This window comes from Lepidochelys kempii, chromosome 4 (genome assembly GCF_965140285.1).
Source record: "Lepidochelys kempii isolate rLepKem1 chromosome 4, rLepKem1.hap1, whole genome shotgun sequence".
In the NCBI taxonomy this organism is placed as follows: Eukaryota; Metazoa; Chordata; order Testudines; family Cheloniidae; genus Lepidochelys; species Lepidochelys kempii.
The window spans coordinates 8,976,633-9,220,425 of record NC_136383.1 but is presented as its reverse complement, the minus strand read 5'-3'; the positions used below and the strand labels follow the sequence as shown (position 1 = coordinate 9,220,425).

Genomic DNA, 243,793 nt, shown 5'->3' with positions numbered 1-243,793 from the left:
ATGTAAATATATTCAAAAAAAGCATGCTTGTGAGACTAACACAAGATTGAATATAATAAAGAGACAGTTGGCTGCAACATTTACCAAACCCTGGGAGAAATAGACCCTGGTAATATAAAGTTTGCTGAATTGTTATTTTTAAGTGGAATTTACATATTTTAATTTTTGTGTTGTAGTGATTTAAAAATAGTTCTCACCACATGCCACATTCTGCCAGAGGCTATTTGCATATGCAGTAGATCTTCACTAACTCTGTTAATCTGCAACCCCGAAAATTTTCCTTTGGCAAATGTTTAGTAACAGAGAGGTCTCCACGTTAATATTTCTCTAGCACCTTCCATCTCAGGCTGTCAAAGCACTTTACAAACAATTAATTTGGTCACATAACCCCTTGAGGTAGGGAAGAATTATTATTGTCTTAATCATTCTGTGCCTTAGTTTCATCATGTGCAAAATTAAGAGGTTTGCCTAAGAAAAGGGCTGGCAATAGAATCCAGATCACCTGACTGTCAGTTTTGTGCACAAAAGATCATCCTTCTTATTTTCCTGATGCTAAGACTTAGTTGTTTTTATGAAGTATTCTACAGTATATTTATTAATGTACTGTGAGGTATTGGTAAGAATATTCATACCTAAATTGTACTTGTTACAATAATTAAACCATGTACATCTTGATTTTTTTTAAATTGCTTGCTTTACTTGCTAATATGCAAAAATAGATAACTTTCAGTAGTGTGAATTAATGAAGTTCTTCTGTGAAAAGTGGGAGCCAGCAGCCTACTATCTTTTATTTGTGAATCACTTTTTCATCTGCTGATGTAGGGTTCACTCCCAAACTCCTAAAGTCAATGGTGAAACACCTATAAAATTTATGGAGAAGAATTTGGGGGCCTCCTATGTTTGGCGGGGAAGTGGGAAGAAGAATGAAGAAATGTATGCAGTGGACTCCTATAAGTACCTGATCCTGCAAAGAGTTCCATTGATTTTGAGGGGATTCTGTGTAGAAAGAACTCTTTAGGGCCGAGGCCAAGCAGAGGAATTGAGAAACGAAATGGTCTATTTGAGAAGATATTAATAATTTATCCCAAGGTAGTGTTAAGAACCCAGAGGAGTTGTGAATTTGTTGACACATGTTCCTTATAATTGGTATCCTCAGATTCTTTTTGAGGGTGCAGGCAAATTAGGGCCCAGTTTTACTCTGTAAATCAGTGGCAAAATTTGCAGTGACTTGAGTGGGATTAGCATTCTGTCGTCTGATTGTTAGACTACATTGGGTCAAATTCTGAGCGGTGTTGAGTTCTTGCAACTCCCGTCTTAGAATATAGCTCAACACTTTTCAGAATCTTATCTACGGGGAGCAAAGGGTTTTGTGTGCTTTAGATTACAGGCTAGCAGAAGTATCATGTGTGACTAATCCTTGAGGAATGATTTCTGTTTTTTCTAATACTTATCTAAGTAATCACTCCTTAATTTTGGCACTGGCATGTATGTGATTATCTGTCTAGTTGCTTTCAGAATTGCCATTTAGGAAGTTGATTCAGATGTTGGTACTTCAAATTTGTCTAGATGAAGTCTGAAGGATAAGAGTAATCTTTGTTACTTGAAATTAATATCATAAGGGGGGAGAATAAATCAGAAACTAGGCAAATTTTCATACTTTAGTATGCCAGACTTTAAGAACTAATGGTAGTTTTAAAGTTAAGTTAAGGTATTTCCTGTAGTACAATAGGACCCTTATGTCTGAAATGTGCAATCTCTAGTAAGAAGGCTCTGATTATCACCCTATAAAACTAATCCTATCTGGTCCTGGGGTTTCTTTAATTAGTACAGCTGAAAAAGTAACAGAAAAGGCAGACGCAGCTGTCAACAGCGTAGCAGTGAATAATATGGTCTAGATTTAAACTTTTCATTTTTGCTTGTGTTTGATAGCTTAGTGCTCTTTGTGTCTCAGAGATGCAAAATTATTTATAGACTTCTAAGGTTCACATTCAGGTTTAATGGTTACTGCCCAATATGATACTTTGAAAAGAGAGGGGAAAAACAGAACCTATGCAACTATATAATTAGTTCATGATAAGTGTTAACCTAGTGTTAGTGCACTGAGCTGGTTAAAATCTTCCAGAATACTGCGTTTTATAGTCATGCTAATCTTTATTGTAGAAATGTACTAGCAGTTAAACTGTCAGAAGCAAATTGTCTCCTGTTGAGGTATGCAAAATACAGATTGTGTGCTAGGTACAGTTAATGCAGGTGTCTCTACTGACCCTGGGAATGTGATGTATAAAACTAGATGAGAAAAAGTACGTAAGTTCTGTGGTTCTACAGTGGAATCTGGAATTTTCTGTCTGTCATAAAGGGAAAATAAATATGAGTGGAACTGAGCTCATAATTTGCAACAGGGAAGATGTAGCCACTGCAAGATCATTCTCCTGATTGGTAACTTATTGACCTTTCTGTATTATGCTGACTTTACTTCCCATCAATAGATCAACTGAGCTTGTTTATCTGAGATCTCAATATACTTACTGTCAAACCCCAATAGTGGACACTTCCCTAAGAAAGTACCTCAAAAACCCTTCCTGGCTAAAGAGAATGTGATCCTCCAGCTCTAATTCAAGCAGGCTCTCCTATTGAACTGTGTTGTAATCTAGAAGATCTTCAGTATATGACTTCTTTTTTTGTGGGGGGGGGGGGGGGTCTGGCTTAGTAGTCATACCAAAATTTATCTAAAGCAAAGGCAGATCTGTGTTTATCTGTGCCCGAGAAAAGTTCCTTCCAAAAGACTGTGTAAGTGTAGGGTTTATTCATCTGAGTGGGTATTAGCACAGCCTTGTCTTCACTAGAAAATTACATCATTAGACCATGGCCTTGAGGGAGTTGTGTTAATTAACCTGGTGTTTACTACACTTTAGCACTAAATATAAACACAGAGAAGCAGAGGTCAATGTTAGTTGGAGGTTAGTTAGTACACAACCTTGACAAGTTATATTAACTTTGGAAACTTGGACCTGAGTATCTTGAGTAATGATAAAAGGGTACTACTTTTCTCTGGTGTATGAGGTACTATTCTTCTCTAGTGTAGGAGGACCTCTGGAAAATTCAACAGGCATGAAGATATTGGTGCCTCCTCGCTCCCTGCATGGAGGGACAGGATGTTATAGTGAATCCCTGGGTGTGCTGTGTTAGCACTGTAGAACAATCACTGAAATGTCACCTGCTTTTTAGTGTATGCATCGGTAGAAAAAATTACTTTTATGGAAACTATGAATGTAAAGCTTTATTTTCATTGCAGGTCAGAGGATGCAGGCATTTTAGGGATCCATGTTCTAAGTGTTACCCTCTTTTCCTTCTTCCTTTTTCTTTCTTGCCCTGTCAACACTGTCCATGTTCCTTTCTTATGTTCTCATTCTCTCCCTCTTTGTTTTCCCTTTCCTGTCTTGCTTCTCATAGCAGCAGCAGAGAGGAGCTCTTGGACCTTGTAGTGAGCAAACCTGCAGCTCTGCCCTCTGGTGGCCCCTCCTCCCTCTTTTGTGCTGCCTTTTGGGTACGTCTACACTGCATTAAAATACCTGCAGCACTAAGCCCAAGTCTGGCTCAGCTGACTTGGGCTTGGGCTGAGGAGCTAAAAATGGCAGTGTAGATGTTTGGGCTTGGGCTGGAACCAGGTCACTGAGACCCACCTGTGGGTTTTTCAGAATCCAGGCTCCAGCCTGTGCATCTGCACTGCAGTCTTTAGCCCCACAGCTTGAACCCCTGTGAGCCCAGGTCATTTAACCTGGACTAGCTGTGTGGCCATGCCGTGGGTCTCTTAGTGCAATGTAGACATACCCGCTGTGACCACAATCACAGGTTGCAATGCTAGAAGGAGCCAGGCTAAGGAGCAGGCGCTGGCAGGTAAAATAAAGAGAAGGGTTAGTCTCCTGCTGCATGAACCAGAAACTTTAGTTTTACTGCAACGTAAACTAGGTGAGGTCACCCCGGTTGAGGGTATAGTGCTGACGTCATCTAGCTACCTCACTTTAGACACGGCCTGGTCTGTGATACAAAGTTAGGTCAATGTAAGCTGCCTTGCATCGACTTAGTTGTGCACATGGCTATGCTTATATTTGTCTCCCACTGATGCAGTCACACCACCTCCCCTGTTAGTTTTGAGCTGTCGGTTTACTGTAGTCGACGCTGCAAGCGTAGACGCTGCATTACTTATATCAGCTAAGGGCTAGTCTATGCTGGTAACGTTAAAGCGCTTTAACGTGGCTTGTGTGGTCGCAGCAGAGCGCTGCGAGAGAGCTCTCCCAGCGCTCTAAAAAAACCACCTCCATGAGGGGTGTAGCTACCAGCACTATCTACACAGGCGCTTTACACTGCTGAAACTTGCTGCGCTCAAGGGGGTGTTTTTTCACACACCCTGAGTGAGAAAGTTGCAGCGCTGTAAAGTGTCAGTGTATCCTAACAGTCCTCCAGCAGCCGTCACGCAATGCCTGACACTGACGGCTCTGGTCACAATTGTGAGCTCCACTACCCAGGGGTCACTGAGACCGGAAGGCACCCTCCCTTTTAAAGCCCTCCAGATTTTTGAAATGGAGGAGGATGGGCAACGTGTGAATGGGGGGTCCAGCATTTCCGCAGGCTAGGACTTGTTTGAGACTCCACTGCAGTGCAGTCAATCCTGGCAGCTGAGCACGAGTGCATGGGAAGGAACCTCGGGTAAGTGTTAAAGATTTCCACTTAGCAAAGTAGGTTTCTGTTTGCTTTTGGTTTTGATCTAGGAAATTACACACAAAAGGTTGGTTTCAGAGTAACAGCCGTGTTAGTCTGTATTTGCAAAAAGAAAAGGAGGACTTGTGGCACCTTAGAGACTAACCAATTTATTGATGCATACTGTGAGCATCTGATGAAGTGAGCTGTAGCTCACAAAAGCTTATGCTCAGATAAATTGGTTAGTCTCTAAGGTGCCACAAGTACTCCTTTTCTTTTTACACAAAAGGTTGACATTAAAAGATCATTAGGATTGCAAAGTCAAGCACTCAGAAGTTGGGAAAGTCAGAATTGAAGTTGCCACTGCAACCTGGATTCAGCCCTCTCATGCATATGCATTATGGGCACACACTGTTTTTCCCACAGGATTCCCACCTCACTCAGCGCAGGTGATGGATGGTGCTCAGGGAGTGAATCAGGACTGTGCAGTGAAGGAGGCTGTTGTCTGTAGGACCCCTGCATTATTTGTTGGGGATCCGGTGGGGGACATCGAGCAGAACCCCTGACAGTGCCCACTTCTCCCAAAGGCCTCCAGGGAGTCAGTGGACACCACCCTGAGGAACTCTGCTTGGAGGTGTGAATGAGCAAGGAACCAGAAATAGGCCAGCACCAGAAGGAGGCTGACGAGCAGGTCCCGCTACTTTGTGGGACCACAGATGGGGTGTGCCAGGATCAGGAGGTGCGGGGAAAAGTGAAGCCAGAACCTCAGCAAGAAGTTCTAGAGGAGCTGGAAGAGGGACTGCAGCCTGACACACTCTACACAGATGTGCGCCGGGGTCTCCTTCTCTCTGCAAAAGGGGCAGGTGTTCGGGGAAGTTCATGAATCACGCCAGGTACACACCTGTGCTCACAGATCCGTGAAGGCGCCACCAACTAATATAGGGCCACATGAAATCTGTGTTAACGAGAACACAGATGGAATCAAAATAATAACATGGAATCCAGCGATTAAAAAAAAATAAATCCAGCAATATAAAAATAAATAAATTAAATAAATTAAATAAATAAAAGATGCTTTCCCGCCACAGCCCTGGGGCCAGAGGATTCCTCTGCCTCTCTGCTGTAGCCCTGGGGCGGAAGAAGACAGAATTAATATTTTTTAAAATGGAAAAGAATGAAATCAGAAAATAATAAATACAAAATCCACAATAATAAAATGTATTTCATGGGCCCTACTAATATCTCTGGTGGGCCATGGGACTACAGTAGAGTACAGACTGGCCCACCAGGGTTCCTTGACCTCTTTGGGTGGAAACAGGTCCTGCGACTTGTTGTTGAGGTGGGATTTGAGGGCGAGGAAGTGAATAGTAGGGAGCATGAGCACATACAGATGTTTCGTGGGCACGATTCAGAGGTGGACAGGCTGGGTATTGTGAAGCGGGCTCACGTGGTGTGCCAGGGGTGGCTGGAGAGGTTCATGGGACAGGGGCCAAATAGCAAGTTCTGGAGGGCCAACGGTAAGAGCTGGGCGGGGAGCACCCTGCCATAGGACTTGCTCAAGGAAAGCAAGAGAAGCAGGAGGCAAGGCTTCCCTCACCTCCTGAAGCATGTGACATGAGACATGCTGGGTGGACAGCCTTAAGCAGCATGGGGTCCACCCAGTCCCTCTGATTGTAGTCCAGGAAGTCTCCGACTCTGGTGGTACGAGCCAGGACCAATCTACGGTGCACCAAGAAAGACTCTGCTACCTGCACACTCAGATGTGGCTTGTGTTGCCTGGGCTCCACAAGGAGGTCCTCCCCCTTGGCAGCTGCTACAGACCTGGTTGCCGAGATCAGCTTCCAGGTCCCAAAGAGGTCCTGGTAGAAGATCAGGGGCTTAGAGGGGTCTCGGGGAAAACCTCTCGGGTTCGGAGATAAAAGAGCTGCTGGTTATATCAGAGCCCATGGAGGAGGGGGAGGAAGGAATGTGCCAGCACGCTCCATGCCGGAGTACCTGCACTATAGAGGAGTCTCTGCAGGGGCTGAAGGTGGAAGGTGTAGACCTGTCTGCCCACCTCCAGGGGGAGGCTCAGGACCCTTGCAGAGACCCAGTGCAGCCTCAGCCAGAAAAACTCCAGGGTTGTCTTCTGGAGGCTGACCAGGGTTCCCAGGGGCAGGCTCAGGGTGTTGAGCTGGTGCCAGAGTGTTGACAGGACCAGTTGGTTAAGGCACCGAACATCCACCTCTGCAACCACTCAGCCATCTTGGCCTATAGATTGCTCCGATTCTCCAGCAGGGAGTGATTGGTGGCAGAAAGACACACGCTCAGATAGAGCAGTGGATCCACTCCCCATCGGATGGCCTGGAGCGTGGGTGGGAGGGGGCCCGAGCTCTTAGCCCAGTTGATGCGGGTGGACGAGGCTGCTGAATAGATAGCTTGGCAAGCCTTCACACTCACCAGGTCTCCTAGGTCCTGGATCATTAGGAGCACATCGTCGGCATATGCTGACAGGACCACCCGCAAGTCCAGCTCTCAAAGCACCAACCCCAATGCTGATGGTATACAGCTGGCTGGACAGTGGGCCGCCTTGACTTAACCCTCTCCTGAAGGTGAGAGGTTCAGTCAAGGCCCAGGTGAGCTTCATCAGACTCTCAGCAGAGATGTACAGCAGCTGGAGAAAGCCCGTGAAGTGGGACCTGAAGCTGACTGCCCTCCATGTGCCTACAAGATACCTCATGATCCTTCCTGATCTTCTGGTCCAGGGACAGGAGTGAGCGACGGGCTATCCCTACACGCACGATGAAGTAGGTTCTGGACCAGACAGAGATTATTGACGATGGTTTGGCCCGGGATAGTGTAGGTCTTATAGGGATGGATCACGTCTGCCAGCACAGACCCCAGCTTCAGTGAGATGGCTTTTGCTACAACCTTGTAGTCTGTGCTGGCGAGTGAGCCTGGTTGCCAGTTCCTTAGGTTGCAGAGGTCCTCCTTCTAGAGCAGGAGAGCAAGCATGGCCCGCTTGCATGACAGTAGGAGTATCCTGCTTCCTAAGGACTTGGCCCAGATGGTGATGAGGTCTGTGTCATTGGAAGATGTGTAGTGAATGAGGCAGGAGAGGATGGTTTCAATGCTGTCCTGGATAACTGGATTCTAACCCTGCACAGAGTTTCTGTGTGGTGCTGGGCAAGTCACTTAAATCAAACTTTTCATAGATTTGAAGGCCAGAAGAGAGCACTGTGATCATCTAGTCTGACCACCTGTGTCACACAGGCCATGGATCTTCCCCACAATAACTCCTAGAGCAGTTACTTTACAAAAACATCCGTTCTTGATTTTAAAATGGTCAGTGTTGGAGAATCCACAAGGACCCTAGAAGTTGTTCCAATGATTAATTGCCCTCACTGTTAAAAATTTACACCTCATTACCAGTCTGAATTTGTCTAGCTTCAGCTTCCAGCCATTGGATCGTGTTATACTTTTCTCTGCTAGATTGAAGAGTCCATTATTAAATATTGGTTCCCCATGTAGGTATTTATAGACTCTGATCAAATCACCCCTTAACCTTCTCTTTGGTAACCTAACTAAATAGATTCTCCTTGAATCTATTGCTGTAAGGCATGTTTTCTAACCCTTTAATGCATAGATTCCCAAACTGTGGGTCATGACCCCAAATGGGGTCATTCCATCAGCAGAAGGGGCGTGGGTCCAGCAGGCCAGTTTGGCCCATGAGACGATGTTGTCTGTCCCTGAATGTGTCTGGTCCTGCTCCACAAATGCCGCACCAGGAGGCCACCATTTTGATCTGCAGAGTCTGCCATTTTGTAGGTCAAAATGGCGGTCTCCTGGTGAGGTGTTTGTGCAGCAGGTCCAGACACACTGGCTATGTGGTGAGGGTTGTGTTGACGCCAGTTTGGACATTTGCACTCTCTGGCTTTGTAAATATCCACCCGAGGGACTTGAATGCAGAACATCGTCATCTGTTGGCAGCAGCCTCATCAACCGAGCATCCTGTCTGCCTGAGCTGGTAGAAGCCTGTGCTAGCATTTTCTGAGATAGGAAGCTGCAGTGGCTTGTAAGGCAAGGCCCATATCTTCTTTTGTGGCACCCTGAGTACCTTGTTGCCACTCAAGCATGAAGAATCATTGTAAGTCGCTGTGCTGTCCTAGTATCACCACACAGGGCCTTCCTAAGTCCTGGCCTCACTTGCTTAACAGTGAATTCGTTTTTCTGACTTGTCCTCACTTATACCCTAAGTTACCATTAATTTTAGTTCTCTGATCACTTCCTCTGTCTGTCAAGATGAGGTCTAATATAGAATTCCTCTGTGTTGGATGCAACACTTTTTGATTTAGGAAATCGTCATCTGTTATATTTAGAAATTCTAAAGGTGGTCACTGATTGTGTGTTCCTCATTTTTTGGGTTCCCAATGTAAGAAACTTGAGATCTGATTTGCAGAAGTGCTGAGCAGTAAGAGCTGTGATGGAGGTCAATGGGAGCTGGCTCTGAATATATAAAGTGCTCTAAAATGCTAAGTTCTCTGAAAAGTCAAGCCCTAGGTGTCTCAAATTGGGTAACCAGAGTTAATGGACACCTCTGACCATTCTGGTTTTTATGTCTATGCCTAAATTCCCCATGAGTCAAATGAAACCAGTAATCCCACCCCACAATACATTAATTAATGCTTGTAAAGTACTAAGATATTAAGATGAGTGCACCATAGAAAAGCAAATGATGAAATTAATAATTATGTCTTCAGAGCAGCATTTTGATGGTGTTAAGTAAATAATGCAGGAGGCACTGAATGATGAGGATAAAAAGAACTATTCGGGGAGAACACTGTCTGTCCTGTGCACTGAATGAGGTAGGGGTCCTGTGGAAAAAATCGGGTGTGATCCTGTGGTTACAGACTGAATCATATAATGTAGATGCACAGGGGGCCAAATTAAGGTTGCACATGGGTAACCTTAATTTTATTATTTCCTAACTTTTGAGTGTTGACTCTGCAACCTTAATGTCCTTTTAATGTAGGGGTTTTTTGGTGGGTTTTTTAATGTAATTTCCTGTATTTTTTTTTTTTAAAAAGCAACCTTAAAAATTGGAAAAACAAAAATTTCATCCAATGGAACCATATTGACCCCCCCATGTGGTGGGTCATCAGCAGGATGGGATTGTTATATCCATAACACAGTCCTGTACTACTTGAGCTAATAGAGTAACTGGTAGCAGTAGGAGGTTGTTATCTTCTATATGGTCCTGCCACTGGATAGGAGCTGGAGAACCACTTTCAGGTCAGTTGATTTCACAGACCTTATGAACACCATTGTACCAAACATGAGGGTTTTTAGACTGTACCCCAGAATCTAAAGATTTCTTTACAATTTACAAGTGATGAACCTAGTAAGAGGCATATGTCATAACTTTCTAAACTGCCTTTAGAGAAGTTTTTGTTTGTTGTGGGGTTTTTTGTTTATTTTTTGTTTTCATATTGTCTAAATCATTTAGGCAAAACTTCAGAACAAGCAACCTGTATTTTTTTAAGGGTTGGCATAGTATATCTCTTAAACACTGTAATGTCATTTTTATTTTAGTGGACCTATTCCCCTTTGGTTAAGGCACAATCAAAATGTTTGAGAGATGGGGTGGGAGCAGGCGGTGTGTTAGAGGTTCAGGTCTAAAGGCACTGTACAACTTTGAGTTTTATAAAAGGGAAGGAAATTTTCTTTGGGGCTGCTTCAACGTGATAAATAAAATGTAAAAAAGTATTTGTTTTGCCGATAGCTCCATAAAATATTGCTACAAAAGTAAAGAGGATGAATTTTTATTATACAATGGGGCTTTTTATCAAAAGAAAATAAAAGCTTTGGGCTTGAAGTCTTGCACTGCTGTTGCTGTACTTTTTAGGTTTAATGTTTAGTCACTGCTGTTCTTTTAGGGTCCAATGTGTGTCTTGGGATACTAACAAACAAAAGCTCTTGTTGCTTTTTGAGGTAACCCTATAAACTGTCACCAAGGCTGTAGGAAGAAGGTTTTTGGTTATATTTCAGAGTTTTTCATCTCAGTCATAAATGACCGGTCTTGCAGTTTTGACCAATATGGGTACTCATTCCTCCTGATGCCTTTGTAACTGTTATTTACTTGACATGCGTTTACCCTTGTTAATGCATGACAACTAACAATGAATGTATACAAAAATGTTCTTCTAAATAAAGATTTCAAACTTTTGTTAGAATGGCCCTAAAAATCCAGACCAACTCTCTTATCCTCATGCTCTGTTTTTTCATGTTACCTTTAAAAGTCTGGCCACTGTGTCATAACAAAATTTTCTTAATATGCAACGCATCTACTGTCCCTCAGATAATAAAATATAATTTTCCCTAATACATCATTCCCATTTTATTTATTTATTAAATCCAAGTTTAATTAATTTAGTTAGTCTACATTCCATACCTTAAATACTGACGGGTTTATCTTAACAAAAAAGGTATAGTTTGTGGAAGAAGTAGTGAAAAGTTTTATCAACTCTTTTTACATAAAATAGTTTAAGCTAGGCCTGCATTTTATCTCATACATGGATGTATTAACCAGTTTTACACTATTAGATTTGTTAGTACCGGTTAGTAAATATCAGTCCTGTTAGTCCTTTTCTTTCTGTATATTTGATTAATTTATATATATTAACTATTCTTTAGAATCTTTATGTTATTAACGAAGAGTGTGTTCAATTCTAAGGCTCAGAATACTGGTTCTTAACCTGTAAGTAACCCTATTCAGGAATTCTATGCATTAGGCTGTATCTCATAATCCGTGGCAGCTCCATGTCTATAAAACTCCAGATATACTTGGAACCATTCTCTTAAATATATATATATATAAGCATTTATAAACCTGGGAGATTGATGAGGGATGATTGTTACAGCACATGTTTCCTATTGGGGACCCAAAGGGAAGAATGATTATGGGGGAAGAAGGACCCACTGAGAGATATTATCTTGAAGAATGTTGGCCCTCTCATCTGTAAACAATTATGCCTTCACACATCAATCAGGTAAATTGAGAATGTACGTATATTTAAAAACCCAACATCATAACATATGGTTCTGGCAGAATATTCTTGGCAAATGTGTGCTTTTGTCTAAAATCCCTATATAATGACAGAATTTTTGGAACTTAGTTGTGAAATGAAACCATGCATCCCAACAGTTACCATGAAAAAGGGACACAGAACCAGTTCTTCGTCTTATATAAAGAGTGGTAATGTATCTATTCTTTCTGTATTCTGTATAGTGCTGTACTAATCTCTGATCTTTTATTAAATCCAATTGAGCTTGTTGTTCAACAATCTCAGATCGTCACTGACTTCAGACAGGCAACAGATTTCCTTCGTTAGGCTGTGTGTGTGTGGTATAAAATAATGCTGAAAAACAAGTGTGAACATGTGTGAATGACTTATCTATAGAACAAAAATAACTTGAATGAATACTTGAGGCAGTTTATAAAATAGTGTACAATTTGGTATGAACGTATGCTTAATTCTTTTGGGAAAGACAAGGAAAGAGTGGATGTTGGTGCTTTTTTTTTTATTTGTATTTGTTTATTTTTTTGTTAACTTTTTAAACTTTGTCATTTTAAAATGTTACAACATTTAAGGTGCCTCTGATACAGCTCAGGGGTGAAAGTAAGTTAGAGGACTTACCGGTACGCCAGAGTCCTGAGCAAGGGGTGTGGCCTCAACTGGAAGAGGCGTGGCCTTAACTGGAAGAGGCAGGGCCTTAAATCCCCGGGCCCTTTAAATCTTGATTTAAAGGGCCAGGGCTCCAGCTGCGCTAGTGGTGGCTAGGAGCCCAGGGCCCTGTAAATCACCCCTGAGCTGCCAGCTGCAGAGGCGGCTGGGAACCCTGGGGCTCAGGGGCGATTTAAAGGGCCCAGGGCTCCAGCTGCCACAACCGCAGTGGCGCCCTGGGCCCTTTAAATCACTGAGGAGTCCTGGGGGCTCCCAGCTGCCACTGCTACCCTGTGGCTCTGGCAGAGCTTTAAAGGGCCTGGGGTAGCGGCTGCCAAAGCCCCGAGCCCTTTAAATCCCTGCCTGAGCCCTGCTGCCCGAGCTCTGGGGTAGCGGTGGCCGGGCTCTGTCGGGGATTTAAAGGGCCCTGGGGCTCCAGCCACCGTTTCCGCCCCAGTCCTTTAAATCCCCTCCGGAACCCTGCCGCTGCTCCCCCAGGGCTTCGGCAGCAGGGCTCAGGTGGGGATTTAAAGGCCTGGGGTGGTAGCGGCGGCTGGACCTCCGGGGCCTTATAAATCCCCGCCAGAGCCCTCCCGCCACGACCCTAGGGCTCGGGCAGCAGGGCTCAGGCTGGGATTTAAAGGGCCCCGGGGGGTAGTGGCAGCTGGAGCTCTGGGGCCCTTTAAATCCCTGCCTGAGTCCTGCTGCCCGAGCCCTTGGGTAGCAGCGGCGGGGATTTAAAAGGCTGGGGCGGTAGTGGGGCTGGAGCTCCAGGGCCCTTTAAATCCCTGCCAGAGCCCCGCCACCGCTACCCCAGGGCTTCAGCAGCAGGGCTAAGGTGGAGATTTAAAGGGCCAGGGTGGTAGCAGCGGCTGGATCTCAGGGCCCTTTAAATCCCCAACGCAGCCCCACCGCCGCTACCCCAGGGCTTTAAATTGCCGTCTGGGAAAGCCGGTCCCGGTATGGCGCACCGGCTCTTACCAGTACACAGTACCGGGGGGTACCGGCTTACTTTCACCTCCTGATACAGCTTAAGCTAATAGTAAATATAAAAGACTATGAAAAAATACATTACCTTGAGTAAATGGAATAAGGGAAATGGATATAAAGGTTAGGCATGTCTTTCATAAGGGTCTATCATTTTTTAAAGAGAGATGCTAAAGGAATTACGTAGAAAGAGGAAAATTTAATCCTGGTCCAGAATTCAACGGATAAAAGCCTAACTACTAAATTTACTTAGATTTTGTAAATAAAGGAATCTGCATGCCTGCTCGTTTGAAGGGTGGATCATGTTTTTTCAGATAAAAGTTAAATATAGGGACAAAAAAAGAAGGGAGGCAATATATGCCAGCATTCTTATCTCTGTCCTTTAAACAATTAGAAAGCCTTGGCTAGTCTCTTTAAAATTGTTTTTATTGTGAATCTAATATTCAGATATGTATACTGTTTGCTTTTATAGGTTTTGTATATTCACAAGCCCTTACTTTATCTCGACCCTTTGAAACTTTAGAAAGCTATGACATGTCATGACGTTATGAGTGTAATGTAATATCTCATTGAAAGGTGACAGGGCCAGAAAGAGTTAATTAGCTCAAAAAGAAAAGGAGGACTTGTGGCATCTTAGAGACTAACAAATTTATTTGAGCATAAGCTACGCTTTCGTGAGCTACATCTCAGTATGAGCATAAGCTATGCTTTCGTGAGCTACCCCTCACTTCATAGTGAGATGTAGCTCACAAAAGCGTAGCTTATGCTCAAATAAATTTGTTAGTCTCTAAGGTGCCACAAGTCCTCCTTTTCTTTTTGCAGATTCAGACTAACACGGCTGCTACTCTGAAATCTTAATTAACTCACAGACTGACCTCACTCATGGCTGAACTTTAGAGCCTGGTTAGGAAGATATGTAAATGAATAGAGCTTTGAAATGCAAGCCTGCATTGTTAGAGATAGAAGGGTAGATGTTTGCTCAGGTCTTGTGATGTAAGTAAACAAGTCTTGTCTAGTGCTATAGCTTTGATTCAAAGATCCAAAAAAAAAAAAGGAGTATTAGTATTTAGGAAGATACTTGAGTGAAATAGTATTATTGTCTATGTCTCTTTGAAGGTTGTGATAACCTGTGTCTGAACTGTTTAATGGATAAATTATCCTGTGCTAATTGCCGCAATGTTTGGAAGAAGGAAAGTCAAGCCTATTGTTTTCTCAGGCCAAACGGCTGCTGGAAATGTATAAAGACCTTGGGACACGATCCTTCTTCAACTCAGATCTGCTTTGGGTTTCAAGACGGGGAAACCCTGAGCCATAGGGATTGAGATCCCCAGTCACTGACTAGAGTCACCCTGAATATGGACATTGGACTATAACTTACGGACTATTTCTAAAAGGACTTTTGGCAGCTGTAAGCTCATTTCTGCTATGTATCTGAACCTCAAGAATTGATCTCAAGTCTGTGTGTGTATTGATCTTTTAACCAACACTCTCTTCTTTTTTAAAAAAAATTTTGTTTAGTTAACAAGAATTGACCATGAGCGTGTATTTGGGGTAAGATCTAAGTTATTATTTGACCTGGGTCTGGGGTTTGGTCCTTTGAGGTCAGGAGAACCTTTTCTTTTCTATGATGAAATGAGATTTTCAGAATTTATCATCCTATGTTTGACCTGTGTGTCTGGATGGAAGCCTAAGGCTGGGTACTTTAAGGGGACTGCATTATTTGGACTTCTGAGTACCCGGGAAGGTGCTATAGAAGCTGTTTTGGGCTGGCTGGGTAAATCTAAGTACTGGAATATCCACCAGCGTTTGGGGTTTGTCTGCCCCGTTCTGTTTGCAGTTCACCCTGATTGAGTGACCTCAGCTGGCTCCCACAGGCAGCGTCATCACACATGGCTTTTTACATTTTTTAAAAATCCTTTTGTAAATGAGGATTTTGTACGATATTAATATTCCCCAGGAACCTAGTATAAACTGTATCTGTGTAAATTATTTTTACAGGGGATTTTGATCAAACAAACAAACAAATCTGCAGTTTGTTTAGGCAAAACTTTGCTACACTTGAGGTATTTGAAGGGCCTGTCTCTCTATTGCAGAATGATATATTTACTTGATTTCCATAATTAAATAATTAACAATTTCCTGTTCTTGGCAGATATTTAGGGTGTAATGTAAAAATATAAAACACATGCTTAATGTTATTTTTAAAATTCTGGGACTATTATAGTTTTTAAACATGTCTAATTTTATTTAATTTTAATCCTATGAGTAAAATATTCTTTTGCTGAAAAAACTGCAAAAGATGACAGTTTAGGAGAAAGGAGGAGGAGGGTGTTGTGTGGGGACATAGTTCTTCAGATAACAGTGTCAGGTGGGATTCTTTACCACTTGCCTTCATGCAGTTGCAAAACTATAGCTTGTCTTTTCAAACTTTTATGTTTTTATTGTAAAATTCCTCTGTAAATAATGGGGATATTATACTGACCCCCAAAATCTTCACACTTTACAAATGACATCCTGTAAACTGGTGTTACAGAGTTTAAAATAACAGGCCCCTTGCAGCTAAATCAACTGGAGTTACTTTTCAATAAATATAAAAGATTATGAAGATATACATTACTTTGAGTAAATAGAATAAGAGAAATTGGTATAAAGATTAGGCATGTCTTCCTTTAAGGGTCTGTCTACCATTTTGTAAAGACAAAAAGCTAAAAGTGTTATGTAGAAAGAAGAAATTTGATTCCTGGTACAGAACTAAAAACAAGGAAAGCTAATTGCTAAATTTACATAGGTTTTGTAAAAAGCCTAAGAAAGAAATCTACATGCGTGGTCCTTTTGACTAATATTTTGGCTCTAATTTACATTTGCATAGGTTACAACGAATGAAGCGCTGTATTCAGGAAAATGTGGGTCAATTAAATATCAGTGGATTAAATTCATGAAATGCTTTGCTCAGTGAGACTCTGGAAAGTGTGATCCATTTGAATATTCTATGCCAGTGTGATTTCCCCAGGAAGTCCTGTGGTTAGAGAACACCTTCTGCTTGGTAAAGTATACAAAAGTACATGGCGTTTCTCAAACTGGGGGTCCCAGCCCAAAAGGGGGTCACAAGCATATTGTGGGGGGTTGTGGTATTGCCTCCTTTACTTCTGCTCTGCCTTCAGAGCTGGGCAACTGGAGAGCAGCAGCTGCTGGCCGGGTGCCCAGCTCTGACGGCAGCGCCGCCACCAGCAGCAGCACAAAAGCAGGGGTGGCATGGTGCGGTATTACTTCTCTGCTGCTACTGGCCTTCGGAACTGAGTGCCCGGCCAGCAGCTGCCGCTCTCCACTCTGCCTTCAGAGCTCGGTGGCTGGAGAGCAACGGGTGCTGGCTGGATGCCCAGCTCTGAAGACAGCGCCACCAGCAGCACAGAAGTAAGGGTGACAAGGTTGGTATGGTCCCCATGTGCAGGACATCTTGGGAAGCACAAGAGACAGTCTAGGATCCTGGCCTAGTACTTTTGGCCAGGGTCTTTAAGGAAGTTGAGAATTTATGTGCATCATGACCTGAATGCCAGTTAACAGCCCCTCAGGGAATTGCACAGGCTCCACTAGTACCCCTCTCTTTGGTGGATGCTTCCTTTGAAAGAATATGAATTGACATTATAGGCCCCCTCAAGAGGAGAGCCTCTGGACATAAGCATGTATTTGTCATCATGAACTATGCCACCAGACACCCGAAAACCATATCACTGTGGTCTAAGAATGCTAAGACTATCGCTAATGAATTGCTGAAGGTCTTCACATGGGTAGGGTTTCCCGAAGGGGTCCTGACTAGGGGACAAATTTCACATTCTGGCTGATGAAAGAAGTATGGGAACTATTAAAAATCAAATTATTGTGCGCTTCTCTGTACCACCCATAGATAACCAAGTAGAAAGATTCAATCAGACACTTAAGATGATGCTCAAGAAATTCATTACCCAGGATCCCCGACATTGGAGCCAACTACTCCCAGCCTTACTCTTTGTCATCAAATAAGTGCCCCAACCACAACAGGGTTTTTCTCCCTTCAAACTGCTATATAAACAACAACAAAGGGGCATAGTCAACCTGGTATTGCAAACCTGGGAAAGTCAAGGTCTGAGGGCAGAAAACATAGTGCAGTATGTTTTAAAGTTACATGAGAGGCTGGAGGGGCATATTCTAGAGAAAATGTCAAGAAAACACAGGACCAACAACAATGACAGTACAATAAAGGAGTATGGATGTGCGTCTTTCAGCTAGGCTGTCCTGTCCTGTTGCTTCTTCCAAGCTTGGAATCAAAGTTAATGGTCAGGGCCCTTACGAGGTGATAAAGAGAGGACTGTGGACTATGTAAGCAGACAACCAGGGAAGAAAAAGAAACAAATTTACCATGTAAATTTACTGAAGCCCTAGAAAGCCAGGGGAAATCTTTTTATCAGACTGTATCTTGAGGAACCGGAACTCCAACTCCAAGTTCATGACTGCTTAAAAGGAGGCTCAGTACCCTTCGGAAAGAACCTAAACCATAAGCAAAAGGAATAGGCACTGCAACTGCAAACTTTAGCAGTTTGGTGGTATTCTCAGCTTTGCCCAGGAAGATGTTCCTGGCACAACACTGCCTTAATACAGAACCCAGTAAAGTAATATGGGAAAGGCTCCAACCAATCCCCAACAAGTTGAGGGGGCCATCGTGAAAGATCAGGACCATGTTACAACTCAGGATGACAGAAGAATCCCAGAGTGACTGGAGGAATCGTATTGTACTGGTCCCAGTGCCTGATGGCTCACTACGTTTTTGTATAGATTTCAGAAAAGCGAACACAGTTTCTAAATTTGCTGGCTTTCCAATGGCATAAGTGGATGAACTCTTAGACCAACTGGGAGAAGCCTAATATACCACCACTTTGGATTTGACGAAGGGGTATTGGCAGATCCCTTTAAGGCTGATTTCCCAGGAGACAATGGCTTTTTCTACACCACTTTGGCCTATATAATTTTAACACCAGGCCCTTTGGGTTACACAGGACAGCAGCTACTTTTCCGTGTTTGGACCAATTACTCCCACAGCACAGTCAATATGTGGCAGCATAGTTGGATGACGTAGTTATCTATAGCAGGGGTGGGGCAAACTGTGGCTTGTGAACCGCATGCAGCTCTTTTACAGTTAAAGTGTGGCTCGCGAGGCCCCCCCCACACCTATCTACCAGACTTGGACAGAGGGGAGCTCGGGACCTCCTCCTTGCAGCAGGGTGGTGAAGTAGGGGCTTCTGCCCAGCAGAGAGGGGGGGACTCGGGGCTTCAGCCCCATGGGATGTACCTGCCAGGGCTCAAGGCTTCAGCAGGAGTGGGGCTGAAACCCTGAGCCCCAGCAGGTGCCTCCCGTAGGCCAGAAGGCCTGAGCCCTGGCAGGCACACCCCAACTCTCAAACTTCTGAAGATTGTCTTATGTGCTTCGAGGGTAAGTAAGTTTGGCTACCCTGCTCGATAGCAAGGACTGGGACTCCCATCTGGACAAACTAGCTACCATTTTCCAGTCACTGACAGAAGCCAGGTTAACGGCAAACCTCACTAAATGTGCAATAGGAAAGGATGAAGCCTGTTACCTGGGGGACAGAATCAGTGGAGGACAAATCTGCCCCTTAGTGGATAATGTTCATGCCTTACAGGTATACAAGGCCCCCATGACCAAAAGGCAAGTGTATGCGGCCAGTTCATACCCCATTTTGCCACCATAGCATTCCCGCTATTGACTTAACTAGGATGCCACCCCAAGACAGGTGTTGTGGACCTGCGGAAGTACCTTTCAAAAACTCAAGACCATACTCTGAAGACGCTTAGTGCTGTATAGCCTGAACTTCAAAAAGTAATTTGTATTACAAACAGACACACAGGCGGTAGGACTAGGGGTGGTCTTTTCTCCAAAGATAAATGGAGAAGAACACCCGATAGCCTGTATCGGGCGAGAAACTCTTCCCCCTGAGAAATATACTCAGTGATCGAAAAAGAGTGCTTGGCTGTCACATGGGAAATAGAGGGTCTGCAATACTACCTCCTAGGAAATGAGTTCACACTAGTTACTGGTCATGCTCTCTTGTGCTGGCTAAATGCAATGAAAGAGACAAACCTGAGAACCATGAGATACTACCTGTCGCCACAACCATACCATGGAACCTGTCACCTTTTGGGTACAGCAACAGGCAGGAAATTTGCTTCTTAACTCTTTTCAGAGTAACAGCCGTGTTAGTCTGTATTCGCAAAAAGAAAAGGAGGACTTGTGGCATCTTAGAGACTAACCAATTTATTTGAGCATGAGCTTTTGTGAGCTACAGCTCACTTCATCGGATGCATGCCGTGGAAACTGTAGCAGACTTTATATATACACAGAGAATATGAAAAAATACCTCCTCCCACCCCACTGTCCAGCTGGTAATAGCTTATCTAAAGTGATCATCAGGTGGGCCATTTCTAGCACAAATCCAGGTTTTCTCACCCTCCACCCCCCCACACAAATTCACTCTCCTGCTGGTGATAGCCCATCCAAAGTGACAACTCTTTACACAATGTGCATGATAATAAAGTTAATAAATATAGTAAGTTAATAAAGTTAATAAATAATAAAGATAATAAAGAAATGGCCCAACTTTATTATCATGCACATTGTGTAAAGAGTTGTCACTTTGGATGGGCTATCACCAGCAGGAGAGTGAATTTGTGTGGGGGGGTGGAGGGTGAGAAAACCTGGATTTGTGCTAGAAATGGCCCACCTGATGATCACTTTAGATAAGCTATTACCAGCTGGACAGTGGGGTGGGAGGAGGTATTTTTTCATATTCTCTGTGTATATATAAAGTCTGCTACAGTTTCCACGGCATGCATCCGATGAAGTGAGCTGTAGCTCACAAAAGCTCATGCTCAAATAAATTGGTTAGTCTCTAAGGTGCCACAAGTCCTCCTTTTCTTCTTAACTCTGATTTTCTGTCTAGGTAAGTAACCTGTACCAGCCAAGGCCCTATCTCAGCCTTGTAGGGAAGAATATATAATGGGGTCTACAACCCCATACAGAACACAGACAGCTGGGGGAGAAGAGCCTTTCCTGTTTATAAGCAAGTAGCTTGATCACACCCCCACGCAGCTGTCAGTGCTGCCAATCATGGAAGCCTGCACTCACAGCTGCAACCACTAGAGAAAACAAGGCCTGCTATAAAGGGAAGAATATACAGAAGGGGAGGCAGAAAAACTTGGGCTAGCAAAGGGGTGATGGTCCTGCATCAGGCTGCCACCAAGAAAATAGCCAGGAGACTAAAGCTGACTGCAAGCCATAAAATTGTAGGGTTGACAGACTTATTTGGAGGTGAGGGTTCAGGAACTGCCCTGACTGAGAACAAGCTAAGGAGGGTCAGTCAGGAGAAATAGAGACCTCCAGCCCCAACAGGACTAAGTATTATCTAGACTATTCCTGACAGGTGTTTGTCTAACCTGCTGTTATATATGTTAACACTTCTTTATTCTGCTGTTACTAAGATTTTGTAAACTATGTAATGACTTTAAAAATACAGTAAATGCCTGAAATAATATTTTTTATAAAAATGAATGATTCTATATATGCATTAAATGCTTCTCCTTTGACCTTAAGGCTTTATTTAAAATGGACTAACTGCATATGAAATATTTTTCTCTAAAAATGTCTGCTATCACGTATGTATTAACACTGTATTTTGTCATTACTAAGATTTTTGCAAATGTAGTAACTTTATTTAGAAATGTATTGTTAAAATTATTTTTCTCTAAAAATGCATTTTAACACATCTCCTTTAATCTTCTGTTTATTCAGACTTTGTACAATAAATGGGTAAAATGGACATTTTCCCTCTAAAAATTAAAAGGTGTGAAAGCTATATTTATTCAGTTCTTTCTAGTGCACCCAATAAAGATAAACTTAAATAAAAACTTCTTAAAAAATTCAAAGTGGCTGACACCAAAAATACTGGTCTCCAAAAGGCCAAAATGCAAATTTATATGATGAGGGAAAAGGTAGAGATACAACTACTAACCTCAAATTATAAGATCAGCAAATAAATCTTTCGGATAAAGATGTCTTAAATCTTTCGTAACACTGTCCCTTCCTTTCTTGTTTGAATGTACTCCTTCAAGGAGCATATGTGTTTTGTTTTGTTTCTTCAAAGACTTTCTGGTGATGAGCTAGCTCATTAAGTCTGCACGAGCAAAACTCTTAGACATTACAGAAGAACAATCACCTGGACATGTAAACTTCTGTTTAAAAGTTTTTCCAGCAAGAGAGAAACAAAGATGTGTGATAACATAAAGACAACTCCTTTTGGGGGAATAATCTCATAGGGAATTCTTACATCACCAGCTGTGGAGACATGTAAAATGCTAAGTGACAAAGATCCTTTGTACAGTGTATGTAATCATACTTTAAAAATGTGGAAATAAAGTGCTGTATGATACACTAGCAGAAATGTTTCTAAATAGAATGGTTTTCAGAATTTTCTTAGAGGAGGAGGTTGGCTATAAGTTGGCTATTAATAACATATTAATTGTAGTGTGATCGTGCCTAGGTACTCCCTTAGCGGATCAGGATCTCATTGTGCTAGGTGCTGGACAAACACGCAGGAAGGAAGAGAGTTGTTGCCCCAGAGATGTTATAATTTACAACATGACAGACAGGATGCAACAGGATGACAGGACAGACAAATGGGGCTGGGACTAGTGACATGGAGATTAATTAAACTTGTACAGTTCTTGGTCCTCTATTTCCCAGAAAGCATAAGGATATAGCGTCGGAGGAACTTAGTAAAGTTAGGGACTTCTGGATAGAAAGTGATACCCTAGTTGGCTGCTAAGTAGGTACAGTTTGATGCCTCGCTGAGCACACAGTACAGCTGGGAGGATGAGATGACAACATAGATAGAGTTGAGCAGAAAAACAGAAATACCAATGGACTGTTTCTTAGGTGGTTACTTACGGCTTTCATTACTGTTTTAGGCTGGCGACAAGATGGAAATGGCAGAAACTAATAGAATTAAAGTGCAGAAACAAATAAGATCAAATGAGAAGCCACCATGCGTGACAGCTGTTGGTGTAGAAACAAATCCTTTGAAAAAATTTACCATCCCTAAAATAAGGAGGACTGCTGATAAAGGTACGGTAAACTGGTAACAAAAATCAAAACTGAGCATTTTTATCAAGTGAAAATTGTGCATAACTGTGTGTAAGTGATGTGTGTTATTCCAAAGATCCATCAGTAAATGGTAACACCTCAAAGCCTTGAAATCAACAGACTTGTTTCATATTTAGCACCTACCAGATGTTGTGAACCGAGCTGATTAAAGCTCAGAAAAACCTGCTTGTTACTTCAATCACCCTGACATCTGCTGGGCAATACAGAGAGTGTTGGGGACAATTTCCTGGTGCAAGTGCTGGAGGAACCAACTATGGGCCGTGCTCCTCTTGACCTGCTGCTCACAAACAGGGAAGAATTGATGGGGGAAGTAGAAGTGGGTGGCAACCTGGGCAGCAGTGACCATGAGATGGTTGAGTTCAGCATCCTGACAAAAGGAAGAAAGGAGAGCAGCAGAATACAGACCCAGGACTTCAGAAAAACAAACTTTGACTCCCTCAGGGAATTGATGGGCAGGATCGCCTGAGAGGCTAATATGAGGGGGAAAGGAGTCCAGGAGAGCTGGCTGTATTTTAAAGAAGCCTTATTGAGGGCACAGGAACAAATCATCCTGATATGCAGAAAGAATAGCAAATATGGCAGGTGACCAGCTTGGCTTAACAGTGAAATCTTCGGTGAGCTTAAACGCAAAAAGGAAGCTTATAAGAAGTGGAAACTTGGACAGATGACTAGGGAGGAATATAAAATTATTGCTCGAACATGCAAGGGTGTAATCAGGAAGGCCAAAACACAATTGGAGTTGCAGCTAGCAAGGGATGTGAAGGGTAACAAGAGTTGCAGCTAGCAAGAGATGTGAAGGGTAACAAGAAGGGTTTCTTCAGGTATGTTAGCAACAAGAAGGTCAGGGAAAGTGTGGGACCCTTACTGAATGGGGGAGGCAACCTAGTGACAGATGATGTGGAAAAAGCTAATGTACTCAATGCTTTTTTTGCCTCTGTCTTCACAGACAAGGTCAGCTCCCAGACTGCTGCACTGGGAAGCACAGCATGGGGAGGAGGTGAGCGGCCCTCAGTGGTGAAAGAACAGGTTAAGGACTATTTAGAGAAGCTGGACATGCACAAGTCCATGGGATCAGATGCAATGCATCCGAGGGTGCTGAGGGAGTTGGCTGATGTGATTGCAGAGCAATAAGCCATTATGTTTGAAAACTTGTGGCAATCGGGGGAGGTCCCCAATGATTGGAAAAAGGCAAATATAGTGCCTGTCTTTAAAAAAGGGAAGAAGAGAATCTGGGGAACTACAGGCCAGTCAGCCTCATCTCAGTCCCCAGAAAAATCATGGAGCAGGTACTCAAGGAATGCATTTTGAAGCACTTGGAGGAGAGGAAGGTGATCAGGAACAGTCAACGTGGATTCACCAAGGGCAAGTCATGTCTGACCAACCTGATTGCCTTCTATGATGAGATATCTGGCTCTGTGGATATGCGGAAAGTGGTGGATGTGTTATATCTTGAGTTTAGCAAGGCTTTTGATACGGTCTCCCACAGTATTCTTGGCTGCCATTTAAAAATGTATGGATTGGATGAATGGACTATAAGGTGGATAAAAAGCTGGCTAGATCGTCGGGCTCAACGCGCAGTGGTCAACGACTTGATGTCTAGTTGGTAGCCAGTATCAAGCGGAGTATCCCAGAGGTCTGTCCTGGGGCAGTTTTGTTCATCATCTTCATTAATGATCTGGATGATGGGGTGGGTTGCACCCTCAGCAAGTTTGCAGGTGACACTAAACTGGGGGGAGAGGTAGATACACTGGAGGGAAGGGATTGGGTCCAGAGTGACCTAGACAAATTGGAGGATTGGGCCAAAAGAAATCTGATGAGGTTCAATAAGGACAAGTGCAGAGTCCTGTACTTAGGACGCAAGAATCCCATGCACTGCTACAGGCTGGGGACCGACTGGCTAAGCGGCAGTTCTGCAGAAAAGGACCTGGGGATTACTGTGGATGAGAAGCTGGATATGAGTCAGCAGTATGTCCTTGTTGCCAAGAAAGCTAACGGCATATTGGGCTTCATTAGCAGGAGCATTGCCAGCAGATCAAGGGAAGATTATTCCCCTCTATTCGGCATTGGTGAGGTCACATCTGGAATATTACATCCAGTTTTGGGCCCCCCACTACAGAAAGGATGTGGTCAAATTGGAGAGAGTCCAGCGGAGGGCAACAAAAATGATTACGGGGCTGGAACACATGACTTATGAGGAGAGGCTGAGGGAGCTGGGATTGTTTAGCCTGCAGAAGAGAAGAGTGAGGGGGGATTTGATAGCAGCCTTCAACTACCTGAAAGGGGGTTCCAAAGAGGATGGAGCTCGGCTGTTCTCAGTTGTGACAAATGACAGAACAAGGAGCAATGATCTCAAGTTGCAGTGGGGGAGGTCTAGCTTGGATATTAGGAAACACTATTTCACTAGGCAGGTAGTGAAGCACTGGAATGGGTTCCCTAGGGAGGTGGTGGAATCTCCATCCTTAGAGGTTTTTAAGGTCAGGCTTGACAAAGCCCTGGCTGGGATGATTTAGTTGGGCTTGGTCCTACTGTGAGCAGGGGGTTGGACTAGATGACCTCCTGAGGTCTCTTCCAATCCTACTCTTCTATGAATTTATGGTTATTGACTATAACGAATATCTTGAATTTAAAATATATTTTTTTAGTTTTGTCCAGTTTTGCTAACGCATCCCGAAAACCCTTCCCAAATGTCATGACAATACATGGAGTTAAAGAGAGAGAGTTTGTCAGTTTCTGAAATAGAGGAGATGTTTTCTGTTGGAGTCAGGTGCCACAAAGTGGTGACTTAGAACCTTTGGCCTGAAATGTTCCCACAGGGTCATGGACCATGGAAGAAGGTGTGACCGCATCCCCCTCAGTTATTTTCTCTGCCTGGCATTGGACCAGGAGTGTAGAACCATTTCTTGTGGGGGCTTTGTGTATTTGGTATTGTGTTGTTTGTTTGTATTGTGTAGAAAGGTTTAATTTTAGCTAGTTATGGCAGTTAACACATTTCAAGATGGCTATGGTGAGTGAACTGTGTGTTGCCTCCTGTCAGGCTCTTCCTGGTCTGCCAGTCATATAGTTCAGTTTGTCACATTGTGCATTATTCAGTTGTCCTCTACCTTTTCCTGAATTTAGCTCAATCTAGTGGAGCTCTAATCCAAGGTGCACTCCTCACTCACTCTATTAAGCAGCATGGGGAGTGGGGAGCAAGCAGATTCGGCTCTGTGGGTGCCGAATGGAGAGTTTGGAGGAGCTGTGGGAGAGGAAGAGAGAGGATTCCTACTCTCTCCCAGTAGTCAGGAAGAAGGGAGAAAGCCGAAGACTCAAGGTGAAAGGAGAAGTGGGAATAACAAGTCCCCAAGGCTCCCTAGTCTGTCGTGTAAAGGAAAACTTTGTGTATGTTCTTTGCTTATATATTTACTCAAGAGTCTCCTCACTTGTACCTTCCAGCTGATTTTCCTATTCTGTAATTCCTCAAACCGGTATTGAACTCTCCTGTACCAGGGTATCAAACGTTTGGCACCCAGACCCTTTCTCTGGCCCACAGCTTCACCCTTCAGAAGGGTCAGACCTGCAGTTGCTCGGCATGGTAGATCCTCGCTCCTACTGAGTGCCCAAATTACCATACCTTTGAAATCACCCTCTTTCTGGGAGATTGGCCAGGGGCTGCTCCCCTTCCTAGCAGCTGTGGACTTGGCCACAGGACCTCCAGGCCTGATTATTGCAACTCACTGCACCTAAGAGTGGAGCTGCCAACCCTGAACATGGTCCTGTTAGTACAGAATGCAGATCCCTGCCTACCTAGGACACCATGGATGTGTCAGCCCACTTCTCTGCTCTCTGTGCTGGCTTCCTGTTGAACATAGAATATGGACCATACATTTAATGTTGATATTCTAAACCTTCCATGGGATTGATCCTAGCTATCTGGGAGATTCTCTTTCCTCTCTATGAGCACCATCTCTTACAACAGAAACCTTCCTTAAGAACAATGAACTGTACCATTACGTGAGACATACAAGACAGAACTTTCTCAGCAGCTAAGCCAAGACCCTTGGGCAAAGTAATTAGCATGACAAATGGTCTCAGAACAGACAGCAAAAGCACACTATTTTAACGTATCCACTGTGCCATGCTGCACACCTTTGGTTAATGTTTGCCATAATTAATTTAACAGACTTAGAGCTTGTCTACACATAAACCACTACAGCTGTCGTGCTTCTGTGCAGACACTACCTATGCCAAGGGGAGGGGTAATCCATCTCGCTGAGAGGCAGAAGCTAGGTCGACAGGCGAATTCTGCCGTCAACCTAGTGCTGTCTACACCGGTGGTTAGGTTCGTTTAATTGCATTGGTCAGGGATGTGGATTTTTCACACCTCTGAGCGACATAGTTATACTGACCTAATTTCATAGTGTAGATCAGGCCTTAGTGAATTTGCTGTCAATGACATCTACTTATGTCAGTCTGCAAAGGGTGTTGGAAAATGCGTCATATATTCACTATTTCCTTTGTTGTGTTTCTAGTTTCTTTAACACCCTGCTACACTAATCAGAGGGAGTATAGAAGCATCAATCATACTCTGAGCCAGTCTTGTCTCAACACAGGATGTGACCTGCAGTTGTCGTGGCAGTTTGGTGAGATAAAACTGGTACACAATGAAGATCTGGAAAAAAAATTTGCTTCAAAGAGGTAGGTTATTGCGAAATGAATGGCAGTGAATTCACCATGGTGACTTTTCATGACTTATCCCTTTGCTCTTAATATTCATTCATCATTCTTTTCCATTGTGAGACCAGCTTCCTCCAATGGCAAGTCAGGGATGCTAGCGCTACCGTGGGGCTCACTTTACAAAGTGTCCTTATGGGTCATTTGTTGCTGCGTAATACGACTCCCATTACTTTATTTGTTTTAAATCTCATCCCAGCTTTTCCTGCCTCCTTTCTTTATCTACCTACATGTTCTTTATTTACAAGGTCTTCAGGAGACCATGAGCGAGGTTCTCTGTCCTGCTACATTCCCTATGCAGAGTCTGGCCTTGTCTCCTGATCCTGGTGATTCCTACGGGTGTTGCTGGCAGACCTAGAACTGTAATCTTCCTGGCACCTCCAGGCAAAGGGAGCATGTTGGTATAAAGGAATGGAGAGATTGTGCGACAGTCTGCAGACAGTCCCTTGGGCACCATCCATCAACTGTTGCAAATAAGAGCAGACCCCAGGCTTCATTAACCTGAGCCAGGTCAAGATTCAGGGAGCCGTAACTGGCTGTGAGAGTTTTTCCTCAGCTGCAGCCCATCTCCTTAATCTTTGAAAAGCATAGGCAAGTTATGCTATGTGATGATTAATTAATAATGTCTTTGGTTTTTGTAGTTTCATGCCAAACATTTAAAAGCATTTAAATAGAATTAAATCTAGAAAACATAATCTATGATAGGGCAAAGTACATACGCATAACTGAGCAGAAGTTTCCAGTTTTTTCCTGCTACTTGATCAGGTAAATTGGCCTATCTGCATGTGACGCTTCTGTTCACTGGCTGGAGGTGAGGATGAGACCAGCTCTGAGGGAGGTCAGGTCTCATAGGGAGTCACTGGGGATGGAAAACTGCTTTTCAACACAGCCTAATTGTCAACAAAATACATCTGTGATTATCTTGGATTTTACTGTTTATTAACACAAGTTGGAAGGGGGTGAGACATTTCTTTGGTTTAAGATGCTCATACATTTCAGCACTGCTATCTCACACACGTACGTGCTAAACACTTCTAGATCCGCTATCGTGGGTGGGTGTTTACAAGTAAGAAGCATTAGGAAGGCACCATTCTGATGATGAAAAGTTTATTATATTAACAAACAAAAAGCTTTGTGAAGCTGTTTATTACACACACAACGTAACTGATGCAAACCCATAAAAGCAAGGAAATGAAAAGTTAGACCACCTACCAGTGTGTGCCTTCTCCTCCTCCACCCCCAAGCGCGTGCCTTACCATTACTGCAAATGCCCAGTGCCACACACCATGGACTGCAACTGGGACTCTGACACTCTGCTGCCCTTCTGCATGTGCCCCTTTATCAGGCTCCTTCCCCCGTGCTCACAGTTGTGCTTGTTTGGGGTACTAGTTGGTGGTTCTTCGCAGGTCTCTCTGCCTGGCTCCCTGGACCTTTGAAAACCTGCATGTGTTGGGGAGTGTGTGAGGCTCTCACATGAGAGGGACGTCATTGTCCTACTCTAAGGGCTTGCACCCTACATCTGCCTGAGCACCACCTGGGCCAGTGCTGCAGGGGGCAGAACTTGCCTTCCTGCCTCAGCTACCTCTTGCCTTCGTCTAGCTTATCGTCATCATAGCTTTCCTGTACAGGAACTCCTCACTTAAAGTCGTCCCGGTTACTGTTGTTTTGTTGTTACGTCGCTGATCAATTAGAGAACAGGCTCGTTTAAAGTTGCGCCATGCTCCCTTCTAACGTCGTTTGGCAGCCGCCTGCTTTGTCCACTGCTTGCAGGAAGAGCAGCCCGATGGAGCCAGCTGGTGGGGGCTTGGAACCAGGGTGGATTGGCAGCCCGCCTGTCAGCTCCCCACTCCCCTAAGTTCCCTGTGGGGCAGCCGCCCAACAGGCTATCAATTGCGGGCAGTTCAGCTGTCCCTCCCCCCGCTGCCCTGTGCTGCTCCTGCCCTCTGCCTTGGAGCTGCTCCCGGGAGCCTCCTGCTTGCTGTGCAAGGGGCGGGAAAAGATGGGTGCTAATGTCAGGGTGTCCCCCTCTTCCCCGCTCCTGCCCCCTGCTACTTTACCCCATTTCCATAGAGCTGGGGTGAGGGCACGACAGAGCTCAGGACGGAGCGAGCTTGCTGGCAGCAGCTGCTGTCTCAACTTGCTGATCTACGTAAAAAGGCAGTGTACTTAGAGTGGGGTCAGCGTACTTAAAGGGACAATGCGCGTCTCTCTCTCTCACACACGGGGTGCGTGTGTCTGTCTCTCTCTGCCATGCTGTCTCCCCTCCCTCCGTTCCTGCTGCCTTGTAGAGTGTGAGGCTCCATTAACAATGTGTTAACCCTTGAGGGCTCAGTCGCGTGCTAGTTCATCGTTTAGCAGTAAGGCATTCCCTGGGAAATATCCCACCCTCTGACCTCACCACCTCAGCCAACCTTCACAATCATCATTGCTGTGTGCAGTATTAAATTGTTTGTTTAAAACTTATACTGTGTATGTGTATAAAATATAGTCTTTTGTCTGGCAAAAACAGTTTCCCTAAGCCCCCCTATTTACATTAATTCTTATGGGGAAATTGGATTCGCTTAACATCGTTCCGCTTAAAGTCGCATTTTTCAGGAACAGAACTACACCGTTAAACAAGGAGTTACTGCAGTTAGTTTGTGTGGCATAGCATAGAATGTATTGTGCCTAGCTTGCTCTTCTACCAGGAGCCATTGGCCCCCCACCTGGACCATGTCTGGTCCCAAGCCCGTAAAGGCTTTGGAGATGTGCCTCCTGCCCACTGCTTATATATACCAGACATCAGCACCCAATTCCAGTGCCTTGTATGTCTGGGCGAGACCTGCTTCACTGCACGCTTTCAGCTGCTTGACTCTGTGCCTGTACCGACTTCTTCGATCTGCTTCTGGGTACCTTTGATTCCTTCAACAACGAACCCGGCAGCTCCGTCGATTCGATTCTTCCCCACAGTAAGTGATGCAGATCCAGAGGCAGTCTCATGGTTCAATTAAGGACAAACCCATTTTGTCTCACCCTACAGTCTTCAGGTTCCTTAAGGGTTTGGTAAATGTGTTTGTCTCTTACCCCTACCCCCATTAAGGAGCCCATGTTTTAATGGACTTTAATCTTGCACTGACAAAAGTGATGGGCACTCGTTATAAGCCTGTTGCGGAAGCCTTTCTTGAGTGGTTATTGATCAAAAATATCCTTCCTGGCAACCGTTACATCTGCTAGGAGGGAGAGTGAGCTCAGAGCTTGGATGCGCCTTACACTGCACCTTACAGTGGCTCCACAAGGACAAAGTCACCATGAGGCCACATCCAGGCTTCATGCCTAAGGTGCTTTCAGATTTCTACCTATGCATTTCTCTGCCCATGTTGTTTTCCAGATCCCATTCCCTCCCCGGGGCAACTTGCTTCTGTACCCTAGATGTAAAAAAGGTGCACTGCTTTTATCTGGAAAAGACCAGGCCCTTTAGCAATTCTGGTCGGTGGTTCTTCAAACATGGGCCATTGTGGATGCCATGAGCTGCACGTTCACCTCCTGCGCGAGGCTGGAGTTTTTCAGACTGGATGTCTCCGTCGAGGCTGCACGCGTGCCTTATGCAACTTCATGCTCCTGCACAAGGACATAAAGGGCAGCACTGCTCCCTCTAAGCTGTGCGCGTGTGCGCACGCACACTGTGAAACACCGCACACACAGCAATTTGCACAGAAGCACAGCAATTTGCACAGAAGAAATTTTTTGCGCACGTGGCCTGTCAAAAATTAGAGGGAACATTGAAGGGCAGAACACCTGTTACCCTCTCTCGGTTCCCTTTTTCTGCCTCTGGCAGTGAATGGAACCTGCTGCATGTCCCACCTGCTGGTTCTTAGCATTGGCTAAATGTCCTACAAACTAGGGCTGTTGATTAATCACACTGGTAAACAACAGAATACCAGCTGAAATGTATTACATATTTTGGATGTTTTTCCACATTTTCAAATATGTTGATTTCTATTACATCACAGAATACAAAGTGCACAGTGCTCACTTTATATTATTATTTTTTATTACAAATATTTGCACTGTAAAAATGATAAACAAAAGAAATAGTATTTTTCAATTCACCTCATACAAATACTGTAGTGCAATCTCTTTATCGTGAAAGTGTAACTTACAAATGTAGATTTCTTTTTGTTACATAACTACACTCAAAACCAAAACAATGTAAAACTTTAGAGCCTATAAGTCCACTCAGACCTATTTCTTGTTCAGCCAATTGCTAAGACAAACAAGTTTGTTTACACTGATGGGAGATACTGCTGCCTGCTTCTTATTTACAATGTCACCTGAAAGAGAGAACAGGCGTTTGCATGGCACGTTTGTAGCCGGCATTGCAAGGTATTTACATGCCAGATATGCTAAACATTCGTATGCGCCTTCATGCTTCGGCTACTATTCCAGAGGACATGCGTCCATGCTGATGACGCTCATTTAAAAAAAATGCGTTAATTAAATTTGTGACTGAACTCCTTGGGGGAGAACTCTATGTCCCCTGCTCTTGGCTGTGAGCTGAACTGTTCAGAGCCAAGCCTCCCACAAGGGGAAGCAAAGCAGTGCCAGTAGGACCCTGGGATAGTTATAATATTTACTTGTATTGTCTATGCACGTCTTTGCAGCCTGCTGGCTGTGTTAGCTGTCAGAGTGTGTAACCTCTTTTTATTTCATTGCTAGGGCCAAGATGCGTGAAGAAGGGAGGCAAGGCAGAGAACTTGAGGAACATTTTTGCTTTTTAGTGCTGCCTTGGGATGAGGCCTCAAAAATTTACCAGAGTGGAATACATACCAGCGAGTCTGCGATGAAGGAATTAGGAAATCCCCTCCTTGGAGTTTATTTATTCAGACATGTTGATGTTGCTTTGAATTATGCAAATAGATTGATCAGTGCAGAAAACATCCTGGTTTTCAAGGTAGGTGCCATGTAATGAGTTAGGGGGAACATTTTCAAAAGTGCACAAGTGCTCTAGGCGTCTGTAACAGGGCAGGCTCCTCTCCCACCTTGGGGTCCTCACACACAGCCTTGGACGCCTCTTGATTGTCAACACCTGAGTGAGTGTTTATTTGTTACCACTGTCACAGTACCCGTGAAGCACTTCTAACTACCATGTCCCACTATTGTCACGATCCCCGTGAAGCACTTCTAACGACCGTGTCCCGCTACTGTCATGATCCCCATGAAGAACTGCCACGTTCCGCATCCTTTTGCCACCATCAGAGTCCCAAGGCAACCGTTCTATCTATGGTGTCCTTCTGCCTGCAGCATCCTTCCTACAGACCCCGTGTAGCACTGTCACCTGCAGCATCCTTCTGCCCTCAGCTGCCATCATGATCCCCGTGCAGCATGTCTGCCTGCAGCATTCTTCTGCCACCGTCGTAGTCTCCATGCTACACTGTTACCTGCCGTGTCCTCCTGACACCAATCCAGTCGCTGTGCAGCACTTCCGCCTGCAGCGTCCGTTTGCCACCGTCACCGTTGCTGTGCAGCATGTCTGCCTGCAGTGTCCTTCCGCCCTCAGTCGGCGTCACAGTCCCATGCAGCGTGTCTGCCTGTGGCATCCTTCTGCCTTCGGCTCTTTCTGCTTGAAGAGGAAGCAGTCTCACCAGCCAGAGACCTGGCTTCCCCGGGGATTTGCTAGTCTTCTCTCCTCCCCTTGTGCTTCCTTCTTATGCTTTTTAACTACCTTCTCATCTGATTAGATAATTTTCTCCTTAGCTCATCAGCCCACAGTCTGATTATAGTCTTCTGCTCCTCAGTTAGGGCTTCTCTGGGGGGAACTAGTTGGTGTCTAGTGACCAGAGTGCTGGGTCAGCTGCTGGCTCTCAGCATTCAGTCACAGAGCCTAAATCCTATTTTCAAAAGTTACTGAGGAGCCTCATTGACTTTTAGTGGGAGTTAGGCTCCTAAGTGCCTAAGATGCTTCTGAAAACAAGACTTGGGTTCCTAGGTCACATAAGCACTTTTGAAGATTTTACCCCGGTGAATACTATTTCAAGCTAATAGCTTTGTGGTGCTCATGAGTCATTTGCCTCTTATTTCAGCTATGTTATTTGGAAACTGATGCACTGTTAGTGATATATCCCTTGTATTTTGTACATTCCACAAAGTGTGTAAACAGAAGAAGTTATGGCAATAATTTAAAATAAGAATAGGTATGCAGGTAGTACCATTTCTAGGTATCTGACAATAGAAGCCTTAAAAACTGTTTTATTTTTTTAATACTTATATTTCCTTAGATAGTTGTTATTTCTTGGAAGCCATTCCCTTTTGTTGCGTTCCTAATTTTCCTGCTTTCCTCTGGAAGTGGGTAGTGTATGTTTACTTAAATGATAATAGATTGATTTTGGCACATCCTTGTTGAAATCTTTTGCTTTATTTGAGCAGGTTCTCTTTGGAAAGGTAAAAAAAATTCAGCCTCCAATGGGTAAAAAGAAAGTTGCTCTGGATCCTACACCAAACTTTGATTGCCATATGTCTAGAATTGCTCCTACACTTAAAGATCCAGTTGATCTGCAGGCCATTGGCTCATCGGTATGTTGACCTTTTATTTCACTTGGTTTGTTTATACATGATCTAAATAGAATTGTATATATCATCTTTCCTTGTTCCCACCCTGGAAGCACAATATGAGAATAAAATGCTAGGGCCAGATTAACTGATACTCTGTCTGCTTTGTGCCACTCAAAGTAACCATAAAGTCAACTTGACTGGATGGGTAAGATGGGTTTACAGCCTGCTTTATGTCACCGGAGTAGTGTAACGTAGCTGGACCATACCAATAAACGTGGCCTCCAAATTCTTAGGAATGGTCTGAAGCATTAGATTACATAAATAATAAATCACTGTATAAAAAAGTGTGGTGATCTGTGTCATGGCTCCATAGGATCGGTGTTATGCCCCCAGCTTGGGACAGTCTCTAGGAAGAACCCCTTCAATGTGCTAGCCCCCCTTTTGTCACAATCTGAAATGTCAGGAATTTGGTCCCTTGTTACAAAGCTGGCAGGCAAGGGGCTGAAGATCTGGCTCTACATCTGTCTGTCTGTATGGGTAAGATAGTGCTAGTCGAAGTTGAGGGCCTGGGGATTTTCCAGATGAAATAGAAATTGATGATGGAGTCTGGTATTCTCTTTGCAGCAATCTTGTTTATTTATAAGGAATGTTCAAAGTTCTGCTTCTCCTAATGGAGGAGGAATCAAGAACAAAAGGAGCAGTTTCTTAGCTTGTAGCTCCAAGCCTGTTTAGCCAACAGACAGATACTCACAAGCTATTGCCTGACTTCCTTGCTTTTGCCTCTGCCTCCCTCTTTTCTATGTGATCTCTCTCATCACACACACACTCTCTCTTTCTCTCCCCCGCCCCAGTCTCAGCAACCTGCCCCCCCAACCCCCCACACACACTCAGTCCAATCTTCCTGGGTGGGTTCACAAGCTCCATTTGTCTTAGGTGGGGGCTTTCTGATTTACTCATCCTGACAGTTATGTTAGTTGAACGGCTCAGGAGGTGAGTGCCCCCTCGCACCCCCCATCACACTGTTCTTGTGTTTTGCTTACAAAATGCTATGCTTTTCCGTTGGATAGTGTGAGCCTCTTTGTGTTTGAGGAGTAAATATACTTTACAAGGTGAATCATGTAGTATGTATTCTGTGAGTTGTTTCATAAAACCTTTGTGATTGGTTTGGTGTTTTTCACTGGTGCTTTTCGGTTCTTTTGGAAAGTTAGGAAAAAAATTTCTACAGCTTGAATATTGATGTGGACTTTGCAAAGCTGAAGAAACCTTGTTTTTTGCCTGTTGATGTCTGTAAGCTCAAGTTCCCAACATGGAAAGCTTGACTGCTGATGGCAGTGACTTCAGCTCAAAGAGTAAGCAGGCTTCAGGCTTTAGTTCAGTGGTTTTCAACCTTTTTTTATTTGCCTACCCCTAAACAATTTCAAAGGGAGGTACGGAACCCTTTGGAAATCTTAGATATAGTCTGCGGACTCCAGGTTGAAAACCACTCTTCTATGGTAACAACAATCTTTCACAGACCCTTTAAATATAGTCTGTGGACCCTCGGGGGTCTGTGGACCACAGGTTGAAAACTACTGCTTTAGATAGTGACTGCATGATTCTTAGTTAAATACTTACAAAAAACTGTTTAAAACATTATTTGGGTTGCAAAGTCAAGTACTCAAAAGTTAGAAAATGCCAGTTTTATGCTCGTCCATCTGTGACACGAAGCGCCTCTCTTTGCACACCCTACACACTATTATAATAATCTTTGTACAAAGTATGCACTGTGCTGTATCATTTGAAAACTAACAATTCACTGATCATTAATATTCTTGTGTGATGTATGTACACGGCATATTACGAGTTCAGGATAGATGCTAGAATTATGACTGAAGTGTTTAAACCAGGCATGCTGGGGGAGTTGGTAAACAGGTCTGTACTAGGCAAAGGAATCTGTATTTGATTCTCTGATCAGCCTGATTGTCAGGCAAAGATAATGAAGGTCTGTATGTACATGTAAGCAGTAAAGAGGACCATCAAGGCAACAGGGGGAAACTAAGGCATAGCTGGATAGTGCTGTCATCCAGAAACTGCTGGATGCAATGAAGACTGTGGCACAGCTGGAAAAGCTGTGGGCCAGAACTCCACTGAGAGCAGGGCAGACTAAATGGTAAGAGAGCTGAGTAAACACCTTGAGAGTGACAGAACTCTTTAGGGCTTGGGTGACCCAGATGATGTGAAGCAACCGCTGGCAGAAGTATGGATGTTAAAGGTGATGGAACGATGCCCCTTAATCTGGGTTTAGGATGGTCACTTCAGACATAATTAAACATATTGAGGAGTTGGAGAACAGTGGGTTCTAACTTGCTGCTCCAGGTCAGCCAGTGGTTAACTCTCCTACTGCTTTGTAAGAGGGGAGGTGTGACACTAAATACCCCTGTACCCCACCCTACACACTATTGTAATAATCTTTTTGTACAAAATATACCTTGTGAACTATCGTCTGAAAATCTGTAATTCACTGAGCATTAAAATTCTTGTGTGAGGTATGTACACGGTGGATATTAAGCATTATAGATATATGCTACACTTATGACCAAAGTGTGTTTAAATCAGGTGTGTCAGTGGTGTTGGTAAACAGGTCTGCACTAGACAGCTCAGAGTACTTTGAAAGACAATGAGAATGGAAACGCATATCACGTAAACAGACCCATCTAGCTAATAAGAGAGTGGAGAAAAACCTCTTGCTAACAAGTGGCATGGCATCTACATCTACCAGGAGAGAGAAGCTTGGTCTGGTTTTTACTTTTCAAATAATATATTGCAAAGGTTTACTATGGTATCCAAACAATCGGGCTGAACCTCAAGTGATAAGCAATTGAATCAAGTGATTGTATACAATATTACTATATTAGAAAAGTGTATAGAGTGAGGGGTTTTTCTGAAAGCAAATGACACCCTGGTGATTAATATCATTGTGAAATGCATGGGGAACACTATATGAGGAAATGTGTATACTTAATGATATTATGTTTTAAAGTCTGTGGCCAAAGAGGGAGGAACAGGTTCCCTCCTAGACAGGAGGGAAGGTAGCTATTTTCCTGTCTCCTAGGTAAATTAAGCATGGTAGAATCAAAACAATAGAAGTCTCATTTACATACAGGGGGAAGGGAAATCCACAGGAAGAAAAGAACAATATGAGGTCATCCTGCCTCTTGAAACAAAATCACTGAACTTTGGAAGATATAAGCAAAGACAGGAGCCATCTTGGGCATCCATCTTTAGACAGACACAAGGGAACAGAGCTCTTGCAAGCTGAGAAAGATTGGTCCTTCAGCCAAGGGGAGGTTGGCACCATTTTTGATGGCAATTGGCTATTCTGGAATGGGTCTGTCTCAGTTTTTCCTACTGAAGCTGTTTGACTTTGTATAAAATACTTGAATATTCATTGGGCCAGAGAGAGAGCCAGTCTCTGGAAACTTAATATAGGTGAGAAACCATCTTGAACAAAGCCTGTACCTTGTTAGATTAAGCATTAGACTTTTAGTTGTGTGTTTTCAGTTTAATTGGCTTGTATCTATTTCTATCTTTTTCTCTTTTACTTGAACTCACTTAAAATCCTATCTTCTTTTGTAAATATATTTGTTTTACTATTAATCTAAACCAGTGATTTTCAACCTTTTTTCATTTGTGGACCCCTACAAAATTTCAAATGGCAGTGTGGACCCCTTTGGAAATCTTAGTCTGCAGACCACCAGGGGTCTGTGGACCACAGGTTGAAAACCACTGATCTAAACCACCAGTGCTGTGTTTGAATTGAAATGAATGTTAACTCCAGTTAATATGGCAAGATGGTGGGTTTTGTCTTTAGAGGAACAAACAAACCTTATCGTATCTCTGAACTCTCCAAGGGAGAGCTGGACATTACAAAGCACATGGTTTTGGGAAAACTTGGAACTGGGAATGTGTTCAGGTCACCCTGCAAGTAGTAACCAAGGCTGGTGGAAGCCAGACTGGGGCTGTAGACAGGCTGCTGAACCAGATCTGTCTAAGCACACAGACACTCAGGGTGTGACCTACGTGCTGGCAGGCTGGTTGTGAGCCTTCCAGCTTGGGCACTACAGCAGCAAAGCATTGTGAGGCTCTCAGGCTTACAGGATAGGTGGTGACACAACCCCGCACTGGTCTGGATTGCCCCTCCCCCTCTAACTCTGTGACACACTGCAACCTAAACTCTGTCCCCTTGTGGATCCATCCTGTGCACTGAACGAGGAATAATATGTGAATGTGTAATTAAAGATGATAATACTTATGCTCAAAGGGGCAGAATTATGGTTGCAGAGCTAACTTTCAGCTGCCCAGCTTTGCAACCTGTTTTCCAATTCTTTTTTTTTAAAGAAGGAAAAAGGTAAAAACAAATTATATTACATGCAACTGTAAAAAGAACTTCCTGAGCAAAGTTTGAATCTTCAGCACAGACTTCTGCACCTTGATTGACATGACTTGACTACAATAGCTGGCAGCAGGAGAATGCTGCTACCCTGGAGGGTGTGATGGCTACTGGGGCCACGTGCTGGGTCTGGGGCAGGGAAGATGTCGCAAAGAGCCTGGCCTGGCTCTTTTTCCCTTCTCTGCTCTTTGCTCCAGCATCTCCCATAGTTCCTAGTGCAGTGGGTGGTGATGGGAGGTGATGCTGCTGCTCTGGCATTAGCATAGGCCCAGCTGTAGAATGGTTGGGTGCAGGCTGCCAACAATTTTCTGAGGAACACAAACAATAGAAGGGAAATGGTGATATTTTTTTTAAACTGTTTATAATTTAACTAAACCTGAACATGGCAAAGCGAAAGATACGTCTCTAGCTCCAGGGCATTCCCTGCGAAATTTCGCCACAAGTTAGATGTTAAGGGTCCCTTGGTTTTCATTGGGAGTGGATGAAAAGCCTTAGAATATCCACTCAACAATTTTCATTTGAAACCAATATAACAGGTCAAATTAAACAACCCCCTACAAAAGAACGATAGACCCTATTAATTCTGCTATTGAAGCCTGATCTGCCAGCACCTGAAGGGTGGAAAATTCTTCCAGTGGGGGTTACAGTGGTTCCTCTTGCCCCCTCCTCTACTAGTGGCCTGAAGCTGGATGACACAGCGCCGAAAGTGGGTGTAGCCAGTTTGAGAATGGGGGAGGCCAGTTTATCCAGGAGGGTTCAAGCACCTTCTGTAGAGCCCCATCTGAAACCTCAGGCTGTTCTCCCCCAACAAAACCCCTTGGTCCGGTGGTGGTCAATTCCCACGGAGCTGCAGCTGCCCTTGCCTGACTGGTTCCAGGTGGTAAATCTCCAGTCTGTGTGATACAGGTGACTGTGACTGGATCTCTCTCACTGTTATATTTTAGGTGTCCTGAACCCGTTAGAGAGTGTTCAGGCCACATTGGTCCCAGGCCTGGTGTGTAGGGACAAGGCAGTTCTCTTCATACTCTTTGCAAAGCAGCATTGCTTAGCTCAGTAGCAATGGCATAAATATGAGTTTGGCGTCTCCATGTTTCTGCACCTGTTTCTAGGCTGTGAGTGACACAGCTGTCCTATGCACTAGATTTTTACCCTGGGTTGCTAGTTTTGTGTCTTGTCTGAATAATAGTTTACCCCTGTCTGTGTAAAAACCAACAAAAACTAAAAAGATGTTCTTATCATCATTGCATTCTGTGCCTGTTAGGCTGGATTGTTGTTGCTATTTATTGCAGATATGTACAAGAAGTTTTCTTCTTTTCCTTGGGAAGTTTTAGAGAGACTTCCCTGGAGTTTTACTGCAACCAAACTGGTGTCTCATACAACTCTGGAGAGTACAAGGACATATAATTCCTTGTTTATAGGAGCAATGGATGATGGTGGATTCCTGATTGCCTGTCCACCTTCCCTGCAGTTAGGGGGGATTTTTTTTTCTGAGTTTTCTGTTCTTTTCTTTTGCTGGGAATAAAGCAACTGAATGTTGAGACAAAGGATGATCACAGTCTCAGAAGCGGGCAGTTGTATGCTGCCCCAGCCCTAATGGGGGTGACATGTTAATGGCTTAGAACTGGAGTAATAGGAGTTTCTTCGCTGTCTCATGTTGGGACAATCAACCCGACTGTGAGGCTCTGTTATTACTGTCTTCAGAGGGTGGGAAAGACACTGCAGAGACTGCCCATCACGCTGACCAAGATCGTCTCATTGTGTCCTTGTATTCCACCATCAGTCTGCATCCGTCTGGTATGTCTTGTCTTATATTTAGATTGTCAGGTCCTTGGGGCAGGGACTGTCCTTTTTGTTCTGTGTTATACAGCACCTGGCAGAGTGGGGTCCTGGTCTGTGACTGGGGCTCCTAGGTGCTACGGTAATACACAAAATGGTGGTGATGATGACAGGTTGTTTGCTTATCTAGTTGATGTTGCCTCTGTTATGCTCTTCTGTAAGAAGATTTTGGCTACTTAGTATAGCTGTTTTTATAGCAATCCTCAGGAGCATTCTAGCCTCCAAAGCCTAGTGCTCTGTATGTTAACTAGAACCAAAATAGCTGAATTGATTTTAATTTACAGTTTTTGTTATTTCAGTGCAAATCTCTATGTGGACCCTCTTAATCTAGAATAAGAGCACCCACACAAAGATTTGCACCAAAATAATGAAAGGTGTGAACTAAAACAGATTTAGTTTTTCAGTTCCAATTTGTGGATAGAATCGTGGGGCTATCTGATCTCATTTACACAATAAATTCAGAGTAACTCCACTGTTTACTAATCTGTGTAAATGAGATCACAAACTGGCCCCCAAAATCCATGGTAAGAAAGAACAGGTGGCTAGGTCAGTTGCTAACCAAACTTCAGCATTGGATGTGCAGGAGTTAGCTCAAACTTTAAATCAAGGGATGGGGTGAACCAGTCACAATTGCTGAGCAAAAAACCAAGCGTGGTGATCTCTGGTAGCAACTATCTACAGAAAACATTTTTTCCCTCCATCTCTTGTAAAAATGTTCAAGTTTAGTCACAATACAGACCTCATTACTTTCCAATTATGGACAATTAATGATATTAATCATTAAATTATCATGGTGGTCTTAAAAAAATGAAATTGAATAATAATAAAAAGACACACCTCCCCCTGTGTTTATATTCCATTGCCATCCATGTTTATCTATGCCTCCTGGCAACATAGGGGCTTCTATCTTCTCTGAGGGCAGCATAGCTTCACTCTAGATTCAGTGGGCAGTCTAATCTTTCTCTTGCACAAGTAGGGAAATGATGGCCTGTGACTTCAGCCCCATTGCGTATAGTGGGAGATGGTAGCTGCTTTGGAAAGAGTGCTCCCGATGAGTGCCTGTGAAGATTTCAGTTGCCAGCATGTTTTGAGACACAGACTTTCAGTTAGGAAGAATAAAGGCAAAAAGGACCCTACTTCTAAATATTTCTTTTCAAAAATTACCTGTTGTCCCAGATCTCGTTGGGGTTTGCCTCTGCTAGTTGTTCTATAGATACAGTGTTGCTTAATATTTATTATACAGTAGTGCCTAGTGGAAGGCACAGTCCCTGCCAAGAGGCACGTACAAGCTACATAGACAAAACGAGGGATGGGAGAGGACATGGAGGTACAGAGAGGGGAAGTGACTTGCCCAGGCTCACCCAGCAACTCAGTGGCAGAGCAAATAGAACACAGGTCTCCTGACTCCCAGTCCAGTGCCCTATCCTGTGGCCCATGTTGTCTCTCCCAAGCAGCTTTTGCCCCCTGCACTCCATTTAAACAGCTCTCAACAAAGTCTCCAACCACGTCTTCCCAGTGAAAGCTCACGCTCTTTTTCAACCTCTTGGCTACCTTCAACTATGCAGCCTTAGAAATGCTGATGATAGGTTCTGTAACTTTTTAAAACTTCTTATGTTGGTGGTATGTGTATATCAAGTATTGTGGGTGGCTCAGGTAGCGACACCTATTGTTATGGACTTTTTAAGAAAATGTTTTCATGAGGACCTGTCTTACAAGAGGCGATTGGAAGAGCTTGGCTTCTTTAGCCAGGCTGAGAGGGGGCCTGTAAATACGTAGTGGTGGAGGGAGGGTGAAAAGCTATTTAAGGTGAAAGCTATTTAAGCTATCTGAGGTGGCACCAAGCATTCTCTTGCTCAGGTGCTTGGCTGGCTGGTTCTTGGTCACATGCTTAGGGTCTAACTGATCACCCTGTATGCGGTCGAGATGGAATATTCCCCAAGGTCAGATTGGCAGTGACCTTGGGGGTTTTTATGGTCCTCTGCAGTGTGTGAGTGCAGGTCACTTGCCAGGATTATCTGGGTGTTTCTCACTTACTCTTTTTCCTCCCACTGCAGGGGCCTCAATTTCTGGTACACCTCAGCCCCTTAAAATCTCTGCCTATGGCACATAATAGTCTAGTCTTTTGTGGGCTGTAATACTTTGGTCTAATTTTGGTAGCTGGGTTTAGTGTATGGGTGCTGGATGGTGTTGGTGGCCTGTGATATACAGGAGGTCCGACTAGAGGATCTGGTGGTTCTTTCTCGCCTTAAACTCACTTACTCTAAATTTAACCTCCCTTCAGATCCCTGTAGCATATAAATTACTGAATTCTCAGACTTGAAAACTTTCTCCTCTCCAGATCCTAGCAAAATGCATAGCATAGCCTACTTCTGAAGTTTATTAATAATATTATTTACAAAAATTTCCTTCCACAACGCAGTGACCATTGAATGTATTTCTGTTGTGTCCACTCAGCACACCATCACAATAACTCAACCACACCAATATGCTAATAGTATCTCTAACACACTTTCCACAAGAACTGACAATTGCTGCAGCATACAACCTAAACTCCAACCTCTTAATTTGTTTAGTTACATAATGCATTGTGAATATATGTATGATGCATGTATGGATTTCAGTATTTGCAGACAGTTTTGTTTACTGCTCAATAAATCAGTTTTTTATACATAATGTGATCAAATTCAGATTTATATTTGGTTGGACAACTTTATAATGAAGATATTTATATTTTAAATTTGAAGAATAGTGCTCATCTTTTAAAAAGATTGTTTCCCTTCCACCTGTCCCCTCGCCCTTAAATTATCAGGCATTTTCAGCATAATAGATTTGAGATCAGGGTGGAACAGTTTAAATCAAGGTGATTAAATCACTGATTTAAATCATGCTGAGGCATTGTAAAATCGATTTAGAAAATTTGTGTTATTGTAGCTTCAGATTAAAATGTAATGAATTATTGTTTTTGAAATATCATATTTGGTAGGACATATTATGTGAATTTCACAAAAGTGCTGTAGGCAAAATACAAAATATGGCAAATTGAGGCCCTGATCCTGCAAACACTTAAGCAAGTATGTAACTTTACACACATGAATAGTCCATTAATTTAAATGGGATGACTTGTGTGCTTAACATCAGGGTCTATTGTTGTATTTTTATTAACATAAGAACGTAAAAAGAATGGCCCTACTGGGTCAGACCAAAGGTCCATCAAGCGCAGTATTCTGTCTTCCGACAGTTGCCAGTGCCTGATGCCCCAGAGGGAATGAACAGAACAGGTAATAACCAAGTGATCCATCCCCTGTCGCTCATTCCCAGCTCCTGGCAAACAGAGGCTAGGGACACCATCCCTGCCCACCCTGGCTAATAGCCATTGATGAACCTATCCCCCATGAATTTATCTAGTTCTTTTTTTAACCCTGTTATGGTCTTGGCCTTCACAACATCCTCTGGCAAGGAGTTCCACAGGTTGACTATGCATCGTATGAAGAAATACTTCCTTTTATTTGTCTTAAACCTGCTACCTATTAATTTTATTTGGTAACCCCTAATTTTTGTGTTATGAGAAGTAGTAAACAACACTTCTTTATCTATTTTCTCTACACCAGTCATGATTTTATAGACCTGAATCATATCTCCCCTTAGCCAACTCTTTTCCAAGCTGAAAAGTCCCAGTCTTATTAATCTCTCCTCATATGGAAGCCGTTCCATACCCCTAATCATTTTTGTTGCCCTTTTTGAACCTTTTCCAATTCCTATATCTTTTTTGAGATGGGGCAACCACATCTGCACGCAGTATTCAAGATGTGGGCGTACTATGTATTTATATAGAAACAACTTGATATTTTCTGTCCTATTATCTTTCTTAATTATTCCCAGCATTCTGTTTGCTTTTTCGACAGCCACTGCACATTGAGTGGATGATTTTAGAGAACTATCCACAATGACTCCAACATCTCTTTCTTGAGTGGTAACAGCTAATTTAGATCCCATCATTTTATATGTATAGTTGGGATTATGCTTTCCAATGTGCAATACTTCGCATTTAACAACATTAAATTTCATCTGCCATTTTGTTGCCCAGTCACCCAGTTTTGAGAGATCCTTTTCTGGCTTTTCGCAGTCTGCCTGGGTCTTAACTATCTTTAGTAATTTTGTATCATCTGCAAATTTTGCACCTCACTGTTTACCCCTTTTCCCAGATCATTTATGAATATGTTGAATAGGACTGGTCCCAGAACAGACCCCTGGGGGACACCACTATTTACCTCTCTCCATTCTGAAAGCTGACCATTGATACCTACCCTTTGTTTCCAATCTCTTAACCATTTACCAATCCATGAGAGCTCCTTCCCTCTTATCCCATGACAGATTACTCTGCGTAAGAGCCTTTGGTGAGGGACCTTGTCAAAGGCTTTCTGAAAATCTAAGTACACTATATCCACTGGATCCCCTTGGTCCACATGCTTGGTCTTGGTCTAACATCTTTCATCTTAATGACACAAAATCCTTGTCACTTCAAACACAATTGCTTCAGTGTTAACAACATGTAAATAACTTCTTTGTTTAGACCTTCAAGATATTAACAAAGTTAACAGGAACTTTTTTATACACAAAGGCCAACATGTGTTTAAAAATTGGAGCTTAAAGTTAAGCACCTATGGATGGGATTTTCAAAAGCACTGGTGTACTATAGGAACACAAGCCATGGCTTCAAACCTGATAGAAGAGTATAGCCCGGTCAAAGCTTTTTTGATGTGTAGAAGTTCCATACATTGGAAAGTGCTATTGGTTGAAAATGTAACACAGGCTATTGACTCATCAGTTTTGTGTGTAAGTTTGTGGCGATCTCACAATAAGGATGTTATTGAGGAGCTGGGTTTCTCATTTTCAATATAGATGAATATTTTAAGTGTGAGAATGGCTAAACAACAACTGTGAAACTGATTCTACCACTTGGGAAACTAATTAAAGAAACAAGTGCAGAAGATCCACTTTAGTGATCTAAGACTAGAAAGTGGGAAGAAAGAACTAGCAACACGGAAATAAAATAAATCCAGTTTAAACGTGATTTAATATTTTAAAAATCTTGTTTTTAATCCACTCTGAGATTAACATTTTTAGAAGAGGTTGTGCAGGGATTATAGTACTGTAATACAAAATTACTCAACATAGTTAAGTCCAAAGCAGACTGTGAAGGGCTACAAAGGGATCTCACAAAACTGGGTGGCTGGGCAAGAAAATTCAATGTTGATAAAAACAAGGTAATGAACATTGGAAAACATAATTCCAACTAGACATGTAAAATGATGGGGTCAGCTAATTTAAGCTGTTGCCACTCAAGAAAGAGACGTTGGAGTCACTGTGGATAGTTCTCTACAAAACATACACTCAATGTGCAGTGGCAGTCAAAAACGCTAACCATGTTAGGAACCATTAGGAAAGGAATAGATAATACAGAAAATATAATGCCTCTATATAAATCTATGGTACGCCCACACCTTGAATACTGCCTGCAGTTCTGGTTGCCCTATTTCAAAAAAATTGTATTAGAATTCCAAAAGGTACAATGAAGGGCAACAAAAATTATTAGGGGTATGGAACAGTTTCCATAGGAGGAGAGATTAACAAGACTGGGGTTTTTCATCTTGGAAAAGAGATGACTAGGATGGGATCTGATACAGGTCTATAAAATTTTGCCTGGTGGGTAGAAAGTGAATAAGGAAATTTTACTTATTCCTTCATAGAACACAAAAATGAGGGGTCACCTAATGAAATTAATAGGCAGAAGGTTTAAAACACGCAAAAGGAAGTACTTCTTCACACAACACACAGTTAACCTTTGGAACTCATTGCCAGGGGATGTTGTTAAGGCCAAGGCTATAACAGGGTTAAAAAAAGAACTAGATACGTTCATGGAGGATACATCCAGCAATGGCTGTTAACCATGATGGTCAGGAATGCAGCCCCATGCTCTGAGTGTCCTGTTTGCCAGAAGCTGGGAATGGACAACAGGGGATAGATGACTCAATGATTGCCTGTTCTGTTCATTTCCTCTGAAGCATCTGGCATTGGCCACTGTTGGAAGACAGGATACTGGTCTAGATAGACCACTGATGTGACCCAGTAGGGCCATTCCCATGTTCTGTAATAAAATGCCACGGTTCATGCAATTTTAGCTGTTGATAAAACAAACCACTTACCTTTTGTGACCTCCTTCTTCTTTAAATTTCAGGTTTACTTCTATGAATACAATATACACTCAAAACCAGTGGATAAGCCTAGGCAATGCCTTCCATATGCAATAATAACAGTAAGATTTATTGGTCAGAAGGTGGAAACTGACCCTCTTATCTCATCTGTGAGGTTTCTGTCTAAAGGATTTCCTAAGTATTCTGGTAAGATTCATTTAGCTACATGTAGTAACTGTAGGATGTTAAAAGGGATACGTGCATTGGGGAGCTAATTCTCTAAACAGCTGTATGTTATCATTGTTCTCCCTCTACAATGGATATCTTACCCCCTAATGTCAAAATTATGCTTTGCAGTACTCCATGCTACCACTTCAAAATGGAACAATATATTTCTCCCAGTTCCAGCTACTGATGGCAGCAAGTATGCAGAGGAGAAGGGAGTGCTTCCCTTCAGGTTCCGGGAGTGTTGCTGCATGTGTTATCCAGGGCAGTTGCCTAATTCTGAGAGGAGTGCTCAGCCTTAGTATTCCACTGTTCCTGCACAAGACAGGCCAGGATTTTGCCTTCATACTTAAGTATTGATTGCCAGAGGAAATCTATTCCAAGAGCTTTAGCTACAAATAAGTTAACTTATTTTTTATTGCTTTTATCATAGCAAATATCAAATATTGATTTATTGTCTTTATAAGAGAAGGTGAGGCTTATTCTTTAACAGCTTGGATAGAAGTTAGAGATAGACTTCTAAGAGTTAAAAATTCAAGTTGCTGTTCAAATAAATGGAAGCGTCATCAAATATTTAATGCTAAATATCCAAAATATGTAAAAGAACTTAAAGTTAAGTGAAATAGCACTTGCTGTAAAGAATGGAAGACGCTGAGGTGAAAACTGTTTCTGAAATTCGGAGGTTCATGTAAAAAGATTGTTTCCAAAAGTACGTTTCCCCTGGGGGATTCTCCTGTGCCTGTCATGTATTTTGGCTGATTTCCTTTATGATTCTCTGATGAGATACTTTTGTTTTACTGCTCCTGCCTTAGTCATAATTATCTTTCACTTGGATCTTAGACCCTGGGCTCTGGAATTACTGTGGAAAATAATGAAAAGGCAAAAGAAAAGAAGCCAGTTGAGATGCCTTTCCTTCCATGGGTTGATGCTACCAGGGGCTAGATTAGGTGCATAACTGCCACTCACAAAGCTCCCACTCAACTACCTGAACCCTGGTAGGCACCTAAACTCGCTTGGCATCTTAATTTTCATAGTGAAAATCCCCTAAACGCCTGTGTTTTCAGCCTTTATGTGCGCACTGCCGCCCCAGGCCAGGCCTCTGGATGCTGAAGGGCCAGAGTGATGTGTGAGCCTAACTCACCTGTGGAACCCGATCCAGTAAGTGTGCTCAGACCTTGCCTACTGGAGCGGGAAGCCCCTACAGAGAAGCTTACACTAAACGTCAGGAGAAGAGGAGGATGACTTTCCTCATAATTCATAGCCCAGTGGCTAGGGTATTCACCTGAGATGTAGGAGACCTCCCCCGTTTAAGTCCCCAGCTGCACATATGGAGAGACTGAGGGAGTGCCACATCAAAATACCCCATAACCCAGTGGTTAGAGCTCTCCCCTGTCAGGTGGAAGATTCTTGTTCAAATCCCTTCTCAGGTGGAGGGGGAAGTTGAACCGTGGTTCTCCCACATCTCAGGTGAGTACCTAACCACTGGCCTAAAAATAATGAGGGACCTCCTTCTCCTCCAACAGTGTGGGCACCTAACACCAAGAGAGGGTTTGCAACTGAGAGTCCCAAGCAGAGGGAGGCACTACCCTGCAGCCCGGACTTAGGTACCTCTCTTTGTTAGTGGGGTGAGGGGTTGGCGTCTCCCACTGGCTGTCTTAGGCAAGGAGCTGCCAAGTGTGCTGGCCTTTGTGTATCCGATTCTGAAGCACCTATCTCTCCCCATTCATTGTAAACGGAGCCTAGTCCTGCACTCAGGCTTTGTGAATCCCTGTGATTTTTTAGGTGACTGAAAGTTAGGCATGGCAATAGTCAGCATCATTGCACCTAAGTTTCTTTATGAATCGAACCCAAAGTGTGGAGGGGATCCATCTTTGGTTAAGTATTGAGTCACTGATATTTGATGTTGAATCCTTTATTGTTTTATAGAAGAGATTAACAAAAACTCTGACCAAAGCAGTAACTGCTTTTGGAGTTGGATGCATAACTGTATTTGCTAGTTGCAAGACTGCAATTGTCAAGAAATTACTTGCTTAAGTGTACAACATAAGAAGCAAAGTGCACCATTAGACACCATTGCAACTGATGGGAGTTGTGCATGCATATGCGAGAGCAGAATTTGTCCCCAAATGTAATGGAGGTGCACCTTTTTGCCTATAATTTTAAGCTAGAGACTTATGTGGTGGTGAGGAGAAGGGGACTGAACTGGGTTCACTGATCAGTGACTGGTGACAATTGAGGACTTCTCTCCAGCAGGACTGCAAGCACTGTGGGGTTTTTTTTAAAGACTTAAAGGATATAGAAAGCATATTTAATGTATATAAAGGTGATCTTCAGTTCTTTTAAAAATAGTATTGTGTGCTCCATGCTCAATAACCGAGTAAGAGGGACATTCAATATGTTAACATAAATTTGCCCATTTTCTTTCTTCAGGATTATTAGATGCACACTCACCACAGATTCCTAGCTCCTGCTGATCATGATCTCTGTCTGCAATGCACCTATTTAGTGGTACCTTAATGCAGACAAAAATTACATATGTGAACAAGTAGTCCACAGGATTGCATTCTGCTTCCCTTTCTCGTAAAAGCTGTTGAGGTGCACTTATATTACCTGAGGCTATTTTTAAATCTTTCTTCTTCCTCTTTTGTAATTTCATTTCTGCCCATAGCAAACTGGTCCTGGTTTTGTATTGGGAAAAACCCTGTCAAAAAGATAAGTCTTACATCTTGATCTAAATGTGATGAGATCCATTGTCAGTCTATGTCTGGTGGGAGTTCTACCACAATGGGCTGGCTGCTTGGGTGTCTCTGACCACCGCTTCCACATATCAAGCTTATCACTAATAACTTGGGGGGGAGGGATAGCTCAGTGGTTTGAGCATTGGCCTGCTAAACCCAGGGTTGTGAGTTCAATCCTTGAGGGGGCCATTTAGGGATCTGGGGCAAAAATTGGGGATTGGTCCTGCTTTGAGCAGGGTGTTGGACTAGATGACCTCCTGAGGTCCCTTCCAACCTTGATATTCTATGATTCTGTGAACTCCATTGGTCTAGTTGAGTGCAACCAGGTCATTGTAATGGAGAGAGCAAAGTGATCCCAGGGAGAGGCAGATTCCAAAAACCCTTAAAGCTCAGCGTTTTGATTTAGATCTAGCAATTGATAGGGAGCCATTGCAGGATGCAGGGAGTCAGGATGTGTTCCCATTGTCTTGTGGTGCTCTGGGGACTGGCTGCAGCAGTACTCTACGTGCTATGGTGGTGACTCTTGAAGAGTAATGGAGGCCAGAGCAACCTGCAGGGATAAACGTAACAAAGTGTATGTGGTTAATAGCTTGGATTTGATTCTTAAATAACATACGTATACGTGTAAATCAGGAGTAGCTCCATTAAAGTCAATAGAATTACAATGTTATTTAACTGATGTAAGTGGGAATTGGGCCAATGGTATTCTTTTAAATTTTTAATATTCTTATTTTATACTTACTTATGGCAGTAGCTCTCAATCTTCCCAGACTATTATGTCCCTTTCAGGAGTCTGGTTTGTCTTGCGTACCCCAAGTTTCCACTCACTTAAAACTACGTGCTTACAAAATCAGACATAAAAAACCAAAAGTGTCACAGCACACTATTATTGAAAAATTGCGGACTTTCTCACTTTTACCATAAAATAATAAAATAAACCAATTGGAATATAAATACTGTACTTACATTTCTGTGTATAGTATATAGAGCAGTATAAACAAGTCATTGTATAAAACATTAGTTTGTACTGACTTTACTAGTGCTTTTTATGTAGCCTGCTGTAAAACTAGGCAAATATCTAGATGAATTGATATGCCCCCTGGAAGACCTTTGCATTCCTTCAGGGGTACACGTACCCCTTGTGGAGAACCACTGCCTTATGGAACATGAAGTAAGAATATTATCACTGTTTTTTTAATCTGGGGACTACCATACTTCTGTAGGGAACTCCTTCTCCAGTGCTCTCCACTGATGGTGGGTTTGTCACTGTCAGAGCAGGACCTTCTGGAGCATCATTGTGAGTAGGTGTAATCTGTGGCCTGTGGTTAGTCTGGCCTTCACAGACCAGTAGAAAAAAAAACGTTTTAAAATTGCTGATGTACTTAATACCCCTCTGAAATCTCTTTGCTGAGTATGCACCATATTGTGTTAATGTTGTTCACTTTATGCTTTTTCACATTTGTTAGGTCACTTTACAATCTTAACAAGAGTTTTAGCTTCCTTAGTAGTGCCCCTCTGTTCAGCTCAACAATTTTGCTTTGCCCCCAGTAAGAAATGTTTGGCTGTAGATAGAAGCGGAAGCAGAACTGCTATCTGACATTTTGCAAAACAGAAGGGTTTTTTTCTGTGATTTGGCAGGGATGGAGTGTTTTTTGCTGAGTCAGGGGACTGTCATTTACAGAAAACTCTGAGTCTACTTTAAAGAGGAATAAGAGGAGTAACTCTGGACCGCGGTTTTGGACATGAGAACAATATAATCATTATCCAGTAGGATTTGTATTTTGGATAGCTTCTTTCATACAAACTATATTCCAGAATGCCCTGCAGAGTTAAATAATGTGTAGAGTTAATAAATAAACAGGGTGAGAGAAATTGGGATACTAGAGGAACAGGAGAAAAGAGAGGTTTTCAGATGGGATTTGATGGTGCATCACTGAGGTGGAGAGATGCAGTAAGGTTGTTTTCAGTGGCATGTGCTGCGGTGGCTTTTGCCCCAATAGCAGAGATACTGTATGAAGGGTTATAATAAAATAGGCGAGGAAAGTGTGAATGTACAGAACTAGCTTCCATCCGCTCGTAACCTGTGGTATGCATCTTAAACTGAGTTGCAATTTGTTCAATGAGTCTCCCTCAAAAAATCTCCTGAAGGATGTTAAACAGTAGTTACTAAAGTTAGACATTTTTAAATAAGCCGCTGCAGATAACTTACATCCAAGCTTTATAATAAAGAGCTGAATGAGGAGTTTACTGGACCATTAATGTTGATTTTCAAGAAGCTTTGGAACACTGGTGAAATTCCAGAAGACTGGAAGAAAGCTTATGCTATGCCAATGTTTAAAATGGAAGGGTAAATGGAATGACATAGGCAATCACAGAGTTGTCAGTCTGACATCAATTCCTGGCAAGATAATGGAGTGGCTGATATGAGACTTGATTAATAAAGAATTAAAGGAGGATCATAAGGATTTCACAATCAACATGAGTTTATGGAAAATAGATTGTGTCAAACTAATTTGACATCTTTTTTTTTGGATGAGATTATAAATTTGGTGATAAAGGTAATAGAGTTGATGTAATTATACTTGACTTCTGTAACGCATTTGACTTGCAACCACATGACATTTTGATTAAGAAAGTAGAATGATATAAAATTTATGTGGCACACATTAAATAGATTAAAACCTGGCTAACTGATAGGTCACAAAATATAATTATAAATGGGGAATCATCATGAAATGGGCGAGTTTCTTGTAGGGTCCCACAGTGATTGGTTCTTGATCTTATACTGTTTAACATTTTTATCAGTGGCCTGGGAGAAAACATAATATCATCACTGATAAGTTTGCAGATGACCTAAAAATTGTGGGAGTGGTTAATAATGAAGAGGACAGGTCACTGACACAGAGCGATCTGGATCACTTGGTAAACAGGGCGCAAAGCAAACGAGGAAGTTTGTGTGGAAGGTTGTTTTTTTATGAGAGTATCCGGTTTTGAGAGCTCATTCTTAATCTTTCCCTGTTTGCTGTAGAGGATGTTGCTGTAGAGAATGCTCTCAAATGTGGATACTCTCATAAAAAAACAACCTTCCACACAAACTTCCTCGTGGCTGGACTTTACAAAAACTAGACAAGCCATTTACAACACACACTTTGCTTCTCTACAAAAGAAAAAGGACACTAAACTATCTAAACTACTACATGCCACAAGGGGCCACAACAGTGGTTCCCTTAACCCATCCAGCAATATTGTTAATCTATCCAACTATACTCTTAGCCCAGCACAAGAATCTGTCCTATCTCAGGGCCTCTCCTTCTGCCCCTCCACCCCCACGAACATGATACAGTGCTGTGGTGACCTAGAATCCTATTTCGACGTCTCCAACTCAAGGAATATTTCCAACATACCTCTGAACAACATACTAACCCACAGAGACCTTCCTACCAAGACTACAAAAAGAAGGATTCTGGGTGGATGCCTCCTGAAGGTCGAAACAACAGACTGGACTTCTACATAGAGTTCTTCTGCTGATGTGCACAGGCTGAAATTGTGGAAAAGCAGCATCACTTGCCCCATAACCTCAGCCGTGCAGAACACAATGCCATCCACAGCCTCAGAAACAACTCTGACATCATAATCAAAAAGGTTGACAAAGGAGGTGCTGTCGTCATCATGAATAGGTCGGAATATGAACAAGAGGCTGCTAGGCAGGTCTCCAACACCACTTTCTACAAGCCATTACCCTCTGATCCCACTGAGAGTTACCAAAAGAAACTACAGCATTTGCTCAAGAAACTCCCTGAAAAAGCACAAGAACAAATCCGCACACACACACCCCTGGAATCTGACCTGGGGTATTCTATCTACTACCCAAGATCCATAAACCTGGAAATCCTGGACGCCCCATCATCTCAGGCATTGGCACCCTGACAGCAGGATTGTCTGGCTATGTAGACTCCCTCCTCAGGCCCTATGCTACCAGCACTCCCAGCTATCTTCGAGACACCACTGACTTCCTGAGGAAACTATAATCCATCGGTGATGTTCCTGAAAACACCATCCTAGCCACTATGGATGTAGAAGCCCTCTACACCAACATTCCACACAAAGATGGACTACGAGCCATCAGGAACAGTATCCCTGATAATGTCACGGCAAACCTGGTGACTGAACTTTGTGACTTTGTCCTCACCCAAAACTATTTCACATTTGGGGACAATGTATACCTTCAAATCAGCGGCACTGCTATGGGTACCCGCATGGCCCCACAATATGCCAACATGTTTATGGCTGACTTAGAACAACGCTTCCTCAGCTCTCGTCCCCTAACGCCCCTACTCTACTTGCGCTATATTGATGACATCTTCATCATCTGGACACATGGAAAAGAAGCCCTTGAGGAATTCCACCATGATTTCAACAATTTCCATCCCACCATCAACCTCAGCCTGGACCAGTCCACACAACAGATCCACTTCCTGGACACTACGATGCTAATAAGTGATGGTCACATAAACACCACCCTATACCGGAAACCTACTGACCGCTATTCCTACCTGCATGCCTCCAGCTTCCATCCAGACCACACCACACGATCCATTGTCTACAGCCAAGCTCTAAGATACAACCGCATTTGCTCCCACCCCTCAGACAGAGACAAACACCTACAAGATCTCTATCAAGCATTCTTACAACTACAGTACCCACCTGCTGAAGTGAAGAAACAGATTGACAGAGCCAGAAGAGTACCCGGAAATCACCTACTACAGAACAGGCCCAACAAAGAAAATAACAGAACGCCACTTGCCATCACCTTCAGCCCCCAACTTAAACCTCTCCAACGCATCATCAAGGATCTACAACCTATCCTGAAGAACGACCCATCACTCTCACAGATCTTGGGAGACAGGCCAGTCCTTGCTTACAGACAGCCCCCCAACCTGAAGCAAATACTCACCAGCAACCACATACCACACAACAGAACCACTTACCCAGGAACCTATCCTTGCAACAAAGCCCGTTGCCAACTGTGTCCACATATCTATTCAGGGGACACCATCATAGGGCCTAATCACATCAGCCACACTATCAGAGGCTCGTTCACCTGCACATCTACCAATGTGATATATGCCATCATGTGTCAGCAATGCCCCTCTGCCATGTACATTGGTCAAACTGGACAGTCTCTACGTAAAAGAATAAATGGATACAAATCAGACATCAAGAATTATAACACTCAAAAACCAGTTGGAGAACACTTCAGTCTCTTTGGTCACTCAATTACAGACCTAAAAGTTGCAATTCTTCAACAAAAAAACTTCAAAAACAGACTCCAATGAGAGACTGCTGAATTGGAATTAATTTGCAAACTGGATATAGTTAACTTAGGCTTGAATAGAGACTGGGAGTGGATGGGTCATTACACAAAGTAAAAGTATTTCCCCATGTTTATTCCCCCTCTTCAGCCCCCACTGTTCCTCAGATGTTCTTGTCAACTGCTGGAAATGGCCCACCTTGATTATCACTACAAAAGGTTCCCCCCCTCCCCCCCCGCTCTCCTACTGGTAATAGCTCACCTTAAGTGATCACTCTTGTTACAGTGTGTATGGTAACAACCATTGTTTCATGTTCTCTATGTATATAAATCTCCCCACTCTATTTTCCACTGAATGCATCCGATGAAGTGAGCTGTAGCTCATGAAAGCTTATGCTCAAATAAATTTGTTAGTCTCTAAGGTGCCACAAGTACTCCTTTTCTTATAGCTGCATGGGAACAAATATTTAATAATGGGTTCTTCGGTCTAGCAGAGAAAGCTATAACATGATCCAAGTGCTGGAAGTTGAAGCTAGATAAATTCAGACTGGAAATAAGGTGTACATTTTTAACTGTGGGAATAATTAGAACCATAGAACCACAGGGTTAGAAGGAACCACAAGCATCATCTAATCTAACCCCCTCTCAAGATGCTGGATTTGTTGGCTCTAAACCATCCAAGACAGATGGCTCCAGCCTCCTTTTGAAAACCTCCGGTGAAGGAGCTGCCACGACTTCCCTAGGCAGTCTGTTTCATTGTCCTACTGTTCTTACAGTTAGGAGTTTTTTCCTGAGATTTAATCTAAATCTGCTATGCTGTAGTTTTAAGTCATTGCCTCTTGTCCTGCCCCCTGTGGCAAGAGAGAACAACTAGGGCTGATATTCACTTCAATACAAACATATAGCACTGTTGGTTTAGATTAATAATAGAACAAGTTTATTAACAAAAGAAGATAAAATTTTAAATGAGTTCAAGTATAAGAGATAAAGTTTAGAAAGGCTTACAAGCAAATTAAAGTGAAAACACACATCTAAAAGTCTAAAACTTAATTTAGCAAGTTTTGGTTCAAGGCTTTGTTTCAGATGGCCTTTCTCATCCATCATTTTCCAGCAAGACAGTGGCTGACCCTCTCCTTAGTCAGGATCTCTCGCAGAGGCCCAAAGGTGCTTTGCCATCTTAGGTGAAAGAGAGAACTCGGGTTCTCTGCCCCTTTCTTTTGTATTCAGCGTAGTTGTAGCTGTGCCAGTCCCAGGATATTAGAGAGACAAGGTGCGTAAGGTAATATCTTTTAGTGGACCAACTTCAGTTGGTGAGAGAGACAAGCTTTTGAGCCACAGAGCTCTTCTTTAGGTCTGGGAAAGGTATTGGGAAAGATACTCCACTCTATTGGGAAAAAGAAAAGGAGTACTTGTGGCACCTTAGAGACTAACAAATTTATTTGAGCATAAGCTTTCGTGAGCTACAGCTCACTTCATCGGATGCATTCAGTGGAAAATAGAGTGGGGAGATTTATATACATAGAGAACATGAAACAATGGTTGTTACCATACACACTGTAACGAGAGTGATCACTTAAGGTGAGCTATTACCAGCAGGAGAGGGGGGAAACTTTTGTAGTGATAATCAAGGTGGGCCATTTCCAGCAGTTGACAAGAATGTCTGAGGAACAGTGGGGCTGGAGGGGGGGAATAAACATGGGGAAATACTTTTACTTTGTGTAATGACCCATCCACTCCCAGTCTCTATTCAAGCCTAAGTTAATTGTATCCAGTTTGCAAATTAATTCCAATTCAGCAGTCTCTCATTGGAGTCTGTTTTTGAAGTTTTTTTGTCGAAGAATTGCAACTTTTAGGTCTGTAATTGAGTGACCAGAGAGATTGAAGTGTTCTCCAACTGGTTTTTGAGTGTTATAATTCTTGATGTCTGATTTGTGTCCATTTATTCTTTTATGTAGAGACTGTCCAGTTTGACCAATGTACATGGCAGAGGGGCATTGCTGGCACATGATGGCATATATCACATTGGTAGATGTGCAGGTGAACGAGCCTCTGATAGTGTGGCTGATGTGATTAGGCCCTATGATGGTGTCCCCTGAATAGATATGTGGACACAGTTGGCAACGGGCTTTGTTGCAAGGATAGGTTCCTGGGTTAGTGGTTCTGTTGTGTGGTGTGTGGTTGCTGGTGAGTATTTGCTTCAGGTTGGGGGGCTGTCTGTAAGCAAGGACTGGCCTGTCTCCCAAGATCTGTGAGAGTGATGGGTCGTTCTTCAGGATAGGTTGTAGATCCTTGATGATCTGTTGGAGAGGTTTAAGTTGGGGGCTGAAGGTGATGGCTAGTGGCGTTCTGTTATTTTCTTTGTTGGGCCTGTCCTGTAGTAGGTGACTTCTGGGTACTCTTTTGGCTCTGTATTCACTGCACCTTCAATGGTCCCTTAGAATATGTGCTAACTTCTTATGCTAAACAATCTGTTCTACCTTGCATTTAGCTGTGATGCTTGAAGTACCTTTCCCACAACTGAAGGAGAGCTCTGTGTGGCTCGAAAGCTTGTCGCTCTCACCAGCCGAAGTTGGTCCAATAACAGATATACCTCACCCACTTTGCCTTTCTTTTTGTAGTCCATTGAAATTTTTTAATGGATTTTTAAAATGAACATTACCCCTCAAAGTAAAGTCTATTCAAGCTGTGAGGAAGGCAACATGGAGTCTTGTGATGAAGGAAGCTCTGTGCTCTTTCACTTGTGTTCACTGAAATGCAAATTGTTCTGTTTCCTGCCATCTCATCCCCTTGCTGTCTTGATGATCCTGTTTACTACTGCCATGTAAACTGAGGTAAACACACATTCCTTTGTTTAGGATAGGCCTGTTTAACAACTTTTGCCTAGGCAGGAGAGTCTGGTTTTGAACATGTGCTAATAATGTCATACAGAGGGATTTCATAACTTTATGTATAATTTTTCTCCATACATTTCACCATGGTATTATTGACCAGGAAGTAATTTTTCAAATGATACCTCACAAGGCATATTTTGTACACAGATTATGTACACCGTAGTGTGTAGGATGTGAATACAGGGGTGCTTTGGGTCACAGTGGGCCCATAACTGGTTGAAAGATTATACTCAAAGAGTAATTATCAGTGGTTCACTGTCAACTGGAGGGCATATCTAGTGGGGTGGTGCAAGGGTCTGTCCTGGACCTGGTACTACTCAATATTTTCATTAATGACTTGGATTATGGAGTGAAGATTATATTTATAAAATTTGTGGATGACACCAAACTGGGAGAGGTGGCAAGCATTTTGGAGGACAAAATGTACTTTAGAATTCAAAATGACCTAAACAAATTGGAGAATCAGTCCGAAATCAAACAAGATAAAATTCAATAAAGATAAATGCAAAGTACTGCATTTATGATGGAAAAACCAAATGTACAAATATAAAATGGTGAATAACTGGTACGGCAGTAGTACTGCTGAAAAGGATCTGGGGGTTATCATGGATCACAAATTGAATATAAGCGAACAATGGGATGCAGTTGCAAAAAAGGCTAATATTCTGGATGTATTAACAAATATGTATGATATGGGAGGTAATTGTCCCGCTCCGCTCAGCACTGGTGAGGCCTCAGCTGGAGTAGTGTGTTTGGTTCTGGGTAACACTCTTAAAAAAAGATGTGGACAAACTGGGGAAGTCCAGAGGAGAGCAACAAAAATGATACAAGGTTTAGAAAACCTGCTCTATGAGGAAAGGTTAAAAAACTGGGCATGTTTTGTTTTGAGAAAAGAAGGCTGAGGAGGGGACCTGGTAAGTCTTCAAATATGTTAAGGGCGGTCATAAATAGGACTGTGATCAATTGTTCTCCACATCCACTGAAGGTCGGACAAGAAGTAATGGGCTTAATCTGGAGCAAGGAAGAATTAAGTTAAATGTTAGGAAACTTCTGACTTTACGGGTAATTAAGTTCTGGAGCAGGCTTCCAAGGGAGGTTGTTGAATCCCCATCATTGGAGGTTTTAAAGAACAGGTTAGACAAACACCAGTCAGGAATAATGTTAGGTATAGTTGGTTCTCTCCCAGTACAGAGGGTCTGGAGCCCTACATTTCTGTGATTCTATGTTTATGTGGGGGTTCCTCTCATGTGTGATTGGCAGAACAGAAGAAAGCGCAAAGGTGCTTGTTTCAAATATAACAAGTGGGTGATGGAGGCTAGTATCACGACAGAGGAGAGATGTTAGTGGATTCACTGTTAGCAAATGAGAGGGAAGTAAGGTGGGGATGGGCCATGAAGTGAAGACAAGGAATTTGTGTTTGATGTGATGGAAAAGAAGGAGCCAATGGAGGGATGCAAAAAAAGTGTTGACATGATCAAAATGAGGAACAAGGGAAATGACTTTGCACAGCAGTGTTTTGAGTGGATAAATGTGAAGCTTTTATCAAGGCCCAAGGAAAGAATGCTGCAGTAATAAAGATGTAAGATGACAAGGGCCCGGATGAGAAAAGGCATGTCTTTATTTAGGTGTTAAAAAGCCACCCCCTTCACTGATAACCATTTTGAATTCTCCTATGCTTTAGGCAGAACATGAAATAAATTCAGATTAAAAGTGTTTGGGCTTTTTTTAAGTTAGAAATGGGTCAACATTGTTCTTGCAGCCTTAACTGTGGAGTATTGTCACTTTTCTCTTCTTTCTTTCACAGGAAGACGAGGCTCATGGAAAAACTGTACAGTAGCCAAAAGGATCGGTAAAGGTGCTCAGGCTACAATAATCTATGAGCATTTCAGGAAATCTGTAGATTTTCTTGCTTTCAGACCTGAGGAGAGCTCTTCTTGCAGTGAAATAAATTCAGAGGAGAATACTTCTGGCCCAAAAGTTTCTTCCTCCTGTGAAAATACACTGAACAGGAATGGTTCGGTAGCTGAAGCCAATGATACCCAAGTGGAACATAACATATCTGGAAGGTGGGATTCATCACAAGTGCAAGAAAATGAGTCAAGTCTGCCACTTGTGGCTGGTGTAGATACCAGTGGAAGCATTAGTAGTGACCACAAGGTGAATCTAAAATGCATTATTTCAGATGATAATTTTACCACAGTTTCTGCTGCCCACAGTAGTAGTGGCTCAAGTACTGTAATTACTTCAAGACTCATTATGGATCCAAGACTAAAGAAAAGAGAAGGAAACTCAGGAAAACAAAACACTGAGGCAGTTTTTCATGAGAATTCAACATCTGAGAATGGGCTGGAATATCTCAACTCAGAAATGAAAATATCAGCCACTTTAAATATACCTTCACCTGGAGAACCTCCTCTGCTTAATGACCCAAAACAAGGTCAACTTAGACAGAGACATGAGGAGCAAGCATCATGGAAAGAGACAGCTTTCATAAAAGAGTTTAAATCCACAGTGAATACAGACAAAGAACGCACTGTGGAAAACAAGCAAGTGGCTCGTAGCGTAACAAAACTTCGTAAAGGAATAGTGGAGCCATTTGCATTGCAGGGTATTCACACACATGCTGCTTCAAAAACTGTTATTGAAGAAAAGCACATCACAACAAATGAAAACCGTCTCTGTGATAGAAAAGACTTGAAAACGCACCAGATTACTGTGGGAGAACAACTGAGGAAATGTTCATCTTTTCCATTTGGGAATACAAAACCTGAGATAGACTTGCAGGAGAGTTTGTCCATGAAAGACAAAGCAGACCACTGCTACAAAGAAAAAAGTTCCAATCTTCATAAGAACAATATAAAACATTTACCTGTTCACGATAGCAAAAAGAACTTAAGTTTCACTAAAAAGTTAAGGCATAATGATCCTCCTCCTGATCAAAAGTGCTCATCTGTGTCAGTTGGAAAGTCAGTTGCATCAGTGCTACCTGCTAACTTTGCCTGCAACACACACTCTGAAGCCATGCCTCACAGCATTGCAGATTCAAGCAGCTGCCAGTATTCCAGATCTCAAAAGGGTTCCAATCACTATACACCATCAGTGGTAGGGAATATTTTCTCTTTCTTCTCTGTAGATTGTCAAAACAAAAATTCAAAGAAAGCACCTCCAGAGGACCTCAAAAAAAGAGAAAAACAAAGGTCACACTCATCTCTGTCTCATGCATGGAGGCAGGGCAAAATGTCAGTAGCACAGAACAAAAATAATGCAGATAAAAAATCTAAGATTTCCCATCGAGTGTGTAATGGTCTTTACCCACTTAAGAAACATGATAAAGGGCAGGGTTCAGCACAACTGAACCATTCTAAATGGGATAAATATGCCTCAGTGAAAGGAGGGCAGAAATGTAAGGAATCACAATCTATTAATTTAATAGTACTTGAGGATAATCAAATACATGCTCCTGAACAGTCTTTGCATGATGATAAAGGCATGAACATAGGCATCCAACATCCTGAAAATATTAAATCTCATGAAGGCAAGACAGAATATACTGGGAAAACGCATAACCAGTTACAAGAAAATAATTATACTTCTGCAATAGGAAACAGTTCAACAGATTCTTACTTAACATATGCTGAAAATACTTTGACCTCAAACAGTGAATATGAAGTTAATAGTGAGGGTTTTGATACACAGGATTATACTTTAGACAGTGGTGTCCATGGAAAAATGCATCTTTTTAAACATGCTATGAGAAAACAATATGCCAAAGTGGAAGAGGACAAGTGTGTCTGTCATCACGTTGCTTGTGAATCTGTTCCTAGTGATCAAATGGTTGGTGAAGAAAACTTTCACCAAAGTAAGCTTCAAGACACTTTGCTTTCTGAAAAAGCCAATGTTGATGAAGGCCCTATAAAGGCCCATAAATTAATATATTCAGCAACTGAAATTACAAACAAAAATTGCGTAGGTAAAAGAGAAGATGCTATAAAAGAAGTAAAAGACAATTCTTCCATCAAAGAAACAGTGAATGACCAGATATATTTGTCTCATGCTATCTGCAGAACAGACAAAGTATTGAGAGGTTGCTTCAATAAAGAATGCTTATGTTTCCTTGGAGAAAATGAGCCAGTGTCATTAGACAAATATTTCTGCAGGGATAGCAAAGAGAGTGATGCTTCTGGAGCTGCATTTTTAGATGAAGAGCAGAGTTGGATCTGTAATCAGGAAATGGGGACCGATATAAATGTTCATGATTTCAATCAAATGCACACATGCCAACTTGAAAAAGAATTTAGCAACGTCCCAGGAGTCTGGCTGGAAGTTTGTGACACTCCTCATATTCTGGATTTAAAAAGATCAGCTTCTGATTTAAACTTAAGTTTTGAAGAAGGATGTGCATTAACAGGAGCATATTTGATGGAAACAGAAAATATTACCACTTCTGTAAAGGAAAAGGGAATGATTCCAGATAACAAAAGAGAATCAGAAGAGCTGTCTGCCACAGCAGAGTTTTGCAGATCTATAGCATTGTCAGAGGCTCATCAATGGGAGGAGCAGAATACTGTTATGCTAATCACCACCATATCCATGCCTTCTGGAAATGTGGAACACGAAGAAAGGGGATGTTCCAAACCTCAGGAAACACATGTTTCTGAGAAAAACTCATCTTGCCATGAAAATAGTGTGCAGGAAATATTTAAACAGACGATGGAGGAGAAATGTGAGGATATTTTTCTCCAGGACTTGGAATTTGAAAGTGAGATTGAAATTTCTCTGGAGCAGCATGAGGAATCTCTCTCAGTACCACAAAATCCACATAGTCATGAAGGTGGATCTGATGAGGAGGTTGATTCACTGTATCAGTACTTGACAGATCGTATAGACTGGGAAAGTTTATCTGGAAACGCTAGCCAGAAGATATTAGAGAAAAGTGAAGATCATTGTTCGTCAGGGAAAAAATCTTGCACAAAGGAAGATAAAACAGAATCTTTAAGTACAACTGTGTGGCCTGACTTACAAATTACAGTAACCAACATACTTAAATCAGGATTCAGCCCCCCCAACATTGGAATTGCAAGAGAGATGTGGAGATGTGCAATTGAATCTCCAGGATTAGAAGTCAATATGGAATTGTCAGGAGAGCAAAGAAGTGAAGAATATATACAGAATTTGGATCTTACAAATAAAATGCAAACATGCCTACCTAGCTGTGTTCATGAGGCAGACAGTCATATGCCTGAAAAAGAAAGCAAAACTTTCACTGCACCTGTTACTGTTTCTGATGTATTGAATAAAGTAAGTAGCTTTTACGGTACAAAACCAAAAGATAATAGTAATGAATGTAAGAGTAAAAAAGGTGTGCAATCAAAAGTTAAGAGAAAGCATCCACATAATAAATCTCTAACAAATAAAATGAGGCCTCGGAAAGCTTCAACACATTCACCTATATACAGAAATTCAAAACTTTGTGGTAAAAAGAGAGAACACTATTCATCTGAAATGTTTTCTTTATTGTTTGAGGGACGAATGAAAACACTTGCACAGTCTGAAAAACACATTAAAAATGTTCTAAATACTCTTTGTAGTGAAGCATCCTTATGCAAAAGTAAGCGTCTATCCAAAAAAATAGATGGTGCTATGTTTCACTTAAGGAAAGCTCAGAGGAGAGTTCTCAAATCTCTAAAAATTGTAACTAAAGTTGGAGAGAAAAGACAAAAGGGTCCCTTACCAAAATGTTATGAAATAATATGTAACGACTTATGGGAAAGCTGTGATCTTGAAGGTCATAGTTTCTTGACAACTGGGAAGTATTCTTCTGCTCACTTTTCTCAGAAAAGAAAGTATAACATGAAGGAAAATAAACGAACTGTAGCATTTAAGAAAGCAAGTGACACAGTTACATGTATGCCAATAAAACAAAGGTTTAAAAATAAAGGGGATAAAATGAGAGAAATGGTTTCAGAGGAAGACATGCATGCAAGGTCCACTACAGGTTGTGCACCGGTTGTGTTGAAAGATATTATAAGTCAGATGCATCATTGTAAATCTGACTTACCTGTGGCTTCTTCAGTAACTTGTAGTCAGTTTTCGGCTGCTACATGCAAGGCATATTTGGCTTTTGAGGGTGACAATGTGAGAGATACGAGAAGAATAACGAAACTTCAAACAGACTCTGAAAACTCTCTAGGTTTAGACACCATTGGGCTAGAAGATATGGAACTAACTAATAAGGAGCACAAGGTTTTTGTAAATGTTTCATCTAAAATTCATATTCAAGGGACTGCTGGAAAATGTGGCAGTGTAACAGGACAAGACCATATCTCTGAAGCAAATACATTTAACAACAAAAATATCTCAAGACCTTTGAGCTTGCCTGTCGAAAAGGATGATTCTGTAGAATTTTGTACAGACAAAAGAAAAGATGGAGCTTGTAAGACTAATGTAAAGATGAATGCTGTCATACATACATCACTGTTAAAAACAGCTGCAGAGAGCTGTTTAAATGCAAACACCAACAAGCAAGATGTTTCCACACTCTCCGCCACTCACAAAAACCTGGACAGTATTCTTTCTACTGAAAAAGAGACTATGTTTTCTGCTGGCAGTGGGGGTATTTCCACAAATCAGAGTGTTGGTATTGGAAACTTTTCTTCAGGCTCAATGAGGCAGATGCCTGCAGCAGGAGGAAAACATGAGACCAGTGTATCTCAAGTTCCATTAGATCACGAAATTATTAGTGCTAAAGCTGCATCTTTGAAAATAAGCGCAAACATTTCATCTGAGAGAATTTTAGAAACCCATTCTTTTGAAACACCAACAGTACCTCTCAGCGGACAGCTGCAAGATAGAGGCTATGACAGAAAAGAAACTTCAAATTCAGACATGCGTTGTCTGAATAATTGCAGTAAAGTAGCTGAAAAGGAGGCACATGTTACCGAGACTATCAAATTGGAACCACTGGCAAAAAATGTATATAAGAGAGAAAATAATATAGAGACAGAGAACTATTTAAAGAATGTATCTTCTGAGTCATTAGTATACAATGCTCTGACCCCGTTTTCAAATCAATACATTTCACAGGAAGTTGGACAGAATACATTTCCAAAAATAAAGGAAACGGGGCTAGTGGAAAGCAAAGTGAAATCACCTGTAAATCTGTATTTGCTAAAAGATGTACCTGGGAGATCCTCTGCTAAGGTCATTTTGGAACAAAAGAGCATAACACACAGAGAAGGTCACTCTAGGTGTAATAAGGAATCCAGATGCATTCAGAGTTCTTCAAACAGCAGCAGTGCTTTCACTGCACCTGTCTTAAGGAAGCCAATTGATAAGAAATTTGCCAAAAGAAATGAAGATTGGAAAGAAAGCACTAACAAAGATCGCCAAATTAACTCAGAGTTGACATCAGGAATTATGGCAAAACAAGGTATTCCAAACATTACCGGGGTTTATGATGCCTCACCAAGCAAAACACATCAGCATCTTACAGCCCATATGGCTAAACTGAATGCAGATAATCTCTCAGGTGATGGTCCTAACAAATGTAAGGGCCTCAATAGTAAAAACAAGCATAGAGGAGTTGGGACAGAACTGAAATCTCTTGCTTTCATAACTGAAATATCAAATATTTTACAAAAAGCAGATGAAACATCATCTCTGAAAATGTTACAGGAACAGATTACAGTTTGTGATAACCTTCTTCCTTCATTTGTTAAAGCTTTTGAGGAAAAGCAAGGGAGCTCATTTAAGCACATCTTGGTTTCTCGAGAGTTACTGGTTGAAAGAAAGCTATGGACTAACTGTAAATCGAAGTTAAAATCACATGCTGTAGATTCGCTGGTGGAACTCCAAATGATAATGGAAACAATTCAGTTCATTGAAAACAAAAAGTGCTTTCTAGAAAGGGAGCCAACTTTCCGAAGTTTGCTTTGGTATGATGGTTCACTGTACGGGGAACTGCTTGGTAGGCCATCAGGGTATCAACAACAATCCAGTTTCTTTCCAGCTTTCCAAAGAAGGCTGAAGTACAATGTTTTTCGTGAGCTTCAGAGCTACCATAGACAGTTATTAGAGCTCTTTGAAAAAACAAGGTGGGAAAACAAATCTTACTATGCATTCTTGAAATTCAGACGAGAGATTGATGAGTGTGAAGCTGTGGTACAACAGAATTCTGATTGCTTAGATTTTTTCCTCTCTGTGCCTTTTACTTGTGGAGTTAACTTTGGAGATACTTTAGAAGATTTGGAAACTGTAAGGAAAAGTGCTGTGGAACTGATAAATACATATAGGAACCTTCCAGATGCTCACTCCTATGCAGAAAAAGAGGACCATCTGTGGGTTATAATGGAAATTATCTCCACAAAGATAAGCTTTATAAAGGCCTGTGAATCAATGAATATGAAAGCTTCACTCTTTGGCCTTGAGCATATATTTTTTGATGCTGCTAAAAGTCTTGTATGGAAAGACAGACATCTGTTGTTAAATAAAGCCTCTCCCGATAAGAAAAAACAACTTCTGTGCCAAATAAACCAAGATGCTCTCTCCAGGCTGTATGAAGTTTATGAATATGTGGCAGAAGAGTTTAGAACTGAAAAATCTAACAACATTACTGAGAAGAAAAATGATACAGAAAAGTCAAAATATTGGGAAAACAAAGGCAAACATGGAGATGAAAACTCTGACTTCCTCAATGTTTTGCTTTCACATCCTGATATTTGCTGTGTTGGAGAAATATTAGATGAAGCTCAGTTTGCAGACCTCAAGAAGTTACAGCAGCTAATGCTCAGATGTACAGAACATTTAGAAAGCTTAAAAATGTATTTTCAGATTTTGCAGGAGGAGGATGTCAATAAAATCTTGATCACAGAGCAAAATGTGCTAGACACAATGAAAAATGATGGCATTAATGCTATAATTTTAAAGCCTGAAGCTGTTGAGACTTACATTGAAGTACTAATGATGTATGAAACAGTTCACTTCCTTAAAAATTCAATAGCAAGAAAAATAGATGAACAAAGATTTCGAAGCTTGTTGTGGTTTGATTTATCGCTTCTTCCTGAATTGGTACATTGCCAAAAGAAAATGTCTTCCTTTTCATTTCTGAAGGATAATTCAATGGACAACCTTTGTAAAACTGTTGAGTCTGCCATCTCTGATCTTAAGAGTGAACTGGACATTATTTGCAACTATGCAGAAACCATAAACAGCTCTTATGCACTTCATCTTCTCACCAGAGAACTTTCAGAACTTTCAGAAACAAGAGAATTAATACAAAATTCGAAGCCTTCTATCTTCACGTATGTTGAGTGTGTACCTTATACCATATCTGTAAACTATGGGAATACTGTGACTGAATTAGACTACAACTACAACCAGTTTTCTTTGTTGCTTGAAAATTTGATGTTGGCTGCCAGGAAAGATTTAGGAAAAATGGCTCATATTATGAAAATCATGAAAACCATTGAGCTTATGAAGTTTGCTTGTGCCAAAAAAGGTAAATCCGTCCTCTCTCTTCTGATATATCAGATGCTAAATAATTGGAGAAAGACCTGCCAGTTGAAAAGAAAGGGAGACATGAAAATGCATCTGACTAAAACTAAAAAAAGTGTCTGTGAAACTCAAGATGCAGTGTATGTCATCAAAGCTAGTTCTCCGCCCCATCAAAAAAGACCTAGTTTTGTGTTCTCACATGGAGACACTCCTGAGTATACAGAAAGCTCTTCTCCTTCCATCTGCAAAAAACAAAAGGTAAGATCATTCCTTAATACTTCAAAATGCGTTATCTTTAAAAGAGAATTGTAGTGCTAGTTACATACGGATACTGAGTTAAGGGCAGAGGTGTGCATCAGATTGTGCTTTGTGGAGATGAATGATTCCAGGTTTGAATTTAGAGCAAAAAAGTAAACTCTCTCATCTATATTATTCCCAAGGCTTAAACTGATCTTAAAGAACTGACGGGTCTGTCTTTGCCAATGAGGAAAGGTCATTAGTTTGTAACAGTGTTTTTGGGCTAAGAAATCTCTAATGCTGTTTTTCTTTCACCCTCAAAATAAGATTTTTTTTTTTACTAGATAAGGGAGAGTCAATTTTAAAAAATCTGAATTTACCACTTGTAGAATGCTGAATCAGCATCAGCCTGCTAGGCTAGCTGAGGATTCTCTCAAAGCACAGAGTCCAATATGATGATCCCCTGTCTTGGCAAAGCCAAGAGTTCAAAAACTAGAGCACAAACCAAAATAAACACCTGAGCTTTATTTACAGCCTCAAATGCAAACAAATCCCACTCCTAGTGCATCTCACATGCCTGCTTTCCTAGTGTCACTGGAAGTGGGGATGATCAGCTAAGCTCCTTGATTGCCATTTATGGAATGCTCTCTCTTCTTTGGAAGGCGAAATAGATTGTGGTTTTGAGTCTGTCACGATAAGGCATGTTTTCAAATCCTTCAGTCATTCTTATACCATTTAAAAAAATTTATCCTCTTAATTTTAATGGTATCCAACTATTGTTTTGTGTGTCTAAAGTACTTTTTAATATTTATATCAGTGTTCATATTTCTCTTGCATAAGACCTGTGGAAAATCCGAATGTGAACAATAAATCATAAAAATGGTATTTCTTTACCACCTGATGTCTGTAAACCTCTAGGTGCCTATTAATAGCATACTTTAAATCAAATCTTTAAAAATATGTTGTGACCTTATCTATAAACCCCAAAGACAGGGAGTTGAAAACAGGAAGTATGCAGCACCATTGTTATACTGTAGGTCAGTCTGTTGTGGTCTAGCTCTGCCGTCAACCTCTCGCACTTGGTCTCTACCTTTGAGAGACAGTAGCTGTATCTTGTGTTTGCTGTTCAGCTGCTACTTTATTCTTAATGAATGGGCTGTGTGCACCTGTTGTAGAATTGGAAAGCAATCAGTTGTTGCTGGGAGCTGCAATTCTAAGCCCCATTCCTCATTTGGGCCCCCAGAAATTCTGCCTCCAGTAGTGGTACAAGTTGGGGTTTCATCTTCGAGAATGGTTATATGTATTTGTTGTCTGTGCAGTAGAGATCTCACTTTATCTTCCAGCTCTTTTCCCTCTCTTCTGCTGGGAGGTCTCTTCTACTGAGCATCGAGGCCTGTGGGACCTCTCTGGTTCTGTATCTCTCTAGTCATCTTCCTCTGCCTTCTACCTTTCTCCACAGCAGCAGAGAAACCCTGCAAGCATCAAACCATGTCCAGGAGCTGCTGTATTTATAAGGCAAGCTTTTTAGGAGCTTCATAGGGTGAGCAATGCCCTGCTGTGGCCAACCAGCTGACCCTTACCCTGCCAGGGCACAGGGATTTGAATTAGACTGGCAAGTCAGGGCCTGGTTGCAGCTTCCTGCAGGGGAACTGTGCTGTGGGAAGGTTCAAGCAGGAGCAGTGTGATTTCTCTGGGAAGGAGAACCCCAAACAGCCCGCTCTGGGATAAGTCTTGTAAAATCCAGAGCCTCCAGGTTCCCAAAAGACAAACCAGTGTCCCTAAGGATTTGTGAATTTTTAATGAGCAATTAGTGTAAAAAATCCCCATCCTCCCCATTTTTGAGGGCATCACTGAATCTGAATGGGGGCTTCTGGGTGAAACTAAACTGTTACATAAACACAAGAAAATTTCGCAGGTGATGAGAATTAGTCAATGAAGAAGACCTAAGACCAGGGCAGTAGTAGTTCCACCGGGTGCAAGGCATTGTTGTCTTTTCAGAATGGGACTTACTTCCAAAAGTTCCCATAGACCATAAGAGAGAAGATACTCTAAGCAGACATTTGAAAGCTCAGCTTTGATCATTCAAATCAAAAAGATTCTTTGTAATTCATAAGGAAAAACTACTAAGTGGCTTGTTTGTCTAGGGGTATGATCCTTACTGTGAATGTGAGAAGTCTGGGATTCAGATTCTGGCAAATTCTTGCAGCAATGTGTAAAATATTGATTCTTGGCAATCTTTTTTGGAAATTGATGTGATTTGTGAAAAGAGTAATGGCCCTTAACAAGGAAGCTGTGTTTATACTCTTGAATAGTAGTCATTGCAAAGAGAGACCCTTAGCTTACAAATTTATAGGTGACGCTGTTTGGGGAAACATGAGGGAAAATAGGAGCTGAGAATGCAGGTCAAAGTCACCTCTCATTTCTCAAATCCAGCATAGCAAACCCCTTAGCCTCTACCAACACCAAAGCCATTTAAGAAGAGACTCTGCCCGCACTCCCACCCCCACGAGGGAGTAAACTGGATCAGAAGCTCAGAAAAAGTCCTAGATATAATTTTATCCTGAACCACAAAATCCTTAGAATGCATATTTATGTTTGGAAACTTCCACTTTCTGTAAAAGAGCCTTCCATTCAGTCTACATTCTGAACTCAATCTGAAATGGCTTATAGTGGTTTTAACGAGGCTCAGATTGCAAGTTTTAGAGGATTAAAGGATAAGAGAACAATTAAAGGATTAGAAAACATGCTTTATAGTGATAGACTCAAAGAGCTCAATCTGTTTAGTTTAACAAAGAGGTTAAGCGACAACTTGATTACAGTTTATAAGGATCTATGTGGGGGACAAATACTTAATAATACTCCTGACAGAATGAGGAGTAAAGATCTCAAGTTGCAATGGGGGAGGTTTAGGTTGGATACTAGGAAAAACTTTTTCACTAGGAGGGAGGTGAAGCACTGGAATGGGTTACCTAGGGAGGTAGTAGAATCTCCTTCCTTAGAGGTTTTTAAGGTCAGGCCTGACAAACCCCTGGCTGGGATGATTTAGTTGGGGATTGGTCCTGCTTTGAGCAGGAGATTGGACTATATGACCTCCTGAGGTCCCTTCAAAACCTGATATTCTATGATTCTATGAATAATAGAGTCTTCAGTCTGACAGAGAAGAGTAAAAAAGATCCAATGTCTGGAAGTTGAAGCTACATAAATTCAGACTGGAAATAAGATGTACATTTTTGATAGGGAGGGTAATTAACCATTGGAACAATTTGCCAAGGGTTGTGGTGGATTCTCCAGCACTGACAATACTTAAATCAAGAATGGGTGTTTTGCTAAAAAAAATCTGCTCTAGGAATTATTTTCGGGAAGTTCCATGGTCTATGTTATACCAGAGGTCAAACTAGATGATCACAATGATCCCTTATGGCCTTGGAATCTGTGAATAAGGTGACTCTCAGTCTTGGGTATCCGAGAACCGTCACGATGACGTACCTTCTAAAAAGTTAATCTCCAAGCTATATAAAGTTATCTTGAAATACAGTGGTATGCAGACCAAGGCATGAAAGGGCTTGGAATAAATATGTGGGAAATGAAATCCATTTGGTTTATTATCATGACTGTTCTGTCTCCACTACCCCATGATACAAACTGACATGTTTTCATTTTATACATGGTTAATTTAATTACCTAGCCTACACCAATTTTCACTAATCATTCAGATAGGGTGACAAGTGTAAAATATACAGAAGATATTCTCTACTTTAAGACTCCAACTGTCTGAATAAGATGCATGGTTATTAGTGAGATACTGTAAATTACAGTGTCTTATATTTTGCAAATCTTAATTACACCTGAACCAGACGGTGTTTTTCTTCCTTCAGAGGCCCTTTCAGCTGCATGTTTTCCTTTTTAAAAGCAAAAGCGTTATTTATGGATGATATTTCACTTGAACAATCATGACCTAACTTTGGTCCAAAAGGACTTAGGCAGATCCCTGCTACAGCTCCACTAAAGTCCCTCTTAGCCTGGCAGGTGGGGCATTTAACACATTGGACTACAGTTTAGGAAATACTAGTTTAAAAAATTGACAAATTTAAAAAACACCAACACCACCATCAAACAATTGAAAGAACTAGTTCAATCTTACTGGTTTTGAAGCTTTAGGTTTGTGTCTGCCCAGTGATTTTTTGGATTTAAAAAGGGAGAGATTCAGTGGGAAGGAGACACTTTATATTGATAGACTCAAGGAACTCAATTTATTTAGCTTAAAAAAGAGAAGATTAAGGGGTGACTTGATTACAGTCTGTGGGTACAAATATTTAATAATGAGCTCTTCAGTCTAGCAGAGAAGGGTATAACATGATCCAATGGCTGGAAGCTGAAGCTAAACAAAGTCAGAATGGAAATTAGCTGTACATTTTGAACAGAAAGAGTAATTAACCAATTAAACAATTTACCAAGTGGTCGTGTTGGATTGTCTATCACTGACAACTTTTAAATATCCAAAGACCTGTTCTAGGGATTATTTTGGCCTCTGATATATAGGAAATCGGACATCTATCCTTGGAATCTGTGAATCTATAAGTTACACACACACACATTCATGGACAACATCCCAATCAGAACCAAGCCCAGAGAAGCAGACCCACTCAGAACTTGCCAAATGCCAGAAATGCTTCCAACCCACTGGTTATTACCAAAAGCCAAGAACTTTTTGAGCCGAGCATAGGGAGTTGCCCACCCACAGGCTGCAAAAGGCATGGCTGTAGTCAGAACTTTACCACACTGGAAAAGATTTATAAAGATCCAAAGCCTCATTGCATCAGTGTTGTCCCAGCAGCAGTTATCAGTAGTGCAGTGTCTTCAGCATTGATGATTGCTTTTGCCATGAACCAGTATCATCCCTCAGGGGATTCCACATGAAGTATCTCCAGAAATTCCTTTCAAAGACATGAAACCACTTGCTAAATGCACTGCAGAATTGGGCATCTATTCCCAGATCACATGCAGATGTCCTGTTTGTGGGTAAATAAGTACAAAGAACATGCTGAAACATAATTTAGACCCTTGCATACCCACTATGGAAGCAAACTTCACACTGGGGGCAGCATGCATGAAGATGACACAACCCTCATGTAAACAAATGAAAGCATCAACGTTCTCCAGCTTATCTCTTGTGTTCTGGACTCTTCCAAAATCTCAGCAGAATACATCCTTTTGGTTCACTTTGACAGCACTACCCAGCAGCATATCTGGGTCCAAACATAGGAACTGCCGTATTGGATCAGACCAGTGGTCCATCAAGTTCAGTATCTGTCTCTGACAGTGACCAGCACTGGCTGCTTCAGAGAAAGGTGCCTTTCTACCATAGCTCTTGTGAATCCCTCATTATACAGTAACACCCAAAATTCCTGGATCTCAAGGACAGTGTTTTACTGCGATTGTAATACAAATTTAAGATGTTAGTCAAACAAAAGTAAGCATTTACATTTTGAAAATAGCTAACAGGAATAGTCTGCACAAAATAATCATTAAGAGTATAAGAATTTCACATATAATGAGTTTATTTTCTCTTAGGTTGGTGTTCTGATGGCAGCAGCCTCAAAAAATGGAGCTGAAAATGAAACATGCTGCCACATAAGGTATATTTAGGATTTAAAATAGTAAAAACACTTGTGCAGAAAAGCTCAAGATCTGCTGAATAATGACAGGAAAAAGAGTGACACCTTTCCCCCTTACTTTAATACAGCGCTACTCAACTTGTAGCATTAGAGGTGCATTTAATTCCTAGGGGACTTTTTTAGAGTCCACAAAGCACCTCTTGCTCAACCTATTCTCAGACCTAATGTGTGGTGTTCCAATCACAGTGGCACTCTTTGCACTTCCTGGCACATGTGAGGCCGGAGGCAGAAGAATTAAGCCATGTATCAGAGTTGATGGGACTCCTTTCAGCCACCAACAAAACAGTAATGGAAAAGAGAGAGGTTACTGTGTCAAATTAATTGATCAAGTTATCATGACGTCACATCCTGACATTGCTTAGTGATGTTTCTCTTGTCATTCTCCATCAGCATAGATGACACAGCATCACTGTGCAATGTTAGGATGTCTCAGAGAGAATATTGTATGTCTTCACAGCTTCTTTCACCCCAGCTCTTCAAGGTTGTTTCTATGTGAAGGTCTGTGGTGTAAGGTTGTATGACAAAAGAAAGTTCCCAAAACAACATTGCAGGCTTTTTCCCTCATTTTTCTCTAGTGTCATTTAAAGTGTCTTCACAAAGCATTCTGCTAACTCATTTAATTCAGAATAATAAACAGTTTACCTACTCTGTGATGCAGAATTTCTTTTGAGGAAAATCTGAAATCCTTCAGTAACTGAAGACCACTGTCTGAAGCAATCTCTTCAGGTAAATCATGTGAGCATATATAGTCCACAGTGCCTCAACAATCTTGGTAACAGAAGTGATTGCCATATGTACTACTTTATTCCAGATGTTCCAAAGCGTTAGCTACAACTAAATTATTTGGTATTCTTCTCTGCAGAATCAATGTAATCTTTGCCAAATAACCCATTTCCAAGGGTTTTGTCATCTTTGCCAATACCCATTCCAGTATGCATCCGGTGAAGTGAGCTGTAGCTCACGCAAACTCATGCTCAAATAAATTGGTTAGTCTCTAAGGTGCCACAAGTACTCCTTTTCTTTTTGCGAATACAGACTAACACGGCTGTTACTCTGAAACCTGCCATTTCCAAGGATGACAAGAAGCGGTTTGTGGCATATTTAGGTGACTACTGCGTAAAGCACATTGAGTAGTTTTTCCTTCATTGTCTTCAGTTCTATAGAGGTTCTTATACCACACTCATCACCACAGTGGCTGAGTGCTTTTCAGTCGTGCTTTGAGCCATTTGACTAACGTGTCAGAGTTTGCGAGCATATGTACTTCTGTGGGCAAGTTAATGATAGAACGCTAAGGGAGATGTCTTTTGATTAATAAAAATTTACAGAATCATAATTTCAATAGTATCACCCTCTGCAGCGTGGCATGGGGGACTCACTCCCCGCTAACCCTGCTCCCAGCTCCAAGTACTCCGGTTGGTGGAGATTCTGTTAATACAGTGTCAATGGAAATGCATTCAGTTGGGTATCATTCAAAAGCCCTTTCTCCCAAGAACACAGTTGTACCAAACAGGACAAACCTAGAACGATTAAGTAGATATACATTCAAGAAAATGTTTAAAAATCAACTCTTTTTAATATTATACTTTAACATAGGCACGTCAAACATGCAGCCCTCACAAAGTTTAAATTGTGGTTCTCAACTGACAGTACCACCTTATCAGTTAATGCTCAGGACAAACCTGATTAATTTTGTTAATGTTACAAGTTACTGTGAATGGAAGGAGTGCTTCAAGTTGATTTGCCAGAATCAGCACAAGAGAAGTGGTTCAGTGGTATTGATTGTCACCTTCGTTTATTGTGCCAAAGAGTAGTAATTAGGTACTGATTAAGATATCAGCATCCAGCCATAAATTACTGGAATCCATCCACAAATGGTAGGCACATAGTTACATAACATACATTACATAACATGATTAATTACTGTCTCAAAGTAATTTATTATAAAATCCTTTCCTGGGGGGAAAAACACCACAGCACCCACCATGGTAGCATTTAATTTCAGAAAAAGGAAACTACACAAAAATGAGGAAGTTAGTTAAACAGTAATTAAGATACAGTGCCAAAAGTGAAATCCCTACAAGCTGCATGGAAACTTTTTAAAGACACCATAATAGAGGCTCAACTTAAATGTATACCCCAAATTAAAAACGTAGCAAGAGAACCAAAAAAGGCCATCGTAGCTAAACAACAAAGTTTAAGAAGCAGTTAGAGGCAAAAAGGCATCCTTTAAAAAGTGGAAGTTAAACCCTAGTGAGGAAAATAGAAAGGAACATAAACTCTGGCAAGTGAAGTGTAAAAATATAATTAGGAAGGCCAAAAAAGAATTTGAAGAACAGCTAGCCAAAGACTCAAAAAGTAATAGCAAAAAAAAATTTAAGTACATCAGAAGCAGGAAGCCTGCTGAACAACCAGTGGGGCCACTGGACGATCAGGATGCTAAAGGAGCACTCAAGGATGATAAGGCCATTATGGAGAAACTAAATGAATTCTTTACATCGGTCTTCACAGCTGAGGATATGAAGGAGATTCCCAAACCTGAGCCAGTCTTTTTAGGTGACAAATCTGAGGAACTGTCCTAGACTGCAGTGTCATTAGAGGAGGTTTGGGAACAAATTGATAAACTAAACAGTAATAAGTCACCAGGACCAGATGGTATTCACCCAAGAGGTCCAAAGGAACTCAAATATGAAATTGCAGAACTGCTAACTGTGGTATGTAACCTATCATTTAAAGCAGCTTCTGTACCAGATGACTGGAGAATAGCTGCTGTGACACCAATTTTTTAAAAAGTCTCCAGAGGTGATCCCAGCAATTACAGGCCGGTAAGCCTAACTTCAGTACTGGGCAAACTAATTGAAATGATAGTAAAGAACAGGATTATCAGACACATAGATGAACATAATTTGTTGGGGAAGAGTCAATAGGATTTTTGCAAAGGGAAATCATGTCTCGCCAATCTACTAGAATTCTTGAGGGGATGGACAAGCATGTGGATAAGAGTGATCCAGTGGATATAATGTATTTAGATTTTTAGAAAGCCTTTGACAAGGTCCCTCATCAAAGGCTCTTTAAGCAAAGTAAGCTGTCATGGGATAAGAGGGAAGGTCCTCTCATGGATCAGTAACTGGTTAAAACATAGAAAACAAAGGATAGGAATAAACAGTCAGTTTTCAGAATGGAGAGAGGAACATAGTCATGTCCCCCAGGGATCTATACTGGGATCAGTACTATTCAACATATTCATAAATGATCTGGAAAAAGAGGTAAACAGTGAGGTGGCAAAATTTGCAGATGATACAAAACTACTCAAGATAGTTAAGTCCAAAGCAGACTGCGAAGAGTTACAAAGGGATCTCACAAAACTGAGTGACTGGGCAACAAAATGGCAAATGAAATTCAGTGTTGATAAATGCAAAGTAATGCACATTGGAAAACATAATCCCAACTATACATGTAAAATGATGGAGTCTAAATTAGTTGTTACCACTCAAGAAAGAGATCTTGGAGTCATAGTTGATAGTTCTCTGAAAACATCCACTCAATTTGCAGCGGCAGTCAAAAAAACTAACACAATGGTGCGAATCATTAAGAAAGGGATAGATAAGAGAAAATATCATATTGCCTCTATATAAATTCATGGTACACCCACATCTTGAATACTGTGTGCAGATGTGGTTGTACCATCTCAAAAAATATATATTGGAATTGGAAAAGGTTCAGAAAAGGGCAACAAAAATGATTAGGGGTATAGAACAGCTTCCATATGAAGAAAGATTAATAAGACTAGGACTTTTCAGCTTGGAAAAGGGGGGATACGATAGAGAGCTATAAAATCATGACAGGTATGGAGAAAGTAAATAAGGAAGCGTTATTTACTCCTCAAAACACAAGAACTAGGGGTCACCAAATGAAATTAATAGGCAGCAGGTTTAAAACAAACAAAAGGAAATATTTCTTCACACACTGCACAGTCAACCTGTGGAACTCCTTACCAGAGGATGTTGTGAAGGCCAAGATTATAACAGGGTTAAAAAAAGAACTAGATAAATTCATGGAAGATAGGTCTGTCAATGGCTATTAGCCGTGATGGCAGGGATGGTATCCCTAGCCTCTGTTTGCCAGAAGCTGGGAATGGGCGACTGGATGGATCACTTGATGATTACCTGTTCTCTTCATTCCCTCTGGAGCACCTGGCATTGGCCACTGTCGGAAGACAGGATACTGGGCTAGATGGACCTTTGGTCTGACCCAGTATGGCTGTTCTTATGATCATCAATGGTGAGATGAAGGGTACTGACTAGTAGCTTAATCTTTGGAGAATACTCCGTGGAGGACTTGGTTAAACACAGTGCTCTGTGGCACCTTACTTGCTATAAGAAGTGCACCCAATAACTGAATTTGGCAAGATGGGAAAGGAAGTACATTGAGGATCAGCAAAAAGTTAAAGTATCTAGTGCCATCTGTGGGCGAGACTCACCTTATACGAGGTCCCACGGCATACAGTTCAAGAAGAACACCTGCTTCTTCTGCAATAAACTGGAAGTCCAAAGACATTCATTAACCACAGTTTCAATACACAAAGCAGATGAGAAACTGTATGAAGCAGTAACTCTTAGCAAGAATATTGTGCGGTAAGAGTGCATGGACCCAAAATGCACCCAAACATAGATACTGTGTATCACATCAAGCACTGCACTAAGTATATATATGTAATGTGTTGTGTTAAAAGGTAAAAACAACAGAAACAAATATTGATTTTACTACTGCAAACTGCAATTCAGCTGGAGTTTATAAATTGCCTCATGAGGGCTCTAATGGATGGGAATGTGGTGGTGATGGCCAGTGCAGAGGCTACGTACAGAGACGTATGTGCTTTGAATGGGGTTGAAGAGGAACACATACTTAGCAGAAAGGCTCTTAAAGCACTTATTGAAGATGAACTGTGGGATATGGACCTAGTTTTTAGCAGTCCTATCCACAGAAATGAATCACAGCACTTGTCCTTAAGCTGCAAAAGCCATGGTGCTATCAAAAATGGAAGAAAGGGCTGACATCAACGGTAATATGAAGATTCTCTGTTTGCAACTGCTACATTTGTATGGAAAAGCAATTTGTCCTACAGCATTGGGAGTTTCTGGGATCCGTAGCTGATGCCTAGAGTGACCAGATGTCCCAGTATTAGGGGCTTTTCTTATATACGCACCTCCCACCCCAAAAGTGTCCTGATTTTTCACACTTGCTAGCTGATCACCCTACTGATGCCAAACCTGAAAAATAATACTGCGTAACCCATACTACTTCCTTAAGTAGTGCATTGGTGATCACCGTGACTTCAACACCAGCAAGTATGATGGCAAGTAATTGGAGCACAAGGCTGCCATTTTATCACAAAGCCTTTTGTACAAGTGCTTGAGTGAAAGTCAGGTTTCCAACACATACATGACAACGGTGTGGCATATTCATAATCTACAACTACAGGTGGCGGTTGGTTTAACAATTCATTCCCAAACCTGTGGCAAATTCCTCGTACAGCTTATGGGAAAGTGTGAGTTTTCTGTGGTATCATGATCAAGGTTTAAGTGCAATGAAACTATGGCTATGTGCCAGATGAAAAGCAAATTAATGCACATCTTGCATGGTCTTCCCCAAGCCAGCACCTATTGACAATGTGACTGGTATCTTATGCCAGCAGAGGCTGTCCTGCTTAGAAATCATAGAGGATATGACTGAAGCACAACAAGCTCTTGACAAATAAGAAACTGTTAACACTTGAGATTTGCGTTCCAGAATCAGTCCTTCAGCTAATCAGTTTCTCGTGTGCAGAGACCAAATGCTCACTACTCTACAAATGTTTGGCCAGCAGCCTGCCTTGTATGGAGATGTGACATATGGACAGACACTTGTATGGACAGACACTGTCCGTGCAACTGTGTGTAGCAGTGGTGCCCTAGGCAGAGACAACAGTAATGATGACTTTGATGAATACATGTTTTCAGTCCTACATGTCAAGTCTAAATTCTCTAGAATTACCAAAGATCTGTCTTCTTTTTATGCAAGCAATGCATTCCTGTGTTAAGTATAATTAAAAATAATTGATTTTTACATATTTTCTTGATTATACATCTGCATAGTTTTTTTAGGTTTGTCACATTTTGGTACCATTGTAGTTGTGGGAGAAAGGTCTTTCGAATAATATTCAACTCGGCATGAGGACATTATATAATCAAATTTTCCACCAATCAGAGGACATGGAGCTGGGAGAGTGGGGGGCAGTGAGTCCCCCCGGCCATGCTGCAGAGGGTAACACAATTGAAATTATGATTCTGTAGATTTTTCCAATTAAATGACACCTCCCTTACCTTTCTATCATTGACTTGCCACTGAATGAGATTTTGCTACATTATGCTCCCAGACTGCACATGTGGTTCATTCTTTCTCTCAACCTCTCCCGTAGGGGGAGAATTGTGTGTGCAGTGCAGTTTAGTGTTTTGTTCTAGTTTTAGGGATTTTTTTGAAAATGGTCACGCTACTCTGTGTTTGTGCTAAGTGGGCCTGGTGAGAGATGAATGCCCGGCACTTGGAGTTGAAGATGGAGAGGTTTGTAATGGTCTGTAGTTCCTGTGTGAGTTCATTCCGCAGAATCAGATTGACACCTTACAAAGCTCTCTCTCTCCTCTTGCTCTGTGGTCATGAAAAATAAATTCTATCCAAACTTTTCATTTTCATTTTACCTTCTTGATGGCAGTATAATTTAACCACAATGTTAGCGTGTAAGTTTTTGATATTACTACTCTTATATTCCTTAGCTAACAATCATTCTTTACGGACACATACATTTACCAAGAGCATAGTTTCTCACGTGTGGGTTCGAACCTTCAGGAGGTAGCATAATTTAAAGTTAAAATTTAAATATTATCAAAGATTCAGAAAACAGAAATCTAACACCTAAATATCTGCAGATAGAGAATTGTTGGCATATAATTATAACATAGTTGTTTCCTATTCAAATTTATGGAAGTAATGTATCTTGGATACCACAGTGTGGTAGTAGTTGATCAGCATTGCTCGCTCTTGTTATTACGAGTCTCATAGAATCATTTGATTACATGAGAATCTCAGCTTTCATTTTTTTAAAGTAAGTTTCTAGCCCTCATGATTCCGGAGAAAGCCCTAAATATGACCCCCTAAAGGCTTGAAAACCAGAAGGCAAATAAAAAGAACCTGAAATTTATTATTTTTGTAAATGATGATTTTTAAGCCAGTCCCATAACTTTCTGAGCCCTAATACATTTCAGGAAGAGAAGGGGTGGAATCTTCCCCATTTTCTTCAGCACACAGTTGTTAGGGGACAGAGAAAAGCAAGGAGCAGAGTTCCTTCATGATTTCCTCAGGCATAAGATGTGTGATTTGGACCATGGTTTTGTTCAGTTTTGCTGAGGTGGAATACTTCCACACTGGACTGCACAGACTATACATTATTGAGGAATTCTAGAATAATATCCAATTGAAAAAAAATAGTGTAACATTGAATAACATATGCCTGGACTATAAAATACAATAAAGTTGTGTGGAATAATATTCTACAGTATTACATCCTGTAATTATAAAATAGCATGGACTAGTGAGTTGTTAATCCATATATATTTAAAGGATTAAAGCAGATGGTTTATGCATTTCCCTTATAAACAATTATTTTACTACCAGTATTTGATAGTGATGTATATATGTATTCTTTATTACCAGTGGGATAAAAAGGAAGTGTGGATGTACAAGTATATAATTATGTTTTGCTCTTTTTAGAGAGAATACAAGAGTTAATCCCCAAAATGAAAAAGATCTAGCGTTGAGTATCTCACCGGATAATCTAGGAAACAAGAGGCCTCTAGAAAAACCTGTGCAAGACCAATTACCACACTCACCTTTGCATTCAAAAGATTTGGAAGCTGTTTATTGCTCTGCACATGTTAAACGTACACCAGATGCTTCAAAAAGCTCATTTGTTAATTTAAAAGGTTTAACCAGCCAGCAGAGCTCAGCAGACCTAAAGCACATGGTCAGAAGAAAGAGTAATTTTTACAAAAATGCAAGAAAACATCATGAAGGTTTTGCACCCTGTGACAAGAAATGTGAAAATGCCCATTTGTCTTTAGAAAAAGAGCCACTGCTTCAAAAGTCTCTTGAGAATGATTTATGTTCAACACAGAAATCTGTTATGTCAACAACAAAACTAGGTGATAGTCCCTCTGCTGTGTCTGCTGCACTAAATCTACAGCATGTGCAAGAATCAGATGCCAGAGGAAATATATCAAGATCCAGTTTACTGGCTGAATATCGTACAACTAATAATTTAGCCACAAAACCTGATAGACAAGAAAAGAAATATGAAAAGAACTCAGAGTCTTCTAGCAGTGTGACTGTCAGTACTTCAGATCCTCTTGTGATTATGGCAAATAAAAATACAGAATCACCATCAGTATGCTCTCTTTTGGAACCACATTCCAATGAAAAAGCAAAAAGCCCTGCTGAACATTCTGCCCTCTTTCAAAATGAACTTCCACCATCAACACCTCCAGTGCAAGGTTCTTTAGTGCAGGCTCCTGAGACATCCTATCCTTACTATTCTTTTTATTCTTGTCATCAAAGTGATAGCAATGGCAGTTCCATAACCCAGACTTACCAGCAGATAACCTATGAAGTGCAACAGTTTGCTCAGTCTGGCACATCTGCCATTGCAAGTAATGTGTGTAATGCACACTCTAATATGTTTTACTCCCAGTCATTTAGTTATGCTGCTCTTGGGGAGCTACAAAGGCCTAACTATGCTCAAATGTATCCAGTGCATGGATATTTTAGTTCTCAGATGCCCCTTCCTTACAGCTCTCAGATGCCATCTTTACCACAATATGCTGCAAATCAGCCTTGGTCACTAGGTCCTTTTCCATATCCTTCCAATACAGGATTATCTTCAGAAGCTGTTTGGACCAGCAGTAAGTGCATGGCTACTAAATTTAGTATTTTTTTCATATTTTTGTAGCAGTGACCTCGGGTGTTTAAATCTAGACATTGCTTTGCTGCCTCAACCTCGGATAGAACAAATACCATTAAGTTTTGGGCCTTGATCCAATGATTTTTCAAATGATACACTGTGCCACATGCAGAGGTCTAAACTAGACTCTCTTAGAATCAGTGAGTCACCTCTGAACTTGGCTCAGTATCTGTCAAACTGGGCAGTGCATCTATAGTAGTTTTACCCATGGTTTCAGTCTTCATAAACCCATCCTCATTTAGTGTTTCACTGTGTTATGACATAGTGCTAACACTTTCCTTTTGGGATTGTGAAGTCTCTTTCAGTCAGTAAGTAGAACAATTGTTGAATAATGCAATAAGCACTTCCTTACCTAAAGGCTGGGAGCATGAACTCCGCAATACCCCCCTCCAATGAGTGTCTTACTGTAAAAATTAATAAAGCACTAATCATTTTTCAGCCATTAGATATCGGGACTAGTTGAACATCCCTAGCCTTATACTTTTCCTAGCTGTGAGTGTCTAATGCTAATGATCTAGTTGTGCATTCCATTTGAGTTATTAGACTTACATTTTAATTAGGGCTCTCAATGAATTGCAGGTAACTCACACGATTAACTCAAAAAATTAATCCTGATTAATCACAGTTTTTATCGCACTGTTAATAGAATACCAATTAAAATTTATTAAATATTTTGGATGTTTTTCTCCATTTTCATATATATATTGTATTCTATGTTGTAATTTAAATCCAAGCGTATATTATTTTGATTACAAAAATTTATTTGCACCGTAAAAATGATAAAATAGTATTTTTCAGTTCACCTCATACAAGTATTGTACTGCAATCTCTTTGTTGTGAAAGTGCAACTTACAAAAGTAGATTTTTTTGTTACATAACTGTTCTCAAAAACAAAATAATATAAAATTTAAGAGCCTACAAGTCCACTCAGTGTACTTCTTGTTCAGCCAATCACTAAGACAAACAAGTTTATTTACATTTACAGGAGACAATGCTGCCCTCTTCTTATTTACAATGTCACCATAAACTGAGAACAGGCATTTGCATGGCACTTTTGTAGCTGGTATTGCAAGGTATTTATCTGCTAGATATAAAAATTTTATTAAAGTTAATGTTTAAAATCAAATTTACACAAGTTAAGAGGGAAGGTACTGTACATCTGGGATCAGGCTTGGGTTATGGGGGATTGCAAGTATCGGTTACAAGGTTCACGAGGTACATATCACATAGAATCATAGAATATCAGGATTGGAAGGGACCTCAGGAGGTCATCTAGTCCAACCCCCTGCTCAAAGCAGGACCAATCCCCAATTTTTGCCCCAGATCTCTAAATGGCCCCCTCAAGGAGGGGGTTCACAGCCCTGGGTTTAGCAGGCCAATGCTCAAACCACTGAGCTGTCCCTCCCCCCATAACCAGCATAGATCCAGAGTGGGGTGTGGGAGTTTTTAATGCGTCAGTGGATAATTGGGCTCAGGTGCACCACCCATGGAATGTATTAAGAGTCCAAGTCAGTATTGGTGTAGAGAATAAGTTCATGGGTGGGGTGCGTCCCTCTATTCATCAGGGAAGGAAGTGGGTTATTTCCCTGGTCGACGTTCTCGGTTACTCGACCTGGTACTGGCGGTGTCCCGTGATGTGTTCTGTGTAGATGTCTCTGGACACACCTGATGGTCTCGGATACCATGAGCTGTCTCATGAGCCGGGTGCTAAACGTTCGTGTGCCCCTTCATGCTTCGGCCACCATTCCAGCAGACATGCTTCCATGCTGATGACGCTTGTTTAAAAAAAATGCGTTAATTAAATTTGTGACTGAATTTGGAGGAGAATTGTATGTCCCCTGCTCTGTTTTACCCGTATTCTGCCATCTATTTCATGTTATAGCAGTCTCGGGTGATGAACCAGCACATGTTCATTTTAAAAACATTTTTACTGCAGATCTGACAAAACTCAAAGAAGGTACCGATGTGAGATTTCTAAAGATATCTACAGCACTCGACCCAAGATTTAAGAAACCAAAGTGCCTTCCAAAATCTGAGAGGGGCGAGGTGTGGAGCACGCTTTCAGAAGTCTTAAAAAAGCAACATTCAGATGCAAAAACTACAGAACCTGAACTACCAAAAAAGAAAATCAGCCTTCTGCAGGTGGCATCTGACTCAGATAATTAAAATGAACATGAGTCGGTCTGCACTGCTTTGGATTGTTATCAAGCAGAACCCGTCATCGGCATGGACACATGTCCCCTGGAATGGTGGTTGAAGCATGAAGGGACATATGACACGTAATGTCCCTTTAGCACATCTGTCACGTAAATATCTGATGCCGGCTACAACAGTGCCACGAGAATGCCTGTTCTCACTTTCAGGTGACATTGTAAACAAAAAGAAGGCAGCATTATCTCCTGCTAATGTAAACAAACTTGTTTGTCTGAGCGATTGACTGAACAAGAAGTAGAACTGAATGGACTTGCAGGCTCTAAAATTTTACATGGTTTTATTTTTGAATGCAGGGGTTTTTTTTACATAATTCTACATTTGTAAGTTCAACTTTCATGATAACGAGATTTCACCTAATACAAGTACTGTAATGCATTGAAAAATACTATTTCTTTTGTTTTTTACAGTGCAAATATTTGTAATCAAAAATAAATATAAAGTGAGCACTTTGTATTCTGTGTTGTAATTGAAATCAATATATTTGAAAATGTAGAAAACATCCAAAATATTTAAATAAATGGTATTGTTATTTTATAACAGTGCAATTAATTTTTTTTAATTGCACGATTAATCACGATTAATTTTTTTAATTGCTTGACAGCCCTAATTTTAATGTTACACTAGAAAACAAATGCACTCTCTTTATTTAGTATTTCTGTCCTTATGGAGTGAAATTCTCTCTTGTGCACCATTTAAATTCTTCTCATCCCTTATTTTGAGGACTTAAATGATGCATAGGCCTTGTGCTGACCTTCTTTAGAGGGGTGAATGTCACCCCCCTGGTTCCCTGAGGGTGCTGCTGTTCATTCTGAAACCAGTCTCAGTCAGTTATAGAACTACTTAATTGTGTAACCAAAGTGGCTACGTAACCAAGCTCTTAACTAGGCTAACTGACTTAGGGTCAGAGCTGGTGTAGAATGAAATTAGAGGATCTGCACTATTGACCCTCTCTAGAACTGGTTCCCCTTCTCCTCCTTGTGCCTGTACTTACCCCTCCATCCCTTTCCAAACTTGGTCTACCATCCTCAGACTCTATCATCACAATGAAGAGTGTGGAGATAGGTTGACTGGATTTTTAACCCCTTGTGATTGCATAACTAGTCCTCAGGATTTGGCCCTTGGTCACATAAGTGAGAATTTGGCCCAGTATGCACAAATGCTGCCAAGCACCTGTTTGCAACATTTGAAATGTATTGTACGAACACCTTACCTATGAGTCCGTGGCTCTGGGTTGAAGAGTGGTGCAGGGTGGTGCTTACCGGGGTAGGGGGGGGGCTTCTCATAAGGGTGACAGCAACTCCCCTCTCTCAGCTCCTAGCTCCATGTGCTGCGTCCGCCTGCAGGCACTGTTCCCAAAGCTCCCATTGGCCACGGTTCCCAGCCAATGGGAGCTGCAGAACCGAGGCTTGGGTCGGAGCAGAGACAGCTCGTGGAGCTAGGGTCTCTGCTTCCCAGGAGCTGGATAAGGAGCCTGCATCAGACCTGCCAACCCTCCCCACAGCACCGTCCTGGGCTGTGCCCCCCCCAAGCACCTGTGGTGCCCCCTAGGCCAGCTCCCCAGCACCCCCGGTCCCCCCTGGGCTATTACCCCCCCCATGATGCCTCCCCCAGGCCGCAACTCTCCCCCCGCAACCAAGAATCCATGGCACCTCCAGGGCCATTGTCCTGAGCCACCTCTCCTTCTCAAGTTTTAGTCAGGGAAATATAGTAAAAGTCATGGGCTGTGAAATTTTGTTTACTGCCCGTGACCTGTCCATGACATTTACTAAAAATACCCTTGACTAAAAAGTAGTCTTACTTGTGATTTATGAGGTATTTGGTTTTTATATTAATTAAAAATGGTATTTGCCACAAACGGATAAGAGTATAGGTGGGATTTTTCAAAACCAATTATTTGACTTAGAAGCACACATTCCGCTGACTTTCAGTGCAACTTGTGCTCCTAAATCACGTAGCCGTTTCTGAAACTCCAACAGATTGTCTCCATGTATAGACGCTCATGCAGAGGGACTATGGTAGTAGTTGAAGCATAGGACTGGGAATCAGGCAAACTGTATTCTAACCCCAGCTATTCCACAGACTTGTTATGTACCCTTGGTACAGCAGAAAGGGGTGTTAGGCTTAACTCATAAATATTTATAAAGGCTGAAATTCACACCTATACAGGACTTTGCATTACAGGACTTTAAGGCACATAGGCCTTTTGCTGTCCTCTGCACAGGGTGAAGGTCAGTGCTTCAGTCTTTGAATGCTTTCGAAACCTTCTAAAGATGCTACAGAAGTACAAAGGCGTGGTGTTTGGTGGGCTTTGGAGGGTTGAAAGAGGAATCTATATTTCCCGTGCCTTAATCCTTTCTCAAGTATATTTTTCTTTGTTTCCAGCTCCCTGGCAGCAGGCACCTTTTCATCCCGGATATTGAAACCGGTTCCATGACAACATTCTGAAGAGTAACCAGTTACCTCAGAAGGCAACATAATTTGCATTTTTCAGAACTATTACATCAAAATTACTCCCTTTTTTAGGACATGAAGACAGTTGGAGTTTTCCTAGTGATTTCTGTGGGTGCAGGATTGAGTCCTTAGCAAACAGCAAGACTTACCTAACCAGCTTAAAAAAAACCCAAACACACACACGTGAAGGGACAAATGTAACCCCACCTCAGTTACTACTAAGGGCCCTCTGACTGTGGAACCAGCACGGTTCTGCAGTACAAAAGGCAGTTTAAACCACTGGATAAAGTAATGGCTGTGAAGAGGCTCTATGGCTTTGGCCAGGAACAGGATTCTTTTTCCTCTGCCTACTGGAGATACCCAGTGTACGGCCCTTTAGCCTCACTGGGTGTTGTGGCTCTGGATATGACCCTAATGTGTTAAGTTTTTGGTTAACTTTTAGTACTGTGGTATGATGGTGTTTATTTGACATCTACTAAAAAAATGAAAACAGAACTTTTTACATGTGATTATAGAGTTTTTAGCTTTTAAATACATTTTTTGAACAAAGGCTCTGCCTCAGGCTGTCAAGGTCTATTGTCAATTCTGAATACTTGAGTGAAATTCACCCAAGTGCAGTGGGCCAGCACAAGAGTTACACACCACTCATGTCTGATTTTGCAGAAAATGTGCGTGCACTTTCTGCTGGCCTGGGGCTGCTTTTTTTTTTTTTTTAAACACTGGAATAGAGAAATTTGATTCTTGAATGTTATGGTTAGTATTTTCTATAATGGTAGTTGATACTTTGCTGTATCTGATATGCAAATAACTGACAAATCTGTTTCAATCCAAACAGTTTTTACACTAACATATTATATATGTATATTATTTGACAGTGGTTGGAATACTTTTAGTATTTTTCTCAAATAGAAGACTTATTTTTGTAATTTTTGTACATTTTTCTTAGAAATATTTCTAAGTATATAGGTCTTATTGAAAATTTTAATTTTAAACATTAACAGCATTTGTACAGTGCAAGTATTTGTGTAAACTTAATATTTTATTTGAATGCTTTAAACAGGTTTTTTTTTTAAATGTAGCAAATAGTACAGAAATAACGAGACTGACAGTACAGTTACAGTCAGGTGTCTATAAGGTGGTAATTTAGGACATAGCACAAGCTACAAAATTAGCAACTCTGTAAGGCATTAGCTATTAATTTACATTAAAAACAAATTTTACAGAAAAATTAAAATGCTTGTGTTGAACTTCTAACTATGCAGAATAGTCTAGGGTTTATGATAGTCTCTCTTTGAAGAATCACCAGTATTTTCTAAATGTTATTTGTGTACTGTAGTTTTTCCATGAGAACAAGATATAATTAGAGGTGAATTACATTAATCAAAATCACAAAGAGATCTGGGTGAAATCCTGGCCCCTGTGAAATCACAGAAAGTTTGCCATTGATCTCAGTGGGGCCAGGGTTTCGCCCTCTATTGCAATCTGAGATACACTGGATAGAAACCCATCTATCTTGTAAAAATCAGTTTCCTGTGGTTTACACACAATTGGATAGCAGATGATCTCACTAGCTCTGTGGTAACAGCAATCCACATATTTAAGAGCAGAGTTAAGCCCTAAATTGGTAATTTCTACATCTGATATGCACATGACTTCTGAAATACATCCTTTAACATGACTGGGAAGTGTAAATCTTCATCAACAAGAAAACAGACTTCTACAACTATTAAACTTCTCATGATTTTGTGCAACACACACAGATGATTAGAATTAAAAACTGCCAATTGCTAGCAATAGTGTGGAAATGTAAGCATGTTTATTTACTACAGGTGTATTATCCATAGGGTATTTTAGGACTGGTAGAATAAATATTGGCTGAAGTTAAAACTTAGGTGAAAACTGTTGTTCCTAGCAATTACTTCTTCCCCCGTCCCCTTTCTAGTACATCTCTGCTTTTTTTGATTAATAATAATTTCAATTCTCTCATATCTCTAAATTATAGTGGAATCCTGTTTCATGCTAAAGTGGAGCAGGGAGTATTTTAAGACTTTTATACATCCCCAGCCACCTTGAATTTTCTCTCTATTTGATCTTAAATGATAGCAGCACCACTAGGCATACTGGACCAAATTCATCTCTGGTGTATTTCCACTGAAGCCAGCAGAGTTACACCAAGGCTGAATTTCACTTATAGCTTTTTACAATGGGTTACTATGAGTATCTGCTGGTGTAATAATGCAGAATTTAACCAGTTTGTCATTTTTGAATAATAATAATAAAAACATTTGTGTATTACATTGCTTTGTAGTATATTGCTGCATTCTACTAATTTTCTTATGAATACAATATATCAAAAGCCATAGCATTGAACATTTGATTCCATTTGAAGTATTGCAAGAGGCTGCAGCCTTTTAACATTCTTTCATAGCTTCGTCCATAATGACACTGTTAAATTAAGACCTTGATTTAAGCTGAAACTCCTGGAAAACTCCTCATCCACGTCAACCCAATCAGAAAAACAAAGCTGTAGCATCCACTTTGTTTTCCACAGTTTGCAATAATCTCTGTTCTGGCCTCGAAAATATCCATTCATGACTGTAATATGATGGCCATCATGGTATGCTAGAATGGTTTAATTATTGGACAATCTCCGACCAAGAGGAATATGTCACAACAGCAGTATGGCTACTGAGACACTATTCTGGTCTGTCTGATCCATCCAATATACACACAAGAGTCTCATTACTGGCATATGTGCCTCCTTCAGAAATATGTGCCAAATCGTACCGCAAATGAGGACGGTGGGATAGGCAGAAACTGAGCATAGACTTAGTCAAGATTGCAAGACAGGTGGATGGTACTCCTGGCTAACTCATAGGCAGTTGCAGGTGTGCTGCAAAAGGAAAACAGCAAGAGTGAGGATACGAGGCCATTGTGAAGAAGATGTATTAATTATTTGATTCAGTCTTCATTGCAGAGGATAGGGGGGAGTTCCACACACCTGAGCCATTCTTGTTAGGTGACAAATATGAGGAATTGTCCCAGATTGAGGTGGGGTTTTGGAACAAATTGATAAATTCAACAGTAATAAGTCACCAGGACCACAGGGCATTCACCCAAGAGTTCTGAAGGAACTCAAATATGAAATTGCAGAACGACTAACTGTGGTTTGTAACCTGTCACTTAAATCAGCCTCTGCACAGGTGACTAGCTAATGTAAAGCTAATTTTTCAGAAAAGTCTCCAGCAGTCATCCTGGCAGTTACAGGCCAGTAAGCCTGACTTCAGTACGAAGCAAACTGATTGAAACTATAGTAAAGAACAAAATTATCAGACACAAATATGATATGTGGGGGAAGAGTTTAACATGGCTTTTTTAAAGAGGAATCGTGCCTCACCGTTCCAGTACAATAATTTGCAGAAGTCAACAAGAATGTAGACAAGGGTAATCAAGTAGATATAGGTTTCAGAGTGGTAGCCGTGTTAGTCTCTATCAGCAAAACCAACAAGGAGTCCTTGTGGTACCTTAGAGACTAACAAATTTATTTGGGCATAAGCTTTCGTGGGCTAGAACACACTTCATCAGATGCATGGAGTGGAAAATACAGGAGCAGGTATAAATACATGAAAGGATGGGGGTTGCCTTACCAAGTGTGAGGTCTTGGACCAAAGGCTCTTCAGGAAACTAAGGTATCATGGGATAAGAGGGAAGGTCCACTCATGGATCAATAACTGGTTAAAAGATAGGAAACAAAGGGTAGAAATAAATTGTCAATTTTTACAGTGGAGATGGGTAAATAATAGGTTCCCTCAAGGATCTGTACTGGAAACAGTGGTGTTCAACATACTCAGAAATGATCTGGAAAAAGAGGTAAACAGTGAGGTGGCAAAGTTTGCAGATAATGAGGGTGGAACAACTAACAATATCATCCAAAGCACAGGACTTGGTGGTGATGAGGGACTTCAAGGTGATGAGGGACTTCAACTACCCAGACATCTGTTGGGAAAATAACACAGCAGGGCACAGATTATCCAACAAGTTCTTAGAATGTATTGGAGATAATTTTTTATATCAGAATGTGGAGAAAGCTACTAGCATAGAGGCTGTTTTAGATGTGATTTTGACAAATAGTGAGGAACTGTTTGAGAATATGAAAGTGGAAGGCAGCTTGTGTGAAAGTGATCATGAAATGATAGAGTTCATGATTCTAAGGAATGGTAGGAGGAAAAACAGCAGAATAAAGGTAATGGATTTCAAGAAGGCAGACTTTAGTAAACTCAGGTAGTTGGTAGGTAAGATCCCATGTGAAGCAAGTCTAAGGGGAAAAACGGTTCAAGACAGTTGGCAGTTTTTCAAAGAGATATTATTAAGGCCACAAGAACAAACGATCCCACTGTGTGGAAAGATCAGAAGTATGGCAAGGGACCATCCTGGCATAATCAGTAGATCTTCAATTATCTGAAACTCAAAAAAGAATCCTACAAAAAGTGGAAACTAGGTCAAATTACAAAGGATGAATATAAAAAAACAACATGCCTGTAGGTACAAAATTAGAAAGGCCAAGACACAAAATGAGATTAAACTAGCTAAAGACATAAGGGGTAACAAGAAAACATTCTACAAATACATTGGAAGCAAGAGGAAGACCAAGGATAGGGTAGGCCCATTAATGAGGGGGAAAAAACAACAGAAAATATGGAAATAGCAGACATGCTAAATGATTTTGTTTGTTTTCACTGAAAAGTTTAGTAGCAAGTGGAATCTAATTTAATGAATGTAAGTGAAAATGAGGTAAGATCAGAGGCTAAAATAGGGAAAGAACAAGTTAAAAATTACTTAGACAAGTTAGATGTCTTCAAGATACCAGTGCCTGATTAAATACATCCTAGAATACCCAAGGAGCTGACTGAGGCGATATGTGAGCCATTAGCGATTATCTTCAAAAAGTCATGGAATATAGGAGAGATTCCAGACGACTGGAAAAGGGCAAATATAGTGCCAATCTATAAAAAGGGGAATAAGGACAAGCCGGGGAATTACAGACCAGTCAGCTTAACTTCAGTACCCAGAAAGATAATGGAACAAATAATTAAGCAATCAGATTGCAAACACCTAGAAAAGAATAAGGTGATAAGTAACAGGCAAATGGATTTGTGAAGAACAAATCATGTCTAACAAACCTAATGGCTTTCTTTGTCAGTGTAACAAGCCTTGTGGATGGGGGGCGGGGGAAGCAGTAGATTTGGTATATCTTGAGTTTAGTAAGGCTTTTGATACTGTCTCACATGACTAACTAGGGAAATACAATCTAGACAGCCCTATTACAAGGTGGGTGCATAACTGGTTGGAAAACCATTCCCAAAGAGTAGTTATCAGCAGTTCATAGTCAAGCTGGAAGGGCATATTGAGTGGGGACCCGCAGGAATCAGTTCTGGGTTCAGTTCTGTTCAATATCTTCTTCAATGATTTAGATAATGGCAGAGTACACTTATAAAGTTTGTGGATAATACCAAATTAGGAGGGGTTACAGATGCTTTGGAGGATAGGATTAAAATTCAAAATGATCTGGACAAATGGTCTGAAGTAAATAGGATGAAATTCAAATGCAAAGCACTCCACTTAGGGAGGAACAATCAGTTGCACACATACAAAATGGGAAATGACTGCCTAGGTAGGAGTACTGAGGAAAGGGATCTGGGGGTCATAGTAGATCACAAGCTAAATACAAGTCATCAGTATAACACTTGCAAAAAAAGCAATCATTCTGGGATGTATTAGCAGGATCGTGTAGTATGGTTGGTGATGTTTATCTTAGGGGAGAAGGGGGTGTGGACAGATGGTGTGTGTGGAGCCTGTGGATGTTGGGAATGGCTATGAGATGGGTTGAAGTGGCGGCGGGGGGGGGGTGAGTGAGTGAGTAAAAGGTTGAGAGTGTCTGTGGGGGTAAAGTTTAGGAGTGACTGCATGGGGATGTTAGGCGTGGGGCTGGGAGTGGCTGTGTGTGTAGGTGGGCTAGGAATGTCCTTGTAGGGGGGTTGGCAATAGCTTACTTGTGAGGGAGCTAGGAGTGGTTGAGTGTGAATATGGAGGGGGACCGGGAGTAGCTCTGTGATTGCGAGGGAAGTGGGGAGTGGGGCTGGGAGTGGCTCTGTGTGTGTGGAGGGGGAAACTGAATAGTTCTGTGGGGAGGTTGGGACTGAGAGTGGCTCTCAGGATCATGGGAACACTCAAGCCACTCCACCACATCAAGGTCATCATCCACAGCTAAATGTAAATGTTTGCATCTAGGAACAAAGAATGTAAGCCACTCTTACAGAAATAGGGGGCTCTATCCTGAAGACAGTGAATCCTCCACAACAACATGTCCGCATGGTCATCAGCAATGGATCTGAAACAGACCCCTTCCTAGTCAAGACAGAAGTCAAGCAAGGCAGTGTCGTCGCTCCAACCCTGTTCTCCATCTTCCTTGCCGTCATCCTCTGCCTCATTGCTGACAAGTTCCCCTCCAGACTTGATATCCAACACAGAATGGGTGGCAAGCTCTTCAGCCTCAATCGCCTCCAATCCAAGACAAAGACTTACTAAATCAGTCATTCATCAGTCATTCAACTACTAAATCAGTCATTCAACTATGCAGATGACTGTGCTCTGTGCACCCATGCAGAAGATCTTCAGAGAACAGTTGACGTCTTCTCTGAGGCCTCCGTCCAACTAGGCCTCACACTCAACACCAAGAAAACTAAAGTGTACCACCAGGATCCTGCTCCCGCAGTCACAAGCAACAAAGAGACCCTGGAGAACATGGAGCACTTCCCCTACCTTGTCAACTATCTGTCGCAGACAGACAACATCGACGAGGCGATTCAACATTGCCTCCAATGTGCCAGTGGACCTTTTGGACACTTTAGAAAATGTGTCTTCGAAGATGGTGACATCAAGAACCGAGCCAAGCTTCTGGTGTACCAGGCCGTTATCCCTGCTCTCCTATAGAATGCTGAAACCTGGGTCATGTACAATAGACACCTCAAGGCTCTTGAATGATACCATCAATGGTACCTCCGCAAAATCTTCTGAATCAAGTGGGATGAGCGAAGCACTAACATCAGCATTCTGTACGAAGCCCAAACTTCCAGCACCATGATCATCCACCAACAACTCTGTTGGGCTGGTCACATTCTTCGAATGCCAGACTATCTACTCCTGAAGCAGGTCATGTTCTCACAACTGAGCTAAGGCCAATGGAAGAGAGGAAGGCAAAAAAAGTGTTTCAAAGACTCCGTTAAAGCCAACATAAACTTATGGGAAACCCAAGCCTTCGACTGATTAAAATGGGGAAGGACCTTCTGGCAAGGATCCCAGCATTTTGAGACCCAATGAAGACAACAGGAACTGGAGAAACGGGAAAGGAGGAAAGAATACACTCCAGCCTGACTCAACAATTCAGATCCGCCCCTTCCATGGGCAAATGTCAGCCCCAGCTGTGATAAGATCTGTGTATCCTGGATTGGTCTCAGTAGCCCACTGCAGCTCTACCAGCAATCACTGGCTATAATTTCATGATAGACAATCATTCTCAAACTCCAAGGAATCACTGACTATTAAAATGCATATTGGCTGCTTGTACCCTAGCTTACTAAGCAATTCAGATTGCTCTGAATCAGTTACCTGTCCTCTTCATTATTTTCCATTCTGCCAATTTTTGTGTCATTTGCAAACTTTATCTATGATGATTTTATGTTTTCTTCCATGTCATTGATAAAGATGTTAACTAACATAGGGCCAAAAGCCAATCCTTCCTGTGAGAGTAGCTCTATATGTGGGGAAGGAAGAGAAGGGGATGGGAGTGGCTCTGGGCAGTGATGGGAATGGCTCTCTGTACATGAGTAGGAGCTGGGAGTAGCTCTGGGGGAGGGAGAGGGTTGGGAGTGACTGTGGAGGGAGAACTGGGAGTGGCATTTTGTGTGTCTGTAGATGGAGAATGGGAGTGGATGTGTGTGAAGGCAAGCCTAGGAGTCTGAGTGTGTGTGCACACACGTGAGAAAGAGACACAATATAGACCCACATTAGATGTGGATGAACTAAGGTTTTAAACGGAGGTGGTATATTAGCATGAGCAACAGGCCCAAAACACGTGACCAAGAAGTCTGAGATCATGAGAAAAAAGAGCTGATGTGTTAAACTGATAGTGATGCTTCAAAATATCAGTGTTGTTTTATTTAAAGTTTGGGATAAAATAACACAAATATAAATAAATAAATACGGTTAATTGGGTACTAGGTACAGTAAATAATTGGCTATATAAAAAATGGCTTCATATACCCTTAGCTAAGGTCCAATAATTGGCAATGACATCACTTGTTTGTTAAAGGGTATTAAAAAAGTAAACGCCTTAAGAGTTCATTTCCAAGACCTACCTGACCAAGTTGGAGCTGACCAATATGGGTCTAAGCATCCCTGAGTTTAGTGTGTTTGTAAGTATCTTGATCAAATGCTTATGTTTTGTTATTGTTTGAATGTAGTAAATTACTTATTATTTAGGCATGTTTAGAGCAATTGTATTAATAATAATTGTCTTTGGATTTAATAAAGGAATGTATGGTTAAATTAGTGTTGTGGTAACACCCTGTTGCGACAGACTGTACCCTTATGTTCACCACTTATACAAAACCATGCTAAATTTTGTACAAAGTATGCCTTGAGGTATCATTTGAAAACTCATAATTCACTGACCATTATTGTTCTGATAAAATGTGGCAACATTGTTTGTAAAGTTATAAGATTTTACTGTATGACATTGCTGAGACATGCTTCAAGTTTTTTTTTAAAAAGCAGCCCAAACCAGTTCCTCAGAGACAAAAGGTTAGCCAGCACCTCAACCAGGTGTCAACATAATCAAGTGGACTATTAAAGGGGGTCCCCTGTATACACTGCGGTTGCGTTCTTGAAAAGGGCGATGGATACCCAAACGACGTATACCGGGGAATTTTTCCCCATAAGAAATAATGAAATAAGGGGGGGATGCATTCACAACTTGACAATGCTCTTTTCTTTTCGCCTAAACAGTGTACCTTTTTACAATGAAAAGTTATACAGTACACATTTTACATATAAAACATTGAATAAAATAATGTAGAACCCTACTAACACCAAACACATAGAACATTTTAATACAGTAAATACAGTAGAGTAATACAGTATAAAACAGTGTTGATTACGCTAAACTTAGGAAGAGGTGACGGCTGGATTTTCTTGGGTTGCTTTTTGGTTGCAGAAGTCTTAAAAAAGGATTTTATCAACAGCTGCTCTCCTGCATGAATCCTTGAACGATAGATCTCCCTGTAGCAAGCCACTGCATCATTGAAAACCCTGGAGACTTTGTCAGACTACTCACAAGAAGGATCACTGCTCTGTATGATTTCCGTCATCTCATCCAGCAATCCAGAGAAATGGGAGAGATTCTTTGTCATCAGACTCCTGGCTTCCTGCCCTACATCATCGTCATCATCCTTGCTTTCTTCAGATACCCATTGTTGGTCCAGCACAATCAGATCATTTGTCAGTTGCTCAGCCTGAGACTCCAGCAACTCCTGTACATCCTCCTCCTCCACCTTCTTAAAGCTGACATACTTTGCCAACTTGACAATTGCTTGCTCGAGACCAGGAACAGCATCAAATCCCATGAAGCTGTGGGCAGCATCTGGCCATGCATGGCACCAAACGCCGTTCATACTTTGCAAAGTGACCTCTTCCCACGACGCATCAATGTTTTCCACACCATTCAAGATGTTGTAGGACTTCCAAAACTCCTTTAAACTGGGCTTTCCTTCACCTGCTGGCTCCTTGATCAGAAGGGAGAATGTCCTCCGTAGGTAATAAGCCTTGAACGTCGCTGGCGGATGCAAGTACAGTACTGTACTGTACAATAGGGGAATGTGTTCCAATTCACGTCAGTCCTGATCCATGCAAACATAACAAGGACCAACATAAATTGGAACACATTCCCCTATTGATGAGCGACAGCTATCTGAAACAACAGATAAGGGGGAGATGGTGTAAGCAAGAAATTCACATATTGGCAAATAAACAGCTGGGGGTTCCCATCCAAAACAGACTTGCTGTCACCTGGACCCCAGCTAGAGATTATTCTAAAAGAGGAGGAAAACACAAAAATGAGGAATAGAGGCCCCAAATCACCTCTCACCTCCATTCCTCTCTGCTCACTGCAGTAACATGACCTAAAGAAACACTGGACTGGGGGAGGGGTCCTGGCTGGAAGACTTTCAGCTAGTAAAGGCTGCAAAAATCATGTGGTGAGAAAAGCCTTTGTGTAAATGGGATTGGTCCCGCTCTTGTGGGGAACTTTCCTGGCTTATACACTACCCCGGTGAAACCTGGGCTAGCGAAAGGATCCAAGTCCTCGTTCCCACTCCTTTTACCCAGAGGCCCGCCTGACCTCGAGGACTCCCCTTCCACTCTCCTGTGTGGCAGAGTCCTCGTAACCCTGACAAAACTGGGCCCAGGATTCCCAGGGGGCTCAACCCCCAATCTTGTCATGGTCACGTAGGACAGGATTAGGGTGTCCCCACTCCCAGGTACTCTCTCCATTTTGGACGCTTCCCTGACCCACTGATCATTACATATATTTCAAGCCATTACAATTTATTAAACAGCAATCAATTTAAAAAAAATAAGGAAAAAATGGGAAAGGTTAAGGAAAACACATAACCCCGCTCAGTGACATAGGGACATCACAAACAGCTGTCTCTGGAGTATAAGAGAAGTTCACAGTCCATTCCTCACATATGCCAGGCCTCCTGTCCAGGCCCTGACTGTGCTGCAGGGATGCTGCTGGTAGACACTTGCTCTGGTGGTGGCCACACGCCTTCAGGCTCTAGTTGGCAGGACCCTTCTTCCCAGCGTTCTTCTCCGCTCCGCCCCGCCGCCCCGCTCAGGGTTACAATCCCCTCCAAGTCTGGTCTGCAAGGCCTCTTGGCTGGTGGCATCTCCCTGTGCAGGGCGCTGTGCCCAGATCCCCCTCGCTCTCCCAAGCTGTTCACCACACCCAGCTCTGGACTGCTCCAGTTCCACTTCCATTCTGCCTCAGCACTGCTGCTGCTGCTCTGCCTCCAGTTCTCTGGGCTGCTTTTCTGGCCCCTCTGGCTCTGGTTGCTGCAGCTCTCCTCCCAGCATGGATCTGCTCTCTGGGCTGCTTCTCTGACTCTTGCTGCCACTCTCCCCAGCTCAGGCTGCTTCTCTGATGGTCTCTGGCTGGCATGGCTCTGCTCCCCAGCTCAGCCTGAGCTCCTGCTCTCTCCTTAGCTTGGCCCCATTCTGGCCCAGGCAGCTCCAGCTCATATGGAGGATGGGACCCCCCCCCGGCCTCCTGCCTCTGCCCTTAGACTGCCTGCCACATCAATCAGGCTGACCTGGAGCACTGGCCTCTCCCCATTGCCCCTAAGGAGTGTCAGTCTCAGAGTCCCAATTTCCCATCAACCCTTCCTTTTGGTACTGGGAGCTAGCCAACCAAAAAAACCCACTGAGTTTTAGTTAAGGGCCAACAGTCCTCTTGCATTTGCTTTGATTTCAATTAGCTTGCTATGTTAGGTATTAGTTTACATTTTTGCCCTTTATTTTCTTTGTAACCAATACTGACTTTTATGCCTCATTATTTGCAATCACTTAAAATCTTTCTTTCTGTAGTTAATAAACTTGTTTTAACTAAATCAGTGTGTGTTTGGATTGAAGTGTTTGGGAGCCTCCATTTGGATAATAAGATTTGTGCATATCACTTTCTATTATTGAAATGACAGACTTTCTATGAGCTTGTATTGCACAGAAGGAAAGAGCTAGGTAGAACAAGATGCACATTTCTGAGCACCAGTCTGGGCCTGGGCATTTGCTGGTGTTGCCCTAGAATGTAATTAATGAATGGTTAGCTGTAACACTCATACAATTCAGCTGAGAGTGATTTTCCATGCTAGAGGCTGAGACAGCAGGACCAGATTGGAGAACTGAGGAGACACATCAGTCCATATCATATCCTAAGGAACATCACACCTGTATAAAAAATAATTCCAACAGTATGTGTGGGGAAGAGGGCTGGGAGTTACTGTGTGCAGGCATGCGTGAAGATTAAGAGTGGCTATATACATCCAGGGGGGGAGGAGGAGGGAGAAAGTTACGAGAGACTGTGGGGGAAAGGGGCACTGGGAGTAGTTGTGGGCAGGGTTAGGAGTAGCTGTGTGTAGGAGAAGGCAGTTATGGGATGCAGAGGGGAGCTGGGAGTGGCTATATGTACGTAGGGGGCTGGCTCTGAGTGAGGGGGGTTAGTAGGAGGGGATATTATACAGGTGACCTGGGAGCAGCTTCATGTTGGGGTGAAGGGGGGCTCAAAATGGCTCTGGGAGGGCTGTGGGGGAAGTCTGGCAGTGGCACTGTGTGGAGGTGATGGGAGTCTGGGAGTAGCTCTGTGAGGAGCGATGCGGGCTCAGAGTAGCTTGGGGTGAACTGGGAGCAGTGCTGTTGGGGATAGCAGGGGGTGCAGAATGGCACTGTGGGGGAGTGACAGGGTTTGGAATGGCTCCATGGAGGGGGTCTACGAGTGGTGGTGTTGCAGGAGGGTTTGGAATGGTGCTGCGTGAGGGTCTGGGAGTGGTGCTGTGTGGGGGTGACAGGGGCTCAGAGTGGCTCTGTGGGGGATCCAGGAGTGGCATGGGGGGTGGCATAGGGTTACCATACATCCAGGTTTCCCCAACATTTCCTTTTTTGATCTTCCACCCTCTGTCCAAGCGGAGTTTTCAAATAAGATGAAATGTGCAAGATTCTTGTGGAGCAGATGCTGCAGCTCAGAAACAGCTGGTTCCACACCCTGATGGGTCCCTCCACTGCAGCCACAGCTACCAGATCCCACCCAACAAGCCCCAGCTCCCAGCCCTGGGGAGAGGAAGAGGCAGGGAGGCGTGACTGACAGTTGGCTGCCACTGTGTCTTAGGCCTGCACCAGCCGCCCTGCCACCATCCTAAGGAGCAACACTGCCCTCGCCCCTTGAGAATGAGGCCACAGGTACCCACTCCAGCACCCCCCAGGAACCTCTCCCAGTACACAGACCCCCTCCCATACCCCCAATACCCCCTCCCAGTACACAGACCCCCTCCCATATCCCCCAATGCCCACCCCAGTACACAGACCCCCTCCCATATCCCCCAATGCCCACCCCAGTACAGACCCCCAATACCCTCTCTCAGTACATAGACCCCCCTCCCATACCCCCCAATGCCCACCCCAGTACAGACCCCCAATACCCTCTCTCAGTACACAGACCCCCTCCCAAACCCCCAAAGCCCACCCCAGTACACAGACCCCCAATACCCTCTCCCAGTACACAGACCCCCCTCCCATACCCCCCAATGCCCACCCCAGTACAGACCCCCCAATACCCCCTCCCAGTGCACAGACCCCCTCCCATACCCCCAATGCCCACCCCAGTACAGACCCCCCAATACCCTCTCCCAGTATGCAGACCCCCTCCCAAACCCCCAATGCCCACCCCAGTACAGACCCCCCAATACCCTCTCCCAGTACACAGACCCCTCACCCCATACAGACCCCCCTCCCCATACCCCCCAATGCCCACCCCACAGACCCCCCAATACCCTCTCTCAGTACACAGACCCCCTCCCAAACCCCCAAAGCCCACCCCAGTACACAGACCCCCCTCCCATACCCCCCAATGCCCACCCCAGTACAGACCCCCCAATACCCCCTCCCAGTGCACAGACCCCCTCCCATACCCCCAATGCCCACCCCAGTACAGACCCCCCAATACCCCCTCCCAGTGCACAGACCCCCTCCCATACCCCCAATGCCCACCCCAGTACAGACCCCCCAATACCCCCTCCCAGTGCACAGACCCCCTCCCATACCCCCAATGCCCACCCCAGTACAGACCCCCCAATACCCTCTCCCAGTGCACAGACCCCCTCCCATACCCCCAATGCCCACCCCAGTACAGACCCCCCAATACCCTCTCCCAGTGCACAGACCCCCTCCCATACCCCCAATGCCCACCCCAGTACACAGACCCCCCTCCCATACCCCCCAATACCCCCTCCCAGTACACAGACCCCCTCCCATACCCCCAATGCCCACCCCAGTACAGACCCCCCAATACCCTCTCCCAGTACACAGACCCCTCACCCCATACAGACCCCCCTCCCCATACCCCCCAATGCCCACCCCACAGACCCCCCAATGCCCTCTCCCAGTACACAGACCCCCTCCCAAACCCCCCAATGTCCCCTCCCCGTACAGACCCCCCAATACCCACACCAGTACACAGACCCCCCAAAACTCCTCCCAGCACAGACATACTCCTCCAGCCCCCCCCCCGATACTCCTCCCTCACCCGTACCCGCCCCGGATGTACCCTGCTCCAGCTCCCGCGCCAGCCGCGGCCTCTCTCCGGGCGACGTGAGCCCCGGGGGAGCGAGGGACTCTCTAAGCGGCGGTTCGGAGCCGCGCTCGGGGCGGTCGCTCCGGCTCGCGCCCCTCACGCACGCGCCTCCAGTGCGGCGGGGGGGGCCGGAAGTGGCGGCACGGGGGAGGGGGGGGCGGGGCCACGGGGGCGCAGCGTCCGGCGGCCGCCATCGCCATTCCGCGGCGCGGGGGAGGGCCGGGAGCGGAGCGGGCCTCGCGCAGCCACCGTTGCCCCGTGGCCGTTGGCGGGACCGGGCCGCGCGGCGCTGAGCCCCGCTCCCGCCATGGAGGAGAAGGGCTTCTCCAAGGAGCTGGACCAGTGGATCGAGCAGCTCAACGAGTGCAAGCAGCTGAGCGAGAGCCAGGTGCGGAGCCTCTGCGAGAAGGTGAGTCCGCCTGGGCCCGGCGCGGCGCCGCCCCGGGTGCTCGCGCTGGGCTCCTTGGGCCGAGTCCGGCGGGGAGCGGGCCCGGTCCCCGCCCCTGAGCCCCGTGCTCGATCCGCGGGGGCGGGGGGGGGGGGTCGCTGGAGGCCTGGCTGCCAGCTGACCCCTGTGCCCGGCGGTGGGGTTTGCCCGGCGGTGGTGTCCGACAGCCTCCATGGGTGCCCCAGCCGCACATTCCCGGTGCTTTGTGCGGGGGCTTGGCTCGCCCCCTCTCTGAATCCCAGCGTCTCTGTGTTCGTGTCTCCGCGCGCAGGAGAGCCGAGGCAGCCGGGCTGCGAGGAACCGTTCAGGGCGGGCAGGTGGCGACGGGAAAGCAGTGATGGGCCAAGTCATTTGCCAGCGACCGTCCTAAACAGGTGTCCAGCCCCCTTCCTGCCCCTGAGTTATACAGCCCGTCGTCTTCGTGCATGTCCGCGAGCTAGAGAATGGCTTGTGGTTTGGTTGGTTGAGTTCCCTCTTGCATCCCGGTAGCCCCATTTAAGATTTATCTGAGCTGTGGCCTGGATTAGTAGTCTGTATAACTCTAGCAACTATGTATTATTGTTAATGATTTAGCTTAATTAAATTTAACTGCTTCAAATACAGAACTAGATAAATTCATGTAGCAGGATAGGTCCATCAATGGCTGTTAGCCAGGATGGGCAGGGATGGTGTCCTAGCCTGTTTGCCAGAAGCTGGGAATGGGCGACAGGGGATGGATCACTGGATGATGACCTGTTCTGTTCATTCCCGCTGAAGCACCTGGCATTGGCCACTGTCAGAAGACAGGATACTGAGCTAGATGGACGGTTGGTCCGACCCAGTATGGTGATTCTTATGTTTTTATGTGCACAAGATTTTAATTTTCTATACAGAAATTTTGTAGCTTGTTACTCCATTATTTTGATAAGTCAGACAAAAGATTGACCCATGCTAAACTTCTTAAAGGGACCCAGTTTTACTTCATTTGAACTTAAACACTTATAAATTTTCTGAAAATTCATTCTGTACACACAATGCTGTAAATTTGGAGAGGGTGCACTGTATTTTTCATACATAAAGGAATCGCTGCAAAGAAAAATATCTGATGTAAGGTTAAAGGAAGTGTGTGTTATAAGTACATAGTATCTTACTAGCAACTTACTTTTTAGAAGCACTTGGCACTATTTCTGTATCTCCAATTAAGGGTGTTGATCTGTTTCTCTGTCTTCTCCACCTAATGTCTAAGACCATGGCAGCTAAATAATATTGAGCCTTGTCTTCACAGAACTTAAATTATGTTTCTTCATAGTTTAAATTTGACAGGATAAACTATATAGACTGTATTAACAGGAGCATTGCTTGTAGTTGATTAAAGCACAGGTCCAGTGATCCCTTTCAGACCCTCAACAGGAATTGGAAACCAACCACCTATCTCAAAGGTGTGCTAATCATGGTTGAGGCCTGGAGGCCTGGAGGCCTCTATAATACAAATACTAATTAATAATAAAACTAACTGTAGATATTGTAAAACTGTTTTCAATGCTAGTCATGGAAAGTGTGCTAAACCCCTGAGTGAGGCATGTTGGTTTGTCACTGGTGACTAGGAAGTTCTCCTGATTTGGTAGAGGAGGGAAACACTGCCATAGCTTCTGCAGAATCTAAGCTGCTTCTTTGAGAATCATCTCTATGGATCCCACTCACAATACACATGTGGGTTTGGAACCTTTTGAGTCAACAGTGTCTGTACCTTTATGTTTTTGTGTCTGATGGCATAAAGGCAGCGTAGCCCCAAATGCTTGTTGGTTTCTTGTTACATAAGAACAGCCATACTGGGGCAGACCAAAGGTCCATCTAGCCCATTAACCTGTCTTCCGACAGTGGCTAATGCCGGATGCTTCAGCGGGAATAAAGAGAACAGGTAATCGTTAAGTGATCCATCCCCTGTCGCCCATTCCCAGCTTATCACAAAGAGAGGCTAGGGACATCATCCCTGCCCATCCTGGCTAATAGTCATTGATGGACCTATCCTCCATGAACTTATCTAGTTCTTTTTTGAACCTTGTTATAGTCTTGGCCTTCACAACATCCTCTGGCAAGGAGTTCCACGGGTTGACTGTTTGGTGTGTGAAGAAATACTTCCTTTTGTTTGGTTTCAGAGTAACAGCCGTGTTAGTCTGTATTCGCAAAAAGAAAAGGAGTACTTGTGGCACCTTAGAGACTAACCAATTTATTAGAGCATAAGCTTTCGTGAGCTACAGCTCACTTCATCAGATGCATCTAATAAATGCATCTGTGAGATGGGAACAAGGAATGGGGGTAAGAAAATTGGAATCATGTTTTGCTAAAGGGGGAGATGGGAACAGGGAATGGGGGTAAGAAAATTGGAATCATGTTTGGCTAAGGGCAGGAATGGGAACAGGGACACAGGTGTAAGGCTTTGTGGTGTTAGAGCTGGGAAGGAGGATACTAAGGAAGGAAACTGGAATCATGCTTGCTGGAAGTTCACCCCAATAAACATCGAATTGTTTGCACCTTTGGACTTCAGGTATTGTTGCTCTCTGTTCATGCGAGAAGGACCAGGGAAGTAAGTGGGTGAAGGAATAAGCCCCCTAACATCTCAGATGCATCTAATAAATTGGTTAGTCTCTAAGGTGCCACAAGTACTCCTTTTCTTTTTCCTTTTGTTTGTTAAACCCGCTGCCTATTAATTTTGTTTGGTGACCCCTCGTTCTTTGTTATGAGAAGGAGTAAATAACACTTCTCTATTTACTTTCTCCACACCAGTCCTGATTTATTGACCTTTATCATATCTCTCCTTAGTAGATTTTTTCCAAGCTGAAAACTCCCGGTTTTATTAATCTCTCCTCATATGGAAGCTGTTGCATACCCTTAATCATTTTTGTTGCCCTTTTCTGAACCTTTTCCAATTCTAATATATCTTTTTTGAAATGGGGTGACCACATCTGCATGCAGCGTTCAAGATGTGGGTGTACCATGGATTTATATAGAGGCAATATTATATTTAATATCTTATTATCTATCCCTTTCCTAATGATTCCCAACATTGTTAGCTTTTTTTGACTGCCGCTGCACATTGATTGGATGTTTTGAGAGAATTACCCACGACTCCAAGATTTTTTTCTTGAGTGGTAACAGCTACTTTAGACCCCATCATGTTATATGTATAGGTGAGATTATGTTTTCCAATGTGCATTACTTTGCATTTATCAACATTAAATTTCGGCTGCCATTTTGTCACCCAGTCTTGTGAGATCTCTTACCCAAGGCAGTAAGTGGAAACTTAGTGCTATATGTTCTGCTCTCTCTAGCTCCTTGACCTCACAAAGCAAATTTAAATTCTCCTCTAGTTCTTAACCCAGTTTCTTAGTAAGTTTCAGTAACAAGTAGCAGCCTTTTTTCCTTTTTTGATCATTACCAGCCAGTCAGTGCTGAGGTACCTTTCACTCCTCAACAGGAATCAAAAGCCTCCGGCTTCAAGCCCTGCTAGCATGTGATGATGTCATGTCCATGACAGCCAAACCTGATGTGTGTTCTGTCTGGGGAAAATCCACAACCCCGGTTGTTGTTCAGTGTATTGGTCCTCTTCAGACTGGACAGCTCAGTTGACCGTGGCAGCAATTCCTGAGATGTATTGGAGCCTTGAGCTGGTGTCCACATCATCGATACTAGCATGGGTATCAGCATTGATGTTGGTACCAATGATAGTATAAGGGGATATTCTGGTGACACCAAGGTTGGAGTCCCTTGTGCTGGACTTGGTGTGGTTCTGATGGAAAGGTACCGAAACACCTCCTTAACACCAGTTGCCTCCCCAGTATGATACTACACCATTGTTCCAATGTCTGCCAGATACCCTGGCACGTAGGAGATCAGTACCCTTTTTGATCCAATATACTTCTCTTCCTTCTCAGAGCCAAGTTTTCAGCCCTCCCCAGAACCCTGACCCCCTCAACCTTCTCTGGAACAGAAGGATTCTGTATTTTCTTTGTCATTATCGGGGATTGATCCAAGGGTCACATTGGGGGTCCTCCTCTAAAATAAATCTGAGTACCTCAGATGCACACAATGTCTCCTTTGTGACCTTACTCCTCTCTCTTTGTTCCTGCACCTCCTTAGCTGTATCCTTATGGAATACATGGACTGTACTGGACAATGTGGATTCTCCCTGCTCAACCTCCCAGAGGCAACTCCCCTCATAGGTCTCTTTTCCAGTCAAGTCAAAACTAGAGGTGTTGAAATGCAGGAGGTGGAGGAAAATTTTGAGGATCCCCGAGATAAATGCACTGATAACCTGGAACTTGCAACTGGTCTACTTGCCCATCATCACCAGATGAAGCAGTTACAGTATAATCCCGTCTCTCTGTGTGATTACTTTAGAGCATTCCAAGACTTGCTGAGGAGAACAGCTTACATGTTAAATATAGACTGCCATTGGCACAGAAGGCACAAACTTTTCAACAGAGGCAGGGTGGCAGTGCCCATCTGTGAAGAGGTCCTCAAACCAGCAAAATATCTGAGACTCACTCTAGCCTCTCTTTCCCCTGACATACAGCAGAGAAGAGGTACCACATCCCACATAAGGGCTTTGAGTACTTCTGATCTTACCTACACAATGTGCTCTAGTTGGCCATGTAGTACAGGAGAAATTTCTGTAAATGGGACCTCCAAAGGCTGTGTGTGTAAAAGGAGGAGGGTAGACAAACAGGCTGATGTTGTTAGGCAGAAAAGCTTATTCTGTAACTTGACAAATGTGTGTCACCAAATACTAAGCTCTGTTGGTGGAATGATTTTCATATATGGGATAAGATAACACGTTTTCTCAAGAACATCCGACGAGGATAGAATGGAGCTTAGAGACATCATGACAGATGGACTACTGGTGGTGAAGACATCCCTTCAGGTAGATCTAGATGCCTCTGATTGGTGGCTACAGCCATCACAGAGCATCCTGGTTACAATAGTTGGGTATATCAAAGCAGCTCCAAATGGCCATTAAGGATATTGTTTGCAGGATCTGACCTCTTCAGGCTGAAAATGGACAAGGCACTCCATACCTTCAGGGATTCCAGTGCTAGTTGGTGCTCCTTGGGTCTGTAAGATCCAGCTAATTAAACAAATAATACAGTGTTGCAAGATCATTGCAGACAGTTGACCTCTCCACCAGCATCAGAGATCTTGGAGCCTTCCAAAAAGAAGCCATGCTTTTCCTGCAGATGAATTTTTTTCTCTTCTACTAATTCAGTGCCTCACCAATCCTGTCAACATAATCTGACACTCTCCTTTCCCCCACTTTCCTTCTCACAAGCATGGGCTGGAATTGCATTAGACTGGTGGGTCCTACAGACTGTCATAGGCATTTTATTCAATTCCAGTCCTCACCTACCACCCATCTCTCTTCAGGGACCTTTCTCAGAATACATTAGTGAATCTTTCTTTTTTTCAGTTTTAATTTTGACTACACATGGGATCATTCAAACTATACATAGTTTCTCCTTTATGTGATCCATGTTTGAAACAAGAAAATACCACAATATAACTAGCAAGAAGGCTTGGGGCAGTTGTAGTGCCTAAAGCTACTTGTAACTTCTTGAAATGTAGTCAGTTTGAAAAATGGTATAACATTAAACAAAGATTTGATCTCATAGCTTTGCTCTCATTGCCTATCTTCAGTAATTTTGCAGTTAAGTCAAATACTATATTTGTGTCATCGCAGTTCCACTTTTATACACTGGCATCACTAACCTTTAAAGACCAGAATAGGTGACATCAACAAAATTGCCCCTGTGATTGACAATGACCTGTGTGGTCCCAGAGTATGACTTAATTTTTCAGTGGTAGAACTCTGACTCGATTGAAGAAAAGAATGAAGTCTGTTTTGAGAACCCTAGAATGGTTGTTGAAGCCTTACACTCTTCATGCCCATTTATCTCGGGGATTTCTGCAGTAGTTATCACTTGGGTCTGTAAAACTAGCTGTTTCTGCATACTCTGTCGACTCATGATATCATATCATGGCCTTCCATATGTTGTACACTCCATACTACTGGTCTCTATGGCATTCCAGCCTCTGCAACACTATGGCAGTTCTCTTGTCCATAAAATAGTAAATGGAAAATGGTGAGCCTGATACTGAAATGTCAGTTCCAGCTCCACAGAATCCAAAGTACATTTAATTGTACGAAGGCTTCTCAGCCACTCTTCCCCCCCCCCCCCCATCCCCAATAATATTATACAACCAATGGCTAGAGCTGGGGCTGTCTCAGAGTTTTGTGTCTCTTGTAGCTCAATTTGGTGACAGAGGGACATGAAACCGCTTCATGTGAGGAGCTGCCTCCTTCTCATGTCCCATCTGAGACTGTAACTTCCACATTCAATTGCATGGAAAGGGAGCCGAATACAATGCCAAAGCAGCAAACTCTGAACTGTAGGACAAGTCTGCATATGTAAAAGTGTTCACAGGCCCAGTGTGACGAATGTATTCTGGGACTTTAAAATCCCAGAATGCTAGGTTTCTAGGAGGAACGTCTTGAAAACACCCACAGTCTTCTGAGCCAAAAGCAGCTAAAGGTATGTAGAATTGTTCAGATGCTGCCGTGAAGAGTACGGTATAAATAAGTAGGTTAGAGCTGCCTGGACTTTCTTAGAAAATGTGCTGTAAGGATAAGCAAACATTACTTACACATTGTATTGCCTGGATAAAATGCAGGATCGTGGACGTGGTACAATATTGACTACTGTTCTACAGTCAGATCGAGAGCTATATTAAATACCATGCTTACCTATATATGCCTCGCTTTGTCATTGATTCAGCTCTGTAGGACCAGCCGCAGGAAGCTCTTATTTACAAGAGCATTGTGATTCTGAATTAGCTTTAGGATCCTAGAGAAAAGGGGAATTTTTTTTATTGTTTAGTAGGACTAAGCTACTCTCCCATCTCCAACCCCAAAATTTATAAAAAGTAGCCCTCAAATTTGGAATAAAAATAGGACCTAGAATAAATGAGGAAAGCTTTTTCTGACACTTGACATGTACAGTTTTAGCCAAACAGAGGATGAATGGGAGATAAGCTTGTGGTTTAGATCAATGCAAAAGCTTACAGATGTGTGGGGAATATTAAAATGGAAACCGAGGAAGGGTTGGATGAAGAATATTGAGCCTCTCCATTTGCTAAGGCTGTTGGTTGGATAGCATCCCTGGCAAATATTTGTTTAGCCTCAGCTAATGTAGGTCATCAAGAGATTCTTCCCCCCCTTTGGAAGACACCAAACATTTGTTGACCTGTTTTTCATGGAGCTTTCATACGTCTCCATAGTTAAGGATGAGTTTTGCGATTAAAGCAGGGATTCAACATTTTGTCTGAAAATACAGCGTACCATGCCCAGAATTGCAACACTTTTTTGAGTAAAAATTTCCTGAGAATCTACAAGTAAATATGTTCATTGGGTTAGGAATTATAATTTTAATTAAATGGTTCCTTTAAGAAATTTAGCTCCCAGTATTAGCCTTTTTTTGTCCCTTTTTCAGTAATAGAATAGGATAGATGGTAACTGCATATTGAGCAGAGGACTTGAATGAGCTGTTTAGAGTGTTGTGCAGGTCCCTTTCTTGAGTTCATATAGTTTAGAACCATGTAAGGGTCTGAGCAGTTTAAATTTTCCCTCCAACATGCATTGCTTTACATTTATTGACACTGAACTTCATTTGCTATCGTGTTGCCCATCAAGTAGCTTAATTACATCTCTGAAGTTCCTCATAGTCCTCTGCACTTGGCTAATGTTAGAAAAATTGGCAGAATACAAAGTTTTCTTGCTGTTCACCTCCCTTTCCTGATATTTAACACTCGGCTTAGAATGGAACATTGAGGCACTCCACTGTTAACCTTTTGCTAAGATAAAAATTGACTGTTCCTGCTCCTTCCTGTCTCTTAGCTGGTTTCTGGTCTATAACAATACTTTTCCTCTCATTCTATAACTGTAGTTTCTTGAACCTTCCAAACAATCAACTAGTTCTTTTACCCACTTTTGTTGCCACATTCAAAGAATTCTAACAATAACTAGGTCTCACATATATTGTTTTTCATCAGTAGATCTCAAAGCACTTAACTACATTAAGAATCGTGATCCTCACAATGTTCCTGTGAGGTAAAGTAGTATTATGTCCATTATACAAATGGGGAACTGAGGCATAGAGAGGCTAAATGACTTGCCCAGTGTCACACAGGAATTCTCTGTCAGAGTATGGAATTGAACCTCCTAAGTCCTAGGCGAGTGCCCTAACTGCTGGATTATGCTGTCAGTGAGGTTTTGGTTTTTTTTCGCAGAACCTTGCTGGTTAAACCTCATCACATCATGATTGTCCAGGCATTTTGTTCTACTTTTTTAAGTACATTTCAACCAATTTATCAGAGACAGATCCATGACTTACTGGTTTGTAGTTCCTGGAATAGTTTCCTTAGTTCTATGAACACAAATAGAATTGATGTATTTTTTTTATTTAGGTAGACAAACTAAAGCAGTCTGCATGCCATTAGAGAAGTCGGGTCTTCTGAGCCCAAATCCAATGTTCTCTACACTGAGTGACACATGACATTTACACATATGTCACTGCCCCCATCCTATAAACTGTGGGTTAATTGGATGAGGGTGCTAGTTGTGCTTTTAAAATTTTTGGGGAGCGGACCTGCTGACAGGGTGGGTGAGAGAAATATTGTTATCTACCATCTCTTAGCTCTCTCCATCCACAGCTGCCCCTTACGTTTCTAGCATCCTAAGAACATTTGTGTTTAGTTCAGTTAAACTGTTAAATTACTGTTTTTCCTTCTCTCACTTGCACTCCTCAGGAAAATGTCTGCTAAAATAACTTAAAATTAAATCAAACAAGAGCTAGACCCATGCAGTTGCTAAAGCAGCTGCAGCACCTACAGCCCTAGTAATGCCTGGGAGTTGAAGTAACTGGAGTCCTTCCTATCTCCACCCTCCCCCCACACCCAGTGCATGGCCCTAGTGTTCTGTCTACCTCCAACACCACATGGGTGAGTCTTGCATCTGCTGGAGGAGGGGAGGAAGGGAATGCCACCTCCTCGACCTAGCCCACCTTTCCCTTAAATGCTGCCACCCAAGAATGTGAGGAACCTTCGTCTGTGCTTGCTGTGGGTCAGCTCCGCTAGCGAGGGGCAACACAAGCACTCCCCTCTAGGCCTGTGCAGGCTTTGCTATCCCTCTGCAAGTTAGCGATAGGTATGCTCTGACCCCAAGTCTGCCAAGCATCTCCCTCAAGTGTGCAGCCTTTGGTCCACTGAACACTTTCAGCAGTCATAGATACGCTGTTTCCAAAAGAACAGTACACATCAGCTTACCAGTTTTATTTCAGATCATGGCTCCATTTAACACAGTACTGTATTTAAATATCTTTTTAGTGAAAATAAGCAAAAGTTTCTTGAACAAAGATAGGAGGTTCAAAAGGGAGCAAGTAAAAGCATTGGAAATAAATGATTACATATAAAATCATAACACCACATTTTAGAACCTAGATTTGTTTAACGAGGTTATTTTTTGTTTTATGGAGTAACGTTCACCCCAAAGTCCTTCCAGCATTTTTCAGCCAGGTCTGTCTGTGATCTTCTTTTCATGAGCCAATTGCCTGCCAGCTGGTCCCCCAGGTAAAGGATATTGTGTATCTCCTTGCAACCCGAGCTATCTCAAAGCAGTCTTTTTGATCTTTTTTCCTAAACCAGACACCTTGCAGCTGTGTTTTTTTCCATAGATATTTTGCAGTCTTAATTAGCTGGTGGTGACTTACATTGTGTCTCATAATGACAAGACCGAGATAAGCCTTTACCCTCTGCCTGAACAGAACCTATCTGAGACATCACCTCCTAGTGACCTGCCTCTAACTTCAAGGCCTTAAGAACATAAAGTTCAGTATAGATATATAACCTCTTAAATATTATCTGTTCATACATTTTGCAATGATTATGATGATCAGTGGGCTGTTGGCTCTCAGTAGTGTTCCATGCCACCCTTTGGTGAACTGTTGTGCATAATCTTGACCCAGGGGATCCCTGTAAAACTCTGTGCTCTCTGCCAGTTGGCTGAAAGAGGTTCCTGGGTCACGCCTTGTCCTGCTGCCAGCTAATGTAGTTAGTCCTATAGCTCAAAATGGTAGCAGTCTTGGTTGCAGAGCTGAAGTTTCATGAGTCAAACCCTGCTGATGCATGATGAAGGTGGAGGGCTGTTAGGCTTTAATGTAACAAGTTGTTGATACGTTTTTTTCCTTTTGAAAGAAACCTAAAAGATTACATATTACCATATAACTATTTCATACAAAAAGCTACCTTTTGAAAAGTTACTTGGGTTGCAAAATCAAGCACTGAAAAATTAGGACATGCCACTTTGACAGTTGCCTGCACAACTGTAATTTAGTCCCTTTGTGTATATTCATTGTGGTAGTATAGGATTAAAGACTATTGTATTATAGTCTTTGGTCATCTTGTTCCCCTGAGAAGACTCTTACTTCATTCAGTGGACAGGTTGGACACACAGTGGGAACGGGAACAGAGTTAAGATTGTATGGGCAACCATAAATCTAGTGTTCTGTAACTTTGGAATGCATGACTGCAGCCTCAACTTTTTTTTGTACATAATACCTTATATATGTTTCTGAATGTTAGTGCATGCTGGTATAATTCAGTTGACAGGAGTCATCTTCCATCAAGATGCATAGATAAAGGATATTTTTTTTAAGAACCATTAGTCCTTTCAAAATCAATTGGACTAAAGTAGGGAGATAGCTGCTGTGCTCAGCACTTCTGAAATGTACTGGAATATTATTTTCTGTTCTGGTATCTGCTTTTCAAAAAGAATATCGAAAAATTAGAGAGGATTCAGAGCCACAAGAACAATTTGAGATTTGGAAAGCCTGTCTTACAGTGAGACTTAAAGAACTCGCTCTTTTTTTAGGTTTCAGAGTGGTAGCCGCGTTAGTCTGTATCAGCAAAAAGAACGAGGAATACTTGTGGCACCTTAGAGACTAACACATTTATTTGGGCATAAGCTTTTGTGGGCTCAAGCCCACTTCATCAGATGCATGCAGTGGAAAATACAGTAGGAAGGAAGATAGATACACACAGAGAACATGAAAAAATAGGTGTTGCCATACCAACTCTAACAAGACTAATCAATTAAGGTGGGCTATTTTTTTCTTCTGCTGATAATAGCCCACCTTAATTGATTAGTCTCGTTAGTTGGTATGGCAAAGCCCATTTTTTCGTGTGTGTGTGTCTTTTATATATATATATATATATATAATATAAAATCTCCTACTACATTTTCCACTGCATGCATCTGATGAAGTGGGCTTGAGCCCACGAAAGCTTATGCCCAAATAAATTTGTTAGTCTCTAAGGTGCCACAAGAACTCCTCATTCTTTTCACTCTTTTTAGCTTTTCCAAGAGACTGTTAAGAGGTGACTTGATCATGATCTACAACTCGCTGTTGTGTGGGAAAGCTGTGCGATAGCAGAGGGCTGATTAATCTAGCAGAAGAAGGTATAACAAAATCCTGTGGCTTTAAATTGAACGTAGAAGAATTCAAATTGGAAGTGAGGTAACAGTAAGCAGTTAACCACTAGAAAACAACATATTTGGGCATATGGTGGATTCTGAATCACTTGAAATGTTAAAATCACGGTTGGCTGTTTTTCTGGCCTGAGTTATCTAGGAAGTCAGGCTAGATGATGATTGTCCTTTCTGGTCTGAAAATCTGTGAACCTGTTAGTATTCTGTCAACACTTTTTGCATTGTGTGCATATTTCCTTGGTAGAAAACTAATGTGCTCAAAACATTGACAGTGCAATAAAATCCCAATGATCTGATGTCCAGCATATACAAGGTTGGCCAGCTCCCCCCACAGCAATTTGCAGCATGCATTACAGCTCTGCTTATATCACTACCTGGCTTTTCCCTGTATCTCAAAACCAATCAGGAAATTGGGATTGTAACATGTAGGCGCTGAAACAACTTACTGAATCTGTTTACAAAATATGGTTTACCTTACCTCTTGTCCTAAATGTTATCTCTATCTTTTATTAGGCTAAAGAAATACTTACAAAAGAATCAAACGTGCAGGAGGTGCGTTGCCCTGTTACAGTGTGTGGGGATGTCCATGGTCAATTCCATGATCTTATGGAACTCTTCAGAATTGGTGGGAAATCGCCAGACACAAACTACCTGTTCATGGGAGACTATGTGGATAGAGGCTATTACTCGGTGGAAACAGTGACTCTTCTTGTAGGACTAAAGGTACCCTTTTATTTTAAAAAAGTATAAAACCCCTCACACTGCAAGAATTCTGAAACAAATTGGGGGCTGGAGGGATAAGCTGAAATGTAATTTGCGGACTAGAAGATTTCACTTTGTAAAAATGTTTGACAAGAAGCTTAATATTTTTTACATGTTCAAAATGGCATGCAGTTAACACTAATCAGAAATCTATTGTTTGATGTTATAAATGATTGTTCTCTTTCCATTGCTAGGTGCGTTATCCAGAACGCATTACAATACTGAGAGGAAATCATGAGAGCAGACAAATTACACAAGTATATGGCTTTTATGATGAGTGTCTACGAAAGTATGGAAATGCCAATGTTTGGAAGTATTTCACAGATCTGTTTGATTATCTTCCACTTACAGCTCTAGTAGATGGCCAGGTAAGCTTTTGTGTATTCTACAGTGGATAATAGATCTTACACATAGATTTTAAAGTCAGATGGGCATACTTCAGTTATCTAGTCTGACTTCCTAAGAATACATGGCCTCAAACTCCTTGTTGGAGCTCTGCTTGTGTCATACTTGGAGTATAACACACGTTTGTAACATTAGTGAGAATCAGCTCAGTCTTATATTCGCTGAGGCCTGTCTTTATTATACTTCTAACTCTTGTACCTATAAAACTTTTTTTTAAGCAGTTTGTTTTCCATTGTGCTTACAAGTTAGAGTATTGCTTTGTTCCTGGGCTTGATTTGCTACATGCCATTTATAATAATTCCTTGTGAAAGATGTCATAAGTGTAGTTCTGGTTGTGGTAAATAGCAGATATCCTGGAAGCTGTTGTGCATGATGACTTGAAAAATTAATCGTGGCACTGAGTCTCAGACTTTGATCCAGAACCTGGTGATTTCTGGCTGCAACCCACCTAGATTTGGATTGGAGTCATGACCAAAATGAACCTAGGTTGGTTCAAGTGTGGAGTTGTGGGGACTTCTGCTGACTTGGGTGGAACACTGGTGAGAGTGCTTCTTTTTCCAAGCTGCCTGTACAGCACTCTGCTTCACTGAAGCACCACTTCAAGAGGTGTGGAAACTGTGCCACTTTGAAGTTCCACATGTACTGTACCAGAACTGAGTGGTATGTGGGAGTAGGAGGAAAAGATGATTGAGAAGCTGCAACCAGGTTAGTTAGTGTGTGGTAGAGCCTCGGGAGGAAGGGCTGCTCTTTCCATCCCATCTTGGGTCCTGCTGTCCTAACTAGTGCAGGATTTTACTTTTCATCCCTAACACACCATCTCAATAGGCAGGAGTCCCCTCTTGATTCATGTGCAGGTTGTATCCTATGTGCTAAGTTCCGTGGGAGTCAAAGTATTTCTGAAATGAAAGTGAAGAAATATTACCTTACAGGTATAAGGATACTCTTTCTTTGGTGCTCTTCACCACTTACAGAATTGTGTGTGTTTCTTTTGGTTTAATTAATTTTTCTGAGAATGAGAGCTGTGATCTGTGCCATGAGGTTTAGAATGATATGAATCTGAACAGTGATAAGTATAAGCTAGTTAATTTTACTTTTCAAAATGAGGTCTTTTCTTAGTCAAAATCAATATATTATTTTTTTGTTCCTGTCCAGATATTCTGTCTCCATGGGGGTCTTTCTCCATCTATAGATACACTGGATCATATCAGAGCTCTGGATCGTCTACAGGAAGTTCCACATGAGGTAACCCGAAAGGAAATGTGCTATGATTTTACAAATATGTTCGGGTATTTTTAGATGCACATTTAGCCTCCATTTTGAAATCCGATTTACTAAAGTGAGGTACATAGTGATACAGTAGATTGTAACAGACAAATATTTTAGTTTTAAATAACACATACGGGTTTGGTTTATTTTATTTATGACAGCAGAATTGGCAAAAGAAGAGGTGGTAGTATTTCCCACACTCTTATCTTCTCTGACTTTGAGTACCACCTCTTCAGCCCCAAAATTGATGAAGTATTTGGATAGGAAAGTGTGTGTACTAGTTTACACATCTCATGTTAAACAAGTTCACGCTTACCATGTGAATAAATGCCACTTCTGCTCAAGTTGCCCTGGTAAATAGGTTACCTGTAGCGGAGTGCAATTTACAAGAATTTGGTCAACTTTACTTTGCCGCAAGGACATAATTCTGTGGGAAGCAGGAAAGACCAACCAAATAGGAGAGGAGAGAGTGCATGCAAAATAGATTGAGGGATAGAAACAAATCAAAATGATACTTCTTGAGAGTGGAGCGTGAAGAATAGCAAAGTCTCTTCTAGCATCCATCTAAGGGAAAAAGTGAAGCATACATCTCTCCCAGGAGGAATGGGACGCTCCAAATGGAATACCCACTACTTAGTCAAAGGACTCATATTCTGAAATTTCATGGCTGTTTGGCTTTTCTGTGGAACTTGGGTCTTGACATAAAATTGTGGTCCAGTATTTGAGTTTTCACAGAAAAACAAATGTATGTATTGTAGCTCTTATGGTAGTAAAGATATGCTTAAAAATATAATCCATGTAAAACAATGCATCAAAGTCTGTCTGAGTCTATACCTGGAAAGATAAACTGGAAACTGCTCCATACGCTTTAGACTTCTTGACTTGGAAAGCAAGGGGAAGTGGTTTAAATGCAAAATTTAACTATTGATCATTTTAACAGAAATATCTAGCTAACATGCTGATGCTACAATTCCCAGCATTCCAAAACCTCTCATTTCCCTAGCAACTTCTACAGTGTGATTTGGCACCGTCAGTACAAAAATCTGCAACATATTGAAAACTGTAAATACGGGAAAGCATAAAATTGAATATCAGATTAAATAGCAAGGGTCACTGATTTTTCATATTTAATTCAGTAAAAACCACTATTCATAATTTTATATGGAGTGTCTGGAGAATTTAGGTCCATTTTGCTGCAGAGTACCTGGAGCCTGGCTCAGGCAGATTAGAGAAAATTGATGAGCTAGGCCAGCTCCAAGGCGAAAGCCACTCTGTTTTTCTCCTGCATCCTCTAAGGTATGTTTACACTGGAATCAAAGACCCACACTATGTTCGCAGCTGGCTTGGGTTAGCTCTCTTTGGCTTGGGCTTTTGGGCTGTAAAATCACAGTGTAAACATTCAGACTTGGGCACCAGCTAAGGCTCTAGGACTCTCCCACCTTGTGGGGTCCCAGATCCTGAACATCTACAGCAATTTTACAGCTCAGCTGACCCAGGCCACCCACAACCATGCCACAGGTCTTTTATTCCAGTGTAGACGTACCCTAAGTAACCAGGTGGAGAATGCATTGGATTCTGCACCAGAGCGCTGCCCTTTTTCTACTTATCAACTTGGTTTTCACAATATTTTCATCCTGCTCATAGTTGCCAAAAGGAGGTAATCTGTTGGTGGTTCAAGGGATATTATTTGTGCTCTGCCCTTGTCTGAATTGTAGCTGAGACTTGCAGGATGTTGGGTGACATCAGATGTTGGCATTTGGTGGTTTCTGCTTAATTATTTTGCCAGCAGTGCAAGGCTGGAGGTGGGACAGTAATTGATGTCTTCAGTTTGTAGTGCTGAATTCAGGGGGATTGGGTAGGCTACTCTGTTTTTCAAGGAGCCTGGCAGATTTCTTCCTTTTCCTTCTTTAACTTTTAGTAGTGGGCATAGTTCCCTGCTGGCTTTCACTAGCCAGGAGGGCATGGATCTGCCTCACAGCTTGTGGCTCTAATTCTTTTTCACAACTTCTTGAGCTTCAGCAAGTGTGATGGGGCCAAACTCTGTCAGGGTAGCTGTGTAGTCAGGAATGAAATTTCCTAGCAAGTGCTGTACATACACACTTGCTCTTTTGTCAGCAAAATACACTGACTAATGCATGGACTAGTTAACTGACTGAAATAGTAGGCACAACTAATATAAACTAGTTAAATGACAGAATAACTTCAGTTTGGGAATGGATTTCTGGTTGCTCCTCTGAAATTTGGGAACCTCTACAGTAGGACAGGAGATTAGTTTGAGGAAACTAGAATCTCTCATCATTTGATGCTTGAGACACAACAAATCCTGCATTTTGGCAGGAGGTTAGACTAGATGACCCTTTCGGTTCCTTCTAACCCTATGATTATTGGGTTTTTTTATGCCTACATCAATATAATTTTCATAGCTTTGTTTTGTCACCTGTGATGTGGTCAAGTATTCCCTATTTTCAAAAAGACTATTAAACCAGTGTTTATGAGCAAGCCTGCAGTGCGTGAGCAAGCCTGCAGTGGTCACACATGTTGAAGGGGAGAAGGAGGAAATTAGGAATTGGGGAGGAATCATTTCAGTTTCAAGCTCTCAGAGTGTTTATAAACAGTATTGCCAACTCTTGTGATTTTTATCATGAGACTCATGATATTTGATGTTTCACTTAAAGCTCCATGTCCTAACAAGATTACGTGAGAATCTCAGCTTTCACTTTAGAAAAAAGTTTCTAGTCCTGGTTACGGAGAAAAGCTTGAAAACTTGATGTGAGTGCTTCCCCACCTCAAAGACTCAAACCAGACGAAAACTACAAAGAGCTCCAAATTTAACGTTGTTTAAACTCATGATATTTAAGCCAATGTCATGATTTTTGGAGACTGATTCATGATCTGTGAACATCTGGGAGTGTCAATACTATATAAGTAGTGAGTACCTTTTTAAAGATTATGAAATAATATACCATGAAAGTGTGTGTTTTTAAAAAAATATATAGAATATTCAGCATATACTCAGAGGATGATGGATTGGAAATGTGGTGGTGGTTGTAAATAAAATGCCTTTCAAAGTAAACTTTTTAATATTTTGCTTCTAACTAAAATTTCTGCTTTCCTTGTTAGGGCCCAATGTGTGATCTTTTATGGTCAGATCCAGATGATCGTGGAGGCTGGGGTATTTCTCCACGTGGTGCTGGCTACACATTTGGACAGGATATCTCTGAAACATTTAACCATGCCAATGGTCTTACACTGGTCTCCCGTGCTCACCAACTTGTGATGGAGGTATGGTGAGCGTATTCTGTTATGGTACCTATCCTAGATGAAGTGATACAAATACTGAAGACCTCATTTCTTATAAATGCAAGGTTGTCCATTGTTTACAGGCTTACATACAGTGGTATTTACATTCTAAATCCTGAGAGGCTTTTCATCCTGTGCTATAGGCCTGAAAAGTAATACTGTACGCTTGTCATTTTAGCTGAATTAGTAAGAGAATACTTTTTTTTAGTGAGTTAGTCAAAGGGAATAAAGGTGGCTGATGCTAAGGACTGGTTACAAAAGTATAGTCTGCTTGCATGCTGACAATCTTTTCCTCTACTAATATGTTAAATAGGCTATCCTGTAATATGTAGCAGTCAGTTGCAACAGGGATTAAACCATCCAGCTGGTATAGATAGAACATAGCATTACTGGAAAAATGCCAGGTGGGTCAATGGAGCATTTTTATTTTTAATTCGGTTAAAGCAGATCCTTTATAGCTTGTGCTGTACATAAAAACATGTAGAGTATGTAAGCTGATGAGCTTGAACTTCAATATTCAGATTTAAAAAAAGTTAAACATTTCTATTTAAAAACATCTAGGTACATCTAGGGTAGTGTTCTCTGGGATTTGCAAACAAAGGTACTAATAAACATGCAAGTCATGAATAATTTAAACTACCAATAATCATAGTAATTTATAACCTGTGCTGTGATCTTAATATGTAAAGGCTTAAGTTTTTCATGTCTATATAGTGTTTACTGCTCACTTTGAAATAGCTGCTAAGGAGAAACAATTACAGTAAAAGCTGTTATCTGGCACTTTACCAATCAGAAAGCTAAATAAGCCAACATTTCTGATCTTTATTGAAAGTCCGGTTTATAGTCCAGCTAGCATGAGGCCGGCAGGCTCCCTACCTGGCTCCACATGGCTCCCCACAAGCAACGACCTGTCCCTGCTGCTCCTAGGTGGAGGTGGTGCCCCTGCCCCACCCCGAGTGCTGGCTCCACAGCTCCCATTGGCCAGGAACCACAGCCAGTGCGAGTTGCAGGGGCGGCACTTGCGGGCAGAGGCAGCACACAGAGCTGCCTAGCCATGCCTCTGCCTAGGAGCAGCAGGGACATGTCGCCGCTTGTGGGGAGCCGCCTGAGGTGAGCACCACCTGGATCTGGCACCCTCCACCCCAGCCCTGAGCCCCCTCCCTTTTAGTTAACTGGAATTTTTTACTTACCGGCACCCCCCATTCACCCAACATGCCAGATAACAAAGCTTTTACTGTATTTGAAGTCTGAGATCATTGCAAAATGGAAACACTTAAAAAGAATAAAGAAAGCTGCCCTATTAAATGCTCATAACCCATTTACGCTTTTAAGAGGAGCTTTCAGGCTTATACCAAATGACTGGAGGATAGCTAATGTGATGCCAGTGTTTAAAAAGGGCTCCAGAGGTGATCCTGGCAATTAGAGGCCGGTAAGCCTGACTTCAGTACCAGGCAGATTGGTTGAAACTATAGTAAAGAACAGAATTATCAGACACATAGATGAACACAATTTGTTGGGGAAGAGTCAATGTGGTTTTGTAAAGGGAAATCGTGCCTCACCTATCTACTAGAATTTTTTGATGGGGTCAATAAGCTGTGGACAAGGGGGATCCAGTGGATATAATGTTCTTAAATTTTCAGAAAGCCTTTGACAAGGTCCCTCACCAAAAGCTCTTAAGCAAAGTAAGCTGTCATGCGATAAGAGGGAAGGTCCTCTCAGTAACTGGTTAAAAGATAGGAAACAAAGGGTAGGAATAAATGGTCAGCTCTCAGAATGGAGAGAGATAAATAGTGGTGTCCCCCAGGGGTCTATACTGGGCCCAGTCCTATTCAACATATTCCTAAATGATCTGGAAAAAGGGGCAAACAGGTGGCAAAATTTGCAGATGACACAAAACTACTGAAGATAGCTAAGACCCAGGCAGACTGCGAAGAGCTACAAAAGGATCTCTCAAAACTGGGTGACTGGGCAACAAAATGGCAGATGAAATTCAATGTTGATAAATGCAAAGTAATGTGCATTGGAAAACATAATCCCAACTATTCATATAAAATGATGGGGTCTAAAGTAGCTGTTACCACTCAAGAAGGATATCTCAGAGTCATTGAAAACATCCACACAATGTGCAGTGGCCGTCAAAGGAAACAATGTTGGGAATCATTAAGAAAGGGATAGATAAAACAGAAAATATTATATTGCCTCTATATAAATCCATGGTACGCCCATATATTGAATACTGCATGCAGATGTAGTTGCCCCATCTCAAAAAAGATATTTCGAAATTGGAAAAGGGTTCAGAAAAGGGCAACAAAAATGATTACTGGTATGGAACGGCTTCTGTATGAGGAGAGATTAATAAGACTGGGACTTTTCAGCTTGGAAAAGATCCAACTAAGGGGGTTATGATTGAAGTCTATAAAATCATGACTGGTGTGGAGAAAGTAAATAAGGAAGTGTTATTTACTCCTTCTCATAACACAAGAACTGGGGGTCACCAAATGAAATTAATAGGCAGCAGGTTTAAGACAAACAAAAGGATGTATTTCTTCACACAATGCACAGTCAACCTGTGGAACTCTTTGCCAGAGGATGTTGTGAAGGCCAAGTCTATAACAGAGTTCAAAAAAGAACTCGATAAATTCATGGACGATAGGTCCATCAATGGCTATTAGCCAGGATGGGCAAAGATGGTGTCCCTAGCCTCTGTTTGCCAGAAGCTGGGAATGGGCAACAGGGGATGGATCACTTGATGATTTACTTGTTCTGTTCATTCCCTCTGGGGCACCTGGCATTGGCCACTGTCAGAAGACTTGTCACTGGGCTAGATGGACCTTTGATCTGACCCAGTGTGGCTGCTCTTATGATCTGTACTTAGGTTTTTAACTGAGAATTCAATTCTTTTACATTACAGGGTTACAACTGGTGTCACGATCGAAATGTGGTTACCATTTTCAGTGCACCCAATTACTGTTATCGTTGCGGGAACCAGGCTGCTATTATGGAACTAGATGACACTTTAAAATATTCCTTGTGAGTAACTTACCTTGTTTCAAGTGTCTGTCTGTGTTTTTTCTTCTAAAAGGGTAGAGATGCAGATCTTAGAACTAATGGTGCTACTCTCACTCTGAGTAAAGAGTGTGATGCAGAAATGGAAATAGAAGTTTTGAAAGATTCTCATGTGATGCTAAGTTGATGAAGGGGTTTATAAGGGTAGTTTTAGTTGGCATTGACCTTTGAGAAACATGGCAGTGAGATATGGGAGTCTCCCTAAGGATTGCCGCAGCCTTTCCTTAGTGACAGGGGATGCCTTCAGGAAGGAGAAGCAATCGTCCTATCATACAGAGTTTGAGGACATGGCCTTCATATCCCTATTTGTAGATACTTAGATTTACATTATTATAAAAGCAAAATATATGCAAGAGGAATAGAAAAATATCAATAATAATAATAATAATAAAAGAAGAAAAATCACCCTTTTACATACCCTAGGGCTTCATTTTGAAATCTTAACATCTGATCTTCAAGTGGCCTCAGCATGTTCTCACTTGTAGAATTCCTGCACCTCTGCCATAAGCTTCTGGAACCTTTTGGAAAGCTGTGTCCATTGGGACTACTTGTCCCTCCCATCCCTGGAGGTTCCAGTGATATAAAAACGGGTGGGGGGGAAGACCCTAGCCACCATTCAGTTCCTTCTAACTGCCAAAGTTGCAGCAAGCTGAGATTGTGCAATGTCCTTGGTGCTGCCCTTGTCTGTTCTCCCCCACCCATGTACTTGCGGGGCTAATTTTGTTTATAGTTTGTGAGGTTGATTGAAAGAGTGAAGGCAGGTGAACGAGAGTGGCAAACGGGAGTTTGTGAGTGTAGCTGCAGATCTTGTGCTTGGAGGTAGTGTGAAAGAAAAGAATTGGTTAACCAAGGAACCAGAGAGTGGAAACTAGAGGCTTGGGAGTTTGTAACCACAAGGAAGACCCAGTGGCATTCTACACAGCTAAGACTGACAAGAATGGGAATGCTGTGACTTTCAGAGAAGACCAGGAAGAATTCCACACAGCTTCCTTTGAGTGGTTGCACATGTGCATTCCGCTCTTGGTGGGCACGTACCCTATGCAGAGTCACCAGAAATTTTCCCCTTCGTGGTATCTGTTGGGGTGGCTCGAGCACCCTCTGCTACCACACACCACTGGCCTCGGTATAAAGGGCCCAGCTGATCACGAGCCCCCAAAGTTCCTTCTTACCAGCTGTGACAGTTGCTTTAACTGCTTTCCTTGCTTTTGCAAGTATTCAGTGGACTGTGTTCTCTAATTTTACTGTAAATAGTTTAGTGTCAATAAGGTTTAGAGTTTAGTTAAGTTTTATCACATATGAGGGTTTCATTCTATTCCCGGTGCTGAGGGATGCCTTGGTCACCAGGCTTCAAGTCCTGCGTTTCCTGCGATAAGACTATGCTCATGAGCAATCCGCACTTGGGGAAGCTCGTACTGGAGAGCATTGCCAAAGCTGCAGGGACTTTAAGATCTTGAATCCAAGCTAAAGTTTCTACTGATGGAGGCGTCCTTGAGACCTCCATCTGAGCCAGGTGCCTCGGCATCAGTAAGTAGTGTGCTTCTTACCATGCCTGAGTCCCAGCACCATTCACTGTCCCCAGTGCTTAAGAAGAGGCATAAGAAGCGGAGTGCTGAAAAGGGGCAATCCTCTGCACCCAAGTCTGCTAGGCATGGGGTTACGAGTAGTGTGCGTGTGGCCTAAATCTAAGCACTCCTCTGCTTGTGGACTCCAGTGTCTAGGCAGGTTTCATCCAGTCTGGGGCCAGAAAGAAATCCTTCCATAGCACAGCACTCTACCAACAACTATCTCAAAAAGATAAAGTTCCACATCGTTACCCTGGCATCCCTCATTCCCTCTCTGGACCATGGAGACTGGTATGCTGCTCTTGATTTAAGAGGTGCCTACTTTCATGTGTCAATGTACTAAGGGCACAGAAAGTTCCTCAGGTTCATAGTGAAGCACTTGCATTACAAGTTCATGATGCTTCCATTCGCCCTCTCTGCAGCTCCTCGAGTGTTCACAAAATGTCTGGCCATGGTAGCAGCATTCCTGAAGAGACTAGGAATGCAGGTCTACCCTTACCTGGATGACTGGCTAGTCAAGAGCCAATCCAAAGCCCAGGTTATATCCAGCACTGAACTCATTCAGTCAGTGTTCAAGGCCTATTGATCAATGCAGACATGTTTACTCTTTGCCTGGTACAGAGGATAGTTTATAAGGGTCCACCTTCTTTATGGTCTGTTTAGTTTGGATGTCCTCCATCTCAGTAGAAGGGGAACCAGTCTTCTAGGGAACAGCTGGCTACACTAGCCGTGGGGCGGGGGGTATTAAACTAACAAAAGGGGAGGGTGAAAAGGGGGAATAAATGAGCATAGCTGTGGATCAAAATTATGATGTGGAGAACAAAGTCAAGCAAGGTACAAGGGATGTGAAGAGATTCCGTTGTCTATACATCAGTGTTATGAGCCTTTGGAATTGCTCATTTGAGCAGAAGTTTAACCTAGTTGGTATTACTGAAACCTAGTGGGAAAGACTTGTATGATTTGGAATTTTAAAGCCTTGTGGTGTATGTAAAAATCCTCTGTGAAGGTTATTTTTTCTGAGGGATTTTGATTTTGGGAAAAGACTTCAAAACTTGTAAAATAGGACTAATGAGTGACCTAAAATTGGTGGGATGTTTTGTTTTTAAATGAAGCAGTCATTATCCAAAGCTTGGAAAACTCTGGAAAATAAGACCGTATTAGAGTTTGTGGATGTATAAACGGTGACCATAGTAACTAATCTTCAAGATAATTACCTGTATGGATTTAACTGGCTGCTAGACTACATGCGGAAATAACCCCAAAGGACAGGAAAAAAGGGTGTGGGGAAACTAATGAGCATTAGGGGCCTAGAGACTCTTGAAAATCCTCCAAGACACCTGTTTGCAACTTCATGTGCCGGAAGATGTCTCCTGATTAACAACCACCTTGCGCTCCTGCTGGGGTCAGGAACTGTGCACTGGTGCCTGGAATAGGAGCTCATCTGATAGTGCATCATGTCCCCACGAGGATCTGGTTTTGTGACTACTTTGCTCCGAGAATTTAGTAACACACTTCACTCTAAGGTTGAAGTTCAGGCTGTCTTTTTGGCTGGATAGAGTGAGAGTTAGCCCCTCAATCCCGGACAAACATGAGTTCCTCAGGCCTTGGACAGTACTCACTTTTATGCCCTGTCATCCTATGAACGCTGAACCTCAGTTCTTTGAGATCCCTCGGCTGCGGTCTACCAGAGTCGAATGCTCTCCCTGTCCATCACCACGCACTTTGGTCATATAAACCTTCCAATATAGTGATGTCTGATGTCACCTCTTGTTTATTTGCACACACCAAAACCTTTTCTTATAAGCCTCAGGTGTCAATTCAGACTTAAGTGGTAGAGACTTTTTGAACTATTCATAGTCCCCAGTATCAACTCATCCATCTGGCTATAAGCCTCTATCGCTTTGGGACCAAGTAAGGGGGTGTGACAATGGAGCTGGTCCACAGGATCAACCTGGGTCAAATTTCAAGCCTTCTCAAAGGTAGTGAGGTAGGCACCTATATTCACCACGACCACCCCTTCTTTTTCAGACTTCTCTTCTGAGGGGGAGAGGGGAGTAGGAGAGCCATGATGGATAAAAGTATTTAAAAAGTTACACTGAACTTGATATATCGTTTAATGTTAAGCTTCATATTTGTGCAGTTGTTACACAACACATGAATTCCTAATTACGACTTAGTGGTGCAACTCCTTATTTTGATGCTTAGCTGCAGAGCAGTGAAATATTACTCTGATGTGTATTTAGCTAATCCCTAGTATTTTTGAACCTTACTACATCCAGGAGGTAAAGTGGGTGCATTCTTTTGCTGACATTAGGTTGTGTAATGAGAAATTGGTTGTTTATGATAAGAAAATAGAGAATTCTGCTCAGAGGGCCATTAGTGAGACTAGAGATTGGCTACAGTTTGTTGAAGCCTATGATCTTTCTTTCATGTAATCACCTATACCAGTTGATAAGTGTTTGCCTCCCATAAAATGATGTAATTTAGGGGAGCTTTTTCTAGACTTGCATATATGGTGCATTGGGTGGAGAGGGTGAGGTAAGTTATAGCCTAGCCGTGAGGAAAATGTTCTGTATTTGCATTTAAAAATTCACTAAACGGTAATTGTAGTGGCAAAAAATTAATTTGTTCCTTGTACTACAGCCTTCAATTTGACCCTGCACCTCGTCGTGGAGAGCCTCACGTTACCCGTCGTACTCCAGACTACTTTCTATAAACATCTCCTCACACCGCCCTTTGTAGGAGGAAGTACACTTGGCATTTTAAAAAAGCAACAATAATTTACACATTTCTCTAACAAATTGGGATCTGTCTTGGCCTAAAACCCCCATCATGGACCAAAATGTGCCATACTGAGGATGAGCATTTAGCACAATTTGAGACTGAATTCAGTACAACACTATATATCTTATAACAATCAGTCCAACAGTCAGTTTGCCTGCTGTATTTGTAGTAATTGTTTTCTTCTGGACTGTTCAAAGAGAAAAGGTAATTCTAACACTTTCAACTCCTTTTATGCTTATTTGTAAATTTAGTTGTAGTGTTTAACTGGCATTAATTAGAGTTTGGAGTTTATTTTTAAGGAAAATACACAATTAACTTCTCTCTCAACCCACCACCCTTTGTTTTATTGACATGTATGATTAACTTAACTGGAGAATGGAAATGGTTCCTGTTGGGAGTACGTTGTCATAACATTTAAAGAGCTTTCCCTTTTTTAGTTAACATACTGTTCTGTGTTGATCCTATCTTTTTTTCTGTATATTTGTCATGGAAGTGCTTGCATCTTATCTGGTGTATTTGAACAAATAAACTTGCAATTGTAAACCAAAACAGATCGGTATTCTAAAATGGTGTGATCTGCACTTGTGAAATGATTATCTGTAATTGTCGTTTCAGAATGTTATACAGCTACTCTAACTCAACACAAAAGGTGTTTGGGTTGTAAAGTATTTCTGTTTCTAGGTTTCTGTTTACATCTAAGAATATAGAGCCAACTTGGTGAAGAGGTTAATCTGTGTACTTTTGGGTCAAAGTATACAATAGAACACTCTTAACAGGATGATTGTCAACACAGTACAAGCATGTTAATCAGTGGAGGGCCACCTCCTTCAGGATGTTGAGCAGCTCCCTTCTTTCAACCTTGCAGTATTAGGTGGTACCATAGATACTGGTGTATGACAGTTTAAAAGATTAATCATCCAAAGAATGTTCTTGTGCTTGGAGATCATGAAGTAACAGTAGTTTTTCAAGTGTCATCTGCACTTGTGGAATCAAGGTGCTTGCACCATGAGCTTCCAGAATCATCTAGTGAGCCCTTCTCTTGGAGCCACTCATCCCTCCCTCATGGAAGGTTCAGAGGATATAAAAGGGGGGAGTGATCCCACCTGCCCTTCAGTTTCTTCTGAGGCACAGTGAGCTCATATCCTGCTCAATGTCCTCAATGCTGCTTCACTGGTTTATTTCTTCTGCTCTTTAAGGGCTATTTATGTTTGTAGTCAGGTTGTTAGTCAGCTTTTTCTTAAGAGGCCCATATGGCCTGGGCATTGTCTGGACTCATGAAAGCATGAGCCATTTCATTCCCCCAGATCAAGGAGGCATTTCATATCTGACCGACTAAAGCTGAGAGTCTGGAAGTCCAGCATTTTTACCACAAGTGCCTCATGTAAGTGCCACCAAGGTCATTAGATGGTAAAGCAAGTCTGGATCCAGCAAACACTCTGGTGATCTATTAATCAGTGTGGTTTTGGGTCATTATAGTTTGGTGCAGAAGACTTGTCACCGTTGAATCTGGAGAACTGCTTACCAAAGAGGTTCTGTGCCCGCCATAAGAGGCACTGAGATCCCCAGATCCGTGCAGTCAATGGAGGATCCAATACAGCCAACTGTTGAAGTGCTTCTGTGCCAAATAGAAGTTCATCAGTGTTCCCATATCCACTTGCTCAACCATGTGAGCTTTGGAGCATAGACTAGGTACTGCTAGGCTAGGAATAGAGCGCCTAGGCTCAGTGATAATACAAATAAGTCAGGTACCATCTGTGACAGGCTGAATTACAGAGAACCCCTTGGGAACTGCCAACTGATGTGCTGAGACTACCTCTGAGCCTGCTTTCCCTGCCAGTTTTTGACTTCAGTGCCCTGCCTGGTTTGAGCCAAACACGCTAGCCTGCTACAAACACAGACCCAGCTCTGAACTACGTCCCACAAAGTGCAGGCTTAACTGAAAACAGCTTAAGAAGTGTTCCTGTCTCCAACACTCAGATGCCCAACTCCCAATGGGGTCTAAACCCCACATAAATCTGTTTTACCCTGTATAAAGCTTATATAGGGTAAAGTCATAAATTGTTCGCCCTCTAAAAGGCTGATAGAGAGAGATGCACAGCTGTTCCTTCCCCCACCCCCCCCAGCTATTAATACATATTCTGGGTTAATTAATAAGTAAAAAGTGATTTTATTAAATACAAAAAGTAGGATTTAAGTGGTTCCAAGTAATAACAGACTGAACAAAGTGAATTACCAAGCAAAATAAAATACGCAAGTCTAAACCTAATACAGTAAGAAAGTGATTACAGATGAAACCTCACCCTCACATGTTCCAGTAAGCTTTTTTTGCAAACTAGCCTCCTTCTAGTCTGGGTCCAGCAATCACTCACACACTCATGGTTACTGTTGTTTGTTCCAGTTTTTCAGGTAGCCTCTCCAGCTGGCTCAAGAGATATCCTTTGGGGGTGAAGACAAAATGGAGGGGTCTCCCAGGGGCTTAAATAGACTCTCTCTTGTGGGTGGAGACCCGCTCCTCTCTCCTATGCAGAATCCAGCTCCAAGATGGAGTTTTGGAGTCACATGGGAAAGTCACATGTCCATGCATGACTGAGTTTCTTACCAGCCAGGCCACATTCCTGGGAAAGCTCAGATGTGGATTAGTGTCTCCAAGTTCATTGTTAGCTTAAGAGTTTCTTGATTGGGCACTTACTGAGAATAGTCTTTTCTCAGGAAACTGACCAGCTGCTTCACTGAAACTACTTAAAATTAAACAAGTACATAGCCGATATTCATAACTTTGAATACAAAAATGATACATGCATACAAATAGGATGAATATATCCAGTAGATCATAACCTTTGCAGAGATATGTTACATGGCATATCTAGCATAAAGCATATTCCAGTTATGTCATATTTACTTTCATACGCATATTTTGATAAAGCATTATGGGGCTCAGCGTCACACCATCATTTTGGAAACCCTGATTTTGTGTGCAGTGTAAGTAGCTCAGAGGTCTCCAGATATGTCTGGTTTGACCAAATCAGTCCTGAAGACTTTGCACAGTCCACTTTCTGCTTTTGCTTTTAGCATATCAATGTCATGGTTACTGTTTCTGTCCGTATCAGTGGAGTTCAGTGCTGAGTTGAGTCCTGCAGTTACCTCTGGAGAACCACCTGCTAAAGTGGTTCTGCCCCTGGCATGAGAAACACCAAGGTCCCTGATTCCATCTGGATCAGTCCAAATTTGATTCTAGGGGTCCAGCACCACCAACAGCAGAGACCACTGTCAAGGTAGTTTTGTCTGACTTCAGCAGTATCGTGGTTGGTGAGTGAAGTGCCTAGTCTCATGTTCATTTGCTTCTGAAAGACCATGTGCCAAGATTCCAGCTCTGAGGGTTCTACTGCACTTCAGTGGCACTAAAATCCCCAGATCCATGTAGGTCAGCAGAGGCAGGTGCTTAGGATCAAGCTCTGCAAAGAGCTGCTCCCCCAGTGGATGGAGGTGGAGGTCTGTGCTGAGGTTTCTCATGGACCTAGCGCTCTCAGATTGGGCTGCAGTTTAGTTTACCATAGATCAGCATTCACGTTGCTTATAGCCTATCCCAGGGTCCGTCTGGCTCCTGGTGAGACACTGAACAATGTGCTACAATTAGCTCCACGTACCAAGCCAAGAAAAGAACTTTCTGGTGTGGCTTCACCATGGAATGGGCACCAGTCTGAGCCCGGCACTGACCAGGGTCATTGGTGCTGTTGCTGTGATGTTGAGCCCTGTCTCGGTGCCAGACACACCTAAGAGCTCCCATCCTTTGCTTTTGATCACCTCCTTGGATCCCATGCTGAGTATTTGAGGGGCGCCTCAGTAACTCCAGTTTTGAGGTGCAGATAATCAGGGCCCTGAGCATGGGCTCATGGATAATGGCACTTGCCAATCGGGGTGGGGGGAAAGCATCCGGCTGGAGCCCAGGGATTCACACTTGAGGATAAAGATACTCATGACCTGGACTACTTCTTGGTGTGTAAAGTTTATTCCGTGGCCACACTTCAGGTAAGAATTGGCAGCTAACATGCAGTATTGGCAATGTGACTTCTTGCATGGGTCTGACCTGTTACCTTCAACAGAGATTTATCAACTCCCCTCTGGCAGTGGTTCTCAACCAGGTGTACATGTACTCCTGGGGATATGCAGAGGTCTTGTCAATTTACCTAATTTTACAACAGGCTACATAAAAAGCACTAATCAAGTCAGTACAAACTAAAATTTCATACAATGACTTGTTTATACTGCTGTATATACCATTATATGATATCACACTGAAATGTAAGCACAATATTTATAGTCCAATCGATTTATTTTATAATTCTGGTAAAAATGAGAAAGAAGGCCATTTTTCAGTAATAGTGTGCTGTGACACTTTTTTGTATTTTTAAGTTTGATTTTGTAAGCAAGTAGTTTTTAAGTGAGGTGAAACTTGGGGTACCCAAGATAAATCAGACCCCCAGAAGCGGTATAGTAGTCTGGAAAGGTTGAGAACCACTGCCCTATGGGTTCCAAAGACTGCTCTCACTGACTTTCATCCTGCTAGAAGGATTCTTTCTGCCTCTGTCCATTTAGTTGTATTGAGTTAAAAGTAGCACACTTGACAGGAAAGGCTTGAATGACATCACCTTTCACGTATTGGCTCTATCTCATTGACTATACCTTCATTTTGTGTAGTGGAAGACATCTAAGACCTTTTCCAGGCTTTTAGGGGAAAAGTTTCACAGATCTAATTTTAGCTGTTCTCATTTGCCAGATTTGTAAAGAAGTAGTCCTAAAATGAGAGAGTTCAGCAAAAGGCTGGGCTATGATCTAACCTTCTTAGAGTAGCGTCACTACTGGGTGCTCCTCCTGCACCTTTGATCAGAGATTTCACAAAAGCCATGTCTGGCCCTCACGCATGTTACCCAGTCTTGTGCTCCACGCTGTTGTGATAGCGCTGCGGGGACGAACTACCCTCGGTTCCTTCTCTATCACCTTGGCCTGAGACAGAGCTTAGCAGTGATTGGTGTTGAGTTTTACCTCAACTGTGTCCCCACAGCTCTTAGGCCTGGTCTACACTTGGGGAGGGAATTGATCTAAGTTACGCAACTCCAGCTACATGAATAACGTAGCTGAGGTCGACATACTTAGATCTACTCACCGTGGTATCTTCATTGTAGTGAGTCGACGGCTGACACTCCCCCGTCGACTCCGCCTGCGCCTCTTGCTTCGGTGGAGTACTGGAGTTGACGGGAGAGCACTCGGTGGTCAATTTATCGCATCTAGACTAGACACGATTAATTGACACCCCCCCCACTGGATTGATCGCTGCCCTTTGATCTTGCGGGTAATATAGACAAGCCCTTAGCATAGTTAATTATAGTTATTAGTGTAGTTAGTAGTAATTCTAGTAACAGTAGCTTTAAGAAAAAAGTGTTACCCATTGGATTGTTTTCTCTACGAGTGGGAGCTTTACATTACGGGGAGAACGTGCCTTGGTCTCCTGGTTTCAGACATTACCTATTTTGGTGGGAGGCAATCCTGGTGAGTGACTGACACTCCCAGTTTATCCGTTGCCTTGGGGAATCTCGTATATCCCAAAAATGCAACTTCTGTCTGGTATTTAAAATCTAGAGCCAGAAAAAACAGGAAGATCAAACTTAAGCTAAATAAGATGGAGAGCTCATGGCACCTAGCCTCTGACTGAAGTCAGGGAACTCCCCAGCCCCCAACATTCAGGGGGCATGTGGTGGGACCCTGACCAGCCACCATGAGGGTGGGAAGAGAGCACCATGCTCCCAGTCACACGCCTCCCTCAACCCTCTTCAGCCACCAGTCCTGCTTTACCTCCTGGCTCTAGGGTACAGATGTGGGGACCTGCATGAAAGCCTCCTAAGCTTACTTTCACCATCTTAGGTTAAAACTTCCCCAAGATACAAATTAATTTTATTCTTTGCCCCTGGATTTCCACTGCCACCACCAAACTTTAACTGGGTTTACTGGGAAACGTAGTTTGGACACATCTTCCCCCCCAAAATTCTCCCAACCCTTGCACCCCACTTCCTGGGGAAGGTTTGGTAAAAATCCTCACCAATTTGCATAGGTGACTACAGACCCAAACCCTTGGATCTTAGAACAATGAAAAAGCATTCAGTTTTCTTACAAGAAGACTTTTAATAGAAGTAAAGGAATCACCTCTGTAAAATCAGGATGGTAGATACCTTACAGGGTAATTAGATTCAAAACATAGAGAATCCCTCTAGGCAAAACCTTAAGTTACAAAAAAGACACACAGACAGGAATAGTCATTCTATTCAGCGCAGTTCTTTTCTCAGCCATTTGAAGAAATCATAGTCTAATACTTACCTAGCTAGATTACTTACTAAAAGTTCTAAGACTCCATTCCTGTTCTATCCCTGGTAAAAGCAGCATACAGACAGACACAGACCCTTTGTTTCGCTCTGTCCTCCCAGCTTTTGAAAGTATCTTGTCTCCTCATTGGTCATTTTGGTCAGGTGCCAGCGAGGTTACCTTTAGCTTCTTAACCCTTTACAGGTGAGAGGATTTTTCCTCTGGCCAGGCGGGATTTTAAAGGGGTTTACCCTTCCCTTTATATTTATGACAACACCCAATTCTCGAGCTCCCAGAGATCATATGAACCTCAATGTAAGAGACAGGTTCCAGAGGAGAAAACTATCCACTTTCAAATCTTTGGTCTTCCACCATGAAGCACCAATTTTGATGCAGTGGTCAAGATCCTGAGGTACCCTCCCCATCATATCTACCTGCCTTCCTCCCTTGGGCGACTACCTTTACCACTTCTGGTGGGCGTGGGAGTCTATCACTATGGACAAGTGGGTTTTGGAGATCATGTCCCCAGGGTATTCCATTCGCTTTACTTCTCTTCTGCCTGCCAATCCCCCTTGTCCATCCCTTTTCAGGGATCCCTCTTACAAGCACCTTCTAAGATGAGACATACTGTCTCATACTCTTGGATGCTATAGAACCTATTCCCATGCAGCACGAAGGGAAGGGTTTTTATTCCAGGTACTTCTTGGTTCCAAAAAAGAACAGCAGTTGGAGACCCATCTTAGACAAAGGTTACTCAACACCTTTGTGAAGGCACAAAAATTTGAAGAGCTGATACCTGCAGCAATAATTCCATCACTGGACGAAGGGCCTTGGTTCTCAGTACTTAACCTTGAAAATGCATATTACCAATCCAATCCACCTATATCACAAAAGGTTCCTGTGTTTTACTGTTGGTTAGGACCACTTTCAGTACAGGGTACTCTAGTTAGGCCTCTCATCTGCCCCAAGGGTCTTTTCAAAGGTTATGTCAGTAACAGCAGCACCCCTCCACAGAAAAGGAATTCTGGTGTTCCCTTACCTAGATGATTGGTTTTCTGAAAAGTTGCTCCTACGATGAAACTTTACTGGCCACTTGCAAGACTATAGACCTCAACCTAGAACTTGGCCTACAATTAAACTTTCAAAAATCCACCCTGACTCCTGTACAAAGGTAGAATTCATAGTAACTTATCTCTGTTCAGTAGCAGCAAGAGTCTACCTCTCCGTGGACAGATTGGTAGCCTTATCCAACATCATAAACACAATCCAGATCAGCCCATGTTCCCTGGTCAAGAATTGTCTTCAGCTGTTGGGACATGTGGTAGCTGGCACTTTTGCTTATAGAACATGCAAGACTGAGAATGCATTGCCTTCAAGGGTGGCTCAGGACTGTTTGTGCACTGAGCAGACATAAACTAACCAAATTACTTTCCATACCCTCCTTTGTGAAGGAATCTCTCAATTGGTGGAAATACCAACACACCTGCCCAAGAGTCCTTTTCGCGTGCCCTTCCCTGACCGTTGTTATGGTGGATGCTTCCCCGCTAGGTTGGGGAGCACATTTGTACACGCACATGGCCCAAGGCAGGAGGACATCTCATGATGTCACTCTATTCAACATCCTAGAACTTAGTGCAGTCATATATGCGTGACCAATTTCTACCATTGATCGGGGCAAACACATAAGTCATGACGGACAACATGTCATGAATGTTCTATATCAAGTGACGAGGGCCAAGATCTCTCCACTTTTTGCCAAAGCTGTCAGTGTTTGGAATTGGTGCATATGCAATCAGTCATCACAGCAGCTTATCTTCCGGATGCTCAGAATCTGACCATGAGTACACTCAGTATGCACTTCTCTCATGACCACAAATGAAAAATAGATTCCATTCACTGTATGTTTTGGTAATAGGGTACCCTTCGGATAGACCTGTTTTCCACAGCCAGAAACAAGAAATGTGCTCAGTTCTGATGCTGTGTTTGGCTCTGTTGTACTTTCTTCAATGCTGAACTCAACTCTGAAACCCACTCCTCCATAAGGGGTCTCACTCTTCCTTCGTGGTTGACCACGCAGCCTCACCAGCTCCAGCTTCCTGCTTCACACATATTGTTATTCTTATAAGAAGCACACGGGATCTTTTTCAGGGGAAAAGGCAATAGGCTGCGTTTATTGAAAATACAAGTTAGCATATGCATTCACACACACACGTACATACATATGTACGTACTGGATTATGGTCTTACAGTTACCAGTCATTTTGTAATCGTTAGTCCTTAAGTGATGTTAATCTTGGGGTTTTCCGCTGTTATCTCTTCTTTGTTGTCTTGCCTGTTGGGGTGTTTGCCTCACGTCGGAGGTTGTCAATGCTGCTAACTCGTTTAGCATCAGATACAATGGATGTTTTCTGATTGTTTCCTGCTGTCTCTCCAGGTCTCACTTCTTCTTGACCATCTGGACATTTGTGATGGTGTTTACACTCATCCTTAACCATGCACACATCCTTTACTCACACCAAACAATTTTACAAAGAATTTCAGACAGGATTACATTTTAGAAAGGGTTATATGGTTACTAAAGGGATTACAATAGATCCTTACACAACTTCGTTTGCAATGCAGATAAGAAACAAGACCTTATAGCAAATACTGTAAGAAAAACTTATACTAAAACAAAAGGTGACCATAATCAGCCATAAGGACTGTTCTGGTCTGTTCCTCCCTTAACATCAGTTCAGACACAGGCAGCCTCTCTGATGTGTTTTTTCCAATGGCCCCTTTGGCCATGGGTGGCCAACCTGTGGCTCTGGAGCCACATGTGGCTCTTCAGAAGTTAACGTGCGGCTCCTTGTCTAGGCACCGACTCTGGGGCTGGAGCTACAGGCGCCAACTTTCCAATGTGCTGGGGGGCGGGGGTGTGTGCTCACTCCTCAACCCCTAGCTCTGCTCCCACTTCACCCCTTCCCATCTCCTCCCCTGAGTTTGCTGTGCCCTCGCTCCCACCACCACCACCAGAGCCTCCTGTATGCCACGAAATAGCTGATCAGGGGGGAGGGGGAGGTGTTGATTGGCAGGGCTGCTGGTGGGCAGGAGGCCCTGGGAGCGGGGGCAAGGGAGCTGATGGGGGGCTGCTGACCTATTACTGTGGCTCTTTGGCAATGTACATTGGTAAATTCTGGCTCCTTCTCAGGCTCACGTTGTCCACCCCTGCCTTAGGCCATTCCTTTCTGCTATTCAAAAAGGGTGGCTGGCAGGATATGGTCAAATCCTACATCAATACATTTAAGACATGCTATGTTACTATATCCTTCATTCTAAATTATCCAAAATACAAACAAAAATCCTACTACTACAATATGAGCTCTGCTTGCTGAGTCCAATCTTCTAGTTAGAGACTTTTACACTCTTCAGGGACTACCGCACCTCTGCATCTATTTGCAGTGATACCAGGCAGTGTTTTAAAAAGAATAGGGTTTATTAGTCAACTGGTACACAACATCAGAAGTCCTTAGGTTAGCATAGAGGGAAAAAAGGTTAAGACATAGTCCATCTAGTCAAGCCAGAGCAATCCACCACGCAAGTGGTAGTGAACTCTATTTTTAATCTCTGTGTCTCTCTGATCCCCTTTGTCAGTCCCAGGTGAGGGAGCCAACCTCGTCCAGAAGATCAGGCCTGGTCTATGTTTAAAATTTAGCTTAACCCAGCTATGTTGCTCAGAGGCATGAAAAATCCACACCCGAAATGATGTAGTTAAGTTGACGTAACCCCTGCTGTAAAATTATTTCGTCAACCTAGCTACCACCTCTCAGGGAGGTTGATTGCCTGTAGTGATGGGAGAACTCCTCCCATTGGTGTAGATAGTGCCGACACTGAAATGCTGTGCCACTGTTGTGTTTCAAGTGTAGACAAGACCTCACACTTTATCTTCTGCCTGTCACATCTCAGTCCTTTTGTGCTCAAGCTGCTCTCTGCTCAGCTTCCCTACTTAGAGGTTGGGGGAAAACCTTCCTCTTGGTCATTGGTTACTCATTGGGGCTTCCTATTGTATCATTTGGATTCTGCATTCATATGGGGTCACTTTCAACGGGTTCCAGCCACTTCCATAACGTCCCATTCATTGCACCCCAGACAAGAAGGTGACACCCACACCTCATATGCTGAGCTACCCTGAGTGCAGACTTAATCCCCCCCCTCAACTGGGTAGCAATGTAAAGTAGACAGGGAAAGTGAGGGACACATGCTTCATTAAAATATCAAGAAAAACCCACTTTATCACATCCCCCTATTGAGATCAGTGGAGAATCCCCCGCCCTGCCCCCTGTGAAGATCAATGACAAATTGCCCTGTCACAAAGTGAGAATTTGTAATATTTTTATTACTCCTATGTGTGCCTCAGTTTTCCCCCTATACTTTGCATTGCTACTCAGTGGAGGAAACACTGTTTGCCCTCAGGGCAGAGTAAGTGACATAGATGTGTGATTGTCCCCTAGTTGTCTGAGCGGGCTGAATGGGTCATTGAAAAGACTAGCTGAGGTTGACCCACATGAATGGAAAATGTGAGAAGACAAGGGACAACCTCCATCACCAGAACATTGACAATGACACCTACCAACCAATGACCCCGTGGGAGGAGGATTTCCTTGCCTCTCAGCTGGGAAGCTGAGCCGAGACCCCCTAGCTCAAGGTGCGGGGCGTGTGGGTTTCTGTGAGAAGCGGGTACTGCTCCACTGGGACTGCTTAAAAAATGTCAGAGAGCCAGAGCCTGAAAGTGGAGTTCAATACAGCCTGGCGGGTGAGCTGCTCCGGCTTGACCGCCATGCACTATGCTTTAACCTTTATTTTTCTGTGCAAACCCAAGGCCTGCCCCTGCCGTGTTCCAGCTGACTAGTACATCCTACTCTCCCCTGAAACGGCTGCCGGGGTATCTCTGCACGTCCACACCCGTGCCGGGCTGTACGAGTCCCTGGGGCGGGCACAGGCCTCTGCCGGGCGCTGAGCTCGCCTGGCGCCCCCCAGCCGAGCCCAGGGTGCGAAGCAGGCGTGCGGGGAGGCGGCCCGGGGGCGACGTGAGTTACCCTTAAAAGGGAGGGTGCCTGGGGGCTGTGGCACGAGAAGGGGGTTGCTCTGACAGACTCTTTAGAAGCAGGGCCTGAGCCTGTGGGGCTGAAACCCCGCCCCTCCCCCCGCCGGTGCGATCAATGGCCCTGAGCCCGGCTCCCAGCCCCCTTCCGCCGGAGCCCCGCCCCCACCTGAGCCCGCCCCGCCCCTTCCCTCGGAGCCCCGCCCCTCCTCTCCCTGAGCACGGAGCCCGCCCAAGCCCCGCCCCCTGCCAGCCCATGTCCCCGCCCTGTCACCGTGACTCAGCAGTTCCCCCCCCCCCCGCCCCAGCTCAATGTGCGCGCTGCGCTCGCTGCCGCCTCGAGCCATGGCCGCCGCCTTCGACTATCTGGTGCTGGGGGGCGGCTCGGGCGGGCTGGCGAGCGCGCGGCGCGCGGCCGAGCTCGGGGCCCGCGTGGCTGTGGTGGAGCATCAGCGCCTGGGGGGCACCTGCGTGAGTGCGGGGGGCGGGGTGGGGCGAGTGCGGGGGGGGGTTGTGGCGGGCGCTGGGAGCAGGGTGGGAGGGGGAGGTGAGGGAGCTGGGTGTGTGGATGGGGCAGGGAGCGGGGTGAGGAGGTTGGGGCATGGGGGGCTCTGGGAGCAGGGTGGGAGGGTGTGGTGGGGGGCTGGGTATGTGGCTGGATGTGGCTGGGAGCGGGGTGGGGGGGAGGTGAGGGGGCTGGGTGTGTGGGTGGATGTGGCTGGGGTGAGGGGCTTTGGGTTGGGGGCGGTGAGGGGGCTGGGTGTGTGGATGGGGCAGGGTTGGGGGGGCTGGGAGCGGGGTGAGGAGGTTGGGGCATGGGGGGCTCTGGGAGCAGGGTGGGAGGGTGTGGTGGGGGGCTGGGTATGTGGCTGGATGTGGCTGGGAGCGGGGTGGGGGGGAGGTGAGGGGGCTGGGTGTGTGGGTGGATGTGGCTGGGGTGAGGGGCTTTGGGTTGGGGGGGGTGAGGGGGCTGGGTGTGTGGATGGGGCAGGGTTGGGGGGGCTGGGAGCGGGGTGAGGAGGTTGGGGCATGGGGGGCTCTGGGAGCAGGGTGGGAGGGTGTGGTGGGGGGCTGGGTGTGTGGATGGATGTGGCTGGGTGTATGGGGGGAGGTGAGGGGGCTGGGTGTATGGGTGGATGTGGCTGGGGGGAGGGGCTTTGGGTTGGGGGCAGTGAGGGGGCTGGGTGTGTGGATGGATGTGGCTGGGGATGGGGTGTGTGTGTAGATGGATGAACATGGCTGCGGGCGTGGATATGTGTGGATGGATGTGGCTGGGGGGTGCGTGTGTAGATGGGTGAATGTGTTTGGGGTGATGGATGTGGCTGGGGTGAGGGGCTTTGGGTTGGGGGCAGTGAGGGGGCAGGGGTGTGGGTGGATGTGGCTGGGAGCGGGGTGGGAGGGGAGGTGAGGGGGCTGGGTGTGTGGATGGATGGGGATGGGGTGTGTGTGTGTAGATGGGTGAATGGGGATGGATGTGGCTGGAGGGTGCGGGGGATGGGGGATGGATGTGGCTGGGGATGGGGTGTGTGTGTAGATGGATGAACATGGCTGGGGGCGTGGATATGTGTGTATGGACGTGGCTGGAGGGTCTGAGGTGTGTGGATGGATGTGGCTTAGGCAGGTGGGGGTGAAGACATGCTGCAGAGAGGGGCTCTAATGAGTAATCCTGGGGCAGATCTCTGGGCCAATTGTGGTTTTCTTTCCAGAACTCGTTTAGCCTTTTAGAAGGGTGGTGAGCTTCCAAGAACAGGTCTGGTTTGTGTGCAGTGATTGACAGGAGAATGCCAGCCTTGCTCCATGGGCATCAGTTTAGTGGTGCCGGTACCTGCTAGGCTCTGAGCTCTTTGTTTGAATCCTTTTATTTAACTGCAATGACTGTCACAAACGGAGAAAATGCCAGCACATCGACAAAGCAGTGTTGTCAGGTGTTGCACAACTCAGATTGGTCACACATCTTTCTTCATGAGGACAACTGGCTTTGTGGGTGTTCTGTATTACTGAATTTTCACAATAGTCATTATTCCTTACATGCCTATAAGGGGATGGGGCCCATCCAGGTCAGACTTTTTTCAAATCAGCTGCATATTCAGCTGCCTATTACCCTCTTTATTTCTTTTAGGAAGGAGGGAGTGTTTAGAAAAAACAAACTGACAAGAGTCAGGAAAGACCAGGAATTCCCCACCCCCATTGTGTGTGTGTGTGTGTGTGGTGCTGATGTTTTTTTTAATAATATTTATTGTTGTGGGACCAAGACTGTAGAGGCCTCAGGTAGGATCAGTGTTCTGCTGTGCTATCTTCTCCACACATAGGAGACATTAGCTGCATCAAATATCTTACAACCAATTTTAAAGTTATATATGTGTATTCAGAACACAACAGAAGCCTTTCCAGCAGCTTAGTTTGCACAGAATTCCAAATGAGCAATGTTCTCTGCTCTGCTGCCCCAGTTAATTAGACAATGTAGGATTTTAAAGAAAAAAATAGGCTCTGATTTTTTTCTCTCTCTGAGATACTTAAGATGGGTATCTTGTAAAATCAGCATACAGTTGAGAGATTTGCTGATCTTTCTAAGAACAGAAGCAAGGCCTGAATATAGAGCTTTTTACACAAGATGATGATGCTACAATGTGTTGTGAAAGCTATTTACCAGATTCAGGTTTCTCCAGAAGTTGGTATTAAAACAATGCTAGTTAGTATCAGTTTATTTCTGACTTACAGGGTCAGATTGTTCATTGAAGTAATTGGTGTAGTCAGTGTATACCAGCTGAGGATCTGGTTCACAGCTAGATAAAATAGAGGATTTGTGTTTTTCGGATAAAATGGTACACTTAAAAAAAACCAAAATTTTCTTGTGCTAGAAAAAGCAAAGAGTAGAGAGGAAGGGAATATAGCAGAGTTCAGAGCTGTGTTTTGGTGCAACTGCAGGCATTTTAATAGACATCTGTTTTCAGAGTCTCCTGAAAAAGTGTTTAAGTATTTTGAAGTACCTTTCCTTGAGACAGCCAGGGTAGTGGATCTGTGCAATGTAGGTGTACTAGCTTGCCTATTGACAGGAAAAAGGCTGTAAAGTTTTGATGAAGCTCTTTAGGAAGAAAACTTTTAATGAAAAGTATGAATAAATTTGTATAATAGGGCCACTAACTGGAAGGAAAAATCCTCATTTAATCTCCTGTGAGCTCCTAGTATTTCCTATACCTCTGCCACTCCTAAAAATAAGGTCAGGGTGAATTTTATGTCACTTGCCAGCTAGTTAAAACAGGAAATACTACTACTTTGAGGAGTGAACAAACTAGTATTGCATAAATCTGAAAGTAAAAGAAAGGACTGGCTTCACGGTGATTGGTTTAAACAGGTCTGTTTGGTAAGTATCTTGGTTTGAGGCAACTCTGCCCCCTTTCTGGTCTCTGAGTGCACCCCCTCAGTTGTTTGGCATCTTGCCTTTGTCTCAAGGTGGGATCTTGCAGTTTTAGGCTCTCAGACTGGGACCTCGGTATATTGCTCTGGGTACAACTGCTTATCAGCCCAAAGACGTGTTTGTGGGTTCACTGGCATTGTGTTCAATATGAATTTGTTTCAAGGTCAGAAGGTTGTGAACCCATAGAAGCTGACCCTGTCATTTGACAGACATCAGAGCACTATTAGCATAGTTACATTTTTAACAGTTGGAGAAACTGAGCCACAAAAGGGGTTCATTGAAAAAGCTAATGATAGCTGAGATTAGAACTCAAAGCTGGCTTCCAGTTGTGTGCTCTGAACACATGGCCACTCCCTTAAAAGTTACACAGTAGTGGGGAGAGAGGAGGTATTAGCTGAGGACACTGAGCTATGTTTGTATTCCTTTTTAAAAAGTGCTATGCAATCTTTACTGTCCATGCTGAGCAGACAGGAAATCCTGTTCTGAATCCATTGAAAGGCAACAGCTTTAAAATGGGCACGGTACATGTTTTTAACCTACCTTAGAAGGGTGAAGGGCTGAGTTAGCCTTGTGGGATTGGAACCTCTGAATTTGGTTATAGAAACTAAAGTGTCAAACATTAATGTCTCTTTGCCCAACTCAAAATGACTTTGACAATTTCTGCATTGTAGGGGGTGGGAGAAAGGTGCAGAATTGGCATCAATTTTGGGAAGCTTTAGTTAGTGGACTTACCATTTTCTAAGTATTGTTTTATGATCATAATGTCACATGTAGACTTAATATTCTTCTCTCTTAGGTGAATGTTGGATGTGTACCAAAAAAGGTAGATTTTTTTTTCTTCTTTCATATTGTCTTTGTGTTGAAATGAATGTATCTGCATCCTATTCTTCACAACACAGATGTTGCTGGGAGAGTAGATAAACTTAATAGGGTGTAGCTACAGTTAGGGACCCTTGCAAAAATACTCCACTCTACAATCCTTACTTTGCTTTTTTGCCTAAGGCTGAGTAGGCTGGTTAGACTGTTTCTAGGTAAAATGAATATCCAAAGGACAAATTGTGCTCTTGGGCCCGTGGATGCAGGTTACACCAGGGTATCTGTGAGCAGACTTTGTTGTTTTAGTATTTTCCTTAGTCTCACAAAAGCGTTTTGTGAATGATTAATTCAAAACAGGCCATCATGAGCAGTGCTTCAAAAAGCATATGAACAGATTGCTCTGGACTTCAGAAACACATGCACTGCTTTTAGTTAAGTTTGCGCCCTTTGGGATGAACTGATCATGCAAATGCAAGATAGAGCACCTACTATTTTCCTATGGTACTATTTCAAGTCTGATGAGAAATGAAGAGATACACATCAAAAAAGGCCACTTTTCCATACGCTACTATGTGTATAAACTAAGTGCTACAGATATGAGTAAGGCTCTACTTGAATCACGAGATTCAAGTAGCTGAGTTGCGGACAATCCATGGGAAATTGTGGAAAAGTAATGACATTACTTGCGGTAATCTGGCAAAGGGTTGGCAGCGGGGGCTCCCGCTGTCGGCCGCCCAGGGCTGAGAGCGGGGGCTCCCACCGCCAAATTGCAGTGGAAGCCTAATATTGCAGGATCCACAATATCACAAATTAAGTAGGGCCTTAGATATGAGACTTCTTCTCCCCGATCCCCTCCAAATCTTTGTGGATTAGATTGTGTAGCTCTATGTGAGCGCACAAAGGGTGGAGTATAGTGCCAGGAGCCTCCTTCCCTCATGCCCCTGCACAGAGGCCAGACACAATTGGCTCTTTACAGTCAAGGTGAACACAAGGCTGTTCAAACAGTAGTGCAAGTCTCCCCCAAAGAGAAGGATTAGGCCTAGGAACTCTCCCACCTCTGTATCAGCAAGCAGAGGTAGGCCTAAACAGGGCAAGTGCATGTGCAGTGGTGGCCCTGCTCCTGCAGAGCAGACTGTGCCAGCCTCACACAAAGCCTCCAGGAGCTTCCTGCTGCATGGCTTTGGGGTCTTTAAGGCCTAACATTGCCCTTATTCATAAAACAATGCCTATTTAAAATAGTAATGTATGGAACTGAGTTGTTCCACCTAATCCGTCTTGAATTACTAGACACAATTGATGCTTTTTTCATTCATGCTGTGTTGAATTACTGTTCTCTTTACCTCTGTGACAGGTGATGTGGAACACAGCTGTCCACTTTGAATTCATCCATGATCATGCCGATTATGGCTTTGAAACCCCTGATGTGAAGTTTAATTGGCGGTAAGTCTAAGATTCAGTATTCCAGGTGCAAAATCTTGTTTACGTGTATCCTTTTAAAGCACAATACATTTTATGTAAATATTGTATTTTCTTTATGTATAAGCAGTTCTCTTGCTGCTACCATGTATAACCAGTTCTCTTGCTGTGACCATGTCCACTTAATGCCCTAGGTGCACTGGGGGAGGAACAAGGCTTACTCAGTTGCTTGCAGTTTGGTTCCATGTCCCTCATAGCCAGTGTGGAATGCCTGGGCCCCTGAGCCAGCATTGCCAGTGTCATACAGGATGGGAAGTCAGCTGCCAGCAAGCTCTGGGCCTTGCTCAAGAAAATCTCTTGTCATTAAAGACATAACCAGCTATATAGTGGTTTGTTTCATGTGCTCCATGCCCCTGAATCCCACTTCCCTGTCACCTTCCATATCCCTGCAGTGTTTTCATTGACTTTGTCTGATGACCTTTGTGTTTGCATATCTAATGAGGTTGGATTTTAAAGCTAGCCTCCATTTTTTTGCTGTGTATTCTTATTAGCAGTGAGAAAAAAGCTTATATAGTGACAGTGACTACATTTTATTGCAGAGTGATTAAAGAAAAGCGTGATGCTTATGTGAGTCGCCTAAATGGGATCTATCAAAATAACTTAAACAAGGTTTGTAAATTTTGGTTCATATACGAGTAACAAATCGTAAAATTACAGAGCCTCTTCTATGCCCCTGTAAACTGTCATATTTTCCCAGAACCTATGGAAGTGTTTCCAAGAGAGTTTGGCTTGTTTTTTTTTTATCTTTGGTCAGTGCAGGTTCCATTTCCAAAAGTTATAAAAACCCTTCTCCTGTGTCAAAGCACATTTCTGTGGTTTTAAGAATGATTCCCACTTTATTAAATAGTGAGAGCCATTTTTTCCTCCTATTCCCTCAGTCAGGGTAAGGTGGTGGTGCACACTACTGCGAGTAGATGCGGCCATGTATTCTACTTAGGTGTTTGTGCATGCCAAGTGCACTGAACCCAGAGAATTTTGCCTAGCAGTATCCGTAGAGGGGTGTGCTCATGCCTCGTGGCCACAGCCCCTTCCCTGGGTGTATGAGGCGGTGCTGCTCTGCCCCAAGCCACAGAAGACTTCTCTGGTTTGTCATGGCTAACCATCATTTTCAGTACATGTCCCTTCCTTTTGGTCTGTCTTCCATTCCCTGGGTGTTTACCAAATGTGTGGTTGTGGTGATGGCATACCTCCGGATGACTGGCTACTAAGGGGCAGGTCCAGAGAAGAAGTTCTTTCTCATGTGTGGATCACACTGCACTTACTCAACTGTCTGGGTCTCATACTAAACACCAGAAAGTCAACATTGGTCTCTACTTGGAAAATTGAATTCACTGGGATCTTAGAGTCTGAGTTCAAGAGTAGTTTTGTAGACTGACTTTTTCCAGACACTTTATCACCTTTGTCTCAGGCTGCAGTCTCAACCTTCCATGACAATTCTTGTGTCTGAGGTATTTGGGCCAGATGTCCACATGCACACAGGTGGTTCAATGTACAAATTGCCCTCTTCAATGCCTGCACCCTCTTCAAATGTGGCCCAGAACAGTTTACCATCTGGCCCTTCATCCCTTAGACAGGTTGGTCTGCCTCCCTCCATTGACCCTGGACTTCTTGCTCTGGTAGATGGATCAGGGGAATGTATGTCATGGCATTCCCTTTGCCCGACCCTTACCAACCAGGACTGTTGTCACCAATGCCTCCCTGGTAGGTTGGGGAGAGCGTCTGGGGTTGCTGAAGGTTCAAGGTCTGTGGTCAGTCGGAGCAGGAAGCTTCGCTGCATAACAGTGTCCTGGAGCTTTGGGCCACCTACATGGATGGTCACGTTTTCATCGACTGCATCAAAGGTTCAATGGTTCACATACTTACGACAATAGCATTCTGGTGTATTATGTGAACAGACAAGGGTGAGCACACTCCAGGGTGCTTTGCCAAGAGGTGATCAGGCTATGGCAGTTCTGCATTGAAGAGAATATCACTCCGATAGCCAATCAGTTGCCTGGGATCTAGAATCATAGAGTCATAGAGTCATAGAATATCAGGATTAGAAGGGACCTCAGCAGGTCATCTAGTCCAACCCCCTGCTCAAAGCAGGACCAATCCCCAATTTTTGCCCCAGATCCCTAAATGGCCCCCTCAAGGATTGAACTCACAACCCTCGGTTTAGCAGGCCAATGCTCAAACCACTGAGCTATCATCTCACGGACCGGCTTGGGAGGAATTTTTCCCTGAGTCATAAGTGGTCGGTGAAATCCATGTTCTGCAAGTCATCTTTGCTGCTTGGGGCATGCCAATGATCAACCTGTTCGCTACAAGGGACAACAGGAAATGCAGTCTATTCTGCACTTGAGGGGGCCTCAGTCCAGGTTCCCTGACTGATGCCTTCCACATCAGCTGGCAGTCAACTCTCCTATATGCTTTTTCTCTGGCGCTGATCATTCCCCAGGTCATCCTCGAGCTGAAAGCAGATCAGGCCAACGTCATCCTCATTGCATTGTCAAGTCCGAGGCAGTGTTGGTTTTCTGACCTTCTTGCACTGTTGATTTGGTCTCCCATATGCTTTCCTCTCCAGTCTGACCTACTCTCACAGAATCACATTTGCATCCTGCGCTCAGCTCCATATATCTCATTGCTTGGCTGCTTCGTGGTTAAATGAAGAGGAAGACCGATGTTTGTCGGCTGTTCGACAGGTCCTACTCAGTATAGAAGACCATCTACCAAGATGGCCAGTTAGAAAAACCTTTTCACTTTGACAATGTGGTCATTGGCCTGTGGAGTTCAGCTAATCCTGGCTATCTTGGAGTGTTTGCTGCATCTTCAGCTGTTGGGCCTTCCAGTTAGCTTATTGAGGGAGTATCTAGTGACTTTCATCCACCCATTCGTGGAAGATGGGTGTTTTCCAGTGCTTGATGTCTAGATTCTTAAAAGAAATCCTTCGTCTCCATCTGCCAGTGAAGGATCTGGTTCCCTTATAGGACCTTAGCACAGTCTTAGCGGTTCTGCTGAGACCTTCATTCAATCCTCTGGCATCCTGCCTCTTTCCTCTCTGACAAAAACCTGCATTCTTCATGGCAATGATATCTGCAAGGGGAATGTGTGAGCTGCAGTCTTTGAGGCAGAGCCTCCTGACGTGCAATTCCCCAAAGAAAAAGGGACATCGCCACCGCACCCAACATTTGCGTCTAAAGTGGTGTCTTGGTTTTGTTTAAATAGGCGGTATGTTTGCCTGTGTTTTTGTTCCTAAGCCGCGCTCATCTCCACAGGGGCAGCATCTTCACATGTTAGACATCGGATGATGTCTAGCCTTTTATCTAAACCTTTTTGTGCTTTGCCGCATCTGTTTGTGTTGTATGCAGACTGTGAAGAGACGGGCAGTCTCCTCACAGATGTCTCTTAAGTGGATAACTTTCTGCATCAAGATAGAATACGAAACAGTTTTGGGTAGGCCCCGTCTGTGTGTGCGAGCTCATTCTACGAGCGCGAAAGCTACATCAATAGCGTTCTTAAGTGACCTCTCAATATGGATATTTGCAGAGCTGTCAGATAGTCATCAATATGTACGTGTATGAACCATTATGCCATTACTGCAGCATCCAGAGAAGATGCAAGCTTTGGGAAGACAGTCCTGCAGTCCTTGTTTAAATAGACTCCAAGCCCCATCTCCAGTGAGTGCTGCTTGTGAGTCACCTAAGTAGAATACAGGGCTGCATCGACTTGAAGAAGAAATGGTTATTTACTGTAACTGATTATTTATTTTTTTAGATGTGATGCAGACCTGTGTTCCACAACCCACCCTCCGTCCCTTTGCATCAGAGTCTAGTCTCTGGGAGTTAGTGCAAAGGAACTTGGGGATGGTGGGGGGGTGGGGAGGGAGGGTTGGTGTGGCACTGCCTCATCTAGCCAGGGGAGGGGTTTTGGCCACAAGGCATGAGCACTGTCCCTCTACTGGTACTGCTAGGCAAAACTCTCCAGCTATGGTGCACCTGGTGTGCATGCATACCTGACGTGGAATACCTGTCTGGATCACATCTCAAAGAACCACAGTTACAGTAAGTAACCGTTTCTTACCAGCTTAGTCATGTTTTAGTTGGCTGGAGTTTAATCTTCATTAGCTCTCCAGAACATACAGTGGCTTCTGATGCAGGTTGAAGGCTTCCATTATATTTACAAACATTTCAGATTACTAGATGAGCATAGGCCTACATTTTCAAACTGACTCATGATTTTAGGTGCCCACGTGAGATATCGTAAAGGGGCCTGTTTTTTAGAGGGTGGTTTCTGAGCATTTTCTGGAGTGGGCACCCAAAATCACTAATCATTTTTGAAAATGTGGGCCATTGGTAGCACTTTTCAGAAGTTGAAATGCTGAATCAGAGAGTTGTCTTACTACTTTTCTGCCCTAATAATTTTGTCTTCTGCTTTGATAATTAGGAAAGGTTCATTCTTTCTCTAGCATCCGGTTTTGTGATTTATAGAATGACAGTACAATCTAAAATTTGTTTTTGTAGGCTCACATAGAAACCATTCATGGCCATGCAGCTTTTACATCTGATCCTGAGCCTACGGTAGAAGTCAGTGGTAAAAAATACACTGCTCCCCATATCCTGATAGCTACAGGTGGGCGACCATCAGTGCCCCATGACAGTGAAATCCCTGGTAAGTCTTTGAGTAACGTGATCAACATCATGGCATGTAAGTACTACTGTGGGAGGAGATTTCATTTGAGTTACAACAGGACTTCCTATTTTTCCAGTGCAAATAGTGTAGCTCCAGTACACTCTAGTGTCTCTGGCTCTCAGTGGTCTATAGAGATTGTAACCTTAGAAAGTACATTTGTTCTCAGCATTCTACGTTTCCCTGCCTCTTCTGAATGGAATTCTGGCCTACATAGAAAGAGATCTGATCCAAAGCCTTCTGGAGTCAGTGGAAAGATTCCCACTGACTTCAGTGAGCTTTGGATGAGGTTCCAGGTCAGGATGTCTGGTTCATCAGTTCAGGTTTGTAAGGTGTGCTTGCAGCTCCTCCACAGGCAACTTGGACAGATGCCATGTTTGCCAATTTTCCCTTAAGCCAAATTGTATCTGCCTGTTCAAAACTGCTAATCTGTTTATTATGGGTCCAATATGCATGCCACTGAATGTCAGACACTAAATGTAGGGTCTTGCGCAGCTTGTTCTCCTTTAAACACTTCTGCTTTTACTGAGATTTCCACAAAATAGGAAGGAACTGATGCAACATTGTAGGTCAGCACAGAAGTCACATTCGGTTCAACATGGACGTTGAACTTTGCTATTTGAGACTTTTATCACTTTGCATTTTTTATGGAAAGCATTCTGGTTTGTTATGACTGTGGAAATAAGAGAGACTGTTCCAGACTTAGCAGGCTGAAGGTGGACATACCTGCAAAGGGTGCTCGGAGTGACAGGGAGCGCTTTTGCCTGTTTATAATACAGAAAGGTCTGAAAGCTAAAGGGTTTTTTGCCCTGCTTGTTAGAAAAATTGGATCCTGAGTAGGCTGGAAGGCTCTGTGGCAGGGGTGTCCCATTTGGTGGAGAGTTCCAAATTACATTTTGAATTATGGGCCATGGACTGGGTCTGAATTTATAACCACATACTCCTTTTAATCCACAATGGATCTCCCACTGAGGTCAATGAGAGAGTTGCACAAAGATCATAGGTAGAGTGTGCCCTTTATGTAGTGATTAAACTCTTAGTTATTATTTACGGTCACATTCAGTATCACTACGTGGAGAATCTGCTCCCTTTTGAGAGGACTCCTGATGTTTCTGCCCTTTGTTTTCTCCCTTCCCCATCCTCCTGTCTGTTTCTTTTCTTACCCTGACTTTGAGGGGGTGTCCTCTGTTCCTCCCTTGGTATTTCCTTCCTGGCAGCAGCTCCTAATTCACACCACTTTGAGAGCTTCTTTCCCAATCTATTTCTGGTTTCAGCTGTTAGAATGACCCTCAACAAAATAGTTACCTTTGTCTGTGAAGTGCATCTCTGGCTTTAGCGTTTATGTTCAAATGAGATTAATGATGGCAGGAGAGTTCACAGCTCTCAGCCCTTGTTTCAGGCTCCCTGTAGTCTCAGGCAGAGCTCACTGCATTTGCTCACATTTTAAACATTTTTTGCACCCATGAGGACTAAAAATGTACTACTTAATAATGAAAGCTGAGATTCTGAACAATCTGTGTGTCAGTAAGGGGACTACATACACCAAGCAGGCTTCACTCTTGACATAGTTCTATGGTAACTGAAGAGCTAGTATCAAGAGTCCAGAGGTAGAAAGCTGAGCAAAGGGATTTCTAGTGCCTGCTTGAAACTTTTTTTTATTAACACTTATTTAACTTCACTGACTAACAATTGAGAGAGGGGAAGTCTTTGTTAAAAATTCAAAGCCCTTCCCACTTCACTGAAGATGTGAGTGGTCTCTTTATACCTCCCCTGAGAATTCTAGGAAGCTCCAGCAGAATGACATTTTTGATTTTAAGGTTTTAAAAAAAAAGAAAAAGAAAATCCTTCTTTACATATTTTAAAGACGCAAAACTGGTATTGATCTTAGTAGTTTTGAAACCTTACAGACCTTCTGAATGTCCTCAACAAAAATATTTGGAAACCCTTTCATTATAATCTTAATGTGTTGCTTTGGTTTAGTTTTTTAAGGGGGGAGAGAAATTAGAGGTCATTAGTCAGGTTTTAGTACCTGCTCTACCTTTCCCTGTTTTGTTACTTAAAACCACAGCCTGAAAAATCAAACTCTCCAACTTGCCTGAAGGCAGTAGAGATTTTTTCGTGAGTGAATGGAGCTGGGGAATTACTGGCTCCCTCTGTGGAAAGGAGGGGAACTGAAGACAGTGAAACAGCTTTTTGCACTGCTCTTTCTTTAATCCAAGGAGGAGGAAAGACAGGGAGCAGATCAGCAGTGGCAACTCTAAGAGTATGTCTACACTTTGAGCTAGACGTGTAAATTCCAGCTTGAAAAAACATAGCTGCACTAGCCTCTGGTTGAGCTAGTGTGCTAAAAGTAGAGTGTAGCCACAGTAGCATGAGTAGTGGGAGGAGCTAGCTACCCCAAATATGTGCTTAGCATCTTGGACTGGTCTGTACTTGGGGTGACTAGCTCCTCCTGACACTTAAACTGCTGCGGCTACACTCTATTTTTAGTGAGTGAGTTTGATCAAAGCTTGCGCTTGTATGTCAGCTCACGCTGGGAATTACATCCCCAGCTCGGAGTGTAGACATACCCTCGGTTATTTTGGCAAGGAATAGAGCAGCCTCTTAGGCCCTGCCTGCCCTAGGAAAAAGGTGTGTTTAAAGCCTGATAGGTAACCCATTACAATCTTAGTGTTCACCTCCACCAGCTAGCACAGAATGACTGTTAGTGTTAAACTACAACTTGCCTTGTTAAAACTACAACTACACTAGGACTGTCAATGTGTGAGCTAACATGTTAAAATACACTTTTTCCTATGAAGACAAGACTGTACTGACTGACTCTTGCAGGGACGAGGGAGCAGAGTTAATCACTTCTTGAGGGACAGCATTGATTGGGGTTAACAGAACTGGGGTTTTTGAGGGGGTAGAGAGAGCAGAATTGATTGGATTTGAGGAGGAATGAGTGGAGTTCAGCTGATTTTTGTGGGGTGATCAAACTGATTGAGGAGAATGAAAATGTATCAATGCAAATGAAATTTGAATAGCTTTAGGGACATGACTCTTGTGGTGGGCTTAGGCATATAGTCTCTTTGGGCAAGCAGGTGTTTGGGAAGTTTTTCAAACTCTGCTTTTATAATACTTTCTTTCAATCCTAAACTCAGTTTTGCAAAGTAAAGAGTGCCCTTTCTTTTCCACTGTTGATGGGAAATGAGCTTTAAAAACGAGTCAAATGTTTGTATGCTTGGGATTAGTTTGTATGTAAAGCTGATAAATGCTAATAGCAAGAAATGTAATCTAAACTAAACAACGTTGTGTTGAAATGCACAAATGCTAAGAAAAGCAGAGTTTTGTTACTGGGAGAGAACATGTCCTGGTTTGTGTGAAATTTACTTTGCAGGTGCCAGCTTGGGAATCACCAGTGATGGGTTTTTTGAACTTGAAGAATTGCCCAGGTAAGCAAACCAAAAAATAGACTCTCAGGACCAGCAAAATCAGCTATCTTAGGCTGCTTTCAGCATGCTCCTCAAAGCAAAACACGTGGGACTCCATTTGTTGTACCCTGCCCCCCCATTGTGCAGTAATTTATTCCTGTGCAAAATGGGTATAAAACACTGCCTGATCAGAAAGGGCCAGGACAGTCGTGATTCTGACCTCCGGCTTTGTGTTTATTAAAATACAGGATTTTTAAAAAAATTTTTTAATAACTACATTAGGGCAGCACAGGACTCTTTGAATCTTTGTTTCTTGTCTTTCATGTGCTGTGGAGAGGCATTGCAACTCATTGTCACACTCACTCCCCAGCGCAGTGAGTGGCAGAAGCAGGGCACCCAGCCACTGCTGCGCTGACCCCATGGGCAGGAGGTTTTCTGACCCAAACCTGTCACTTGTAGTCAGGTCATAATGGGTTGCAAGGCTTTAGTAGTCAGTGATGGTAGTTCACACTGGTCTAAACCCTTGATAAAGCAGGAGTAACTTATTTGGCACTGTTTTGTCACATTCTCTCCAGCTACTGCTAAAGCCGTATTGGAGTCCCATGCAACCTTCACACCCAGAAGGATAGTCCCAATGACTAAAATACTGGCTAGTGAGTACATGTACCACTACCTCCTAGTGTGTGTTGTGACAACAGAACCCACCTGCTGACAATCTTCCTTCACGAAGGAGGTTGCAATGATTTAAAGCCTATGGACAGTGCCCTTGGGATTATGGGAAGACTGAGAGATGGGTTCATTCCCATGAACGAGGGAAAGATATGAAACTGTAGAGACTCCATCCAGGGTGTGGCATCCTGTTCTGTGTGTTGTCTGTGCCTTTCCTTTAGCTTTTCTTAGATTCTCCATTTGGAGCAGAAAATAATGGATGGCAGGCCAACTGAGCCTCAGCCACTGGAGTGGCCTTGTGCCCAGCCATCTTGTACAGGGTCCCTGGTGGCTTGTCTGAGGACGCCTTGACTGATCCTGCTATTTTGCCTGTTTCACTGACCCTGCCTCCAACTCCCTGGTCTCCTGGCTGACCCAATGTCAATGGACAAGAGTGTCCCTGCCTGCCCAAGAGAGGATGCCAGCTTTTGCTTGGCATAACCACTCTGCAGCCCCACACCTGTGCCTGACCCTTAAATGGCATCTTGCTTTCCTTTTCAATCTTTCTTTATGTGGTTGGGGGGGAAATTGACTTAAAATCATAGCTTTGTAAGTGAGCCAAAAACAACTGTCATGGTAACCATATCAATACTCCATCAAAACAGAAGTGAAAGACGGCTCATTTTGTGAGTTGGTTTTCGTGTAGCATGTAGTTAATAAAATAGGTTTACAACATATGTGGCCATTGAGTTAAAGCCTGAGATCATGGGAAAGAACATACAATGTAGATCTAGCTGTGGGGTGCAAAGTCGCATGTCTGGATTACAGGAGATACCTTGTCCTTTCGTTCAGGCAGTAAGAACCTGTGCCAAAGGTCTGTTCTGTTATCTCCGATGCTGCGTGTGTGATCTTGTTGCTTTTCATAGCATCATAGAAGATCAGGGTTGGAAGGGACCTCAGGAGGTCATCAACCCCCTGCTCAAAGCAGGACCAATCCCCAACTAAATCATCCCAGCCAGGGCTTTGTCAAGCCTGACCTTAAAAATATCTAAGGAAGGAGATTCCACCACCTCCCTAGGTAACGCATTCCAGTGTTTTCCTCAGGCGCAGCGTTGTTGTTGGTGCTGGATACATTGCTGTGGAGATAGCCGGAATCCTTTCCACACTGGGATCAAAGACATCCTTACTGATACGTCATGACAAGGTACAACAGATCATAATATCCAATGTTACTTGCTTCTCCAGTGATCTCAGTGCCAATTAAAAATAGTACAGATGCTTTCTCTGCCCTCACTGGATGAAAGCATTTTGGGCAGCTGAGGCAAATGAAATTGCTGGACAGAATAACTAGAAGCTTGTTGGGACTGATCATATTAATTTAGAGAAGTTGATTTGTCTTAGTAATATAAATAACATACAAAAAATTGTAGTGCAACATTCAGGTTGCAGAGTTAAAATCTCAATATCAAGAGATACAAAAAATAAATTTCTAGTAATAACTGGGCCATGTAGCATGTTTTGTATTTTATGGTCTAAAACATAATACTGAGCTAGACAGAAAAGAATAGAAAATACTAGAGAAGGTGTCTGTAATGTGGGTTACTTATTACTGCTGTAGAAACCTTAAAGGTCACTGTTAAAGGATTTCTAAACATTGTACTTGAGCCATATAAGTAAAAAATGTCTAGGTTTTTGTCAATGTTTTTTTCTTATTTTCTTCAGAAATAACAGAAATGACATGTCTGCTCCTCCCTGTTTTTTGCTGGAGGACTTCTTGAGGTTGTCAGGAGATGTGCATTGTTAGCTTTCTAACCACAACACAAGGGGTGTTGACTCTATCCATAGACTTCCTCCCAAATTTTCATTAGACGTTAGGGTTAAATAGGTGTAAACAAAAACAGAACTCTAAACAGTCTGTCAGTTACTCAGCATTCACTCCTCTCACTTTGGTGATGTTGTTTTACTGGGGCCATGTCTGTACACATTTTACACCAACTTAATTAAATGGGTTTGAAGTTGCTGTAGTTAGATCAGAGCCACCTCCTTGTGTGGACGCTCTTCAGTCTGTTTAAGAGTGCCTTGTATTTCTTTAGCTCAACTTAAGCTAAAGTGAGTGCCCACAAACGAGCTCTGTGACAGTCTGGGGGATGTGTCTGTTGGATTAGGAATTCCATTTTTGTTTTGTGAATGCCATGTATGATTATAGTCCTTGTGGATTAGTGCATAGGTTTTGTAGCAAGAGTTATGTCTGGGAAGCTGTGACAGAGCATTCAAGGGACATCAACATTGTTCCTGTATGGGAGAGTTGTTCAATGGGGGTTCTATCAACAGGGCCACTGACCTTGAAAGGACTTTCTACCCAGAAGCTGTGTGCACGTGTGTATGTTTTGGAGCCTTGAAGTTTCCCGACAGAAGCTCATTAGTAAGAGAGGGAACAGATGGTTTTACAAGGAAGCTACCCTCTGTGAAGGGGTCGGCTCCACTGTCGGAAGCAGGAACGCCAGTGGGATGGTGAGCCCTAAGGACTCAGACCAATCCCAGGACTCTTGGGAGTGGTGAGGTCAGATGAGGGATTGAATTCAGGAGTTTTGTTTTCCATAGATCTGAAACAAGCACAAAAGAGTTAGAGTAAAGCGTAAGAAACTCCTTTGCAGTGCCTGAGTTACTTGCTTTACTGTCACATTGTCCCTGAAGGTTGTAAGTAGGAAATCAGAGCTCACATAGCCAAGTTGGAGTCTGGGGGGAGCTTGTCTAAGCAGCGGGGGGCTTAGGTGGGCTGTTGCTCTGATTCCAAAGTCTCACTGCCCAAGAAGGCTGTCAGAGTCTGCATCTCAGAGCGAGCCTGAGAAACCTAGCTAGGAACAGTCATCAGTCACTATCCATACCCGCAAGCCTAGAGGTGCATGGGATTCAGTGGTTGAATCCAGTCACAACAGCTGTGTCCATCCAGAGAGCAAGGACCAGCCCATATTGGTAGCCATGGCATCGATGGTCCCCTTTCACAGAGTGGTCTCCTTTTAAAACTTTCTTTGAACTCTCTTGCCCATTCACTTCCACTGGGAAATTTCCTGGCTCCAACCCGCTCCTCTCCACGGGCTTTTAGGCAGAGTCCATTCGAAGTCAGTATCCCTGTCAGCAGAACCCCTATTCTTTCTGTAATAGAGAGTCGTTCAGTGTTGATGTCCCTTGAAGGCTCTGTCACAGTTTTCTAGACCCAGGTTCTGCTACAAAATATCTGCTCTAATCCACAAGAACTGTTACAATCTCATTCACAAAACAAAAATGGAATTCCTAATGATACACACATCTCCCAACTATCATAAGGTTGATAAACTGATTTAACTTGTGTTTAGATCAGGTCTGGGCCTCCAGTCAACAGTATCTTCTGGAGTACACAGCACTTGAATTTCTGTCAGAATTAAGCAGAGAAAATCCTTGATGTTTTTTTTCCTTTTACAGCTTGCCTTTAACCTCTGCATTTCATGACTCTGATTTTGATTGTGCAACTTCTTTAATAATGTTTAATTCACCATTATCTTTTGTATTTAATGTCCTAGTTTTTTAAGAGGAGGAAATTATAAGGATACTGGACAAAACTATTTGCTGTTGCCCAAGTGCCATAGACATCCTTGTCGCAGTCTCTTTAACTGTCAGAGGCCCAGACAGAGTAAAACCAGTGGTGTTCTGCTGCCTTGGGTGGGGCAACAGAGCAGTGACATGCACAGAGGTCAGCCTGCTGGGGGAACTTTCTTTGCTAGCCCAGTTGAAACTTTAGGAGAAAAGCCAATCGTGGACATACCCACTATGAACAAAGCACACTCCTGCACAGACACCCATATGCAGTGGATCTCACTAGAAGTGCATGTGTTTGGGCTGACACCTTCTTTGCCTTATCTCAGTTCAGGACTTTTTTAAAAAGTTTGAGCAAAATCAGTTCTTCGAGTGATTGCATGTGTGCATTCCACTCTTGGTGTGTGCACACCCCATGCCCAGTTGCCAGAAATTTTTTCCTTGGTGGGACCCGTAGGAGAGGCTCAAGTGCCCTGTGCTGCCACATGCTTCTGGCACCAGCATTAAGGTTATTAGTGTTAGTTCGGTTTTTACCCCATCTGAGGGTTTTGGATGATTCCCAGTGAAAAGGGGTTGCTTGGTCACTGGGCTTCAAGCCCTGAAGTTCCTACAATAAGGCTATGCCCGTGAGTGACCTGCACTCAAGTTGTTTGAAGTGCCCTAGGGAAGCTCATATTGGGGAGCATCGCCAAATTTGCAGAGACTTTAAGGTTCACATGAAGAATGACTGAGAAGCCATGCTAAAGTTTCTGGTCATGGAGGCTGCCTTGAGACCTCCATCTGAGCCAGGTCAGTGAGACTCGGCACTGAATGCCTCAGTGTCGGTAATGAGTGCACCTCCTACCGTGCCTGAGTCCCAATACCATTCGCTATCTCCAGTGCCTAAGAAGAAGCATAAGAAGCAGATTGCCAAGAGAGGAAGGTCCTTGGCACCAAAGTCTGCTAAGCATGGGGGGAAAGAGTAGAATGCTGCTTGGGTACTACAGAAGATGGCACTGTTGACTGGTGCCGAGGCAGGTTCCGTCGAGTCCAGAACCAGAAGGAGCTCCCTCCACCTCTGTGGCACCACACTGACCCGACACTGTCTCAGTACTGACCACACCAGAGGCATTTGCAGCTGCCAGGGTCCTCCTGACCATGTCAATGCCAGTATTGCCAACAGTACAAGAGTCGATCCTATCAGTGCCAGCAGACACAGGAGAACCAGCAGGATTGTTACAATGCTCAGTGCCATGCCAGCTTCGTGTACCACTGACAGCTTGCCCTTTGGTACGGTCAAAGGGAAAACTTGCAATGTTTGCTTCTCTGTGGGCCTCTGCACCTTGGCATCAATCACCGGGTCTGTCTAGAACTGTGTGTCCATGGTCAGGGGAAGGAGAGTTGTCGTCTTGTGAATCAAGAGTTGGGTCCTATATTTCTCATCCTTTGAGCCACATCTGCTGTTCCTCCTCCAGATGTTTCTACCCTTCCATAGAGCTGGTCACAGGAGTACCATCGAGTGGTTGGCCAGGAGGTCACTGGGGGCCTATGCCTGTCAAGTGGCATCTTTGGAATCCAAGGGGGCTTTCCCTGGTTTCCGTGGCATCAGAGAGGCATGTGGCACCTACCCACTAGACAGCACCCATTCCTGACTCCGGTACCACGCCCAATACAGGACATCAAGTGCCAGCTCAACAAGACCCTAGAGATCAAGAAATGGAAGAAGAGCATCTGCAGCCAGTTCTGGGGTCCTCTTCCTCCTCCCCTGATGATGATGCAGTCTCAGGAGTGGGCAGGTTGCCTGCACCAGATGACTATAAGGCACGCCAAGAATTGTTGTAGGGTGGCCTTAAGTCTGGGCATACAGGTAGAGGAAGTTAAAGAATCCTCTCACCATCTGGTCAATATTTTAGCCCTGCCTCTCAGTGAGGGCATTGTGGATCCAGTTAATGGGCTGTGGCAGACCCCTGCATCCTTTCCCCCAACTTCAAAAAGAGCCCTATTCTGGATGTTTGTAAAGCAGCTACCTGGTCATTGGTGTGCACTTTCTCCTCCCACTACCCGATCAGCCAATACTGAAGAGATGATGCCAAATTTTCTCGAGCTGTACTACATTGTGTGTGTGCATGGACTCTGATCCCTGTGTCTGTTTAACTACTTGGGAGTCGCCAAGAGTGGCATGCACATGTGCAATCACTCAAAGAAGAGAAACAGTTATTAACCTTTTGTAATTGTTGTTCTTCGAGATCCCTTGCACATGTCCATTCCATGACCCCCCTCCAACCCTTCTTCTTCAGCGTTTCCAGAAAGAAGAAACTGAAGGGGCTCACGGTCTGCTGGCCCTTCATACCAGCACCAGCAAAGAGTGCTTGAGCCACCCTAACAGGTACCACTGAGGGGAAAATTTCTGGCAACTGCGCGCCCACACACACACCAAGGGTGGAATGGACATGTGCAACACCTCTCAAAGAGCAGTAGTTATATAAGGTTAGTAACCATTTTTTCGCTAAAGTAGTTTGCCCTTATTACCATGTGGTTACAGAACTATTGGCATGCTCACACAATTCATAACTTTTGTTTGATTGCAACAGGACAAGACAAGAATAGGTACAAATTAGAGGTGATGTGAAAGTAGCATTTAGATGGGAACATAGTAAATTGCATGTAATCTTGATGGATTGTATGGATTTCCATGCAGGTGTTAAGGACTTTTGATTCAATGATCAGCGCAAACTGCACTCAGGAACTGGAGAATGCTGGCATAGATTTCTGGAAGCATTCACTGGTACAGTATTACCCCCACACTTCATTATTTAGGTCTGAGTCTCTCCTATGGACCCATAACTTGATCCTTTTTTATTTCATTTTTGCTTAAAATGTCCTAATTTTCCTCAGCACTGTTACAGCATCTGATCATGGCTGTAGTGAGATATTCATATCTGATTACTATATTGCTAGTTTATCACTCCTATATCAATGCTTTGTAAATGCCCTATGTGGAGCTATATTTCATTTTCTGATATGTAATTCCACAGCAGCTCTTGTCTCTTGAACATTGTTTTTAGAGGTAGATGGGGGAAGGGGAACACACGATGAAAAGGCAGTTCTTTGGCTATCATCTATGTGAACCTTATGCATGGTGCACATGTGCCTTGTGCCTGCAGGTCTGGAACCAACCAGTGGAGCCATGTCTGTGCCCTACATGCACTCTTGTCTTTACACCCAAGGGCATATAGGGCAGTGTGGCCCCTGTCCTTCTCAGTTCCCTCTTACCATTTAATGTCAGTGAATGAGAACTTAGCAGAGTCCATCTGCCCCTATAGTGGCTCGTTCTGAGGGAAAAGTCCTGCTCTTCAGCTTTTGTTGTTCTTACCTATTAGCGGTTTATCACACTGCAACACTGTTTCGTGTTTCTGCCCCGTTGGCCATGTGCTGTTCCAAGGCATCACTTTCCTGCCTCAGGGCCAAACATTACAGCTTCTCTCCTCCTTGAGTTGTCTTGGAGCCAAATCTATCCCCAGCACCCCAAGACAGAAGAGACAGACTTTGGGGTCCTCATTTTCTCCAGTGGTGTGGGCGAGAGCCACTCTGGAGTCTCCCAACGCAATAAGCACTCACCGACTGCAGATACCAGGTGGCTCCCTGGACCTCTATGGAATTGCCCCCTCTTGGGCAGTGTGGGCTCCCAATCTCAGCATGACAAACCAGACCAGGCCGTAGGTTGCCTTGGAGAAGAACCAGGTTGTGAGATGGAGAGGAAGGTCTAAATAAGCCACCATATGATGATCCTCCTGGCCCTGTCAGGTGTCATCGTCCTCCTCCTCCCTCTCACCAGACCAAGCAGTGACTCAAAGCACCACTGTGCCCTGCTGACTTTCAAGGATCTCCTGTGCAGGGTAAGAGACCCTCTGCCATGCTGGCAGCAGTGCAGGAGAAGTTCCACGTACTCTCAAACCACCACAACCGGGGAGACTGACCACAGCAGCCAACGAGGGTTCCCTGGAACCAGTTGTGGACCAGTGTGTAGGAGGACGGGTGGATGCTACTGAGCCCCTCAGAAGGGGATTGACTGTATCTTTACTTCACCTCTCCCCCACCCCTGCTTACCTTGTTCCAGAAGTCAGTGAGAAATTGGAACATCTAGGTGCACCATGATTAAGGCTAAGATTTTGTCATGGATATTTTTAGTAAAAGTCACAGGTCACGGGCAATAAAGAAGAATTTACAGAAGCCTGTGACTTGTCCCTGACTTTTACTAAAAATATTGCTGACAAAATGGGGAGCCCAGCTGCAGGGTCCACACACTGCCTGCAGAGGTTGGGAAGCTGCGGGGGTGGCTCCCACCGCCTGTGCGGGCTCGGAGCTCCAGGGTACTCCTGCCACTCGCGGCAGCCAGGACCTTTGAAGGACCCCGATGCCCGCAGTGGCTTGGAACTCTGGAGACCTACTGCACATGGTGGCTCGGACCTCCAGGGCCCCCACTGCCCATGGTGGCCAGGAGCTGCGGCCCCACCACCCATGGTGGCTGGGAACTCTGGGGGGCCCCTGACCTCAGGAACCTGCAGCTCCTGGCCAACAGGGCTGAATTCACGGAGGTCGCTGGAAGTTACAGATTCTGTGACTTCCGTGACCTCAGTGAAAAAATTGTAGCCTTAACCATGATCTGTGCCCCACGAGGGAGATGTGTAGGGATTGGACTGCTTGGCAGGGAGGCCTACTTCTCTGCAACCTCACACGTGAGGGTTGCAGGCTACCTGGTCTTACTCACCAGGCAGGCATAACTCTCCCTTGGCACTGGCTATCAGCTCCTTGACAAATTCCTAAATGACTGTAAAACAGAGTGGACACATCTAATATGGCTGTCTGCTCAGTTGCCACAGACGTAGCTACGCAGAGACCATTGAAGGAAAGCCATGCCACGATAGACTTGCCGTTCCATGGTCCTGAGCTCCTTCGATTGTAAATTGCCTGGGGCGGGGATTGTCTTTTTGTTCTGTTCATACAGTGCCTACCAAAGTGGGGTTCTAGTTCAAGACTGGGGCTCCTACGCACTGTGGTACATCATAGATTCCAAGACCAGAAGGGACCATTGTGATCGTCTAGTCTGACCTCTTGTATATCACAGGTCATAGAGCTTCCCCAAAACTCCTAGAGCAGATCTTTTGAAAAAACATCCAATCTTGATTTTAAAAATTGCCACTGATGGGGAATCTGCCACAACCCTTGTTAAGTTGTTCCAGTGGCTAAATACTCTCTCTGTTAAAAATTTATGCTGTATTTCCAGTCTGATTTTGTCTAGCTTCAACTTCCAGCCATTGGATTGTGTTTATACTTTTCTCTTCTAGACTGAAGAACCCATTATTAAATATTTGTTCCCCATGGAGGTATTTACAGACTGTAACCAAGTCATCCCATACTTTCTCTTTGTTAACTAAATAGACTGAGCTCCTGGAGCTCAATCACTAAAAGGCATGTTTTCTAACCTTCTAATCATTCTTGTGACTCTTCTGACCCCTCTCCAATTTAACATCCTTCTTGAATTATGGACACCAGAACTGGACATAGTATGCCAGCAGCAGTTGCATCAATGCCAAATAGAGGTAAAGTAACCTCTCTTCTGTTACTTGAGATTCTCCAGTTTATGCATCCAAGGATCACATTAGCTGTCTTGGCCACAGTGTCACACTGGCAGCTCATGTTCAGCTGATTATCCATGACAACCCCCAAATCTTTTTCCGAGTCACTAATTCTCAGGATAGAGTCCCCAATCCTCTAAGCATGGCCTACAAACACCTCATACTCAGCTCAAAGTCTGTTACCATGTGCGATTTGGCACATTAACTACAAGTCTCTCTTTACATTTTGTTGCAAAACCACAAACAAATTTTGTAATTATTGGCATGGCGTTTGGTGTGTGCTCCAGTTATAAACAGCTGGATTTGATCTTTCATGTTCACTTTAAGATGGTTTTGGTGACAGTAACTCACCCCAAAAATTCCACTTTTAATCTTTTAAGCTTAATCTGCATTTGTGGTTACCAATAGGTCAAATCGGTTACAAAATCTCCTCTTGGATTGTTGGAGGTTACAGTGATATCCTCTGCGCCTGGTCACAAACCCACAGTTAGCACAATCCCGGATGTTGACTGTCTGCTGTGGGCCATTGGACGAGATCCAAACACTGAGGGGCTTAATCTAGACAAACTGGTGAGACAGATTTTATATCCTAGTAATTATGAAAATGCACATTGTATTAACTCCTTGCTTATGTGGCCCCAGTTCTTCCATGACTTACCTTTGCAGGAACAGAGCCCTGTATCTACATGGAGTTTAGGGGAGGACCACAGCCATGGTTATAATATAATCCCATATAATACTCTACACTTGAAAAGCCCTAGGCTAAAGAGGGTAGTATGAAAACAAACCCACAAATATTTAAGTATGAGGAAGTTTTTAATTGTATCTTCCAGCACTGACTGGAGACCTGATAGATGAATTGGGGCAGAGGTAACTCAGTGCCTTTGATAGCCAAATCATCTATGAATGATGACACTGCATTATAAAATAACTCTTGTCCTTGAATCATTGTTCTCCTGGGCTGGAGTTGAAAATGATGTAACTGCTGCAGAGGGTAGGAGACCAAACTATTGTTAGCACCACTGTTACACTGGTTGGGCCTTTAGAAACTATGCAAAAAATTAAGGTAAATATGTGAAATTTTTCCTATGTTTATTTTTAAACTTCATATTGCACAGTTAGGCTTCATATCTTGTAGGAATGTAAATGTCACTTTGAATAGGGTATGATACTATGAAATGGTCCTAGAGTCTGTCATTTTCCCCCCCATAATCCATAGTGTGTATATTAACATGGTTGCTGTTTCCAATATTAGGGTCTGAAGTTAGATGCTAAAGGTCACATTGTAGTTGATGAGTTCCAGAACACCAGCAGGAAAGGGATCTACGCTGTCGGGGATGTATGTGGAAAAGCACTCCTGACCCCAGGTAATAGGCCTTTGTTGCGTTGCGCTGTACTGCTGCCTAGGCTAGGGGATCCCGTACCTGTGATGGTATACTCACTTACCTACATTTAGCCACTAGGGGCAACATTTTCAAAAATAGATGCCAAAAGTTAGTGAGATTTTCAAAACTCCCTACGTGACTTAGGAGCACAAGTCCCCAGAGAGCCCAATGGTGGCAAAGAGAAACACACAAATTGATTTCAGTGACACTTCCAAGCCCATTTAAAAACAATTGAAACTCCTCTCCTTCCCCCTGCTTAAAGTGTGGGGGCGGGTAAGGAAGAATCTATTCTTCTTGCCCCTGCTGCTCAACTCCTTCCAACATTTTCAGAGGCTGGTGCTATAATTCCTCTACACTGTGTGTGATTTTTGGCAACCCACCTGACATGCCAGCTGGCAGAGGTGGTCAAGGTGCATGTCAGCTCATGCATGCAGCACACTAACAGTTTTAGGACCAGATAAGACACCAAAGGCCCTTGTCCTGTATCGTCTGTGTAAGATATTTTGGCTCTGTGTGTGTGTGTGTTCTGTGGCCTTGTTTTGAATGTGGCATGGTTCAGCAGGCTGCCCGCTCCATCTGGTGTCCTTATTATCCAGCCTTCACACTCATTAATGTCATGTTGAATTTAATGTTTGTGCATTAACATAGCTTAACTTGCAAACATACACCATATTTTTTTTGGCTGACTGATCCTCCCTTTGCTCCTGCCCAAGTTATTTCTGCACAGTCCCTCATGCTGCCACTTTCTACTCAAGGCCATGGTGGTGCAGGGTTTGTGTCTCCTCTCCCCTCTGCCCCTCCAGCTGTCAGTGGAGGGAGCTGATACTTCCTCTCCCAGGAGCTATCACTTGCCCAGAGCTAGCTGAAGGTGTGTGCAAAGTGGTAAGGATGTGTGTGCACAGAGTTGGTGTAAAATGACCTATGATCACTACTACATGGACTAGGATATGGGGAAGAGGAGTGCAGCATGCATGGGGGAAAAAAAAAACAGGTCAGAGCCCATATAGAATAGGGACCACTCAAATACAGTTTCCCATGATTCAGGGTGGTGTCCTTATGCGGGTGCTGATAGTATCTGAGTGTTGGAAAACTCCATTTGTTGTCAAGCATAAAAACCAAAAGATGTAGGTGCTGGATATAGAAATTTGCGGAGCAATTGGGAAAGGAATTATTTTCTTGTTGAAAGTAGTGATGAAGCTGCACCCTGGCCTTGCTTATTCAGTTTTATTTGTGCCAAGTGGGTGTAATACTAGCTGTTGCATCACACATCACAAAGAGGAACATGATCCATACACTGATGACTCCCACAATGACTTCCTATGGCAAAGTTCTAAAGCAGAAAAACAATGCTTTTCACAGAGGCACACTGGTTCAAACATTGAGCCTCTCAGCCATGGATGAGATTAATCCTGAATTTGCAGAGTTTAAGGGGGAAATTTTCAAAAGCACCTGTGGCCTCATCTACACTAGGAGGGTTTTCCTTGTATAGCTATATTGGCAAAATCCTCCATGTGTGGGCTTGGTTATTTCCGGATAGTTGCTGTGTCCCCAAACCAACATAAGCTATATTGCCATAAACAATTATGCTAGTATAACTTCGTCTACACTAGGGCTTATAGCAGCACACCAGTGTAGCTCTGCAGGTATAACTTAGGAGTAGACCAGGCATTTTCAAAAGTAAATTAGCTGCATAGCAGCCAAAATCTCACTGAAAGTCATGACAAGTCATTAAATGGCTTTCAGTGAGGCTTAGGCCCCTAAGTGATGAGTGATTTTGAAAATGTTACCCATCAGTTGCAACCTTCCCGTGTTTTTGTCCTCTACAGTCCATAAATATAAGGTTGGATCCTGCTCTGAAGCATCCAGTACAGGCCACTAATTAGATACAGGATACCTGTCTAGTGTTAGCCTGTGTTAGATGGTGTAAGCATGAATTCCTATTTCCATACTTACAGTTGCAATAGCAGCTGGAAGGAAACTGGCACACAGACTGTTCGAAGGCAAGCAGGATTCCAAACTCGACTACAGCAACATTCCTACTGTGGTCTTCAGCCACCCCCCAATCGGAACGGTGGGACTCACGGAAGGTAGGGTCCAAGTGAAAACACTGCTTTGGTGTCTCCTTTTTAATGTTCTGTGTTTCAGTAATGATAGCCATGACAAATGACTGAATCGTGTTGTCTTATAATTCAGTTTAGGGGGGGGAGGACAGTAACAGGATATGGTGCCTTTCACCTGTAAGTACCATGTTCATACTGAGGCTAGGTGTGTAGTGAACAGAAGTCACTTCCTCTTTGAAAGGCTGCGTGGCCCCTCTGGAACAAGTACCTGGGGCCTCAACTCAGCTAGTGGACATGTGAATCACTTAATCCCCTATTGCAGTCTGGCACTGAGACTTAAAGCAGTTTCAGCAAAAAGGCCAAGAAGAGAATGGATGAGAGACTATATTCAGCCCTGCAGGTAGGTCCTGAAAGTCTGGGATGGAGGCATGTGGTGATGCAGGAGTTTTAGTCTGGATTTATGTCTCACTATGGGCCTAACCCAACTCCCACTGAATCCTCCCATTGCCTTTACTGGACCAATTTGGTGCTGCTTTTTGCTAACCAGGACAGTATGCTAGATCTATACATATTTAATTAAACAATATAACTTAATTTTTTACTTGTAATTTGTGTCAAAACTGTATGTGTGGAAAGTCAATTAAAATGTACAAAACCAATATTTGAATTTTGTTATACAAAACTACCTTAAATGTGCTGGATACATAAGAGGAAAAAAAAAGTTTATTCAAACAAATTTTGCATTTAAAACTTTTAACTGATTTATTAAACAAAGTATTCTGTAGTTGATTGATTGAACTGATTGATCACCATGTCTTTCATCATTTTTGAACTAATAGATCTCATCCCCTCACACTTAGTTGATATTCATAGATTGGAAGGGGAAACAAGCTTTCCTTCTTTTCAACTTTCAGTTGGTTTCTTAACTTTGAATGAACTAGTCATCAACTGAACTAGTTAAGTAAACTGATAAAAGAAAATATTCTCTATGAACCTGCAGAAGGAGTTACTGCTATCAAAAGATGGTTTAGCACTTCAACAAACTTTGGTTCCAGGTGCTTAGCTAGTGATTTCCATCAGTACGGTGGCTTGACTTTCTTTAAAACATGGCAGCAAACATGTACTGCTTAATATTATAATCTATGAAAATAATTTAAAATAAATATAAAAATAAGTTAGGCCTTAATACATGGTTATAATTTCAAATTTAATTTTCAATGGGTTTATTTTAAAAAAAATAAGCCTGTATTCAATTTTTTAAAAATCTGATTTAAATCCAGCTTTTTTTGCTTTTTTTTAATCATTTAAATCTTTGATTTTTATCTACCCTGTTGATCAGTTAATGTTTGTAAAGTGCTTTGAACATGCTAAGCCCAGTGTAAGAGATGGATATTTATTATTACGTCCCTCAGGAAGGAATTGTTATTGAACAGTTGGGGTTCATTTGTCCTTACCTAATATCTGTCAGGCTGACTTATAACTTATATTTCCAAACAAAAAACACATTGAGAGTGCCTATCAGTAATGTAAGAGAAACTACAGTGTACCTATCCCCAAACCAGGAAATTCATTGATAAGCCTGTTTTGAATTTCTTTTTACGTTTAACCTTAGGTATTAAAATATAGTTAGGGCACCCAAACAACCTTAAGTCTGCCCGGTAATAACAATAACCCATCGGGGTTATTACAAATCTAATATTATTTCAGAATCAGTTTAATTTCATCTAGGTCCACAAATGCTAAAGTGCCTTAATCATAGCTGAATGGCTTTTGCATGATGTCACTACAGGGCAGAGTTAAGGTTTCTGCTGAAAGAAAAACTTCTAAGGTATGGGGGACAAGACTATTAATCTTCAGATGTAGCCTGTGCACAAGATTTCAGTGAGTTTTAATCACATGGGATGCTGGATGAGTCTGACAGAGCAGGGTTATGGTTCTTTGGGTGTCCTTAACTACATTTCTTACCTTAACATGTTTGGTTTTGTTTGTAACTTTAACTGTGACTTCCTGGGTTCAGACTGCTTGGTTTTGCGATAGTTATGGTCACATTTTGGATTGCAGTCCAGACCAGTAAGGAGTTGTCACCCCCTGCACTGAACCATGGGTGATGCCTTAAATGCTCTGTTTGTGTCCAGGCCACAACAGAAGTCAGCAGACACACATGGGGTACCCTGAGTGTCTCTGTGCAGTGCAGCCTGCGTTCAGTGCTTCTGACCCCAGCAGCCTGCCACAACACAACAGCCTCACCTTGGTTTCCATCAGCTGTAGTTATACCTGGCAAGGTGACCTCAGTACACTTCCAGTCCCAAATTTCCCCAGAACCATCTGCCTTGAAGTGTTCAGCCCTCTCCTGAACCACTCCGATAAATAATAAGGTTTCTTTGCTCCTTTAAAGAGACAGTACCCAGCAGCTTGCCACATTAACTAGAGTTAACAATTACTTCAGACACAGCACTGGGTTGGTTTAGATTAAAATAAGTTCATTAACAGGACGTAAGTTATGTGATGCCAAGTAAAAGAAATAAAGATAGAGAGTTGCAAGCAAATGAAAATGAAAATATGCATCTAAAAGTCTAAAATTTATCTAGCAAGGCACAGTCTCTGTTTAAGATGGTTTCACTCACCCATTACGCTTGGCTGACTGTGTCTCAGTCAGGAGGACCTTCCACAGAAGTACAAGATGCTGGTTTCCCATGTGGTGTTAGATGAAAGATCCAATTGGAGTCTCTCTCTCTTCCTTGTATTCCCAAAGAATTGTCTTTGTTTTCAAAGTTAGGAAGGCCTCCTGGGGACTAGTCTCCTGTGTTTCACTGGCGTACAAGGAGCTATGATAATTCTCTGTGACTTGAGTTCAGGCTCAAGACAACCCCTGCTGGTTTGCTTGATAGCTTTGTTTACAGCTAATATGTAAACTGAGGTAAACCACATTCCTTTGTCTAGGGCAGATCTGTGTATCACCTTTGCCTAAGCAAGGCTGTCTTCTTAAACCTGTTCTAGTAACATTATACAGAGGAATTCATAGCTTCACATATAAAGTTAACACATGCATTTTACAATGGTATTAATGACCAGTGTACTATTTTCAGATACCTTACAAGGTATATGTTGTACAGCAACATTTTGCAATAGAGTGTAGGGTGTGAATACAGGGGTGCTTAGGGTGAATTACAATATCTCTGGTAAAGTAGTTTACCCTAAATTACCCAGATGTACTCTCAACTGTAACTCCATCTCATTGTAGATTTTTGTCTGGGAATTTCCTTGTTTGGAGTCTTAACTGAAAAATTTCATACAAGAACAGTTAACAAGAATGTTACTCTGGGACATTTCTAATGATATGAAAGGATGAAGTATCAATCTTTAAATCACTTTTAAATTTTTTTAACTTAAATGGCTAGGTTCACCGGTACCCTTTATCCTACTCAAGAACAGCACAAATCTGCCAGATTTACAGGCTAGATAAACTGGATTTACAGCTCCTTTGTTTTGCCAGAGCTGTGCAAAGGAGGTGGATTGTAGGTTGCAGTTCCCCCAGCCTCCCTAGATTTCCCTTTCACACACACAACCTTTCACCACTCTCACATTCCTCTGCGTCTGGCCCCCCTACTCCTGCCTCTGGCACCTCCCTGTTTCTCCCTCAATCGTGGTTTATCTGAGTAGATCTGACGCAGTGGGTAGTTTTTGAATATATTTAGGATTAGAGGTCTGTTTTTGCTGTTTTTCATAATTGAAAGCTTAACTGTCATGAAGAACTAACCCTTTTCAAGATGGCCATCTTCCATTGTTCTCAGTAGGACTGATGCCTTCAGGAGAGGGGGTGGGCCTGGAATCTAGGCTATGAGCAGGCAGACACACTCAGTCCCACTGAGAACAGAGAGAGACTTCCTTCTCAAAATGACCACCAACTGAAGCCATCTGGTGCTTCAGTCCCATTTATAGCAAAGGGTTATGACCACCATTTTGAAGGTGGTAGGGTTGCCAACCCTCCTGATTTCGTCGAGAGTCTCCCAGAATCGGGCTCGATCTTCTGGAGGCTACTGAAGCCAAACTGGGAGATTTTTAGATGCAGGGGGGCTAAGGCTGGCTCTGTGCCACTCCCAGAAGCAGCCAGCGCGTCCCTGCTGCCCCAGTGCTGACTCCACAGCTACCATTGGCTGCTGTGCTGCGGCAGTGTAGACTAGCCATTAGTCCCTGCAGCCCATGTAACAGTTTTGTTTTGTGGAGTCAAATGTCTCTCGTGTATTTCAGAGGAAGCCATTTCTACATATGGAAGAGAGAATGTGAAGGTCTACACCACCTCTTTTACCCCCATGTATCACGCTGTCACTCAAAGGAAAACTAAGTGTGTCATGAAACTGGTTTGTGCTGGCAAAGAAGAGAAGGTGAGCAAAATGAAATAAGAACTCATAGCTAAAATGTTCAGGATAATGCAGCAGCTTGTATTCTGCTGTTATCCAAGTTTATTTAGCTAAAGGTAAAAGAACTGACTTTGCATATTTAATTCCAGCTCTTCCATTAGTGTTTTTGTTCATAGACATAAATTGCCTTTCTAAAAAGAATACTTTACATTAAATATTACATACAAACATGTTAAAAACATTATTCAAATTGCAAAGTCAAACTGAAAAGTGGAAAATTTTCTGTAATATTTGTAAAAAGAACAGGAGTACTTGTGGCACCTTTAGAGACAAACAAATTTATTTGAGCATAAGCTTTCATGGACTACAGCCCACTTCATCGGATGTATGCAGTGGATAATACAGTAGGACGCTTTTATATACACAGAGAATATGAAACAATGGGTGTTACCATACACACTATAACGAGAGTGATCAGTTAAGGTGAGCTATTACTGGCAGGCGAGGAGGGGGAAAAAAAATTTTTTTGTAGTGATGATCAAGATCGGCCATTTCCAGCAGTTGACAAGAACGTGTGAGGAACAGCAGGGGGGAAAAAACATGGGGAAATAGTTATACTTTGTGTAATGACACATCCGCTCCCAGTCTTTATTCAAGCCTAATTTAATGGTGTCCAGTTTGCACATTAATTCCAATTCAGCAGTCTCTCGTTGGAGTCTGTTTTTGAAGTTTTTTTGTTGTAATATTGCGACTTCTAGGTCTGTAATCAAGTGACCAGAGAGATTGAAGTGTTCTCCGACTGGTTTTTGAATGTTATAATTCTTGATGTCTGATTTGTGTCCATTTATTCTTTTACGTAGAGACTGTCCGGTTTGGCCAATGTACGTGGCAGAGGGGCATTGCTGGCACATGATGGCATATATCACATTGATAGATGTGCAGGTGAATGAGCCTCTGATAGTGTGGCTGATGTGACTAGGTCCTATGATGGTGTCCCCTGAATAGATATGTGGGGACAGTTGGCAACGGGCTTTGTTGCAAGGATAGGTTCCTGGGTTAGTGTTTTTATTGTGTGGCGTGTGGTTGCTGGTGAGTATTTGCTTCAGGTTGGGGGGCTGTCTGTAAGCAAGGACTGGCCTGTCTCCCAAGATCTGAGAGTGAGGGATCATTTTTCAGGATAGGTTGTAGATCTTTGATGATGCACTGGAGAGGTTTTAGTTGGAGTTTCTTGAGCAGATGGTGTTGTTTCTTTTGGTAATCCTCAGTGGGATCAGAGGATAATGGCCTGTAGAATGTGGAGTTAGAGAGCTGCCTTCATATTCAAACTTACTCATGATGATGACAGCACCTCTTTTGTCAGCCTTTTTGATTGTCAGAGTTGTTCCTGAGGTGGCGGCTGGCGTTGTGTTCAGCATGGCTGAGGTTATGGGGCAAGTGATGCTGCCCCAAACAATGGCACAGTCTTAATCCTTCATCGTATCTACTTATAGAATTTAAGGCTGGAGGGGTCCATTATGCCCATCTAGTCTGACCTCATGTATAACACAGGCCACAGAATTTCATCCAGTTATACCTGTATTGGGCCTAATATGTGTTTGACTAAAGCATCTTTGAGACAGGTATCCAATCTTGATTTCTCCATTTCAAGAGATGGAGAACCCTCTACTTCCCTGGTGGTTTAACCTTTGCCATATCCATCCTGACCCGTTCCCAGTGGTTTTGCCAGCAGTAGGGGCACAGAGTTAAGGTTGTGTTGTGGGGGTGAAGGGGACCTTAACTTTTTGTATTTCCTGGTTTTCAGAGGTTTACATTTAGCCACTTTCAACATTCTGAAGCAAGCTGCTTTCCACAGGCTGGAAACAGCACTGGGCAACCTTAACTCTTCACTAACACAATTTTTGAACGTCTAATCATCTGTAGATTTGTTATTTGAAAGGCTGTTGACTGGGTCAGCAGTAGCTTTCCTCTATGCCAATGAGTGATCAGGGTGATGAAGATTCTCTGACTGGTGCACTGATGACTGTCATTACATGCTCATCTTTAGTAAATTAAATTTCTTATTGTTTGAAGGTGGTGGGACTACACATGCAGGGACTAGGATGCGACGAAATGCTGCAAGGTTTCGCTGTAGCAGTCAAAATGGGAGCAACAAAGGCCAGCTTCGATGAGACGGTTGCCATTCATCCGACTTCATCAGAAGAGCTGGTCACGCTCCGTTGAAAGGTTGTGAATTTCTGGTGCTTGCAAACAGACCTGTAATATGGCAGCCAAAAAACTAATGGAATCGTGACTTTTCTTCTTGGTGCAAACTCTTCCTTTTCTATGACACTCCAGATAATAATCAGATTCTTCTGTTTTTGTAATCTGACTATAGGTAGAAAAAATCATAGAGATGTCCAAAAAAACAGTGGCGGCATCTATTCATCTCATCCAAACAGCTTGGTTTCTTCAAGCTTCATCAGTTTAGAGTGAAAAATAAATAAAATGGATTAAAATATTTGGTTCTTGCTTTATTCTCTCAGGCCTCATTAGCTTAGCTAAGCCCCTGTTCTGACTGGCTAAGCTAGCTGGTGCAAAAGAGGTGTCTCTAGTTTTTATTACTTAAACCATTGGGTTTTTTCATGTGGATATGTAGAATCATCTTCCTCCTCTCTTATCTAGCATGGCTCTGTTCCCACAGAAAAGCTACTCCTGTGTTATGATCTGCAGGAGGAATTTCAGGATATGTCTATACTGCAATTAAAAACCGGTGGCTGGCCTCTGCCACTGACTCCAGCTTTCAAGGCATGGGCTAAAGGGCTGTTTAAATGGTGTCGATGCTCAGGCTGGAGCCTGGGCGCTAGGATCCTGCAAGGTGGGAGGGTCCCAGAGCTTGAGCTGCAGCACAAGCCTGAATATCAAAACCATAATCCCTTAGCCTGAGCCCCAGTTAGCTGGCATGGGCCAGTGGCAGGTTTTAATTTCAGTGAATACATACCTTCAATAAGCAAAATCTAGCCTTGTGGCCAAGGCCTTTGACTGGGACTCAAGAACTCTAGGTTCAATTCTCTGGCTCTGTCACAGTCTCCATGTAACCCTGGGCAAGTCACTTTCTCTCTCTCTGTTCCTCAGCTGCCTAGCTGTAAAGTGGGGATAATAGTATCTTTCTCCTTGTGGACATCTGATCTTGGTTCAGTCCTCTCTATATTCTTCTAATGTAGAATTATGGAGGCTTCATAATTAGGGTTGGGTTCTAAATTAAGGCATAAATTCCTATGGTTTTTTTTAAGTAGGTGGCCAGTTGGTAAGAAGTTTATTATTTTAAGCTTGCCAGTTGTGGAAATGGTAATATTGAATCTGTGGGGAAAGCCTTGTGGGGAAATTCCACAAAGAACATTTTATCTGAGCCAGTAACTGAACTTGTAAGTTGAAATCCCTACAAGGACTGTCTAGTTGCAGTTTGTGATTCCTGAGATCGAAGGGGAGTACTGCCTATTGCCTACTGGCTATTGCCTCTTGTATGAAGTATTACTTCCATGCGATTGAGACATGAGGTTTATGGGATGCGATTTGGAGTCCTGTCTTCCAACTCCTCGGGGGGGATGACCATGGGGATGAGTCTGACGGAATGCACCCCTGTATTCACAGCCTATGCACCATTGTACAAAATATGCCTTGTGAGGTATCATTTGAAAATTAATAATTCACTGGTCAGTAATATCACAGAGAAATTTGTGTAGCAACATTATATGTAAAGTTTAAACATAAGCTGAAGTCATGACTGAAGTGTGTTTACCAGATAAGTCTGGGAGTGGGTAAACTTGTTCCTCAAAGACAAAGGACAAGCTGACAGCTCTGGCCAGGTGTCATCAAAGCTGATGGGCCATCACCTATCAAGTTGCCATTCTTTGGCAAGGAAGGGGAGTGGGGCAGGAGCAAACATATCTGCATTTTAGCAAACAGCCACCAGCAGTTCTTTCACCTCCAGACTCCTTGACTCCAGACTCACAGTGGGAATGAACTTTATCTAGGGGTAACCCCAGGGCTGTCCCTACCTATACACAAAGTACGCGGCTGCGTAGGGCACAATTTCCTGCTGCCCTGCGCAGTTGCGTGCTGCTCCAGCCCCTTTCCCGCTCCATCCCTGCCCCCACTCCCCTGAGGACTGAAGCAGGGCCGGGCCTGCACTCACCGGTGACAGGAAGCACTCACCGGCCTGCACTCACCAGCGACCTGGCCCTAACTGTGCTGCCGGTGGTTCCCACCTGCCCCTCAAGCCAGCCCCGTCCCCCCTGCGGGGGGGCTGCGTAGGGCCCCAGAATAGCTAGGGACGGCCTTGAGTAACCCTCTGGAAAATGGATTTCAAAAAGGGACTGAACTAAAAAAAGTGAGGGGTGGGACACCAAGTTCTCTCATCCTATTCGTCTCTTGCTCCTTCATGTGAGAAGACAAAAGAAACCAGCCCATTTGACTTTGGGAGAGATCCTGACCTGAAATCTGGTCACCTTTGTTGCTGGGACCATGTGGTAAGAATTTTATCTTGAACCAAGTCTATCTTGTTAAGTTTTAGTCCTAGGAAGTGTTTTATATTTCTCTTGTAACCATTTCTGATTTTAATGCCATACATTTGTACTCACTTAAAATCAATCTCTTTGTAGTAGAGCTGTCAAGCGATTAAAAAAATTAATCGTGCTGTTAATAGAATACTATTTATTTAAATATTTGTTGATGTTTTCTACATTTTCAAATATATTGATTTCAATTACAACACAGAATACAAAGTTTACAGTGCTCACTTTATATTTTTATTACAAATATTTGCACTGTAAAAAAACAAAATAGTTTTCAATTCATCTAATACAGTGCAATCTCTTTATCATGGAAGTTGAACTTACAAATGTAGAATTATGTACAAAAAAAATCCTGCATTCAAAAATAAAACAATGTAAAACTTTAGAGCCTACAAGTCCACTCAGTCCTACTTCTTGTTAGCCAATTGCTCAGACAAACAAGTTTGGTTACAATTTGCAGGAGATAATGCTGCCTGCTTCTTGTTTACAATGTCACCTGAAAGTGAGAACAGGCCGCGGGTGTCGCAAGATATTTACATGCCAGATGCACTAAAGATTCATATGTCCCTTAATGCTTCAACCGCCATTCCAGAGGACATGCGTCCATGCTGATGATGGGTTCTGCTCAATAACGATCCAAAGCAGAGTGGACCAATACGTTCATTTTCATCGTCTGAATCAGATGCCACCAGCAGAAAGTAGATTTTCTTTTTTGGTGGTTCAGGTTCTGTAGCTTCTGCATCTCAGTGTTGCTCTTTTAAGACTTCTGAAAGCGTGCTCCACACCTCATCCCTCTCAGATTTGGGACGGCACTTCAGATTCTTAAATCTTGGGTCAAACGCTCTAGCTATTTATAGAAATCTCACATTGGTACCTTCTTTGTGTTTTGTCAAGTCTGTTGTGAAAATGTTCTTAAAAAGCAACGAGTGCTGGGTCATCATCCGAGACTGCCATAACATAAAATGTATGGCAGAATGTGGATAAAACAGAAGACATACAATTAACGCCCGGAGTTCAGTCACAAATTTAATGAACGCATTATTTTTTTTAACGACCATCATCAGCATGGAAGCATGTCCTCTGGAATGGTGGCCGAAGCATGAAAGGACATACGAGTCTTTAGCGCATCTAGCACATAAATACCTTGCAATGCTGGTGACAAAAATGCCATGCGAATGCCTGTTCTCACTTTCAGGTGACATTGTAAATAAGAAATAGGCAGCAGTATCTCCCATAAATGTAAACAAACTTATTTCTCTTAGCGTTTGGCTGAACAAGAAGTAGGACTGAGTGGACTGTTAGTCTATAAGGTGCCACAGGACTGTGCCGCTTTCACAGATCCAGACTAAAACAGCTACCCCTATGATACTTGAGTGGACTTGGAGGCTTTAAAGTTTTACATTTAGTTTTTGAGTGCACTTGTGTAACAAAAAAAATATCTACATTTGTAAGGTTACCCTTTCATTATAAAGAGAGTGCACTACAATACTTGTATAAGGTGAAATGAAAAATGTTTCTTTTATCATTTTTACAGTGCAAATATTTGTAATAAAAATAATATAAAGTGAGCGAGTATAGAGTAATATAGAGTGAGTTATTTGTGTTGTAATAGAAATCAATATATTTTAAAATGTAAAAAAAATCCAAAATATTTAATAAATTTCAATTGGTATTCTATTGTTTACCAGTGCTATTAATCGCGATTAATTTTTTGAGTTAATTGCACGAGTTAACTGATTAATCAACAGCCCTACTTTGTAGTTTAAATAAATTTGTTGAATTCTTCTATTAAAATCAGTCCAGTTTTGTCTTTAAACTGTGTGGATAATTCCATTTATGGTAGCAAACTGTTGTATATTAATCCCTTTGCAAGAGTTCGGATTACAAAGGGTATAGCTCCTCAGCCTAGAGTTAGGGATGGGGTTTCCCTGTAGGTTTCCCTGCTCTAGGATTAGGATTGGGGTCAGTAGGGCTCCCCATGCTAGGGTTACAGTCACAAAGAGCGTAGAGCTTCCCGGCCAAGGGTTAGGGTTGCAAAGGGTAGGGTTCCCTGGCTAGAGTTACAGTAACAAAGGGTAGGGCTTCCCATCCTAAGGCTAGAGTTGGTATCAGTAGGGCTCCCCATCCTAGGGGTAGGGTTGTGGTCAATAGGGATTCCCAGTTTAGGGTTACTGTTACAAAGGATAATACTCACTAGCCCTAGGCTTAGATAGTCAAGTCAGTAGGGCTCCCCATCCTAGGTTTAGGGTTACAAAGAATATGGGTTTTGTGTTGTAGGATTAGGGATTGAGTCAGAAGGTGTTCCTGTGCTAGGGTTAGGATTATAAAGGAGAGGCTCCCTTTCTTTGGTTAGGGTTGGGGTCAGTAGGGTTTGCCAGCCTAGGGTTAGGTTACAGTAGAGCTGACTGGCTTTGCATTAGGATTACAGAGGATATGGCTTCTTGGCCTAGGGTTGGGGTAAGCATAGCTCCCCTATGTATGGTTAGGGGTGGGGTCACTAGGGCTACCTGAGTTAAGGTTACAAATGGAAAGAGTCTGCAGCCTAGGGTTACTGTTAGGGTCAGTAGGATGCCTCATACTAGGGCTAGGGATGGTTTCAGTAGAGTTCCCCTGCCTAGGGGTAGAGTTAGAAAGCGTATGGCTCCCCAGCCTAGGATTAGTGTTGGGTTCAGTAGGGCGCCCCAGACTATGGCTAGGATTACAAAAGGTAGGGCTGTCTGTCATAGGGCTGCGGGTACAAAGGGTAGGGCCCCCTGACCTCAGATTAAGGTTGCATTCAGTAGGGATCCCTGGCCAAAAGTTAGGGTTGGGTCAGTAGAGATCACTGGTCTATGGTTACATTTGCAAAGGGTAGGGCTCTCTGGCATAGAGTTAAGGTTACAAAGTAGAGGGCCTACAGGTCTGGAGTTATGGTTTGGTTCAGTAGGGATCCCCGGTCTAGAGTTATGGTTACGAAGGGTTGGGCTCCGCAGCCTATGGCTAAGGTTGGGATCAGTAGGGTTCCCTGGCCTAGAGTTAGGGTTGCAAAGGGTAGGGCTCCCTAGATACTTTGTATCCCGACTTTATCCCTGTAACCTTCACGCCCATCACTGTTTTTTCATTTGTTGTCCCCCATGATTAGTTGACGCCTACCTCCAGTGGCTTCTCCCCTTCAGCCGAGGGGCCTTTAGTAATGGGTGGGCCTACACCTGCTCATCCACTGTGCTTCAGTGAGCCATCTCTCAGGCATGCAGTAACAACCCAGATGCACTCACTTACCCTGCCCACAGATCCAGCAGTAACTTGCCCTCAGGCATGCGGTAGCAACTGATCCCAGAGTAAAGCCTGGGTCAGGTGACCCCCAGACCCAGGTATTTCCCCAGCTCCACCAAAACTGCAGATCTGTCTGTGAACAGCACTACCTGGCCAGGAACCCTCCTGCAGCCACGCAGTGTATTGGACTTTTGACACTCCCAGCCTGTCCCTGCATCAGCCTAGCCCGAGCCCTGTTCTAGTCTTGTTCTTGCCCTACCCTGACCGCGCTCCAGCCCTGTTTCTGACCTGCTCCAGCCTTTTCTGCTCTCCATGACCCTCTGACTCTGATCATCTGGCTTTACTCTGTAGCCTGTACCTGGGCTTTAGCTACAGTACAGACTTTGGACCACCTGGCTTCCACCCCTGGCTTGCACTTGGACTGTATCTACAGACTCTGATCTCGGTTCTGACTCTGGCCTGTCCCCGAATCTCGATTGCAGTGCCACCTTGGCCCAGTCTGACCCTATGTCTGGCTTCAACCTCCACTCCAACCACTAGGCCTGATTACTGGGAGGCAGTGCCTGACAAGTAGGGCTCCGCAGTCTAGGGTTAGGATAGCTCCCCAACCTAGGGCAAGGCTTGTAAAGGGTAGGGCTTCCCAGCCCAGGGATAGAGTTAGAAACAGAAGCACCAGAGTGATGACAATTTCTTCTTGACAGGGATCTTTATTCCCTTTCCCCAGAGTTCAAGCTGTGATGGGACAAACGTTTGTGCATGTCCCCTGTTCATGGGTGTGGGGAAAACAATCAAAGTCTTTTGTCCACTGATGTTCCTTTGTCTGGTGTCTACAGGCCTTCTTTTGCTGGGCAGGAGATTACACCTCTTGTGGTAAACTAGTATTTCACATTTGGTAATGCTGCTTTCCTGACTTGGGGTTTGTTTTTTTTCCCCAATCTCATATCTGACGTTATTGACCTAATCTGGGACCGTATAGATCATTGTTGCAACCAAGGTCCTGTAGTGGCACCAAATCTTGTATAAAGGGGGTCAAATGAGGTGTCTAAGACAAGGTTATGGTTTGCTGGTTATGATTATGCTGTCTATATGTGTGTATCATTTTTGTAGTTGAGGTTATGAATATTGGCTCTATACTGTCTGTATTTCAAACTTGTGCTATGCTTCTGGGGAACACCCCAGACAAGTTGGTGTCAGCTCTGCCTAGCCTGCTTGATGGCCCATTAAGGACCATCAGCTATACAATTGACCCATTGAGAGAAGGCAGACACGCCTTGGGACTCAGCAAGGTATGCAGGGACATGCCTTTGGACAGAACTCTGAGGTTTTTCCATGCCATGTGATGGGCAGCTTGTCTTTGGGACAAAGAAAGACCGACCACATGGCAAGAGAATATAAAAAGCTGCTGCAGCTCCTCCATCTTGTCTTCAATCCTGCTTCTTACCTCTGGAGGAACTTTGCTACACTGAAGCTTTGAACCAAGGACTGATGATCCATCCCAGCTAAAAACTTGATTTGAACCGGCAGTTTATTCTATCACTGCTACAAGCCTGAACCAAGAACTTGGCCATCACTATATGTCATTGATTCCGTTTAACCAATTCTAGCTCTCGTCTATATCTTTCCCTTTTATGAATAAACCTTTAGATTTTAGATTCTAAAGGATTGGCAACAGCGTGATTTGTGGGTAAGATCTGATTTGTATATTGATCTGGGTCTGGTGGCTTGGTCCTTTGGGATCAAGAGAATCTTTTTTCTTTTACTGGGGTATTGGTTTTCATAACCATCTGTCCCCATAACGAGTGGCACTGGTGGAGATACTGGGGAACTGGAGTGTTTAAGGGAATTGCTTGTGTGACGTGGGGTGAGATCAAAGTCTGCTCTGTTTGGCTGGTTTGGTTTGCCTTAGAGGTGGAAAAACCCCAGCCTTGGGCTGGAACTGCCCTGCTTGAAGCAATTTGTCCTGAATTGGCACTCTCAGTTGGGTCCCGCCAGAACCAGTATCGTTACATCATAGCAAACGCTTAAACATTGCCTTATAACATGAGATATATCAATTATAAGTGAGATCATGCATGCAGCAGCTCACGAGCATTTCATAACATCCAAATGCTAAACACATCTCTATACATGTAGTACCTATTTTAAGTATACTAACAGACAGGTGAGCCAGACTGATTTTCAGCTATGCATTTGTCAGAGCTCAGTGAGGCTTGGGGGCTTTGGCATGAGCTTGGCACCTCGTCTGCCAGCGTCCGAGGGGTCACTAGGCTCCTGGGCCTAGGGTTAGGATTAGGTCAGGAGGCATCCCTGGTCTAGGGTTAGATTTGCAATCCCTGGACTTTGTTACCTCAGAAGGACTGGGGTTGCCTTCTGCTTTATAACCCTAGCCCTAGGCTGGGGTGCCCCACCCTTGGGCTAGGGCTATAAAGTAGAGGGCAACCCCAGTCTAGGGTTTAGTTCAGCAGGGATCCCCAGCATAGGGTTGCGAAGTGTTGGGCTCCCCCAACTTCGGTCTAGAATTGGGATCAGCCGGGCTTCTTGGCCTGCAGTTAGGGTTGGGCTCCCCATCCTGGGTTTAGGGTTATAAAGAATATGGTTTCCTGTCGCGGGATTAGGGGTTACGTTAGAAGGCTTGTTCATACTAGGGTTAGGGTTACAAAAAGAAGGGATCTTCTTCCATAGGTTATTATTTAGGTCAGTAGGGCTCCCCTGCCTAGGGTTGGAAAGGGGGATTCATCCACCGGGGCCAGCCAACCAAACCCACTGGGTGGAATCCGCAGTGTGGAGTGCGCAGACCTCACCCACTTGCTTCTTAAGGGTTTCACTCCCTCTTGCACTTTCTCTTCAAAGTTCTTTTCAGCGTTCCCTTAGGGTACTTGTTAACTATTGGTCTTGTGCACAGGCTTGGCTACACTTAATACGCAGCTGCTGCACCACTGTAGCGCTTCAGTGAAGACACAACCTACCCTCTTCCCTGTTCCCTTGCGGTAACTGAGGGACTCCTGGTTAGTTTCGTTTCCACCACTGACTAATCAGCTTAAATTCAGCAGGTCACTGTGTCTGATCTGAGGTCGCAGATGGATGGGGACACTGGGGTAGTGGACACCAACCCCACAGAAGCACTCCGCCCAGGGGGAGGCCTGATTGACCAAGTTTGGTGCAGAACGGCCCAGCAGAGGAAGGGCACGTAAGGTGCTTGTTCTTGTGACTTAGCCTTCTGGCCTGGTCGCAGTTAGTCCCTGTCCTTCTGAGGTAACAAAGTCCAGTGAAAACGAATGTCTGATCCCTCTGCCCACGCTGCTGCCCTTCATTTTGGGCCTTGCAGTCCAGTTCCCCTTTTGAAGGGCTTCACGGCACCCTGCCAGTGGCTGGTAGGAGAACCCAGGTCCTCTTCCTATGCTGGTATCCAGTCCAGGAACCCTAGGGCAGGCAGTCATGGGTCACTCCACCAGTGGACTCTTTGCTGCCACTTCCCTGGACTCTTTCCTACTGAGACTTTCCCTGGGCTTTCTCCTCACCCTGTAGTCGACTCCCCCTTCCTAAGGGTCTCCTTACTCCCCGCTATCCAGAGCGTGACTGCAGGGTTTCTCATTGCCACCCTTCTGCTATATACTTCCTCTGCTTGCAGCGCACGCAGCCACCCCCACTGGGTTTCATCATTAATTAGACATGGCTGACCCTCCAGGTGCCATCGGGGGGAGTTCACCACCGGTGGGGGGTAGGCACCCCATCACAAGGGCATGGGAGTGGCATGGAACTCCTGGGTCAGTGAGTCCAGTCCCCTGCGCTCACACGCAGCCCTATCATAAATCCCCCTCATAAATTTATCAAGCTCCATCCGAAAGCTAGTGGGGGTGTTTGCCCCACTGCTCCTGTGGGGAGGCTGTGCCAGCCCCTTACTCCTCTGGTGGACAGAAGCCTTCTGCTCATTGCCCAGCCTACATTGATTGATGGCCAGTTTATCCCTATTGGTCCTTGTGCCAGCATCCTCCTTCACATTCAATAGCTCTTCTCCCTCCCTGGGGTTTACCCCTCCTGGCTGCATTGGTACCAGCTGCCCTGCAGCCTGCGTTTTGCTAGGCTGAACAAGCCAAGCTGTTTTCCTCTCCTTGGACCCTCTGTTCCCCGGCGCAGCCTTGTCAACTTTCTCCGTACCTGTTCTGGCGTGAATCCACCTGGCTCAGCCATGGGTGAGCATAATTGGACTCAACCCTCCAGATGAGGGCTGTCCAGTGCCTCATTTAGAAAATAAAAACATTGAAGCTGAGATATTGTTTTACTTCCACCTGCAGGGCTTCCAGGAGATTTGAGCCTGGTTGGAACACAAAGGGTGCTGTCCAGCCCTTGAGAGGTCGTCTGGTGCCTAATTGGCCAAGTCCCTCCTCTCAGCAATAAAGGCAAAACATCCGTGAATCCTGTGGCCTTGGGATATAGTACTTGCTCACGAGGCCAGCAAGCCTCTCCCAGGTAGCTCTAGAGGTGGCCGTGAAAGGTAAGGAGCATGTTTCCTTCGCACGTCTGGCAGGTGTGATACAAAGAAAGGGACCGTTCAGCAGAGGCATCTGACTCCCAAGCGGGGACTGACTCCCAGCAGTACTTGAAGCAGAGCATGTGCAGTGGGCGTCTGGCACGAGAGGGGATGGGTAGGTTTGTGCTGAGTGCTTGCCTGGGTTGCAAACCCAAGGAAACCTTTCATGAGATAATGCCTTGGTGCATGTGCGTCAAGAAGCTGAAAGCAGCCTGCCAGCTGCTCTGAAAGGCTCTGGTGCTGCCTTTCATTTGAATCACCGAGGCAGGGGGTAGGAAGCGAGTTCTGGAGGGGGCTGCAGCCTGGGGCAGAGGGAGCGTGAGTGTGGAGGAGAGAGCCCTCAAAGCGTTCAAAGATCAAACGTAGCCTTCACAATTCTCTGGAGAAAGAGGTTCTCGCTTGTGCTCGCTGACCTTGTTAACTTGTTCCCCTGTGCTCCCCACATCGCTCCCCGCTTCTGTCTTGTCTGGCTCCAGCCTTGTCTGCCTTGGGGGGTCACCCTGGAGCTGCTCAGCCCTTGTGAGAGCTGGGGCAGAAGGACTAGCTGTGCTGCGGATGCCCATCTAGCTGAAAAAAGTTGTAATTTGAGAGATTTTATGGGCAGGGTGGGCTCCCCAAATAGTCATGTCCCTCCTATTCTGCCTTAGGCAAATTGGAGTGTGCCAGTCAGTTCCCAAAGGAGTTTCTTTGTGGAGGGGGAGGGAGTTGTAGATTCATTGGGTCATTGCTCTCTCACCAGGTAATGGCATGTTTGCCTAGCTCAAAGTAAGCCACACCTCTGATTTTTGTGATACAGGGAACTCTTGTCCACACAGTATCAGTGAAATTTACTGGGGCAGAAAAGGAATTATCTCCCTATAAATCTTGGCAATTCACCCCTGGAAGATCAAGGACACGGCTTTTCTTTAAGCTCTGTCAGCACATTCAGATCTCCTGTCATTTCCGTGAATCATAATCAGAAGTTTCAAGCTGCTTATTTACTTTTTCAGTCTGTGCAGGAAGTCTGAGCTAAAATAGGTGGAGAGATGGGATTATAATTGCCATGGTGAGTCTGAGTTCCTGCTGCCTGCTCTGGGTGTGGAGAGAGTTTTTTTTTTTGGCGTTGGTGCGGCTGTACCTGGCCTGGGAAGGCGAATCCTGTCTTTGAAGAGTGTTGCCAGGAGCGCTGATGTGCCAGAGCCGCGGCCATGCTGCAGCAGATCCTGGCAGACATGTACATCGATCCTGAGCTGCTGGCAGAGCTCAACGAGGAGCAAAAACAGATCCTCTTCCTCAAGATGAGGCAGGAGCAGGTCAGACAGTGGAAGGAGAGAGAAGCTGCCGCAGACAAGAACTCAGAAAAGAAAGTGATCCACAGGAAAGGTAACTGGCTCCCCAGCACTGGGCTTGCTGCCTGGTAAACACAGCTGGGCCGGGTTACGAGCAGCCTGCTGTTGGGTGAAAAGTGGTTACAGCTCAAGTTACAGCTCGGGGGGGGGGGGTGCCAGGGGTTACTGCAGGAAAAAGTCTGTCAAAGAGGAGGTGGCTAATGAGCACGGCCAAGGCTAGGGGTTCAAGCACTGCCCTGTGACCCTGACCAGCCGGGCCCAGGTCCTGGCCTTTGCTCAGTAACCTTGGGCAAATCCCTTAATGTCTCTGCCTGTAACACGGGGCCCATAATGCTTCCCTGGTCTGCTTCGATGGAGCAGGGGCCCCGCACAACAGAGCCTCTTGTGCTATTGTAACCGAAATAATGAACGGGCTGCCATGCTCTTTGGGCACCACGCTCTGGGCTGAAGCAGTAGTGGGCTTCGGGCTGCGGGTAGCCGAATGGACTGTGTTACTTTTGACCCTCTTCGTCAGGAAGCCAGATGGCTGAAGGATTTTTTTTTTTTTTAAGCTGGCCAGCCTGGGCTGGGTGCTGGCTGCACTGTCTAGCTCAGTAACGGGGCAGCACGTCTGCCACAGGAGAGGAGGACACCCAGTGTTAAAGAGGCTCCATAGCCGAGGTTGCCTTGAGATTTGCATTTGCAGCAGCTGTCCTTTAGAAATACCCTTCCCTGCCACTCCCTTCCCGCTCCTCATAGACCTCAGGGTAACGGGGCAGGGAGCAGCTGAGACTGGTCTTAGCTGCTGAGAAAGCAGCTCTGTTTCCCCTGGCCGAACTCGCCAGTCAGGTGCTCTCCTGTGGTTAGCAGGTAGGGGAAATGTGGGCAGGGTTACAGAGACCCCCAGAGAAGGGGACATGAATGGGATGGGGGAGAATTTGATGAAGAAAATTTGGAAGGGAGGAGTCCACGACCAGAGGGGAATAATAATAAGCATCAACCCCAGCTCTTATCTAGCACTTTCTATCCTTAGATCTCAAAGTGCTTCACAAGGGAGATCAGTGTCGCTATTCCCATGTCACAGGTGGGGAAACTGAGGCACAGGGCGGTGAAGCGACTCCCCCAAGGTCATCCAGCAGACCAGTGGCAGAGCTGGAAATACAGTCCAGGTCCCCTGAGTTCCAGTCCAGTGCTCTATCCACTAGGCCACACTGTCTCCTCTGTGGTCTGCTCCTGTGCCCTGCGTCTGGGATCAAACCCTACTCCACAAATAGCCCCTTTGACTATAGTCTATCCGCTTGTGGTGTAAGGCCCTACTCATGTGGGGGAGGGGATCCGAACCTGGCCCAGGCTGCTGCTGCTCAAACCGAGAGTGGCTTTTTGAATATAGTTTGGCAAATCACATCAAATTGCTAGCAGCTTCCTCCCCTGAACAACCTCCCTGCCCCTCCCCCCATCCCATGCCAAGTGGTTATCCCTCAGGTAACCAAGGGTTGGGGGCATCACGTTCTGGGGTGCAATCCAGACCAGTGAGAGGTTGTCACCACCTGCCCTGAAACCTTCGGTGCTGCAAATGCTTTGTTGCTATTGCTGCCAACCTGGGCCCCGTACACAGAGCCAGACAGCATGCAGGTCACACCCTGAGTGTCTGCGTATAACCACAACCTGCCTGCTACACACCAGCCACAGTCCAGCTTCCAGCAGCCTTGCTTACCACCTGCAGGGTGACCCCAACACATTCCCAGTCTCCAGTTTTCCCCCAAAATGTGCATTGTCCTTTGTCCAGCCCTCCCCAGTCCAGATGTTAGGGTCCATTGCCCCTGTAAGAGGTCAATGTACAACAGTTTGGTACTTTAACTGGAGTCACCCAAACAGTTCCGTTTACACACAATACTGGATTCGTTTTGATTAAGGAATAAAACAAGTTTATTTAATTACAAGGCAATAGATTTTACAGTCAGAAATGGTTCCTACAGGAAATAAAGATAAAACAAAAAGAAAAGGAGGACTTGTGGCACTTTAGAGACTAACAAATTTATTTGAGCATGAGCTTTTGTGAGCTACAGCTCACTTCATCAGATGTAGCTCACGAAAGCTTATGCTCAAATAAATTGGTTAGTTTCTAAGGTGCCACAAGTCCTCCTTTTCTTTTTGCGAATACAGACTAACTCGGCTGCTACTCTGAAAGATAAAACAGTTTCTAGTAACTAAACCAGCTAGACTTGGTTCAAGGTGAAACCCTTCTCACATTTCCCAGCAACAGGGCTGACTAAATTCCTAGATCAGAACCCCTCCAAAAGTCCAAAGGCTGGTACCTTTGTCGTCTTAGGTGAAAGAGGGAGTGAGAGAGAGAGAGAATACCTGGGGGAGGGGGGGTGTTCCTCTCTTTTATAGTCCAGTCACCCTTTGAAATGCATTTTCCTGAGGGTCACCTCTAGATAAAATTCCTTCCCGCTGTGAGGGTGGAGACATGGGTCTTGTGGTGGAGGCGGTTCCGTGTTGTTTGTTCAAATGCAAATCGACCTGTTCCTGCCGCCCCTTCATTGCCACTTGACAGTTGATTGCCAGTTAACTTTGACAACACCTGGCTAGAGGCATCAGCTTGTCTTTTGTCTTTGAGAAACTAGCTTACCCCCTCCCCAGACAGGTCTGGTAAACATACATAAGTCCCGATTTCAGCATACGTTCCTAACTCTCCACGGAGTGTTACTACACACATTTCACCCTGTTGTTGATCAGGGAGATATTTGTACAAAATATGCCTTGAGAGGTGTCATTGGAAAACTAAGACTAGTACCAGTGTGTGTAGGGTGTGAATCCAGGGGTGCATTCGGTCACAGGGGGCATGAGTGCCACGGGAGCTTTTGTGGCCAGTGCTCTGAGTGTTTGTCTTGCAGTGCATGGGAAGTCGGTGAAGTGGAAGCTCGGTGCCGACAGCGAAGTCTGGGTCTGGGTCATGGGCGAGCATACGTCGGATAAGCCTTATGATGTGATCTGCGAAGAAATCCAGGCACAGAGGGCTCAGCAGCAACAAGAAGCAGGGGAAGCCAGGTAAGGCAGCACTCAGCCCCGGCCCCAGGAGCCGGTTGGACAGGTTTGCAGTTACTGCTGTGGTGTCTCCTCCGGTGGGTAAGGCGGAAGGTGCTTTTTAATAGATGATGATCAGTGCAAGATAAAAAGGAGAGCTGGAATGGAGCAAAGTTCTGTGTGTTTATCCCCTGCAGTCTGTGGGGATTTCTACATTCTCTCTCCACCCACACTACATCCAGAGGGAGGCATTGGGTCTTGGCTACATGTGCCTTTTAGGCACTTGGGCCTAGATCCTCACAGGTAATTCGGCCCTAATTCCCACTGATTTCAAGGGGAGTGAGGTACCAATATATCTAGGAAGATCTGGGTTTGGGCCCTAAAACTGGGCACTGGAGTTGCAGGGCACATGCCTGGGAACAAGCACATGGCCTACAGAGAGCCAGATGTGTGGTTTCTTGCCTCTGGGGCAGAGGGAGCAGCGGTGAGGGGACAGGGAGTGCTGTGTGGGCGAAGCACTGTTTGGGAAGGGTGTATCCCTCCTGTCCATGCTGGTGGAAGCTGGGAAGGCCCTAGGTGGGTGGCACAGTGGTCTGGGTGCATTTGCTCTCGTTTGAAAATAAAGCCAACCCTGGGGAACACGCCTTGGACTGAAGTGTCACGGGGAGCTGTGTTTACTGGCTGGCTCACAGGCCCCAATGAGCTGCTTCTTGAGAATCCCTTTGGCAGGCTGCTGGCTCCTCTACCAGCTGCCCATGGCCGTACCTTCCTCCATGTGGGCATGCGGCTGGGCTACCTCCAGGACAAGCCCTTTGAAGGCGCCGGCCTTGGCCGTCCGCTCCCAGGCAGGGCAGCGGGGTGTCTCCCTGAGGAGATGAGGCCTGAGCCGTCTGGGAAGGCTTCTGAGGCTGCCAAGTGATCTTGGTTCGGGGCTGGCCCCCGGGGTGGGGAGGGGGGATGGGGAGGCTTGGTTGCTAATGTTGTATGCAAATCATGGGAGTGAATTTGGCTACTAACAAATGATTTGCAGATGACTCTGACCATCAGTTTAAATAAAGGGGGGATTGAGCGCTGGGGAAAGGAGCTGGTTGGTTGGTTTTGCCTGCTCTGAGGTGGCAGTCGGGGGACGAGGTCCCATGGGCACCTGGTTTGTCCCAGGCCATTTGCAGATGGCGGAGGATGCAGACTAGCGATTACGTGGGGTCTCCAGATGCCCCCTGCCTCCGGCATGCAGGAGCCCCTCTTAGCCCTGCTGCCACATCGACCCGGGACTCTAACCCCAACCCTGTGCTGCTGCTCCTGAAAATACGGCCTTTAAACGGTATCTATTTACAGCGCTATGGGATGGTCCCGTGAAAGCTGGGGTGGGCAGCATCCCAGTCATCACCACAGCTGATATTTGGGAGTGAGTTCTTATGCCAACAGGTATCTGCCTGCATGTGGGTGCACAATTAACTGCAGTGAGTGATTACTTTAACCGTCCGTGCTCCTGGTGCTGAGACATAGGGCTCATCTCCGTGAGCTGCTGCTGGGCCCTGGAATTGCTTCATTGCCATGTAATTTCCATTCAGTAGTTTGGAAGGCGGAAGGCTGAAGGCGATTGATTCTATTCCAAAATTCCTGCTTGCTGTCTTCACAGAGGAAGTCAAACATTCCTTGAACGAGCTGTGCCATGGTCCCTGCATTCTCAGCCAGCAGCCCTGGGCGGGGCAGATGCCAAAAGGAGGGAGGAAAAAACTGGACAGAGGGAGCAGGAAGATGTGATAACAGCTGCTAAAAAGGAGAGAAGCTGGGATCGTGCTCAGGTACTTGTTTTCTGTTCTAACGCTGCTCAGAAGTGCATAACTTCATGAGGTGGGGGTTGCAAAGACTCTGTTGAATGGGGCCAGTGTTCAATAAATTGAAACATGGATTGGATAAAGGCTCCTTTTGTCTGTTTTGGAAAAACCATGCAACTCAGTAGAGCAATCTTGAGGGGAAGGTAGGATAGTCTTGTGGCTGAAGTACTAGCATGGGACTTGGGGGATCTGGGCTCTGTTCTGAGCCGTGCCACCCTCTCTCTGTGTAGTAATGAGCAAGTCACTGGTTTTTCTGTGCCTCAGTCTCCCATCTGTAAAATGGGGATTATAATACTTCCTTTCTTATCTTTTGTCTGTCTGTTTAGACCAGGGGTCGGCAACCTTTCAGAAGTGGTGTGCCGAGTCTTCATTTATTCATTCTAATTTAAAGTTTCGTGTGTCAATAATAAGAATCCATACAATCCATGCTGAGCTGTGCCCCCTCTTGCCCCTGTCTGCACCCCTCACTGCCCCAGACTGGGGCCAGCTGTAGAGCCCCGGGCTGAGGCCAGGAGCAGAGCCCCGGGCCAGCGGCCAGGACCCCAGGGTAGCAGCAGAGCCCCCCGGACCAGTGGCCGGGACCCGGGGCTGGAACCCCGGCCGGCAGGGGGCCAGCGGCCGGTAACCCCGGCCGGCAGGGGGCCAGCGGCCGGTAACCCCGGCCGGCAGGGGGCCAGCGGCCGGTAACCCCGGCCGGCAGGGGGCCAGCGGCCGGTAACCCCGGCCGGCAGGGGGCCAGCGGCCGGTAACCCCGGCCGGCAGGGGGCCAGCGGCCGGTAACCCCGGCCGGCAGGGGGCCAGCGGCCGGTAACCCCGGCCGGCAGGGGGCCAGCGGCGGGCTGAGCGGGGACGGCGGACAGAACTCTGGCTGGCAGCTGAGCCCCCGGGACCGGTGCCCAGGACCCGAGCAGTGTGAGGGCCACTGAAAATCAGCTCGCTTGCCGCAGGTTGTCTACCCCGGTCTAGACTGTGAGCTCTTTGGGGCAGGAACTGTCTCTCACAGTTCGTGTCTGCACGTGTGCACTGCCTGGCCCAATGGAGCACTGTCTCTCAGTCTGGGACTCCTGGTGCTACTGTAATACGAACAATAAATAAACCTCAAGAGTCAGTCCTCTGCTGGGGTCAAAATGAGCCCTGATATTGCATTGTTTCGGAACCATCAGGAGTCCTCTTTATGGCATCTGAGCTGTTGTTTTGCAGGATGAGGAGCTATCCACAATGAAAGGAACATTTCAGGTGCCATAGCAATTTCAATGGTTTCTATGCCTGGCATTACCATCCCTCCACTAAACTAGAATGGACAAAACTAAGAACTCCGGGCCAAATTCTGATGACTCCATTGGAGTTTCTCTAGATTTCCACTGGTGGAACGAACAGTTGAATTTGGGCCACTGATTTTATTCTGATCAATAAATAGAGCTAAAGAGGCAGGTTTCTGTTGAGATCAAAATGAACCCCGATGCTCCATAGTTTCTGATGGATGTTTAATGGTAAGATGAAAAATAGCTGGAGATGAATGTATTCAAAGTTGGATTTTTCTCCTCAGCGCTCAAGTGCTAAAGCGAGCATGTGAGGTCAATGTCCGCAATTGGCATTTCTAAAGTGCATACTTGTATTTCTTTTTATAAAGTTAAAACTATTTATGACTTCAAAAGCTGGATGTTACACTGCTTGGGTCAAGCTTGTTGTTGAGAATGTTTCCTGTCTGGCAATATTTTTACCATGGGATTACAAATAAATTATTTTAAAGTGGTTGGAAAGAAATCAATTAGAGATGCCTTGTAGTATTAACCACTTATTATAATTCATGGAGGAAATAGAACAGGCCACTGAGCTAAATAGCTATTAACCACACATATCACTGGCATGATTAAGGCCTCAGCCAAAAGCCATTCAAGTTAGTGGAAAGACTTCCATTTTGTCCAGTGGAGTTTGGATTAGGTCCTTAGTTGTTACTATTGTGTAGAATTGCAAGTATATGTACAAAACCACATGTGGCTCTGTCATCAATGTACAAAAGCAAGGTAACTCAAGGCTTGGTTTTGGCCACATTGGGCCTGAGTTGTCAGCAAGGCATCCATGAGGTAATCTCAGTGTTGCCAGCTCTCATGGTTTTTATTGCAAGTCTTCCAATGTGTGGTGGTTTTCTTAAAGTCTCAATTCCTGGAGTCATGGGATTAGGTGAGAATCTCAGCTTTATTTTCTCCCTGAAGGAGTTTTCTGTTTCTTACGGTTGCAGAGAGGAGCTTAAAAACATGCTCACTAAAAGCTCAAAAACCAGAAGGGAAATAATCCTCCCCACCCCAATTTTTTAAAATCTTGTGATTTTTAAGACACTCTCATGATTTGTCAAACCCTTCATTGTTTTCTGAATGCCTGAGACTGGAAATCCTGAGATGAGACATAGGCCAAGATGTGGGATGGGCATTGTGCTTTTAAGGATTGTCGTTTTTTACACCTCCATTGTTCTAATAACTGATTTGAGAACTATTTATATGCGTAACGGCATCTGAGCATTTTGTTGTTTTTTCACCTGGGAAAGGTGAATGATTTCCATTTCCATGTCTCTGTCTGAGCAGAGCAGGGAGATATGCCTGTGTTAATATTTAAGGGGGAATAATGGTTCTGAGGAAGGGGATATCAATAAAGTCACACAGTGGAGTTCCGGAAGAGCATTGTTGCCCACACCAGCAGAAGTGGCTTTGACCTCCGCATTCAGTTCTATGTGGGAGGGTTCAGAGATAAACCCATCTCTGTTTGTCTCAAAGTACAAGAAACCCAAGATAACCCAGCTCAATAACTGGGATTCTGGCTGCTAACAAACTCTCTCAGCAAGCAGAGACAATGGTTTCAATTATCGATCCATAGTACTGACATGGTCCTTGTCACCACAGGATCCGAGCACCTCTCACTCTTCAACACACTAATCCTCCTAGTAGCTTGTGAGGTAGGGCACGGCTGTTATCCCCATTGCATGGGTGGGGGGGCCGAGGCACAGAGAGGCTAGGTGAATTGCCCAAGCTCACACAGGGAATCTGTGGCAGATCAGACACTTGAACCTGGGTCTCCCAAGTCCTAACCCTGAGGCCTTCCTTCCTCCCCATTCAGCCACTGCCTTTAGGAGGGCCAGGCCTTGACATGGGCAGGCCTCCATGTCCCCTTGCTTGGTTATAGACACTATTGAAGGAGAGTTGTATTCAGAGGGGCGGGCTCTAGAATACAGAAAGGGGTTCATTCACATACGTACAGAGCTCTTTCAGGCTACAGGGGTCCCTTCTTCCTTATCTCTCTGTCAGAGGTTGGGGGTGTCCCAGGCTCTGAAGTTGTGAGGTCCTCAAACTTGGTGTAGGGGCTAAGGGTCACCCCAGTTTCAGTGAGATGCAGTAGAAAGGAAGGCTGGGCTTGGAGCTCAGGCACTGGAGTGGGGCTCATGAGAGCTGAGGTCTGGTCCCATCTTTGCCACAGACTCTGTGTGTGTCCTAGGGCGAGTCACCTAATCTGCATGTCTCAATTCCTCATCTCTGAGATGGGGATGCTGGTTCTGTCTTTCACCCACCCTTTGCCTTTCCTGTCTCTTTACGTTGTAAACTCACCAGGGCAGGGACTGTCTCTCACTTTGTACAGCGCCTAGCACAATCAGGCCCCGATCTTGATTAGGGACCAATCCCATTTGATGATGAACTGCAGGGTCTGGAATAAACGACGTGTGTGTGAGATTCCCAAGGAGGGAGCAGTGCGTCCAGGGACCGCCGTGAGATGGGCATTAGAAGGGCCACCATGTTCTTACTATCTGGAGATATTAAAAAGAGTGTGATTTTTAAATGAAGCCTCCAGCTTGATGTTTCGACACAGGGACCAGAGCTGGGCTGACGTGTATACTGACTGTGGAGGAATGGGAAGAGCTCCAGGGCTAACGCTGGGTTTGTTTGCCATTGAACGTCTAGGCTGCTCCCAGTAAAGGCAGAGATGTGCACCAGATGTTGGCAGATTCCAAGGCTCAGACAAGGAAGTACGACTTTCAGCAGGTAAGCAGTGAGCCCGGGTGCTTCTAACGTGCCCAGACAGGGGGCTAGATTCTGCTCTGCAGCCCCGCAAGCAGCCACAGCTGGCCAGGGGCACTCACCCAGCCTAGGTGGCCCCTCAAGACCCATTGCTGGCATAATAGCTCTCAGGGTGGTTACGTCTCTTAAAAGCTAGGGAGCATTGTCCGCCCCCACCCCAGACAGGCAGAATGTCTCTGGCCCCCACCATGCAGGGCACCGCCTCCCAGCACTGACTAATGTGGTACCATAGTACCAAGAGGTCCCCACCATCATAGGAGCTCCAGAAAAATTTTAGTGCGTGCTCAGCACCCACCAGCCACAGCGGTTCCCCGCCTCTGCTCATCAGCTGTTGGGCGGCGCCTCCCAACAGCTGGTAGGGGGCAGCATCACTACCAAACAGCTGTCTGGCAGGTCAGGGAGGGCTTTGGGGGAGAGTGGAGAGCGGTGGGTGGGCGGGGGCCTCGGGGAGGGGGCGGAAAGAGGCAGAGCAAAGGTGGGGCCTTGGGGGAAGGAGCAGAGTGGGGGCCAGGCATTGGGGCAAGCGGGGGTTGAGCACCCCCGGGGAAAAGGTGCCCACCATGACTGAAACCCCATGCGCCATCCTGCAGCAGTGAGTTCCACTCACTGCTTCTACGCTGCATCAGAGTGCCTTTTATCCTCGAGCTGCCGGCCTCACGCTGCAGCTAGCAGCCCAGGTTTTGGGCTAGCAAAGGAGGGGCTGGCCCTTTTTCAGCACACCCTTGATCTCAGCAGAGTCCCCTCATATTCTCCTCTCCAGGCTAAATAACCCCACTTTGGGCAGTATTACAGGTTTGCCAGACGGTCGCTCTTGCCCGTCTCTGGCTGTTTCCGATGTTTGCTATGTCTCTCATGAGTCAAAGTAACCAGGCCTGGGACTCAGGACACTAGCAGGGGATGCACTATTGACCAACAGGTCATTGCAGCATATTCACGCTTCGCAGATTTCCTGTGTGCAGCTGTGCCCAGGGCAGATACAGCCAAAGAGCTTTTCCAGGCTGACTCCAAATTCTCTTTCCTCCACAAACAGCTCTGAACCTGGTGCAGGAGGGTCTTAAAGCAGAGTTGGCAATGGAAAAGGGGCTTGCTGTGTCACGGGGTGTGAGTGAAATAAGAATCAATAGGATATTGTAAGGTCTCAGTGAGCCCTGAAATGGGGCCTTGGAGGTCTTTGGCAGCTGCTCTGGTCTGTGTGGAGGAGTGGGCCGGTGCTGAGCCAGCCGAGGATAAAACAGCCTCCCAGAGCGCTCCTTGGCACAGCTCAGGATCTGGCCTTTAGAGTCATTTAATGTCACTTCTTACCCCTCGAGCTCAACCTGCCCCGGGCTGACGATCTGCGTAGCCTGTGCCCACGAATGGACTCCAGAAGCCCTCATGCAGCGGGGCTCCCAGGTAGCAGGGAGGAGGAAGCATCGGTGTCTTGGGGAACCCCACGTATTTCACAGGAGTCCCTAAAGAAATGAATCCCCGGAGTCCAGAGACTGCTAAAGGCAGTCGGCAGAAACCAAGCCGGGCACCAGGCATTACACACGTTGTCTCCTAACAGGGGAAGGAAAAGGCAAGGAGTAAGCCCGGAGGGATGAGAACAGCTGCAGAGAGGGCACTGCACACTGACACCAACCGGAAGGAGGCCCAGGAGTCAGGGCAGAAATCGGATAAGGATGATCCCGAGTGGCAGGAATCCTGTAAGAGATGCTGGCATTGTCCATTTTTCTATTCTCCACTTCCTTTAACTGGCCAGATTCCTCTGTGGAATCGGAGCTGGTCGCATGGCTGATGTACGGGGCCTCTCTTGATTAACGCATCGTCACTAGATAGCTAGGCTGGCCACATGTCACCTGGCTCTGTAGCATGAAGACTAGAGGTGGTTGGGAAATGGAGTTTTTGTCCCATGGGAAATATGAATGTTTTGAAATTAGTTTCCCTTCAGAATTGCAGCAGAAGGTCAAATTGTCAAAAAATTTCATGGAACGAAAAATTCTGAAAAGTTTGAGGGAAGATGCTTGGGGGGAGGGATAGCTCAGTGGTTTGAGCATTGGCCTGGTAAACTCAGGGTTGTGAGTTCAATCCTTGAGGGGGCCATTTAGGGATCTGGGGCAAAAATTGGGGATTGGTCCTGTTTTGAGCAGGGGATGGGACTAGATGACCTCCTGAGGTCCCTTCCAACCCTGATATTCTATGATCTATGATACTTTCAGCCCTGTGGTTTGGCTGGGGGGCTGTCTCTGTAGGGCAGGGCAGAGCTGCCCCTGCTGTCTAAGATTGCGGTTCCATATTGATTCCAGAAGTCTGCTAGTACTCTGGGGCAGGTGTCTCTGGCTGTGCCTTGCGAGGGGGCGTTGCCCTATAGTTAGTGGTTGAGGGCCAGATGCTGCTGTGTCTCTGGGTGTCCAGGAGATGGTGATGGTGTATTACAAATATGTCTCACTTCAAGCTAGGATTTTTAAAAGCCAGGTCCTTAAAGTTAGGCCATACCAAGGCAACTAAATAACTGGCCTGATTGTCAAAGTACCAAGCGTCTAGCAGCTGCCAACTGGGAACCACTGGGTGTGTTGTATTTGTGAAAAGCGGGTGCTACTTAGGTGACTAAATAGACACTGCATCCCCAGGCAGTGCCTGCCCTGGCCCTGGCCCAGCTCCTGTAGCATACCCATTTACATCAGTCCTATGCTGGGGCATTTTACGCCAGCCTTATGCCATCATACCCCAGCTTGGTGCTTTTCACCCTACATTCCACCACCTCTGGATTCATCGCCAAGCAGCAGGGCACCGTTACCAAGGTCATCGGCGCCCTGGGACCTAGTCAGTTTCAAAAGTAGTTTGAGGGCCTACAAGAGCCCCTAAATCCCCCACTGATTGTTGTGGTTTCACAATCACCTTTTCCTGCCCTTTGGTGGATTTTTATCCCCGTTTCTACATGAAAGATCTACACAAATGGCCGTGTGTGTGTGTGTGACTACATGGGCAGTGGTGTCCAAACTTTCCCCCCTTACCCGTAATGAAATCCCTCTGCCCTCTCCATTACTGCACAGCCAAGGTGTCCCCAGGAGAGGAGCTTGTGCTGGGGGCAGAACTGGGGATGGGGGAGGAGCTGGGGCTAGCGGTGGCCTCAGGGCACAATCTAGCCCATATGAAATAAGCAACTACTTAGCTTCAGTTTGCCTGGGGGTGTGGAAAGGGGCAGAAGGTTTCAAAGCCTCTGGGTGGGAGCTGACAGGCAAGCTGCCTTTCTGTTCCAGTGAGGAAATCCAAAGCTGCTGATGAGAGGAGACGCTCCATTGCAAAGCAGGCCAGGGAGGACTACAACAGGCTGTCACTGCAAGGGATCCGCAAAGGGAAGGTAGCCGAAGTTTCCAAGACTTTTGGGAGCAAGGGGCACAGCTTGCCCTCCCGTCCTGCCCTTCCACCCAAGCCTAAAACCCTAAACTCTGGGGTAGCAAATGGGAGGCCCAACAGGTAAGAACTTCCCCCGGTGATTAAAGTGTCTGGGATCTTTCTGTTGTGGGACGGGGATGGTAGGGGTGTTCTAGGCCTTAGAGATTAAACCTTCATATGCTACCATGACACCTTTCATCAGACACCGTCTGTCTGCACTGCATGCTCTTCCAAGGCAGGGTGCTATGGACAAGACAGATCTATTCCTTATTAGCAAAGATGATGATTAACCAGGACTTCATCTCTTTGAAGTATTTAATTAAGGGTACAAATCAATGTCAGCTGGTGTAAACCCCATGGTTCCAGCAGCCCTTGTCTCAGGAAAGTGAAGGCTTTGGGTTCCCCTGGCAATATTCCCCCTGAAGTGACTCCAGTGTGTTCCCTCTGATTCCACACATTGGGCCAGACCCTCAGCTTGTGTGTGGTGGCCAAGCTCTGTAAAAGGCAACCCAGTGAACTGAAAGGATCGTTGACGTCAATGGAGCTTGGCCAAGGGGACATGTGCTGCAGCCAGGGTGCATGGTACATGCTTGCTGACATCACAAATTGGTACCAAAATGCTACAGGATTCTGGGATCCATAGCCACTGATACCCAGTTGTCTGGGTTCTTTTTTGGTTCTGAGATCCCGGGCACCCAGCCCTGTACTTCTTCTCACTGGAAATGGGCAGCCTCCCCCAGCGTTGGGGGCTGCTCTGCTGGGACCTCTGTGCTTGGCGTCTGCTCCCCCTATGTTCCATCTGGCGGGAAATACTTCACCCTGACCCTCTCCCTCCCTGTAAGCTCACCTCTGGGGAGAGCTGGGTTAGCAGCTGCCGCCTCAGTTTTGGGGCTGCACAGAAGGGTGCATGGTGTCCTGACAGTGACAAGGCTCCCGGCCTTGTCCTACCTGGAAACTGCAGCTGGGGCAGAATGGCAGGTTGTTTACGGGTGCGTCTGACCCCAGGGGCTCCTGGATCTGCACTGACAGAATTGGTTTGAACCTTTAAAGCCTTACATGGCCTGGAACCCTCTCCTCTGAGAGATCCCCCTCACAGCTGAGATCTGCCAGGGACCCACAAGACAGGGACAGCTGGCAGGGGCCCACCATGAGCCCCCTAAGGGAACTTGTCCTCCCTTTAGTTTGAAATAGCCCCAATCACTGATCTGCCAGCCATGCTGCAAGGGCCCCATGCGCTCCAGGCTGTGAGAGTGCGCTGGCTCTGGGGGCAGATCTCCTATATTTTGCTGCTGGCTGCTGTAGGCATGTTGATTTAACAATTGAGAGTGAGGGATATATAGAACAAGCCAACAATTATCTATCGGCTTTCCTTCTCTGTGGAAAATGGCTTTGTGACGAAGTGGAAATCTTCACAATTTTTCTCTCCATTTTTGTCTATTTTTAGTTTGATTTAAAAAAAATGAAGTTTTCTGGGGTTTGGCAAAAATCTGGGGAATTTCAAAGAGAAATTCTGGCAAACTTGTGTGTTCAGCATAGTTTTCCCCAGGGGAGAGGGAATAAATCCTCTCGTAGCCAGCTCTAGTTGCAGGTCTGTGTCCCAGCTGTGTATTTAAGAATTGTCAATGAGCTCCAAGAGCCAGGCAGAAGTGCCCCTTTCAATGGATGTGAGTACCTCCAATAAATAACACAATGATTTCAAATGACCCTGGCGTAAGATCTGTATTAGGATAGCTTTAATCCATCTAACCAGAGAGCATCCGTGCCTCAAGATTTAAGCAGCTGCTCTTTGGCAAAGCTAACTTAGGTCCTCAGGCCTAGGCTCTCAAAGGTATTTAGGTGCCTAACTGCCATTGATTTTGATGGGAGTTAATTGCCTACATACCTTTGGGCATCTGGGCCTCAGACACTGCTGTGATGAGCTCAGAACTTGAATTCTGGGGTGTGACCTCACTGTACAAACCACGAGTCTCTTGGAACCGCAGGAATCCGGGCGTGCAGAGGACCATCTCCACTTCCACCCAGGAGAGCATCATCAGGTGGTTTAAAGAAGAGCAGTTACCTCTTCGGGCAGGTTATGAGAAATCCACGGACAGGATAGCACCCTGGTTCCATGGTGAGTGCTGCAGCTTCCCAGCCCCTCTCCTGCGCTAGGACAGTGGTCCGTGGAAAGCCACCCCAGGCCAGGTCCATTCCCAGTCTGAGAAACGTCTCCAGACACCGTGTGCCCCAACAGCACAACGGTAACCCACGCTGAGCACAGACAAATGGCAGCTCACACATTATACTGAGTGTCCCCTTGCCAAATCTTCGCTGCCAGACCCTGCTGCTATATATCATGGACAGCACCTTTCCCTTCACCCTGTGAGCAGCCTCCCACTAGTGGAAAATCTTCAGCCAGATCCTCAACTTCACTTGAAGTCCGTGGAGCAACTACATGTTTAAAGCCAGGTGCTAAGCGTCTTGCTGGATCAGGCCTAAAAGATCATTTATCATATGGTGTGGACACTTGGACTGCAAGCTCTTTGGGGTAGGGGCTGCCGGCTAGTTCTGTTTGTGAAGCACCTAGCGCACTGGTGTGCTGGTCCATGACTAGGGCACTTAGGCCCTACCACAATACAAATAATAGACACCAAGGAAAGACAGTGTCAAGGCGCAAGAGGCATGCTGGGTAGAGCGATGACCCAGAATGGGTAGGAACAAATTTGGTCAACCTCTTCCAATCCATTAAAGAAAGTGACTGCAAAGTGCTTTGCTGATAGTCCCTCTCAGCAAGGAGATCTAGCTGGGGAGGCAGCGTCATACAGTGCAGAGGGGGCAGGCCTGGCACTTGGGAGCCCTGCATTCTACTCCTGGCTCTGCCAGAGACCTGCTGGGGGAGCCCTGGCCAAGTCATTTCCCCTCTCTGCCCCTCTAATCGGGTAGACGGGGCTGGTCAGCTGTGGCAGGCAATCCACATGGGAGAAGGAAAATGTTTTCAAAGCAAGAACGTCAGGCCTGGCCAGCTGTTTTGCAAATGTTGTGCCAATCACACAGGCTCCCTGTGTCTGCTCTGCCACCCCCTGCTAATGGGACAAAGCCAACCAAGGAGAGTTAGCCTATCAGAAAAGGAGGGGCGTATTTCCCACCCCACCAGGAGGGCATTCCCAGTTGATCCACTCTTCTGGATGGAAACTTGTGCCCAAACGGCAAATGTAATTCACAGCTTGATGCTTCTGGCTGCTTATTGGACTGGCTTAAAAGACCTTCCACGTTCTGTACACGAAGTGTTGCTTTCTAAGCTAAGCCTCAGCAGGGCACTTGGCAGGGAGCAGTGCCATCAGGGATAGGGCACTAGCGTGGGACTCAGCAGACCTGGGTTCTGTTCCTCTGCCACTGACTTGGGGAAGTGACGTCTCCACTCTTTGCCTCCGTCTCCCACCAGGAAAATGGGGTTAGAGATCTCAACCATTCTCCGTCACCTGCTTTGAGATCTGCAGCTGAAAAGAGCCCAGAGTTGTATTGACTATACCACTAAGGGAAGAAGTAAGGCCCTAGCACGTGTCCTGGCTTAAGGAGGTGGGTGGGGGTGGCCATGGAGGAGTTGATCCAACGATTCTAGACCAAGCAAAAGCAACAAACCTTAAAAATGTCAAAATCATTGGGTCCCTTTACTGAGCACTTCAGTGAGGAGTGTTTGCTTGGTAGAGCACATCTGCAATCATGTAATATTAATGTATGTTGCATCTAAGGGTACGTTTCCACTGCAGTCAGGCAGGCAGGCCGGCCGACCTGCACGAGCTCTAATCTAGCTAGTGTGGCTAAAAGTAGTCATGCAGGAACCCTGGCTACCCACTCTTGGCCTGTACTGCTGTGACGTCTTTGCTGTTCTGAGTCATGCTAACTGGATTAAAACTAGTGCCCTGCCCCAGCGGCAATCACACCTCTCATTGCAGCATAGACCTCTCCTGAGACACTAAATCCCACACGTTGTGCACTCACTCCATGTGGGCGTGAGCAGAGTTGTTCTCTCGGCTGATGTGACAGCCAGTGCCAACGGGAACAACTCACGTGCGACGAAAGACTCTGAAGGGGCACCAAGAATGTTATACACATGAGTTCTGTGCAAAACAGAATGGGCGTGAGCATCCCCTACCAGCGTGCTTGGTCTCTCTACTTGTGAGTGCGTTTCCTCGAGAGGACTAAGCAATGAAAACAAACTATAGACCCTAGGTAAGTGGATTTACTGAAGGACAGCGAGGGCTTCTGTATGTGGAGACTTTACCAGCAGCCTACTCTAGCTAGCTAAGGTATTTATCTGCCTCCCTTCTTATCCCCCTTACCCGACCGTGCTGTGCAGCTCCTGCTAGCCCGGCCACAATCTGGCCTACAGCAAAGTGGTGAGGTTGTGAAGTCCCGCTGAGACGTACAGCATGATGTCAATGCTACAGATTAGTGTAGACTGAGGGTTAAAACCGAATCCTCCTTAGCAGTGTTACATTCAGCCCTCCACTCCCCCCAAACTGCTTCTCTCCCCTGAGCTCTTTGGTTTGGTTTTGGCAGGTATCGTAACCCTACGGCAAGCAGAGGAGCTGCTGAGCAAATCGGTGCTCGGGAGCTTTCTGGTCCGGATCAGTGAAAAAATCAAAGGCTACGCACTCTCCTATCTGTCCCCGGAGGGCTGTAAGCACTTTCTAATAGACGCCTCCAGCAACTCCTACAGCTTCCTGGGGGTGGACAAGTTGCAGCATTCAACGCTGGCCGACCTTGTCAACTACCACAAGGTGAGCCCCTCTCCATGCTTGTAGTAACAATTCATCTTTGTAACTGGCCTACAGCTCTTCGGGGCAGAGGCTGTCTCTTTATGTCCGTACAGCACCGAGCACAGGTTACCATAATGCAAATGAAAGCCACCAGCAGGCAGAGGCAAGTTTATCAACAAACCAAACCAGCTTTTCTGGTAAACTTGTTACATGATTTGGAACTGTCCCTACATTTTTCCCTTCCATGAACCAACTGTGTGCCAGGAATTGTAGGGTTACAGGGCAATAAATCACCTTTCCATTCGATAAAAGCAAGGCATCACGGGCAGCAAAGGTAGTGCCGAGCAGAGCGGAGTGAAGCAGGCTGGGCCTCTCTTTGATATAGTTTCCCATTGCTTCGGCTTCAGGAGTCCGTATTTCTCATGTGCCAAGCTCCAACAGTGGGTATCAGTTAGTGGAGCTAATGAAGGTCATTTGTGGTCAGCAGAGGGCCAGTTGGAAGGAGTGTGTGTTTGGGGTGGGGGTTGCCCTGGTGCAGCACCCAGGTCATGCATCACATCAACCCTAGCGTGAAGGCATAGGTGGCACTTATTGGGCAGCTGGCCTTGTGCTGCCCCTCTGCACAGGACTGAATTTCACCATCTGAGAGCTTCCTAAACATTCAGTCGCTCTGAGAAGGTGTTTCTGGGGACACTGCAGGCTGGGTTTTGGCTTGTGATAGACAAGACAGCCAACTTGTAAAGCAAGAATGGAAGCAGATCTTGTTTCTATGGGACTCCCACGTTGCCGGTGTCACTTGGTGAGGGTACAGCTCCTACTGACAGGAGGCGCCAACTCACTGAATGTATTTAAACTGGTTTTCAAGCCCATTTCAGTGAGAAATAATGAGTTGGTGTTTGGGGAAGCTCACCCCTGGGCAGAGGGCTGGCACAAAACCAACGTGCTTGTTCCACCTCTGTTCTCAGAACAGGACACTTAAATGCTGGTTAGGCCACTACCTGGGGTGAATATCACCCCATGTTAGATGAGAGACACCTGAAACGTCCTTAAGTAACACTACCGTTCTCAAAGAGACGCTCCTACTAGCGAAGCCCACACTGGTAGCAAAAAGAAACGCTGGTGCCTTTGGATCCACCCACCCCCCAGGCACGGTGCTTTAACAGATGAGAATCCATTTCCTGCTACCAGTGGGGAAGAATGAAACATGGGGCGTGCAAGGGGAAGCCAGAGCTGAAGAGGGAGGGTGGGTAGCAGTCTCATTGGCTCACTTTTGTAGTGTCTGGGTGAGCAAGGGGAGGTAGATCATGGCTGGCTTGATGCCTTGCAGTACCTGTGTTGCAGCAGAGGAAAAAGACCGTCCCTGCTCCAAAGTGCTAACCGGCTGTCGGGAGGCTGCTGCCAAGGAGGAGGCAGAGCGAAGTGTTAAAGCTCCTCTCAGTCTGAGGGTGTTGGATTTCGTCATTTAAATTGTGATGTGAGGCCCGGCCAAGGCAGTACAGGACCAGATCCGAAGCCCACAGAAATCTACAGGAGCCTTTCCGTTGACTCTGGCAGGCTTTGAACTGAGCCCTAACAATATCAATGAAAGATGATTGGGCTAAGTCCCAATTGGGCTGGCTCAAAGTCCATGGAAAGATGTCTCTTGACCCCTACGGGCTGTCAATCAGCCCCTAAGTGCATCTGTGTTCATTTCAGACGGTGGAGTTTAACGACTGTCCTTTGGCCAACAGGAGGAGCCCATCACTTCTTTGGGGAAGGAGCTGCTACTTTACCCATGTGGCCAGCAGGGCCCGGAACCTGACTACCTTGATCTCTTTGAGTGAAAGCCTCCGTTCCCACCTTGTGACACACACCCATGCCTTCCCCGAATGAACAGATGAACTGTTATCCGAGAGACGGACCCCCAAATGCCCAGCCAGCACCGATGAAGTGAAATACTCCGCACAAGTGTCTGTATTTGAAAATGTTTAGCAGCAAAGCAGGGAAAGGGCAATTACTGCTGGGAGCTGCTCTCTGTTAGCAGCATCAGGCCGCAGCATTCAGCAGCCTAGCAAGCCATGAAGGAGCGCTGGCGGCTTCAACCTTACTGGAGTAGGGTTAGCTCAGGAAGAGAAGGAAGATACTGCCATGTGTTAGTGACAGTTGGCGTAAATGGGCTCTCTCTGATTAAGCTGCATTTTGCCCTCAGCTATTGCAGCATAAATTGCCATTAAATGTGATGATGTGGGATGTTTGCCAGATGTGCAGTGAAATTGGTATTTTAAACTCCAAAAGGGGTCACCTCTGTTCAAAGAGGGTGGAGCCACATCAAGGAGGGGACTTGGCCCCCTAGGGGTAAATTGCATAATTGCAGCTCAGTCCTGCAAGGGGCTGAGTCCTCTGGAGTCAGTGGGAGGAGCGGTCGCTCAATGTGCTGCAGGATGGGGTCCATCATAAAATCCACCCCATGCAGAGGGGCCAGCACAAGACCTCTGCAGTGCCTGAGCCCACATAAGCCCTGAAGGTAGGGCCCCAGTGGGGCTTACTCAGTGCTGCTAAGCTTTGTGCTGGCCCCTCTTCACAGGGGGAAGAATGATGCCCTTTGGAGATGGGAGGGAAACAGCAAGTTTCTTAAATAAAGAAACCAAGTTGGAATCTGGCTGAGAAGTTTTAATTCTTGCACACAGAGCCTGGGCTATTTTACATCCAACCTCCTGGGGAGCCTTTTACTGTTAGTATTACTCAAGTCTAATGTTGACATGAAGAATGAGACATGCCTGCCAATAAAGTACCCGGGCTCCTTTCTGTAATGTAACTGTTTATCGAAGTCCTGTCAACACATCTCATGCATATCACACTAAGGCACATTTCTGAGATAACTGCTCATGCTGAATGTAGCTGGGCCTTCTACTTTTCTTTGACATAACAGCTGAACTTGTATTTGTCCTAGAGAGCTGCAGTATGAAATATCAAGGCACAGACTCAAAGAGATGCTAAAATGTGTCTTATCAGTACCAGGGTTGTTGGTGCATATTATGAAAATCAGATGAAGTATCTCCCTTCCCTCCACTAAAGATGAGAACTTGCAAGCTCTGTGATCTTCAAAATTGTGAACAAAAATCAGTCCAGTTTGAGTGTAAATTACCTGTTCATTTCTCCTCTTCCATGTGGCTTGGGGTTGTTCTGCAAAAACTTAAGAAAACCATCAACACAAAGTCCTTCAGGTCATTTTGAAAAGGGTATCTGACACCTTTCTTCTATTCTGTGTCCTATGGAATGTGGTGGATTCTCCATCCCTTGAAGCCTTCAAATCAAGAGAAGGTGTCGTTCTAAAAATAATACACTTTAGCCCAGCAACAAGAGATGACCTTGCAGCAGGAAGGACTGGGTGAAGTTTTTATGCCCTGTGCTAAGCAGGAGGGCAAATTAGATGATCACCATGGACACTTCTGGTCTTAAAATGTATATGCTGCTTAACCACTTGCCACACGGTAGAGGCAACCTCTATCACAACACGCTGAGGATTAAGGGTTTTTTTACATAGGAGAATGGTCATAGCAGTAGGTCAAGTGTTTAAGAGATTGTTGATCTTTGCCAATCCGCAGCAGTTATTGAATCATTCCAGGCTCTAAAAGCTTGCCCTCTGAATCATAAACACTCTTACAGCTTAGGAAGAGCCCACAGTTCATGCTCATCAAGTGAAAAATGACATGCCTTATCTTGTGTTGTGAGCAGAGAGCCACTCTAAAACCTGCCAACATGCACCGACAAAAACAGCACTTTTGGGAAGCTTAAGAAGAAAGAAGTCATACCAGACACTGACTTAGCCACCTGCTTTTGCCAACCTGCCGCTTTCTTCAGTGCAGGAATTTGAGCCAAATCAAGCAAAACACCTTGACGTTTTTGAGTCCATGGGATTTGAAACTGAATGTTCCGGCACAGACTGAATATCGAGCTGACTCTGGAGCTGTTCAAAAATTGCAGAACAAGGATGTGTTCCAGTTCTGGAGAAGCCGGATGGCCAGATTCCCAGCTCTGTCCGTCGTTATCCTGTGATGCTCAGCAGTACCAGTCAACAACTCTGCCTCCTAGCTGGGCCCTCAGGATGAGCGTGGCAGCTGCTCCAGCTTTTTGAAATGCTGTTTCCCCTGGAAGAGTCGTCCCCTCTGCAGAGCCCAAGGATAGTAGCAATGCAACTATGCAGGGAGGCCAGGCACCTCCTACCCTATTAGTGGACCATGCAGCCCACAGTTTGGGGGGTGGGGTGTGTGTGTGAGAGAGAGAGAGAGAGAGAGAGAGAGAGAATTCTTGCTTTGGCTGTTTGTGTTCTCTCAGTAGTGCACACAGGTGAAAGTATCAGTGATTCACCTCCTTAGGATCAAGAGCAGGCATTCCCAGGAGGAGGAAGGGCAGAGCTAGCATTGTACAGTTAGTGTGGCTACTTTCTGTATTGTGTCGAGCTAGAACTGGCCTCTCAGAACAAGCTACATGTCCTATGCTGGAGGAGTAATTAACAAGGATTCTGTTCTCTCTTCCCCACTCCACTCCTGTCCTTGCTTTGTCTAACTTCTACAGAGGTGCAAACTGCAATTAATCACAATGTCCAGAGAACAGCATAGTTCCTACGTGCTGGCTGCCTTCCTCACCTCCTCATTAATGCAGTGCCATTACTCTCCAAAGCTGCATCTGCATTCAGGGGCCACCGCAGTGAGCACCAGAGTGATTGAAACAGCCTTGCTGCAGCCAAAGTGCAGCAGGATTACAGGAAAAGCTTGGCCTGCAGTGGTGTGAAAAGGGCTGGATGAAGATACTACTCCAGGGGCAGGGATGGATTAAAACTTAAAGGTGCTCAGATCCATCCCACACACAGGGCACAAGTGGGGTAGGATGGTCAGGCAAATCACATTTTGGGGGGCGGGAGCTTCAGACACTATCTCAGATACTGCACCTAGTCTCACGTCAGTTTACGGGGGCTGTGGAGACATCTGCGGTGTATAAAGGGTGTGAATTAAATAAGCCTATTGCTTTCTCCCCTACTCGTGCACAGATTTATCAATCATATCTTCATAGATTTGAAAACAGGACATCTTACATAGCTGGTGCTGCAGAATTAGCCTGCTTATACAAACATTTTTGGAAGATCCTACAAAAGTCTCTGAAATTCTTCCTCTAAGCATTCAGTGCTAACTCTTTGTAAAAGAGCTATTTAGAAGCCAAAGCCTTCCATTTGATATTTCTCCAGCACGTGTTTAAAGGCAGGGGAGGTTCTAGGGCTAAGCTATTTGAATGGTGTCCCTTTAATTCAATAGGCCTACACGATAATCAAGTTGTCTCACAAAACCTATTACTCATTTCTACCACATTTTAAAAAAACTGAGCATACTTTCTAGAATTAAAAGTGTCAAGTAAAAAACGGTACTTACAATAGGGTGTTCTCAGTGTGTCCCCCTTGCAAAAGAATGCTTTCAGAGAGGTAGTATGCCTTCTGCACAATGTCCATATAAACCCTATTTTATTCATTGTTACGGTACTGTCTTACATTCTGGCTTTCCACCTGGTAAACGCACAAATAATAATACAATTTTGTATCCCAAATGGCTTGAAAGAATCTGAAGCTACTGAACAATGAGATCAAGATAGGAAAACAGTAGGAAAGCAAACAGCTAGCCCATGCATCTGTTAGTTAATAAAATCTAAAATGATGAAAGAAACAGTCAACCTTAAAAGAAAATATTTTATGATAGCAATAAGACATGTTTTGAACAGTGCTGGATGCAACTATCAAACAAAACTCTTAAAATTAAAAAGCAGCTCAATTTCTGGGAAGCACTTCGGAACGCTGTCAGTGTATCAAGTCTTAGAGGCTCCAATTAATCCTTCATAAAATGTATTTCTTATATCACTTACAAAAAACTCCACTATGCATTGGGTAAAATACTAGATTTGGTTTATACTGAATACTTTGGTATAAACAAGTCCTAAAGAGGTCCTTCATTCATTTTGGTGTCTATTAGGTCCATCAATGGCTATTAGCCAGAATGGGCAGGGATTCTGGTCCTAGCCTCTGTTTGACAGAAGCTGGGCATGAGCGACAGGGAATGGATCACTTGATGAGTACCTGTTCTGTTCATTCCTTGTGGGGTATCTAGCACTGGCCACTGTCGGAAGACAGGCTACTGGCCCAGATGGGCCTTTGGTCTGACCTAGTATGGCTGTTCTTATGTACAATATTCATTATTTAGAGTCTCTCATTAAATCAGATTGCAAATTATGCTCCTTTTTCTACTGGAATAGAACAGTTTCTCCTTCACTTCAGCTAAGTGAATTCTCTTCACCATGTCTCCAATAGAAAGAAGGTGTGCATTTCCACCTGCTAACCAGTTTCAGGATAGAGACTTGACTGGCGAGAGAAATGGATATATTTATGGATCTATGATCTAAACGGCAAACCATTTTCAAAATGTAGAGGAAGGTTGTGCTATTTCTCAGTAAGGCCTGAAGTAGGAAACTTACATCTGCACAAAATAACTCACAAGCAAACAAATGCTCACTTTAAAACAAACCCAGATACGTAAAAGTTCTCTAGAACAGAACACACGGTAACAAACTAGTCCGAAGAAAGCTCCAAGCTATGGCTTTTCATTTTTGGTTTAATGTACAGAGTGGAGTATGACACCATGCTCCAGCATTTTGGAATTTTACTTAGATCTTTAGCTTTCTAGATTCTAGAAAGCCTTTTCTTAGACGCTTATCTCTATGAAACTAAATGTGAATGTGTCTCTAACTATTGAAGACTGGCCTAAATTTTCAGATGTGACTACTGATTTTGGATGTTACTTGAGCCACCTTTAAAGAGTGTTTTTTGAAGGGCAGGTGCTCTGTGCTTTTTGAAAATCAGGCCCCTTTTAGGTGCGTCAGGGTGGACACCTAAAATCATTCCTCACTTTTGAATACATAGGCCACGCAAGGCCAAGTCCTGCCAACACTTAGATGTATGAGCAACCCTACTAGAGTATATTAAAGATGGACATAAGTCTTTGCAGGATCAGGGCAGCAGTCATCACATCTGGATATTTCAGTGAAACGCAACACACCCTTTGTTAGGACGCACAAGTATCAAACACAAGGTACTGGTTTCTACCACCTTTCTTCTCGCTCCGCCTTTGTCTCCAATTCCATGGCAGGAGCCAGTGTGGGAAAGCAGGCTAAATGGCATATTCAAAAGCTCTGCTAAGGAAGGAAAGAAAAGGGAGTGCAAGCGTTTTCTTTTGTCTTCCTTTTCCTGCCAGCTCCAGCTTTTCTGCTCCAGATGTTGCACGCTCCTTTTCTCTTTAAGCAGCTACAGTCTGAAAATACAACCAACTAGTTTTGGGGTTTGGCTTCATGTCTTTTTGCTGCTGGTTTTCTGTTTGCGGAGGTGAGCCTCAATCTCATGCCTGAAGACTAGCATCCCCAGCTGGCCATGAGAAGCCTCATTCATGGCTTTGGATTGCATGCACATCTTGTACTGCTCCGGGGTCAGCTCATCCGGGCAGCGCTTTTCATGCCAGAGATGGAAGAGGCCCCGGACAGGCGTCCTGACCACGATAAGGTTGCTGTGAAGGTATTTGCGGTAGAGATGCACATCTTCTCCTCCCCAGCCTTTAATGTCCAGATCAAAGCCACCTAGTGCAAAGAAAATTAGACATAATTAATGCTAGAAATATATGGTCTCTACATGGAAACCGCAACCAGGAAAATCATCCCTCCTAGTAAGCCTAGAACTACATTAAAACCTCCAACACCAGTCTTACAAATGAGCAGTTACATGAACCATTTTCCTGACCAGAAGAAAAAAGATCCCATAATGAAAGTGTGGTCAGTGAAGAACAAGTTGCCAGCCCTTCACATTCTGAAGCCTCCAGTACATTTGGAATTCGCTTGGCAGTGGTTTGAAGAACAAAAAGAAAGCAATGCCATGCACCCCACAGCAATTTGTGCTCTGTGCCTACTGTTATTTTGAGATGTTCAATTTTACGAACTTTCTGATTTTTATGAATGCCTCAGTCCCCAATTAGTTTGTAAAACGGGGGTTCTGTTGCCCTACAACACCCCAGCTCTTTGTGGCCGTCAGCTGTGGCGCGCTTTACATTTAGACCAATTTCAGCAAAAAGCGTGAAATGCCAAACAATCCTACATTTTTAGATGTCTGTTTCCCTCGACCTGCCACTACAGACCAAACTGCTTTGTGTTTGCATCGAGCAGCACTTACATTCATGCTCTGTTTCCTAAACGAGAGCTCAGCTGAAGGTTGCAGTTGCATTTCCTTTATAAGCCTGGACCTCTGCAACGCTGGGGCAAAGCAGAGCAGAGTCAGAAAGCAAGTCAACCACTGGAAGCAGAGGGGGGAAAAAAATTCCTGCCTGTGATTTGCATTTCTCATTTTCAAAAGCTTCTGCTGGAGTCAAGGGCAGAACGTCCTCCATGCGGGGCTGGTGAATGAGCTCCTGCACCTGGGCTGCACTAGGCAAGGTGTGCGGCCCTTCAGGATACCCTGCAAAGTGCATCTGTTTGTGTGGGCTGGTGTGGAGGAGGGGGACAGAGCTGTGCCGGGGGGAGAGGAGTGATGTAGTTCTGCTAGCTGTCAGGTGGCGGGCAGGAAACCGCTTCTTAGCGTGCTGGTATGTTAGAGCTTTGGCCAGATGCCTCTCCTTCCTATCTGTACGGAAACTCAAAGCACAATACTAAACAGCCTGGGACTTGGAGGGAGCCCTCTGGCTCTGTTATTGGTTCTCTCCCCACCCACGTGCATTGTTTTTAGATGCCTCCTCGCAGCTGCTAAAGCAGCCAGCAGGTTGGAAATGCCTGAAATGACTCCAGATCTCCCAGTTCTGCCTCCGCTCCTGCTCCGGGGTGGCGGCTCTGACCTTGCTGACTGGTTGCAGACAGTCGTTCTGGAAGGGCTGCGTCTGGGGCAGGCAGAGGGCTCCCCCTTTCCATCATGCTCTGACAGCCAGCCCCCACCAGGCAGTTCTGCTCCCTCCTGGCAGCTTGCAGAGGAGCTCTTGGTACCAGAAGGGAATGTCTGGAGCAACCACAGCTTGGGGATCTCCAGATACTTGAGTTTCTGGTGGCTCCTGATACTCTAAGGCCATAAACTACTCCAGGGGAGCCCTGGCCAAGCAGCAGACTCCCAGCAGCCTTGGGGTGGGACAGGAAGCGTTGACTGCATCTCAAGAGCTTGAGGCAGGTGTGGCCAAGGCTTACTGTCCTGTGCAACACTGACATGGCCAACAGGGGCTCTCTGGACTCCCCTAACATCTCTGAGCCTGTCCCTGCTGGCTGCAGGATCTGGGTATATAGGTGAGCACATGGACTCTGGTTTATGAATTGGGATGAGAGGCTAGGAGAGGTGGAAGGACTGGGAGAGCCCTGGACTCTGAAATAGGCCCTGCACAGTCATAGTTGGGTAGCCAGCAGGGCAGCGTACGCAGCTCCTCTCTCACCACTGGCACTGGTTGCAGGGCGGCAGTTGGGTGGTGTCTAGAAGGAAAGCTCTGGGCTACGGGCTGGAGGTGCCTTTTGGGATGAAACTAATGGGAGTTTTGCTGTTGCACTCAGCGGTGCAGGATTTGTCCAGGATTTGTCAATGGTGCAGCTGGTGGTTGGCAGGGTGAAGATAATGGTCTGACAGGCTGCATGGTACCTGCTGTGAATGCCTCCAGGGAGCAGTGGGCCCATGGACCAGTCACAGCTATGCCTTACCCTTCCTGCCATCTGCAGCTGAATTCCCATCTGATGAAGAGGAGACTCCTGTGCACGAGGGCCAGGAACACTCACTGGGTCCCACTATTCACTATGCTCTCTAGGATCCACACATCCCTCTCCCTTCCACCCCAGTTAACCAAGCACTGGATGCTCACTCTGACTGCAAACAGTGCGGAAAGAAGCGAGCTCAGGCACTGTTTCTTCATCATCTCTCTTTGAAGATGTCAAGGAGGGAAGTTCTGTAATACCTAGTGAGATTTCTCCATCAACTAAGCTGTCCTCAGCTCTTCCAAATGCAAGGGCCCAAGGGACATTTTAAATAGAAAATTTTAAAAGGACTATATTGGAAACAGCTGTTTCATCATAATACATTTCTGATACCCAGGCTGAATTAGCCCTGAACAGTGTAAATGAACTGGATTCTCAGCTGTGCCCCATCGCACAATTAACAGTTGGCTCGGGAGCCCAAAGGATCCTGAATAGTTTAGAGTAGCTTTGGGGCTGCTCTAAAGTGTGCCAGCTGGCTACAGCCCCCAGGGTCCCGTATGGCAGCTAGGAATAGCCACAGTACAGTAGTGGTAGGCCACACTCCCTTCACAGGGGAGTGGCACAAAGGGGCTGCACTGGGGAAGAGAATCTGAGCCAGCATCTCTAAAGCAGGTTTATTTAAGTGCACGTTCTTACCTATGTTGATAAAATCAGACCGGTACTGACATGTCATTCCAAAGCCAAAGTCTCTCCAGAATCCAGTTTCCTTTTTTATAACCTTGGGGGTGGGGGGAAAAGGAACATTTATATCAGAGCAGTAGAATTTGTAACCTGAGCAAAAGAGGGACACCCCTACAGGGTGGCTAGGAATGGGGACAGCCACCCCAGTTTGTTCTATCCCATACTGCATTATACCCTGTCAGTGGAGAAGGGCCTGACCCAGCTCTAACTGACTTCAGTAGTGGCAGACTTCAGCCGAATGTTTCTGCTAAAATTAACTGCAGGCTGTCTGCAGACTCAGGAAAACATTGCATCATGAGTCACCTTCTGAAGATTATTTTCATAAGCAGGAAGGTTGTTATTCTCAATGACAGCTTAGTTTCCACCGGCTCTGAATCTGTCTTGGGGATGTATTAAGACATCAGGAAGTGAGCCAGTCTCATGCATTGATTACAGTTTACAAGAGTGCTGCACTAGCAGAATGACTTCAGGGGTCTTCTAAAATAATTCAGTACTAATGTGACACTGTTTACAGATGCAATTTGGCTGGAGGAACAAAATGACTTAAAACCACCTACAAATTGACATAAACAATTAGGAAAGCCTGTGAGATTGAAATATTATTTGAAATACAGCAGTGACCAGAGGAGCTAACCAAGTTCAGGGTGTTATGGTGCTAGGCACTGTACCGACACGTAGTAATACACAGCCCCCAAGGAGCGAACCATCTACATTGATAAGACAAACAACGGAGGTGCCATTGTCCTGATTTTACAGATGACAAACTGAGGCACAGCAAGATGAAGACCAAGATCTCCAAAAATAGGGATCTAAAGTTATGGTGTCTAAGGGTATGTCTACACTACGAAATTAGGTCATTATAGAAGTCGATTTTTAGAAATCGATTTTATACAGTTGATTGCGTATGTCCACACTAAGCAGAATGTGTCCTCACTACAGTGGCTAGCATCGACTTACGGAGCAGTGCACTGTGGGTAGCTATCCCACAGTTCCCCCAGTCTCTGCTGCCCATTGGAATTCTGGGTTAAGCTCCCAATGCCTGATGGGGCAAAAACATTGTCGCAGGTGGTTTTGGGTACGTTGTCAGTCGCCCCTCCCTTTGTGAAAGCAATGGCAGACAATCGTTTCGCGCCTTTTTTCCATGCGGATGCCATACTGCTTTCAGCAGACAGTGCAGTAGGACTGCAAACCATCGTCATCCACCGCTTCTGCTGCAACTCTGCTCTGCTGCTATTGTCTCAATAGCGAATTTCTCCATGTTGTCTGTCATGGGCTCCCGGGTATGTGTGTTCTTCCTTGGGAAATGTGCGTGGTGCTAACCGTCGTCATCCGCCGCTTCCGCTGCAACTCTGCTCTGCTGCTCTCATGAATCCACCTCGCAGGTCCTCTCGTCATTCTCTATAAATATCTATTCTCGTGGCATCCATCATCAGCCACCGCTGCAACTCTTCTCTCCTGCAGATGCCATACCACGGCAAGCATGGAGCCCGCTCAGATCACCGCAGCAGTTATGAGCATTGTAAACACCTCATGTATTATCATGCGGTATGTGCAGAACCAGAACCTGCAAAAGAAGGCGAGGAGGCAACGGCAGCGCGGTGACGAGAGTGATGAGGACATGGACACAGACTTCTCTCAAAGCACAGGCCCTGGCAATTTGGCCATCCTGGTGGCAATGGGGCAGGCTCATGCCATGGAACACTGATTCTGGGCCGGGGGAAACAAGCACAGACTGGTGGGAGCGCATATTGTTGCAGGTCTGGGATGATTCCCAGTGGCTGCAAAACGTTCGCATGCATAAGGGTTTCATGGAACTTTGTGACTTGCTTTCCCCTGCCCTGAAGCACAGGAATACCAAGATGAGAGCAGCCCTCACAGTTCACAAGCGAGTTGTGATAGCCCTCTGGAAACTTGCAATGCCAGACAGCTGCCAGTCAGTCGGGAATCAATTTGGAGTGGGCAAATCTACTGTGGGGGTTGTTGTGATCCAAGTAGCCAACGCAATCACTGAGCTGCTGCTATCAAGGGTAGTGACCCTGGGAAATGTGTAGGTCATAGTGGATGGCATTGCTGCAATGGGATTCCCTAACTGTGGTGGGGCGATAGACAGAATACATATTCCTATCTTGGGACCGGACCACCTTGGCAGCCAGTACGTAAACCGTAAGGGGTACTTTTCAATGGTGCTCCAAGCACTGGTGGATTACAAGGGACGTTTCACCAACATCAATGTGGGATGGCTGGGAAAGGTACATGACGCTCGCATCTTCAGGAACTCTGGTCTGTTTGAACAGCTGCAGGAAGGGACTTGCTTCCCAGACCAGAAAGTAACTGTTGGGGATGTTGAAATGCCTATAGTTATCCTTGGCGTCCCAGCCTACCCCTTAATGCCATGGGCTCATGAAGGCAGCCTGGACAGTAGTCAGGAGCTGTTCAATTATAGGCTGAGCAAGTGCAGAATGGTGGTAGAATGGGCATTTGGATGTTTAAAAGCAGCTGACGCAGTTTACTGACTCAGTTAGACCTCAGCAAAACCAATATCCCCATTGTTATTGCTGCTTGCTGTGTGCTCCACAATATCTGTGAGAGTAAGGGGGAGACATTTATGGCAGGGTGTGATGTTGAGGCAAATTGTCTGGCCACTGATTACGTGCAGCCAGACACCAGGGCGATTAGAAGAGCACAGCAGGGTGTGCTGCGCATCAGAGAAGCTTTGAAAACCAGTTTCATGACTGGCCAGGCTACGGTGTGACAGTTCTGTTTGTTTCTCCTTGATGAAAACCCACCCACTTGGTTCACTGTACTTCCCTGTAAGCCAACTGCCCTCCCACCCACCTTCGATCACCGCTTGCAGAGGCAATAAAGTCATTGTTGTTTCAAATTCAAGCATTCTTTATTAATTCGTCACACAAATAGGGGGATAACTGTCAAGGTAGGCTGGGAGGGAAGCACCGGGTGGGGTGGTGGATGAGGGGAGGAGGGAAGGACAAGGCCACACTGCACTTTGAATCTTATTGAATGCCAGCCTTCTGTTGCTTGGGCAGTCCTCTGAGGCCCCGCCCACCCCATTCTTGGGCATCTGGGTGAGGAGGCTATGGAACTTGGGGAGGAGGGCGGTTGGTTACACAGGGACTGCAGCAGCGGTCTGTGCTCCTGCTGCCTTTCCTGCAGCTCCACCAGATGGCAGTGCATATCAGTTTGATCCTCCAATAGCCTCAGAATTGGGTCCTGCCTCCTCTCATCATGCTGCCGCCACCTTTTCTCTTGCTCCTGCAACCTCTCATCGTGCTCATTCCTTCTGTCCTCGCGTTCATTTTCTGCTTTCCTGGACTCTGCCATTGTTTGCCTCCATGCATTCCGCTGAGCTCTTTCAGTGCAGGAGGACTGCATGAACTCAGAGAACATATCATCATGAGTGCGTTTTTTTCGCCTTCTTATCTGCCCTAGCCTCTGGGACGGAGATGATAGGGAGAACATTGAAACATTTGCAGCTGCGCTAGGAAAAAAAGGGACGGTAGTATTTAAAGAGACACATTTTAGAGAACAGTGGGTGGACTCTTTCACGGTGAACCAAGCTGTTAACATTACATAGCACATGTGCTTTTGGTACAAGGTCACATTTTTCCTCTTATTTTGGGGCCCTGCTGGTTTAGTGTGAGAGATCACACATGCAGGGCAAGGCAACAGAATTTGGCTTGCAGGCAGCCATGGTAAGCCACAGTCTTTCAGCTTCTTCAACCTTTGAAACGGTTCCCACATGTTATAAACAGCAGAGCCCTCCTTTCCCATACCAAGCACCTATTGGGTTAGCCATTTAAAAGGAGGGGCTGCAGTTTTTGGATTAACGTGCAGCACAAACCCAACTAACACCCCCCTCCCAATTCTCTGGGATGATCGCTTCACCCCTCCTCCCACCGCGTGACTAGTATCAGGGAAAATCCCTGCCAGCCAAACACGAACAGCTCAGCATGAATGGTCCCCCCCTCACCACGTGGCTAAAAGCAGGTATGATTTCTTTTCAGCCACAGGCAAACAGCCCAGCAGGAATGGCCACCTCTGAATGTCCCCTTAATAATGTCCCCAGAGGATTTCTGCTCCAACCCCAGACACGTTAACAGACTTTTCCAGTAGCTGTACTGGCCGCGAATGCATCCCAAGTCTTCAGAGCAAATTAATCATTAAACACGCTTGCTTTTAAACCATGTATTATACTTACAAAGGTAGACTCACCAGAGGTGCCTTCTCCGGCTTCATGGTCCGGGAGCCCGCCCTGGGCAGGTATTGGCTCCAGGGTGATAAACAGTTCCTGGCGGTCAGGGAGAACGGTTTCTCCACTTGCCTGTTGTGCACTATCCTCCTCCTCCTCCTCCCTGTTGCGTGAGACTCCCCCTTTGCAGGTGTCCACGGACAGGGGTGGGGTAGTGATAGAATTGCATGCAGCTCATCATAGAAGCGGCATGTCTGAGGCTCTGACGCGGAGAGGCCATTTGCCTCTTTGGTAGGCTTGCCTGAGCCCCTTAATTTTCATGCGGCACTGCCGCGGGTCCTTGTTATAGCCTCTGTCCTTCATGCCCTTGGAGATTTTTTCAAATATTTTGGCATTTTGTCTTTTGGAACGGAGTTCTGATAGCACGGATTCGTCTCCCCATACAGCGATCAGATCCAATACCTCCCGTTTCGTCCATGCTTGAGCTCTTTTGCGATTCTGGGACTGCATGGTCACCTCTGCTGATGAGCTTGCCACACTGGCCAAACAGGAAATTAAATTCAAAAGTTCCCGGTGCTTTTCCTGTGTACCTGGCTAGTGCGTCGGAGTTGAAAGTGCTGTTCAGAGTGGTCACAATGAAGCACTGTGAGATAGCTCCCAAAGGCCAATCCCGTTGAATTGCATCCACACTACCCCAAATTCAACCCGGTGATGTTGATTTCAGCACTAATCCCCTCGTTGGGGAGGAGTACAGAAATCCATTTTAAGAGCCCTTTAAGTGGACAAAAATGGCTTCGCTGTGTGGACAGATGCAGGGTTAAATCCATCTAATGCTGCTAAATTCAACCTAAACTCGTAGTGTAGATGAGGGCTAAGTAAGTGCCCTGATTTTCTCAAGTGCTGAGCATCCAGGAGCGCCCAATGACTTCCAGAGGAGCTGCCAGGTGCTCAGTACTTTTGAAAAATCAGGCCACCTACTTGGCCACCTAAATATGGGTGTCGGGTACTGGCATTAGGCACCTATTTTTGAAAATCTTGGTCTAAATGCCTTGCCCAAGGTTACATATGTCTGTGGCCAAGCTAGGAATTTACCCCTGATTGCAAGCCCCATTGTAGCCCACTGACCTCCCTTCCGGTTCTTTTCATATATCCATTTTCAGTACTAGCCGTTTCTTATTTCAGTCCTGCTCCTTTTGCTTTTCTGCCACTACTGCATCCATCTCTGATCTCATTTCTTCTTCCCCTTTAATAGCCATAAACTGCAAACCCATTAATAGGCACTAAGAAGCCATCTGTTACAAGCCTGCATTGTAACAGGAAATCAACATAGCAGTGGCTTTACAGCAAGTTATTTGTATGCATTAGCACTATAATTTCCCATTAGAACTAGCCGCTACAGCACAAATCAATTTCTTTGAAAGCTTTTTGAAGGCTACTTTCTCAGCTGTGCAAGCAGCATGGTAGGCGGCCAACAGTGTTCTTGTTTTAATGGCACTGATCTGGCCATTTGCCCAGTAAGAAATCTGGAATGAAAATATGATTAACTAAATAAAAATGATATTGGCAATGTGTCTTCTTTAAATCAAGATGCTTCTCTGAGGCAGGCATCACATTGCACAATTATCATGTTAGCTATAAATATTTGTGCAGTCCTGACAAAGCAAACAGTGGTCTTTAGTCTTATAACAACATTTTTGTTTCCTTTCCTATTCAAACTGTTGACAAGCCTGGGGTTCTCTGGTCAGGCTGCAGCAGAAAGATAAGAGCTAGTGTGAATTCAGTGGTGGTATCAGGAAAGGTTTTGTTTGGAACAAACAGTTCAATGGATTTTCCAAGCTCTCATTTTAATAATGCAGAGGATATTTCACATGGAATAGTTTCACGAATCCGTTGTCTGTTCACTGATCCCACTGTAAATGAGGAAAAAGCTTTTTCCTGTTCGCCATACAAATTGTCTGCTTTGTAAACAAGCCCTATTTTGTATTTTTTTCCTCATCTGATGGGGTGTCTCCTGATTCTATCTGAGATGGATATGGCCAGCCACTTCAGAATGTCTCGGACAGGGTAAGTCTGGTAATAGCAGGAAAGGATTTTAAAAAACCTGGGATAGAGTTTTCAAAAGGCAAAGTCAATGGGGCATGTGCGCCTCGGTTACTTAGCCCAGATTTGTAAAGGTGTTGCTGCAGTGCAGTGCCTAATGCATTTAGGAACCTAACACATTTTCCAAAAGGGATTTAGGCACTTCAGAGCCAAAGTCTCATTGACAGTTGATGGGATCGAGGCTTGTGAGTGCCTAAATCACTTTAAAAAATGAAATCGAGGCATCTAAATCCCTTAGGCATTGCAACGCTGAGTGCAGCAACACCTACATGCCTTCGCAAATCTGGCCTTTGGGCCCTTTTCAAAATCCCACCTTATAGCTCTTGTTGGGCCTTTACTGACACGACACCTCAAACAATTCCTGTATGGGAGAGGCATGGGGGGCGGTGGTAGACTAAACTCTGACGCAGAGGTGGGATGAGCTCTGGCAAGCAGTGGAGGCCTCTTTACTGGCTGTGGTCAGAAAGGACCTGAGCAGAGGAGAACCCAGTTGAAGCCACAAGGCTCATTAATCCCTGGATTTACAGATCTGACTGTTGAGCTCCAGGAGTCGCTTTAGGCTGGTGCGTGTGTGTGAGCCCAAGGGTGGGGATCCAGTAGGATGAGCAGGATCTTTAGGGAGAAACAGGAGTGTAGTGACTGTGTGTGTAAATGGAGCAAATTCTCAAGCACCTGCTTTACCAACAGCACATGACAGAGCAAGAGCGCAAAGGAGCTGGACCTCTTCTGCCTGCTTCCAGGACAGTGCTGCAAAGTAACTTCACTGGAGAGGGGATTCACTCTGACCCCTACACTCTGGCTCCTCCCCAACTTATCTTCTCTCTGGCCCGCCAGAGACGCCTGGCCTTAACTCACACTGCATGCCTAACTACACCATTTTAAAATAGTAACTCTGTCCTTATTCATGCATAGGGCTGGACTGAAGTCAGTGGTGCTACAGCGATTTACACCTGTGGACGTTCTGGCCGATACATTTAAGGTGAAAAGGGACCGTAAGGATCATGTCTGACCTCCTGCATAGCCACTCAGCCTCACCCAGCCATTGTTGCACTGAGTCCAACAATGTACTAGAGCCTAACTTCTGGAAAGACATCCAATTTCAACGTAAACCTCAAGTGATGGAGAATGCACACTACAGCCTGTGGGAGACTGTTCCAGTGATTAATTACCTTCCTGCACCATCAGTCCAATGAGCTCTAAACTCTTTATGGACAACAATCTTATTACCTTAGACAGATGAGGTAGCTAAGACAATGACGGGTTTCATTAGCCCCAGAGCTGTACACTCCCTGAAGTGGAATCTGGTCAACATAATGTAGCTTCTGGCAGACAGACAGCCTATATTTAAATTCTTAATTTACAAATGTAAATATCAAATATGCTTTAAGATAAAGCTGTTCATTAAGCTACTAGAGCGTGAAGCATTACCACAGAACGTGCTGGACACAATAAGTTACATATTCTACACACCGCATCTCAATGGACCCAAGATGGGGAAATTCTGTTCGCGAGCACAGACGTCTTCCTGAAGGGGAAGTTTTATGCACAGTTCAAAGCATGCATTTTTAGAGCCAGTTACTTACCAGCTGCTGTTCTAAGGGTGGGATGGAACCATGGTGCCCGTAAATTATGCCTGGGTTATACTGGCTGAAAAGAACTGGGTAAAATACTTTCTTCCCTAGAAATCACAATGGATTAAAAGAGAAAGTTATTACTGATAAAGTTGTTTGATGCTCTAAAACTAGATTAAACTTGTGCTTCTCTGTGATACTGGAAACAGACTTAGGGCTTTATCCAAATGCCATTCAAGTCTGTAGAAAGACTTCCATTGCCTTCCCTGGGTTTTAGATAAGGCCCACACAGTCTCAGTGTGTTGTGCTTTGGATGGAAAATGTGAACATGCAGATGTAGTTTGACAAAATGACCCAGGTGGACCCCAGAAAACAAGGTGACAAAGGCAAGGAATTCAATCATAGTGGAAGCTGATAATTTGTTTTTCTTCTCACTCCATCTAAAATGTGACAATCAGCAATATAGGCCTTTACTCTTAGGCAAGCCTTAGTAGAGCTGAATGTTAAGAATGCCTTACAATAGCTTGCTTGCCCACCTGAAAGAGGGAACACATTAGTGAAGGTTATTGCACAATAAAAAGAAGTCTGTTTAAAGGAGTAAATGCCCTAGGTAGCCATACCTGGCTGTGTGTTCAGTCTACAGGTGTTCAGGAATTCAGCAGTGAAGTATATATCTACATCACAAAAAAAGAGAACGACGTTGTTTCCTTTCCAGATGCGAGCACCTATGTCTAATCCTTTCCCTCTCGAAAATTCTTCGTTCAGCTGGATAAAGGTGAAATTCTTGAAGTTAGCTGATCTAGGAGGAGCAGCAGTACATGAGATGAGGTTTAAGAGATAAAAGGGGCAGTCAACTCTTCATTAATGTCTCTGTATTTACTGAACGACATTTTTAAAAAAAAAGGAACATGGAGTTTATTTCTATGACACAGTAGGCAAAATGGGAATGGAATCTAACTCGGATCTTGTACTTAGAAGGTCTTTTTAAATATTTCTGGGATAGTATTCATAGGCTGTGAAGGAAACCAGGAAACAGCAGTAAGAGAGAAGGAGTTGTATCCCATTTTAATAAAATAATCATCTAGTTATTTTATGTCTAAGTTGTAAATTTTAAAATCAATATTTCAAAGAGATATTCACTCATATTTTTAGAGATATCATCAGAATTGTCAGCGTCTCTGAACTCTCTAATCCCCCCCAGCACATCAAGACACATCTGCATAAGAAATCATCACACGGCCACGTGGACAGGTTGAACACGGCTATTTGCTGCGACTCCTGGTCTGTAAGCCTGTCATAAATATAAAGGGAAGGGTAACCACCTTTCTGTATACAGAGCTATAAAATCCCACCTGGCTAGAGGCAAAACCCTTTCACCTGTAAAGGGTTAAGAAGCTAAGGTAACCTAACTGGCACCTGACCCAAAATGACCAATGAGAGGATAAGATACTTTAAAATCTGGAGGTGGGGGGAGGGGCGGAACAAAGGGTTAGTCTGTCTTTGTGATGCTTTTGCCAGGAACAGATCAGGAATGCAGCCTTACAACTTCTGTAAAGTTAGTAAGTAATCTAGCTAGAAATGCATTACATTTCCTTTTGTATAATGGCTGGTAAGATAAGATGTGCTGGATGGAATGTATATTCCTGTTTTTGTGTCTTTTTGTAACTTAAGGTTTTGCCTAGAGGGATTCTCTATGTTTTGAATCTGACTGCCTCTGAGATTATCTTCCATTCTAATCTTACAGATTGTTTCTTTTACGTTTTCTTTAATTAAAATTCTTTTTCTAAGAACCTGATTGATTTTTCATTGTTCTTAAGATCCAAGGGTTTGGGTCTGTGTTCACCTGTTACAATTTGGTAAGGATTCTTAACAAGCCTTCCCTAGGAAAGGGGGTGTAGGGCTTGGGGGGATATTTTTGGGGAAGACATCCCCAAGTGGGCTCTTTCCCTGTTCTTTGTTTAAAACGCGTGGTGGTGGCAGCATACGGTTCAAGGACAAGGCAAAGTTTGTATCTTGGGGAAGTTTTTAACCTAAGCTGGTAAGAATAAGCTTAGGGGTCTTTCATGCGGGTCCCCACATCTGTACCTTAGAGTTCAGAGTGGGGAAGGAACCTTGACAAAGCCATTTCCCTATTTTTCCTGGAGCTTCTCTGCTGAAACTGGGCATGATCCAAAATAATTGAAGCACTAGCAGGCTGTACTGAAGTTCCTGGAAGGATGCCAAAAGTGATCATTTGGACCATTAATCAGCACTTTGATGGTGCACATTGGTTAAATCCCCAGGCTAACTAGTGATTAGGATACACAAGGTGGGGAGTGACTTATCTCATTAGATGGAAGAACCCTACGAGCTGCTAAATCACAAGTCAACTGCTTTGTCGTCCCATCTGTGTTTGACAGCAAAGCTGCTGCATTATCATTCTCCAATTAGAAATGTATCTGCTAATTGCAAATGGTGGGAATTTCCTTTTAATTATTATCACTTAGCATTTGTTAAGCATGGTGTAGCTGGAGCTGTACAAGATACAGAGATGTATGTAGCATCTGTCCCAAGGAGCTTACAAAATAGGCTAACAAACAGGGAATCACTTTTAGGCTTTGTCTACACTGCCAATTGAATGACAAAAATCTTGTCGTTCACAGGTGCTTAAAAAAGCCCCCCCCTAACCCCAAGACAAACGTTTTGCTGCTGCAAGTGACAGTGTAAACGGCTCGTTATCGGCAGGAGCGCTCTCCTGTCAACAACGCAAACCCTGTTCATAGGGGGAGGAAGTATTTTGTCGGCAAAAATGCCAACACACAGTGTTTACACTGCCCGACTTTTAGCGACATGGCCATGTCGCTAAAAGCTGTGTCATGTTGACAAAGCCTTATGGAGGGACCGAAATGATAATTAGAAGGCGTAACGTGTCAAAAATGCCTGTGGAATACAATCTGGAAGAACACGGTGCTTTCATCTCAGTTGGTCTGAACAGGCAGTGTGTTTAAGACAAGTATTCTGTTAAACTAACAAACCCATCAGAAATAGAGAATTAATTCTGCTGACGATGATCTATCTATCTATGGTATTTATCAGGTCCTCATCACCGTACAATCTGAGCACCTCACAGTCTAAAGTACTGATCCCACAACACCCCTGTGAGGTAGGAAGATGTTATTATCCCCATTGTACAGGTGGGAAACCGAGGTGCTGATTTTCAAAGTTATGTAGGCACCTAACACCCATTGACATCAATGGAAGGCAGGTGCCTAAATACCTTTGAAGGTCCAGGCCTAAGTGATTGGTCTGACGTCACACAGGAGGAGGCCCAGATTAGGGCTTTCACCTCATCCTTCCTCTCATGATGGAGAAGGGCCCCATTCCGCTCCCATGAGAGATAATGGCCACGCGTTTCTTGGCATTCCATCGACCTCTGTCAGACTCTTGCCCCACCTAGCCACAGAGCGATTATTGGAGGCTGTGCTCTGGAAGAGGTTGTACTGAAGGGGAGCTCAGTAACTGGGGGCTGTAATTCTCGCTCAGAGAAGGTGAGGTGCCCATGGTCTTCCATCCCATTGCTCTGAACTTCTCTTTTGGCATGTGCAGATGGGTCTTACATTGTCCCTTCGCCTTGGCCAGACACATCACCCCAGGAACCCCCAGCAGCAGCACCAGCTGAGGGAGAAGCTGTTGTAGCTTGGTCATGATGCTGAGCAGATATTTATAAACCAGCCCTCTTCCACTGCTGTGGCGTCATGTTTCAATTGCTGCTTAGCCTACTGAAATGGATCACTGGAGTATGGACACGAGTGGGGTATGGACAGGGCCACGCTCTGGGGACATTAGCATGGTTTTCTCTGAACTCCTGCAGGCCCCTGGCTCCCTGCAGGCCCAGCCCTGTGCTGCCAGCATTGCACGCTGGCAGTGAAGTGGGAACCACAGAATCCTGAACAGACGTGCTGGCCCACTAAGGACGCAGGAGCCGCTTTCTGACCAGGAGAGGGCAGACCAGGCTGTGCCACTGACGAATTCTACCCAACTCAGATTTCCTGGCATCTCCAGGCCGCCTTTGCTGCTGCTACCAAACCTGAAGGCTAGTCTATCTGAACATGAAGCCATGTGCCCCGGTGTATCATCCCGCTGCTGCTAAGGGTAGCAGAGAGGCGCATTCCTTCTTCCTGGGATATGCATAATGACAAGCAATGTGAATGATCATTTAGTGGCAGATCCAGCCACACCGTTTGTGCCCTTTCCACGGGTCCTGTGTATGTTCACATCCATCCCAGCGTGCACAGTCCCCCTACGCCATGTTCTAGCATAAGGCCGTATGAATGCTCTCTCCAGTAACATCTCTCCATTCAGGTACCACTTTCTGGCCAGACTTGTTCTAAGAATCCTGATACCTGCCCAGACACAGTCACCTGGCTCGGGAGGTGATAATTTACAAGCGCAGGCAACACTGAGGTGAATTTTCCAAGGCTTTTCTAGCTGCCCTCTAAAAAGCCACATCACATGCAGGGGGGGTTAAGAGAGCTTTTTCTCCCCCACTAGAAAATTAGGTTGTGTTGGAGGAGTCATGGTAACAGACCCGATGGCAAACACAACTCAGCTGTCAGCACAGTAGGGGACCGTTGTGTTTCCCATCATGTCACATGGTTATAGTTAAAAATCTGTCGGAACAACAGCTTTAACCATGACCCACTGACACATTGTTCAACTGAATGGTCTGTGCCGACATGGGCCACAGAGGTGGTTGTTAACATCACTCCTCAGGGTGAATGTCTCATACAGCCTAATTTTCTAGTAAATGCCCATCTTGCCCCACCTTCCACGCCATCAATGGAGGTTATTGCACTAACAATGGAATAGGATAGAAATCGGAAACCTAGGTACAGCTGAGGCTATGGAACAGTGCAACAGTTGGAGTCAAGCTCAGGACTCTGAACATTCCCTGAAATCCCATTTCATGCCACCTGAGCATAAAAACAACATTATAACAGAGAAATAATCAGCTGCCAGACTGAGCTGCCCTTTGACTACAGCGCGGGATTAGCTGAATGGATCCATCACTTCAAGCTAGGCCTCTACACAGGTTTTCTCCTTAGAACTGCAAATGCAAAATGAACAGCATTCACTCATACTCGGAATTATATTCACTCATGCTCAGGCCCAATTGGTGGACAAAATAATGAAGGGATGAGTTATGCCACCTACCACTCTTTTTATGGGGTCCTTAAAAGAAGAGACTTTGGAGGGGAATGCTCATTACTGTGACACTGGCTGACTGAAAGAAGGGGAAGAAGCAAGCTTTACCCCCATGGCTGCCGCCCCTACCATCTCCTAGAACACTGGACCTTCTTAGTCCAAATCCCAGGAGGTCCTGACCAGACCAGGCCAGAGGGAGAGAGCCAGCCAGATGACAGCACCCCCTCTAGTGGCTTCAGCTAAATTCTGACCACCACGTGGGATCTGAGACTGTGTGTCTCCCCCTTTCCTCTGCCCACCACCACCATGTATCCTTTTCATTCCCTACCTTATTTCTTCTTCTCTTTCCTATCCCTCTCCTTTTCCTTTCTGTCTAATAAGAATCTGGCTTAGCCAGCCAAGACTATAGATTTTTGCGACACTGCTGTATGCCTGTGATCAGAAAGGCAGTTAAAAGCAATGCCCTGACCAGCCCGATGATGGTACGAGTTTGCCAGGTCTCAGAGTGGCTGATCAGCCCACGTGCTGTGCCTGTGTTTTTCCAGCAGCAAGGTTGCGAGTGAGTGTCAACACCAGAGACAGAAGCTGCATTTTCTATTTTTGCTGTTCTTTCCTCTTCCCTTTGCGTGTGTTTCTCTTGTTTGGTCTTTTAAGAAATAGAATGGGACTTTAACAACAACAGCATCAAAGACAGCTCCAGCCCATTCCAGTGAATTTCATCTCTTTTCTCCAAAGAGGACAGTCATTACCTTCTAAAAGACTGTCAAATAAGGCTTTTTTCTCCTTCTAAAAACTCTCTCCAGCTAAACGGAAAGGAACATGGGATACAGTTCAAATAAAAGCCTCACATAATACTTTATATTTCAAATGTGTTAGCTGTTTCCTTTTCTGTATTTTAATAAAAGGCTAAAAATGTTTAATGGTGTGTTTGTCATGGAACTAAGCAGGCTGAAGTCTCTGTATATCCAATCCCAAACCTTGTTTAATATGGTTTCATGTTGGTCAGTAAGTGACAGGGTCATGTTACAGACCTTTGACTCTTTGGACCCATTTATTCCATTTAGATTAATACAACAGACTCCCCTCAGCCTTCCCCTCGATAGATTAAACATGCCTAATTCTATCAAACTTTCCTCCTAGGCCTCGTTTTCGAAAACCTCTTATTTTTCGTTGCTGTCCTCTGGCCTCGCTCCAATTTGTTCCCGTCTTTCTTAAAGAGGGATGCCCAAAAGCGGTCACAGTACTCCAGCTGAGACCTCACTGGTGCTGAATAGAGCAGGACAATTACCTTCCATGTCTGATATAGGACACTCCTGTTAATATATCCCAGAATGACATTTGCTTTTTTCACAACAGCATCACATGTTGACTCATTCAGTGTATGATCCAAGATAATCCCCAGATCCTTGTCAGCAGTACGATCACCTAGCCAGTTATTCCCCATTTTGTAGTTATGCATTTGATTTTTCCTTCCTAAGTGTAGCACTTTGCACGTCTTTAATGAATTTCGTCTTGTAGATTTCAGACCAATTCTCTAATTTATCAAGGTCAGTTAGAATTCTATTCCTGTCCTCCCAAGTGCTAGAGACCTCTCCCAGCTTGGTGCCATCGCAAATTTGAAAAGTGTGCTCTCTACTTTATTATCCAAGTCATTTGTGAAAATATTGACTAGTACCAGGGCTGAAATTCTCAAAGAGTATTTCCCAGAGCGCCCCATGGGAGGTGGCAGGGCTTGGGGCATCAGTCTTGCGGGTTTCAAAATATTTATCAGAGCTCTGCTCCAGACAGCTCCAGCTGAATTTAAGCCCTGAATAGTACTGAACCTAGGACAGACCCCTATCAGGCCCCAATAGATACTCCTTCCCAGTTTGACAGTAAACCATTAAGAACAACTCTTTGAGTAAGTTTTTCAACCAGTTGTGTACACATCTGATAGTAATTTTATCTAGACCACATTACGTAATTTGCTTATAAAAATGTCATGTCATAATAAAGGTGGAGAAAAGGAAAGACAGTTCACTGTTTCAGACTGGAATTTTCCAAAGGCCTAAAGGAGTTAGGTGCCCAAATCCCTTTGAAATTCAGTGAGATTTAGGCATCTAAATGCACTTAGGCCCTATTGAAAAGCCCAGCCTACCTCCATCTCTCCAAGTTAAGCTTCAGTGCCAACAGATAGAAGCTAGCTCATACAAAGGTTAGAGGAATTCAGGCCTGATCATTGTTACAGATGTCGAATGGGAGTTACGCTGGCCTAAGTCCATGACTCTAAATATTAATATTCACAAATGCAGATCAGGGAGCATCAGGGAAATGTCATTTCTGACTGGAACAAGGGAACTCTCCAGAGGGGAGGGGAAGGATGAACTATCCCCCTGCTGACAGTGCTAGGGAAAGGCAGTCTGGCTTCTCGGGCTGTCAGTGTGTGAGAGGAGCATGCCTCACTAGGCACCAATCTAGACCCATACTCACTTGGAGGTGTTTTCAAGTATTGCTTTCACTTCATTCATTTGTTCTTTTCCAAAGTAAACTACAGTGAGGTGAATTCTCCCATCCTGCTCAATGCCCATTTCCCTAGAACAGACATAAAAAAAAGTCATTCATTGACCTTGGAAGTTTGCTTTCCCAAACAACACCTGCCATCTCTAGCTGGGAACGTAGGATGGTGCTGAACTCTGCAGGCCAAATTCTCTGTTGGTACCACTCCACTGAAATCCTTGCACCAGCCCAGTGAGATCTTTGCAGCCCTTCATTGAGATCCTTGAATCCATCCAGAGCTACACTGGCTCCATTCGAATGTGCTTGCAGGATGGGGCCTAAGATACTTCATAGCTCTGCATTAGCAGGCTATAAATCATCATCTAGTAGTTATCTGAGTTATGGCAGAGCACTATTGGAATAGCCCATCCAGTCACCTGGATGATGGACGGAAAGCCACTGTAGGAAAGCCCACAATTGTGCGTCAAACTACTAAAGCCAGCAGGTGCTACCTCAGCAACCACGAGGCAGTGAGAGAAGGGGGAATTCAAAGAGGGAAATAAAATCCTGTACCCTCATTTCTATTTCTTCTATATACTAGCATGTCTAGTTATGTCCCTGAAAATTGTGTAAGGAGTATCCACTAAAATTAAACTCTCAAGACAGACCTAAGAAGAGCTCTGTGTGGCTTGAAAGCTTGTCTCTCTCACCAACAGAAGTTAGTCTCATGAAAGATATTACCTAACCTGCCCCACCTCCATTTCTCTAAGAAAGAGCAAATCATGTGGCCTAAGAATATCTGCATCTGTCAAGATGTGTGTGCTTCTTGGGCAACTACACAGCTAAGTTATTTGGGTGTCTCTCAATTTTCTTATCAGAACGCAAGGCCCGCCACTGGGCAGGTTATTCTTAGTGCTGACTGGTTTCAGAGTAACAGCCGTGTTAGTCTGTATTTGCAAAAAGAAAAGGAGTACTAGGTTAGTCTCTAAGGTGCCACAAGTACTCCTTTTCTTTTAGTTCTGACTGGGAGCTACGTCTTGATTAAATCCATTCCTGCAATTGCTACACCCATGTTGGGAAAGAAGGCCATAAAGGAAGAGCCTTGATCAAAAGTAACAAGGAGAGAACACTTTTGAGTCCAGGCACATTTCTTATTGCCTTTCTGTCATGGCCTCGACACGCAGTCCAGAGATCATACAAATGACTCTTATTTTCTAGAAACCTTCCTGTGCTACTTAAGGGACTGAAACTGACACATTCATTGAAGTGGCTCTGGCACCTGCTCTCTCAAAGATGGAAATAGCAAGTTTCCAATCGAACGAAACACCTCGTACATGGTGCATCAACTTCAGAAACACTGATGACTGCAATATAACCTTTTTCTTTGGTCTCCACTGCTAAAGCTAATTGCTGTTCATGTGACATCTCTGTTGATCCAAGCAAATGCAAATGGATTTTTTTAATTGATAAATTGATGGTTTTATGAAAAAAATTTTTTTTTTCCACTGGGAAAATCCCTGGTGCTTGCAAAATTGCATCATACTGCATAAAAATATCAAGATAGCTATAGATCCATAAAAAGGAACAAACCTGAAATTTTGCATAAATTGTCGAAACTTGCTGGCTCTCTTTGCTAATGGGACTACAATGTTAATGAGTGTGTTGGCCATGTTGAGGTTCTCATTCTTCACTTTCATGATGGGACCAAATGGTCTGAATAAAACGATTCGTCTGAATTCGTGTGATCTGTCTCCTTTGAAAGTCAGCTCATACAATGTGCCTTTGTCTTTTTCTGTTCGGTACATGCCTGTTAGAAGAATATGAAAGAAGAGAAACATTAGTATGGAACTAATTCCCCAGGAAGAAGTTGCAATAGTAGGTTGCTTTTGTAACTTAGATTTAGCAGCAAATAAATGAAATTTTTCCCCCCACAAAAAAATCAGTCTATGCACCAGTTCTTCCATAGTTTGAAACTAGAACTCAAAATCTGACGGGGGACAGTCTCAGATTTTAGGAAGGTGACTTTTGTATCTCCCATAAAAATCCACCCAGATTACAAGTATCTGAGAATCACCATTTGCACACACACAGTAGAACTTGGTAGATGCTTGCTCCTTAATTTTCAGGATGTTCCAAATACACACAGCTGCCAGCCACCCCCAAAAACATTGAGTCCACAGGGATGGAAAAGGCAGAGGGATTTTGGAAAGGAGCTCTCCCCACACATCTGATTCCTCCAGCCCCTAGAGAAGTAGGTTCCTGACACTGACAAGTATCTGAAGCTACACTACCAGGTTCCCCCCTCCCCCGCCCCCCGGAGAGTTTTTACTAGGCACAGATGAAAAATCCTGTACAGAAAGTGTCCAAGGTCCTGGTAGACACCATTTTCTTCATTATTAAATTGCAGAACCAGGGAGTGAGGAAGTGACTATGGTGAGCTCTCATTTTTGAGATGCTTTCTAGAGACGTGGAAGGTTTATCCCTCCAGGGTAGTAATGTCCATTGGCTCTGAGAGGATGTCTCTGCTTATGAGCAGCAGAGACCTGGAGATTGCTTGGGATGCTCACTGAGGGGATTTCACCCTGGTAAGCAAGGTGACCAAGCATGTCATCATGAAGACCCCCTTGTTGCCACACAGCTGCAGCGATCACCACTTTGGCTTCTGAGACCATCCATGGTGCATATGCCTGGCAGCACTGGAGTGCAGGGAACCAGCTGTGAACCTGAGACATCTCTGGTATGACTGAGCTGGTATGACAGTAATGACCTTCAAAACAATGGAGGCCAGGAAATCTCTGGGTGTTGATAGGTGCTAGAGTTGATCTCAGAGACTCTTTCTTGAGGCTAATTCAGAAACTGTTTGAGTCACTTTAGATCTAGGATAAACCTAAAACACCCAGTTTTCCTTGGGGCTAGGAAGTACTTTCAAGACTGATTATGGCTGAGGTTTTTCAAAGAATCCTTGGGGAAGTTTATGATTCTATGAGTTGGAAGCCCAAGTCCCATTGAAATGCAACCAAAGCTGGGTCGTCATAAATATAAAGGGAAGGGTAAACCCCTTTAAAATCCCTCCTGGCCAGAGGAAAAATCCTCTCACCTGTAAAGGGTTAAGAAGCTAAAGGTAACCTCGCTAGCACCTGACCAAAATGACCAATGAGGAGACAAGATACTTTCAAAAGCTGGGAGGAGGGAGAGAAACAAAGGGTCTGTGTCCGTCTATATGCTGCTTTTGCTGGGGATAGACCAGGAATGGAGTCTTAGAACTTTAGTAAGTAATCTAGCTAGGTATGTGTTAGATTATGATTTCTTTAAATGGCTGAGAAAAGAATTGTGCTGAATAGAATGACTATTTCTGTCTGTGTGTCTTTTTTGTAACTTAAGGTTTTGCCTAGAGGGATTCTCTATGTTTTGAATCTAATTACCCTGTAAGGTATCTACCATCCTGATTTTACAGGGGTGATTCCTTTACTTCTATCTACTTCTATTTCTATTAAAAGTCTTCTTGTAAGAAAACTGAATGCTTTTTCATTGTTCTCAGATCCAAGGGTTTGGGTCTGTGGTCACCTATGCAAATTGGTGAGGATTTTTACCAAACCTTTCCCAGGAAGTGGGGTGCAAGTGTTGCAAGGATTTTTTGGGGGTAAGACGTGTCCAAACTACGTTTCCCAGTAAACCCAGTTAGAGTTTGGTGGTGGCAGTGGATATTCCAAGGACAAAGGATAAAATTAATTTGTACCTTGGGGAAGTTTTAACCTAAGCTAGTAAAAGTAAGCTTAGGAGGTTTTCATGCAGGTTCCCACATCTGTACCCTAGAGTTCAGAGTGGGGGAGGAACCTTGACATGGGTGTATTACATCCTTAGGCTTCTTGGAAAATTCCAGCTTATTTGTATTGTGGTAGGCCTTCAACTCTTTGGCTGGAGTCAGGAGAAAAGTCTTTTTCTGCCAGGATTTTTTCAGGCTCAAAGGCAGACTGCCCCCAAATTGCTTAGGTCCCTTGAAGGGTTAGTCCAGAAGCTAGAGTTTGGTAGGTGGTCACGTCCCATGAGTGAATGCAGATAGGTCTGGACAGAGGCTCTGTGGGTTTAGCCCCTATATGGATGGAGCCATGGGCCATGTCACTGAGGCTGCTAATGGCCTGGAGACCTCAGGACAGGTTCCTGTGGATGAGTTGGGTAGGTCTCCACATACCACTGTGGGGCATTAGTTGCATTGCTTGCTGTGGTGAATTTCCTGTCTTTACGCCATGCACTGGGGCATATAGCACCAAACTCATAAAGCCAAAGTGTAATTTTTGATGAACCACAAGGTGATGCTGCTGAACTTATTCTTCATCTGATGTGTCTCAATAAACACCTATGTATGGTGCCAAAGCACCTGTCTCGCTCCTAACAGCATCAGAATATCATATGGCAATATCCCAAAGCTTAGGGGTGTATTATTAGGTTTCTGCAGGAAAGTAACTTTTTATGTACTTAATGGGTGAAATTCAGCCTGTGCCGAGGAGCCAGCACAAAGCCAATGCACCCCGCAAAGGCCTGTTCCAAGAACTTGTGGGCTGTAGGTTGCCAACAGGCCTTAGAATTCATCAATTAAGAATGAAACCCCCACTCCCACATTGGGTATTTGAGCAAATCACTTTGTCCTACCCAGGTTCATTGGCATTTTAATTATTCTCTCTCAGACCCACTTCTTAAATTCAGTTTGAAAGCCGCAACAAATAAACAGAATAGTAGAACTGGATTTCTCTGCCTCTCTCATAGGAACTCTGGGGGCTAGCAGAATGCACAGTTAAATGCAGGTCTGCAAGAAACCAAGGAAAAGGGGTTTCCTTCTTTTTTGATCTTGGTCCTTATCCAAATGACCATTTCTTGGCACTCTGTTTTCTGTCTCCTAGCCAATGTCTGATCCATTATAAATGGTATTTTTGCCTCTTGCCCCCATGACTATTTAGTTTCCTTGACACCCTCTTGTGAGAGACTTTGTTACCATTTTTTTAAAAGCCCTAAAAGATGATGGTAACTGCTTGTCCTTTATCTCTGATTTTATGGACATGTTCAGAGAATTCTAATAGATTAGTGACGCATGATTTTCTGTGGCAGGAGCTGTACTGGGTTATCCCCATTGTATCATCGTCTAGGTGTTTTATCATTGTACTTTTAATTATAATTTCAGTTAGTTTACTGGGTACAAAAGAATGATTTACTGGCCTATAACACCCTAGATCACCCCAGACCCTTTTTAGAAATAAAGAGTTTCAGCATTTGCTCCCCTCCAGGGTAGGAGCTGATTTCAATGAGAAATTTCATGTTTTTGTTAACAGCTCAACCACTTAAGTTAATAATTTCAAGGTGTGTTTTGATCTATAAAGTCTTGTATAGTTTGGGCCCTGGATATCTTAGAAACTGCCTCTCTCAGTGCTTTAGCTGACCAGCTGAGATCACCTGAATGGCTTGAGTTTATAGTTCTTGGATATATATGTCTCGGGGATGGGATTCAGGTAGAATCAATGGAGGTTCTGTGGCTCTGGAATTTCCTTCCTCCATTATTCTGATGCAGAGTTTGTTGATGTTTTGAGTATGCTGCAAGGTACATCTATTTATTTAGGCTTTTTCTGAAGGGATGGCTTGAGAGAGAAGGCTTTAATTAGGAATCAGAGGGGAAGTGGTCCTTTAGTGTCTGTTTTTTTTCTTTAGTTTTTAAACATTATGTTAATTGGTTTGGTTTTTAAAATCTTGACTGTGCATCTAGTGAGACACTCATAGCACATTGCATACATTTGAAAAATAGATACTTCTAATAGCAAAGAAGGCTTAAATTAGATTGTTTAATACAATTTAGCCATCTAAAATTTTCCATTAGATCTTTGCATGCTTTTCTACTCCAGCCAAACAGTAACTATCCTGCTATTTGTTTTCCCTGGGTAAGCAGTTCACTAATATGGAAATAAGGGTGCTTTATCATGCAACTAGATGCCAAATTTCCTATCTCATTATTGTTGTTGTTTATGACTTGTATTACAGTAGAACCTACTGGCCCCAACAGAAACCAGGGCCCCATTGTGTTAGGTGCTGTACACAGTAAAACACATCCTGCTATCAAAGAGTTTACAATCTAAGCTCCCACATTCTGCAAAAATTATGCATGAGCGTAGTTCTGTTGAAGCCAATGTCACTAATCAGAGTGTGTTAAATTAAGCTCAATGCATGATTCTTTGCAGGATTAGGGCATAAATAGATGAAAGAAATATGATTCCCACTTTATAGCTGGGAAATCAAGTCACAATCTAGTGATGTAAACACACCACCACCCTTCTGCTTCAGTACTAAGACTCCTTGAATTCTCTGAGGAACTCCTTCATTGTTATTACCATGCCTAAAACCATCAAAAACCTTTTTAACAAGTTCTGTGACTCAAAAGTGTACGTCAAGTGGTTTGAATTTACTGAAAATGAGCTGTACCTACAAACAAGTCTTGCTAAAAGAAATTGCTTTAAAAGTTTCCCCAAGAAAGTACCAAGTTTTGTTAAATTTAGATAGCAGCTATGATATCTGAACAGGATAATCCGTTATTTTTGCTGCTGTCAATACATTAACTAGTTTCAGAATGTCCACTGGTTTCCAAAGCAGCATGTTTGAGATTTGCCAGAATGCTTGGAGTAATCTGCCAAAGCAAATTAGTCCCAGGTTTTTCAAGACAAAGGATTTGCCACTTTGTTAAACACAGGGGCTCAGGGAGGAGTCTTGGAAGCCTCATTTGGACTGGTCAAACAGGAGTTTGGGGGGGAGGGAGGGGGAGAGAAACTGGAATCTAATGGGAAACAGATGGGAAGATGAAAAACAAATCAGAATAGTGGGTTGAGAGAAGCTAGGACAGTGGAGAAAAATATAAGAGTTTATGTGAACTAACCGTACAGACACGCTGTGTAAGTGGAAAGGACCTGCTCTCTGTACTGTAGCTCAGACAGACTTGCTTTCGTTCTAACAGCTAATAGTCAGGGTGCTGTTTTCCAGGGCTAACCCCAATACAATCACAGAATCCTAACAAAATAACTTCAACACAAGAAAGTTATACTTCCAGTTCAGCAAAGCACTTAAAAATGGGCTTAAGCCCTACTGATATCAATGGAAACATGTTTGGCTTTACTTTTCTCTGGACCTAGGCTTACTCCTCTTACTGTCGCATGCCCTCGGAGCCATAACTGGTTTTGTTGTAGCTTACATTTCTCCCTACAATCTCAAATGTTTTCAGAACGTATATTAACCTTACATATGTTCTTCCTCACACGTTCCCTCAACTCATTGCTAGCTAGAGAAGATTCCACTCCCTTCAGGCAGAAACTCACTCCTTTATAAGAGTCCCAAGGTGTTTGTGATGCATTTTCACTAGCTCACCCTGTCTTCTCATTTGTTCTAGTGTGAGCTCAGATGTTAATCTGACTTGCCGGAGGCTTTGTTTAAAATCCCAACTACTAGACAATCACTTATGTCCTTTCTGACTGAGGACAAAGTCACAATGCGCTGCTTATTCAGCAAGTGCATTTTTAAGGGATTCTGGGCTTTTTGTGGGTCTCTGTCCCCTTTGATAAAAGCATGTCCATTGAGTTACTAGTACTTCTTTTGGACCAAAGCGCTCACGCTGTTTTAGGATGGTGTCATAGCTATTCTTAGCTACTTCCTCCCAGAAGGTGAATGATTTATAAATATTTTCAGTTTCACTACCCACTGCGCAAATTAACAAGCTGACCTGAATTTTGGCCTGCCCTACTGAGCAACAGGTTTCTCATTAACTCATATTGGCTGAACTCACTGTGGCCCAATGGGAAGATGTCTTTGCATACTTATGCTACACACATTAAAGGTTTATGATCTGTATGGTAACTTTCACTGTCTCCTCTTAGCACTCCAAAACATGGCAGAAAACCAATAAACACAAGAGAAAAAGATAGAGAATTATAACAAGCAGACATGAGTCCCTGTGTGAAAAGAGGAGTATTGCAGACTGCAGCTACAAGGCTAAATTACTAGCAGATGAGAGGAGGTGTGGTTCTCTTTAATTTTTGAACAAGAAAAATGGAAAATTCCAAACCCTGCCAAATATCGCTACTGAAGTCAAACTGGACTTTTGGAAAGTATTCTCAGGCTACAGCAAAGCTGCAGAGAAGGAGTTTAAACTCAAACACCAGGAAGCAGTGTTGCTTGCAGATTCCAAACACAAGTGGTTCTGTCTAAAACTGAGGAGGAGGAGGCTGTACTGATTTATTTTAAAACATCCAAACCATGCAGCAGAAACATTTCCATCAAATGCTTTAATTTAATGAGCTGCTTGGACAAACTCTCTCCTTCAGTAAAGCACATGAAATATGAAAGAGGAGAGGGAATGAACTAAGAGACTTCCTGATGAAGTTATCACCTTTCACCACACAAGGCAAGGAATTGCTGTAAATCATTGATTGGGTCCTGTGTGGCCAACAAAGGTGACTGATACCAGCTGTAAAAACAGCTCTCAAGAGTCAATGAATCAAGGTTTCTTTAGATCCTCTGATGTGTCATTAAGGCCCATATTCAGCAAAGTGCCTAAATCAGTAGGATTTAAGCATGTGCTTTGCTGAATTTGGGCCTACATAACCTAGAGAAAGTCAAGGGGTGAAACCCTGGCCCTATTGAAACAAATGGCAAAATTCCCAGTGACTTCAATGCGGGGCAGGATTTCCCCCATGGCATCCAGAGGCCAGAGCACAAGAGTCAGACTCAGGAACCCTGAATTCTAATCCTGGATCTAACACCAATTCAGCCTATTGCCTTGGGCAACATTGAAATATCTGCCTCCATTTGCCCTGCTGTCAGGTAGGGAGAACCACCCCTCCAACCCTGCCACAGACGGTGCTGAGATGGTTCATTCCTTGGTGTTTCTGAAGCCGTTTGAAGATGAAAAAAGTTAAACGTCATCATCAGCGCAATAATGGGCCAGATTCACCGGCAGGCTCCACCTACTTTGAATTGCTCCAGAGACACAAAGCAGCTATAAATCTGGCTTAACTGGCCACTTAAACCCGGTTCACCCCTGCTTTGTGCAGTCAGAGTGGCACTGAGCAGTGAGAACGTACCAATGAATCTAGCTGGTTATTGAAGTCTCCTGTGGGCTGTAGCACTAACAAGGTCTGCTGTCTCCAAATCACGTTCTGTAGCAAGGCACTCTAAAATGAAATGGAATGGTGGCACACCAGCTCCCCTCCCCTGTCCCCTTTAAGAGATAAAGGGCCACTGATTTTTGGGCAGCTTGAATTTTTTTCATTCTCCAAGGATGAAAGAAAAAAAAAAAAGGAGAGAGAGAGAGAGAGAGAGAGAGAGAGAGAGAGACGGGCGATATCAGGGACTTTCCAAGTAGTTCTGCACAAAAATTTGCTCCTCAGTCAGCCCTGACTGCTCCACTTGTGCAGCCAAGCCAGGTCCCAGAACAAACCTGGAGTAGTGATTTGGTGCTGGAGATGCAGGCTACCATGCTGCTGTCTTGCTAGAAAGCAGGAAGAAGAGGGTTTTTTCACCTCTGGGCTCCTGCCACTGAGAAATGGCATGGCCAATGGGCTCATTCATGGCTTAGCTAGGACAATGAATGATGCTACCAGTACAGTCGCTCCCATTACTTGCTGTGGGTTTGAGTCTGCTCTGAGGGAGCCTTCCTGATCTTACACAGCCTGCACGGAGGCCGAGCAAACCTGCACCAGTCAAACATGACACTGCCCAAAGGGGAGAAATCCACCTCTGAGCAGGGAGCCAGCACAAGGCCTAGGCCTGGCCGAGTCTCACTTACACATTACACCCCTGCAACTGGCCCTATCCCTCTGAGGTGACTTCAGAGTGGCCTTATACCATCGCTTTGCGTAGCACAGTGGGGTCCTGGCCCAGGGCTGGGATTCTTGGGTGCTCTAGTAACACAAATAAATAATAGATCATTACTAATCATCTCCCCCTCCCCAATAGGGAGGCAGTTCCCCTGCAGCTTTAGCATGCTCCGGAATTCAAGGTAACCACTGATATGACATAAATAAGCCAGTCAACTGATCCCCGGCAGGCACAAATGGGTTTGCTTCCCAGGATATCAGTGGAGCTGCACCTGTTCACATCAGCAGAGACTCTGGCCCATTGCCTGGATCACCTCTAATAGCCAGTATGAATTTTTATACTGATAGTCGTTTTTGGCAAACAATGTTCATGATGTTTTGTTCTAACCTATCCCAAGAATACGCTGGCTCTCGATGTCTCATTTTCTATACGTTATCTCATGTACACTAGAAGAACCATATTATTGAAATCTAGCTATTGCTGTGTTTGTACAGCACCTAGAGCAGTGGAGTCCTGGTCCATGGCTGGAGCTCCCAGGCATTAGGGTAATACAAAGAATAAATCATCATCATCTATTTATATTATTAAACAATAGGCTGGGGACCTGGAGGGTGCAGGGTGAGAAACAAGCAACTCAAGGTATGTCTACCCGTAGGGCGGCCCATAGAGTACGGACACCGCACTCCCAGCAAGCACGGGTATAAACAGCACTGGACACAGTGAGCTAGGGCTTACGTGACTACCGTAGAGTAGAGCAGAGTGCCCTACATGCCTGAACCCCAACGTATATATCCCACCCAGTGCTCTGCAAGCCCAAAACAGCGCCTCCCACAGCTACATGGCTATGTTTAGCAGTGTTAACATCTCACAAGGCTCCAGCAGCGGGGAAAGGGCTCTGGCTGGGGGCAAGCAGTGGGGAGGCAGCTGGGAAAGTAACAACTGACCAGTGACTAAAGCAGAGATGGTTTGTCTCCACCATCCCAGAGAACGCATTAGCCCCACCTTTGCTAATCGAGATCAGATGAAGAAAGCACCCCTTAGTACCCAAAGGCTGTAGGGTTCATAAGCTATTCAACCAAGAGGCAGGGACCCCACAAAGGTGCTCTTGAATCTGCATTCCTGTCCTGCAAGATGCAGTGACTGAGAGTGGTCCCTCTGGAAAAGGCAGGCATGTAGCACTCTCAGCAAATGTCAGCTAGAAGGCTGAAGCCGAAATGCCAGAAGAGCAAGGAGATAAATTTCCTCCTTTATCTTAAATTCAGCTGGATTAATTAGCCATGCATCTTAAATCTCCTTTACAACTACTGGCATCAGACAGAAAAAGGGGAATGCAGGCACACGAATAAAGTGAATCCAGGGCTACTGTATTACCAGTGATGAGGTTGCTTTCTAGCACTGCTAACTCTTCTTTTTTCTACCATGCCTCATGGTCAGCATAACATGCAGTGACATGCAAAGTCAGCAAAGAGGCCCAGGACCGAATGGGGAGAGACATTCGGACAAATGCACCATGAAATTTGGCTAACCATGGCACCATGGTGATCCATGTTCATTAGCTCTCAATAGTCGCTGGGACACTGCACCCCATATTCTTCACAGTGATATTATTATAATATAATTATGACATCATCATCCAAAATACGTCAACACCTTTCAGAGTAGAAAGAAAAGGAGTACTTGTGGCACCTTAGAGACTAGCTCACGAAAGCTTATGCTCAAATAAATTGGTTAGTCTCTAAGGTGCCACAAGTCCTCCTTTTCTTTTTGCGAATACAGACTAACACGGCTGTTACTCTGAAACCTTTCAGAGTAGAAACGCCCTTTATATTACCCCGATCTCTAGAGGTAGCCCTTCAGGTCAGGGGTGAGGCACTTTGGCTGGGGACAGCACTGGGAAGCTGTGGCTGAAGCTGCCTGAACTGTGTGTGTTCTGTGGATAGACAGAGGATGGGCAGATGCCCATGTGGTAACACCAGAGACCTTCACCAGCACCAAACTCCCGCATCAACAAGGAGTCCTGTTCCCACAGGTACAAACCTTCTATGAAGTCCGAGGCTGCGTACATGTGATGGTTTGTGTTGCTATCACTGTTCTGGCTGTTTAAAGTTTCCAGGGCCAACTCAATAGCCTCCGCTAGCTCGTCCCGCTTGTCCTTCCTCACGGGTTTCTCCTCGGGGTGGCGTGTCAGCCCTGTATCCAGCTGATACACCTTCTGCAGGGTGAAACTCTCGAAGGGCACAGCTGCGTACTCCGTGGGCAACTTGGCGCCGGCGTGCACCTCAGCTCTGTCTATTTGGGAGCGCAGGAACTCCAGCAGGTCAGCGGGGGTCTTCTCTGGGTTGCTGCGCTCCAGCCCCGGGCCCAGCGAGTCCGTGTAATGGTCCTGCAGGCTCTTCAGCTGCTCGCTCCGCTCCTGCAGCTCATCCTTCAGCTGCGCGATTTGCTTCTTGAGGCTGTTGATGTAATTATGGTGCTGCTCCTCCCGCTCCTGCAGAATGGCCTGGTACCCCTCCTTTCCTGTTGGGCTGTTGGCCCTGGGGAATGCAAGCTGCTCATCGATGCCCTTCGGCGTACAGGCCAACATGTAGAGGATGGACACGGCAGAGCAGAGCACCACAAGCAGAACGACCATCCGCGGGAGCCAGGCACTCAGCCCTCGCCGAACCATCATCTCTCCGGGAGCAGGTGTGGGTACGTCAGCACCTACATCGCTGTGTGTCCCCCAACAGTAACCCTAAACAGATGCATGTACGTGCATGAGCGGGTTTCGCAGCTTCCCTCTAAAGTGCTTGCTCCCCTCGGGTATCAGGTGCAGCCTCACGTGTACTTGGCAGTGCTAAGAGCCCAGCTGCAAAGGAGACGCTGTGAGCCGAGTGACGCCAGCCACTCCCCACAGTCACTCCCATTATTATCTTATCAGCTTGCAGTAGTCGGCAAAGGGTGACCTGAAAGACAAGCAACAAAGACCAGTTATGGATCCATATGCCACTCAGTGGTCGAGAATGGACGAGGGCTGTAAGCATGCACATGTGCAGTAGCATTTCCTACTGTACCTTGTAGAGCTGCTTAAGCAGCGCAGAATGCTGTGTCGTACTCTTCAGCTGTGGACAATGCTAAATCTGTGAGGTGCTAAGGTGCTGGCCCTGGAAATCGCATACACATGCGGTATCTTGAGATTCCCCCCACTGCAGCATGGGTCATGGATCACCAGCTAGGATTATCTGAGCAGGTCTCACCTCATGAGTTCCCTGCCATCCAGGGGCCTCGGGCAATGGTTGCACCTTGGTCTCTCCTGTTCTCTGTCTCCTGAAGACTAAATTGCTTTAGTTTAACCAAAACGTCACCCTCAACACAGGGTTAGCTGGGTGGAATGTAATGGCCTGTGATGTACAGGTCAGAGTAGATGAGCTGATGAGCTCGAAGCCCCTTCTGGCGTAAACCTCTATGAAACTTTAGACACACCGAGTAGTCCCAGTTAAAGCACACTAGGGAACTCTTAGTGCATGCTAGCAGGGTCCACACAGGCCAGTTAGTGCTCTTTAGTAGTGTGCCTTGTTGTACCATGGAGACAAGCCCACTGACTATGGACAAGAGGTCTGGGCTTAAAAGTCTACTAAATCCTACAAACACTTCAGGAAGCCTACAGCGGCCATCTCATGGCCAGATTTTCAAACAAGCACAAATTCACATTTTCAAGTCCCCAGCGCCCACAGTTGGCACCAGATTTCCAAACAAGCTTAGCTCCGACACTGGTTCCTAATTAAGATTTTCAAAGGGGCTCAGCACCTAGCAGACCCCACTGCGATATGTGTGGCCAGATTTTATGTGCGGGGCACAGAGCATTCTCAACAGCAAGGCTTGCAGCTCTGGTTTCACTTGTAGCATTCTGCAGTGTCTAGGGGAAATTGTCTAAGTAAATAGTGGAGGCATCTTTTGATTATTTTGTTCTTTAAAAAAAATAATCCTAGGAAATGCTGTACAAAAAGCCATGTGAAGAGATGATTACGGATGGGACTTTCAGACTCATTTAGTATTGGCCCAACTCTGCTGCTACTGAAGTATTTTATCATTGACTTCACTGGGAGCAGAGTGGAAAGCTATTGAAAAAAGTCCACTCTACATTTGCATTGTTAAGCTCTCAGAAGTCATGAAATCTAAGTTAGCCTTACCCCTACCACCTTGCATGTCTGCCTTGTGGTATGGTTTTCAGTTTCTTGCAGCTGCATCAGTCTAGCTACAAATATCCCCACAATGACAGGCCCCAAGATAAACATATTTTACTCATGAGAATAATACAACTTCTGGGGCCATTGCTGGATCTTGACCCAAAGCCAATTGTAAACAATGGGGTTCTTTCTACGGACTTCAATGGGCTTTGGATCAGGCCACTACATATAATGGAGTGGGGACAAGGAGGTAGGAACAGACTTTAAGGGACAATGAGTAAACAGCTGTGGACATGAGTTTCATACCTCATAAAAAGAAAAGGAGTACTTGTGGCACCTTAGAGACTAACCAATTTGAGTATAAGCTTTTGTGAGCTACAGCTCACTTCATCCAATGAAGTGAGCTGTAGCTCACAAAAGCTTATGCTCAAATAAATTGGTTAGTCTCTAAGGTGCCACAAGTCCGCCTTTTCTTTTTGAGAATACAGACTAACACGGCTGTTACTCTGATACCTCATAAAGTTTAAGACCAAAGGAACCATCAGATCATCTAGTCAGGAGGTTCCTAGTCTAACCTCCTTCATATCACAGCCTATAAACCATTACCTTTCATCCTCATATCTCTATATTAAACCCAAAGGATTTAGTTAGACAAAAACATTTCAGTCCTCAGGAAACTAAATTGTGTGCCGCAGACAGAAGAGGAGGGGTCAAGGTGCCACCAAGGCCCAAGGTCCCTGCAACAGGGAATGGATTGAGATATGCCCAGAAGATGCGAACAGGTGATCCATACCCCATGCTACAGAGGAAGGAGGGAAAACCTCCAGCAAAGGTTCCTGCCAATCTGATCTGAGGGGGGTCACCTAAAAGAGCTAGTTACACACATTCTTCTCTTAAATAATGGAGGAAGAAGCTATAGGTTCAAGATGACTTTCAGCAGGCTGAGTTTATGAATTGTTTGCTCAAGCCATCTTCCACATTATCATTCCCAGATAGAAAGCAGATGGGAAGGTTGTGAAATTGTCTTGCAAGCACAGCCACAAAGAAAATACACAAGAGCTACTTGTAGTATGAACCTTGGTTTTCCATCTCTCTATTGTTCCTGGTGACTTGTACTACAGCAATTCTCCACTGAAATGACTGGCCCTTTAGTTTTTATCAGTGTTTAACAGCTGTGCGGTGTCACTTAGGCATGTGGGTTTGTTTGCAGGGAAAGCTATAAAAATACAGCTCTACTTTTTAAGTGACACTGAACCGCTGATAAAATATTTATAAGATTTCCCAAAAAATGCCAGTGATGTCAATGGAGAATTGTTGCAATAGACAAAAATATTCAAAGCAGCAGAAAGAGAGCACAGAGAGGAGCTTGTAGATCAAACTCTACTTGCCTTTTCTCAATGATCTTTTCTCAAGAGCAGCTCACCCAGCTTCAGCTAATCCTTACTTGGTCATAATCATCTCTTCTTTAATTGACTTCCCGTCACTCATACTGAAAATGCACATAGTGTACTAGGTGCTGTCAACATGGTAACACCTCTTCATTCCTTTCACATTTGTCAACTGCCTACCTCTTCAATTTGCCTTTTGTTCTGCAAAAGGCTGTACCACAGCTGCTTCTTACAGATGCGCTGTGAAAGCAGGTCTCCTGAAATGCAAGGGATCTATTCAAGGCATAGAAATTAATTTGGGCATTTTTAACTCTCGAATGTATAAGGCCAAAGGACTGCAAGAAGGGAGTGGGCAGTGAGGCAAGGGGCAGGAAGTGGTAGGATGTAGTACATAAACTGCTGTGTACGTATGCTTCACTTCGCACAATCAGTCCATTGACTGCATTGGCATACGCTGAACTTTAGTGAAAGGATTAGTTGTGCTAACAGAGCATAAACCGAAATTACATCTCCATGTCTTAGATAAACACACCCTTTTAGTTCTCAAAGAGGCATCAGGCTAGGGCTTTGGTTAAAGAGCTCTTCCAGTGTTGACCCTCCAATACACATCTATAGCTATGCTTGCTCAAACATACAGCTCTTTGTCTAGGGGGTCCCCTCCTCCCTGGTCGCCTTTTTCTGGATTTTTTAAATCTCATTTGTCAGACATCTCTAAATGCACTTCAAGGACACTGTATGGTCTGACTGCTTTGTTCACTCAATAGCAAGAGAGAAATGGATGCTGTGGGAAGGCCACCATAGTATCACCGGTTTCAGAGTAACAGCCGTGTTAGTCTGTATTCACAAAAAGAAAAGGAGGACTTGTGGCACCTTAGAGACTAACCAATTTATTTGAGCATGAGCTTTCGTGAGCTACCTCTAATGTGAGCTGCATCCGATGAAGTGAGCTGTAGCTCATGAAAGTTTATGCTCAAATAAATTGGTTAGTCTCTAAGGTGCCACAAGTCCTCCTTTTCTTCATGGTATCGCCGTGACCTGTGCTGTATGGGAGAGTGAGTGAGTGAGTGAGTGTGGTAGTGATGAGACGGATGGGACACGACTGTCCCCTATCACTCACAACGTGTCACATCTGCTCATTTAAATGTATCAACTCCCTGGATTAGCCCAACTTCTTGAGCGGCCCTATTAGATCAGTCAAGGGCTGCAGGCTACAAGCTCTATTTCTGCTGCCTTGCTTGCATAGCTGGCAGCAGGAAATGAAACGAGCATCCATCCACTTGTCTCTGTGACAGGGTACCCTTTACTGGGCAGCAGCCCTCAAGCTTAGAGCAGGAGCTCTGGGGGGATCTCTAGGAGGACAAGACATGTAGCAGATTACAGAATATGGAGAGTCTCTAGCTGGGGAAACAGTCAGGTGACCCTGAGTGCAGGCCTCAAGGCCCCCAGGAATCAATCGGGGAAGGGTCACCCTCTCTCACTAATGGGAGCAGCAACATCTCTGGTGCATGCAGCGATAACACACACATATGGACAGGAGGAACACAGAGGGTAGCCAGTCCTCCCCACCCCTGCAATCACACCTCTGACTGCAGTGTAGACATACGCTTAGACATGTAGGGCCAGATCCTCAGCAGGTGTAAATAAGAGGAGCACCACGGATTTCATTGGCGCTTTGCAAATTTGTACCAGCTGGAGGCCTGGGCTGCAGCACACATGTGCACTGCAATCTCAGGTTTTCCATAAAATGACCTAAGAATGCCTGTGTGTTCTGTGGTGCTCAATAGCTAATTGTATTAAGAACTTGTGATTCCGGCAGATCAGGTACCAGCTCATGCCAAAGCCCCAGGCCAATTTACTTGTGTATTAGTATAGATCAAAGTGATTGTTAAATGTATAAGAGTGTATTTGGTGTTTAAACTTCAAGAAAACTAATGGGATGTTACTGGCATTGTTTTCATGTATCTATATCCCGTTATAATGTAATAGCACACACTTACACTGTGTACACCCCTGTAACTAAATAACCCACCAATCAAGAAAGAAGCCTTGTGGAATGCAAATGAAGAATTTTAACAGAAAAGTGCTAATTTCAAAACAATTGAGGATTGGAGGTCAAAGACTCTAAAGATAGGTTTCAGAGTAGCAGCCATGTTAGTCTGTATCCGCAAAAAGAAAAAGGAGGACTTGTGGCACCTTAGAGACTAACAAATGCATTCCTCACTCTCCGTCATCAAAGGAAGAGCCCATGTGGGTAGTGACCCTGTCAGCTTGTTTTCTGTGCGTAGAAGCTATAAGAATGGATTCAGGGAAAGATGCTTCATCTCTGGACAGTTTGGATTCTAACTGAACGAGAAGACAAGAGATCCACAGGGTTATTCTGGGTAGTCCTGAGAGACTTTTGGGAAACTGGCAGATTACTACATCTCTGCTACGATTTGGAATTATGGATTGTGACTCACCTCTACATATATTTTACCTGCTTTAACCTCTCAATAACTCTTATTTCCTTTTCTTAGCTAATAAAACATTAGTTAGTTTACTATAGAATTGGCTACCAGCATTGTCTTCAGTGTAAGATCTAGGGTACCAGTTGATCTGAGGTAAGTGGCTGGTCTCTTGAGACTGGGAGCAACCAAATATGGTGTGATTTTTGGTGTAAGTAACCATTTTTCACATAGACCAGCTTGCCTG

At 44.2% G+C, this 243,793-nt stretch overlaps 5 protein-coding genes and 1 long non-coding RNA gene across 21 annotated transcripts in view; 4 read left to right on the top strand and 2 right to left on the bottom strand.

Annotated features, from left to right (window-relative positions):
- Positions 1-22,406: 22,406 nt before the first annotated feature.
- TEX15 (testis expressed 15, meiosis and synapsis associated) lies at positions 22,407-81,887 on the top strand. Its single transcript, XM_073340315.2, has 8 exons — positions 22,407-22,551; positions 27,099-27,264; positions 31,996-32,230; positions 33,703-33,849; positions 46,329-46,491; positions 59,254-67,199; positions 72,750-72,814; positions 80,654-81,887. The coding sequence occupies exons 1-8, from the start codon at positions 22,407-22,409 to the stop codon at positions 81,885-81,887; spliced, it is 10,101 nt and encodes a 3,366-aa protein (XP_073196416.2).
- A 6,471-nt stretch (positions 81,888-88,358) lies between these two features.
- On the bottom strand, positions 88,359-101,192 carry LOC140910103 (uncharacterized). Its single transcript, XR_012158423.2, has 2 exons — positions 100,990-101,192; positions 88,359-96,588 (listed from the first exon to the last, which is right to left on the bottom strand). It is a non-coding gene; the product is annotated as an uncharacterized LOC140910103 (long non-coding RNA).
- PPP2CB (protein phosphatase 2 catalytic subunit beta) lies at positions 101,182-126,733 on the top strand. 2 transcript variants are annotated; one of them, XM_073340312.2, is made up of 7 exons: positions 101,182-101,425; positions 113,553-113,762; positions 113,996-114,169; positions 115,359-115,448; positions 118,593-118,754; positions 121,684-121,802; positions 126,044-126,733. In XM_073340312.2, the coding sequence occupies exons 1-7, from the start codon at positions 101,324-101,326 to the stop codon at positions 126,114-126,116; spliced, it is 930 nt and encodes a 309-aa protein (XP_073196413.1). In that variant the 5' UTR covers positions 101,182-101,323; the 3' UTR covers positions 126,117-126,733. The 2 variants fall into 2 exon arrangements, with proteins under 2 accessions (XP_073196413.1, XP_073196414.1); XM_073340313.2 differs by lacking the exon at positions 101,182-101,425 and adding an exon at positions 107,663-108,030.
- Positions 126,734-137,914: 11,181 nt separating this feature from the next.
- GSR (glutathione-disulfide reductase) lies at positions 137,915-171,536 on the top strand. Of its 4 annotated transcripts, XM_073340305.2 has the most exons (14): positions 137,915-138,086; positions 141,827-141,853; positions 143,198-143,286; positions 143,862-143,931; positions 147,825-147,972; positions 151,370-151,424; positions 153,156-153,255; positions 158,299-158,385; positions 161,645-161,806; positions 162,492-162,603; positions 164,577-164,708; positions 168,930-169,063; positions 171,110-171,262; positions 171,414-171,536. In XM_073340305.2, the coding sequence occupies exons 1-13, from the start codon at positions 137,928-137,930 to the stop codon at positions 171,257-171,259; spliced, it is 1,425 nt and encodes a 474-aa protein (XP_073196406.2). In that variant the 5' UTR covers positions 137,915-137,927; the 3' UTR covers positions 171,260-171,262; positions 171,414-171,536. The 4 variants fall into 4 exon arrangements, with proteins under 4 accessions (XP_073196406.2, XP_073196405.2, XP_073196408.2 ...); XM_073340304.2 differs by lacking the exon at positions 171,414-171,536 and having other exon boundaries at positions 171,110-171,264; XM_073340307.2 differs by lacking the exons at positions 137,915-138,086; positions 171,414-171,536 and adding an exon at positions 139,158-139,595 and having other exon boundaries at positions 171,110-171,264.
- SH2D4A (SH2 domain containing 4A) overlaps positions 171,179-243,793 on the top strand; it is a 106,600-nt gene continuing 33,985 nt past the window's right edge. Inside the window, exons 1-10 of one of the 7 annotated variants that reach the window (XM_078852419.1) lie at positions 179,248-181,333; positions 182,359-182,731; positions 185,574-185,727; positions 187,343-187,508; positions 191,486-191,566; positions 193,149-193,287; positions 194,842-195,058; positions 196,960-197,090; positions 199,517-199,737; positions 201,447-202,505. In XM_078852419.1, coding sequence (XP_078708545.1) covers positions 182,557-182,731; positions 185,574-185,727; positions 187,343-187,508; positions 191,486-191,566; positions 193,149-193,287; positions 194,842-195,058; positions 196,960-197,090; positions 199,517-199,737; positions 201,447-201,539 — 1,377 coding nt within the window. In that variant the 5' untranslated portion in view covers positions 179,248-181,333; positions 182,359-182,556 and the 3' untranslated portion in view covers positions 201,540-202,505. The other 6 variants (XM_078852418.1, XM_073340311.2, XR_013635649.1 and 3 more) reach the window with 6 other exon arrangements.
- Positions 205,183-243,793, bottom strand: part of CSGALNACT1 (chondroitin sulfate N-acetylgalactosaminyltransferase 1) — an 84,793-nt gene continuing 46,182 nt past the window's right edge. For 3 of the 6 annotated variants that reach the window (XM_073340300.2, XM_078852416.1, XM_073340297.2), the window contains 7 exons: positions 237,586-238,493; positions 227,299-227,515; positions 225,703-225,804; positions 218,670-218,848; positions 218,062-218,156; positions 210,127-210,208; positions 205,183-207,360 (listed from right to left, as the gene is read on the bottom strand). In XM_073340300.2, coding sequence (XP_073196401.1) covers positions 207,077-207,360; positions 210,127-210,208; positions 218,062-218,156; positions 218,670-218,848; positions 225,703-225,804; positions 227,299-227,515; positions 237,586-238,219 — 1,593 coding nt within the window. In that variant the 5' untranslated portion in view covers positions 238,220-238,493 and the 3' untranslated portion in view covers positions 205,183-207,076. Of the gene's footprint in view, positions 207,361-210,126; positions 210,209-214,874; positions 217,091-218,061; positions 218,157-218,669; positions 218,849-225,702; positions 225,805-227,298; positions 227,516-237,585; positions 238,494-243,793 lie in introns of those variants that run through there. The other 3 variants (XM_073340301.2, XM_073340302.1, XM_073340303.2) reach the window with 3 other exon arrangements.

Coding starts and splice junctions, on each gene's coding strand:
- TEX15 (XM_073340315.2), top strand. CDS start 22,407: ATGGAAATGGCAGAAACTAATAGAATTAAAGTGCAGAAACAAATAAGA. Junction 22,552..27,098: donor AAGGAGGACTGCTGATAAAG/GTACGGTAAACT, acceptor TTGTGTTTCTAG/TTTCTTTAACACCCTGCTAC. Junction 27,265..31,995: donor AAAAAATTTGCTTCAAAGAG/GTAGGTTATTGC, acceptor TTTCATTGCTAG/GGCCAAGATGCGTGAAGAAG.
- PPP2CB (XM_073340312.2), top strand. CDS start 101,324: ATGGAGGAGAAGGGCTTCTCCAAGGAGCTGGACCAGTGGATCGAGCAG. Junction 101,426..113,552: donor TGCGGAGCCTCTGCGAGAAG/GTGAGTCCGCCT, acceptor ATCTTTTATTAG/GCTAAAGAAATACTTACAAA. Junction 118,755..121,683: donor CTCACCAACTTGTGATGGAG/GTATGGTGAGCG, acceptor TTTACATTACAG/GGTTACAACTGGTGTCACGA.
- GSR (XM_073340305.2), top strand. CDS start 137,928: ATGTGCGCGCTGCGCTCGCTGCCGCCTCGAGCCATGGCCGCCGCCTTC. Junction 141,854..143,197: donor TTGGATGTGTACCAAAAAAG/GTAGATTTTTTT, acceptor CCTCTGTGACAG/GTGATGTGGAACACAGCTGT. Junction 153,256..158,298: donor TACTGATACGTCATGACAAG/GTACAACAGATC, acceptor ATTTCCATGCAG/GTGTTAAGGACTTTTGATTC.